Source organism: Porites lutea, chromosome 4 (genome assembly GCF_958299795.1).
Source record: "Porites lutea chromosome 4, jaPorLute2.1, whole genome shotgun sequence".
Lineage (NCBI taxonomy): Eukaryota > Metazoa > Cnidaria > Anthozoa > Scleractinia > Poritidae > Porites > Porites lutea.
The window spans coordinates 37,989,823-38,257,322 of NC_133204.1; the positions used below are offsets into that span (position 1 = coordinate 37,989,823).

The window sequence follows — 267,500 nt, forward strand, 5'->3', positions numbered from 1 at the left end:
AACCGAAGCGTGTTGAGCATGCGCGTACACCGTGTTTCTAAAGAATTTTATTCGAGCAATGTCGCTTCACGGCTCACATCTGTTGCGGTAGGCAAAGCATCCCAACCAGTCGCAGGTGCAACCAGACCGCAGATGTTCCTTAATAAGACCATCAGCAGAGTAATGTCGAATGACGACGAAACTGAAGACGGGTTAGTAGGAAATAGCTTTCCCCATTGTTTTGGATTAATAACCTTTTTGCCCCTAAGTGACTGTAGCACAGTTTTGTTTCGCACCAAAAACAGCATGCAGGGTTGCTGGTGCGTGTATGGAATCGAAAGTGTCCTTAAGGGCCCTGGTACCAAGCTCCACCAAGAGTCGACAAAGCCGCGCATAATTAGTGGTTTCCTTGGTGGATGGAGCTGCTGGTGCTACACAAGCCATCAGTGATAGTTCTGTGTAATACAATATTCATGTATACTTAACAATTATTCCACGAGGGCGCGTTGGATATGAGATGTAGATAGCCAACGAGGCGCGTAGCGCCGAGTTGGCCGTAATCAACTCATATCCAACAAGCGCGAGTGGAATAATTGTTTTATTAAAAACGCCCACAAAATCTCGTTGAATCTCCCCGACTATAACAAAACGAAAAAGACAAGGGACTTCCGCTATTCACATGTCACACGTCTATCAAAACTGTCAACGCGCGAACGGACCTCGCCTGGACTGCATGAATGAAAAATCAAAACATTGTAGCGATGAACATTAGTTTTTTAAAAACTCATCGGGATTCTAAGATTTTACACAGCAGAACAGCTGAAAAAAACTGGCAGATAATGTGAAGGAAAAGAATTTTTAAGAGACAGCCGTCGAAATTACTGTGAATTTGGATTTTCGGTGCAGTTATAAAAGTAAGAACAACGGAGAAAAACTATTACCTCGGTCGCTTGTTATGAAGTTGTTTGAAGCCACAAGTTGGTTTTGCTGAACGAGAAAAGAAGCTATACTGCGGCCTCGATTGCTCTGGTGAACGACTGCATAGCCTGTATTTGTAGCTGGTTACTTGTGATTTATATTCTTGATGTCGAATAAACAAGCCGCAGTTATCTCTCGGCGAGTGACTCGATCGGCGAATGGCTTCGCGATCATGAAGAAACAACACTTGTCTTCTTTCGTAGCTGGTCAAGGTACTTTAGTTCTATGAGTTTTCATGTGTTTTTCGACAAACTTTCAAACAAGCTCTTGTGGCTTTTTTGTTTGTTTATGTCTTTTTTCTTTCGATGAAATTGCATTTCTAGTATTCAAAGAAATGAATTAAAACAATTTGCTTCGGGCGCCGTTCTATCCTTCGGGAAAAAAAATCTCAGCTAGCTTCCAATTTTAAACTGCCGCGTACACCGACCGTATATGGAGAGCATGGTATAATAGCTCATATACCATAACGGCTAAGCCAATCAAAGTGCTAGAATTGTATTATCCAATGATATTATTATCGTTATCATTATTACGGGCAGTTTAAAACGTCTGGATGCCAGATTCAACTAAAATCACAAAGGCTATGTGGCGAACAGTGATCAGCCTTCTTGTTTTCTAAAACATAGTAATAAATAATTAACAATTAATGAATGAGACTGAGTATCTTGTGAAGAATTATGGCGATCGAGGGGGGTGTTATCCGTCGAGGCCTTAGGCCGAGGCGGATAACACCCTCCGAGATCTCCATAATTCGTCATAAGATAAGAAAGCCGAATCCAATATTCATTCAAAATAATTCCTAGTTTAAAAACAAAGCTAAAACATGCTTACCTCCATCGATGTTAAGTTCACCTTCGATAGTGCACGTTTAGGGTTTTTCAGCTCCGCAAATGTTCTCCAAATAGCAGAGGTGGCCCTTCGAGTTGTCTTCTTGCTGTTCTTGCCATGTTTTTAGCTATTATTTCGCCTAGTTCTTACTCTTGAAACGAGTGAAATGTCCGCCATTTTTTGTTGTCACAACCAAAACAACTCAACCTCGTCCCCAGGTCTTCTCGGTTAACGGTGCCTTAACCTGCAAGAACGCTGCATTTTTGACGTCATTTCCTCGTTAAACACAAAATTCTTCCAAATTTGGTCATCAGTAACTAGTTATGGTGAATTATGCGTGTGCTTTTAGCCAATCAGAATCGGGGAAATATTTTGAATGAATAATAATAATCAGTAATCAATCAATTGATTAAAAATATAACATGTCAATATATGCACTACATTAAATTAAAAATTTTGTTATGTAAAATAAATACATCTATAAACAGAATTAAATTTTAATCATCTAACACATATGATTTAAATGAAGAAATCAATTTCCTAAGCCGCATGCGCAGAAACTGTTCCTTTGTCCATTATCTAAAAAAGTATTGACCTTAAAATACATTGTTCTTCACTTATGGTCGCTCCTATTTCGCTCTAGCACAATACTTTGAAGGACTTTGCAACGTTTATGGCGGAGCTCTGCGCGTGGGCGGAGCCCCATAGCTAAGGAAATCTACCCATCCCGGAAAATTTGGTAATCACGTGACCGTACACCGCCCGTCCGTCCGTACCACAGGGCACCAATGTTCAATCTCATACTTTCTAGCTAGTTTGGGAGCACAGGAAAACTGATAATGCACCCATTTTCGACGTCAACGTTGTGATCAATTGACAGCTGTCGAAACAGGGTATCCGCTGACTAGTATCACTTCACCGTATCTCGGGCTCAGGTGTTGACCTATCAAGGTCAGTATTTTTTAAGTTATTCGCTGACAAGTTACTAGTTTTCAAGCGATCGCAGGCTCAAGTATATTTTTTTTAAAAAATTCGTAAGAAATATGTTGTGTTTATGTGAAGCACAATTAAAATTTTGATTTCAAACTGACCTCGGATGCGAAAATTCAGCCAGCTATGCAAGAAAGACAGTTGCTTTTAACCATCCGTCCGCACCACAGGAAAACCAATGCCTACTTTCACACTTTCTAACCACTTTGGGAGCTCAGGAGAAAACTGATTGCTCATCAATGTTGTGATCAATCATTATAATATCCATGGATCAACTGACATCTGTCAAAACAAGGTATCCGCTGGCTGGCCACCTGACCGTATCGCGGGCTCAGATGTCGACCCATCGAGGTGGAGTACTTTTCTGAAGTTATCCGCTGACAAGTTACTAGTTTTCAAATGATTGCAGGCTCAAGTTTATTTTTTTAAAAAGTCAAATGAAATATGTTGTTTTTATGTCACTATGGCTACGCACTATTAAGATTTTGATTTCAAACAAACCTTGGACGCGAAAATTCAGCCAGTTATTAAGAAATACAGGCGGGGAAGACCTTTCCTTGCCAAGGTCACGCGTTGGTCACGCTTTACGTCCAATTTTTATGCTCTGATCGGTCAAAATTTGACAGGTGAGTTCATGCGGAAAATTTTTGCCGCACCTTGAATCTTGTTTACTTTGACGGCTGAAGCTGACAGAGTTTTGTGTCAACTTGTGATTTTTTTAACTGTCTTTTTCTACTGGATGTACAAAAATGAAATACAGCTGCTATCAAGAGTATTCTGTTATTCGTGGCTAGTTTGTTTATTGGTATTTTTGGTTGAGAGATGCGTCACTTGTCAAAGTCGGAAATCCGATTTCGGATGGCATCGTTTTCGTTTTTCACTTTGCTTGAACACTCTGAAGCGATACTGGCCTTACTTGATACCTTTCAGGAGCTGCATCTCGAATGGTAAGCCTGAGTAATTATTGTATTTGATGTTTGTTTTTTAAATCTAATTTAATGAAGTCGAGCGTAGCTTATGCGGCTATCTAGTTTATGCACGTTTGTAAGATTTGAGACAATGATCTGACCGAGTATCAGGTCTGATATAAGCTTACAGAACTTTAAAAAGTCTTTAGACATTTTCTCACCGCAAATAGAAAGAAAACGTTTCACAGAATATTTAGTTATAATCTTAGCTTTAAAAGAAAGCTTTGAGCGATTTTCTTGCCTCGAGTTCATCTTTGAAAATAGCAAACATCGGGAAGCCGGCTTTTAAAGGTCAAATGAACCAAAATTTCGACCTTTTTTATTTTAGTTCAATTCTAGTGAAATGTGTTTAATATGAAGTTTCAGCTCAATTGAAGCAAGTATCTCCGAGATATTCGCAATTAAAAATTGCTGTTTTTTGGCCCTTATCTTTGTCGAGCGGTCGGAAAAATTGTCGGAAAAAACAGCTTGTGACGTCAACGTTGGTCAGATGAAAAACAGCGGGAAATTCAAAACAGAGTTTTCCAAGTCGACTTGGCGCAGAAGTGGCTTGTGCGGCCATAAACCTGGGAAGAACAGGCAATTTGTCTTCAAAAGTTGCAAGCTGTGGTTATAACCTTCTAATTGTTTAATTTTTTCGACGATTACATCATAGCAGGAGCCGATTACGCTCCTGATCATAGTAAAACGGACTTTAACGACATTCACTAATTTTACACAGGTTGCCCAAGCGTAATATGGGCCACTTGTTTTGTTGCTTCGTTCATTGGCCGAGTAAAAACAAAGAAGCGACCTTGCTGGAAGGTGGCTGCGTAGAGATTTGTCTTAACGAAGTAATATCACCCTCTCCCGGTGAGTTATTATATGACGCTAGCGCCCGGTCACCGCCGAGCGACAAACGGTTGAAATGTTACACTTTTACTAGTCACGGATAAATAGCGTTAATTCTCGAACTGTAGTTGATTTTTTTTATCGAGTTATGCGATCCAAACGCAAGGTTTACCGGAACGGATTGCAGGAAGGTGATCTTAAAGTACCACTTTGTGGATTCGGCGACGTAAAATGTAAGTGTCTTTGTTTTTTCGCGTGAAATTTGGAGCTGATTCTGAGCTGCTTTGAAGATCGATCGAGCAATGTCCTACCTTGTCTCTTATTATTACACTGTCAGGTCAGATGATGTAAAAGTGCTCAAATCGCGCTGAAACGTCGTAAAAACAAAGACAACGACTCCAGGCAACAATATTTACACTTTATTGATAACTTTTATCGCTTTTACTTCATTTATTTCATCTAAGTTTGAAATAGCCCGCGTGGCAGGCGTCTGAAAGGAAAGGGAAAGGGGTTTTTGGGCTCGAGGGAAACGCGTTTCTCTCGCACATAAAACTCCCTTTCCCTTTCCTTTCAAACGCCTGCCACGCAGGCTAAGTTTGAAACTCTATTTTTCCCATACAAACTCTCATATTACGCCACAAGTGGCCCATATTACGCTTGGGCCACCTGTGATTTCCCAGAGTTGTACTGAAAATGTGCGTGCGTAAGTCCGATTTTTTTCAAGATGCATTCACAAAATGTGTTCATATAAGGAAGTTCCTGGATATATAAGGTCTGGAGCTCCACCGCGGACACAAAAACAAAATATCTTTGTATAATAGTCCGCTCAAAGAAATTCAAGTTTGCCCACAATGTGTTTGAAGTCACTGAACTTTGTCGCACTCGAGCTGACATTTTAAAACCCACGCTCGATCGGACACTTCTAGCTTCGCAGATGACTAAAATATAAACAAAATCCTCAATGTAGAAGTTTTGGCGTTGATATGTGGGCAGAAAAAGAGTTAATCATTATCTAGTAAATCTTCTTCAAGATCGGTTTAAAAGCAACCATAGTTTTTTAAACTTGATCGTTTCACGCAGATTAATTTGGCTTGATGTTGTCAAGTTGAACATGCATAACACCTGTCAAAAACCTACGCGTAAGTAAGATTTCCTTCAAACAAAGTTAAAGTTACATTATTGCAAAAACTTCTTTCCAATTATGTATAAGATTTAATTGCCGATTGAGGTCACTTTAAGGACCATAGACGCCACTTTAAGCTGGCAAAGAGATGCGACAAGCAAAGAACAATACCATCATGCATAAAATTCAGCTTAAGTGAACTTAAAAAAGCTTCAATAAGGTTGCAAAACAACAAATTTTCATTAAAAAAAATAAGGCTTAAGGCTCTTATACCTGCTGACAAAAAAGAAGTGAATTTTTTGTACGGAAATAACCTACCTAAAGATCTTAAAAGCAAAAGATCAGTTGCAAGCTTCGCAGCCAAGCCATGATTCCGACTACTTAGCTAGATTAGCTAGATTAGCTACTTACATGCGAGGGTCTTCATTCAGGCAAATTAAACTCAGCAAACTGAATCATTAGAAAATACAGAAAACTGCACATAAGGATTTGTTTTGCTCGCTTCAGTCAATTCCAGCTCCAGCAATTGTTTACGGGCAAAGAGTCGATTGTCTTGGAGTCACTGCCGGCAGTTGTCGTTCTCCGCTACTTCACAGCGAGTGAAAGGAAACTTTGCGTACAGAAAGATAACAAAACTATGTAATTAAAACTGAAAAAACTAAAGGAAAAAAACTCTGACTATTATTACTTGAGCAACAGAAAAATGATCGAAGTAGTCTTTTCTTCTCGAGTAAGCTTGCTGGCCTCCTAAGGTTCCGAGAAAGTTTTTAAAACTTAAAAGCTTAAAGCGCACAAGGTTGTTCACTTGCATGCGTTAGCCGTTACGGTTCTTTGACTGAAGACAAGGATAAATCTAGTTCTGCAAAGGTAAGTAAATCTGGGCATGTAATTTAAAAAAAACTAACCGTAACTACTAATAACAGAGTACATGCGGGTTTTAATTCAGCCCGGCGAAAGAAGGCGAAACACTGGACACACTAAAATCAATTCACAAATCGAATGCACAATTATCAGAAAAATACAAACCTCTTTGGAAATGTTCAAAACGTTTTATTCCTTCTCAGACTGACGGAATGATCTGTTTTTACTCTAACATTGATTGTTCTGAATCCAATGTAATTTTCAAGTGACGAAAAAACAACAACAACAACAAAAACAAAAAAAAGCCTTTACAAGGAGCGAACGTTCGCACCTCGTGTATTTCATTCAGTCTCAGTCAGAACTCTCACAGAACGAGACAAACAAACGCCATTCTCGTCCCCAGAGCCCGTCGTTTCTTGGTCACGTGGTCGGGAAACGAGGGGCTCTGGAAGCAGCCGTTACCGGATGTCAGAAAATTTCTGACATCCGGTCGCGCATGTGCAGAAGTTACAAGTATCACTGCTCATGCTCATAACGGATTTTTGTCCCTCCCCGCTCCACTGGGGGAAAAGTTTTACTTCCTGAGCTCTCTCCAGAGAGTGGCTTCTGTGGGATGTTTTGAAAATGCACCACTTCACTCAACTTGGGTTCACTGATAATTTGGAGAATTTGAAGAAGACAGTAACAGAAACCGGCTGAACACACTGTTGGTTTGCAGAACTGAGACAATTAATCGGCAAACTATCGTCTGAGTTTTGTGAGTTTTTTTTCAATCCGTTTGGGGAACAAACACTGGGAAAGCAATATCGCAAAGATCGATATAATGCGGGAAAAAGTCAATCTAAAAAGGTATCTTGTTCCATGTCCTGCAACTGCTATCTTACTTCAAAACGCTTTTTGAAACGAAACCATTCATGTGTTGTGTTCGGAGAGTAAAAAATATATTTCATTTCACTCGAGATGGTTGTGTGTTTTCCTATGTTTATTTCCTTTTGTAGTGTCGCATGTCGTGGTTTTAATTTTGCCCATGAGCTTTTGTGTACAACACGTGTTAGACAACCGAAGGATTTACGTCGAAACAAATCAATATTAATCATTTTACCGACCCAGGGTAAAAAACCTATATTACAAGGTTTGTCCAGGAGAAGTGACAGTCTAATACACCTCCATGGGCTGGTTCTATGGGCTTCCATGCATGGCAACTTTATACAGTACTGAGTGAATCAAATTCCAGTTCAGAACTTGAACGCCAGTTTCCTAACCTTAATCATAAAACTTCTGGGTCATTTGGTGTTTATGGGGGGGGTTTATCCTCCTAAAGATTTCAGGTATCATCTCCTAACTAAAAATCATCATGAGACAGTACCTCAAAGAGAAAGTTTTCAATAATTTTGCTGTCAGACTCAGAGAATCATTAATACCTGAAAACTGTTGATTGTGTAGTGACCAATCAACATAATGTTCAGTACACATGCACAACCAAACCTCAAAACCACAAAGTAATTACCATCGCTCTTTGAGGTTTTGTTTTCTCACCCCTTATTAGCTTTTTCTTTGCAACGCAATAGCATTTCCTAAATAACTTTTGGTATTCATGGTTTTGTAACTTTCACAGTATAGGTGAGCTCTTGTCACTTCTGTTATAGGGGTATAAACAGCTATATGTACTTTTGATTACCGGTTACCAATAAAAAGTGTTTCCCAGGACACTAGTTTAGTAGGAAGTGATGGTAATTATGCAAATGCATCCAGAGAGAAACCTGTTTAAGTATCACTTATGAGCTCATGGGTTACACATCTTTGTAAGGGGTTTGAAGGGTTTTTTTTCTTAGGGGATGGCTTACAACCAGGGGGACATTTTTTGTTGTTCACTGGTAAATCAGGACCTAACTGGTGGGCTTATAAGTTGGGGGCAGGCTTAAAAGCAGTAGTTTATGCCTGTGCCAGACATTCAGGTATTGGGGAAGGTGCAAAGAGAACAAAACTAAAAAAACCCTACTTTTTTTAATACTCTACTTCTCACTATCTGAATGCCTAGAACGGGTTACCATAAGCTATAGAGCTGTACTTTCTTACCTGGAACAGTGAAATGTAGAGTGATATATGCACTGTATATAGATTGTATGCTTTAAGAGATCCCCCCGTTAAGAAGTACACCTTGAGTAGCACACAACCCAAAAGCATTTTCTTGGGTAGCTGCTCTCATCACCACGTTTTGAGACTGGAGTTTAAGACCTGCAAGGTTTGAAATTGGGGATAGAACTTTGGATCAGGCCTGAAATAGAATAGTAAAAATCACATAGTTTGGTCAAAATTTGGCAAGGCAAGAAGCATACTGTGGGGTGAATCTGAACTGATTTTTGGGGATAGTGCCCAACCCCCAATCCCCACCCTCTGCATTTGTATTGAAACTGAATGTGGTGCTTTATAGAGTTAAAGTACAATATCTGCTCACAGGTTTTGATAATGTATAATATTTTAGTTCCCTTAAAATTCATTATTTTGTGTTATAACATGAGGCCTCCAACTAGGAAAAAGGTTTAACCAGAACTGAATCATCGACCAGTGGAAGCAAGTTTCAATTTGGCTCATCATTATTTGTCAATAACCAAGTAAACTAAGATGCCCTATGCTTCAGTAAGCCAATGCTCAAGGAGGGTTGGAGAGCAGGTGTGGTTTAATAGCATTGGCAAGTAAACTATGATATTGCTGTTGATCAAGCTATAATGTTATCCACCCCATCAAAGGTGACATACTGCAAAATCCAGTTGTTATCATCAACAACCACTTACCCCAGTATGATGCAAAATAGACTACTCTAGGCTGTTGTTCATTTATCATTTTATTTATTCACACCTCAGTTGTCCATGACATTGTCAAAAAATGTAGACCAAAAAAACTAGGTTGAGAACATTGTGCTACCCTATGCTGTGATCAGATAACATAATTATTTATCAAGAAAAATTGTGCAAAAGCTTCACATAATGTATGCCTAGTATAAACAGTCAAGTTTTCTTGTATTTTAGAATTCTTAAACCAAAAAGGTTGAGAACATAATTTTGTGCTACCCTATGTTGTGATGAGATAACATAATTATTTATCAAGAAAAATTGTGCAAAAGCTGTTTCTTTGTTAACTATTCATCAGTTATAAATAACCCCAGAGCCCCTTGTTTATCTTTGTCTAAATGCCACACGACTGGAAGCCAAGCAAGGACCGTTAGGATGAGAATATCTTCTTGGAAAACATTTGTAACAAGTCGGCCACATAGCCTTTCCTTTCACAGCCCAATTCTTACTGTTGAAATAAAAATTAAAAGAAAGCCTCCGAATTATCTAAGCATGATTTAAGAGTGAGTCCATGGGTGCACCAGGCAGTCGTGCTACATGCCATCTCTCCGATTTCGCTGAAACTTGGCCAGTTTAAAGGGCCTACCCCAAAACTCAAAATGACCAACTGGTTTGCAGTTTGGATCTTTATGGTGGGAGATAGCCCACCCAACTAGTTTAATTAGATTTTTTACCAATAAAAGGGCATTAATAACAGGCAAAAGTAGGAAGCTCTCAGGACAACTGTTTTTAACCTTTGACTATGAGGGTTTGTGTATACGTTGATACGTCTTTAATAAATGCAAGAATATAAGTTTCATGTCAATTTGATTGACAGCTTGTCAATCACCGGCCTTGAATATGGGACCACCTTTTTAGCCGTTCAATTATTTGCTGATTTTGAAATCGAATATCTCTCCTTGCCAGAAAGCTATGACAATAATTTTGTTATTCCCTGCTTAACAACCCTTTGGTCTATAATAAACACAAAAAAAAATTCTGGGCGCTGCCTTTTTTTGGCGTCAGATGCCAATTGAAAACTACACCTAAAACAGACTTATTTCCACTTCACCTTTCCTACAGTTCAACAGTTAGTGGCTGTTTAATTTAATAAACCGACACTTTCTAGCCCGTTGTACAAGAATGGTAATGGAGGAGTTTAATACATGCTTAAAACGATCGAGATTTGGCGAGAAAATTAAAGATTTGACACTGATTAGTAATGCATGTCACCAAAATATCGAAGGCAAAATCGTAATCTTTGTGAGCTCGTTTAGATGTTCTCGCAAAATCAGAGATTATTCTTCTTAGGAGTTAAACTAATAATAAGTCGTCTTATTCAAGTGTTTATTGTCTATTGTCTTTACTGTGAGAAAACCAGGTTGTTCTTAGGTTTCCTAGGGGAGATTTCAAGGCCACATGGCGCGCGGTTGTTGACAAACTTTGAGTCACGCCAGTACACGCCAGTCATAAAGCAATGTCAACTCGCACATCTAAAAACAACATTAGATGATGAGAAATTCTTCCTTCTAGCGATAAAGAAATTAAGGTCTTAAAAAATTCGTTTAACTTCTGGCTACGACCTCGGAAAAAAACAGTATTAGAAAGAAATATCGTGTTATTTTCACTTACCGCCGTCGATGTATGCTGCGTGACCAGACAATATTTGTTCAAAATCAACTTCTTTGCCTTCAAGCAAGGCTTTCCGATTGGCCTACTTATCTCTATCACTATATTTGTCTCTTCCTATCGGCATTTTTGGAAAATAGAAGTCGTTCGAAACTCTGTCACTCGATCACTGTCAATCAATATTACGCCCAAGTATTATGTGACCGAAAAAAGAGCCTGCAATGTTTTGTTCAGCGCATTTCCCGCGCCTACCGGTAGGTACTTCATGTATGGGGACATATATTGTCGCCTACCCCGGAATCTAAACAATTTTCGGTTGTCTAGAGTGGAAGAAAGAATGAATTTTAAAAAACAAAACATACCAAAAAAAATTAAATTGCCTTAAGTCATTTATGAATTTACTATCTTTTGATGGCGAAGTCCACACATTTTCACCTGCAAAACAAGTTGTTGTTGCTTTTGAAAGATAACCGAATTATCTTGTTTTATTAGTGAATAACCAAAGTAGTATTTTGTAATCGGTATGATTCTGTGACTCTATACAAAACTATAATGTAAATTACTTAAATTCATTTAAAGAAATTCTTTTTTTTTGCAAAATTAAGCTTTATTGTACAGGACTGTATCGGCCATGGTACATTTGTACCTCAAATTCCAGACGAGACCAGACAGAATCATGACCTTGCCAGATTGCGCAATCAGCAAAATTGTAACAGCACGTGCCTGTCAAATTTCAGATCATGCAATTTATTTGACTAATCGTCCAAGCGGCGTTCTTTTCAACCGCGCGTTTGTGTTGTAAAGTCGTAATATGTCTCAGCTTTCCTGTTCATTTGCGATCTTCTGTGGAACGGAATGCGATTTCTCTTCGCGATGGCCCGCACGGCAACAACTTATACCACTAAATTCGTGTGCCGATGGCGTAAAGGAGCATCTTAGAGATGTAAATGTATCTCAATCGTGCGTTGTATCCGAGAAAAAGCTCATTTTAGCTCGCGTTGGTTTGTTCAAAGATGATGACGGCCGCGATTTCACGATCTGCCCCAAACATCGCGCAGTCCTTGGAGTAAGATTCCGACCATCAAGAAAATGCCAGCATCCTCTTCACGGCAATCGAAAGGGCAAAGGTGACAGAGGAGTCAATCTAAAGACGGCAAAAGAAATCAAGGAAAAAGTGGAACACTGTAGTTCCAGTCGGTGCAGGTAATTAAAAAGATTTTCTTTTGGATAGGGTGTTGTTACTGACTTGCTTACTTCCTATGCGCACGGCAACTGATATGAAAGGCGGAGAGACAAACATACTCAATTGGACCGTGTGACCCGAAACGCATAGATCACGAGTGGAAGGGGAGGATAGGCAAGGAAGGCCTTCCCACGAGGCTTCGGGCAACGTGGGTTAGTCAGACCCGTCACCAGTCGTCTCTCATTGAACCTCTCCCTACTAGCATAGGCGCGCATGGTTTGATGGGTATGATGTGTCTTGCGAAGTCGACTGGGGACGAGTTAGACCGAGACAACTTCGAAGGTGCTAAGCAACCTACCAAGCTAAGATTGTTACTTCAGCGGTGTTTTTTTTACCTATATGCTGTCAATTTACTATCCATTTTGAAAATTCTGCTATAAGACTTTTAAAAGTGTGTGAAAATGAAATTCGTGTCATCGCAGGCGCCAATAGCTTACTCATCAGTACCAGGGCGCATAGGTGTGATAATCATTCTAGTAACTCGCGGACGAATTTAATTAATTTTTCCTAAATTAAGTAGCCGGGATAACGGGGCTAGCGAGGGGAAAGGGGTTGGTAGTTAATTAATAGGGCACATGTCCAACCTTTTTTTTATTCTAAAAACCCACCGAGTATACTATAAAATGAAGACTTTATATGTAAAATAATTCCTACTTACTAGGCATATGCAGATACTGTAGAGGTGCCTACTCTGACTTTATGAAAGAGTGTGAGCCACCCTCTGTGCTGGCTACCTTAACTGAGGGATCCCAAATTTCTGCTACGCAAGAGGAGGAGTTTGTGGGTCACACTCCAGCGCCATCAACAGAGCACGTTGCAACAGAGTCAACTGAGCCAGAAGAAGAGGAATTTGTGTTACCACGTTTGCGAGTCGGATTTCAAGATGAGATTTTGAGCGAGGTAGGATTGATGTGCCTCTTAAATATGTTTGAATTAATAAATTTTAAAACTCCAAAAAAGAACTCATAATATATTTAATAATGAGGTTATCATATTTTGTTCTACTTAATTTTTTACGTAATTCGACTACGTGGTTTATATGTTCATGTAAAAGAGTAATTATAACCGCGTCGTTCCACTCACTCGCGGTTGCATATTTTGTGGATATTGTAGTAAATTATTACGGCAATGGTGGGCGACGAAAGGGGTAACATTATTTCCCGTTCCCTACGCTGTGCTCGTTCTCGTCACCCCCAAACTCGTACTTCATGCTCGTCTCCTAGCAGCCTGCAGTTAACGTCCGCGCTCCGCATAACTGCACTTAGCCTTGTAAAGCCTATGGAAGAGGCAGAAGCAATTCTGACACCGAATGACATGTATTTCTAATTATTTAGGCGCACATTCGATGCATAGGTTCCTACCTCGCTAAAAAAAACTGTTCCTTTTATTATAGCAAAGCGATCCGAATTCAGATATCTTCTCATCGTCCTCCCAAGGCTCGTTGGTAGAGGATGAGACGTCTAGAGAGTGGCAACCAACACCCCAAGTTGGGCATCAGTTGCAGCACCTCAACAGTTATCTCTTTAAGTCAACTGATGGCCGAATCAGTCCAGTCAGGTCGCAATGCAGGTCTGATGTTGTGACTATGTCGTCATCGACGTGGCGCTATTATGGGAAAAAGGCAGAGCAAGTCGTTGATTCCGTGTTGGAGGCTATTGCACCGGGTAATTCATCATGGCTGCTTCAACAGGTGATTGTAAGGAACCAAAGCTGGCGTACTGTATCTGGTGCTGCCGAGGAAGACAGCCTGGTCTCTAGACTAGTAACGCTGTATAATGAAGCTAGATCCTGGAACACCCAGCAACAGATTCTCTCCCTCTTTGTTGGTGATTACAGCAAGACAGAACTGCTGCAGCTTGTGCCAGGACTGACAAAGTTAAGGATTGATGAGGCCAGAAAACATGCTTTTCAGACCAAGCCTGGAGAGCCTATAGAGCCGCCAACCATTACCAGAACAAGGCTGGATCCCACTAAAGTCGACCATTTCGTAGATTTTGTATCCAGTCCTTCATTTCTTCAAGACGTTGCATATGGAACGAAAACTCTAAAGCTGTCAAGCGGAGAGAAAATTGACATACCAAACGTGGTGAGAACAGTCATTTCGTCCCGTCTCATCCAGCTGTATCAAGCCTATTGTGCAGAATCCGGCTTCACACCTCTTGGAAGATCAACACTTTTCAATATCCTTAAGGTATAGATGGATATAAGGCCATGTGCTAGACGACAATTTTGGTTTTAATACACGCAAGTTATTCCGTACTGTCTTAAGCTTAGTGTGTGGGAAAGTGTGTGTATGTGTGAGTGGAGAAGGCCAGCACAAGCTGCAGATTTTGCTTGGTATGACAAGAGGATTTTTACCCTCTTATTTAAGCAGTACATTATTGACTACAATATAGATTTATACGTCAGGTGTGCGCTGCTTCTCAGAAGAAGTCCTTGGCGGGTTTGGACAGCACGCAAACGGACGGTGTAACTGCAATTTCATCTCTTGAAGTAGTAACTAGCATAGTACAGAAAAACGATAAGACGGAAAATCAGGTGAAGTCTAGCCTTTTGCCTTATTTCCTTGAATATGGGACGCAACGTGTTGGTGTTTTTGTGCTTGGTGGGTGGGCGCACTCATTTGAAGTGAGCTTTTTTGAGGGGCGTATGAGAAAGTTCATAGGAAAGGGAAACCAAAAAAAAATGAGTAAGTTGTCAATTGCAGGAACCCTTTTTATGTTTTAAGGTTAATTTTCTAGTATACACTTTTCTTCCAAACCACTGAGCATTTCTTTCCTGAGTGCACCTGTGAAATAGTTACAGCCTGCAAAACTGGGCTAAGAAAAAGAAAGGTACAATAAACGAGCTGCATTTCCTAATCGAGTTTCCCTTTTGTACATACCGGTATCTTTGGTACGTCAAGGGTTTTAGCTAATGGAATTGTATCCATGTAGGTTTTTAAGATGAAGAGGCAAAGGGAGTTTTGTCCCGTCTCAAAGCTGGAAAACGATATGTGTCAACAGACTACAAGCTGCACATCGCTACTGAGACTCCCTGTGCAGACCACTGCAGCATGTATGCACTTAGCAGCAATGAAGCTGAGTACCGCGGGACATGTTCACACCAACACAACATCAACTGTGACCGTTGCAGCGACTTAAGGAATGCTGTTTTAGATATTCAAGTCGCAGTGTCTGAGCTTCAATTAAGGTACTACCTTTTAGACCTCCAGAACAAAATGTTAGAATTTTCACCAATCTAAACATTTGTATTTATTTGTGACTGTTGTCTCCCTTTTCTTAATTTCCTCAAGCAACGATGAAAAGCGGGAGGAACTTCACCATGATCTTGAGGCGGCAATCCCAAAACTCGAGATGGGGAAGTCACATGTCATAAGATCTGTGCATCAAGATGCAGCCAAGACTGTCGTGGTTGATGCCCTTACCGAAACTGAAGCATTGCTGATCATGGACTGGGCCATGAAGTTTTTACCAACAAGCTACCGAGAGACTCAGCGTGATTGATTTGGGAAAAAGGGACTACTTTGGCACATAACCGTTGCCATTACCAAAGATGAAAACGAAGAAATTGAGGTACCATTTATATAAATGTTACAATCGAGTTAAAACTATACTTTATTTTCCTAAAAGATATATCGGAAATAAGACCAGATGCTAAAAAAATATTTATCTGTCTTTCTGAGGTATAACAGCTGATTAAAACAAACAAAACGTTTGTAAAAGAAGAGATTGTTTTGTATTGTGAAAGACCCATCTTCGGTTCCGGCCACAGCTGTAGGACGTAGTAATTACGATGTGGAATAGTAATTTCATTGCGAACCCCCAGTTTTTATCCAGGCAATTTAATGCAATTTCTTTACAAAGATAACTGCTGCTATACAAGCCCCAGTGTTACTGAATGTCTGAAGTTAATATTTTGTTTGTTTGAGATCAGTCGATTTTCTTTTACTCTTTAGACGCGCACCTACGTCCATCTGTTTGATGAGTGCATTCAGAACTGGTTTGCAGTGGCCTCCATTATAGAAAATACGTTAGAAACACTGAAAGCACTGAAGCCAAACCTCAACCAGGTATATCTTAGGTCCGACAACGCCGGCTGTTATCACTGTACCTACCTTCTTCTGTCGCTCCCCAGTATTGGTTATCGTACCGGAGTCACGATTGCACGATACGACTTTAGTGAGCCGCAGGCTGGTAAAGATATCTGCGATCGTCGCACTGCTGCAATTAAAAGCCACATTGGACGCTTTCTTAATGAAGGAAATGATGTCAAATCGGCCAATGACATGAAAACCGCCATTGAGTCTTATGGAGGCATTAAGGGCTGCTATGCGGCTGTGTGTCTAGTTCAACCATTCTCTTACGAGAATGGAGGCATAAGGGTGTGGCCAGCCTATAACGTGGGTCCTGGAAAGTTTTATAGTGCAGCTCAGCTTGCACGGTTTGGTACTCCCCAAGGTCCTAAAAACCTCGTTATAATTCATCCTTTTGGCAGACCACATGTAGAGGTGGGTACCTATCGCCAGCAAGGCGCTATGCCTGCAAGATCTTCGTCTTTGCCTGGGTCACATCAAGAACCTCCTGAATCCGCACAGGCAGACCAGGTAGAAGAGAAGTTTATGTTTCATTGTCAAGAGGAAGGGTGTATCTAGACCTTCCAGTCATTTGCCTCGCTCCAAAGGCACCTAGACGTTGGTACGCACATGGTGAGACTGGTAAAGGAGTCCACCTATGACGAGATCAGGCGAAAATGGGCAGAGGCATGCCATTCACTGGGTAGTGGCTATGTTCGGGGTGATTCAGCTTCTTCGACTGCAGTGACCAAGCAACGCCTGGCGAAGTCGTGGAGCTAGGATGGGCTCTTCAGAAAAATCGAAAACCGGTAGCCTTTTCCGAGAAAGCGAAGAGCTATCTGGTAGACGTGTTTTGGGCCGGGGAGGAGACAGGAAAGAAGGCAAACGCCTCCTTTGTCGCCTCCAGAATGAAGTCTATGAGAGACGAGAACGGGCAGAAGATGTTCACAAAGACCGACTGGTTGACAGCACAACAGATTGCTCGATACTTTAGCCGACTCTCCGCCCTCAATAAGGCTGGTCGATTACAGAGAACCCACTCTTCCTTAATGAATGAGGACAAAGAGGCTGATGCCGATGATCTTGTTGTAGAAGCCGAGGCTGTCCGTACAAGGCAGCAGATAAGGAGGGACCTTGAACTTCACTTTTTTTAAAAATTGGTAGGAGACAAGTGCAATTACCTTCTTACCTCGTGGCACGAAAGTTTAGTTTTGCGAATTGGCGATTTTTTTGTGTCTGTTTTGAGGGAACTAATTTTTGCAATTTTTGCAATTAGTCCCGGGCAAATCAAAGATAATATTTTCTTTTTTATTGAATACATGCAATGGAAAAACATTCGTCAACAATTCCACTGTGTGTATACCACATTTAAAACCAGCAAGACAGATTACTTTTCTGTGGCATTCGATTGCAAACACGTACCGCAAACATTTTATGCCACACGGTAACTCGAACAAACAATGCTCTGGAACGCAGCATACATTAGTTCGGCGTAGATCGACGGCGACCCGACGGCGGTAAGCGAAAATAACACCATTGTTCCTTCTAATACTCTTCTTTTTCCGAGTTCGTCACCAGAAGTTGAATAAATTTTTTAAGAGCTTTATTTCTTTATCGCTAGAAGGAAGAATTTCTCATCATTATGTTGTTTTTAGATGTGCGAGTTGACATTGCTTTATGACTGGCGTGACTCAAAGTTTGTCAACAACCGCGCGCCATGTGGCCTTGAAATCTACCCTAGGAAATTAAAAGAACAGCCTGGTTTTCTCACAGTTAAGACAGTAGACAGTGAAACACTTGAATAAGACGACTTATATATAGTTTAACTCCTAAGAAGAATAATCTCTGATTTTGCGAGAACATCTAAACGAGCTCACAAAGATTACGATTTTGCCTTCGATATTTTGGTGACATACATTACTAGTCAGTGTGAAATCTTTAATTTTCTCGTCAAATCTCGATCGTTTTAAGCATGTATTAAACTCCTCCATTAAAATTCTTGTACAACGGGCTAGAAAGTGTCGGTTTATTAAATTAAACAGCCATTAACTGTGGAACTGTAGGAAAGGTGAAGTGGAAGTAAGTCTGTTTTAGGTGTAGTTTTCAATTGGCGTCTGACGCCAAAAAAAGGCAGCGCCCAGAAATTTTTTTTGTGTTTATTACAGACCAAAGGGTTGTTAAGCAGGGAATAACAAAATTATTGTCATAGCTTTCTGGCAAGGAGAGATATTCGATCTCAAAATCAGCAAATAATTGAACGGCTAAAAAGGTGGTCCCATATTCAAGGCCGTTGATTGACAAGCTGTCAATCAAATTGACTGAAACTTATATTCTTGCATTTATTAAAGACGTATCAACATATACACAAACCCTCATAGTCAAAGGTTAAAAACAGTTGTCCTGAGAGCTTCCTACTTTTGCCTGTTATTAATGCCCTTTTATTGGTAAAAAATCTAATTAAACTAGTTGGGTGGGCTATCTCCCACCATAAAGATCCAAACTACAAACCAGTTGGTCATTTTGAGTTTTGGGGTAGGCCCTTTAAACTGGCCAAGTTTCAGCGAAATCGGAGAGATGGCATGTAGCACGACTGCCTGGTGCACCCATGGACTCACTCTTAAGCATTAATTAAGTGGAAGAAAACGTGGATTGGAAAGAGTACTTGCTCTACCATCTTCTCACAATTGAAAAATTGCCTTTTGCATGCAGCCCAAAATGATTCATAAGCGATTCAGTTCTGGCTTTGTGCACTGCCATCAGTGGTCTAATGAAATAAAGGCATATAACAAAATATTATCTTGACCTTAGTATAGCAAAGGAGAAGTTCTTTCAGCAGAAAATACGATAAATGAAAAGCACACTGCAATAAACTTAACGTAGATATCATTTCTGTAATGTAGTCGGAGCTTGATTTCCATTCCTACTGTATCACCGACGAATATCCAAAGGAATTAGAAAAACTGATTAGGCTAATTAATAACGCCATACAAGTACAGTATCTATCGCTTGATTTTTAGCGAGCAAGGAGCAACAGTAAGAGCTAACGAACCATTACTCCTCCTTTCAGTTTCCCAGGAGATGCTACGGTCGAGACAGGGGCAAAGTTTAAAGCACAACGAAGGCAATACTTTCTTTGTCAAGGCTCGTTGTCTTCGTAGAAACTTCTCAAACTCCCTTCTCTTTAACTGCAATTCTCTTCTTCACTGCTATTGCATATAAAGAAAACAGGGTTGTGGCAATCAACGAAACTCAGACACTGATTTTATGTTTGCAGGTCGAGAGGCCACGAAGTAAAATGTTATGCGCAGTAGATTATATTTTTAATTTGCTTTGCGCATTCAATTGCCTTCAGCCAATGAAAAAATTCGTATTTTCCGTTGCGTCCAGAGCCACTGGTCGGTTACAAATTAAGCCGAGTGGCTCTGGGGACGAGAATGAACAAACGCAGGCGATAAGGGATGCGCAGAAGCTTGCGCAGAACGTTTTTCCGCCCTGAAAGACCAACATTGACGTCACGCAGTCTCCAGTCTATCACGCGGCCATTTCAGAAACGTTTTCGTGAAGTCTTCGGAAATGCTCGGATTTTGATCTTTTATCTTTGTATAAAGGCTTGGGAAAAAAAATCTTTACCCAAATCTCACTTAGGATGGTTCTTTTTAGTGTTTGGTGAAGGTAAAGCTACAAAAGAAAATATGTCAATTTTTTGGTTCATTTGACCTTTAAGCTTAAGCTTGAAGACTCAGGGTTCTTAGAGACACTTTAATACTTGTCTTCGTGAATGAAAATTGTTGTCTCTGTATATGTTTCACCGAATTATATTTCTTTTATTGATTGTTAGTAGTCTCTATTGTAACTTTAATCGCTGTGCCGTTTGTTTTCAGTCGTTCAGTGTCAAAATCGCTTTCACGAGTACTCAAACTGCCGCGCGTATCAAACGCTTTTGAAGATTAAACATCGATAAAATTAACAAAAAAATAAACATAATAAATTCTTTTTTGTGTTGGAGCGAAACTCTATCAATGGTCACTAAAACAGTCGACCACAGCTTATGAGCTGTAAAAGTGAGAACCGGCGGGCCGTATAGGTGATTTTGGAAATTATTTTAAAGGTTTAGCTAAAAGCCCAGCCGTGCTTCGATCGTCCTGAATACTGAATGAGTGTAATTTGTATTGCAAAATTGTGAAATACTGCATTTTGTCAGAGGTCTGTATGATAAAAACAGTGCCTCATAGTACTGTTTCACCTCAGATGTGATGTACAAATGGTAAAAAGGTTGGTTTTCACTCACTCAGATTTGTTGGCAAGATTTTGTAAAGTAAACTTGTCGAACGCAAAGAATTCGGCCTGATTTTTTTTTTCAGGCCTAATTAATCTACGGTGATCAAGAGCCTGCCCATTATGGCTCTTAAATGGATCGAAGATGGTTGCTATTTTTTGGGTGTACATATGAGGCTGTAAACTTGATGTAAGATTTGGTTCACTCTTGGCGGTTCCTTGCAAAATATTTTCCAATAAAATCACTTAGCCTTTCCTTCAAAAGTCACATGAATGTGCTGTAAAGTTATCTGAATTTTGGAATACAAGTTTATTTTTTGATTTAAATTATAAATTTATTAATGGGAGCTTCGCTTTTAGCCCTGGCTAAATCTATATATTATTATTAGGCTACTGCTTGGAACAGCGCTATTTAACAATCCATAATGTTAATAATGGGAGCCAGAGAGGCAAAGTTGGTGGTGGCAATTTACATTAAGCTGGTTGCTTCACAAATTAAAGGACATTGGGCTTTTTGTACACTGAACTAATACAGGTAAATCAGAAACTGGAAATTGGGGTACGATTTCCGTATAATCCCATACATGTAGTATGCATACATGTTTCGACTGTATTCATATTAAACTATTTGTGAGAAAAAGTATAAAATTGCTAGTGCATAATAAATGTGGTAATACGAAAATCATACCGAACTTGGAAACAAGGGACTTCTTGTGGACTAGTTAGTCAATAATGTTTCTTATTTTTCACTTTGCTCGGTTGCCTTTATTCTTTTTAGGGGAATATATTATCCGTAACTTCTGTCTCAGTGTATATGGTTTGTTAAGGTGTTTCGATACAGTTTTTCGAAGACCATACCGCTATTTTTCAATGGCCTTAAAAGGCATTTTATCCATGTCCGATCGCTATAAAATTTTCGCCAGTGATTGACTATGGATTGAAGTTTGTCAAAACGTAGTTTTAACTAAAATCGATACTACTATGACAACAATAAACAAAAGAATTGGAAATTGATAAAAGCCGAATTTTGCGCAATCTAGACCTGCCACTAAAAATCCAACACCAGGAACTTAAAGTTTGGTGTTTAGCAAATAACCTCCGTGAGAAGTAAAAAATTCAAATAAAAAATTCATGTTTGAATTCAAATACAACGTAAATATATTTCACACCTCGTATTTTCAATAGCCGTGATAAATTATTTAATTAAAAAAAAGTCCTAAACAAATAACTTAAGTTAATCTAAAGTAGCGTCGGAATGCTGGTTAATGTGTATTCTCGTCCTTGAGATCTTGTAAGACTTGTAAACCAACCTGCTTTCTCACCACCTGTCTTTGACTTTCAGCGCTTTTTTGTTTATCTCTGAAACTACTCGAACGAATTTTTTTAAAATCAAATCCCATAATCTTCATAATGTATGTAATAATGTCTGAAACGTTCATTAAGATTGATTCACTTTAACACCGTGAAATTTCAAGACGAACCTAGCCTACGAACCGGCCAAAAATCTGCGGGACAAAATTCACTGTTTTGACGTTATGCTAATGTTTGCTTATTCATTAATGCGAACGTTGCATACCTCCATGACTAGTAGATTTCAGTGCGACAGAATATTTTGTAAAAAAATAAGCCTCATGTTTTTCCTTTTTGAAATGTACTAGTCATGGAGGTATGTACCGTGCGCATTAATTAACAAACATTAGCATAACGTCAAAACAGTGAATACGGGGTTTGAAATATATTTACGTTCTATTTGAATTCAAACATACAGAATTTTTACTTCTCACGGTGGTTATATGCTAAACACCAAACTTTAAGTTCCTAGTGTTGGATTTTTAGTAGCAGATCTAGACTGCGCAAAATTCGGCTTTTATCAATTTCCAATTTTTCTGTTTATTGTTGTCATAGTAATATCGATTTTAATTGAAACTACATTTTGACAGACTTCAATCCTTAGCCAATCGCTGGTGAAAATTTTATAGTGATCGGAGAAGGGTAAAATCCCTTTTAAGGCGATAGAAAAATATCGGTATGGTCTCCGAAAAACTGTACCGAAACACCTTAATTATACGTTCTTTAAACGATTTGAGCGTTTGTTTCTCAGTTTGGTGGCAGTTCTCTTCGTTTAAATTTTGATAGTTTCGTGACACACCATTGACGAGTTTTTTATTTTGCAAGTTCAATACGGCTGGGTCAGTGGAAAGGTCACTGGGACTGATATGTGTAATTAGCCGAATTAGATGGAATCTGTTATCTACTTTGTAGCTACATAATTGCTCATAAATAAGTCCCTCGAAAAAGCTTGCAACTGGGTAGGAATATAAAATGGGATCAATCGAAATTGTGCTCTCTATCCTTTAAAATAGGGGAGACTTTGGTAATTCTTTTTAGCTGAATTCTCAATCAATCAAGGAATCCATCAAGAAGTTATAATTGACAGAGATGGGACAATTTAAAACGGGAAGTACAGCCGCTGGAGCTGTGATTACAGATTACAAACAACTTATTGGATATTGATCATTTCAGATTTTTTTATCACTCCGGCATTTCGGAGTTAAACCAGCCTTTGGCAACAGTGAAATAATTTTTTAGATGGCGAGCAATATCTTTTAGATGTAGTTACAACTTCAGTATCCCAGTCGCTGTGTGTTTATAGATTTGCAGATTTGCACATTATTTAACCTTCCATGCATGTAGCTAAACAGTCAACTTTCTTTTACTGTATTTCCTATCAGTTATAGAAAACCTTTCTGTCCCTTAAATTTCAGCCTTTATTTCGTGGTGCTGTCACTATAGATTGTGTTATCTACGAGCCGTGGTGAAGTGTATATGGTCCATGTTTTTTCAAAAAATGGATGTTATATGATCTCACAGCTCTTCATCGCCCAATGACTCAGCCAGCGACCGAAACAATTTTAAAAACCATTAATTCACTTTAGCTTTAATCTTGTACGTATCAACTCAGTAATTTCATATTTATAGAATTCAGTTTTTAACTGGCTTGTATCCATACAAGACTCCAATCGTATAAAAAAGTATATAGGTCTTTTAAAATATATCAGTTGTGTGCAATAAACACGTGAGTTTGCACGTTTCGTTTGCTCGCTCGTAAAAGTTTAGGCGTGCGACTAGGGCAAGTAGTTTTACCTTTTGCTTTAAATATTGTATATCGTAAAGGGAACGAATGAAAACAAACCTGGGATAACATGCGGATGAAATACATTCGGCGTTCGCGGAAGTTGTTTAAGTCATGGCGCTCGGTGCCGCTGTAGAGCTGTTCCACTAATTTACCACAGGATAAATCTCACAAGTGCTCCTTTCTTCTCTGGACGGGAAAATAGGCTTTAAATCTACTTTTTTCAGTCGCTTAATCCAGTTGCTGATCTGCTGTTCAATGCACTGCCCGTGTACACGATAGCGAAAGTGCTTAGCTTTCACAAATGTTCACAGCACGCGACTGAGCGGGGGGGGATACTTGCTATAATGGCCTGTACGGGGGACGGGGAGGCTCCGCCCGAAATGGATACCTTTTTCAAGCCTCTTGTTTTTGTGCAAGGGTGGGAATTTTTATAGTCGGAAGTATATGAAGGGGTATGGAAATATGTTATTTCACTCATTAAAAAGGCCTTAAGGGCTAACGGCTGGTAGAGAATACATGACAAATTCTTCGTTCCTGGTTATTAAAAGTGATTTATTAACACACAAACGACGGTGCATTTATAGAAGTTAAAAGGGATGAAGCCAGGGATGAAGCATTCTAAACAAGGTACCGTATAGGCACTCATTTGTCAATAGAAGGTATACGAAAGAGGTCCCTATATATCTGTCAAAGATAATTGTAAAAGGGTTAAAGAGGCTGGACCTTAGGGAGGAGTCTTCCAACATAAGACTTTGTTGAGTACCCCCCGGGATTTTAAGGGAATTATTGCGCTTTCGTTTTTGCCTGTGACGTAATTCATCTTGACAATAATGAATTAATAATCCTTTCATCAAATATTAAACGTCACTGAACACTCATCTTTTTTGCTGCAACGTCTCAGCTCAATGAAGTTCTTCCTTTTTTGTAGGTTACAAGTTTGAAATTCAAAACTTTGGGTCACGCGATCGTCACCTACGTTGAAAAGTAGGAGTTTTTGATATCTGAACGCCCTATGTGCATGGATATGGATCAGAATAATAAGCTGTAGTTAATGTTTATGAGGTCGAATGAGTGACAACTACAGCTTGCTTTCAAGGCTAAATACATGGTTTTGTTACCGTATTTCGTCGAATAATAGCCGGGTGCGATTATTTCTTTTTTCGCACGAAAAGGGGGCGATCATTCGAGGACCTCGGAGAGAGGCGATTATTTCATATATATATTATTCACCGGAAGTCGTGCCCTAAATACTTTGTTCCATTTTCCCATCAAATCACAAAATAATCGCATCAAAGAAACTGAACACGGGCTTTTTAACTGTTCCAAATTTGGTTCCTTGATTAATGCACCTATCAATGTTAAGCCGGCGGGTGGGGGGGAGGCAGGGCATGGGGTGGGGATTTGACATTTTTCAAAAATTTGCCGTCAAATTCCCTTCCCACGGGCAAATCATTGCAGTCAATTGCAACCAAATTTCCCCACCCCGGGCTGCACGTTGCTGTCCATCTCAAGGCTAGACCCAAGAAAGGCACAATAAAAATAGCGTCGCTATTTTTCCTTCGACCCTTCCCATGAGACCCCGCGCGTGCCTGACCTGATCTCCAATCTTTTCTCACCCCAAATAACACTTAAATAGCGACTGGGTACGAGTCTGCACTTGAATGGTGAGTTCTATTACCGAAATGATCGAAATCATTCATTTCGATTGAGTTCGGAATTACGCATAAAAATGACGTTATTGAAGTATGCTAGTTTTATAACATACTTGAGAGAGAATTTATTTCCATCCTCTCTGTTCAAATTAACTTGTCCACTTCGTTTTGGAACTAGCCCTCAGCAAACTGCCAAAAACGCACTTCAGGTATACACTAAATTGAATTTTTATAAACTCTGAACATAGACATAGCCAGCCTCTGTCAATAAGCATCACTTACACTTTCTTTAACAACACTAAGCACTTTTACTCTTATCTTGCTTCTTTACTAGGCTGTCGTGTTATGGTATTTCAAGCCCACACACAAGAACCGTCATTGGGCCAAGTAGCTCCAATTTGAAAACCGTTTAAACCAGTTTCCAATAAGATACCGAACGTTTAATTAGCTCGATTGCCCAAATTTTCTAGTCGGTTCGGTTTAGTTTCAGAACGAACCCAGTCGAAATGGATCGACCGATTGAAGTTCCACACTGGATACCATAAGGGAACGTTCCGGAGATAAATTACGCTGGCCCTTATAAATCACAAAAGAGCAGGTGGCCATTCTTAACAACAGTAACAGAGTCAGGTCCAGAAACTTCTTCAGTAACAGAGTTCGGGAATTTTCCTTCCAGAGAAAAAACTTGAAGCCTCTTATTGTCGCTATCACATACAACTGGATTGTTTAATTTGTCTATTGCAAGGCCTTGAGCCCGGGGGGGGGGCACTTTAGGAATTTCTGGGTGGGGATGTGCCGCTGGGACCCTGGAACCCTTAACCTATACCAGAGCTAGTTCAGCTGAATTTTGCTACCCTATACTAGAGTAAACTCCCCAAATCCCCCTATCCTAGAGTAGCTGTTTCCCCAGTCTAGATAAAATCTTCAACCAACTGATCAGTTTCTTGAAAAATGATACCCTATTGTAGACCCAAACGCTCTGATTTATATACCCTATCCTAGAGTAAACTGCTTGAAAACCATACCCTTCACAGCGGCACATACCTATATAATCTCGTACCCAGATCTCACTCTGTTTTACACTTGGCCGTGGGAGATCTGGGTACGAGATTAATACCTATATAGCCCATATATGGCAGTACCCCCCCCCCCGGGGCCTTGAGGCCTTCTCAGCTGCCTGTCGCCAGATCCTTTGCATCCAATCTCATAAAGGAACTGCCCCTCATCACTGAAAGTTTTCACATAATGTAATGAGTCATAAGAAACAAAAAAAATGCCTTGGCGATAAACAGCATTCCAAAGGCTCTCATAACAGTACAAAGCTTTAATGGTCTGTATGAGTTTTGTGCCATCAGGAGAAAGAACCTTCACATCACACCCGTCACACACTAACAAATTACCGTCTTTTCTAACAGATACACTGTGTGGACGTAGCACGTGCTTGCTGATATCAGTTATATAATGACCACGTTCTGTATATACGGACAACTGTTTTTTTCCACGGTGATGAAAGTTGAACTACTAAGATGTTACCAGATGATGTGAATGCCACTGAGATTGGTTCATCCATTATCTCTTTACCAGACTCCTTGTCTACTATCGTCCTCAGAAATTTCCATTTAGAATCAAACAGCTGAACACGATGACTGAGGCCCCAGCTACCACAATATACCCAGTCTTTTGATTCATTGCAATGCTACACGGATTGTGGAACACTCCTTGCCCTTTCCCACGTGATTTGAATGATCGGAGACCTTTGTTCTTGATGTGGACTCATTTGCAGACCAAGAGGCCAAGCAGTCAGCGGCTTCTCGCAGCGGTTAACCACAACGTCATGTGCTGCGCAAGCAGTGTTTGGGGTGTGTTGTCTGTCTTGTCTCCATCTTTAAAATAATTTGCTTCATTTTTGTTCCCCACTCCGCTCGCTGACTGAACAGTTACTGTAATGTGAACTTCTTCCTCCTGCTATTCGAAAAGCTCCTGTTCTTTGGACAAGAGCCGCGGTACAGTAAGGTTCCAATTCAACGGTACCCTGAGTAACTGAGTCTTTGTCTGCACGATAAGTAACACGCCTAGGTTTATAGATTTCCATTTCTTCGTCATTCAAACCTTCCTCAAAGCGAATTAAGTCATCAGCACACTCTGTTTCCAGAATTCCAGGACCATTCATTCTTTTTAAGAAATCCTCGCCTTTTTCAATATATTTCCTTGTCTGGGTTGCGACCATTTTAAAGTTTCTTATCCTAGTCTCGTGCTCTCGTTGTTGTGCTTCACGAATCTCAGAAAATTTCATTTTCATGTCTCTTTTATGTGCGTTTAGAAGGCGAATCTTCTCTTCCACAATCTCAACCATGTCCTTTTCAGCAGAACAGATTTTTTCCTGGCTTTTCTGCATCAGATCAGTTTGTTCCTTTACCTTTGCCTCAACATAGACCGCTTTCGCTTTAAGTTTATCAACAACTTTAGCCATTTCATTTTGTCTCTCAGAACTGAACTGTCCACATTTCTCACAAACTTTGCAATCTTCAGAAAAGTACTCTACTGGCTCATTCTCGTGACCTTGATACGTGTTAGATCCATGCTGGATCTTATCTGGAGACTTCAAGCTTTTCACTAAAAGATCAATGCGCCTATATGTCAGTCAATTATCGCTTACTTTCTCATTGTAACCTTTCTAAATCTGGCTTATACTCAGAAGGGAAAGTGCAAAGAACGTTCCGCATACAGACAGTAGTCACCTTCTTTCAGTATTTAGAAAACACTGTTAAGTCTGTTAAGAGGTACAGCTCGTTAATAGATCTTGTTAACCCTTTAAGTGCCAATAGTGACCAACAACAATTTTCTCCTAAAAATATTCATACATTGTTAAGAAATAGAGTTATGAGAATTAATGAAATGATCACCAAAGAGAAAATGCCATGATCTTTTATCAAATTCTCTCAACTAATTCTTAAAAGAAATGTATGGAGATCAGTTTGGAGAATTTGTAAGTGGATATTGGGACTTAAGGGAGCATCACGCTTGGTTTTATGGGGAAATGATGTTGATTTGGGAAGGAAGTAAATTAGGTTAGAAAAGGTATACGCATAAACCAGTTCGTCCGCTAATGAGATCAGAGGCACCTTGTTGTGTTGGTGGGCTATCTGGTAATTGTCCACTTATTATTCATTTCATATTTTAATTTTTCAACCTCCAAATCCAATATTTTCCCATTCTCTCAAAATTTTAAACCTCTCCCCCGCCCCCCAACTAAAAACATCCGAACAATCATCCACAAATTCACAAATAGTTATTGTTGAATTAAGGACTGTGACTTAATTGAGTCATTTTTGGATTGTATGATATATAAACGGTACAAATGGTCTTTTGGGGAGATTCAAGCATGTACCGTTTTTAAGGTTAATCTAAACTAAAAGAAAAATATCCAGATATTTCCTTTTTCAATCATGTATTCCAACGTACCTCATGATCAAAAATTATATGAACGGTCAGGGAGACCAAGGGTGAAAGGAATCATAACCTCATGAAGGCCGTACGTTTCATACCATTAACACACTCCAACAAAAAAAATAATGCGACAGACAGAGAATCTTGGGGCGTTGGCCGGGATATGTCAATTTCACTAAAGTTGTTTTTAGAGGATGTAATTAAGAGGAAGTATAATTACTGGGACGTCTGCGTATTTTGATCGATTGTTTGAAACTTCATCTAGTCCACGCGCCACTGCCTCAAACCAATTGATTGCAGCATATTATAATGGCGACACACCAAGAGAGCATAATGTCCCATTATTTTCTCTTTATAACACTGAATAAAGGCTTGCGGACCTCTCCGGGAGCCAATTTCCGATTAATTTCAATCGTTTAATTGGTCTAAAAATAACTTTGGTGAAATTCACAAATCCCAAGGGCTAGACTGGGCGTTTCCCTCTCTGTTCCATTATTCTCTCTTGTCTCCAATCAACCAACTAGCCTTCAGAATTTCGCACAGAGTGAGATGTTTTAATAACAAGTTAACTTACTTTCAGTAGTGATTTTATCCAGCTTTTTCATGACTTCCTCTAACTGATCTTTCACGTTGTCCTCGTCTTTCTTCCACTGTTCCAACAGCTCAATGTAATGTTGTTTAGACTCAGGATCCATACATTCGGTCTCAAGATGGTCGATAGCAGTTCTGTACTGAAGTCCTCCCAGACACACCAGAGATTTCCGAATATCCCGCCATTGGCTATTGAATGTTGTGTCATCAACCGAAGCGTGTCGAGCATGCGCGTACAACGTGTTTCTAAAGAATTTTATTCGAACAATATTGGCTTCACGGCTCGAGTCTGTTGCGGTAGGCAAAGCATCCCAACCAGTGGCAGGTGCAACCAGACCACAGATGTTTCTTAACAAGACCATCAGAAGAGTAATGTCGAATGATGACGACGAAACTGAAAAAGAGTTAGTAGGAAATAGCTTTCCCCATTGTGTTGGATTAATAATCTTTCTGTCCCTCAGTGACCGCAGCACAGTTTTGTTTCCCGCCAAAACAGCATGCAGGGTTGCTGGTCGGTGTATGGAATCAAAAGTGTCCTTAAGGGCCCTGGTACCGAGCTCCACCAAGAGTCGACAAAGCCGCGCATAATTAGTGGTCTCCTTGGTAGATGGAGTTGTTGGTGTTACACAAGCCATCAGTGATAGTTCCTTTGTGATAAAATTTTAAGATTAAGATTATTACTACTTTTTGTACTGGTCAGCATACGTTTCGATAATCGCACTATTTTCACATTACACATAATGCTCATAATGCCCTCCAAAATTTTGCATAACCAATGTCTTTCATTTCTCATGGGACGACTGTAAATACCAAGAAGAAATTGGAAACAATGGTTGTGCAAAATTGTGGGCGGGAAACAAGGTGTATTATGGGAAAGGTGAAATAGCCAATATCATCATCTACTAAAAACTGCACGAGGTCTATTCAAAACCTGCTCAGCCTGAGATGTATTCGTGTTGGCTTCAATTATGTGCAAGAAAATAATTTGCTTTATTTCATTCTTTTACGAGATTGATTTATGCACTCAATTATGTACTTGTTAAAACCCAATCGAACACGTAGTTATTGCCAACGAGCAGCCTCGCGAAGACGCGAGGCTGCGAGGCGGCAGCCTAATAGAGCCGTACGTGATTATTCCAGGGACAGAAAAAAACCTTGAATCGATGTAACATAGAGTAATATAAGGCAACCATGACGTAATGCAGGACAGAGAAATGCATTGTTTTCTAGCGAACACGAGATACAGATCAGAGAATCCACGAGCCGTGCGCGTGTTTGTGAGTCCCGATCTCATCCCTTCGTCAACCAATCGTCGGGTGGATCATCTCCATCCTACTCGATTTCTGTCCCATTTGCCAGCTGGAATGTTTTATCGCATGCCGCTAAGGAAAATAATAACGCAGCGGAATTTTTTGTGTCTTTGAAGCAAAATAATTCGGAAGGCTTCATTGGCGCACCATAAATTTTTTTAGCTTTAAAAAGAGTCCAAATCAAAGTCTGTACGTTGAATATTCGCGGACTTCAATATGATTTTTCGAGGATTTTAAGTTTGCTTATAAGACCACTAAATTTTACGCAAAATGACTTGTGCGCAACTTCGGACAAAAACACGAACTTCAATGTCTCGAAAAATTTGCTACGTCAAGTCGGGATTTCAAATTCTTTATGCAGTAGAACAGTTTAGATCACTATTTTCAAAAGACAAATTAAAGCAAGGGGCAAACATACACCAAACCCATGATCCGGATTAAATCTGGTGGCAAAACACAGAGAATACAACTAGTTCGTTCAGTGCTTCATTTCGTGGCAGGCGGTGTGCGTCGCCAGATTCGACCAATATGAATGCGTTATTTGTGGAGTGATTTTCGCGCTTGGAAAGAGCCGTTTTCAGAGGTGTACATGATGAAATTTTCGCTTTATTCCAAGCTTGTGTAGGTAATTTCGACACTATACCTCCGTGGAAAGTTGTTGGGACACTTTGTCTTGATAGTAGTTACGTTAGTTTTAAATATTTTGCTTTGTTGAGCGTTTGTGATAAGTTTGAATTGCTCGGTCATATGCAGGCTGCCATGATGATTTGAGTGTTATTTTCGTCGTTCTTCTTGGATTCATTGCTGGTTACTGTTATCTGTTTTATCGGATTATTTCGGTCATCTTGTTACTTCAAGCTTTCTTCTTGTAAATGTCGGGGTCTACCCCGGTCTACCCCTGTTAGCTTTCCCGTTATGAGACGTTGAAAGTGTCTTATAAAGCGATCGTCTCAGCCAGGTAGCATAACTCCGGGGAAACGAGCTGAGAAAACATGCCGAAGGGGAAGCCGACGTGAAGCGAGAGATACCAAATCCGGGAAGAGTTTGTTCCATGCTAAACCAGAAAAGGTAAGTAAGTTTGAATATTGTAATAACCTTTGGAAACAAAACATTTTTCATAACCCAATACGGAAACTGAAAGCTAGTTTTTATGCATTCAGTGTGTGCCAGGTGTATGCAAATCTTCAGGTAAACTAACGTGAGGGAATAAATTGTTATAAATCTCTACCAAAACACAAAACCATTATCGAAGATCTAGACAACATCACACATGATTTTAAAACTGTGAGGGTTAGGTCAGTAACAAAATCGCTACATTGTGCTTACAGTACTTCAATGAACGTACAGAGAAGATCGTGGTATATTTCTGCGGCCGCAGCTTTGGTGAAATTCCCATTGTGCAGTAGCTGTTCGGCTCTTTCGGTCTGTTTTCCCTTTGCCTGATAGAAGATTTATTTGCGCATAAGCATTACAAACAGTGCACTGTTTGCAAAATAATATAAACTTATCGATGAAAATAATGTTGTTATGAGAGACGATGCAAGATTTCTCACATTACTCTTTTTTTTCGCGCTCCCCGGCCCGACAATAAAGTCCATCAAACACTGCTAATGGACGAATTTTTTTCATTTAAGCAAACCCAGCTATGAACTACAGGTCTCTTTCACTCTGTGAAAAAATATACACATAAACTCAGCGCCAAAGAGTACATGAAATCTTCTGAGAAGCAGGAAAGCGCAAAAAACGCGGCCTAAAATCGGCTAAAATCTATGGCGTCAGATCGGGGACAAAATCGATACTCAGATTTCGTGCCCTTGGAAACAATTCTTCGCTTCGAAAATTGTTCTTCGAGTCATTGTCTTTTGTCTTCTTGGCGTCGGTTCCATGTCTTCGAGTCGTCTCATCCCTCGTTTCATCGTACTGTTTTCTTCGGGGCACCGCTGGCTTTCCATCGTGTCGTCGCTATGTGCTTATGTCGTCGTTGCGTCATTCTTATGTCTTCGTGTCGTCGGGTCTTCCTTTCGTCGACTGCGCTACATACTTGGGCAGGTACTTGATGCGTGGGGACATATATTGTACCGAATTTACTTGCATAAGTTATACCTGCCCTTTTTTCCTTGGTACCTTGTTGTTCTGCCATCCTGTTACCCTGTTACCTTGTTACTCTGTTATCTTGTAACCTTGTTACTCTGTTACCTTGTTACCCTGTTACCCTGTTACTTTGTTACTCGGTTCTCTTGTTACTCTGTTACCTAGTTACCTTGTTGCTCTGTGCCTTTGTTACTCCGTCCCCTGTTACTCTGTTACCTTGTTACCTTGTTGCTCTTTTACCTTATTGCTCTGTCCCCTTGTTACCCTGTTACCCTGTTCCCTTTTTCCCTTGTTACTCTGTTGTCATTCTTTTAAATTTTAGTTTATTCATTGCATGACAAATCACAATTTTTTTTCCCGTTGAGATGCGTTTTTTAGGAGTAAGGTCGTGGTTGAATGGTTTGCATTACAAATATCGGTCTTCGTTCAGAGTAATTATTAGCAATCAAGCTCAATGAGCTTTCGTCGGTAAATTTCTCCTCTTATGGGTTTTTGTTGACGGAAATCAAACAAAAGTTTCCTTTTTTGAGAACAGCGCTTGGACCATGACGAAGGCTCTCTGTCTCAATGCTATGGCAGCTTAAGCTTGTTATAGTTCCTTTTGGCTTTCATACTTTTATCATGATTTTCCAAAAAATCGTAAATGACATTCAGAGGTTTACGAAAATGGAATATTTTCCGATATCTCTCTTTCCGTCACAATTTTTAAATCTAAGCGAAATTTCTAGGCAATATTTTTACGATCAGATATTTTGCATAAAAGACTGAATCTCAAGGCGTCCTTGTAAAATGACTTAACAAAGTGGCAGGTTCCTACAACAGGTGTAACGTTTGGGTGCTTTCAGTCAATACCACACAAGGCTGAAGTTTAATGGCATTCGTTTTTTAATCACACCTTATCTGTTATCGAGACGATCGTTGAAAATCGCACAACACGAGGAAATTGAGTATAACTAGTGTACTCAGTTCGGTTATGAATTGAATACTAGATCACTACAAGCCGGTTTCTTCCATCTACCACTTTAGTGTTCAAAATTTTTTTGTGTCTTCGAGAGGTCAGTTGTACAAGGCCTGACGAAGGCCTGACGTCAGACTTAACTGCCTACTCTCGACTTTACCGCATCTCGACGACACAGCAAGGAGACAAGATGACATGACCAATCGGCAAAGCGACAGAACAAGTAGACAAAAAGACATAGAAAATAGGCATCGAGTTATTTTTGACCCCAACTACCGCTCCACGGCACCAGGGTCACCCTCCCTCCTTGTAAACAGAGCCAAGAGTGAAAACGGTGCTTTCATATTAGTATAACTGCAGTTTCTAAAATATCAAATTTTAAACACCTTTACGGCTAGGAATGAAATATAGTTCAATGAATTATCTTTATGTCAAAGCCAAACTCGACCTGATTGTAAAAATAAACGTATACATTGTAAATGAAAATAATTCTTTAAAATTGCAACATCATTTAGCTAGAGTATATTTGCACTATCCCAGGGAAACACGAAAACAGAGTAACAAGGTAACAAAGTAACACAATAATAAGGTAACAGAGAAACAATATAACAGGGTAACAAGGTAACAGGGTAAAAGGGTAACTGGGTAACAAAGTAACAGGATAACAGGGTAACAGGGTAACAAGGTAAGAGGGTAACAGGGTAATAGGGTAACAAGGTAACGGGGTAACAGGGTAAAAAGGTAGCAGGGTAACAAGGTAACAGGGTAACATTGTGACAGGGTAACAGGGTAACAAGGTAACGGGGTAACAGGGTAATAGGGTAACAAGGTAACGGGGTAACAGGGTAAAAAGGTAGCAGGGTAACAAGGTAACAGGGTAACAGGGTAACAGGGTAACAATGTGACAGGGTAACAGGGTAACAAGGTAACGGGGTAACAGGGTAATAGGGTAACAAGGTAACGGGGTAACAGGGTAAAAAGGTAGCAGGGTAACAAGGTAACAGGGTAACAGGGTAACAGGGTAACATTGTGACAGGGTAACAGGGTAACAAGGTAACGGGGTAACAGGGTAATAGGGTAACAAGGTAACAGGGTAACATTGTGACAGGGTAACAGGGTAACAAGGTAACGGGGTAACAGGATAATAGGGTAACAAGGTAACGGGGTAACTGGGTAACAAGGTACCAAGGCAACGGGGTAACAGAGTAACAGGGTAACAGGACAACAGGGTAACAAGGTAACAGGGTAACAAGGTAACAGGGTAACATGGTACGGCGACTCGAAGACATAAAAATGACGCAACGATGACAGAAGCCCATAGCGACGCCACGAAGAAAAGCCAGCGATGCCCCGAAGAAAACGGTACGATGAAACGAGTGATGCGATGACTTGAAGACATGGAACCGACGCCACGAAGACAGTAGACAATGTTTCGAAGAACAATTTTCGAAGCGAAGAAGTGTTTCCAAGGCCACGAAATCTGATTATTGATTTTGTCCCCGATCTGACGCCATAAAAATCGCGCCTTCGATCATCTCCGAATCGCGATAAACTTATTGAAATTGCCTTATGAAGACAATAGCAAACATCTAAGGTCACTATGAGACCTTGAAAATTGTACAGATCGCTCTCTACTGAAATGTTTTTCAGAATTTTGATCCCAGGGTTTTATTTATCTCTGTTACGAGATGCGTACTCGACCGTGTCACGAATAGCCTTCGAACAGCAGACGTTCTTCCGGGCATCGCTTCTCTCCCTGTGGCCCGGACTGCTGACGCGCACGTGTGGTTACATCGAAGTTACACATTTATACATCGAACCAAAGACATATACATCAAAATTACACTTATATAAATGATACCGTACAAATTAATCGAAATGCATTCGTACACATCGAAATAATCCGTTTGTACTTCGAACTGCTTACTTGTGTACTATGAGAGTACTCTGGATATGAAACGTCAAAGAACTTCTAGGACATAATGTGGTCGCCGGTAGGTCGCCGGGCGTGTAAGGACGTGCTCACCTAGTCCTAGTCCTCAGGCCCCTACCTCAAGCCCATTTAGTAACCGCTGACAATTACCGCTGACTGGTTCCCCAAAGTTTCGATCCACGGTTCTTCATATAAGCAAGCTCAACGTACACAAGTAAACAGTTCGAAGTAAAAACAGATTATTCGATGTGTAAGAATGCATTTCGATTCATTTGTACGGTACCATTTATAATGTGTAATTTCGAGCTATATGTATTTGGTTCGATTCATAGACGTGTAATTTCGATGTATACAGCTATTTCGAGAAAGGCTGTCGGAAAAAATGTGCACGTGACAATCCCGAAAGGTAATATGGGATATGATCAATACGCTGTTCCTGGCACTGTAGCTGTTGAATCTTCTATTGTTACTTTCCTTTAGCATTCGCAAACATATGTCCATGGCCTCTCGTGCCATTCTTTCAAATTTCTTTGAAGGACAAAGAACTCAAAACCACCCACAATACCTTTCGAGATTGTCGTGTCCACTTTTTCCGACAACCTTTCTCGAAATGGCTGTATGTATTTGGTTCGATATATAAATGTGTAATTTCGATGTATACGTACGCGGATGCGGTACGATGTACATTTGTGTAATTTCGAATTATATGAATGCGGTTGGATATTAGCCAGTGTACAGCAACCTCGTCCCCAGGGCTTTTCCCTCAAAAAATGGGGTTTTGAGGGAAAAGCCCTGGGGACGAGGTTGTGTGTACAGACGTCCCCCCTCCCTCAGAAAAAATCGGGAGAAGAGACGTCTTTGAATGGCCGACGATAATCGTGTTCCCGTTTCCCTGGAATGTTGGGGACAGCCTCTGATTGGTTGTAATGTTAATGCCATGACGCAAATAATTTCCGGTGTTGCGATTGGTGAATAAATCTCAGAATAGATTCCCCGGGGAAAAAACTCAGCCTTTGTGGACAGCTTACCGCATTTATATTTGTTTACTTGGATTTCGGCTCCCTGGAATACGCATGTGAAATTAATACCACCGATGTTTGCTGCACCGGTTGCGGGTGGACGTACAGAAATCAACGTTTAATCAGAGATCTAATATCTGGATCGGCTAGCCTGTGTACAGACGCCAGGGCTATTTTTTGGCCTACATGTGCCGGTCATGACTCATAGAATTAGGCAAAAGTAAGGCTATTGTAGTTTCTTGCTGAAGAGAAGAGAACGATCCCTTATGTGAAAACTACTCAAAATCAACGAATGGATGAACTGCTGCATAAAACGCTTGACAGGAAATCTGTGGAAATGTACTGAACAGTGCTTCCGAGATCAAAATTCTGTCAAACCAAAAACCACAGGAAAAAAAGTACAGTAACAGACAAACTTTAGAAGCTAAAAAAAAAATTTAAAAAAACTTCAAAAGCATGAAATACTCGTTTTAAATTACATTTTAGCTAGATATTCTAGTTAGAGCCTAGCTTAGCAATAAATGTTGAGAACATCAGAGAGAATAACTGCGTACGTGCTATAAAAGAGTCCCCAGTCGTGTTGGTCTGTCAACACCTTTTCAACTGTCAGATGAAACAACAACCAAAAAATAATTTATGCAAATGTATACCGGAACACGATTGACGACGGCGATTCACAGACGTCTCTTCTCCCGATTTTTTCTGAAGGAGGGGGGACGTCTGTACACAGGCTATTGGATACATATATTTGTAATTTCAATGTATATTTATACGCTTCGATGTCTATATGTTGAATTTCGTCCTATATGTGTATGGGTTTATAATTTTGTCCGTAACGGAACGCCATATTCTATTTTATTATATAGACACGAGTGTTTCAGTGGAAAATATACTACTCGTAAAATTCATAAAAACTACATCCGGGACCCGAGTGGTTTATTTTCCATAATCTCACACGTGTCGACACGTGAGTTTATCGATAACGTAATTTCGGTAATTTTCCTTCGAAATTTGTAGGCGTCTTGCGTCTTTTGAATTTTACTTACACATTTTTCAAAGTTTTGCTTATATTTTGTCATTGTAGAGCCCTATTCAGCTCAATGTTATTTCTAAAGATTATGGTAACCAATGTCTTATATTGCTGTACTGTAAATCTGAGCCGTCACAATTACATTTTGGTGAATAAAAATCTATTATTTTATCGATGTCTTTTTGGCTATATAATAAAAAGAACATCACACGGCGGCTTGAAGATATGAATTTTATTTTCTCGTTGCAAAAACAATATTTTACTCACTCGCTGCGCTCGTTCATAAAATATTGTTTTGCCACTCGAAAATAAAATTCATATCTTCGCGCCACCGTGTAATATCCTCTATGTGTAAAATGCGAACAGTAAATTGAGTGAAATATATCATATTAGGCCACTAAAACACAAAGCCAGTCTCAACTTTTGTGAAGTAAGACCAACGAATAGTTGCTTTCGTAACAGTTCAGTTCAAATGACAGCGGGCAAACAGTAAACCAGCAACTTCATCACATATAGTTATATTTTGCTAGACAATAATCGATCTTTTAAATAGATTTTACTATTCCATACTATACACATTTGCCAGAGCAAATAACCAACTCAGTGGTGAGCTTAAGAGAGATCACAATCCATGTTCGAATATGCAAAAGGGGAATGGAAGCCAAATTCATACCGGTGAATAGCCGTGACGCGATGAAACAAATGTAGGAACTCTACTTCCGGGACTAAATATTCGTAAATTCTCGAAGAACATTTAAATCGACTGAATATTCGTAAAATTTACACATAAAAGTGAACCTTTACGTTACAGCGCGCAAAGAAAGTAATGTCCGATAGCCCAGGACTAGTGGATTTTGTTATCGGGCTAGTGAGTTTCTGTTTTTAACTTTCTCGACGGGCAAGTGATGTTTTTTGAGCAATTCGAATAAAAGAAGAACTGTGAAATCAATTCTGCTCGTGAAAAAGCTTTTGGGGCTAGTTGAAATGATGTCTGGGCTAGTAAATGCTAGGTTCAGCTTGCCCGAATGGCAAGCTGTAAAAAGGATTTTCTTTGCACCCTGCGTTATATTTATATATAAAAGACAAAAACAAACCTTGGGTAATTCAAAGGTTCGTATTACAGAAGTTAAATTCCGCGGGCGTCGACGAGATGCAGAGCCGTCCTTACTCGGCTGACACCGTCTTGCAGTGCAGTTGTTAGAGCCACACAGAGCCACAGCACCTTACGCCCCTTTGTCTTCTGTAAACGATAAACGGGATAAATTTATTTCTTGCAATAAGCTCCTGTTTCTTGTAAGCTTTCTCTGCAGACGTTCAAACTGATCACAGGCTGATCCAGACAATGTAAATTGAAAATGCTTCTTCTTCAGAAATGCAAGGAACCACCGCAAGACGTATAATCAAGCCAATCTCAGGAACCCCCCTCCGGGGTGGAATTCTCGTTATGTATTCTTGTAATTGTCTTTTTGGAATGCAAGTAGTTTCAACAAAAGAACTACAGCGGACCCTCGCCATACGTAGCCTGAATGGCAGGAGTTCGAAAGGAAAGGGAAAGGGAATTTCATACGCGCAAAAAGGGGACTGGGGACCAGTTCACACAATCTTTTTGGATACGGGAAGCGCACGCGGACGCGGTCGCGGTCGCACGCGGGTAGACTACGAGCAGTCTCTCGTTTTTCTTAGTCCCTCGAGGGAAACGCGCGAGACACGAAAATGGCCTTTCTAAATCTGAAGAAAAAGAGAGATTGTTCGCAGTCTACACGCGTAGAACGCGAGAAGCGTGACCGAAGGGAGCGCGAGGGGTGTTGGGAAGGAGGAAAACCCCCTCTTCCCTCTCTTCCATTCCTAGCTCTTCTTCCCTAGATCGCGCTTCTTTTGAATAGGAGACCAAGAGACAACTGCGGACAAGTCAGCGCGACAAACAGCCACTCAACCGCAGACGAAACTCAAGGGATGACCCGACCCCGCTTGCCCGACCAACCGGAGCATCCGCTTTTCCCTTAGGCTCGGGCAATAGGATCAACTTTTTTCTCGTAAAGTAAACGCTCGCTAAAGTGAACTCGGCTGTGAGGGTGACCCTCCTAATCGTGACAGGTTTTCTCCACATAAACGGCGTGTTAGAAACTTGTTATATCACCAAATCCTACCAATTTTCCCCTTGAATGAATACAATATAGACGATCACTATTTTTTTTATTACTGTATAATACCAACCCACACCAAGGGGTACAACTTTGCAACTACATCTGTACACTTGATTCCGTTTTAAAAAAGTGAAATTTACATTGTACGATGCATAACCTTTTTTCTTCCAGAAACGATTACATTTAAAAAGCTGTTATATTTCAAAAGTCAAAAAATAATGCAATACAATATCAAAAATATTATTAATCGAATCACTTTTTTGAGGCATAAAACTCGTAAATATTTGAACTATACAATGGTGTTTCTTAATATATTTAAATAACCTTGTTTTCTACTCACGGTTATGTGAAAGATATTTTAAAATATATCATTCGCGAGTGCACTGCTAAAACACTGCTATTTCAGTTACAACGCCCGCGCACGTAGCCCCATCGAAACTAAGGGCCTGTTAACATGTAGGTGGGGGACCCCAGGTAGGTGAGGTAACATGTGGCGGGTTACCCCACCTAACATGTAAACGTGATCACGTTAAAATGAGATTGTATGGACAGGCGGGTTACCTCACCTAACTGGGGTCCCCCACCTCCAAGTAAACAGGCCCTAAGGCTGTGGTCACACTATACTGGGTAGCTTTTCGCGCCAACACGAAACGCTATCAAGGCTATGTTCACACGAGAAAGGATGGCTTTTACGCCAGCACGAAAACCATATCGGATAGGACAAACTTGACGTGTGGGCACGAAGAGCTGCTCTGTATAGTGTGAACAAAGCCTAAACGTCAAAAAATGTGTAAACTGTATTTGGATATTTCTATGTTAATATATATTTTTATGTTAATGCACAACATACCCAACCATGTAAGCGCTTTAGCGCGTTTCTTGAATGGCGCGCACTTTACAAATGAGGCAATTCAAACTTTTTGAACTAGGCGCGAGCTCTTCTCAGTGCATAAATGGCACTACTGTTAAGTTGTTTTCGCCCCATAGTCAAATGCGCCGACCAGACCCAACCATGTAAGTGGCTTCGCGCGCTTTTTAAAAAGCGTGCACTTTACAAATGAGGCAATTTAAACTTATCGCACGCTCTAATCAGTGCATAAATGGCTTCTCTGCTAAGTTGTTTTCGCACCAGAGTCAAATGCACAGGAGACTGAGCCATATAATTGCTTTCGCGCGCTTTTGACATGGCATGCACATTACAAACGAGGCAATATAAACTTTTCCGCGCTTTTGCCTCAGCTCTTAAATAACCTCGAAAGTCACAGAGTTTTCACTGTCTTTCGCCTTCGAACTGTTAAATGCTGGTTTCCAGGTAGCTGTCTGTTTCTGAGTAACAGGAATCTTTGTCTTCTTCGTTTCCAAGCAGTCTTTTCTGCTCAGCGGCATTTCGCCTTGTAGTTAGCTCTCCCTACAAGAAACGACGATAAATTTACAACAAATATCATAATAATGTCCTTATTTTACTGCAGTTACGGCAAAGCGCAATTGTGGTGAAAGACCAGCCATTCAAGCTCATATTTCTGCATTTAATTTTACAGCAGCTTTAAGTGCTAATAGGTGCCGTGGCGTATAGAAGTTTTTAGCAGTGATTGTAATGCAATGCAAGACTAAGATGGCCGTGAAAGCTGCGAGCGTTGTTCTTCTTTTACCTTTGGAACTTTCTGCTGGACAACAGTGCGAACTCTTTTTGACACTGTGGAATGGGAACGAAGAATTTTCTCATTCTCTTCGATGCACTCAGCTAAACAAACTGAGAAGAATTAACAGAAAACCAATTACTGAAAATCTGTAAAGAGGGTTTAAATTTAAAAGGTGCTCAAACCAGTTCACGACCTCGGTTTGTCGTGATAATAGGAATTTTCGCCTATAACAAGAGGGAAGCTCGCATAAAATTGCATTCGTAGCCTTTTTCCCAGAAATATGTGAATTCAGCCAGACTTCCAAACTAATCGTTGATTAGTAATCACCAAAACTTCCCGCTTGAACGCTTCTTTGATTAAAAAATAAAAACAGTTTTTAGTTCGATATATCCACTAAAGCTTTTCTCCAAAACTTTCAGCTGTCGCGTACAAAGAATGCACACCAGTTCTGGGTTTTCAGTTCAGTTCCAAATTCCTGTTCTCATTATCCACCAATGTTTAGAAACAGGGTAATTGAATCACGCGTAAAATTACTTTGTCTTACCGTCTAATTAATTTTGTCAATACCCACAGAGTAAGAATCACCCATGAATTCCTTAAGTTGAAAATGCTCGAAGCCCTTAAACAAAAACAACAGGATCATCTCACCATTATCTGAGCCCAGGTGGTTCCTATTAAGGACCACATCGACTTGGCGCAGTTTGCGAAGCGTGTGAAGGAACCTGCTGTGGTCCTTATTCCATGGATATCTTAGGATCACCCATTTTGTAGGGTCCTCCCAAGTGATACTTCGATCAAAGATCTGTTGAAAAATAATTTCATGGTAAACTTTGCAACAGTAAATCATTGCCCAGAACTTACTGGGGAAATGATAATAATCATAGCGAACACGCGTCAGTTTTCAATTTAAATACTGTTGAAGGTAAAAGTGTAAAATTTCTGTTTAGGCGGTGCTTCATGTTAAACCGATTTCTGCACTATCTTTCGTCTTTGTACGATTTGCAGAGGCAACTCATCAGAACTGCACAAGCAGGTCATGCAAAGAACAAAACACAATCCAAAAGTCAGGTTACATGAAGCACCACCCAAAAAAATATTATGGCATTTTCCGCTTTGGTCAATACGTACATCACGCTATTTTGTACATTTTTCCTTTGCCTTCACTACGAAGTGAAAGTGCCTAATGTCACGTTTTATGGAGGACGTAAAACAAGCGACGGCGAAACTTTCTTTTTGGTTGTTCTGAACTTGGATATGATTCTTAGGATAATTCAACTTCAGGAGAGTGCGCCAACATTTGAAAAAGTGAGTGATTTGGAATAATCGCGATGAAGATTGAAAGAGGGCGAATTCACTTTTTCGTCACTGTCACCGTTCTCTGATCTTTATTAAGGACACTAATAATAACACGCGACCGCGCGACTTCAAGCTCTTACGCGGACAGGTGTTTAGAAAAACCTATCTTAACAGTTCATCCCTAATACAGTGAAGACAACTGAGGTAAACTTCTCCTGTTTTTTGCGTCAGTTCAGTACGAACTCGAAAAGCGAAGGGTGACAAAGGGTAAAACCCACCAGGCCCTCGTCTTAGCTTTAACATATCTAATCTATGCCTGATGGCGGACAAAGGAGCATTTTCTTCAGTACCTTTCTGCCACTTCTTAGAGCCTGATGTAGATATGGAATCGCATTATAGTTCCAAACATTCACGAACCAGCCCTCAGCGGCTTTATAATCCATTGGACATGAGAAGAACAACGAAGGACCTACGAAGTAAAAACAACCAATTGATAAAAAAAATCACCTTGACCTAACGACCAGTGATAAATTTGGGTTTTTTCTCATTTCATTTTCTCCTTTTCTCTTTTTTCTTCTTTTCAACAGACCAAGACCTTCTAACGATCTGTGGAAACAAAAGCTATCTTTTACTACGCAGAGAGGAACGAGTGCTCTCAATGTTCTTTAATTTACGTAAAACTTTCGATAATCGAAGACTTGGCTGAAAACTTTTGCAAACAATATTAAGGAGAAAATTATGAGAAAAAGCTCTTGCTCGAGGCGCTCATCACTAAAATATCGACATACAGTATGACCTGGGCCGAAGATACCAGCCTTCAAAGAATTTCTACCACCATCGTACGAACAATTCAGAATTTTTTTTCCCTTTCGCGCCCAAAGGAGTATTGACTTTTTTCCCAGTGATATTCCTATAGCCTGAATGTTAGCTTCATTGTAACTAAATCCTTCTAAATAGACGTTTACCACTAAAGACGCGTTTTGGTGTAAATTACTCACCAATAGTGGAATCCGGTTCGCAATATTCTTCCAGGATTTCATTAAGATGATACCACACTTTTGAAAGCCAATCAAACAGGTCCAGCAGATCTTTACCACTACCTTCAACGCTGATAAACACATAGTGTCAGAATAATCTACAGAGGAAGAGACACTCTGACTCGAAGCTAAGACGAAGCTACTCCTAAGAAGTTTCGCTACTCAGACACGTTTCTTGGGGGGAGGAAGAAAGAGAGGGGAGGGAGGAGAGAGGGGAAGTAGGAGGGAGGGGAGGGGAGGAGGAGAGGGAAGGGGGAGGATGGGATGAGGTTCACTTTAAACATTTTTACCGTTTCATACCTAGACCAAGTAATTCTGTGGATGAAGTTCTATGGTGTTACCATTCAAATGAAACCTCTTTGGCAGAACCTTTTTGTTAGTGCTATTTATTTCTTTGGTTTTAATTCACTATTGTTCGCTAGGGAGCTTAGAGGAAGGAAACCAGTACTGCTACGTGACTACTTACTCAGTTTGGATTTGAGCCCAGCTTAACTTGCGCCTCAAGAATCGGCCCAGAAGTCCAGAGTACTGTCTGTCATTAACAGACACACGTAACCACCTACAATGGCAAAAACACAATTACTGGTACGCATACATGTCGTTGTCTAGTCATTTTAAAGAAAGACTAATTGACTAACTGACTGATAATGTAATTGGCTCGCTAATTGACTGAGAGATCACGACTGGCTGACTGGCTGGTCAATTAAATGGCTGAGTAAGTTACAGACTGACTTACCAATAAAATGAACAGCTGGGTGGGTAACTGGCTGAAACAGACTTACCTGAAGTAATGGCATAAGTTTAGTTCCTTTGAAGAGAAAGGCCCTCTTCTGCTCTTGTCCCGAACTCCAATAATGTATGGACTGAAATCAAACAGAACAAACTTGAAAGCATTAATGCCACAGTCCGATGACCGACTGTTATTTGCAGGCCGGCTAAAAACACTTATACCACTCTCGCGACCGCTTGCTCAAATTGTAGCCCTTCCGTCTGTGGTTAATCGAAGGGTTATGAATTATTACAAGAAATCTAGATCACCTACCAGTTTTTGTTGTCGAGAATGGAGAGGTCAAAGATGCTCGCCAGTGTAGCTAAACAATTAAGCTGTTCGAGAACAATCACAGCAGGGCTGCCTTCTTGAGGACTAAGGAAGAAAAGTATAAACAGGGCACCAAAATTAAAAACTACAAGTAATATCACATACCTGGCATAAACTGGGGACAATAACCACACTACTTGCTAGAATTATAGAAAGGAATAAGACGTCAAAGATTGAGTAATTGGACAAAAATAAGTTATGGGCGTCACATCATGACGAAAACACCAGCCATACGAACACGACGTCAAGCTTCTAGGGAAACGATACATTCCGGGAATAGCCCCAATGTTGCTGTTCGTGTACACTCTTTGTGAACGTTAATGTATTTCTTACGCCATGTCATTAGTTTTCAGGGCGAAATTATAATAAGTAGTTCTAGTGATGCAGTAACCTATTTATAATTTGAGCTGTACCATTGGACTTCAGCAAGTAAATCAAATAGAAAATACCTTGAGATGTCGCTCTGCATGAAAGATGCGAGACTTTGTTTCAGCTCCTTTAAAAATAGAAACACGAGAATGAACGAAGATGCTTACATCTCAGACTGGATAAAGAAATATTCTTGTAAAACTTCAAGAAGTCCGCAAAGAATTTCGACTTGCACCAGTACCAGGCTTACATCAGGTTAACAGGTATTTGTTACTCCATATGGCTTGCTTACCTTTCGAGTTGATTGAGAGACATTGAAAGTGACCACTGCTGGAGAGCACTTCCATCCAACACTAAGGTAAAAAAATATGGGTGAAAATTAATATTTGATAGATTTTCAAATGAACTTATAAAAATCTAACAGAGGACAAAAAAGAAGAGAAAAAACAGCAAAAAAGTTTTGTTAACTCTTATTACTTCCTTAAATAAATCAGCAACCAACTATCAAACTCAAAACAGCGTCGTCCGTTTTGTTATGACATAACTTCAGTTGCTAACAAACTCAACAACCTTTTTAAAAATGTTAAACTGATCAGAATTTATTTAGCCTGCGTAGCAGGCGCTAGGAAGTAAATGGGCGCAAGAAAAAACGGGCGCGCGCGAGGGAGACAGGCACTAGGAAGTTAACGGGCGTAAGAAAAAACGGGCGCGCGCGAGGGAGACAGGCGCTAGGAAGTAAATGGGCGCAAGAAAGAACATGCGCGCGGGGGCGCGCGTGTTTTCTTGCGCCCATATATTTTCTAGCTCCTCCTACGCAGGCTAGAACTTATGCAGGGCACTACAGAACGATGATGTCGTCTCGTCGCGACAATTAGGTTTTACTACTGGACAACTAAACCTTTTAAGCCCACTTCTAACTAAATCATTTACTAAAACAAGCAAGCAATGACCCGGGGCAACAGCAAAATGTGAGAACGGTTCGCACCAAAGGAAACTCTGGGATTCAAGTATTTTACAAGCGCTGTTACAGGATGTTTATTAAAAACATTTCTTACCGTTGGACAATGTGTTCCGCTAACTTAGCTGCCAAGTAAGACTTGCCTAAGCTTTGCTGTCCACACAGTACAATATGCCTTTGTTCCAACAAATCCTCAACATATTTCTGTTAGGAGTGGAGAAATGGCACGGTATTTCAATCAATTAGAAGTGTTCTCTCGTAACAACCACGTATAGGGCAAAAATCCTTAAAATGCAAGATTTAAGTTCCTAGACACAAAATTACATAGTTTGACTGACGCAAAACCTCTTCAGCATTGCTTTCACATGGTACTATTTATTTTCTATAGTTTGTGATTCCAACCTTTGCATCTGTAAAAGAAATCCTCTCGTGTGACGATTAAAACAAAAACAACTAGAAAAGTACTTAAACATGATACATATTTTAGTTTTTTTTAACACCAAATTTGGACATACTTTTTGAATATGACTTTGAAAGAGTTTATATAACAAACATATTCAATACACAGCGGTGTGGAAACATACAATTCCTTAAAATGCAGAAAACTGTTACCTCCATAGTTTCCTTCGGTAGCAAAGTATCATAAACGAGAGAATCACAAGAGAAATGGCTTCCATCTACAAAAACAGTTAAAAAATAGAATTGTGTCATTGCAAAGATTGAAAACAAGTAGTAATAGAGAAAAACTAAAATACTTTCTTTTCCATGCCACAAAAAATATTAGTGTACGTTGGGATTGCACAATACTTAAACCAGCAAATTAAAAACTTAATTTTAATATCAAAACCATTTCGTAAATGCAGCTAAGGAAACGTTTTCTTCACTTTTATTTTTTAAGGTGGATTTATATTTTGAAAGGATAAAAAATAATTGGAGTTTGGAGAAACCTTATTCCAAATTGGTAATACTTAATATTACCGTCCCACTTCTATCTATGTCAACTAGCCCAATTGTCTTGAGTCCTTCCTCTTCAGTTGGAAGAGGAAATAAAAGTCAAAGAACCCACACAACTGTTGAAGGACATATATCCCCAGGGTGTGGTCTATCTTCTCATAGGGTGTTTATAAAGGAAAGGACTGTTTGGGGACCAGAGTGATTGGCACAAGCTATTGTGATGTCCCCAAGCTGATGTGATGTTCCTGCCATATCTGAAAAAGTTGGGGATACCCATGGTGCAGTCTATCTTCTGATGGGGTGTTTAAGAAAGGGACTGTTTGGGGTCCAGAGTGATTGGCACAAGCTCTTGTGATATCCCCGCCATATCTGGCGAAGCTGATAAAACAATGCTATTATACTTACCCTTGAGTTGAATAATACACGGATTACTCTTTTTCGAAAGTTCTACTCGAGGAGAACTTTTTCTTAAGGAATCTGGCAAAAAAAAATAATAACAGTAAATTTCTTTTTATTGAAAAAGTTCACATTTCAAAGCAGATTTTGTTGTAGCCATACCACTTCTTCTACATAGTATTGTAAACCTAGGGACCAGAATAATTGAAGGAATGGAATTCTAACACTTATTCCGTCTAGGTTTTCAATTTCTTTTCCCTTTTAGCCAGAAAGTGTCATGTGTACTGCCCCAACAAGAAAGGTGTAAATTTAAGTTGACGTGAGATAAAAAAAAAATGTGCATAATTGAAAAACTTTCAGGACATGAAACGTTGTGCAGGTTTGTTGTAGCCTGACATATGCATTTAAGTGGTTGAATAATATTTTGGTTTGTGTTTTAATTCCTTTTATTTCAAAAATACCCAATAGAAAAGGACAGCATGGGGTATGCCAAATATTCAAATATTCAGACCTGGACTCCACAACATCACTCCTGTTTGAACCCCTTGAATGCTGTGAGCTCCAAGACAGAGGTAGCCATCTGGGTCAATTTTATTGACATGATCCTGAAGGAAAGAGTTTATAAAAGCAAAATCAGTTTGCTTTCTTGCAAAAAGGCACGGATGAACAAACATGAAGAAGATTAAAACAGACTACAATTGTGGGTTTTTGAAAACCTAGCCTAAAAGTCATTTTTGTTGTTTGTAACGTTTGATTTTAATCCTGTAGACTGCAAAACAATCCATATTTTTGCGTATTCAAGTACGTGCGAGCAGTCAAACAAAAGGTCTTGAGCGAGACTGAAATGAAGAGAGCAAGCGAGACTGGAGACTTAAGCTCATTAAACCAGTTTTTAGAAAAGAACCGACCGTCATGCGGTCTAATAATGCTGGGAATCATAAACAAGGATGCGTTATTTGAAATATTAACAAATTGAACTGGACAGCCACGACACACCCCCTTCAATGAAGTGGTCACAGACATTTAATGGTAATAACTATGTTGTCATGGAAACATTGTAGTCATAAGCCATGTTCCACTGTATTCTGGTTGAGGTTCTTTTCCTTACCACAAAAATTCTTCTTGCAGCTTCCATGACTCCATTCCAGTCTGCTCCCTTTACAGTAACTGTTCCCAAGTGGATGTCTTCTTTCTGCAAAAACAATGTTAGATTGAATACGGTTAGTTATTATATAAACACAAATGCAATACCAGGTGAGCTTTCGCAAGAAAACATGATATCTTCACATGTGACAATAACACGTTATCTGAAAAGATCACTGTAGTGAAATGGTTTGGTATTTCATTGGTGTTTATATAATAAATAAAACATTACATGGCCACTTGAAGATACAAAATTTCTCTTCAAGTGTTGAAAAATATTTCACTCATTTGCTGCGCTCACTCTTCAAATATTTTTCAACACTCGAAGAGAAATTTCGTATCTCTAAGCGGCCATGTAATATCCTCTATATCTCTCATACGTTTTTACCCTTGTAGTGACAAGTGGTCACTTCAAGAAGGTTGGCTGCTCGATAGAGGTGTTCACTCAGTTTCTGGCTGCATTCAGAAGGAGAAAAGTGACACGAATTTGGCATGCAGGAAAAACCCCTCACTGTTTTTTTTCCTGTCCACATCTTTTTATGCTGTCCCCACAATCTGAACACCTGGTACAGGCTTAGTGAGTTTCTGAGAATTTTATCGACTGGGACTCAGGTAACCACCCACTGTAAAAAACGGTGACCAGTAAACACCTTAAGCCTCAATATCCACATACAATTCTCCACATTATTTGCCATACATTTCCCTACAAACTTAGTTGAGAGGATTAAATAAAAGATAAGAGCACTTTTTTTTCTGTTTGGTTACTCTCATAACCTTTTCTCTTGATGTTGTACCAATGCTGTTGGGAGAAAACTGATTTTGGTCACTCTTAGGACAAAGGATCAATAGGATGCTATGCTTTATGAGTTTTAAAATACACCACTTGCACACCTCCCGTAATGCACCTTATTTGCCCCCCAAAATTTTGCACAAGCGGCTGTAATACCCAGGAGAAATGAAAAACAAAGGTTATGCAAAATTTTGGGGGGCAAATAAGATGCATTATGGGAGCCGTGCAAGTGGCATATTGCCACTTACGACAATGCAAGACAGATATTGAAGTTAATGTACTTTTGGAGATGCCTTGTAATGGCCTTCATAAGAAAAATGGTGAAAAACCTATTTTTGTCATTTATGGCACAAGTTATCATATTTAGTCAAGAGTCTATTTCAGTATAAGCACCATATGGAATGCTTAAAGGCTAAAACAGCTGCAAAAATTTACTTTTGATGGAAGACGACCAAGCATTACACTGGAAAATCCTCGTAGACAAACATCAACCTGAACTGCATCCCCCTCATCATCATCTGAATTAACTGAAACTAAAAAACCCTCATCAAATTAACTAGCAGATTGACAGGCGGTTGAAAATGGAACATCTTCTGCATTTTTCAAAAATAGTGTTTAAGTGCAATGTATGTTTGTGAAAAATAGACAAAAATACAGTAGATCAGGGCTGTCACTAAGGGCAGAGGGCCAGGGACTGGAGAATTCACCATGGCTACAACAAGTATAATCCCTGCCTACTTTCATACAAAACAAAAGGAAAATAAAACCAAAAGAACTTTCTAGCTCTGTTCAATTCTCTGCCTACTAATTATATATACCCAGCGACTTGAAATCTTACTGACAGCCTTGTAGATAGATGTACAATCACCAATTTACAATCACACCCTGCTCCCCAGTTCAACTTTTATTTCTTATTTCACACTTACATACATATGGCTCAAACGACATCCTAAAGGTAAGTGGGAATCGATGGGGATAAATGTTGAAAAGTGTCTCAAGATTCTTATCAGAGCTTACAGTGTTATCATGGTAAATACTTCCAACTAATGCAGAACAAAAAATAAACTTTTTTTCTAAAACCAATAAACACCTGTATTTGCAATTTATTTGCATTATCTACCAAGTAACATGCAATGTCCTGTAAAAAAATTTTTTTTTCCAAGACTCACCATGTTTGGGCCTATAGAGTTTGTAAAGACTTTCAAGTCTCTCTGAAGATTCAGTGCTACTGTTCTCTGACACTTCTCCGTTTGTTTGATGATTGGCCAAAGTACAAACTTGTTCACGTAGCATGTCATTCTCCTCATGGAGTAGTTTAAGCTCTCCCTAGAAAGACACATCAACTCTTTTCATTAATTCACCACTCCTACATGGAAGTCAAAGGAGACCTATCAAATCTCCTTCTAACTTGACATCATCATCAAATGCAGGGGTATGCCCTTGGAAGCAAGACTGCAAATATAGCCACGTCTCCCCTCGCTCCTCACCGCTAGGAAAGTTTTGCATGAGAGATGTCTGCACCTCCTTCAGCAAGAAACGAGGAGAGAAAGCTGTATTTGCAGGCTACTTCAGGATTGGCGCAGTGGGTGTATGTAAGACTTTCCACTTGACAAGCCATTACTTGGCAAAATAGCAGAAGGATAAAGGTAATGAATTTGCCTATGTTGCGGCTTAATTTGAAATTTTGGTTACCAAAATTCATCTTTGTATCAGTGTTCCCTCTACCTTTTATGCAAGTCTACTTACAGTGCGACTACTCGAACCAGGGCACTTGGGAGAAGATTATCGAATCACAACATTTTTTGGAAACAAAAGATTCTCATGTTGTTTTTGGAAACGGACCAAAAAAATTTAAGGTTCAACAATGCAACCATTGAAAACTTTAAAACGGTTTGAACCTACATGACCTCTCAGGAAACAGTCCTCAAATTCATGAATGTTACTGGTCCATTTGCAAAAAAAACTTGAGAAAATGTGAAATTCTAGTATTTGTAATACTGTTTTAATAAGAGTGATAGTCTTACAGGCAGTGGATCTTAGGCTCAGATGTCAGTTTATAGAGGCCTATACAATTTTGTAACAACTAATCAACAGTGTTTAGACTCTGTTGTTTAATTAAACGGTTCAAACCTTGCGAACAAAAGGAAAACTAAACATCTTAGCCTACAGTCTGTAATTATAGAGTGCCATAGTTTGATAATTTTAATATCTGCTCCACAAAATTGATGTAACAATGCTATTAGGTAAATAACCTAATCTCGGTTACTTTCTGTGATGGGAGACCTGTGGCTTTTTCAATCATCTGGATTAATGTTAATCTCCTTAAAGATTAAGAGAAAAATTTTGATACAATATTATCATGCAGCCACTGCATGCAATATGGGAACAATACCTTCCCTCTGCTTCAAAAGTTATCACAACATGGAAACTTCATCAAATTCAGACAAACTTGGTGATGATTTATTGTAAAGTCTTGGGTAGCCATGGAGGACACATCCTAGCTTTAAGTATTTAAAAAGGTACAAGAAGATGGGACAAGAAAACAAGACTGTCAAGGATATGACAAGATGTTGAGTTTATGACTTAACTTTATTACCTCCCTCCTTAAAAACAACATATTGATAAGACTTTTACTGTCAGAATTACATGTGAAATGAGATTTGATTGTATTTATTTCCAAGTAGAATTTGAGCAGTTGTAAAAAATGTTCAGCTTAAGAAAAGCTTTACACAGTTTTTGTTAGCGGCATCTATATACAGAATAGTTTATATTTAAGACCTCTTGCACCCAAAACAGGGTTTATTTACAGCCGTAAGATACATGTAAATAAAACCCACTAACCTTAATTTCACTGATTATTCCCTGCAGTTCATCAGCTTGATGCAAAGCTACACAGGCTTCCATACTTAGTCCCCCAGAAAGAGCCTACAAGAAGGAACAAAAACATGCCATGGCCTGTAATTATCTACCAAATTAAATTACTAAGAAAACATCAGGACAACAACTGATAAAATTTCAGCAGGGATGATTAAAATTTAATGCTTTCTAGAAGCTCTTTTGTTATCACGGAGAACAAACAAAAACAAACCAGGCAAAATAATATTATGATCATGTTGCAATGTGTGTAATTACACCAAAATTCTACAGGTGAAAATCAAACCCTTGTCAGTGAGTAAAGTATACCAGTCTTGAAAAAATTTCACAAAATGTAACAAATGAAAAAAGGGATTAAAAAGTGTTATTTATACATATGCTTCATGGAACTAATCTTTTTACCCATGCCTAAAACCCACTAATAATACCACTATATTTAAAATAAAATAGCATTCATACACAATAATAGCCTTCATAATAATAAACAGCACTAAAGAAGATGCCATCTTTCAGCCAAAAGTTTTGCTAGCTTCCAGATGATGACAAGGCACATCAATAGTATACAGGCTTAAATTTTAAATGCACATGTACATGTATACACATTAGGAGTAAGCCTCCTGAAAGGGTCTCCTAGATCATAAACGCACATGAATTTATTCTTTCACACCCAGAAGAGGCCAAACTCAAAATTAGACAGAAAATCCAAATTATATCATGTCACAGAAAAAAGTAATTCCATTTGAAAAAAACAACATTTGAATGGTCACATCAAACAATTTCAGACATTGTCGTTCACCCTGGAATTCAAGAAAATTGCTTGCACAAAAGACTTATGATAACTTCACCAGAATTCCCTTTACTATTTTCAAGAACTTTTCCTTCTACATTTCCTTGGTACGAAACACACAAACACAAGGAGGGGAAATTTGCCCTTTGATTAAATAAGAGGCCAGCTTAAATCATTTCCATTTATTTAGGAGTGACAAAAGCTTAACCTTAATCTCTAAATATTGTTCAAGATGAGTCTTAAAGCCTCTTTTTGCTGTGTTCCTTTACCTCTTGGAGTCTGCTCGCTGCAGTCTCAGAGTTTTAACCAAAGATTCTTGGATTTTACAATATTTTACCACCTATTCAATTATTGTGCTAAAAAAATATCACTATTTTAATACATTATGGATAAATATTCAATGTGTTATTATATACTGAATCAATAAGGAGATTCCTTAGACTTACTGTCAATTGCTTAAAAGTTCAACTACTTCATTAGAAGCAAAAATTAGCTTGACTTGGTACCACACATTTACGTAAAGCAAAAGTATTAATTTCACAACATAACCAATAGTTAATTCTAATACCAAAGGTACACAGAATTTTCCTTCTTGACAAGGTTAGTTCTGCTTAACATGATGGTACATACATGCATTTGAAGGATCACAATTCAAGATAAATTCACCCGTAGACTCAAATAATTAAGGCTCCATTTCAAAATGTTACCACTTTATGTTTTTGATCAAACATTAATTTAAAAAAGGTTCAACTCAGTACATTCTGTTTACCGAGAATGATGTTTGAGAGGCAAAAGGAGCATAACTCCAAAAGATTGTACAAGGATGTTTTTAGTCCATTTCACATCCACGTACATGTGTTAATTCTGATCTCCAAAAAGACAACCGGAATTTTCTGAATGTTACCTCAATTATCCTATGAAAGTTATCACAAAATTATTTCATTACCATACCTGAATATATAGGTAGAGAGAAATCAACACTGTGCTAAAAAGAAGCTAGTGATTTTCGGACCAGATATTGTCAAAAATGATAGTAGAAAAGGCCTTGAACTAATCCTTCCTCCAGCATTCCCCAAATGGTTCTTCCCATATTGACACAGACTCATGGCTGATTGACAAGTAATTAATATGAATTGAGGAAAATCATGCTTTCAACAGATCATGTTACAATATTGCCCTGTTCATGTTTTGGCCAAAGAGTTCAAGGGTGGTTTAAGTGTAAAATTTTGCACAGTTGAGAATCTAGTGAATATATTGTATGTAAGATCTGCTCTCATGTTAAGCCAGTATTTCAACGTAGTTTGATTTAGATTTGCCTTTGTTTCCTAGCCCTAATAATCATGGAAATTCTGCTTTAAACCTGAGAATAGACTGTAACCTTGTTAACCTGCAAACAGATTTTACATACAACAAATACACGCACAAGTGTACAGTGGAACTTAGACTGTATGGAATGGATAAAAGAGAAGAGCTGCACTGGGCCATTTTCAAATGAAGGAACACACAGAAAAGACCCTACAAATGACTCTTGATTTAACGTTTAATTCCTTCTTTGCTTCAAAAACAAAAACAGCCTGACAGCTGGTCAGAAGTCACTTGCAGCTTTTTCCAGGCATACCTTCAAGAAATAAAAATGATTTTATTTACCTTATCTTGAGAGCTTGGAGACACCCTCTGCTTGAACCTTTCAATTGCTTTATCCAAGATGTCAGAGTCCACAACTTCCAAATTAAGTGATCTGCGTACTTCTCCCAATAACGCATCAAGACTAGCCTCATCCTGTTCATCATCATTATCATTATTATCAACTGATAACAAATTGTCATTTCCTACAAGTTTCAGGTCCATTGTATCGAGATCAGAAACCAGTGAAATACCAGTGCTGGCTTCTGTGTCAACAAAAACAACTGTGTCTGTGCTACCGCCAAATTCTCCAAAGTGATCGTCATCAGAAGAGTATGATGATGATGATGCATCTCCTTGGGACTCTACATCAGTAGGAATATCTTCTGTACCTTTAACACTGGCTGGCTTCTCATTGCGAGGCATGTCTGTATTATTTATATTGTTTTTACCCACCCCATCCTCCCTACAAACTAAACTATCGCCAGGGTAGGGTGGGGGTTTTGGAGTACTGGTAATGTGCAACCCATTCTTTTTTCTATAGTCAATAAATACATCAACACCTTCAGGGCTAGCTATCTCTTGCAGCTGTCCCTCAGTTACAATTTCCTCTGCATCTAGAGAGTCAAATAACACGTCTTTAAACTTGCTATCTTCTGTTGTAGAACTAGTGATGGGCTCCTCAGTTTTGACATCACCTTTGCTTTCTTCATCACAAGGCTTTGCTTTGGGTGTTGGGAGTGAGAAACGCCGTTTTTCATCAAGGCTGTTGACTTCAAGCCCATTCTTTTCTCTCTGAGAAAAGGCTCTGTCTCTGCGAGGTCTTTTCAGGCTGTGAGTTTTTGTTAGCCTGCTAAGTGTTTCAATGTTATCTGTTGCTTCACTTCCATCATATGAAACTTTCAGAGTTTTCTCCTCGTTAGCTTTTGTTGGTTTATGCTTTTCTTCCAAGCACTCAACTTCTTCTTCAAAGAGCTGCGACTTGCGAGTAGAGGTCCACTCCTTGAGCTTTTTACGTATGTCTTCATTACTTGTACTTCCTCTAACAGCTTCTGCTTGTGTCACACCATTTGTCTTGTCTTTGCTATGGACTCCTTGCCTCAAGCAATCAAAACTCTTAGAAGATCTTGGTGGGACAGCTCTAGGTCGCTTCAAATCTTGACTTCCATTCTGTCTTTGCACTGGGCTGTTAAGATGATGCCAACTACTTGGTAGACTATTGGTGTTGGGTCTGCCTTTTGCATTAAGTGGGGGTGTGGGAGAATGGTTATATCTCTGTACAGATACTGGTCTTCGTTTTGGCACTTCTTCAGTTGAACCAACTTTCATGGTGGCAAGGATCTGTAAAAGCTCTTCAACTGAGACAGCTTTGTCATTCTCATGACAAGATGTCCTGTCTGTATCAGCAAAAGCCACAGCAGTATAAGGAGCTGCTTGAACATTCCCCAGCAATGACAACTGATCAACAACTTCTTGAGACGATGTGGGAGAAACTGTTTTACTACCTTTTGAGGGTACTGAGGATTGCAAATCTTTCTGTAACTCTTTCAAGAGTGATGGTGGAAGCAGTTCTTGGGAAACAGAGAGAGGTGGAGTTTGAGTTCCCACTGAAGGTGATGGTGATAAAGCTCTGAAAACATCAGCCGGTGGCGTTTGAGTCCCTCTGTGCCATCTGTAAAACTGTCTAGAAGAGTTTTTATCTTCAGAGATCGCCTGCTCATCATCATCCATGTCACTGTCGTTCAATTCCTCTTGACACCCACGGTTGTGTTTATCATCTGAGGATGGTGAAAACGTCTTTTTTTCTGTTACAGATAACACCACAGACTCAATATCAGGGTCTGGAAGAACTGTCTGCGGGGATTCCAGAAGTTTTTTAATACTCAGTGCTTCAGCTGAAATTATGCTATCTTTGTCTTCACACCTGGTGTAGAACTCACTGTAATCAGTATCATCAAACTCCAGCCTTGGTTCTTCAATCTCTTTTGGATCAGTGATTGCTGCTATTTCTTCTTCAAGTTCTTCAGGGAGAAAATTCTCTGCCAAGGGGAGTGATGAATTTACAGAATACTTATCAACAATAGTTTTTGGTCCCATTTCCTCCAAATCAGAGCTCGGTGTGACATTCTTAACTAGTGGACTAGTGGACCGAGGGCCAAAGAGGGCCTCCACTGCACTTACTTTGCGGATAGGTTTGGAACTTGCAAAACCATTGCGGACGCTAGTTTTGGTAGAGCAACAATGCCTAAGAGCTGAAGGTTCATTAAAGATCCTTTCCACTTCAGAGTCACTTGAGGAGCTAGCATTTGATGAGGTACGCCTAAGGTTTTGAAGGCGTGGTGCCCGGATTTGTTGAAATGGGGGTGGATCCTCTGAAAATTCAAATGATTGTCTCCTTAGAGCAAATACAGGGTCCCTGCTGCCTAGTGAATGACGAAATCTCTTTTGTTGGCTCTCAGGAAAAGAGGACCTTCTTTTGTCCATATCAGAAATGCTTGAATCACAAGACATACTTTTAAAAATAAGACCATGAGCCAGACTTTGAGGTCTTCGTCGCAGTGGCTGGAAAAGTGGTTCTGAATGTACACTGCTGTCATCAGATGTGTAACCAGATTGATCAAAGTGTGACTGCCCAGTTCTTTTGGGGGAACTCCAACCCATCTTTTCTTGAGAGACATTTATGGTGTTTATAGAGCTTTGCATAGGTCTTTTTTGGTGAAACAAGCTGCCAGAAGGGGATGAGAGACCATTCTCCGATTGCCAGGTTGTTCTTAATCTGGGTGTGTGAGCCTGGTGAACATTGTACTCCAAAGAAGAGTTTACTGCTAAAGGGTGTGTCTCACTAAACGACCAAGATCTTCTTTTCATCTCAGAACTCAAATCTCTTTCCAAGTTCGGAATACCAGCAATTGACCCTGGGCGTCTTTGCCTAATATTTCTATCCTGCTGTCTAAAACCAGGCAAAGATAATTGTTTGATTTCACTCAGCCTCGGATTCACAAGAATTTCGTTAAAATCTATTCCACTGGTGGTTTCAAGAGAAGGCACTGTCCTACTCCTACAACTAAGTTGATGCATGTCCCTACAATGTGTTTTTGAGTGATCTGGTAAGTGACTGCCTCTTGCTTCAGATGCATCAACAAATTCAAATCCATTGTGAATATTACTAACAGTACCATTTGTATAAACACCAGTTTCAGACGGCCCCAGTGGATCAGAGTATTGTCTCCTAGTTTCATCAAAGGAACTGCTCACTCCCTCTTGATTGTCATCCACAACAACATGATTAGCATAATCAACTTCATCAATTTCACTCACAGAGTCCAGACAGTCTCTTTCTATCTTACTGTGGTGACAATTGCTATTTAAAGGTTCAGAGTTTATTGAGGATTGTGAAAGGATACTTCCATCAACAGTAAATTCCTCCTCTTCAACCAGTGGAGGAATCTGTTCTTGCGCATCACGATTAAAAATAACAGACTCGCAGACATTATTTTTTTCAAATGAAAACCTCTCAGTGTCTACAATAGGAGCAACATCTTCTGTGCTACTCTGATCATCATCAAAACAGTGAAAACCATTAAGAATTTCTACATTGACCTCTGTGTTTCCAACACAAGACTCTTCAGATGAATTCTTGAGGCTCTTTGCTTGTACATTTTTCAACAAATCATTTCTTTCAGTCAAGCCATCTTTGCCACAGGCTTCAAAGAACAGAACATGTTCTTCAACAGACTTCCATTTGTCACAGTCAGGAAAATTATCAACTTCAGTACATTCAGGTCTTACACTGGCATTTTGACATTCATTATAAGAGAACCGTTTAGTGATGTCTTTATTTTGTTGTTGAATTCTCTCAATTTTCTCGAAACTTGATGGAGGAGCACTGCCTCTCCTAAGCTTGGGTTTGGGTGGCACTGGAGGTTTACTCCTGACCTTATTAACACCGCATCTTGTCAAGGTACTCTCTGGTGATGCACTATAATATAAACAATAAAAGTCGCTAGCGCGCCTTGTTTTCTCCACAACATTGTGACCTCTGTCTTCATCATGTGTGTGTGCACATTCAGTTTGATCATTAACTGCTGCTTCCTTACTCATGACATTTTGCATAAAAACAGAAGTTCTATTTGCCTCATTTTCCACTGCTGGCTCAGAAGATGAAGCTACAGATGCCGTGATATTATCTTTTCCTTTCTTATTTATCACTTTGGTCCTCTGAGAATCTAATTCTGTTACAGGCGATGAATTTATTGATCCCTGGGAGCTGTCACTGCTAGCACTACCATTTCGTTCAAGTTCCTCATCCACAAAGCACCCTGAATCAGTTTTACATTTGGTGTCCGGCGCACTTCTTCCTCGATTGAGTCGTCGAGTCACTCCCGGTTTTTCTTTACCACTCATATCAATAATTCAACCTGCCATGAAGTTCCTGATCTGCATGGCCTCAAATGCTGGAAGTTGATCACTACAAATTCACATACAAAGAACACATGTTAATTTTGGAACAACTGGTTGTCACACAGGATCAACGCTAACTACCTAAGGTAATATGTACTTGTTTGTGAGGAACACAAGACTGACACTTGGAGAAACCAAAGGGGGCAAAGGAGAGAACCAACAACAAAACTAAACCCACATATACCGTAACCAAAAACGAAGGAAACTGAAATTGAAAAAAAGGGTAAAATCACAAAACATACATAATACAGTAACAAAAGACTAAGGATAGATAAGGGTAGGGGGCAAAGGATTTCTCCAGCATACTGTGAATGTGATCCCCAGATGTTTACATAGGAAAACAGCTTAATAAAAATAGAATCCAAATAAATTGCTAGCTGTTTGATTCCTGGCCTAATTGTTGCAGTAATTTACCCAGCAGCCAGGGAAAAAACTCTAATAGCCCTGGTGGCACCAAAATTATTAGACTAATTCTCTTTCAAGTCAAACCTAATTCTGTAATTTTTCCCCCTACTCCTCAGCTGTTTCAACACCCTCCATGTTAGTCTTGACTAGTAAGTCTGGTAGCCAGCCAATACACCTAGCCTTTCAGCAGTTGGATACATGTACAGTAGAATCATGATTTCTCTCAACCTTAGTTTCTTTGACCTCCTAATAACTTAAGCCAAAATTTAAGGCTTCCCTTTTAGTCAAACATGGTAATTTAACTCTACTTTTCAAAAATTCCCAATAGTTTTAACAAATTTCCTTTCCTCAGGAGGTTAAAAAGAAACAAGATGCCACTGTAGATGTAATCAAAAGGAAAATAAAAAATCAACAAGTTCAGTTTTAGGAGATGTTGATAACAACAGTAAAAAGGATTTTTTAGAGGATGAGTAGCTAAAACAGATCAAAAGATCCCAAGATAATGCATTTTACCCAAGTTGCAGGATCTATTTTAAGAACAAGATAGATAATGAATTTATTAGTCCAAGAGAGACCTTTTACAGTCCTTTATCAAGATCAAAACAACAAGGCCAGACAGGACATCACAAGGATATTTCTATTTCTATGATGTCTTAGTCATAAAATATCAGTTATCTAGATCTGTATGCAGTAACTCTACACAAGATTATGAGAATTAACAGGAAAAAAAGGGTTGATTGTGGTTTGTGTATGTGACATGAAGGAAACATATGCTTGTGTAAGCTGGATTTGACAATGAGTGTTACTTTACATGTTACTTAAAATTTTTTTTTTGCAAAGTCTCTCAAAAATTCTGAGAGATGAACAGTCACCCATTTGAAATAACCATCTGGTCAAATTTTAAGTACTTTCAGTCATTAAGCTTATTTAGAGAGGCACAAACTTACAAAAATATTATGACTGAAAGCAAGGTTTTCTTGTAGTTAAACTACATGCACTGTAAGTAGGCAAAGTTCACACGAGCTGGATTTCATCGTTCTACAAGAATTTTAGGTATTACAAATGTAATTTAACTAAATATTATTATTTGAAAAAAAGTCTCTGAGACTCTTATCCTAAACCTCAATTAGACTTCAATAAACAGTTTTTAATCCACAAGAATATTGAAAGAAGCAGCCTTAAGCAGATTTATAAATGAAATGGTCATCATTCAAAGAAGCTCTTGTTCACTGAAGGTTTTAATCTCCCAGACCACTGTTCATGTTGTTATATATGAGTGTCTCTTCAAAACCAATGTATTGGAAAGTTTCAATCTACTTGTGACTCAGTACAGTGTAATTATGAACAGTATGGCAAAATGTTTCGAACCCCTGATAACGTTACTACTCTATTAAACATACATATGCAAGTTAGGTCACTTGTGATCAATCATTTTGACCAAGCATAAAACAAAGGATCAAAAAAGGCTCTTACCACTAGTAGAATAACAGTAACTTCTAGATCAGAACTTCCATTCTTTGTCTTACTGTGAACAATGAATTCAGCAACTTTTTCAATGTACAGTCTTTTTTAAAAGCTTTTGAGGTATGAAGGAGTGGCTGCAATGTAGACATTCCCTCTTTTCAATGTTAACCTTTGAAGCAGAGTTTCTCAGACATCATCAGAAACTTAATACCACAATTAAAGCTAAGACATCTAACAACAGATAGAATCAGCTAGAAGTATGCTAAACATGTCAATTAAATGTAAATGCTTTTAAAATGCGTGTCCACAATACATTGTGTCTATAATAAAACACAGTCAATAAATAATTCAATGTTGTATCCAATTCTTCTTCATGCATGAAGTCTAAACTAGCCAAAACAAGGCCAATATATGTGGCTGTATGTGAGTGCTGACTGATGATAACTTATCTCTGCTATGCAAAATACATGCTCTGCTGCCAATCAGGAAATGATCTCAAGATTTTAAAACAGATAAGGAAGTCAATTATTAGACTAAAACAAACTGCTACCCCACCCCACTCAGTTCTAAAAAAAAATGGATCACACTGTTACACTGCTCACTAAGAACACTCAACTAACTAATAGTAACACACAAACTGCATTCAACTATCGTACATATTCAATGAAATCAGCTCCATGGAACCCCTGTAATAAGCATCCACTTGATAGAGAACTCTTCCTAATAGAGGTTTGTATGAAAGAAAATAAGGCTACTGAAGCTTAAGTCCATTCACCACAGGGTGTCAGCTTAAAATTTTAATACAATCATGTACTGACTTGAAAGTTTGTTTATGAAGACATAATTTTTGAATAAATGAAAGCATTAAAAATCACAAAAATCTTTCCAAGAAGAGATTTAGTGAGTTTTCATATTATTATAAAAACTCTTACTCTGTCATATAAGGTCTCTTGCTATCTATCCTATTACAGGAAATAAAATACCTAATATATGTTCATTTATAAGCCAATTAATTAAATTTCCATTCAGAATCCTTGTCTAGCTATACATCTGTGGACATTCACATCATAATTAAGAAGTCTAAATTATCACTTATGCACACCTTAAAAAATAATGCAAGAAGACTCTTCTATTGGTTGGGGTATACAACATGATCTCTATTTTAAAAGCTAAAAAAAATTCATGTTATGGGGTGACTGGTGTCTACTTTCAAGGCTTGATGAATAGACGGTAACAACTTTCAAATCTGTCATCAGATACCAATAAAAATTTAAATGAGTTGCCCTGTCATGGATGTAAAGTTGTCCCTCAGACACAGCACTTAACCACCAACACCAAATATGACCATCAATGCTAAGCAATTTACGCCCTTTTTTCAGGAAACCCTTCAATAATTGAAGGATTGAACAGAACAGGGGATTGAACAGCAACAAAGATCTTTTGGTCTAATTTTCCTTTTGTTTCCAATGAAAGTACCCATGGGTCATGCTCAAAGTAGCCAAAAGAATTTCCGTTAACCTGGGCCCTCAGTGACAACCCTGGGCATCTAACCATCTGCTCTGAAGGCGAGCAATTCTTGCTACCTCAAAGGTAAAATTATAAAAAATTGACATGTACAAAATTTATATTATTACCCTGAATTCAAACACCTATATTTTTTTATGCTAGATAGTCTACAGCATTTTGACACCTTCTTTCCTCACCCATAAGTGAGCAAACTTGTGGAAAAACGGGAATCCTTTCGCACACAATAAATCACAGCTCATTTAAATATTGTGGGATCTTGTGTACTTTAAGCACCCCTCAACCAAGTATCAGCCAACACTACCAGAAAACACATGGTCAACTTGTCAGCCCACATAATGGCCAATACTCAATTAAAATACAGTCGAAAGACAGTCAACATGTCAACTACCTTATGGACTGGCACTTGGTGAATACATAGCCCACACGTAAATCAATGTGTTTGACAACATTTTGGCTCCTTATTAGTTGCTATGTTGGCAAATACTCATGCAGTCGATACTTGGTTAAAAAACAGATACTTGGTCAAAAAAGAGACGGTTCTACTAAGTGTAATGTTACAATAAGCTGTCAGTGGCATCAGTCAATTGCCAGCAGTACCTCAGTCAACTGTTGTTTATTAAGACAGGTGTTTATATGTCTAGATTTTCTACACTGGTTACAGAATCCTGAATATTCATAGCCAAATTGGCATGTAGGGTGTAGGAATGCTCGAATGCCTTTTGTTGCAACTAGAATGGATACGGTACCTTAAAATCACGCTGGACACAAGGGCTGGGTTGTTCGAAACTGGGTTGAGATAACTCAGGGTTAGTGCGAACTTTGAACTCAAACATTAGAGGTTAAAATTCAAATTCAGTTTAATTCTTTTTGCCTACAATTTGATGACTGGATACTCTAAAAAGAATAGAGAAAATTATCCTAGAGAGTGCTTTTGATAATAAGAAAAAGAAAGCCGGGTTAAAATTTAACCCTGGGTTAGTGCTAACCGGCATTCGAACAACTGGGCCCTGATGTTTATTACACAACATTATACTCTATACCATGGCTACACTATATTTATGCAAATTTATTGGGCACATTTTGGAGAAAAGTGGGGAAATAAGAGAAAGAGAGCTCAGACAGTTGTGTAAGGAAAAGAGTTGAATACACTGTACAGGGTTTAGCACCAAAGTACAGTGATTAGGGTTTAGCACTGTTTTAAAAACAGTTAGCTTTCAATAATGTAATGATTAGTGCCATGTAAAGCATGATAAAATTAACTGGTCTCGGCAGTTAGCCCTTGATGGTGTTGTGGATAAAGATGTGGATTATAATGACGCTGGTTCAAGTCCTCCACACTACCTACTGTTTTCTTCCACTTTCTTTCTTCTCTTATTCACTACTTTAAGTTATAAGACCCCTGTCATGTATTTTGAGTGAAGATGACAATCTGACATTGGGGTATCCATTCTAGTCACAACTAGTTCTATTGAATATTTGAAGATGACTGTGTAAAAATAATTCAGTGTCAATGAAGAGAATCAAAATTCACTTTGAGACAAAAAGTTAATACAACCGTAGGTAAGTTGTCAAGTGATGCTTGGTCTTCACAAAAACCATTTGTAACGAAAAAAAAAATTTTCTTAAGACCAAGCATTGCTTGACAACTCACCCTTTTTAATAACTACATGTAAAAAGTCTGTACAACAAAAAGGCAAAACTATGAATTACTTTGAAGAACTTACTTAGTTCGGTGCAAAGAAATGCTAAGTTTGCATAACTGCCATAGTTTGTGAAAGAAAATTTCAAGGAAATAAAACCCAATTAATGAAAGAAAAGCATCTTAGACTGACTAATGCTTGCAGTTTTGCTGCTGGAAAAAGCACATTATTTATGCTACTTTAGCCACAGACCACACACAGAGAGGTGTAACAGGATTAGAATTATGTTAAGTATCAATTTTTGTTTTCAAACTGAATGTTTGAGTAAATTTAAACAGAATCTGGATAACTAAAGTTATCTTGGAATGCTTCATTTTGTGTTAAGGTTAAGTTCTTCAAGTTTTCTTTAGAATATAATGTGTGACTATTTGCAACCATAGCTCAAGAACATTCTAGAGAGAATAAAAAAGCTCAACATGGTGCTCAAATACTGACTGCTAAAACCCACAGTTGTTTTTGTGGAGAGATAGAGAAAAGCATTCTTTTTACCTATAAATGGAGTATTACCATAATATTGGGACTTGCTGTCAGTAGTCTTGCAATTTAAATCAAATTTGCTAATTGTTTGCTTTACCACATGCATTCACCAGAATCATAATTTGCAATTTAATAAATCAGTTATTGCAAGAACATTTTGATGCATTTTAGGAAGACCTGCAGTTTTACAAAATCGCATTCAAGGGCAAGTTAGTCACTGTCTCAAACATTTTGACAAAAAATGAAAAGTTATGAAAACAATGTTCTTTTTAAACTGGAACCAAAGGATGCAAATTAAGAATAATTTTCTGACAAAATGAAAACCATTAAAATTTACTGTTTGCTCTTTTAACAATCTGGTGGATTAAAGACCAACACATTCTTTCATTAAGCAGTATCTCAGTGGTAGTTTGCTGTTTTTTTCAAACTCAACATGAGCTTGAATTAGAAAGAAAAAAAAAGTAAATAGCAAAAAGCGACGACTTCATCAGATTTTAAATTATCACGAGCTCAGACATAAGAAGAAAACATTAACATGACGTTTTCAAGTGCAAGCAACTACACAAGTTTGGACAGAAAACAAACAAGGCAAACATTTTCTTCACAAAGGCACTGTGGAAAAATTAATGTGTTCCTCGCCAAAGGTGGCTTTGCTGCCATCTATTCCACATTTGCTTCAAACCATGCTGCACGGCATGGCACTGTTTTACAACACAAAGATCCAAAATGCACCCCCATGAAAGTTGACGAACGTGGAATGATTTCAAGCTATAAAATTTGCATACAGAGAGTGTAAAGGAAAAAACACAACAAACCTGCCGACCCATGAAACCACATACCTTTTAAAATAAGAAAAAGCCACACTCTGGCACAGTTTTAAGGCGAAAAAACCAAGGTTTGCTTTGTGTCAAGCGAAAGACAATACAAAAAACCTGCGATCTTTCCTTGATGCAACACGCGGGCCACCGTGAAATCTACAAATTGTTTATTATTTTTCGTAAACGGGACCGTTTTTTAACGACGTGACGAGAGTGAAATTTGGTAATCCAATACTGCCGGACATGAAAATCGATATTTCTTGAACAAAGACTTGAATAGGCAGTTGTGAATTAGGTTTCTAACGAATCATTACCCGTCAAAAAGCGTGATTACGTGTGTTAATGATCTAGAAGCAGTAAAAAGTAATTACGTTTTTAAACTTTATCCATTGTCTCTCGTTGGCAAATAAGAAACGTTTAACAACAACCGACTGGAAGTTAGTTTAAAAGAAAAATTCAAAATGTAACAGGAACCTCGAGCGAATGTGTATTGCGTGATTTTACAGAGTAAAATATTCTGCAGCCGAAGTAAATTTCTAAATTTAACCGATACGACCTGTCGGAAAATTAAACAATGACACCTCCTTTAGTGAAAAATGATCTTTATCACCGCAAATATTATTCGGTCTGTTTCTTTATGCTTTCAAATCAATAATTTGATAATGCTTGATAAGAATAGCAGGAGGAAACCTTCATACCATAAAACACAAATTACAGCTCTAACTGAACGCTAGGAGACCGGTTCGAAATTCACCAAAGGTGCCGAAATTCGACAGCGTCTGTGCTTTTATCACTTGCAGATGGCGCTGCGTTCGTTTTACCTCCTCAGCTGAGAAAACCCAAAGAAAATAACTAAATTGACGCTTTCTACACAGCATTGGATAAGCTAAACTGGACCATTCAAGAACAAATTATGAAACTAAGAAAGAAATTTCATGGAAATAGAAGACAAGCTTAACGATCTAAGTTTGTATTAGGTTATGCTCCAGTGATATAGTTGATTGAGTAACACGACGAGGATAAAAGCAATATACACTAGTGACTACTCTAATATTAGCAACCGAGCCACGTGTTCGGAAAAAGGGGAAGTGAAATGTTTGTAGAATAACGACACTTTCACTAATTTGGCGGTCAAACCCACGCTGAAGTTGGCCGAAAACGTAGCTCGGTAAATCAGAACTCTTGCTGATAATTTGTCAACTTACCGCATGCGAAATTCATGACATCGAAGCCGCTTCTCTCAAAGTTGGCGTGCTTTATCGCTGACCTCACAGAGTACTTAATCTCCTCCGCACAATCGTATTTAGTGGAGGAATATTATCGTCAGATAAAATTCTTCCCGAAAGCTACTCAACACACGATTCAAATACCAATCACTCAAACAAACGGAAGCTGCGGTTGCGTGACGTCACAAGCCTCTTTGCGAAGCTGTTGTTTCGCGCCTTCCTTTGTGTGCAAATTTCGTTTAAATTTCCCCATTGATGTATTGTTTGGCGATAAGGGGCGTCTTTATTTTAAATTGATCAATAAACCCGGATATTTTGTTCGAAGAGAAAGACTGAGTGGCACCTGGATTTTAAAAAGGGAAGGCGTTTTTTAAAACATATACATTAACAGAAAAATAAACTGTGTTTCTTTCACTAATAAAGCAATTTCCTCTGAAAATTCCAATTTCCTGTTTCTCTGAAAATCATGTACCAAAACTATCAGGTGTTGCCGTGACTATCGAAGCACTAATACCCAGAGAGAAACCTTGATAACAACCATATGTGCATTCAAAGATTCCAAACTAATCAGTAATATCAGTCTTGTTGATTGTACTTCCTACAGTATTTGATTGGGTGTCAAAAAAAGAGCCATGGCTCTTGGTGTGAAAGCATCAAAAGGAAAGACTGAACATCCTACGATTATTTCCTCCTTGTCGTGCAGAAAACCGCATCCTTTTAGAAAGAACTAGAGTTTTATGACACAGGGTACTTTAATATCTGGCTCATTGTGTGGCCGGCAAGCGTCGAAAGGGAAGGATTAGAAAGAAAAACTAAAACAGAGGGATTTTGGATGTTCACCACCTGACTACTCTTTGCGTCTGCCTACTCGTCGAAAACTCCAGTCAATTTCGGTTCGCTTTTAACAGCGGCGTAGGCACGACCACAACACAAAAAAGGATACCAAATATAAGCATATAGGACTGAGAACCCATATAGGCAGGAGTACCCTCAGGCTCCCACTTACCCTGGATAAAGGCAAGTCACTGAGTAACAAATTTTAATGTGCCTATAAGATTATCCTCTCTTGACACGTTTCACACTGAACACAAGCTTTTAAATCCTAGTTCTATCTTATCAGATAGAATTGTCTTATAATAAAATTTATGCTCAAAATGGAGAAAATCCGACCAATGGGAGTGTTATAGATGGTAATAGAAGAACTCCCTCAGTGCAATAAAAGTCTGAAGACGACTAAATTAATTATCATCCGCGGCGCGGCAACTTGCAGTTTTTGTCGTGAAGAGGTCGGGTCAATATGTACAGATGCCAGATGAGTGTCTGTGGTCGTATATTTTCTTAAGTGAGTGATCATTATCAATGTCGTCAACTTAGACAGTTTGATATTCCCCCTTCCGATTATGCAAAAGAAGACTGAGTAGCTAGTTACTTGGGTTGAAGGTTGGGCCTTTGATCACCATAAACATAAAAATAACAAAACAGCAAAGATAAAAGCGACATGGAGTTTCCCGATATTTCCTTCTTCAGGGGATTTGATGAAGAATCTGAAAATCGTTACCATTCAAATAGTTTTCTGGTTCCAAGGTTCCCCAGGCAATACGCCAAAGAGCTGATTTGTTTGAGGCCAATATTTCGGCTTTAAAAAATTAGCCTTCCTCGGGGCCAGAGCTACACTGAAAGGGAATACTATAACGGCTCCGATATATTGGCCTCCAATAAATCAGCCCTTTGCTGTATTGCCAGCCTTGTATTCAGTTCTGTTTTTATTTCCACTTCAAGTAACGTCTGGCATTAGCATCTTTACATTAGAGATCCGGCAAGAAAGAACCAGTCGGTTTCACTTATAAGCGTTGAGTGGACCTCTGCATTCAAAGGCTTTTACTTGGAATGAGGTTGGCTCCAGGCACTTTTGACACTTAGTTTTCGGACCCATTTCCATGCGGAGGCGTTCGTCTTTTAAACGGATTGTCTACGAAGTCTAAAATTGACCGTTTCCCTTCCCTATCACTTCCAGGTTGCCCAAAGGTCCCAAAGATATCCGCTCGATTTAAACTTGACCTTTAAGTCTACAAAATCTTGTTATGTCACCACTTGCTTGGTTCTTCCACAAACGTGGCGTGGCACAGTTCCATTGCTGCAAACATTTTGTGACCAAGGCGCATGTTTCCTGTCAGGTTCCCTCAGCAAATGGGATTTATTCCAGTAACTCTGTTACGAAAATATCAATGAAGAGCTGGAAACAGGTTGTCTTGAAGAAATATTTCGTTGAACAAATCATCAGCTTTCAGAAGTCTTGTGCTGCCGATTAATAGCTGCAAAAAGAAAGGAGGCACACAAAGAGTCAAAAGAGTTTGTAGATTTATTATCAATTCCTAATGGTTACTACTGACTTATTTTATTTGCTCTAGGTGTGTAAATGGTTGGATTCGGAAGTAGCGCTTCAGTGATACAGTCTTACCTAACGTAGGCGAACTACCTACAGAGACAAAAAAAAAGCGTCCACAGAAAAATTCTACAGGCAATGTGTTGACGGGGGTTCGACTAAATTAGCTCGTCTCTACCATGAAAGACTGCTAGACTGCTTAGACGTTCGCGAGCGAGGTGAACTCGAAAGCAGGGCGGATAAAGGTTGGGCGGTGAAACGAGCGCGTCCGAGCAAAAAGGTGTGATGCAGTGGACTGGGACTCTGCTTAGAAATGTCGCTTGTTTTCGACTTCGGTCAGGGCTTGCGATATGATGTGGTTTGTAGATTAGACACTGCCGCTGTCACTGAATTATGGCGGCTTGAATTGTTTTCTTGCACTTCTTCCTCGTTCCTTTGTGCGGGTACGCTGTCTCCGAGAGGCAAATGTTGCTATTTTTGCGGGAGGTTTAGTTGGAGTAGACAAACATCTCTTTCAAAGGGTTTCTTTTATTACTTCCATGACTCTACCACTGAATTATATTCTCGTTCTGCTACTCGCCAATGTCGATGTTATTCCAAAACAAAAACAACTAAGTACTGTCTAAAACACGAAGGAAAATCTCATCCATGGCAAAACTAAAGACAGCAGATCGTGTTTCATAACTAGATGACGTGTATTTTATAAATGCGTGCAGCTCGTGCAAGGTGAAATTATGCTAATTTCAATCACCATCATGCTTCTTTTTAATTTTGAAAAAAACATCTCAGACGTTTTTCTGTTTCTTCAAAACTTCAAAATTAGTTTCCCCTCAGTTTTTTTCGGTTTACCTTGTTTTGTTTTAGAGAAAAAAACGTAGAAAAAACCTTACAACTAACCTCAATAAATTTTGTTTACATGCGGTTGCTGGATTTGCAACGCATTGCGCGAATCGCCATGGCGCGTTGAACCCGAGAAGCAAAGTTTAAAGAAGTACAACGCCACTATATCAATATATATCAATCTAATTTTTTGCTATGTTATATAAAATTTATCCTCCTTTAACATATGTAAAAATTGAGGTTAAGAAGTGTTAAGCTTTTGCAAACGAAACGGCAAAAGACGATTAGGTGATATTTAGTGGAAGGAGGAGGTATTCAACACTTTCAAATTAAACTCAAATTTTGGCATTATACGACCAACAAGTTTGACTTATAGACGTACAGACACAAACATATGAAACTGTTTATTGATATTGTTATGAAACGAATTTATCTATTTAACATTGTAACCTGAAATTACAGAAAGAAAATAGGATTTCCGGTTTGCAAAAAGGAAAATTTCGCCGGCCTTGAAGCGCACCGGAAGGGCGGAAAGAGCGCTCGTGCCAGTCCTACTCCGCATCACACATTAAATGAAGAGCGGAGCGCTCGTTTCACCGCCCAACCTTTATCCGCCCTGCTCGAAAGCGAGCGTTCATCACACCCATCGCAGTCTTGTGCACCCGATTTCCCCCTTCCCTTCGACCGCCTGCCACCGAAAACCGAAAAAAAAAGACAATAACACAGAAGAACCTGCAGATAAACCAGTCAAGAGCCATAATCCCATAATGTCCATCATGGCTCTTGACCAGGCAACGACAAGCGTGAGAAAACACGATTTAGAAAAGCTAACCTGTGTGTTGGGGTGGTAAGCTGCAAGAGCTTCCCTTATTTGGTGCACTTCAGAACACGTGACTCCTCCGACAACAAACAGTACCAGCAGTGGATGGTCATTAGGTCGAGGCTTGCTCACATTCATGAATAAACTGAAACAACCACCAAACATATTAAGATCAGCTAAACCAGGAAATAGTCTCGTAAACAGTCCAAGTTAAGCAATATTAAAAGAAAAGATGCGTTTAAAATTTAATTTACTTTGCAATTATCAGTAACCTAGACAGTTCAAGTTAAATGAATGAGCTTATTTCGTAGCCTGAATTTCATCCGATTACTTCGAGTCGTTATTACTCCCTCAGTAACGACGTTGTTGAGAGGAGAAAACGACTCGAAGCAATCGGATGAATTTCAGGCTACTTATTTCGTCGAGTCAACTTTTTTTTCAATAAAGAACAAGAGATCAAGTAGTAGAGACTTTCAACGCAAAACTTCGATAAAATCAAAGTTATTTAAGGTTGATAGATTACAAAGAACGACACAGAAAATTCACCAAAATTTTAACTGTACACGCAGCGGTACCAAGTGAGTGAACTTTACTTAAAGGGCACTGCTGTCGAATTCATTTTTTTTTTTTCATTTATTTTTGGCAAAGAAAGTTAACGTTAGCGCCGAGGAATTCGAATTTACTGACCTGTAAATGACAAAAATGACAGCTTCGTATCAAACAAATCTCTCTGCCACAGCATATATCAAACATTACAAACAACAAATATGAGCTTTGAAAACCTGCTAGACTGACAAGTTTTCAAAAACTGCGATTGCAATCTGTTTTAATCTTCAAGTTAGTCCATCCGTGCCCTCTTTTGTACCAACTTGCTGTGTTATTTATCTCAGTTGCAGTTATACCTTCGTTTAATATTTTAAGCCATTCTTTTGATGTTTTACACCCTCGCTGTTTGAATTTTGATGAATTTCCTGACAGAGCGCTTTAAATTTTGAGGGACGGTTTTACGGGTCAGCGCACGCTCATTAATCAAAATGCTGTTTTTCTGCCGGGACATGCGGTATCATCTATGCAAGCAATATGATCATGTCATAATGTTGTCAAAGAATCAATCTGCACACATCCCTCAACCTCGTCCCTTGGGCGCTTTTCCCTCCCATTTGATCAAATTATGTGCAAATAGCTGTAAATTCATCAACCATGGAATAAAACCTTCGGGTCAACAATAAATTCAACGTTGGTAGTGTTGGCATATTCCACTAATTTGTTCTGCGATGTTAGTATTCCTCCATCCTACTTCAGGTTACTCTGAAATACATTTCTACTTTGAAATACAGTCTGAGATCGCTGAGATACATGTGAGTGGGATTATTAGCCAATAGAATTAATACCAAGTTGGAAAAAAGTAATTTAATTGATGAGCATGCGCTGAACCGTAAACCTGTCCCTTTAAAGTCTTCATACCTAAATCCAGTTTTGATGAAATCCTTTAACCCTTGCGACTTAAACTCGATATCAGGGAGCTCAGGACATTCAGGACTAAACACACCATCAATGATCTGAAGACGAAAACAACAATAACCCAGGCTTCCCTTTCAACGAAGCAAACAGAGGGAATTTTTTTTTTTTTTTTTTTTGGGGGGGGGGGTGGGGCGGAGGGGAAGCGGGTATTGAGATGGCACAAACAGGGCGTTTCCTCCCCCGCTGGGTCTTGGTTTTGTATTAGCTTTTTAGTGAGTGATTTTAACATATACTAAAATAAACAATTATTATAGATTAGGGTTTTTGTGGCATCCGGAATAGTCATGGTCGAGGTAAGTGTTATCAGCCGTGGCTGATAACACTTTTCGAGACCTTTGTTATTCCGGATATCACAAAAACCGAATCTAATTATAACTGTTTTATTGTACATCATTTTGAAGAAAATAACGACAAACACACTGTCGCAAGGATAACAGTTTGACATAGTTCTTGGAAGACATACATTAAAATATCCCCATGTTCTTCCTGCAGATCAGGCAATTTTTGATTTACAAACAATTTCTCCTACTTACTATACTAAAAACAGTGAAGAGAATACAGATACCAATATTTCCGATTAAGGGGGTAAATTGCTGTTCATAACAATGGACCGAAAAGTAACGACTTCGGCTTTCATTTGCATGAAACGTGCCTTTTTAGGTGCAAAATAGGCCGTCAGTTAAGATCTGGGTTATCCGTTCGGGGTCCCATCCCAATTAATAAGTTTAGAAAAAAAAATTCCCAAGATGGACTGGTAGTATTCCAAAGAAACCTGTTTGGCACTGAGTGCCTTTACGTGGTTTCTTCTCAGTAAATATTGTAAAAAATTAATTTCGTGATTGTTCTTCAGTTTTGCTGACTGGCACTTTTGGAAGAGACGGAGTTAAGACACTTAGACTAAGACTTCCCACCACTGAAATAATCAGCTAAAATATTCCTGAAGATTTAACTTAATCATTCCGCTTTAAGAATCATGGGGAAAATCACGCGGAAAATTACAGCTAAGACTATAATCCGGTCTCTGTCGTAGGGTGCTCTTACGGGTTCTGTACTCACGTTCACTTTGAGTTGTGTGGTTAGCGTTACGAACATTTTCTGAGCCTGCCGTGAAACTGTCTAAATGATCACGTTGGGCAGAAAAAAGTGTCGAAAGAAGACAAATATTAAAATTTAAGTGGAACATACAACAAGATAACCCTGTCCGACTTTTCTGGGGGCACAAACCGACTGAGGGACAATACGTACAATCAGGACAAACCTGTCTGACAAGTGGCTGATACTGGGCTGGTTTAAGGGCCGTTCCCCGTTGAAACACATCTCTGTTGACAAAAACGAAAACCACTGGTGAATTTTCTGTTGAACTTTATTCCAAACAATACTGTTGCAACACTCAAACAACGTTTCACAATGTTGGCAAAGTACTGTGACAACAGCACAGTCCTAAATCCGTGGAAACAAACTTACTCAAAATGCTGCCTGTAAGCAAAACACTATTTCAATACTGTCACATACATTGTTGCAACAAAGTGAAAATGCTGTTGCAAACACTTCTGCTGTATCAAACCGATTGTACCTGAACATTTGGAGCTCCTCCCTCGCGAAGTTCACGGCACGTATTTTCTCGAACGCATCGGAAATCCTACTTCTCACAGTCTTCTCAGAAATCTCAGACCCTATAAAATGCAAGTCATAGATGTTATTTAATGGCCATTCTGTCGTAGCCTTGTCACACTCGTCTGTAGAATAATCGGAGCGACATAGGCTGGTAAATGACGGTTGGTTTTGCATTACTGTGACTTCTGATAGGCTAATATATTTCGCGTCATTCCCAATGAAAAGTAAGCAAAGAAAAACCGTGTCGGAGGCATTTTCCCGCGCCTACCTCATCTTGCTGTTTGAGATTGAAAATAGTTGAACTAGCGGAGCATTTAGGGGCAACCTCATTCCCAGCGGACCCTAGGGACGAGGTTGATTCGGAGGCGGAGTCGGAGTCGAGAGTCGGAGTCGCACTCGTAGATCATTACGATTTAGTGCAAGCAGCTTTTCGTTCCCGCTTCTAGCTTGGTATCTGATGAAAACTAGGTTGTCGGATTCAAAAGCAGAATCGACGAACTAAACCGAATTGTCACGGTTTATCTTCCCGCCTCTGCTTTCGTCGGCTCCAATCTGATTTTCACTAGATCGTAAGTGACGGACGGTAAAAGTTATGATTATTCCGACTCCTATTCCGTCGAGCTTCTGACTTACCCTGGTACCAGAGATTTTTTCTAGCGTGCGAAACGTGCCACGCGTGCGGTGAGTGTGGCGAGATGCTTCAGTCGACACGTTTTACCGCGCATGAAAAGTCTTGGGCAGCCAGGGTACTTATGACTCCGCTTACAACACCGGATGTTGATTTTCATTAGGTCATAAGCGCTCTCACCTCTCCGATTTCGACTCCGTCACTAGTGAAAACCATTCTTAAACAGCAGATTTAGAAATGAGAACGCGAGAGCGAACGCAAAGGTCCTAATGCAACTTCCGATGCTTAATTTCCCGCTCTGCCATTAGCCAAGCTCGTTTTGAGATCGGCGCGCGCCGTCGCTGTTGCCGTCACATTTTTATTTCTACATCTGCCCTAAGTCAAAAGCATAGGGCACGTTCAAACGACACTGGTGAAATTTACGGCCGGTTGAAAATTCGTGCATTAAGGTGTGCCGTTCTGACGGAACCACCTAAACCGTGCTAAAAATAAGATGCCCAGCCGTTCAAAGTTCCCTGTGAACAGAGTGAAAATATTGAACGGTGCCGTGTGAACGAAGTGTCCGGTCAAATTTTTCTGCCGGTCGAAAAGTCGTCCAGTGTCGTGTGAACTTAGCCTTACCGCCCGCCTGTTTACATGGAGGTGGGGGACCACAGATAGGTGAGGTAACATGCTGCGGGTCACTCCACCTATCATTACATGGAGGTGGGGGACCCCAGGTAGGTGAGGTAACCTGCTTAAGTGGGGTAACCTGCCTGTCCATATTATCTCTTGTTTTCATTTGATGACATTTACATGATAAGTGGGGTGACCACATGAGATTATATGAACAGGCGGGTTACCTCACCTAAGCGTCTTACCTCACTTACCTGGGGTCCCCCACCTACATGCAAACAGGCCCTAAAATAAGAGATTATATGGACAGGCGGGTTACCCCACCTAAGTGGGTTACCTCATCAACCTGGGGTACCCCACCTCCATGTAAACAGGCCCTTAGATTCACTGACCTAAGAACGACTCACAACTGCATTTGAGTTCTCCGCTGAGGATACCGTTAATCAACATGTTCTAAGAGAGATAAACATAGCAATGTTAGTTTATCACCTTGATTCCTCGACGTGCCGACGAAAGGTAAGCTTAAATATGAACAGGATTAAAATTCTTATTTTCTGCAAAAGGTTCAGGTGTACAGATAAACAAACAGGTCGTTTCCCTACTAGTCAGTTCGCTACAACCTAAACTTAGTTAAATGTCAGTATTTGTCTCGTTTTAGAAGTGGTTTTGACTAAACGTTATCCGACCTTCCCTCTTTTCTATTTAGTCTTTTTTTCTAAATTATTCTTGTTCTTCGCCATCTGCAGATCTCCCATCTCCCATAATACATTTTTTTTGGCCCCCAAAAACTTTGCATTACCCATGTTTGTGAACTCTCCTGGGTATTACAGTGGTTCCAAGAGAAATAAAAGACAAAGCTTATGGAAAAACAAGAGGGTCTACTATGAGAGATGTGCAAAGGCAAATAGCGAATTTGCGAAAATTCAATAATTGACCCTTTTATTGTTTGGCTGAATGGATGGATGGATGGAGATTTGAGGGAGCAGACATGTTTTCGATTTTATCAGGTCATGGCGAAGAAGTTACCAAGTCTTTCGCGTAACGAGCTCGAGGAGGGTTTGAGTAGTCTGAAGTGCAACTCGCCTCAAGTAAGGTTATCCGGATTCTGGAATCTGGAGAGTTTTTGCTTCTGGAATCGGAAATCCTGGGCTTTGGAAACCGGAATTCAGCACAAGGAATCCGGAATCCCTTTAACGATTGGACTCCGGAATCGAGATCCACTCAGAGCTTCACATGAGTCTCCGGGAAACTTTTCTCAAGGTGACCTGACAGGGTTCATACAAAAAATTGCAACCATTTTTTAAGGACTTTTCAAGGACCACATTCGATTTTCAAGGACCACCTACCAGGAACTTAATTTCACAGATTGTACAAAAATGCACATTTCCAGTCCATTCTAATAGGACTTAAAGGCTTGAACTGTTTGCTCCACCAACGTCTCTCATTTTTCGGTTCTCTTGTCTTAAATTGATAGTTAACTATTGCATAAAACAAAAACGCTTTCTGCGAATCATCATTAACTTCTCTGTCAGAGCTATGATTTTCGACAACCCGAAAAGCATGAGAAACACTTTCCAGGCCACCACGTTCAAAGTTGAAGAAAATTCAAGGACTTTTCAAGGACTTGCACAGAAATTTAAGGACCTTTCAAGGAAAAATGGAATTCAAGGACTTTCAAGGACTTCCACTAAAATTCAAGGACTTTTCAAGACTGTGCGAGCCCTACAACCCTGGACCAATAACGAAATATAAACTGCTAAGCGGCAACGAAACCACCTTTAGGCGCGCACTGATTTCAAATAACTGTCACTTGCGTTAGACAGAGAACTCTGGGTAGGGACAGAGACAGACCAAAGGGGGAAGGAGTGAGAGGCTTGTTGCTGTTAAAAGAAAATAACAAGAATTCGGGAAATTCTATCTACAGCCAATTCTACACAAATCCCTAACCACGAAACAACCATAAGCAAACAACACAGTAACCAGGGGCTAAGATAGGGAAAGTTGGGAGAAATTACAAAATAAAATTCAGGCTTGTACGGGATTCGAACTCTTGACCTCTGCGATACCGGTGCAGTGTTCTACCAATTAAGCTAACAAGCCAAACGGCTTCCCAGTTGGCTTCATTTAAGAGATATTAAGTGTTTTTCTCTTTAAACAAGTGTTAGTTTCATTTAGAAAAAAATTTGAACGTCACACAACGCCGCTCCACGTTTGTGGGGAGAAGTGTTGCGCGATGACACAAAGAAACGAGTAGCCTGCGTGGCAGGCGTTCGAAAGGGAAGGGGAAGGGCTCTCGCGCGCCCAAATTCCCCCTTCCCCTTCCCCTTTTAACGCCTGCCACGCAGGCTAAGAAACGGTTTGCGTTGGAGACTACGTAGTAGTGGTCACGCAACGCTCCACAGAACCTCTTTCTTTGATAGTTTTTGGAGGCTAGTGATCAGGCCCTTTTGTTTTTCAACGTTCATAGGCTGTCCGCAGCGATTGTACCGTAGCATATGCATTCATCAGCTCCTGTTGAATTGCAAGGCCTACAGCTTCTACCTCCTCGTTTGTGACGCTTGTTTCCGGCACTACCCGACCTTTTAACAAAATCCCAAAGTGAACAAGCCTGAGTATTGTTCCAAGAATACTCATAGTACAAACATATACTGTCACTGGAAAGGCGAACCAGGTTGTGGAGTATTTGCTGAGGAAAAAGAACAGTAAGATCATGGCGTAATTTTCGATCACAAACATGGCATGAGATAACCATTGTATTTTCGCCAGTTGTCTCTTCCGGTGTCTTATATCTTCTGCGTCGAGCGGTGCAGTCAAGTCATCTCTAATCCAATGAAACAGAAGAAAAAAGATAAACAGAAGCCTACACCGCAAGTCCGGGTTGTCTGTCTGGCAACGACGGCTACAATCGACTAATGCCACGATGAGAGAATGAGAAATCAAAACAACGAAGATCCAGCCCCGAAAACCCATTATAAAGTAACATATGGCAAACAGTCGACTAGTCAAGAGAAAAAAATTTTCTACACAGAATAGCACTTTGTGCACTAACTTCATCTTGATCTCTCCGTCGTGTAGAAATTCATCACCACATGAAAATGCCCAGGCTATACTAACACAAGACACAATCAGTGATATTATTTGAATGATCTTGACTGGTTCCTCTTGCACACTAGCGGCGTAAAGCTGAATGATAAATTGAGGAATTGACTCCGCGATTGCTTCCGTAAATGGGGCAAAGTTTACATACGCAAGAAAGCGATTAACGTCGTCGACGTCGCGGTCTCCGCAGTCGATTTCCTCGCCGTGCCACAGCTTTTTGAAGTTCTTCAGGCACAAAACAAATGCTTTAAAAGATGCCCAAGCCGGAGAGAACGGATTGAAACTAAAAAAAACTCTCCGAAGGAAATCTGTTACTCTACGCACACTGTCAAAAGTTACTGTCAACATGTAAACCAGCAGGAAGACCAAACAAGGAACAACCATAAAAATCACTCCCCACTGAAACCATCGCCGGTGTTTTTCTTTGTAGAATTCAGCCAGTGTTAAGGCGTCAGTGACCGGATCGGCAAAGCCTAAAATAGCTCCTAGTAGAAAGAAGAATGTACTGTACCACTTGAGATCGTCCGTCATGTTCCACCAAGATCAGCCCAGTCTATTACATCCTCGTTTCCAGTCGCCACCAAATCGTTTGACAATGCGGATATGCTTACGCTAGAGGAGATTTTTCCGGATTTATTACATTTAGGGTGTTTGGACGGAATTCGCAAGCGTTTGTACTAAAATCGTATTCGGATTCCCAACCGTTTAAACACATCGATAAATCAGAAGCTTTAGGTTATGTTCACACTATTCTGGATAGCTTTAGTGCCAACACCTATCCACTTAAGACATCGGCGCAGAAGCCCTATCCCGTATGGTTTTCGTGCTGGCGCAATAGCTATGCGGTATCATGGCTAATAATTTGCACGTGCAGCACCCTCTTCGGTACATTTCTTTGCCCTCCCTGCACGAACACCACGGGAAATTTCCTTAATATGGGGTGTTGTTTGGAGGAAGTAAACTAACCACGAGGAATTTTGCTCTCTCTTTCCAAACTTGGATGCAGTCCCCAAGCATTCAACTCCAGGGAATTTCGAAGAGTTGGAATAAACTTGAAAACGTCTGAAAAAACGCGAATACATTTTAATAGTGACGTTTTCGCTGCCCTCGCCGTCGTCGTTTCTTAAACGCTCTATATTCATCAACGTGACTGTTCTATTTTGGTTTTGCCGAACGCTCGTCCAAACGAAGGTGGAAAAGTACCTGAATTAGTTGGAAGAATTGTTTACACTAAAAAACTTTGCGAATTTAAAAATAATCGGCTACAAAACATTCACTTGAGATCACAGGTGGCCCAATACCACAAAAGGAATTTTGTAAAATGACAGTATTTGTATGGGGTGAAGTTATGATCCTCAAATTTGCTAGCCTGCGAACAGCAGACGCATTTCCGGTCGTCGCTTCTCTCCCTCCGAGGGAGAGAAGCGACGACCGGAAATGCGTCTAGAAGCGACGACCGGAAATGCGTCTGCTGTTCGCAGGCTACAAATTTGCGGGAAATACGAAATAAAAGTACAATGAAACTTGCTCTAGTTTGCGTTCTCCTTAATGAGCTTTCGCAGGGAGTTGCGTGAAATCTCAAATTCTCCGTCCACACAGATTTCACGTTCCAGGAGCTCTCTCTCTCCCCGCCGCGTGTCGCCTTTACTCGCGTGGGGTGATTTTCACGCGCGCTCGCGTTTCGCCCGCTCTACTATCCCTGAGGAAAAATGGGAGACTACTCGTAGTCTACAACGAGGACGACGGCTGCGAAAACCTCACTTAAAAAGTGAATTCGCGCTCCCTCAAACTTTATCGCGCTTAATTTATCTCGTTTGATTCGTCAAGTGTTGGCGATTTTTTTTGGAGTTGAATTCTAAAGGACTGTATCAAAGTTCAAGAAAAGAAAAAGAAAGTTGTTGTCTTGTGTTCCCGTCCTTGACAAAACGTGAAATTAGGCAGTCAGTTCACGTTGAACAAAAAAGCGTGATGCACGTGCAAAGTTGATGTTTTGCTACTATAAACCTATTGCTTTTTTGCCGTTCTAGTTGCCGTTGCCGTCGCCGTCGCCGTTGCTTATTAACCCTTTATAAGCCCTAAAAGTGATGGGCGTCAAATTTCTCCTTCTATAACACAACTTAATAAAACAGAGTGGTCATGAGAATTAAGGACATGATCACACAAGATGAACCTAACTGATACTTCAACAGATTCTCCCCACTACTTCTGTTGAAGACGTATAAGGATAACAAGTGAGAATTTGAATTTTGATGTTAGGGTTTAAAGGGTTAAGCTCCCTATTTGTGAACCCTGACCCTAACAGAGGGCAAAAAACGTTGATTTTTTTTATAGAGAGTCTTACTTTCATTTGTTCCTCTTCCAAGGGAGAGTTGAAGCATTCCTGACCAGTTAACGAGTACAGAAACACCAGGAGAAGAAAAATGTCCTCTACATTCACAAATCTGAAGGCAAATTGAGGGCAAATAGTAATCTAAATAGCCATAAAATGCGGTCACATTGAGCCTTTTGCACGCAAGATAAGGCCTTTTACCACGAGAAAACTAAATGTGCCTGTATGACCACTTCTTCGTGGAATAAACTACTGTGGAAAAAAACCATGAAAACGTCGAGAAGTTCAAAGAAGGCCACCATGGAAATCGTGGAGATGTTGGTTGTTTATCATTAACAAAAAGTGTCCGGAAAATACGGTTGGAAGAAGTAAACGGAACACGACTTTTTGAGTCGTTTCAGTGGAAAATTTTCCGGGAGCCACGGAACGTCTGCCTGATAAGGTAGTCCTGGAGCGCTTACAATTTGTACGCTAAATCCGGTAATTCCAGGGACAGTTTAAATGTTTACAGGGGAAAAGGTAATACCTTCGAGGTATCCCCTATTTTCCCGCTTTTATCGAAACGACCGAAATTTCCTGAACCATCTGTTTGGACTATCAGTGCCACGCTTCCTCCGAAAATTGTAAATGGCACAACACAATCCCATTCCTGTTTTCGGTAAGCAAAAAAATACCAGACCTGTACTCTTTGACGGAAAATTTTCACCCAAATTTCCGTACAAATAGTAAGCACTCCTGTTTACCTGGTTGGTACATGAATATTCCAAATGTAAATTCGTGTTCCATTTCTTGAAAACTGTTTTTCATACAAGTTTTAGGCTTAGGGGCCGTGTCTGGGTAAATGAAACTGATTTGTGCAAATGGTGAACGCGATTTCGGAACGAAATTTAGCAGTCCCGAATTTTGCTTACCATTTGCCCAAAGCGTGAACCCGGTTTGACCATGTAAATGGTAAACAACCGTTTGTCAACCGTTTATCTCCGCTTTCTAAGCTCTACGAAAAAAACAATCAGTGAAGTGGCTATGAAATTTTCCGCGTAAAAAGACGCACTGCACGCGGTGAGTTGAAATTGAGGGTGACCGCTTCTTTACCGCTTCTTTACCGCTTCTACAAGTATACCTGTATACATTAATATACGGTGACAGAAATACAGAGGGAAAGAGTAGGTAAGCACAACTTAACTACTCTCGGAAGGTTTAGGGGCCGTTTACATGAAGAAGGGCCCAAATTGCACTTTTGTTTTTGTCGCCCGCCATTTTTACTTCCTTCTCGAACCTTGTCTACTTGGGCACCGCACGGACCGAAATTTGTGCATAAACCCAACGTAAAGTTTTTCCGTCTTCTACGATCATCCTGGTACTAGCATCTTCCTCCCTTCAAGTAAACAGCCCCTTACTTGGTGTATGGAAAACACTTCTGCTTCTGACACTGATTTTCATGAATAATTTTATACCTTTGCTGATGATCGTTCTGTAATGCAGTTATCAACTCTGATAAAGAACTTTGTGGACCATGTTCTCCAATGTGAAGAATCAAACCCTAAAATCAACAGACGCGAAAAGAATAATAAGGGGTCGTTTTAATGTTGGAACTGTACTTTAAACAGTATAAATATTAAATGAAGAAAACGTCTTCGTAGTTAAAGAGGCAACAAATGCAGACGCAAAAAGAGAGGCTTAAAAATTTTATGCTTGCCAGGATTCGAAATAACCCGGACCTCTGCAATACTGGAGCAGCCCTCTAACCCATGGAGCTAACAAGCTAACTGGGAGCTAGCCCGGGTTGCTCAAACATTGGATAGCGCTATCCACCGGATAAATCACTATCCAGTGGATAGTGTTATCCACTCTTTTTACAACTGGGGTCTTGGGCTCATTTCTCGAAAGGTGCGATAACTTTTCGGGTGAAGGCAAATTTAGGGAATCAAAACCTGTTCAATTGTAGCACAGTTCCTCACTCACAAACCAGTCAATTTTGCTTCGTTAACTGATAGTTTCATTATAATCGATTTCACAATAATTGACTCTTATATCTTGAATGCAAACTCGGCAAGCATAAAATAGCTTTCCGGATCCGAAATGTTACCAGAACTTTCAAGAAACGGCCCGCTAGCCCCGGTTGTTCAAACATTGGATAGTGCTATCCAACAGATAAATCACTATCCAGCAAGTAAGCATTAGAGAAACCAATTGTGCTACTCAGTTAATACAGATTTATTCGGTGGATAGTCCTATCCACTTTTTTAACAACTGGGGCCTGGTCATTAAATTACTTCATCAGAATAATTTTTTTGTCTCAAATAGTGAGGGAGATTTTAAGACATATAAGCGAAGTGCAAACAAAACTGGAAACACTTCTGTATCTACCTTCACGAGATGCTAGTTTAGGCGATACCTTTTCTAATGCTTGTAAGTGGTCCATCTGTGAAGCGCTTTCACTCTTTAAAGCCATTATTGTTGCTCTCACCAACTGCAACAGAGCACCATGCTTTTGTAAACACTTTGGTTGACCTCTATAAATTATTAGAATTAACAAAGAAATGTAACAAGTACAATCACTTAAGCAATCTCAAACTAGTACTTACATGTACTTTATATAACTGTTGTTTATAAGCAAGCTATTAGCTCAATGGGTGGGGGTAAGGCCTCCAGGCTAATAACTAAAAGAATAAACTGCCGCTTATAAAAAGCCCTGGACTTATACATTTTCAGAAGGGGTTTTAAGAGGCCTTATAGATGAAGGGGTTTACATCCAAGGGGCCTATAACTGGAACAAAAAAGCGCTTCAAAGCAAGCTATAGCAGTGCTAAAAAAACATGAAATTCGTTTTGCAATTACTGGGTTTTAATCAAGCTTCAAAACTTCACACTTACTGGTAGTCGAACTCAGAGGGAGGCCCATAATTGGAGCAAGAGGGGGCTTATATTTGGAGAGATTATATTCAGATGTATTTTTCTTGTTTACAGCTAGATGGGCCTTGCCCTTTAACTAAGGGAGCTTATAAGCGGCAGGTTATGGCAATAGTTCTGACAAAAAGCTAAATGAACTCTGTTACATACCTAAAGTGTTCTGTCATTGTTTTAAGTTGTTCTACCGTGACTTTGTTTTGTACTCCAACTTTACTTTTCTGCATCAATGATTCTCTGGACAAAGCTTCTTGGAGCTGCCTTGAAATATCCACCAGACTTTCCTTCATTTAAAGGAAAAACTTACATGTACATTACACTCCCAAGAATAAGGCTATTCACAGTCCCCTGTTATTCCGTGAGATCGTCAAGATTGAGCACTCACTGTTACTGGCAGCCATTTTGTAATTGGAAATGTACTGAGGGGGCAGGTGATGGGGTCTACAATGGTGCTGTCCCCTGCCCCCTTAGTAGATTAGATAGTCATCTTCCAGCTAGACTCTGTGAAGATGGCGGCCTGTAGTGCATGCTTTCGACAATCTTACTGAAGAATAGGGGACTGTGAACAGTCCACCCAAAAATATAATACGTTCAAAAAAAAATTCTTACACTGGAAAAGCTTAGCAAATAATACCACAGGATTATTGCCCACTTTTTTTTTTTACATTGTAGACTGTGCTTTGTGAGTTATGAACAAATCTTTCCTGAGCTGAATATCCAGGTTTCTTCCAAAAAAAGTGGATGGCCATTGTAGAGAGGTGGCCATTGTGGAGAGGTGCCATTAGTGGAGGTTCCACTGTAACAAAATCAATATGCCACTATACAGAGTTTTACACAACTAGACAGAATTATCAGAAATTATGCATCACCATAACACAGTTGTACAGTGTTATACAGAAATATAAACAGCTTTACGATGTTACACACAGCTACACAAAGTTATAATATGGTTACATCCTCTTTCAAAACAGATACCTTTTGTCTCTTGGTGATCATAGAGCAGAGTAGAGCCTGGGTAGGACGGTCTCTTGGGTGTGCTAAGCAGCCAGGTGCTACAGTCTGAGGAGTGGAACTAGAAACCAGAAATTTCTTTGAAATTAACTTGAAATTATGTTTCATTTTCCACTGCATGTAAACCAGCAAAACTACACTAAACAAATTTAACCCTTTAACTCCCAATATCCACATACAAATTCTCCATACTGATTCCCTTGCCTTTCCTTAAAGAATCAGTTGAGAGAATCTGATAGGAAATCAGGGCATTTTCTCTATGTTAGTAATTTTCTTCATTCTCATCAACTTTTCCCTTGATTGTGCAGTGTTATCACTCTTGTGACTTAAAGGATTAAGCTGAAACCAGTAGTGTATTACACTGTACCTTACCTGCCATAAGAACAAAGAGGAGACATGTCGACAGCCACATCACTTGTGTGCTGCGGTAACCTTGGTAACAACTGTATGATTCTGTCCGCTAGTGTGTCAAATGAGTGACCTGATGGACCCACCAGATCAAGTGTTCTGTCAATCAAAATTAAGGATCCTCTACTGCTGGAACTCTATGAAAATTTGAAAAAGAAAATCACACCCTCATATGCTGTAAATCAGGTGTTACTTATCCATCTTTCCCATGAAAGTCAAGTTCTACTGGCCGCACCCACCATCCTAAGATCCTAAAAGCTTTCCACAAAACTTTTCCCACTGAATTGAAGCCTAGTTAATGTCTACCAAAGGAAAGCCAAATAAAAGCACAGGAAAATGAAGAGGGAAGGAAAAAAGGAAAGAAGCAAAAGTCAAGACTGCTGTCACTTTTAAATCCAAACTCCTCCAAATTTTGCTGATTGTACATGCCTGAGCGCCGGGAGCTGATATTTTGCATCTGGAACAAATGACCCCAAAAACTATGACCTGTAAATCTTTTGGTAGGTTTAATTTCTTTATAGCCAGTCAGATACCAGAAAACGGCTCGACAGTAGCTTTTAAACACATTCTTTGGCAAAATTCCCAGAAGCAATGGGTTAAAGATTTACGACAATACATCGTATTCACTTTTTCATTCTGGAATATGATTCACTATGACCCCTCAATCTTACAGAAAAATGAGCCAAGTAATGGTTTTCAGGGGTTTGAATAACTTTATCCACAGGGTGAGTAGACAGCTGTGACCAGGATAGGGGGCCACAAAGCCATTTTTCACTAAAATCTAACAAACACAAACTGCACCTTTCTTCTCATCCTTGCCGCTGGTAAGTTAGCGAGTTCTGTAGCAATGACTTTACTGAGGTAACCTACACCATAACAGTCCTCATTCACATCTAACAGTTCAAACAAACTGTTCAAACCAAATGCAAACATCTGCAACAGGAATTTAAGAGAAACACTGCATACTAGACTACATACTGACCTTATTTTCTTACTTCTACTGAATGCTGCACAAGCTACAACCTCGGACAAAAAGCTAGAGACAGTTAAATCTATTTTCTTATTTTGTGCCATACTGCCATCTCCTCCAAACAGAAGTCACCACCCTCCCCACCCCCACTTAGTGTTGTTTTGCTTTTAAAATCCATTTTTCTGGTGTTACCAAAAGCAACTTTTTGGCAGAGGGAATGAGGTTGGAGTGAGATGTTCATTCATTAAGCAACAGTTACTCATTTCTGTGATGTGTCTCAAAAAGTTTTGTTCAAGGTTGTAGCAAAATTACCCATAAGGCTATCCTTGAGAGGGGAAATTACACAAACTGTCATTCACCTGTTATGTGAACAACATTACAAACACGTTTAGAGATCCATGGCTGAGGATTCTCCACTAGAGGGTAAGAAAGTGATCTTTATGAAAAAAATTTTTTTGAGTTCCTTTATTCACATCATGCTTTCAACCCAATAAGCACCCACCTTGATTTTAAGTTGCAAATTATGAGGAAGAGAAGAAATCTCAAAATCATTTAGGCCATTGAATGTCCTCTTGTCTCCCTAAAAACCATTAACATTTAAAACAGTTACTTCCACTGCTACAGAAAAAAGTTAAAGGGCTCAATTTGACCACATGTCTCTATTAATAGCTACAACCTTGCTGTCAATGACAAACTTAATAGCTACCCTTAATGATCAAAGAACTTCATGCTTTGAGGACATTTTTAGCTTCTTCTTTGGATGAAGTTCAAGTCCATATAGATAGCTACATATCCCAGAAAGTTAGAAGTGGCTCAAACTGTGTGGCAGTTGTAGGCTACAATAAGCATGAGTATCATTTCTTGTTTCTTGATTTCCATCTTGGAGTCTCAGGGTGCAAAGAAAATCATTTTTACAGCTTGCCATTCGGGCAAGCTGAAGCTAGCATTTACTAGCCCAGATGTCATTTCAACTAGCCCCAAAACCTTTTTGTTCTTCTGTTATTCAAATTCGTCATAAAACATCACTTGCCCGTCGGGCAAGTTAAAGACAGAATTCACTAGCCTGATAGCAAATCCACTAGCCCCGGGCTATCGGACAGCACTTTCTTTGCACGCTGAGTCTTGAAATTTACTTCAAGTTCTTAGATTTTTAAACCAGGGTCTCAGTATCTCAGTAATCTCACATTTTAGAAGTATTCACCACCTTTAGTTTGGTTCCAAAAATACCCCAAAAACAAACCAAGAACCTTAAAACAGTGAAGGATACTTGAACTCATCTTTTGAAAAATAGCACATCTATGATAAGAAGGTTAAACTTAAATAAGAGTTTGATTACCGTACTCCTGAGAAATTTTTGTAGCCTTGGAACATCTGACGGTAAAAGTGGAAAGAAGGATGAAAACACAGGACTGATGAATAGTCCAGGACAAACCACAGCAGCAAACAACGGCACATAATGAACATCCACAGTGGCATACTGCAGTCAATAAGAAAAAACAAAGAAGGTAAGCTCAGCTTTCTAAAAACTGAGTTTTGCTCCTGCTTGGACCTCCAGATAAAAAGTCTAAAGTTCTCACCATACTACCTCATTCCCCTATGCCCCCTCCCCCCCCCCCACCCCCACACACAGCCACCCCAAGAATAAGAATTGTGTGCTTGATTGTTCTTCAGTTATATGGTAGTGATAGAAATAAAGTGAAAGAAGGTTAGGCTCAAACAGTGATATTGTTACCTCTGCGTTCAGCAGCCCTGATGCATAAAAATCCCCAAAGGCACAAAATAATTCATGGCATGCATCCTATAGGACGCAAAGAACGATCGCTAGGATCGATTTGAAGATTTTTGTCATTGGTAGAATATCCTGTTCATGTGATTTCTGTGGCTGTTACAACAAAATAATAATAGTTTTACTTGCCATATTGCCCATCCATTCCCTCAGCTTTTGTGACAATTCCCCAAATGGTGACACATCAGCAACATCTGAATGTCTGGCAAAGCTATGTACATTTTCTGGCACAGTACAAAGAATTGTGCAGTGCTGAAAATCACTGGATTCGACAATAGACTGGACCAAATCCAGTGTTTCACTTTGAAGTAGTGTACCAACAATAAAGACAGCCTTTGTTTCTGATTCGTTTCCACCCTGAAATGAAACGATTAGGTTTAATTTCAATTTCTAGGAGTGAAAGGAAACATTATTCAGCATGTCGATGTTGCAAAATATCTTTCACCCTTTACTTTGCTCCTTTTCAGTCAATGGCTGGAACCTATTTTGCGAAAGTTGAAAGAGAGTTTTGTACGCTCAAATTTCAAGCATAATAGTTCAAAATTATGACATCTAGGCAATGACGAATACGTCGTGTAAATTTTTGCTGAATCTTTCTATAAATTTATCCTTCCACAATTTCGGTGAGAATATGTACATTGAGGCCAATTAAATTAAATGGGGAATTCATAATCATTAAACAGTCAGGCTGTCATAAGGATTCGTTAATGTATCCAGTGTTTAAGCTTTGCTTAGGCTAATATATTCAGATTGAAAAAACTATCGCGCCGCAGTACTCACTCTTGCTGATGAAATGTCACAGACATTAAGTGCCCCTGCGTCTATAAAATCTTGAAGATTACCACACCAGTGTATCCATTCAGCTGTTCTGCTGTCAAGATAGACTAAAGCATTGTTCACAACAGTTAGAATTTTTTGCCAGATCGTGCTAATTCCACGTTCGATAGCACTTTTGGCCGCCATATTTAAAACATGCTGGTACCCAGTCTCTTCGGCGCATAGGTAAGGGTCGGCAAGCAGGCTAACTGGCAAGCTAACAGGTGGATGGGACGGTGAGTTATCTTAGAGTGCACAACATACATTGGCCTAGGACAAGGCTCCCAGTGAATGAAAACGGCCAAAAATGGTATAAAAACAAAAAAAACATCGGCGGGCGAAGCGAGATGAGCTTCCTGAGACCTTGTTCCCCAACTAGCCTGATCAACCTTCGCGGTAAACACGAAAACAATTCAATTTGTTAGCACAAGCTGAAAGAACATATTAAAATTAGGTATCCTGAAAATTTTCAGCCGTATATCTCAAAAGTAGCGATTGCAACGGCCGCCGAAAATTAGAAGGATTTGTATGAGAAAACCAACTCTTGCCACCACCACCACTCTTGGCATATTATTTATTGTAACTTAGAATAGTTTCCTTCCTTTCCTTTCCTTTAACTTTTATTTTTCTTTTAACTGGTCCGCTTAGATTAGCAATTGCTATTTTGCGAGCCAGTCTATTGTAATCAATATTTTTATTAAATAAAGTTGAAGTTGCTACCCAGTCACGCTTGAGTTGTTTTTCATACAAGTCATTGTAGACCTTGTAAATTCTGGAATTCTTAAACTGTCGTTAAATCTTTCTCTAGTTTTCGGCGGCCGTTGCAATCGCTACTTTTGAGATATACGGCTGAAAATTAACTAATTTTAATATGCTCTTTCAGCTCGTGCTAACAAAATTTTTCAAAAGCGAACTGTTTTCGAATTCTTTTCTACTGAAAGTGGATCACGTGATCAACCAATGCTTCAAATGCAGTATTGCTGATCCAACTCCATTCTGCATGCACTGCAACCTTCAAAACGTCATAGTAAGTGAGGGCTTCGGGGTGGGGGGGGGGGGGAGGTGGCTTATAGTCGGATGTACATTTTTTTGTTTTGTTATAGACAACTTTTGTATCTCGGGCAGGATGTGACCAATCGGCTGATGGACTAGCCTCCCAAGCAGACGTTTTTTGTCTCTTCCCCCCACACACACACACTATCCATTCACATACGCTCTGGCAAGAAAGGTGACACAAATTAGTTATCAAACTTTTTATTTGCTGCTGATATATGCGGGAGAAATGGCTTTTACACAACATCGTCTTTACAATGAGATGTGAGTTCATAGGAAGAAACACTATCGGGCCTGGGTGCTTCCCATCGGCTCATTCGACGACCTGTGTTGTTTTTCTCGATGTAAATAACATTCACACAGTTGTCAAACTGAATAACTTTCTTTTTCTTTGAGAGAACGCGAGGCACTTTAGAAACAATATTGTCAAGTTCATTTTCCATGTGGAAAATATCGCAGCTCTTAAATCCGTAAAACAAAAGCCATTCTTGATTGATTTTCCTTAACTTTTCTGGGTCAATCCTGGGTCCTTTCGCAAGCCTTTCTTTTCGCCTCTCACGAATGTTTTGACGCTTCTTTTTCCATATTTCAAAATCAACGTGAGTGGCGATTTCTGAGTTGCTGTCTTTCGGGAGCCCAATGGTAAAACTAACTTGCGCGACCCTGTGTTGCGCTAATCGTAGCCTTGCTTGCGTGATGCGGTTGACGTAAAGTGGTGTGACGAAAGATGGTGTGACGAAATAGTTTTGCTCTGTTTTGGTTGCAGTCTTCTTCTGAGAATGAACCTTAGGCCACACAGAACTCTTAGTGCTCATAGCAATCAGTGACAGCGTTAACAGACTGCCAAATACAGTGAAAAATGATGGCAAAAGGAAGTCTGAAAGAAACAATAAGAATCAGACTGAGACTATGATTCAATAGAATTTGTTTTATGTATTTTCTATTTAAGTTATTTTAGGGACGGACCATTAGAAAACTTATGGGGGGGGCGAAGTACAAAAAAAATATTCGCGCAAGGGAAAATAAAATGAAAAAAATTCATGCACGCCAATTAACCCTAAAAGATATTCATGCTATGGCCTAAAAAAAATTCATACAAGGACTTTTAAAAGGAAAAAAATTCCTGCGGCTCGAAAATTCCCCACCCCCCAATAACTTTTCTTATGGTCCGTCCCTTAACCCACCGAGCCTTCCCTATAATTGCTCGTGTGAATCTACGTTCCTTGTATTGCTTGTTGCACCATCAGGTTTGATAGTCAATGTAAGGAAAACTTTGTCATCTAACTCGAGCAGGGGTAAGAAGTATCTTTCAAACCATACCAGAATGAGCATGATTCAGTTAAGGTCGAGGCCGAAGAAAAAAGGCGAAAAAAGACATGTAAAGCTGACCAGAAAATTACAATGAACATCTTGTTCCACTACCCTGCGTGCACTTCCTTTCATCTAACCTTAAGATTCTAAAAGCCTTCTGGACAGGAACTAATCTTACCGAAATAAAGTCTTGTACTCCCAGCAAACGAAAAAAAAAAACGTGTTCAGAAAAGCGAAAAAGAGGGGAGAAGAGAAAACGAAAGGTAAAAGTCGAGACTGCTGTGTAACGGCGTTTTGGTTCTTTAGAGCCAGACAGTGACCAACGGGGCAGGGCAGTTTTCTTAAAAATAATCCCTCTGACACCCAAAAACAAAAAGCAGATCACGAGTAGCCAACTCACCACTGCGCAAGGGTAGACGATTCAAAGGCCACGTATTACCATCTAGAGCATGACTGGACTGGGAAACTGACTGACCAGTAGGACTTGCTGTTGCTAGCAAAATGAACATCAAAATGATTCCACTCTTCATTGTGATTTCCCTGGTGTAAAACAAAATAGTACATCAATGGTAAGTTTTTGGAAGCATTAAAGGGAAAATATAGAACTAAAAAAATGAAATCTGCAAAGGTTCCCTACCTGCCAGAGAAATGCCCTTAATGTAAAATTATTTCTCTCTTTTGCATGCAGACCGAACTTCTGCGCGGACAAATTCAAAAACTCGAGTTTCAGTCGGAAGAAGTTTCCTGCAACTTGAAAAGACAGCATTTGTTTTCCTTTATGACATCATTTTCATCTCTATGACGTATATTCCATGATCTCGCGCACGTCTTTATTGTGCGCGCACGAGATAGAACTTCAGTAAGTTATAAAGAAACAGTTCCTACACAAATTAACCGGAGTCCAAAGGCGACTTGCTGGTCATGATAATTTTACTTCTTTCTCTTTTCTCTTCTTTTCTGTCATGAGTTAGATTACAATGCATTTTCTAAAGAGATCCGCAGTTGCACTTTTTTAGGCTGTAAGGAATTGAAAGTTCTGAGAAATCGAAGGCTTCAACACATGAATGCCCATATGTGCCCCACGGTAAAAAAGACTAAGTCATACAAAAAGAGCAGTTGTATTACTGGGGTGGTTAACTAGTACGCCGCAAGCACAGCGACACATTAGGCTAATTTAGCAACAGAACAGGAACGTCAGTTGACGACGGGAAAGCGCGCAGAAAGGACTAAACACGACTTCCGGTGCTCAATTTGCCGCTCTGCCATTGGTCAAGCCAATTGTTTGATTTGCGCGCGCCGTCGCCGACTGACGTTCACGTTCTGTTGCTAAATCAGCCTATTAAGACGCGCGCACCTCAGTGCCTAAGGTGTTAAATGGTCTGCTCTCTAACTGCGCCTATGAATGATTATATGCATGTTTCTGTCTCAACCAAGCCTCAACTGCTTTGTGAAATTTCTAAAATTCCTCTAGAAACGGCCGTAATCGGCACACTTAACCTGCATAACAAGAGTTTTGAAGCCAAGCGCAAACCGGGAGGTATTTTCAGACGCGAGCGAGGGAGAGGAGACGGGTGTTGAGCGCAACGAGGGAACAGAGAACCTGTTTTTTACACGAGCACCTTTCCCATTTCATGTTTGGCTAAACAGAGACCTTACGATACACCCATCTTGGTGTACGGGAGTGTACCGTGTTCAAAACCGTAGCCGTAAATACCTACAGACCTGCTTCTTACCCATGCAAGAGAAACGGCCGGCTAGACTGCTCGATAGAGCAAGGCAATATCACCCTTGGAAAAGGAATGGTCACAATTGAAGTAGTATAATAGGGATGAAATCATCTGTTTTTTTGCCTAGGAATCTCATTAACTTGCACAGGAATACATAAACGGCGCCAATTACATCCTATCCTTTTGTCTTTATCAGCTCATGAATAAAATGCGGGGGATTCTCATTATCTTGCAGAGGAACACATTAACCCGATGACGCTATAGCCTGGGGCAATTTAGTGTTTGTTGTCTACAGTAATACGTTTACGTCTCAGTAATTCTAAATAACAGACGAGTTTGAACTCCATGAACTAACCAGTGACTTTTCTTAGTTTCTAGCCAGCTAATCGAACACCAAGAAATTCATCGACCTTGAAATAACTAGAAAACCTGTCAAACCGGTAAAACAACCTACAAAGAGCATATGACCATAACTTATGAGATTTCTCCGCATTTTATTCATGAGATTAAGGCAAAAGGCTATGAGGTCAATGTCGATAATGGATTTCGACGCGAGTTAATGAGATTCATGCGCAAAAAAGAGATAATTTTATCCCTACTACTGTTTATGTCACAAATAAACATGGATTTACGAGTCGTCTTATTACTCGCTTTTCTTGGAAATATTACGGTTCAACAGTTCCGTGTGAACAAATGATGCACGTGCAAAGTTGTTGTTTTGCCAATCTAAACCTACTGCTTATATGCCGGTCTCGCTGACGTCGCCGTCGTCGTTGCTTAAGCTCCGTATTATATTGCTTTCGAAGAGAGAGAGAGACAAGGTGGGTATCGTCAACTGCAGAAAACCGTCACCTGTGAATTTAACGTCGATTTAATTGCCATCATACACGACCCTAAGGGATCTATCTAAATTCACTTAGTCCTGGATTGAAATGAGCCTTGAGCAAGCTCTGACTAGTGTGAGTATTGTAACGTTTTTTGACCCTCCTTCAATGAACTCTCGGATAGTCGGAAAGAGGCCAAGAAAACGAATGAGATGAAAGACAGTAACGAATACGTTTACCACGTCATTTTTGAACTTCCCCGTCCACCTAAGAGCCCGGAACAAGTTAAAATCTTGGACAGAATAAGTTGGAAACGGAATTCCCCCTTCCCCGACAATCAAGGATGAAGCCGCGTGAAGGCCAAAACGCACCATTTTCCCATCCTTTTTTGGGGGGTGGGGTCGTAGTTATCCGTTTGTTTTGTCAAAGATTTAGGGCTATCAAACAAGACACTGGTGAATTCAAAAAACTATTTATTTTGCCACTTTGAAACACCAAAACAATTCCTCCGTCATGAGACGTTATGAAAAGTTTGGCAGTTGTGTCATTGTGACACCAGACTGTTGGATCATGTAGTTGGCGGCATAATGGCCACAGCGAACGCACTCATCGATGGGTTTTCCTTGAGCAAGCTGACTGATGAATCCTGCAAGCAGATAAAAGAGTTTTAAAAACGCAACAAAATACACAGTAAGGAGAGAAATGGCACAGACATACGCAAGACTGATGGAAATTTCAAGGTCAGGTATATGTAGTGTTCTGACTTCTGGCCCAAAATGCGATAGCAGATGAAAGTAAGCAATAGAATCACTCCAAGCCGAGCGCCTTGAGGACAGAGGAGAGTGGCCGTGGCAGGTAGGTTGTCGCTGTAAAGAGGTTAAAACAAGAGCAAATGTATCCGCAAAGACACGTTGAAGGCAAGGTTTCAGTTTTCAAAGCTTCTTTTGTTTACACATTTTGGAAAACGTATGTCAACTTCAGTTAACCATATTGGTAGTACATTTATAAACACTGAAAAGTGAAAATGACAACTTTGATTTCAATTCACTTGCTTAGCTTCTGCAACTTTCCATAGATTAACAGCGGATAACAGAGGTTAGAATCTTCAACTTTTGTGCTCGCAAATGATAAAAAAAGAGAAGACCTTCGGAATTCCTCTGAAACCAACGAGCAAAGTGACGCTGTATGAAGAAGCTCCAACGGGGAGAACGAGAAAGAAAAAGCTATACAACTTCGATATCTTACCTCCTACAAATGCATCCCCAGCTCCATTTGTGTCCACTATATCTTCTTCTTTGATTGGAATGATTGGGTACTCTGTGACTTTACCATCTGCAAAAAGATTGGGAAAGAATTTACTGCCAACATTCAAAAACAGAGCACCAGACTGGGAGTTCGGGGTAAAATCCCGATAGGACCAAAACTCACTGTCTTAAAATAACTGATGGGATTGTGCACGTGCTCCAAATGGTTTTTGACTCTCCAGCAAGGTTTCAGCCAGAAGGGTGTCCAGCCGTCCTATGGACGCCCATCTTTGGAGTACATAAAAGGAAAATTCACTTAATCTCTTATAATTTTATGACAAAACATGCCTTCTGGACGGCCAGTTTTCAATGTCTGGTTAAAAGCCTGCTCTCCAGTTCCCATCAAGGAGGAAAAACCAAAGGCCCCACCTCACAGCGCTTTAACTGATTGATTTGACTAACCCTGAGACCGAAACAAAAATCTGGCGGTGACCACCCCTGGTGTCTTCTAGTCATGGACTCTGGGTTTGCTGAGAAGGGCCTCCATCCCGTGGGATCCCGTGAGTCACATTTGTACCACCCCCATGGGCATGGGTGTAACGCTCATCTGATAAGCTCTAAGCTAAAAAGTTCATTTGACCTGCTACACAGTCGTTTTTAGTGTCGCCACTAAAAACGGCTGTGTAGCAGACTAATTTGACCCTGACAAAAGTTCCTCCTATGTTATAATCACAAATATGTGTCCTGAGTACCTTTAATAACAATGGTTGGTTCTTTGCCTTGCGTTATCACCACTATACGTTGACGACTCCCGTTGACTTTTGTTAACTCGGCCATTTTCTTTGCAATTTCTTTTACGTCTTCTGTCTGGTGAATTTATAACAAGTAAAAAGTACTAGTTAGCTCAAGCTGGTAACCATCGAATGCAGTCTGGGTTTTCAGTCTTGGAAGTTTAAGCTTTTAAATCAGTATCATCCTTATATTGTCTGTGTAAAGCCCCTTTGGGAAACAAAATAAAATATGTATCTATTTATGTATCTCTCCAAAACCTCATCTTTTTGAAACCGCTCTCTAAATTGGTTTAAACCGTTAGGCCACATCCACACGAGCCCGGGTAAGAAAGGATGCGGTTTCAAAAATGTCCGGGGTCGGGTGGACGGGGCCAAATGCAATGGCAGATCCAGACCTTCAGATAAGAAGGTGGGGGGGGGGGGGGGGGCCTCAAAAAAAAAAGTTTTTTTGCGGCCCTTTGGGCCTCAGTTTGGTCTAAAAATAAAGGGGGGGGGGGGAGTGGGCCACCAGGGCCCCTCCCCTGGATCCGCCACTGAAATGCAGCTATATGCAACACTGCTTTTATGTTTAGTATGTGCAAGGTGGTCAAAAATTTTATAATGGAGAGAATGAACCTGGTGTAGCAATATCCAAACAATACTTGTTCTGGAAGTAACATCAATGTACTTACTCCAAAGTCCTGTTCTTTAGCAAAAACGGCTGCTTCCTGTACAGGAATTAAATGGAAAGGTTTTACTTCACACTTAAATTAATTTTCTACACCATGTTTTAAGGCAAATTTGTATTAAAAAAAGGCCAGGAGCTTTCTTGGTAAAAGAAATCAAAATTCAATGACCCTGAGCTTGAACAAATTACTACAACTCTCTTTGCTCCTCTACACTGCTCACAGCCATCTTCTTCTTGAATTATCAGTACTTGATGAACACATCAACAGTATGTAAGTCTCAAAATGAAGCAGGAGTGTTAAGAGCACCACATCTTATAATTACGCTGTAAGCAGTCCCTTTTCAGTTAGTCAGTCGATCAGTCCAGTTGAAGGTTAACAGGACTGAAGGGGTGACAAGGCAGGCTGGATGAACTTGAGTATGGCCGAAACAGTGGCACAGACAGGGCAGGTTGGACATACAAAATGACGGTTTTATGCACCTTGTGGTGATGATAATGGTGATGGTAATGATGATGCTACTGATGATGATGAACATGATGGTGGTGGTGGTTGTGGTGGATGTTGATGACGAAAATGGCAATGATGACGAAGATGTTGATGATGATGATGATCATCGTGACGATGACCATGATGATAATGATGAGGATGAGGAGGTGGAGAAGGAAGATGAGGTTAGTGGTGGTGGTGGTGGTGATGATGATGATGATGAGGAGGAGGTTGCCATGATGATGATAAGGACTGAAGGGAGATGACTGGAGAGTGCTAGAGGCCACTTATGATGATCATGGTGACGATGACCATGATGATAATGATGAGGAGGAGGGGGTGGAGAAGGAGGAAGATGAGGCTGGTGGTGGTGGTGGTGGTGGTGGTGATGATGATGATGATGAGGACCGTGGAGGTAGCCATGATGATGATAATGATTAGAATGGTCATGGTGGCCGCATTGGTGATGATGACAATGATGATGATTAGCACTGAAGGGAGATGACTTGAGAGTGCTTGAGGCCACTTATGTAGGTAACTCCCATAAATGGCCAGGGGCCTGTTTCCTCGAAAGTCCCGGTAACTTTTCGCGCCCAAAATCAAATATTCAAATCGAAATATAAAGAATAAGAGCGGAGGTCCTGGCAAGCAAACTACTCCATTTTGTTTCATTAACTGATAGTTTTATCACTTTAGATGCAAAACTATTGGAACCTGGATCTTTAATGTAAATGGAGACAGCTTACCGGGCCCGTTAATTATCGGGACTTTTGAGAAACGGGTCCCAGCTCTAGTTTAAGACAATTTTCTGTACCCCATTGATGTCTACTTATGGGAGCTTCAACTGTATGAGAGTTAACAGGTATAGATCCCTCCAGGAACTCAAATGAGATATGCTTAAAATTGATTAACACCCTTTCATTTTCAAATATTATTGTTTTACTTACACTTTCATTTCCAAACAGAATGTCCACATAAGGCAAAGCCTCCATCATTGGCTTCTTAAAAGCTTGACACAAAAATGGTGCAGAGAGATTCATCATAAAAAGCTGAAACCAAAATAATAATAATAACAATAATAATAATAAATATTTAAGTTCAAGTAAACCTATAAAATATTAGCACAGTAGATCAATTCAAATTACTTGCCTTGTCTTTCTCTGCAGCATGCTTGCCTATTTTCACAATCGAGTCTGGAGATACTGTTAAGAAAAAACCCTAGAAGCAAAGAAAATGAAAAACACTTAAAAACACTTAACCCTCCAAAGTTGGTCTACAGTAGCATTAAATGTAACAGCCAAAATCTGCTGTTCTGTCCAAGCAACCTCCTGACAAAAGATTTAATGCAGAAGGTGCCTGTTGTACCATAAATCCTGCTTACAAACCCCAGGAGTTATTAATTCTTTATCAGGTCTGCAGAAGAAAGCAGCTTGAGTAAGGGGTCCAAGGGCAACAGATTTTAGTCAACAAGGTGCTTAACCACACTATTGCCTCTGACCAACTTTTCATTGCAAAATTAACAATAAGTTCTGAAGTGTTTTTTGTGGTTAACATACTCACACTTATATAAACATATTGAGCTTTCTCAACAAATGCCCAGTTTTCTGGTTTGTCCAAGTGGCTTTCCTTCTTGTAACAATTTGCTGCAGCAAGATTTGCAACAAGAGACCTGCAAAGATTTAATGATGCAAACAAATTTACCAAATATCTATTTCAGAAAAACTCATTGTTCAGTGGAACCTCGATTTAACAAACCTCAAATAACAAAGTACTCAGCATAACCAACAATATTCCTAGCCCAGCAATATAGACAAATACCAGTAGATGGTAAAGAACCTCAATATAATGAAACCTTCTTATAGTACTGTCAAAGAGATTTCATTTTAATTGTTAAACCATAGGGCTATTAACCCATCAAAAGTTGCACAGTATGGCTGTCTATCAAATACAGTTATACAAATGTTTAGAAGAGACCCAATGAGGGTTTTGGATGATAGACTAGTGTCCAGAGTGGGTCAAAATAAAATGAAAACTGGAGAAACACATTCTAGACAATGTTTCTTGCAAGGAATGCAAATGAAATGAAAAAATTGAGACTATATTGCACTTCAGAGAAAATATGGGTTAATCAGGGACTAGATAATAAATGTATTTCCAAATCAGATGTACCGTACATTGCAAATCTTCCCATCTATTTTGATATACTTTTGGGAGGGGAAAGGGAAGAGTCAAATGAAACCTTGGAGAGTGTATATATGAGCAGCAGGCAATGCAAACTGTACCTGTGTTTTCCTGTTATGCAGACAGCACACGTTCCAGTGGGTTCTTTTTCATGTATTAAATAGTTTACATTTACACCGGCTTCTGTGGCCTTTTTAGACAGAATTTTACCAAATTCATCCTTTCCTACAAAGAAACAATACATATACAGAAGGTGCATGGAAGATCATGGCATTGATTAGCAGCAGATTATAATTTTTAAGTCAAATAGCTATACTGCCTCCATGCATGAAATTTCCATAAGATCTAATTTTCTAAAATTTATGCAGATTTTCCACAGAACTGTAAAAAATTAGGTCACATAAAATAACCTAACTTACTAATTTTTTTTCATCTTTTATATCTTTCCCTGTCCTAATACTTATCAAGGGTGGGGGAGGGGGTGTTTTGCAGTGAGAATGGCTAACGGCAGTGAGAGAATTTGAATTTCAGGCAAAAACCTGTCTTTGATGCACCAGGCATTTTCAGTTGGCCTTTAAATAAACTTCACACAACTTACCAATGCAACCCATAAATGATGTTGTTTTTGCATCTTTCCCTAAGAGCCACTATAATAAGGTACAAAATGAATACCATGCAAAATTAATAATAAATAACATATTAGGAATTGTTTTAGGTGCAAGTATCAGTTTTTGTATGCCCAAAGTAAAAAAGTACAAAATAATCCAAAATGTACTTTCCATCTCACAGGAAAAAAGAAATTGGAAGAGGTTTCAAAAAGTAATTAATTGTGTCCAAAGTTCACATACAGATTTAATGGCATCTCTAATTGCAATTTCCTCTGTTGTTCAAGACCACTTTAGCTGTCTCTACACATTTTCTTTCTACGGCTTTCTCCCTGAGCCAGGAACTGGTATCTGTTTTGTGCCTCACCAAATTAAATTATATAAAGGGCCATGCAATGAAATCACTTCCTCCCTCACTCCCCCTTCTTGTTGGAATACTTTTTGTAACTACAGTTGTAGCATTAGTAATACAAGTGATAAGGACAAAAATGAAAGAAACATATTATACTGCCAAAGCTACAGCAGCAACTAATCAAAAGTGATTAAAATACAATGCACTATATCAAAGTTAAAATGCCTAAATGCTGCAAACTATAACCTTACCTTTGCTGATAGCTAATTGTACCTGCAGGGCTGTGCTCTAGCAGAGCCCGGTGGCCCCTGGCACCTAACCTTTGCCCTTCGGCAACTAGAAAATCTTAGTTTTTTTCATACAAATCATACGCTGAGCACCCTAGATTTTACAGGTTCAAAGCACTAGGCGCTCTTCATATTTTCCCTAGAGCACAGCCGGCTTGACCTGTTATAGTTGCACTGCCCCATTCCCTTAATTCATTCTTTCTTTTTTTTTCATTTTTTGTTTGTCTCTCTTGGCAAAGTAAAGAAATTATATTACATTTACTCACCTGAGCAACTCGCATACTGTTTTGTGTAGCACCCCCAGGGATGTATTCCACATTAAATTTATCAACCATTTCTTTATAACTGAAAACCACAATTCATTTAGCACTTATTCCGAAATTAGATTATTAAATTTTTTAAGTAAGTGACTAAACTGGCTGACTAAACAATGGCCAAGAAGTTTGCCCCTCGCCCTTCAATTCTGTTGTTTCATTCATTCTTCATGTCATTTCCTTAGACAAGAAACTTCGCTCCCCTTTAGATGAGTGCCAAAGGGTTATGTAAAACTGTTACTGACTAGCATCCCACTGGGGGGGGGGGGGGGGGGGTCGTGGCAATACTCCTAGGTTCACCATGTGCATGTGATGGGGGCATCATCAATACCTTCAGGATGGAGGCTAAAAATTGTATTTAAAGGGACTTCCAAAAATGACAATTTGAGAATAAACCTTGTTGACTTCACTTTCTATTCTCCAACATTTCATTGAACAGAAGTGACACAGAGCAGACCAAAGTGTTAATGTTTCAAAAGTAAATCTATAGATGCACTAAATTCATTTCACACTTCAGGGATGGATGAAAATGGTATTCAATTGAAATGATGCAACTGAAACATATTTTAACACTGACTCTCTGTACAGGTACATGTAGCTATGGCAGTACTGTCTAGCTTATAAACAATATAACTATGTTCTGAACTCACAGGGGCTGGTGCTTTTCATCTGCTAATATTGCATTGTTAGCATCTAGTCCATACCTGTAAAGGCAAATTTAAATACATTTGACTCTTAATAACTCGAACCCTTGATAACTTGAACCTCGCACTAACACAAACCAAAAGTCGATTTCCCCTGGATCTCCTCAATACATTTACTGTAATTTTACCCTTGGTAACTCAAACACTCAATAACTCGAATCTCCCAATAACTTAAATTAATTTTTGTTTCTCTTGAGATCATTTCTATATAATTTCACCCTTTATAACTCAAACTGTGTTTTTAGCGCATGGGAAGTTGGAAAAAAAAAAGATGTACTGAACTCCAAAATATTGAATTTATCTGAAAACAATCATGTCATTTCTTTGTCTTTACTTTTTTTGTCACTCGAGTTCAAATTCATTTTCCATCACTGAATATTAATCAAGCTGTGTTACATAATATTCCTTTTTCAACATATCAATCTTCATTTTTTGTTGTCCTTGAAGTGAAGTGTACATGATACTTGCATTCCCTCTCGGCCATCCATTTGCTTGTTTCCTCATTTGCTTCGAACTTCCGATAACTCGAACCTTTTTTGATTTCCCTAGAAGGGTTTGAGTTATCAGGAGTCAACTGTATCTGTTTAAGAACTTACTATCACAAAGCAACCTTCTCTAAGATCTAAACCTCCAAAAATATCTTTAAAATAAGCATATAGATTTAGCTACTTACTTTTAGTCATTTGTTTATTGTACGTTTATGAAAGTACAAATGAGAGAGTGAGCCAAAGAAAAGGTCAAAGCCAAGAAAGAATTCAAATAGGATATGGAGAATGAGTAGGGAAGAGCCTCTAAGCAAGCACTGTTGACACTGTTAAATTGCCAAAGATGAAAATTAAGTAACTTGAGCTTGCAGTCTATGAAAGGAACAGTTTATCACATGTACTGTGCGTTCTAAAATACATGTTTACCAGTAGACAATATGTTCTAAAAAGGACTGATTTCTTATCAAGTTAGACAAATTTACTTTCTAATGCTTTGATTACTTTTAGGGGGAGGGGCTTGTTAAAAGTTTGGGTTAAATAGATACAGAAGAAATACAAAATTGAGAATTTGAAAGATTAATAATTATTGTCTATTCAGACTTTATGCTAACATACTTGTCAAGGAAATCTTTATCCACTGTGGCAGAGATATCCAATAGAGGATTTCCCATTCCAAGGACAATTCCTTCCCTGTTGATGAAAAATACCAATTCACAATGACTGGAAGGCTGGAAAGTTACAGATACAAGAACACTGATCACCACTTAAAAGGTGTATGTACATGTACCCAACAGAAGACTGTACAGTTCAGTTAACTTGTCCATTCAAACTCCCGCAACCAGCGCAAAAGGGACGTGACCTACGGGAGGTACTCAGATAGACTATGGATGGAAAGGTGTTGCAAGGGCTCTTAAGTTCCAAAAAAGAGATCTTTACTTACAGCCAAGGGGATGATGTGCAAAATAATATTGAGGATGAGAAGCAGGCCCATAGCCAGGTTTTTTTATGGGGAGGTGCGATCCAACGAGGATGCGATTAACTAGTTGAAATGGCCGGAAATATATTTAAAGCTAACATGGTGTGGTGAAAATGATATACTTTCAACAACAAAAAATGTTGCCATAAAAAACTTTTCTCCCAAAAGAGTTGTGTTGCTTTTAATAGGAGTGTTAATATCCTCCAAGCAACACAAAGAGATGGGTCCAGTATGTCAAAGCTGACGGGAATTCTCATACTCGCCGACTGTTAAAATAACAATTCAGATCCCATGCTTTGTAGAAAACTATGGCAAACAAACCCTCTGGCCTAAAGGGAATTTTATTGAGCAACGAAACAATGTCTTGTAGGCACACCAAATCCCCTTTTTATACTTTATGAAGACCAAAACACATTTTGTGGAAAGGGTGTGAGTCAGGCTTGTGACCTGTTTACGGCATTTTTAATTTATTTTACTACACAATCAGTAAATTAGAATAGAACAATACTCCTATTTCACTTTGTTTTAAGTCGCTGATCAATAAAAAAGTCGACCACTGTTGCCTGTGGGGGGGGGGATTGACATAATTTTGAAACAATTAAGTCCGACATATCTAATTTTAGTTAACTTATGAAGTAAGTTTGAGTGGTCCACACATACCTGCCAACTCTCCCGATTTTCCTGGGAGTCTCCAAGTTTTTCATCAAATCTCCCAGTCTCCCGGTTATCTTAAAGCACCAAATCTCCTGGGGGGGAGGGGGGTTGTAATGCAAAAGGAAGAGTTTCCAGATCTTAGATTTCCAGAGCTTGGCATCTCTGAGTTTGGGTTTCAACCTATTACTTCACAGAGGGGAGGTCTCCACTAACAGGGCAAATTATGTTCAGTCCAAAGGATAGGGTTTTGCCCGGGGGCAAAGTCAGTAATTAAGTCAGTAATTTTACTGTCTTGACAGGGTATTGTTTCAGGTTCAAAAGTAAACCAATTATTTGCAGACACGAAATTACGACCTTAAGTACAGAAAGAGAAATATAAAACCCAAATTTAGGGTAATTTGCTTCTATAGAAGTCAAACATCCAACAGGGCATATTTCGAAGTGGATCCTCCATGCCAACTCACTGAAATTCTACTGTACAAACAGAAATGTGCTACCAACTTACAACAATGTATAAAAACTTACTTAGTCATTTTCAAGGTCACGCTTGTGCAGAGGAGCCGGAGGAGGAGATGTTAATCAAAGAGCCGGGTCGAGATGAAGAGGGCGATCAGTATTTCACAAGCGCTTATCAGCATGTGTGGAAAGGACTGGTACGATTGTTATTACCCAATCACCGGCTGGGCATAACTGGGCACATGGGGTTATGTCATCAGTAAAACTACTTCAAACTGGAGAGGAATATTGTAACTAATCGGGGTAAATGCATAGTTTCGTATTTTATTGTTGTAAGCTTGCAAGAGACATTCAGGCAACTTGTAAAGTTTCCGAAACCCCGGCGGCTCGCAGGCAGCAACCAGGCAGCACGTGTTGATCAGGGTGGAAGACCGCCAGAGTAAATTGCCTAACATATAAGCTTAAATATTAACCAGCTCTCTTCACAACAAAACTAATAGCAAGATTTTTACAAACAAAACGTAAAAACGCCATACCTCAGCTCCACACGGCTCTTCTTCGCCTCAGGTTCAACCGCCATTTGCTCAGCTCAAATTGATTTCCCCACCCCTCCCCCTTTGTCGACTGCCCGTCTAGCTCCCAGACTCTCCACCCGCGCGTTCCTCACGAGGACATCACTGTTTCCAAGGTCAAAGATAAAATTCATAATTGGCTGCGAGGCTTGGGGGAATAAAACAAAAGTAATCGTCTTGAGGCTCAGTCTTTTGTTTTATTTCCAAAACCTCGCAGCTAAGTATGAATTTTAATATATCGCCATCGGAACTGGTCAATTCTGTGCTGAAGTCATCACTTTACCTACACGCAAAATGCTCCCGTCTGAGAGTAATGAAGACGATGTGAAACAAATTTCATCAGGAAACACTAAACCATGAATGCTTTAGTGATTTTTGCCGGATTACCGTAAAGTTCCAAAAGCTAAACGACCCCTCGAAAGTAGCCAACCTGCGAAAGTAGCGATAAAATGTCACAAGTGTTAGCAAATAAAATAACGACCCTGCGAAAAAAGAGACACTCAAAACGAATTTCCCTTTTTGCCAAAAAATAACCGGATACGATAGATACACTGAACAAATTAAATCCGAAGTTTATTTTAATAATGATTATTTAACATTCCTATTCATAACTCTTAAAGTACAGGATATACATTACCTTTTTTAAAAAAAGTATTCCTTTCTCATTTTTTGCTATTTTATTTTTCAAGTGCCCATGTGGAGTACACGTTTTAGCCATCAGAAAGTAACATGGACTCCCCGAAAGTAGCGAGCCTCCGAAACTATAACGATGGCAGAAGGGTGCTAAAGACCCTCGTTACTTTCGGAACTTTTTAGTATCATTAAAACTCGTAAAGATTGGCCCTACTTTTTCAAGTTTCAATTCAGACCAATCCATGTTAATCCTTGCCATCCGTTGCAACATTTGTCTGAAAAAAAATTAAATTGTTTTAACGAATGATTCACAAGGAGAGAATAAACTGGGCCAACGCAGAAACTGACTGAAAAAAAGAAAAAACCTCCAAGGTTAGCGATCCCGTCATTTTTCCGTTTGTTTGTTTTTTCGGCATAGTGCGATTCGTAATTCAGAAAAATATTCACAAAGAGAGGCTAAAAATAAAACGTTATTGAAAAAAACTCGTTATTGGCAGAATTGAGTGTGTGCTGACGGAAATCTGTCTCAGTCATCCGCGACGGAATTCAGTCTTGACAGTATATGTTGTGCTTGCCCAAAACCGCAAGTTCAAGTTTTCTTCAAACGTACTCTGCAGTGAGGCTTCCTTTGCGGGCGATTACGGCACTCAGGGGTCCCCTGAGCCTACCTAGTTCAAGTTAAAGTTCGAGTAGGAAAATAGCTAAAGCTGCGCACGAATTTGAACAAACTGCCCTCAGGACCGAAATTGTTAGTTAAGTCTAACGCCCAAGAAGTAACTCCCAAGCGGCTAGTTTGAAGATGCAGAGGGAAAAATCATCCTATTTTCTTTACGAAAATAAAATTTAAATTTTAAAATTTTAAATTGAAAAAAATCAACAGGAGAGAAAAAATGAATGTGCTTAATTTGTTTCAAGGCGTCCGTCTGTCCTTCACTTCCTCTTTTGGCATTTTGTGGGAAGCAGAGATTTGAAACTTTATCACGTTTGGGGGCTTAAAAAGCGTTGAGAACTTTCTTTATATTCAGATTCGCGAGTCACTGGAGTCAGTTAGATCGCTAAAACACCGTGTATTTTGAACTAGTCCAGAACTTTGACGAGAGCGCAGCTGTCTTGAAAATGACAGAAGTATTCTCACCGCGACGTTAATTACTTAAGACAGAACTATTGACATTTGATTCAAAATTTACATATATCTTTGCGATATGATTTTGAAAAGAGCAAGAAATGCGCCGAAAAAATCCTGCAAAGTAGCAAAGATCGATTTTGGTTTCGAAGGCGGGTACAACAACGTCAAAAATAAAATATATATACGCTTGTTTAACATAAAATTACCAGCTTTGTCAAGTCACCTTTGTCAGCCTTATTTATATTCTCTTAAATTAATCTACTCGCCATTATTTGCTATTGTCATGCCAAATTTTCTTTGAGCTTCTTTGACATGATGGTGTTTGCAACGCAGATCAGCCTCACTTTTTTGTCATGTAAATCACGGCTTTTGTCGAGATGATTGATTTTCCGCGCTCTAATTTATTAACTTATATCATGTACTTTCTGACGAAGATACAGGCAACTTCCTTTTCCGATTTTCGAAAGTAGAAATCGTAGCCATCTCCGCTTGCTTCATCTTGAAGACTTTTTTCCGGATTGATCCTTCTTGAAAAGTAGAGAGGATCTGGGCTCTAATGTTCTTCGGCAACACTTTTAGGGCAACCTTGGCATTCAAAGAACTTGACGATAACGTGAATAAATTCGTTGTGAATGGCGTTTGATTCTCATTAACTCTGATGGGAAAAGTATATGGACGAGACTTGACTAGAAATTATCACCTGTTTTCCAGCCAAGGTAAGTTTTTCCTTTGTTTATATATTTCAGCTGGCCGTGTTTCAAGGAATATTGCATCAAATAATCGCGTTCATTTGACCGCCGTACGTTGAAAGGGTCATGCAATCAACAAGTTATATAGCAATAATTTTGCAAAACGGACAGCGTTTTAAAAGCTGTGCACATTAGTTAAGCACAGCTGTTCTCTATTAGACAAAAGTCTTTAAACTTAATCTTATTGGAGCAGCAGAGATCTTAAAGGCGGAAAAATCATTGCGAAGTTCCGTTTCGTAACAGGCCTTGTTTTGTAGAGAATGTTTGTTTATCGCTGTTCACGTGTGTTCAGCTTGGATGAATCATTCTAAAATTATTTAAGCTTATATTGCATTTGATCTATTTCCCCGTAACATAAAGGTCAATGTGTTAAAACATGCCATTTAAAAATATAGATACAGAGAAACCCCACATGCAGTTGACCTGACCCGAAATCGGATTACGATCGAGTTGCAGGCAATTCGAGCTACAAGGTAGGCGGTAGATATAATGCACAAATGTAATCGCCATTTTTCTACTAGGCACCATCAGATACTCCCAGAAATAAAAGACAGATGAATTTTTTAATTCTTCACGTTGATATTGTTTGTATTGTTCTTTTGATCGTGTGATCAGTTTATACTCTGCCTTCAGACTGCATGCCAATAATAGCAGAAACGAGAACTTAAAGAGTGACGAGAGGCGTTGACAATGTACATTCCCAACTAATTTTTCTGCCCTGCATAACAGCAAGCAGCAGCAACAGTAACAACAACAACAACAACAACAGCATAATGGCAAACTTCACGATAAATACACATTTAGCTTATTAATTTATAACAACAACAACAACTCAGGTTTAGCATATATATTCCATGAGAAAAAGAAGAATGCAGACAGGTTTTTTGGAGGCGGGGGTCATCAGAAAGGGGATAGAGCAACCTTAACCTTAACTCAATTTAATTGTTCATTATTGTTAACTGATTGCTGTAATCACGAAGAATAATGTTTCCGTACATTTACAGCCGCAATAATATTGTAGTGATTGTTTGAAAACCAAGCTAAAATGAAAATGTTATTAAATATTGTTTTAGATTCAACTAGGGTCTCTGAATAATTCAAAAGATGAAAAGGACAAATACAGTACCATCACCTGGTGCGAAGAAGGTTAACCAAGCAACATCAAATGATACAACCCCAAAGGGGAGATACAAGTCGGTCATTTTTCCTTCAAGACATGGAGCATCTCCTTCCAACTCTAAACTACCAGCAGGATACCTACGTACATTTGGATTTGCAAGCACGCGTTCATCATCACTACCTGGTAGGTTACTGACCTTTTACTGTAGTAGTACTTTAAGAGTATACATGACAGAATTTTTTTAATGATTTGCTAAAACAGAATCTACACAGTGTCCTGAGAAGGATAACAAAGAAGTTTTGTGATACTGATTTTTCTTTCCCACGTTTCGAATATCGAAAAACTTGTATCCATATCCCTGTCAGGACAATGTTCAGTATCTATTAAGCAAAATCAGTGAAACCCCATTCTATGGACACCTGCTTAATATAGTTACCCATATATGATGGACATGCAGTTTTGTTTGTCTGACAAAAAGCTTTTCTTCTGTAAAATTTACCGGCTTAATGTCAAATATAGACACCTGTTAGTAGGGACAACACCGATACTTTTCTTTGTCCTGAATCACAAACTCTCATATATAGTTAAACCCACTTTAAGGACACTGGGGTTTGTTTATAGTGGAATTAAGTGTTCTTCACATATCCAGCTAGTTTACAGACACCCCACTTAAGCAAATAATTCAAATATAACCTAACAGGATTTAAAAAAAAATCCAACTGGCAGGAGGTAACCAGTGGGATATTTAAAAGCATGTTTGGGGATTGACCTCGGGACAACCAAGAATTAGTCCAGCAAGAGGCCAGAGCGGGACTCGGACCCTGGACCTCCAGAGTCCGACACGCTGACCACTTGGTCCACACTGCCTCCTTCAACTCAATTCATTAACTGTCTTGTCCTGGTTATTCAAAAGTTGGATAGCACTATCCACCAGATAAATCACTTTCCAGCAGATAAGTATTATATATGGAAACTAATTAAGGTATCCAATGGATAGCGATTTATCTGGTGAATAGCATTATCCACCTTTTGAACAACTGTGACCTGATGTTTTATTTATACTTCAGAAGCCTCTAAACACACAGACGACTCCAATCCATGCACTGAAATCTCCAATGATGATGCCTCCAGTATATGGTAAGCTTGATCTGCTTAAACCAGTGGCCTAAGGTGTAGGGGGTTGTTTCAAAGGCTACATTTAGAGTGTAAACTATTGAATATTGGCTGAAAAGCTTCAGGTGTGGCTGTTTCTGTTCTTGCCCTGAGGGGAGTATGCATGTGGCAAGCAATAAATACATTGAAAATGAAGAAAAGATCGTCGTAGTGAACGCAATTTATGCAATTGCGTAAAGAAGCCTAAAAAAAATTCAGGACTTCAACGGGGTTTGAACCCGTGACCTTGCGATTACCAGTGTGATGCTGTACCAACTGAGCTATGAAGCCAATGACGTTGGGAGCAGGCTTCTTTACGCATAAATTGCGTTCATTGTGACGATCTTTTCTTCATTTCCATTTCATTTCCGCAGTTCATGTATGATTTATTTCATATATCATTAACAATAAATACATTGTCAAGCTTTTCGTGGGATAAGGGGGCATGCACCTTGGGGATAAATTTTGAAATTCAGTGCTCTAAAGTGCTGTTTTCAACCTTCTGGTACCAAAGAAGCAATTTTCTGGGTACTGTCAGATTCCATGATTAAGATTAAAATAAATGGAGCAACACAAAACTCACAACAAAGTGCCAGACTACAACAAATTTTATTAAAAATTGGAAAATAACTAATTACATTACTTTCCCACCCGCAAATAGCTTATAAACTAATCAAGGCGGGGGGAGACAATCATGTACAATGTAACATCTTGCATCTCTGGCTTTAAACAAAGACCCTTTTTTATTATATAAACACCAATGAAATACCAGGTGAGCTTTCACGCGAAAACTTGATATCTTCACATGTGAAAATAACATGTTATCTTCACACGTGCTATGGCTACATAATAAATCGCGCCTTTCACACCAAAAAACTATTAAAGTGAAATGGTTTGGTATTTCATTGGTGTTTATATAATAAATAGAACATTACATGGCCACTTGGCGATACGAAATTTCTCTTCGAGTGTTGAAAAATATTTCACGAGTGAGCGCAGCGAACGAGTGAAATAGTTTTCAACACTCGAAGAGAAATTTCGTATCTCTGCGCGGCCATGTAATGTAATATTCTCTATGTATTATGAATATACAATAATAACTGTTTTGACTCACTGGTAACAATCTAATCTGTGCATAGGTCACTGGAGTGTAATAATCTGCCGCCACCACCGACTACACCTCCACCACCTCCTCCACCTCTTGCTGAAGCAACTAATAGTTCAAAGGAAGAAAACTACTTGGTTCTTTCAGAATCCCAACTTAATGTACTGTCACTTAATTTATCAGAGATTGCTGATAAAGTATCACCAACTAAATATGATCCTGTGATTGAAATAGATGAGGAGACTTTGGAAGTTTTTATCGGTGAAAATGTTGAAGACCCATCTGAAACATTTGTTTCTAGCAGTGAACAATCAATGAGATTTAAAACTCCATATTCAAGGCAACGCAGAGATTCTAAGAGTTATGTTTCAAAACAAAAAAGCTTTACTAGGAGAAGGTCCGGGTCTGGCAGACATGGCTCATATCAAGAATTGAACAACAGTGGTGACATTTCTCATGATGTGAATAATGTTTTGAATTTCTCAGCTGGTAATTTTGAAGCATTTAAGTTGGATAGTGAAAGTGATTCTGGATATAGTTCATCGATATCAACATCAGTTAGCCTAGGTGAGGAAATTGACACTGCCAAGAAACTTAGCACTAGTACTGATATTGACGCTGATGACTTGACTTTTGTTGGAGATGATCGTGGTGGAAAAAGTTCTGCAAGTAATCTGGTGATGAGTGAATTTACTTCAGGCTCATTGGAACATCAAAATACGGGCAATGTTGAAGGACAACTGGATTCATTAATTAATGGAGTGTCATCAGAAATTGGCAATCTTGACTTAACCAAGCAAGTGAGGGAAGAAACAGTTGTTTATCGTGAGGAACCTAACTTATCTAATGGTTTAGAGGAACCTTCAACAAGTTTTATACTGTCACATAATGAAAATGCAACTCCTACATTTCATGAACAGGAAAATGGAGTAGAAAAATCGTCATTTAATTTACAAAAGGATCCTTTAGATGGCTCTGCCCTACCAGGTAGGACGAAAACAGGAAAAAGACCTATGCTTCAACGGAGGAGAACAACTGCAATGTCTTTCCGTCCCCCAAAGCAAGTTACTGTACAAGAGGGAGAAAGCGGCATTGTAGAAATGGATGAAACTGGCTTCCTACAACTTTTGACAGATTTTAAATCTTTGAAGACTCAGTTACTTAAGTTGAAACGAGAACTCCAGGAGGTAAGGTCATCAAAAATATTTTGAGTTCTCCTGTTCAATCACAGGCAGATTTAGCAATCACACTGTGACAACAAGGGTGAACAGTGACAACAGTGCGTGCTGTTCTTAAAACAGAATTAACCAATGGCAGAGTCGCAAATTGAGCACCAGAAGTCACATTCAGTTCTTTCTGGGCACTTTGGCTTTCTCATTTTGATGTTGCATTGTTTTCGCTGAATCATTCTTGGACAATTATCAGGTGTATAAGATTCTGAGAAGCTGACCACCCACCCTTTCCCTAACCCAACTTTAATACCAACTTCACACTTAAAGCAAAATGCTAGATTACAGGAGGGGTGGATGAGCAGTTTTCCAGATTATAATACAGATCAACATTCTCAAACTTCTCAGAAAAAGGTTAAATGTGTTCTTCCAGAAAACACTGATGCTCCCTCACACTTGGAATACCAGTTTGGGAGGTGTCTTGAGTCCTTAATTTACTAAAAAATATAGGAGAATCAAAGATTGGAAAAATTTGTTACCTACTAAACTATAAGTTCTTTAAACATATGCCAAAGTGTGAATCTGCTCTTTGTTAACTAGGTATCAGCCAAAGGTTAAAGAGGGTGCATGTCAACTTAGAGGCCACTTGAACTGGCAGAACTGCCTCCATTTTTATTTAATTTTACATAAAACAAAGACTTTTGTCGTTAAGACACTAAGTGACTGTCTTTTCTTGACTGTCCACGATTCATTTATTTTCTACAAATATAGCCCACGTCGATTGTATTGGAAAATGGCACTTTAATGTACTATCTGAATCTGTTTAATCTTTAGTTCCTCCTGTGTACCCCACTGCAGAAAAGGAAAATTGGTTCAAGTTTGTAAGAGGGTCTATTTATTTCATGCAGCCAGTCTGAACACACCTCATCACATTTAAACTACAAACAACATGCAGCCACATAATAATCTAACACTTGCAATCACTGCCTGTTTGGAAATATTATGAAAATCCTTAAATAGCTTACCATATTGATAAAGTTAATAAGTAGTGAATCATTGTGCGCATTTTTTTTTCCAAAAAATGTCACAAAGCGGTATACATCGATTCATGTAAGGTAACCAAAGACAGTCTTGGATCATGGACTCCTCGGTTTGGATTCTGGATTTCTTATAAGTGGAACTTGGATTCTGGATTCCAATTGTTAGTGGGATCTGGATTCCTTGAGCTGAATTCCAGATTCCAAAGCCCAGGATATCGATTCCGCAAATATTTCTGGGATTCCAGATTCCTGATTACCTTACATGGGGTGATATGCAAGTCACATTGTACAACTGATCATATTGTTTTAGGCTGATGTTGTATCACCGTTGATGCACTCTCACTCTGGTGTCACAAGAAGAGGATCATTTTCTTCAGATACTGACACAAACAATAAAATCCCACTACATAGAAAGGTATGTAATCACATAAATTTCAGTAGAGTCCTAACTAAGTTTTCAGAGAGACAAAAGTTGGCACTTCCTTTCCTTCGTGTTATTGAGAACGTTAAGGTCAATTTGTCCACCCAGTTTTTCTTTTGGCTCGGAAGTTGCCAGCATTTCTGCTTATCACTTACAAAGAACTTTGTCCAGAACTTTGTTTCTTTAGTAAGCGTATCTTGTTTGTAATATCAAAGAGAATCAATGCTATAATGTCAAATCCAACTGTTCTGTAAAATAGAGTAAAATAGGAAAACATGGTCTATTTCCTCCTGCTTTCCATAAAACCCCACCCAGTTCTTGGCCCTTCGGAACAACAAAAATACTGATTAGTCTGTGTCCTTTACATTGAAATTTGTCCTCACAACTCGGTTAGGACCCAATTTTTTTAGAATTTTGCATTCCCTGAGGGATTTGGTTGGAGAGTATTTAAATGGAGGGAAACGTATTGAGATTTAAAACTAAAACAGTCTGTTGGGAGGGGTACTCTTCAAATGCATCCTTATGGTGACAATGTCATAGGCTCAATTTACATGCGCTTTTCAGGAAATGTGCCCACCCTTACCCCCACAGCTGGAGAGGAAAATTCTCTGCGGAGTATGGTCGTTTCGCTACAAGTCGTTTCGCTGTATAATGAATTCATTTCACTATCATAAAGTCGATTTGCTGCAACAACTTTTCATATTAAACAGTTTAAAACAATTTAGAATCAGTGAACTGAAAACGGGTAATAACGAGTTAAGTTAGCAAAACGACTTTACAACTTTGCAGCGAATTGACTTCATTATGCAGCAAAACGACTTGTAGCGAAACGACCATACTCCGCGGAAATTGGGCCTCTTAAGGTTATTGTGCTTTGAGTGTATTGTGTTGGCTGATTTTTCCCCTTTACCAACAGAGAATGTTGCAAAGAACGATGACAATGGATTCTGTAACAATGAGGGAGAGACTCCATAGAACGTCCTCCTCCTCTTCTTCAGGGGGGAGATCAGGGAGCCTGAGTGACATCACAGAGACCCCATCTGAATCAGCCAGGGTTCCAAAGCCAAGTGCAGGAAATGAGGAGGAAATAAAGAACCTGCATCAAGAACTAGAAGAAGTCAAGGAAAAACTCACTGAAATAACCGAGGTACTGAGCTGAGTTGAGTTTTAGGCGAGTTGTTGTATGTATCGAAAGAAGAGTGTTTTGTTTGTCCCCCACCAACCCTCCAACACCACCCGTCTGGAAAAGATAAGGAATGCAATGTAAAATGGGCGCCTGTTTTAGTTACTTCTAAAAAATGCAATTATCTCTGCATCGATTTTGTTACCTCTTCGTCCTGCATCCCTGATGAATAAAAATCCCCAGTGATGCAAAATAATTCATGGCATGCGTCCCATAGGGCAAAAAGAATGATCGATCGATTTGAAGATTTTTTGGTAGAATATCCTGTTTATGTGATTTCTGTGGCTGTTGTTTAAAGATGCATATTTGTTTTAGTCTTTTTTGTCCTTTAAATATAGAGAAGGACTATTTTTTCATTTCAGTAGACTGTAATAAGGAGTCGAGGTGTCTGTCTCCAGATTAACTGTTTGGTTACGTGAAGGCCCAAGCATTCTCAATTTGGGACTCCTCGTTTTGTTTTTGAACTGGGACTCATTCGTTCTGGACTTGGACTCATGATTTTTCACAGGATGAGTCACAGGACTCACCATCACTACTTGTTACAAAATCACTGTCCCTGGTTCCCTATCAGCTTTTGACAATTGTTGCTCAGCTAAGCTTTAATAGTGAAGCGCAAGAGGCAAAGCAGGATGTTAAACATGAACGTTAAACTTCGTTCGATGCATTTTCCTTGCAGATTCATTTGTAAAATTTTTATTTCGTGGTAAATTCGTGTGAGATTTTAGATTATGACTATGGTCTTCTCGCGCATTGAATAATTTTTTTCCGTTATTAATTGGTGGTCGTGAAGTATCAACATGTTATGAGGTTAGAAATCATAGTCATAATCGTACGAACACATGGCATGGAAAGGATAAAGGCGGTTATGACGCCTACCAGTTGATTCCTACTAAAACAGACGAAAAGTTGTTGACAGCAACAGACAAATTCTGTTTTTCAGAATATTTCTAACAGTTTCGAAAACTCTAGTTTCCCTCCAAGCCGCTATTGGTGTCGTCACGCAACGCTCCTTCCCAAAAGCTGTATGAGCGTTGCCAAAGTAAAGTTCTTGTGTTTTCTTATCGCAGGAGAGAAACTCACTGATGATAGCTCGCGAGGAACTTGAACATGAACTTGACAGCAAAAATCACACCATCAGAATGCTGCAGAAACAACTGGTGAGTGAGTTGTTGTCTAAACTAAACTTAACATGCAATTTGAATTTTAAAAAAGCGAAAATTATACTAAAAAACACGAAACCCTTGGCTATTTTGTTATGCCTTTGGGAGTTAAGTAGACAAAAGGTTTTCGAGATTTTTTTATGTTTGATATGATTTCTCATAGCACACTCAGTTTGATTGTTAAATAAATATTCACCGCCACCTCAGTTAGTCAGCTACTGAATTTGTGCTGCATTTTCAGGAGTCCCAGACAGACAGTCAAGATGAAATGGCGTACCTGAAAAGACAAGTGAAATCTCTGACCAATCAAATACAACAGCAGCAACAAAAGATTACGGAACTGAGATATCGAGCTACCAGCCCTGGAGCAGTTCCTATGGGAGCGGTAAGGGAGATATTCTAAGATGACTTTTCAACTGTCGACTTAAACCGTCCCAGAAAAGAGCAGGCTAGTTGAGCGCGTGGCCGTTTCTTATTCTTGTGCGTTTCGCGTGGTAATTTAAGGAAAAAGAGGGACTGCTCGAAGTCTACAGTTTACCCCCTGTAGAATGAAAACTCAACAATTCACTGGCCCCTCCCTAAGGAACGAGCTTCGATCATATGATGTGCTTCCAGTTGGGCAGTCTGTTTGCCCTAATATTTTCCCGAACCGGAAGTAGTAGCTATATCGCGTTAATGCGTTCAGAGTATGGTGTCTGCTCTTCTGTAATGTATGCTTTATAAGTAAAAGTTCGCAATACTTTTGTTGACTTGAGTATCACGCGTTTTTTTTTTTAGCGGGTCGGGGGGGGATCTCAAATCTCCTTTCCCCTAACCCCTGAGGAAGACCTGATATTGGGGAGAAGTGATGACGTCAGAAGAACTAAATTTTTGAAATTATGTGTTATAACTCAACCTATCCCATAATTTCACAAATTTGAATTATTTAGTGACGTCACACTTTTCTTCTCTGTTTACCGATGTCTTTGCACTCAGGAAATTTTTATTTGCACTTGTATTCACCTGAAGAAAACAAAGCTCATACAGTAAATAGACAAATTGCACTAACATAGTATTTTATTGATGACAGATTTCTACCTCTTTTCAGCACAAAAAGGAAGCAGTTAAAGCCGATATCAGGTTTGTGTGTAAATTCACTTTTGAGAATAAATATGAATTGGTGTTCATTTGTCAAATTCTTTCCATTTCTTTTTCTTTTTAGAAATCGTTTAAGGGATGCCTTTGTAAAGCATTTAGGGGAGTCGTCAAAGGTTTGTACACAACGGGCATTTGTGAACTGTTTTTTCAAAATTTTCAGTCTTGAGTCTATAGCGCGCGTGTGGAGATAAAACCCGCGGGGGTTCTCGCGCTCCTGTCGAATTGTCGAAGGGAAAAGACACGTCAGTGTGGACAGGCTAGAGTAAAATGAAATAATCAGTGAAATGTTAAAGCACTCAGAGCGTGTTTGGAATGATCGATGATTCAAACAAGAGTTTGCAGCCTGCTCTAGGCTCTTTGAGAGTATAGATTACGCTATGATTTTTTTCTATGATTTTTCTTGGAGATAATTGAGCAAGCGCAATGTTAATTCCCTGAAAATAAAATAACGGTTTTGCCAGGCGCAAAATTAGTTTCCGCCAAACAACGTCAAAAAGAAAAATCGTCTAGTATCGGGAGAATTTATCTCCCACCAAACGGGGGGAAAGAAAATAAGGTGCGAAGAAGACTTCAGCAGGGTGTAAAAAAAAAGCTTTTTCTCGTTATCTATTCCCAATTCGACTCTAAATTCTTGTAATCTCTCCTTGTTGTGTGTTCCTCTTCATAGTCAAATTGTTAATTCAACAAGATGTAGTATGAACTTGAAAATCACTGTTGGCTCTTGGTCATCGTCACTTATGTCACAAACGCCGGCCACGTCAAACACTTACATCCTCCATTTATCATATAACAAGTTGTATTCATGTTACATCCTATTTTCAGAGCAACGTTCAGCTGAGCAAATACATCCAGAGAGCGGAGCAGAACATCAGCATGGCACAGAAAGGTCTTAGCTCGTTATATTCATCACCTCACGCCAGCACAGAGCATCTACCGAAAGGTGGTCTTCACTTCACTGCACTTCACTCCTCACTCATTCATCTGTTTGTCCCACAAGTACTGTTCTTTGCACAACACTCACCAGTCAGTTTTCTCCAAAGTAGCTCTAGTTTTGAAATTATTTCTTGAAATTTGTCATGCATTGTTTTCTTAGTGCGTGAGAAGCGCAGACTGGACAATAGTACGTGCCTAGACAAAAACGTTCTATGTACTTAACAGCAACATCTAGGGGGCCTTTAAAGGGGAATAATACAATACTGAAGTGTACCCAGTCAAGGCACTTGCACCACATAGTAGCCCATAATCTGGGGCGTTTAACTGGCATGTATTCGAGACTTGGCGTTTTTATAGAGCTGTTTATTTTAAGATCGATTTTGTAGTGAGTCAAGTCTATCGTCGGAGTCTCGTGAACGAGTCGGCGAAGGACACAGATCGGGAAAGAAGTATCTTTTGATGTGTTGATAGCATTTTGTTCAGTTTTCATGTCTTGTTTGACATATTCTGCTGCTGAACATTTCCACTTACACTTGTAAAGGGGAAATGTGTCTCAAAATAAACTGGTCTACGAAAACGCCGTGTTGGCATTTGCACGCTCCAGGCTATGGGCTCCTTTACGGTGTTATTGACGAGACAATCGTACTTTTCTCCACAGTGCGGTTCATGTTTGATTCTCAGTAGTAAGTCTAGTTGGTGTCAGATGCCTCGTACATCAGTGTTTACATGACATTCTCACTATCACCTCACTTATACAAAATTATCTCCTTGGACTTGATTCACCTATCCCCGTATCGAAGCATATTTCTCTTTTTCTGCACTGACCATTTGCTGTATTTGAATTGCCGGTCATTTTAGTTAATGTTAATCTGTTTTGCAGACAAGCCGTTCCAGAGATCCGACTCTCAATCCAGCGTTGAAAGAAATCAAGAGGACTCAGATGGGAGAGAATCTGAGTCCGATTCGTCCCGGTGTAGCAGAAGGAGAATCGCTTCCTCGCGCGCGAACAGAAACAACGACGACTCCGGTTCGGAGTCAGGAAAATCGATAAGAAGTCGCCCCGAGTCTCCTAGAACTTTTAAAAGTCAAGACGAATCCGATGGAAGAGCTTCGGATTCCGATACGGGAAACTCGAGGAGTAGACGCATCACGTCTTTTGAAAACAGCGCTGAAAAGAATAAACGGAAAGACTCAAAGCCAGACCTGGTTAAAACAGAAGGACAATCGGAGGACACACTGAGTGTGAATAAACCTCCGCGCGTTAGGAAATTATCCCGGAACAAATTAATGAACAAAATAGAGGCGTCACCATTATCGCACTCATGGACTCCCGGTGCTATTGAAAAGATTGTTAAGTCGTGGAGAGAGACAAAGTCGCCTATTTCACAGGAGAAGAGCAAAGAAGAGGAGAAAGCACTTAAACCAGTATCCCATGTACAGTTTTTCTAATAATCTGCTTTTAAAGTTCTGTACATACTAGGCGACAAGTCGCTGCAACACTTCGAGGTGACAAATCACTCTGTGTGTACAGGTCCGGCGATAAGTTGCTGCAACCAACCAGGATACGTTGAAGCGACAAACGCCTAGTCTGTACTGGAGAATTTTTGTGAAAATCTTTGTCTTCAAAACAGAATTTCGTTACCGCAAAAAGTTGGATGAATTCAATGTGATTTGATTCTGTGCGACTCGCTGCAGAGACAAAGACTTTCGCAAAAGTTCTCCAGCGCACACGAAGCGATTTGTCGCTGTAGCTTGTCGCCACAACGTGTTGCAGCAACTTGTCGCCTAGTGCAGTGTGTCTCGGCCTTCAAAATGTGGTCATCTTAGTAAAAAAAGTATACAGTAAGAAAGATGTTCCTATAGGTGAGTGTGTACCTTATTGGAGTGTCTGTTTTGAGTAGAGAGGTGTCCGATTTTTAGACAGCTTTTAGAAGGCTCCTATCACTTTTTTTTTTATCGAGGCAGACTATTTACAGTTCCCTATTTTCCCGTTAGATCGTCGCCATAGAGGGCTTTCTGTCTTGTTATAGTGGCGATCTTACGGAAAAAAATAGTAATTGTAAACAGCCTATAATGGGGGGGTTCTTCTCAGTTATGCAGTTAATGTGTTTTTAATACGAAACTGGTCAGCTTTGAGAGGTGTTGAGACTTTAACCGCAAACACATGAACTGTTTACTTGGGAGTTTCGGAGATGGGGAGATTTTCGATCGGATTGGGGTCCCTGCGACGCTTGAACCAAAATTCTTCATTCCAGAAACTATACGGAGAATGCGTACAAGCGTTCGGGGTAACGATTTGTGGGATTGTTTGGGTTTGCAAGTAGATTGGTTAATGGGTGCCTTGAATACCATCCACCAATCATAACTAACGCTTGTCCACCGAAATGATCCCAGAAATCACTGCGCCCAGAGCTCTCTCTTCCCTCGAGTTTTGAAGTGGACAACTCCATATCCAACATCTCTGAGAACAACCCGCCCTTGCTTTGGTGTGTGAGCCAAGGGAGACGAATCCATCAAAAAGAAAGGTGAATTAAAAAAAAAAATGTGTCTGCTGTACGTTTTTACGTCGCCCAAAAAGCTTAACTCTGTCGTCATACTTCCATCAGCGTAGAAGGCGCCACTAGCTGTAACCCATGCGTTGTTTTGAGGTAGAGGTACGACTGTACCAGTTCACTCTGGGGGATAAGTAAATCTGGGCTCCTGGTACCGGTAAACCCTGTTCCACTGTCGCGTAATTTCTACGTGCGTAAATAAAATAGAGGCAATGTATGAAAGGTGCATTCGACAAAAAATATCGCGACAGTTGAAGGCCGATTTCTCTCACTCCTTGTCTTTCAAAAGTTGCTGAAGAGTGTGTCGTAGTTGACTACGTGAAATCCGCCGTACTAAATGTTCTCGACCCAAGCCAGTATGGCGCTGTGCCGAAGTCCTCCACAACTCGAGCACTTATACACATGCTTCACCATTGGACCAAGGGATGCGATGGCAACGGAGCAACTGTTAGGGTTACGCTCTATGATTATAAGAAAGCTTTTGATCTCATAGACCATAGGATTCTTGTTAATAAGTTATGCAAATTAGATCTGCCGACTGAAACAATCATTTGGATCATAGATTTCCTTAGTGATCGTTCCCAGAGAATCAAACTCTCAGAGGGATGTTACTCCGAGTAGGGATCAGTCCCGTCCGCGGTACCCCAGGGGAAGAAATTAGGCCCGTGGTTGTTTTTGGTGCTCATCAACGATCTAGAAATCAATTAATGCAGGCAATATCTGGAAGTATGTTGATGATACAACTACATCCGAGATCGTTGTGAAAGGAGCCAGTAGCAATTCCGAATTGATTGCAGATACTGTCGTGCAGTGGTCTTTTGAGAATAGAGTAAAACTAAACAGTCAAAAATGTAAAGAGCTTAGGATTTCATTTGCAAAGAACAAACCACAACTCGCGCCTATAGTAGTAAATAATCAAGAGCTAGTACGGAATTAGGGGCACCCAACGTCAATTTTCGGAAAATATCTGTTCGGAAGACGATTTGAGATCTAGAATTTTCGGAACATTTTTTGTAAAATTTCTTGCTTGCCTACCTCTCCTAGGATTTTCGAACATCTAAAAATTGGTGTAATTGCCCATTTTTAACGGATTTTTACTCTAAAAAGCTCACCTAGAATTTTCGGGAGCCTTTCTTCTGGCTGAAATTTTCGAAAAGGTAAGTTTTGATCCCTATGATTTTCGGATCTCGAGACTTTCAGCTAGGAAATCCGAACAGATGAAAAATTTTTAGGCGATAAAAATATGGCTATATCTACCGTTTAAATACTAAAATACGTTTAACAATGCTATGTCAGGGGCGGATCTAGGGGGAGGGTGCAGGGGGTGCGCACCCCCCCCTCCCCCGAGATGACCTGCGGTTTTCTAATCCAACTGGTATTCTGCAAAGAAAAAAAAACTATGTGGCTTATTGGTGTTGAAGTAGAGCAAGAGACGAGTTCACCCCCTCCTAAAAAAAATCCTGGATCCGCCACTGCATGTTTAAGTGGCCGTGAACTATATTCTCGTTGGGTGCCCCTCCAGAATGTGTTGAAAGCGCCAAATTACTAGGTGTTACGATCTCCAACAACCTTACATGGAATATGCACATTGATCAAATCATAAAGAAAGCTTCTAAACGTATGTATTTCCTAATACAATTGAAGAGAGCCAATGTCGCAAGGCATGAATTAATTCTTTTTTATACATCTTGTATAAGGTCAGTCATGACCTACGCATCGCCTGCGTTTTTCTGACGCCCTGCCATTGTATTTAAAGAAAGATCTAGAGAATGTAGAGAAACGGGCACTGTCAATCATTTGCCCGGGACTGGCCTATAGAGAGGCCTTAGAGCTTTCAAATATTATGTCTATCAATGACTACATCGCTAGCTTATGTAAAAATTAAAGACCTTCCTCTCGATTGCTAATGACCCGGCCCATCGCTTACATAACGTGCTTCAATCGTCAGGGCTGTCGTGTTATAATCTTCGGTGCAAAAGGCGTTTTGCGATTCCCAAATGTAAGACCGAGCGTTTCAAAAATAGTTTTTTAGTAAGATCATGTATTGATAACGAATTTTAGCGCTCGGTGAGTTTTCAAAATGAGATCGATGACGTTGTATATATCTTTACAGTTTTAAGCTTTTTTGTATTTATAGGATGTTATTATTTATTTAGGACTTTATCATTATCACTTTATTATACTCACTAAAAATTGTAAGATTCTGTTATATTATATTATATATTGTAAATACACAATTCAGCTTAGTAGCTGCAAGCTTTTTACAATTAAATTATCTATCCATCCATCCATCCATCCATCCATCCATCCATCCATCCATCCATCCATCCATCCATCCATCTATCTATCTATCTAGTTGAAATCTCACCATCCACTCCTGTTACTTCTGTGACCAGTGCCTTCTTTTTCCTTCTTCTTGATCGAGGAGGTAAAAAAATTCGAGCAAGCGAAAGAAAGGCTCTGCTCGGGCTCTGCTTACACGGTGCAGGGATAGCTGCCTGTAGTTCTGCCTCAGCAATCAACGATCAATGTTGCTGAATTTTAAGTTCGGTTAAGTCAAATCGATATGGACTTGTCATCTTTTTTTCCAGTGGAGAGAACTTTGTGCAGACATATCCTATCTCTTTTGTTGCACGCTGAAAAGGGAGACGATTTTACGGTCACTGCGTTCCATGGTCAGTTTGTTCCAAGTCAGGTCGTTCCATTTTATGGTCAGATCGTTCCACAGTTTTAGTGTAAAATTCGATGTGAAGCGCGCTTTTTTTGGTTTCTGGCTCAAAGAACGAGGTATACGCATGAGTAGCGCCCTTATTTTTGCTCGTGGCTAAATAGCGAAAAACGAGCTCCCCTAAAAACGCCTGCGTGGGAGGCTAGTGGCTAAAAGGTTCGTGAAAAGTTCTGACTACATCGTGCAAGGACACCGGACTATCTGAACATGCAACGAAGAGACCAGATACCGGGAGACGTCGGCACCCAGGCTAAGAAAAACTGTAAAGGAGTCTCTTTAGACCATCCATCCTCCCCCCATCCCCTCCCCCGACCACACAAGTAGACACCTGACCATCATGCACCACCTTCAACCCGTCCGGGCTCTTCTTCCAGCTGTTTGATCAACATTAATTACATTAAAGGCGTAGTCATTCATTCAAGTTACTCTGGATTATTGTTCCTTTTGAAAGGCAACTGTTTTCCCAGCTATTCATGTCTTAAGTTGTGCGTAAATGAGCTTAAAACCAATTAAAACCGAATTGAAAATATGCCCAGTTCGATAATGTGATTGGTGAGCTCACCGCTGCATTTGTTCTGCTGTGTACACGCTGAAAAGAAGTTTTGCAGGGGTTTCCATGACAACCATCATTCATCCGGGTACCCTGGGAACAAACAAGAATCAAAAGAGGCGACACGTTCCGAAATGTTTTGTTCGAAAGATGTTGGAGGCTAAAATATTTCGACGATTTTCTTCAGAATACTTTGAATTTTGGTCTTATCATCGATTTGTTGCTTCTAGTTTGTCTGCGTTCCTACGGTATGGCGAAAGAACCGAGGATGTTTACGAAAAGATGCTTACCGTCGGCGGACATGAAAACATGGTTTGACGAAAAGCGATTGATGGTGTTGGTTTTCCTTTGCTGAACTGCGTGCAAAGCAGAATTTAAAAGGTCCATAGATGGACCTATTTATTGAAACATTAACTGGAACTGCCTTTGAACTACGAGTTAGTCCTTTTGAAACTATTATGAGCGTCAAAGCAAAGATTCAACGTCTCGAAGGTGAGTTGAAAAGGCTTTACACTTCGCGTGGGAAGGAAATACTGATTATATGAAGCAACAAAATAAATCAAATAGGGATTTCAGTCATTGCTTTCGCGATCGAAAGTAAGTTGTAGCTTTTCAGATTAAAATCTGCCTTAATGTGGACGTTTCGTCGAAGGTTCGTTCTTACATCAAGCTTAAATAATTTAAAATGTGTGGTTGCGCGCCCCACTTGAAAACATTTCACCCAGAACTTTTCGATTCGATAGATGGCGAGGAGAAATTGCATTTGAAAATATTATAGCTTGTGTATGTCGTGATTTCAATTTAAAATCTGAAATCTTCTGAATGTAGCGCGTAAAATTAAGAGGTTATAAATTGTAAAGGTATTTTCAAGTACGTTTTGCTTGACAAGACGACGTTTGATTTTGGCCATGAAATTTTACATGCTTTAAAGCAAAGCTTATACTCTTTTAAAACGAAAATTCTAGAAATGTTCATTGCATTTTATTTCACTAATGGAATTTTATCTAGTGAGTGAATTGTATCCTCTGTTCTGCTGTAATATTTACATGTACTTCTGAAAATGCATCCTACGAGTGTTTTCGCGAAGTTTGGGTTAACAAAATTTTAAACCTGAAACTATTTTATCATTGTAGAGGTGTTGAGTGATAATTCTTCCTATTTCCGGCCCTCTGTTTTGTTAGTTTTCTGTCCAAAACTTTCTATGTCTACGTTCTTTGTTGTACAGATATTTAGTATTGTAGTAAAGTCGAATGTTTTTAAGTATGTTCGTGACTTGTGTTTATTCATGCATCTTTCATGCAAGGGATTTTTTAAAGGCATTTTTTGTCACATATGACAGCTTAGACGTTCTCTTTCAGAAAGTGAATGATTTTTAGCTATCTACCAATAAATAAATAAAGAAATTGCTTTAATTTCATTTAGCTAAGGACTGTTAATAATGCTCTGACCATATAAGCTTTTTCACAAGAACTTTTTTTGGGTTGAAGAAGTAATTTCATACATTTAGACGTTTTCATTTCACTAATTGTCAGAATTTATTTCTGTTTATATAATTTTCTCGAAATAGGTGTTGCTTACAAATTCTTTAGCCTTTGGTATAGTGAGTTTTGCTATTTTCATTGTTTCAAAAATGAGCCAAATTTATTCTGTACATTGAATACAAAGTACATTTTTTGACAGACTAGAAATAAATCCATGAAATCACCTTTTTCAAAGTCAATTTTATTTCTACTTTTGATCACCATCTATTAACTTTAACAGGATTTATTAAAACCATTTTTAATAACATTTGTGATATTACGTCATTAGTGAGAGATAAAAATTTAAAATGATCAATGTTTCATCATCATGGTCATTATTGTCATCCTCACTGCCATCACCATCATCATCATGTTTCAATATCAGGGTTGTCACGGTCAGGGAAAAGTCAGGGAAAAACGAACATTTTTCAAGGTCAGGAAAAAGTCAGGGGAAATCTTTGATATTTTCAAAGGCAGTGAAAAGTCAGGGAATTCTGTTTTCCGGTTTATAGTTCATAAGGTTTCTTCAAGATTTTGAAATGCCATTTTCTTTTGGAAAAGATGAAAGGTATGCTGCAAAGCAAGCAAAGCGATCAGTTTGACACTCTATATATACCTGACACATGTAGTAGTTGTGGTCAGTGGTTTTCGATGTGAATGCTTTCTTCCAAATTCCTTCTTCCTCTTTTCGCAAAAAGTAGAAAGAGGTTGAAAATGAAGAGAAAACTATCAAAGACTTGCAAGAAAAGCTAATAATAATAAAAGGTCAGTGAAAATTGTATAAAGTTCAGTGAAAGTCAGGGAATTTTTAACTTTCTGATGAGTGGCAACCCAGAGTATCATATCATTGTTGTGTCTGCTGTTGAAAACTGGAGAACATTGTTTGGAATATTTTCCAATATAAGCCCAGAATTAGCTTGCAAAGCAGTCATATTTTGCAGTGCAATCGATTTGGGCATTCAAACTGCTTTATTGCCATTACTGTTGGAGTAAATTTGTGGCGTCTGGAAAAATAAATGAACTAGATTTTCATTGGGTGCAAATGCATTTCCAGAAAAGCAGTCAGTTGCAACTAACTGGGGGGTGTTCGGCAAATTCATAGGCTTTGCTGGCAGGCATTTTTCCCTTTTTCTCTCTGCCCCTCCCCCTGGCCTGCCCCTCTTCTCCCCACCTCTGGGTTGTGCTTAAAAAAAAAAAAAAACTTTAATTTGAAATAAGTTAGCTCTTTTTGTGCTCAGTTCTTCAGTATTAATGGTTATACCTTCTTGTTTTTTTGCAGGCATCCCTATGTCTCAGCAACACTTGATATGGCGATCCGTGGAATTGGAAGATGATTATTGTCTCCATGATTACAAGTGAGTGATGATTCCATTTACCAGTAGCTATTTTGAAGGATCTGAACTTAGCAAAGAAACTACATAATGATAAATGAACTTGTTCCTCTTTTATTACCACACTAGTCTCCTATCCAGCCTTTCTTTTCTTGTTACACGTTGTTCCTCCATGGGTATACAGGGATGTAGCTGAGGAAAAGCCAAATGGGCTTTTTTATTGGTCAAACCAGCATTTTTACTCAATTGCACTTACAAAAATAAAATTACCCCTTGTCTTTGTCTTCCAGAGTAATTTTAGCCGGGGTAAGGTCTTTTTCAGCCGTTGCAGCGTTGTCAAAAGTATCCGGCTGCCGGTGAAAATCACGGCCTACTTGGTTAGTATTGGCCAGCTACTCTGCTTGGCATTTCATTACGGATGGCATTTTTAAATAAAATATCGCTGGACTGGCCTTACTTTGACAACTCAGCCGTCTACTTCAAAAGCTTCTGACAACCCAGCCATCAGCCGGAGCTTCGCGACAACCCTGTGTATGGATGGGGAGTGTTGTGTAATGATACAAAGAACAGTGGTGTGAGAGACTGTTCCCAATCCTCCTAAACAAAAAATATTTGAGCTTTGCCCCTGTGCCATCGAGTGACCCCTAGCAACTCACTTTTGCTGTGAGTAACAGGAAAGTGATTGTTTCTTTTTTTTTCACTAAACTTATACTAGTGTGAGATGCACATTACTTATATGTTGAAGTTTAAAATGAGTTTCAGGTCAAAATAGTTTTAAACTAGCTTGATCTGTATCTTCAAGTCTGTGCCTAAGAAGTTTTCTACAAAGTCCTAAAGCTCTATCCTATGAAATCCGAGATAACTAGCAAACATGTGTCAACATTATGTGAAATGTAGCTATTTTTTCTCACTGATAATTTATGTTAGTGATAATTATTATTCTCATGTTAGTATCACTGATGGAGCAACATTGCAGCTGGTTCTGGCAATGAGAGGTGGTCCTATCAATACAAGAAGAAGTAAGAAATCTTTTGGCAGATTTACCTGAGATTTTGTCTACCCATGATCGAAAGCAGTACTGAAGGGAATGTTCTCTCAGTAGTGTTATAGTTGTGTGACTGTATCATGCCTATCATGCCTGATTAATAAGATCTGCTTAAGGGAAATACAGATATTAATACAAATCAGGGGCGTAGCTAGGGGGGGGGGGGGGTCCTGGGGTGCCCGTGACCCCCCCTTGGTAGGCCTTCTTTTGAGCAAACAACCTACAATATTCAGTTGGCGAAAACGCCATGACAATATCTTGGCCGTAAACGCCATTGTTGAAAAGCCCTCTTTTTTTAAATTTGTTTTTTTGTAAAGTATTTTCGTCAACGGCTCTTGTCTTTAGTTAATATGGGCCTTTATGCCGCGATAATACGACTGAGCCCGCTGATACACGAGGGAGAGCAGCGGTATAAACCATATATAGTCGGCGATCCCCGAATGGTGACCCCCCCTTTAAAAAATCCTGGCTACGCCCCTGCAAATGCCATGTTTCCACTCCCTCAGGAATTTATAATTTGCCGCATTGTGTAGGGGGCTTTTGCCAGACTTCTTCATGTGTTACAGTATATGAAAAAGTGTTTTGTTCACCTGGGTAAATCAGTTAAAAATTTGTATTTTTTTTTTCCTTTTTTTAGTTGCGGTTGAAGATCCTACTTTACAAGAAATGGCTGAATATATGGAAGTCAACAGGTTTAAAAAATATATGTTGTGGTTCAGTAATATTTATCTTTGGGTTAAATTTTGTTTTCTGGTATGGTAATGTATAAAAATGATTTTGAAAAACAAAAATTAACTGAAATAAAAAATTAACTGCCACATATAACAACTTGTGTGATCAATTTTTACACTACAACTGATATATTGTGCCTCTATGGATTTACACTGATGAGTATTTGCTTCTGATTGACCTTTTCTTTTGTTTTCAAGTTTGTTTGTTTTTGTATTATATTGTTCAGTTGATTAATGGTAATTTTCTTGTTGGTTTGCAGAGAAGAAATCTGGGATAAGCTCCCAAAGGATAATCGTCAAGTGACCTTGCTCGTTTTTAGGTAACATTCCATTTGAAATTACATATCAATCCTGATAGTTTGCTGTAACTGAAAAATACATTTTCACAAAACAAGCTCACCGCCTCTTTGCTAAAAATTTTAAATATCGCTAGAAAGTTATTTTTCCATCATTATGTTACTTATTTTAGGGATGGAGATCAGTTGAATTTCTTCCGAGTAGTGGATAGAGGCGATGGCACATTGACTCCTCTTTCAGACTCCTTAAGGTAAATTATGTTTGCCTATGGCTATTTACTCATTTTGTTAAGTTGATAAAATTGTTTTCAGACGTCAAGATAATTAGGTTTAGATTTCTTCAACAACTTACATTGCTTTCTTATTATTTTTTCTCTCTAGTGGGGCATCAATGTATAATTTATATGATGAAGAAGAAGAGGAAAACCCACCCCCAATATCTCAGGTATGTGCCATGTCTTACATAGACTAACCTGCAACACAGACAAAACTAAACCTCAAGTTAAATCCATCAGTGTGTCTGCACCTAAATCTATTTTCTGGCTCCCTGCATGTCTATCAGGATTTGAGTTTGCACCAGGGTTGGTTGGCTCAAAAAAGGCATTGTCGATTGGCCAGTCAGGTTGAAGGGTAATTTAAAACTCTCTTCTGGATTTTTCCATGTCTGTTAGGGGCCGAGAACAAGGATCTTGGCACTACTTTGGATATGTTACTTGCCAGTGTAAGATTACATCTGCATCATAGACTATTCAATGGCACACTTTCAGGATTTAACCACCCAGGAAGGATTGAAAGAGGATTTGTGGTGCTTGTAATGAAATCCCTTGAACACCTTCTTTTTTAAAGACACTGTGCCTCTTATTTAATTTCCAGGAAGCCATTCAGGAAAACAGTGTCACAATGAATAAAATGAGGCTTTTAAAGACTAAAATGGAATCACAGAAAAACTTGAAGGTTTGTTGAATTCCTGACGAAACGTTTTTTCTATGGAGCTATGAGGTGCATGTACTTTTCCCCTTACTTCATGCAACTTTCTTGAGGCCTCTTGTTTTAAATCTGTATGTGCTTTTTATTACAGACATCAGGTGTTGGCACCATGTTATTGCATGATTCAGGGAATCATTCTGGGTTTATGTGGGAGCAACAGCCATGTTTCATCAACCAACACCTCTTCACAATGGCCACTTCACTTGTCCGAACAGATATAGTGGAAACTCGGAAAACTCTGAATCCCCCACTAACTTGAACTAATACCCATTTCTTTTGGATCTCACCCCACTTTTCAATCAGTTTTACTCAAATAAACTGGAACTCAGATAACTCAAATTCCCACTAACTCATACTAAATTTAGTTCCCCTTATCAAAATTTCCCTTATAACTCAAATTCTGTTTCTTGCAACTCAACATGGGTACCATCCCATTAGCTTTTCTTGTTGTGTAATAGTATTAGTTAATGATGAGATAAGTTTAATTTGCACTGTACTGAGCAAGGAAGTGCTGAAAAATCAGTTAACTGTCAATATTATTAACAAGGCAAATTGGAATTTTCAGTTGACCTGATAAGTCAAACTCTGTGGTTTTTTCCTTTTCGTAGTTCTAGTTACCATACATTTTCTCTTGTTTTAACCTGTCTACAACAGTCTCTTATCTAATCTGTCCCCAAGGTGGTCATTGCTTAGAGATTCAAGATCTGTATATATATTACTCAGTTTGTCATCACTTAACTTTTTGTTTGTGTCACTTTTTATAGCCTAAATATCAACCTGCACCTCCAGCTACTGAAAAACCTACAAGTACGTCAATGCTCAGTGCAAGGAGAAGGTAATCCCATGAAGCTTCATTTTATTATACATGTATTTGAACAAGAAATCGAAAACAAACTAGACAAAACAGTTTTGAGGCAAACCTGATAAGATAAGAGATAAGAAAGCCATATACCTATGATTGTGGATTTTCTGTTGAAATGAAGGAATATTTTGTGGATAATTTTCTTCCTTTTGTTTTATTCAGATTGAGTTTTAGGGAGAAAAGAACTCAGCCTGTACATTATATTAATTTTTTTACGACGCAGGGGTGGTAAAAGGTCTATTGACAATATTGACTTATCAAGTTTGAAAATTACTTCTTTTGTCTGTCAGTCTCGCGTAACCTTTGGTGGTTGGTGTTGGTTTAATTAAGTTAACGTATTGATTTATTATTGCTGGCTTAGGTTGCAGTTAACATCTGCATCAGGAGCATCAAAGACTCATGACACTGCATTCAGGGTTGTTGAAAAGCCAAAACTCGACAGTACTCAAGGCTCACCAGCAAAGCAGTCAAATGCATCTAATAGGGTGTCACCTAAAGGGCCTCTGCTGCCTGTCAATACAAGAAGAAAGGCAAATAAAATTGACGTATCAGACTTTTTAGTACAATCAAGCCAGGAGGCAAAAGTTGTTCCTTCAAGTCGAACTCTTGCACGAAGTGCTTTTAAAGAAGGACGAAAGACAATATCGGAGTTTGTAAATGACACTAAAGAAATTAAACCTTTAGGAAGTATCTCAAAACCTGTGACTCATCACAAGGAAACAAGGACTTCTAGCCCTTCTCGTGGAGCAACTAGTATAGACTATGCTTCAGGGAGTGCCAGCATACGACGATCAAGGATTCCAGAAGATTCTTCTGAAGTTAGGTATCCACTGGATTTATCTGCTGGAAGTAGTGGATTTAGAAGGATTCGTGCAATAGAAAACAGAATCCCAACTCCTGAAGGAAGAAGATCAGGGCTCTTAGTAAGTATTGTGGCTTGTGTGACACTTTTTTTTTTCTTGTAAAGATGCAGAGGGGGTAGGAGAAACTGTTCTGAATTACTGTTGGTGATTTTTAAAACTCCAAAATGTTCCAATGGCAGTGGCGGATCCAGGGGAGGGGTCCGGAGGGGGGCGGGGTGCCCCCTCCCCATTTTAGACCAAACTGAGGCCCAAAGGGCAGAAAAATTTTCTTTTGGAGACTGAGCTCCCCCCCCCCCCCCATCTAAGGGTCTGGATAACTAGGCTCCCCCCCCCCATCTCAAGGTCTGGATCTGGCACTGCAATGGGAAGGTACCTTGAGTACATATGAAGCAAATTTTGTCATGAGCACTTTGCCTTTCTTACTGTCTGTTATTGGTCAACACCAGGGAAAATGATAAGAAAACCGTTTTAAAAAAGCATAGCATACACTGTGAGCATAGCAATTTTATAGAAATTGCATCATGCAAAATAAAATCATCTGCAATAACTGAAAGTGCTAAAAAAAACACTTAGTAACTTGATGTGCAATATTAAGCTTTTTGTGTGTACATGTAACACCTAGGGGAAATCAGTCACCAGAAAATGGAGAATTCTGGGTGGCAATAATTTTACATGAGCCCATACATACGAGTTTCTAACTTAACAATGTCCAATTTTTTTTTGGAGAGACTGAAGGTAATGCCCTTTAATATTCAGAAATGATATTCTAGTCTGATTAGAAAATGAGTACGGTAGTCTATGCTAATGAAGGGGGAAAATGTTAACATTATAATTGTTTCAATACTATTATTACCATTTTCAAGTTGCTGCCAGGTAGCCTGCATCACAGGCTTAATTTAATGCCAGTTAGTCAAAATCCTTGTCCTGGGCCCCCAACAGACTCAACAAATTACAGGAAGTGCATTTCAAATTTACTTTCAACCTGATTGGCAAATCCACAATGGCTTTTTTAACAGACCAATCATGGTGCATACTCAAATGGTGAGGACCTAGAACAAGGTTTGCAGGTGGACTAAACCAGAGTTTAGTTTCGTCTGTGGCACAGGCTGGTGCCAGGCAGTAGCTTCAGCGTGCAAAGAAAGTAGTGTCCGATAGCCCGGGGCTAGTGGATTTTTCTATTGGGCTAGTGAATTCTGTTTTTAACTTGCCTGATGGGCAAGTGATGTTTTTTGAGGAATTTGAATAACAGAAGAACTGTGAAATTAATTCTGCTTGTCAAAAAGCTTTTGGGGCTAGTTGAAATGACATCTGGGCTAGTAAGTGCTAGCTTCAGCTTGCCCGAATGGCAAGCTGTGAAAATGATTTTCTTTGCACCCTGAGCTTCATATTTATTTCTTATGATTGAGCTGAGTGTTACATTAACAATGCGATGTTTATTATTTTTTATTACAGAATGATTCATTGTCATATTCCTATCGTTTTTCTCATGGAAGTACAAGTGCTTCAAACAGTAAGGACAAAATAAATATCTCTGTGTTTTTGTAACTTAACAGAGAGGCATGTAAAGGTCAACTTAAGGCCTGCTTTATTTGTTTCAAGAACACATGGTAATTTATATCTTGCATGTTTGTCTGTTTAATCTGTATTTGTTCTCAACACAAATAATACTGAGCACATAGCACCAGAATGAGTCCAGGATTTTGAAAAATTGCTTGCCCTTTACTAGCCCGGAGCGGTCAAACAGATCCCAACATTATTTTAATTTCTGTTACAAAATAATGTTGCTTGCCTGTCGGACAACTCATAATAAAAACATGCTAGCTGGAGGGGTGGCTCCACTAACCCTAGGCTATCGTACAGCACTTTTGCTGTGCCGTGTCCTAGCTTATGAAGTCTTGAACAGTTTATAGTTTAATAGATTCAACTAAAGGACTTTTGTTCACCAGTGAACTCACTTAGTCTTATAAATTGGTGCACAGCCTTCTGTGCAAGAGGTCCCGAGTTTGATTCCTAGTAGTGAATAGGAGTGTCCTTATTTTGACTTTCCGTGTGGCCTTACGTAGCCTTATAAGTGGCCTTAAATACCCAGAAAACAGGGCACCAGTGGAGAGAGGTTAAAATTATAACACTCTCTCCTATAGATTTGTTAGTCAGATGATGATTATTTCAAGCAACGGACATGAAAGTTATAAGGACCCTGTAGTTCACTTTTTACAATAGATAATATTAGCAATACATTTCATATTATTTTAGTAGTTAAATCAAACATAAATGTTGTCTTGCAGATTCTCCACCTCACCATCACCACCTTCCTCCAGTGAGAACTAAACCACACCCACCTCCACAACTTCTACCCCCTAAAAAGAAAACTAGATGCTTTATGTGTGGAAAGAAGACCGGACTAGCTACTACATATCAATGCCGGTAAGTATCCATTTTTTCATCCTTTCTCTGACCTTGTGTCACTGGATGGGTGCATAAGTACATTAACCATTCGCATAGCAACCACTTCTCATAAGCGAACACCTCCCGTAAGTGACCACTTGGTAAATAACTGTTTTGTTTCTCAGTCAAAAAAATACTGTTTCAAAAACTCTCTCAATCACTACCAATTTTTGGGCCCGAAATTTGACAAATTCTTTTGTTTGTTAAACAAAAAGTGACTGTAAAAAGATATGTAGGTATGTAAACAAGCCTATTGATACAATGGTCTGTTGCAAAAGGTTACTTACAAAGTTTCAACATTAAGTAGCATGATAAGATTTTCCAAGTGCTATTCGATTTCAAATGTGGCAGTCGTCTCATTTGATGTAGCTTATTAGATAATATCTTTATTAGTAATTATGTTAATCAATGCAGTCTGAGCTTGTTTTGTTGATTTTTCTCATGTTATATGACCTCCTCCCCTAAGCAACCATCTTGTCCTTTCGCTTTCAGGAGAGTTGACTGTACAGTCAAACCTAGTTAATATGGACACTGAGGCGGCATCCATATTAAGCAGGGATGGCACTAGGATTTTTCAATCTGGGTTCTCAGACTCACATGTCCGGTCAAATTGAGGTCCCAAGCATTTTGGGTGGGTCCCAAAATCTTGGTGACTCTCCCCTGAGAAATTCTTTTTGTTGTTGTTATGAGAAAGAGTGACTGGCAAATTTCTGTCATACTGTTAACTCGACCAGCACAATCAATCAAACAACAAACAAACGTGGCGGAAGCTCATTGAAGTTTCCTGGATGTGTTAATCGTCTCCAGTCCCCTTTGCGTAATTAAATCCAATATGGCAGCCACGATGTGAATTTGCTTTGTTCAAAATTTTTTTTACATGTCACTCAAACAAAAAAATCTGTTCAAGATTCAAAGTAAATGGAGTGAGTTCTTCAAGTCAATATCTTGCATCCTGGGACGCATTAAAATTTTAATGATTCATTTTTTGCATTTTGTTTGCGTGAAAATGCGCGATTTCTGCGTTAACGTGATCTCTGTTAAGTGGGTTGAATTTAGAGAAAATGTTTAAAGGAGATGCTCATTCCAAAATGGCAGGATGTTTTTTTTTTGCCAACAGATAGATTATATAAAGGTAGGTTACTCACCAAACTTCCAACTTTTGAAGAACTTTCCAACCCTATGAAATTCTCTTCTAAATTTGCCAGAAATTCGAAATCTGGCGGTCACCATCTTGGAGAACTCCTAGCAGCCTGGTGACGAGTATGTGACGTCAATGCGCTCAACCAGAGTTTGGCAGAAAGTTTAAATCACTCATAACTTCTTGTTTCTTCATTTTGGAGCTGCACAAGAGGTCATGACCAGAGAAAACACAATCCGAAATGAAGAGAAAAGAAGTGTTGAATGATTTAATCTTTCTGCCATACTCGGGTTGAGCTCATTGACGTCACATACTTGTCACCAGGCTGCTAGGAGTTCTCCAAGATGGCGACTGCCAGGTCTTGAATTTCTGGCTTCTTCAGACCAGAATTTCATAGGGTTGGAAAGCTTTTTGGAAGTTAAAATTTCACTGAGTAACCTACCTTTGTATTATCTTTTTGTTGGCGAAAAGAAAAAAACTGCCGTTTTGGAAAAAACTTCTCCCTTAAAGGGCCTTCTTTGCCTAGGGATAAAAGAAGCTTTCCATAATGATGAGGTGCCTATATTTAGTGGGTGTTTGCAAATCAGGGTTAGTGACTGTATTAACTTAAAATTCTGCTTTTCTTCCTACAGATGTGGCAATTCATTTTGCGCGACACACCGCTATGCAGAAGCTCACAGCTGTACATATGATTACAAAAGTGAAGGAAGGAAAATAATAGAACAGAATAATCCAGTTATAGCTGCTCCTAAGCTACCAAAAATATAAAGGTTTCTTCTTTTTCAAGGTGTAATTTTATATAATAAATGTGCTTGTAAATACTTTAAGTTTGGTAAAATACTGCAATGAAATAGAACTTGTAGATAACAAAGTGTACAATTTCAGCAATAAGAATACATCAGCGCCACCCACATCATATGTCATGACTTCTTTTGTCTCAAAATATCCATTCATTCACAACACTGCATCATACATAGTTTGGCTATTCGGTTTTATTTTCCATACATGGTACTTTCCGTGTTATTGTTAAAGTGTCTTAATGGTGAGAAAAAGCAGCTTTGCTTATTTTTTGTTGATTGTCTTTATTTTGTATATTCTGCTTTCCTATTACTTTATCTTTGTTGAAAGGTCTTTAATTCAAATTTAGCAAACCATTTCAATATATATTATTGTTCACTTTCATTTGAGCAATGTGGTTTTTGTTTGTTTCAATAATCAAGGTATCATATTGAGGACATTTTTATTGTAGTCTGGTGTTATGATTGGAGAAAGTGTGATATCATAATGTCTTTTAAAAAACTCTTGTGAGGTTTCTAGATCCTTGTTTTCATTTGAGAAGTTGAAATGTATTTTCCATGAACATCACATTAATGATATTGTACATAGCTATGGGCAAGTTATCCTATGCATACTGGTTGCTTAAAATGGCTGGTGAAAGATTATTAAATAAAAAAAATTAAACAGAGTTATCATGTTGTTAATTATTTCCATTTACGTTGGAATAAAGAGGTCTATAGTTTTGGAATGGTTTTCCAAATCAGCCAGATAAAACCTGAGGAAAATAGGGTGTAGTTCCTGTTTCATTATGAATGGAGTTCTTGCTATGGTTCAAAAAATATGTTTGTTAACCCCAAACCTTCACAAAAACTACAAATTCGTTCGGGCTGTATAGAAAAATATTAATCCTAGGAGACCAACATGTAGCTTCCCCCAATCTTTTATAGACTTTTGTGAACTTTGTGGCCTGAAAATCACATCTCACTGTCTCTGAAAACAAATTTTCTTTAGGAAAGCAAATATACTTAACATTTATAGTGTTTTTATGTTGCTGATGTTCAGGTGATGAAAGCTGTACCTGTGTTATAGTTTTTTTTTAATTGGATGTGCCATATACCGGTAGTTTGAGTTTGAGAATACTGGACAATAATTATATTTATTTATAGAAATTGGTGTACCAGGTGTTGGCTCTGAAACAAGTTGATTTAAGTTTAAAGGGTTGCCATTCTTTTTGTCATGGTTAGATGTGTGGGTTGCATTTTGTGTTGTATTTCTGTGGTGTTGAAATGGGTAAATCAGTTCCTCATAAACTCAAGGGTGCAGTTTTCTGTCTGGTGACATCTCATAGAATCATCAAACAAGATTGTTTCCCAAACAGCAAGAAGCACCTAATTTCTCCTAGTCCATGAGTAGGCTCGTGCTCTCCAGAGAAACAGCTTTCACCATTTCTAAAACTAATAGGGAGTTTGCTTGCAGGCTGAAATTCCCTTTCTGGTATTATATTAACAACATCTAACTACTAACATTTAAAACTGTACAAGAGTACTGATATAAATGTGTAGGGTGTATACGACCTGTTCTGTAAGGCACTAGGTTTAAAAACCACCAGAATCATTAACTGGACAATTCACGCAACCTTTATTTTTCAAACATCTTGTCATTACAAATTATGAAATAAAGTATCTTTAAATAACATCTTTTTCAATAACACCAAATCCTTTCAAATTCCAAAATACACTATGTACATGGTGTGTTTGGTATTTTTTTGCGTGAAAACACAACTGTGAATAGGTGCAAAAACAGCATTTTAAGGTTGACGGCCACTTTACTCTAGTTCATGCTATTTTCATTGTTGTCTTGTATACTCCAAGTTCTTTTTCTTCCTCTTCGACTTTGTCCTCCTATGCTACATGGTCTGCTTGCTGACTGTGTAACCTGGGAAAAAGGCAGAGGAAATAAGCATTATTGTCGTTATCATCCCCTGTGTGAACAACTCTCTTAATCTGATTACAAGTGCTTATAAAATAGCGTTTCTTTGCCCTTTTCTCCTCTGCCTTAGCTTGTTCCAGGCGGACAGCGGAAAGAGACCTGAGCAGGAAAAACAGCAAGGGGGTGAGACTAGTGAGGGAATGTTCCCTCCTTGATGCCTCTCTCCCTCTCTTCCTCCTTATATTCCTCCCGCTCCCTGACTCTGATATCCGAACACCTGGAACAGCCTTCCTCTTCTCCTCTGCCTGAAAAGTTACCATACTTCTTAGGCAAGAACAAGCAGGAAGAGACAAGGGACTACCAGAAATATGTCTGTGTTTGCAGGCTATGCACTTGCAACAGTCTAGCTATTTGGTATAAGATTGTGAAAGTCATGTTAGCTCGCAATCTGAATTCATGTTGTGTTTGCAAGAATTTTCGTGGGATGAGGATGACATATGCTATGAGCCCCATTTTCAGAAGTTAATTTGATTCAACTGTTTACGCTGACCATAATTCTATACTAATGTCATTTTCTGACTACTATGTCACTACCATATCTGAACTATTTCTACACCTTATTTTGGGTTGTGTGATTATTGTGAGGTGGTCGCTTGGCGATGGCCCCATAGATGGTTTTTAACATTTTTGATACATTAAAAAAACGTAAGTCACTTTGTTGTGTTTATTTTTGCATGGGCTGTTGTTTAGTAGTCCTGAAACTTTTTTAACATTCCCTATATAATAAATTGTCTAGGTGCTACTTTGAAAAAATCAGTTACTTCAGTCTGTCACAACATCAATCTGAAAGGAATCATATGCAAACCTTTCTTTTGCAATTATAACCAGAACTAGTTTCTAATGCTGCGCACACTGACAGGGCTGTGCCCTTACAGAGCCGGTACTCCGGATTTCAAGTGACAGGGATGATCAAAGGATTTTTTGGGGTTGAAAAATTTTGGCACATATTTTTTAGGGTAGCATGATTTAAATACAGATTTTTTTGGGTCAAAACAATCTGAAGATTCATGATAGTTCCTATGTATCCCGGCTGCATAGTTCCGGAGAATAAATTTTTATAGCTTGGAAATTTTGCATGAGATTTTTTGGGGGTTAAATATTGGTCCAGGAATTTTTTTGGGTTTGGTTTGAAGCCCTAGGGACTTTTTGGGGTTGTCATTCCATTCACTTGAAATCCAGAGTACGCTCCCCTGGGGAGCCCACTAGCACCTGGCACGCAACTTTTGCTCTCAGGTGACTTGAAAATCTTATTTTTTCATGCAAATTAATGGTGCGCTGGTCACTCTATATTTTACAGATTCAGAGTACTGGGCTCCCTTCAGTTTTCCTTAGAGCATAGCACTATATACACAATGTAAGTGGATAAGAAATACTAAGGAGGAGGTTAGTGGGTTCAGATAAATGAAGAAGTTACAGAGTCTTAATTTACGACAACATCTCTAACTGAGCATAGGTATTGTTGATGTCCTCTAACTTGCTGTTCTTTTCCTGATTGTTACATGCTTCTTTCTAACTTCTCAAACTGCTCTACACATACAGTTTGTCATCAGAACTTACGACGTAGAACTTGAATGAGTGCCTGATCGAGGTTTGCTTCCAGGAACTGCTGAGCGTGGTCTGGGTGTTGTCTGCCAGTGGGCATCATCATGTAGTGGGGATTTCCGTGGTGCTGGTGTACGGGACCTGAAGTTTCGTGAGTTGGACTTTCCTGCAGATGCCATATGCCTTTCACTTCGACTGCATCGAGGAGCCTGCTCTTCTGCTTTTTAATCGAGGCCAGTGCATTTAAATGGCAAGACAGCCATAATGAATTACTGTTGCTCAATAAAACAATGTTGAAACATTTATGGCTGAGGAGGGGAGGGGGGTTGGGGGGCTTGACGATAAGCAAAACCAAAGAATGGGAAATAAAACAAAGGTTCCCTGACTCCCCTGCATGGGTCTTTAGAGGATGGCTAAAACATTGAACTGTAAGCCGAACTTACCTGTGTCCGTTGTAATTTTGTCATTTGGACCCGCATACCTGTGAAAAACAAAACAGTTATAAAACACCAATAATAAAATTGAAGTGTTTCCTGAAAAAAAAACTTATTAGCTCATCAATAATAAGCAAAGTATGGTCAGATATATTATTAATTAAGAAGCTGGGACAGTGCACATACCAAGGATTTTGGTAAAGATGTGTGTGCCTATCTTCTGTGGCTTGTCTGAACTCACCACGCTGAAAGAAGCAAAAATTAATATTATTATTTTTGTGTTTTTACTTAAAACAAAACACTGTAAGGAAGTGTGCGATCATACCTTGATTTGATGTCCACTTTTTAACTGTCGATAGTCAGTGTAAAACTGTAATCCCCACCCAATTTCACCAACCTGCATTAACACATGTAATAACAAATAATCATATATATTCCAACTAACTGATGTAAAAGTTAAAAAGAGATAAAATATAGGCTGCATTTTTTTCCAAAAAAATGTTCTCTTAAATTATAGACAAACACCAGCAAAAACACTTGTGGCTGTTACTTAAAATATTGGTGAAATAATATTCTTTGTCGTCAGCTTACCTTCGCAGACTTTGGTAGTGGATGTGGGCAGCTCTATAAAATGAATGGATATTAAAGTGAGGAATTTTATAAACATCATTGCTTTGTCATTGATCAGCAAAAGGTCTTCTTCCTCGCATGTCTGCCTCCCTCGCTTGTTCTCTTGTAACATATGTCAAGTGCCATGCCCGACAACCACACTTAAGAAAGGGTCTTAGTCAGTGGCGTATCCAGGGAAGGGGCCCGGGAGGGCTTGGCCCCCCTTATTTTTAGAACAAAATGAAAAAAATTGTTTTTGAGAACGCTCTTTCCTTCCCCCTTATCTCAGGGACTGGATCCGCCACTGTTAGTAATATAATAAAATGTGATTTCAGATTTTAAGTATGGTGTCTGTTTAGTACCTTCGATGGTCTCCACAAATAGTTTAGATCACTGGTCCCTTCTGGGGACATTGTTCCAATTCCAACGTATGTATTGGGATCGAGAACCGTAGCTTGATGATCTCGAATGCCATCGGGACCTTTAGTAAAGCAGAGAAAAAGTTATCTTAAGCAATATTGATTTGATGATATTAATAACCTCAGGTGGTTCTATATTCAAAATTAACTATAATTGTTGATGCCAATATTTTAACCGCAGATAGAGTTAGCTAGAGTTAGAACTTTCTACAAACAATGGAGACGTAGTCAATGAAACCAGTTCCATTGTCTCCTTCCACATTTGATTCGGTCCTCAAGATTTTAAAGGACACATAATCAGCTACTTGTACACCACCTAAACTATAAAAAACAGGAAATCTCTTCAGTAAACCTAAAATTAAAATTTTCACAGTCAGGGATGTCTTTCTGCCTCGCTATGCACAGCGTTCCGTCAGCTCGCGTACAATTGATTGTCATTGTTTCTTGGAGTGGAGACAATTTATTTGAAGGATGAATAGAGAAACGTTTGAGACAGCGGCTTGTGTACTTTGTAAACTTAAAGGATATGAGAGATAAAAAGATTATAGAGCCGGGCATTCCTACAGTGCAAAGATAGCGGCAAAAAAGCTATTCTCTGTTTCAAATGATTTTGGTCTGATTAAACATGGACTAACAAATATCTCACCCGTGAAAAGAACTTCTCCTCGACCGATGTAAGGATTATAGTATTTATCCGATCCTCTCCACGACAAAACGCTGGCCTTTTCATGATCAGTCATTTTGTTTTCCCTCCGGCTGCCGCCTTCAGCTGACTTGAACGCTGTTGCTGGGCAACGAAGTTAATAGAATTCCATCCCGCTGTCACGCAATGTGATTGTTTGGTACTCAGGGTGATACCTACTACCAGCATACAGGTACTACTCCCTTTTTTGGGTTCACTTTTGCTGTTCTAGACTAGGCGCCAAAATTCAGTTTCAAACGTGCCCATCCCTCCCGGTCATTTTTCATTTTTTTTCTTCGGAAAATTGCAAATGCTAATAAATCAGTTGGATCGAGAATCTACTGGAAGCAATTATTCATGCTTTTGTGACTACCAACTTGGATTACTGTAATGCGATTCTATATATATATGGACTACCTAAAGTTCTCTTAAACCACCTAACATTCACCAAGAAGTATGAACATATAATACCCAGCTTAACAGACTTACATTGGTTGCCTTTTGAATATCACTTATTTAGAAAATCTTATTGTTGGTATATAAGGCTATCAATGGACTTTCACCAGGTTATATATCCAATTTCTGCAATTAACTCAGTTTTTGTAGCAGCTCCAACCATTTGCGTTCTAGCTCGAATAAGTTACTTTAAGTCCCGAGATCTAAGCTAAAGTCTTATGGTGATCGAAGATTTTCTTTTGCGGGACCTAAATTATGGAACAACCCGCATCTTTAAGAAATGCCGATTCCTTGAATTCTTTCAAAAAACACTAAAAACATATTTATTTCACCAAGAAGCTTTTTCTTTATTTATAAATAGATTTTTATTCAATTTTCATACTTATTTATATAGATTTTTTAGAGTTTTAGTACATTGTAAAGCGCCTAGAACAGTTAATGATATGGACGCTATATAAATAATACAGTGATACCGTGAAATCCCACAGTGGACGTTGAGGCTCACCGTTTTGTGCGAACGGGGCTGAAAATCGAGAGCAGACGGCCAGGGAATTGTAGTGTCTGTAATGGGGAATGGGACCTCTTTCCCCTAGACTACGAGTAGTCCCCCATGTTTCCTCAGGGATAGTAGAGTGAGCAAAACGCGAGCGGGCGTGAAAATCACCCCACGCCTTTTCTCGCGTGGGTGATTTTCACGCGCGCTCGCGTTTCGCTCGCTCTACTATCCCTGAGGAAAAATGGGGACTACTCGTAGTCTATCTTTCCCCCACTCCTTTGCTATACTTCCTCGACTCGCTTCCGTGCGCTTCGCTCGGCGATGTTTTTTGTCCGTTTTTCCCTACCAGGGGACCTGGCTCCAGGCTTATGAAAATGTGTGCAAATGCCGCAAATGCCCCACCCAGGAAACGAAGCAATGGGTATGTCTGCAAATTCACATTGGGCGCTAATGTACATGGTAGACATGGTAGAAACGTTTTTACAGCTAGGGTCATAGGCTCCTGTGAATGACAAATTATCCCAACCCTGTACCTTAAGCATAACTTTGATGGCAAATTCCCCATCGTGAGAGCAAAATAAATGCTCGCCTTGAGTCCTGCCTTGAGCTATTGCTCTCCAAGACTGACCAGTGAGCCAGGGACTTCCGAATCTTCGTACCGGTACCATACCACCGGTCAATTCCCCTTAATGTACCTTATTCTAGATCGTTTTATACATATGCAAAACAAGCAAACAAACCCACAGAAACTCAGAATTTTTAAAAATGTAATTACTGTATTTTTCTTCCTGCGGGTAGTTATATTTTCCATGGCCTCCTCTATTCTCAGAAAAAAATTATTATGGCCATGGATTTTTCACAGCGGCTCCTCCAGGAGTCTCTGAGGACCAACTTATGATACATCTTTCCTTTTTACCCTTTTACCAGTTCAGCCCAGCCGTAGCCTGTTCCTCCAGAGTGTGGAAGATGCGAAAGAGAAAGGCGGGCGAAAAGGGGGGCGGGGCGGGAAAAAAGGACAAAGGAAGTTTCCTCCTGGGTTTTTTTCCTGTTTGCGCTTTCTCAAATTCTACGGACCCGACTGTCGCGGAGCCTGGTTCAGCAGAGTCTGTACCTGCCCGAGGAAGGGAGGGATGAGTGCAAAGGAGTTCAATGAATAGTCTTACATGACGCTGCCCCTGCATTTTCGATCAGTTGCCCCGTACATTGCACTGCCAAGTTAGCAGAACTTGAAGGAAGTGAGGCACTCTTGTGAGGGTGAAAAAAGGTAGGATTTTTGGCACTATTTACTCTTGTCAGTCTAACAGGAGGGGGAAACTTCTCATTAGTCGTTTTTCTATCCATAGCAGGGAGAAATTAGATCTAGAATTTTGGTATATGTCGTGAAATCATCGTAGTCTTGGAATATCACTTGGTCACGGCACATGTTGCGCGTGGCTAGTGGTATGGTATGACTTCTGTTCATGTTGAATTCTTACGCCTTGAATGCCATCATACGGGAGCCATAACTTGCGTTCATATCAGTAGTAGTATAAGATAATTTCGTTAGATTCACAACTGGTTTCCAGACTTAACAAGCGATTAATCTCGGTTATTGTATATTTGAAAAATATTGACTTGAGAGTGCATGCCGGCCATCAATTTCATATGGTTGAGGGGAGTTGACGAAAATCGTCTACTTGTTTCATCATAAAACCCACCTAAAACAATCAGTGATTCCAGGGTATTCATGTGCATTCTTATTTTTTCGCTATTTGTCTTACATTTCGCCTAATTGCAATTTCACTTGCTAGATTTCCACGTTACGTTGGCGCGTCGTTAGTAATACTTGCTTGAGAAACGCAAAATGCTATAAATTCTTCCAGTCCATTTGTACTTTCGTTATCTTTGAATTGTTGGTTCTCTATAGGTTTTTTTTAAAAATAAACCTTAGATTCGTTTAATGGAAAATTTACCATAATTCTTAACATCAATCGTTGATAGTACAGAAATTTGTCAACAATTTATTGCTTGAAAACTTTTATGTCGAGCAGTGTATCATTTGTAAATTTAATAACAATAATATAAGAGTAGCAGGAAAAATGTGTTGTTAGTCATCTCATGACCATGGGATGAACTAAAAACACATTTTGTATCTGACAGCATGTTGGAGTCATGCATGTTACTAATCACTTGTTAAATTCCTGGACTTTCTGTTCCTTATGAATGGATCGACAGGGCTGTCACTCAAATTTTAAATTGCTTGGTATGTACAATACTAGTGAGCTTACATAACAGGACGGGAGAGGGAAGAAGACGGCAAACCTTGTGTGACAAGCCTGACAATAATTTTGTTAGAAAAAACTTTTCACAAAACAAACTTTACTTTACTTTAAACAGATCTTTTTGTAAAAGATCAGAAAACATTAATGTTAAGTGACGATCGCTGCAAAACATGCAAGTAATAGCCCTGTCACATTTGTTACACACGAGAGTTTTGCTGTCCCCTTCTTCCTGCCATCCTATTGTGTAAACTCACTATTATTAGTAGGCGGGGACTTCAACATCTGGGAAATTTGAGTCTGACAGGATTTGATGTCGTGCATGTTACCAATCACTTGTTAAATTCCTGGACTTTCGTTTCCTTATTAATGAGCCTACACGGTTGTCACTAAGACTTTGAATTGTCAGGTGACTGTATGCAACAATTTTATTTATTATTATTAGAAGGCGGGGAAAGAAGGAAGTCTTTCTAGCTCCATTTGGCTGTTCTCATGATACTGCAAACAATGTCCTTTCTGGATTGAGTTCATCTAATCTCCATACATTTCTACATATTTGTTTACATTATTGGCCACTTTGAAATCAAGAAGCGAAACTGGGCCAAGTGGAATCATCCCTGAGGACGTGCTATTCAGCTATTTGTTTTCCCTGTCCCCAATAACAGTCTCAGAATTCTTTGCTTAAGTTAACATGAACCAGGTTCCTTTTTGTTTCTAAAGCGGTGAATGACACTAATGTCAAAATTTGTTTCTTACGAGTCATTTCAGAAAGAGATCTTTTCAGTTTTCAATCCGTATAGAATTCTTTCTCGTTTTTTCTTTTATTTTTGTATCGTGTAATCTGAAAATCAGTTATTCAAACTTTCCAAACCATGTACAGCACATAGTTTACGGATGAGTGGTGCATCTGATCCGGTACAAAAACCAGGCAATTAAGAACATCTTGGGCTGAGCCAGTATTTTTTATTGTGCCATGGGAGTGAAGTATGAACTTCATTCTGTATTGGAACTTGTCCCAGTGTCATTTGAATAGTCCCTCTTTCTTATTTGCTTCCAATGAAAGTAGCTGGGGATCATACTTAGCCCTAGCATTAGCATTAGATCTGTGCATCAAAAACCACAATCTATCCAAAATGTCGTACAAAAAGGCTAAGCTTTTAGCTAAGATATAACGTATCTATTGTGGCCCTTGACACTTTCTTGGAATAGCATTGATACTTGTTTATAGCGAAAGGAGGTTTTCAACTCCTTTTAGTCCTTGTATTTTCCAGGTATCACTCTAAAGTTATGTCCCTGCATTTATGTACAATACTTTTTGAAACTGTGAAGCTTGTAGCTCAAGTTAAACAATATGTTTCTTTAAGAGATACAGTTTTGAATACCTTCTATCCTTTGTCTTGTTTTGTTTACTTCTCTACTATTTTGTTTCTTTTGAAAATATTATCTTTTCAATAGGAATTCATGAACCTTGAAAATTTCTATAAAGCTTTATAGTCAATTGTATTTTATTTTACTTTAGACAATGGCTAAAGTTCCACCAAAGTATGATGACCTTGGCAAAGAGTGTAGGGATGTTTTTGGCAAGGGATATGGTAAGCTGTGCAAAAAATCAGCTAAAGTATGTGATTTTACATAAGCTACCTAATGTTATTTTTGGTTTACCTTATTGATGCAATGTAAATTAAGTCACTTACATTATACAAGCATTAATATAAACTAACACATCCACATGTACTGATCACATGAGTGGAAATGTTTTTTTTCCCAGCAAATGCATCATACATTTGCGATCTCTTTATTCATTTGCAAACCTCTGATAATCTCAAAATTAGAAGGTTCGTACAGGGTTATGAATTCTTGAAATAACAGTGAAATTTGTAAAGCAGTTTTCCAGTTTCAATTTCACATGTATGTTAATGAATCAATGGTGTAATTAACCTATTAAAATGGAACCCCTAAAACTTTTTGGTAGATGAAATTGGTGTCCAACCTAGGCAAAAAAATGGTAAAAGGGAGTGATTTCTTTTTTGTACAGGATTTGGAGCTGTCAAGCTTGACTTAAAGACAAAAGCAAAGAATGGAGTGGTGAGTGATTTCAGAATCCCAAGAAGAATAAACTGACTTTTTGGGTGATAACAGATTTTCGATGAAGTACAAGGGGAAAAAGTACACTGTGTTTCCTGGCAAGAGTGTCTGCTATAAAGCATGACTTCACATCATTGATTGTCTTGATTCTTTATTGTTTCCAAATTATCAAGATAATAGGGCCATTTATACGCGTCTTAGCTAAGCCGCGTCTTATTTTAGATGAAATATGTCGTTTATGCGGAAAGTTCGCGTCTTATGTAAGATGCTTCTTATTTTTACTCGTATAAATGGCCCTAATGATACACAATTCTCAGAGAACTGGTTCGCCAGGACAATCACAATTGCTTGGATATGCTGTGTTTGATCGTCTTGGTCATCCTAATCACCTAAAACAGCTGAAGTGATTTTAAAAACTAATCCAAACAATAATTTTACAATGTATACAGAAAACTGGCCGAGAACTCAACAGCTTTGGTAACAAAGACTTCATGAGTTATACTTAGTATTAGTATAACTCACAAATTTACCTTTGCTTTCAGTCTGTGTGGCACATACGAGACCTAGCAAATTTACTGTATACACTTATTTAAAGTAATTTTAAATAAGTGTAAACATTTAATACTGTAAAACTACAATTATTGCAGTTTTACGGTTGTTTTTTATCATTCTTGTTATAATTGTTACCTTTTTTACAATGTTTTAGGAATTTGTAACATCTGGTTCATCAAATAATGACTCTGGAAAGGTTTTTGGAAGTCTGGAGACAAAATACAAGTATTCTGACTATGGTAAGTGCTTCAGCTCTTTGGAATTTACATGTACTCTTGTAATAGTTTAAGAAGACTTTTTGAGTTCATTGAAGTCATGTTATTCTAAGTACAGATGAGTCCCAATTCTTCCTGTGAATTTGACAAGAGACAGACATTCTGCAAATCACCCTGAACATTTGAGGGTCACCTTTTTTGCTTTCTCTCATGGGCAAAGGTTTTGTGCGTACAACTGAATAAAGATGTTCACACACACGTGGCTGTGTTGTCTAGCTGCATAAAACTCATAATTTATTACTTTTTAAAAAAAGGCTAGGGACATAAGACTGCTTGGTTCTTGCAAGTTATGTTAAGCATTTGTTTAAACATTTAGGGCAACGGATCTAGAAAGCATTAAAAGCAAAAAAGCCTTTGTTTGGAGATAAAGTGAAGGATGACATTGGTGTGATCCAGCCTTCTGACAATAACAACATCCATGCTTTTTAGACATTTTTTTTTTCCAACATTCCTCAGGGAACAGTAGCTGTCGAGAAACAAAAGATTTTCTCACGTGACAACAATTATGGGCTTCAAAGCTACTGATGGCATGTTTGAAGTTTGTTGATGCTTGTAAATATTTTTACGGGTGTTTAGAATGACATCATAGTAACCATTTTTGTCCCATTTGTTGACACTGTTCTTTTGTCTGATGAAACAGGTATCACCCTGTCTGACAAGTGGACAACAGACAATGTCATTACTACAAATATTGCAGTGGAAGATCAAGTATGTTTCAAATAAATTTGCAAGAGATTTAAAGAAAACAGTTACAATAGTTCCTTAGGTGTTCTTTAGTTCTTAAAACACAAGATATCCTGATTTTGTTAGGTACACTAAGTCGGTAAATTTTCAAGTACAAACATTTGCTGAAGAACATCTAAATTATCAACACTGTAAAAAATGTAGTAAGTTTTGAAGTAGAGAGTGCAAATTCAGACTAATCACTTACTCAGAAAAAGTCTAGAACACTTATTTATTATATTGTCAACACAGCTCCCTTATTACTCTTGCATGTACATATTCACTGAGCCACAAGGGCACTTCCCATGTCCATTGCCTGCACTTGCTTTCACGATTTAAATTCTTGTTTTTTTTAGTATATTGAATTTTCTGCCTAAAATGTTGTATATATTTCAAAGAATGGTCTTGGAAAGTCGTTCAAGTTTTAGCCTGAGCAATACCTGATGTTTTGAGGGCTAGTCCCATCAAAGTGATGTTGTGATTTGCTTTTGTGAAAAGTTAGTGCTGGAAACCACCTCAGCTTTTGAATCTCTTAACAGTTGTCATTTTAAAAGTTTGGGTTTGTTCCTCTACCAATGCAGCGCCACGGTTTCTTAACCCTTTCAGTTCAAAGAGTGATCATCATCAATTTTCTCTTAACAGTACATCTATATTGAAATGTGTGGGGATTGTGCAACAAAGTTTTCTTTGTGTGTTGACATTTTATCAGTATCATTCTGTGGTCTCTGCTTGGGCTATTCAGTGCATTTCAGGCATGAATGTGTTAGATTTATTGTTATTTTCTTCTTCACTGTTATAGTTAGCTAAAGGTCTCAAGTTGGAATTTGATGCAAGCTTTGCACCCAACACAGGGTAAGTCTCTTGTCAATCCATATTTTAAGGTGGGGAAAATGCCTTAATATGATTTTTCCGTACATAGAACTTGATATAGTCATCTCTTCTGCCATGTTTAAAGCCACTGAATTTGTATTTGCAAATTGTTCTCAATAAGTGATGTTGGTATTGCATGATTTTGTGATATTAGGAAGAAGTCAGCCAAGATAAAGAGCGCATACAAACAAGATTATGTGCACTGCACAGGAGATGTTGACTTTGATTTTGCTGGGCCAGCTATCCAGGCCTCAGCGGTTGCTGGGTATGTACGATTTTTGTTGGAAGAAAAGTATGAGAATTTAATAAAGCAGCGGTGAGAATACAGCTGTTTTGAGAAAGGTTGTCGGAAAAAGTACAGGCGACAATCCCGAAAGGTATTGTGGAGTGGTTTTTAGTTCACAGTTTTTCCAATAAATTTCAAAGAATGGCACGAGAGGCCATGGACGTATGTTTGCGAGGGCTAAAGTAAAGCAACAAAAGTAGGTTCAACAGCTACAGTGTCAAGAACAAGTGTCTTGATCATATCCCATATTACCTTTCGGGATTGTCGCGTGCACCGTTTTTGCAACAACCTTTCTCGAAATAGCTGTATGAGAAATGCTAGTGACCACCAAGATGAAATGAGGAGCATTGAAAGAAAAGGGAACAGGAACACATATGACATTTCCTCCATAAGAGGTGTAACTGGGAACTTTCACGTTGTAGTTATGTAAACAATGTTAAAGAAATGTATAAAAGTGTGCTGCACTTTCAAAGTTGTTTTTTACTTTTGCTAATAAGACCCATTGATTTTTTGCCATACTAGTTGCATCACAAGATCCTTTTTGTTGTTTGAGTAAACTATAAGTATATCAACAAGAGCCTCACTTTTAACCCTGGCTAAATCTTAAGACCAGTGAGGCAGGCAGACAGGCAGGCAGAACCTTCAGATGATGATACTCTTTGTTTTGGTACAGTTTTAAGGTGATGTTACACAGAACAATTCGTAATAATAATTTTTAACACAACACAGCATTGCAATGTTGGAACGCAGTCCCAACCATTTGAAACAATGTTGCAACAAAATGTTGCAACAGTGTTGCAAAGCTGTGGTGTGCTAAAAATCGTCATTGCAAATCATCCCATGTAACATCACCTTAACATGTACAAATGAAACTGTGTTTGGTCAGTTTTGCCAGTGAAAAGGTTAATGCTTCATCGGGTTACTGACTGTAGTTGTACAGAGTATGAAGAGTAAGCATCAGAGTTTAAGTAGAACCTTTTCTCTGGTGATAATTCATGAAGGCCGTGTAGCATTCACCTTATCTTGGTAGGAAATTTGTGTTTTAATGCTCCTCTGTTTTTATGGTAGGTATGAAGGCTGGGTAGCAGGATATCAAGCTGCTTATGACACTGCCAAGTCAAAACTAACTGCTAACAACTTCTCGTTTGGCTACCGATCAGACGACTTCAACATTTACACTTCAGTGTGAGTATACCTTTCTTAATATCTTCAGGTGGGCTACAAACTAGAAATAGGTATGAGCTGTTGAAAAGATTTCTGATTTTTAGCCCATGGTTTGATAACATTGTAAACCACAATTTTCTCGGCCAGAAACTTGAATATGTAGCTGGGTCCCTTCACAGAGATCTATTTATGGTAATCCAATAAAGCATTCCAAAATAGTCCAGTCATAATGTAATGCAGCTTTATTTAGTGATACAGCTGTAGCTCTATCTTGCCTATCTTGGTTCTTCAGAACATATGAATGAATAGTTAAAGTTTCTAATGGACGTTTTAAAACCTTTGGAATTTTCTAGGAATGATGGATCCAAATTTTCTGGATTAATTTACCACAAGGTATAGTGCCCTGTTTTTTCTCAATATTTTGTCTTCATCATCATATATCTGTCAGGACAGAGGTTTCAGTAGAAGCTAGGAGCTGGGTTCCTGGCACCAGTGTTTTCTGAGCAGTACCACCTCCTTCAAACAAGATGGACATGACAACTCTCACGCCACCTTTCCAACTTTCCCTACCAAGAGAGAGGAGAAGTCGTTACTTCTCATTGCCGTTGTAGCAAAAGAACAAACCGTGGTCCTGCAAATATGGCAGATGATATGAAAAAAAAATTTACATTTATGATTTTCTTGACGTCATCCCTCCACTGTTTGACAAAGAAATTTTGCCCCATTGTAACCTGACATTACACTTCTCCTCTCAATTCAACCAAGGACAGCCTTCTAGTTACGAAATAGTGAAAACCCTGGTCAGTAGGTACAAGACTGTGACTGTCTTATTGTGTAAAAAATCACTGGCCTATGACTATTTTTTGTATTCAGAGATGGAGCCTTTTTCAAAATATTATTCTTCTGAAATGTTACACCTTCCTCTTGCTACTAGTTATTCTTAATGAAATCCCTGCACATGTTATACAAATGAAGGGGTTCCAACTGCAAGTCATGCAATTTTCTATCTCTTTAAAATGGGAAAAAACATCCTCATATCAAATTGAATTCCAAAAATACTGTTTCAGTTTTGTTACTTTAGACTGTTATTAGGCATAGAAGCAGAGCCCCTTTAAGAACAATGTGATCAATCATGTTTGTCATGAGACGTAGAACCCCAAAAACTTTGTCACTGACTATCAGATTTCCTTGTAGATCAATGGCAGTCTTGAGGCTGCAGCACAACTGAACTGGGCCTCAGGTAGCAGCAGCACTGCATTCCAAGTTGGTTGCAAGTATGATGTTGACAAGGATACATCAGTTAGGGTAAGGCATCATGGTGTTTTCTGCTGTTTGAATCCGGTTATTAATTCTTCATAACCAGCCGGCGTTGACCAAATTTTTAAGATGCATGCAATATACCATCAATTTGATGGTATATTTGCTTGGAAATCAGGTTGATCAATGGTATATTTGCCTGGGATCGAGGATGCTTGGGCAATAGTGAACTAAAAAAAATAGCGTTCACAGCTATTGTAAAGTGACAATGGCCACAGTGCACTGTTAGAGCACAGCCTTGTCTCTCATCTCTATGACACTGCCCCTCCAGTATGCTCTGTGATGTGTTTATTGGGTCTTTAAAGTTTCAACTGATTTTTCTCTCAAACCTCCAATGTTATCGTGTCCTTAACTCTGTCTTTATGTAATAATATCAATTTATCTAAAACAGTTAATGCTCAGTTGTTTGTCTGACCTGCCTAGATTAGCATTTGCTACCTGCAGGTTTCAGTGTGATTACTTAAGTCAATTGTTACGATAAAGATTTTGTTGTTGTTGTTGTAGTGATCATTGTGTTATTGATTTATTTATGTATATATCTATTGGCTGTTTTGTAGGCCAAAGTGAGTAACTCAAGCCTTGTAGGACTGGCCTTTACCCAGCAATTGCGTGATGGCATCAAGGTTACTCTGTCTTCACAGATTGACACTAAAAATCTCAATCAAGGAGGGCACAAGATTGGTCTGGGTCTGGATTTCCAAGCCTAAGCAATTAGCACTGTACTGTTGTCTGACAATATTTTAATTACCAAGTCCATGCATGCAAAAGTGTGTATTGGATTTTAGTGTTTTTCAACCAGTGTGAGGAAGCTTCTGAATTTCGCGGTGAACTGCTTGTGGCTATAATAACGTGTAAAGTCATGTAGTTGATTTTGTTTGGAATAAACTTCAAAGAGGTATTTTGTGGTCGGTGGGTTTCGTGTTAATGTGGTTTAATGGGCTCTCCTAGGCTAAATTATTAAGTGTGTCAAGCGCAAATTCAGGATTTTTTTAACATGCCGACTCGTGATCCATTAAACATCAACAACAATTTTCCATGGTCTATGCTCTTATCGATGACGTCAAAACTCAAGTGGAGCCACTTGCCTGCGGCTCATGGTTTCACTTCAAAGTTTTGAACATTTTGACGTCAATAAGAGTATGGATCATGGGAAATAAAAATATTGTGTTCGATTTGTTTTTTACAATAATATTGCCAGTTTTTGACGTCCATTTCCGCTGAAAATTCTCCAGAACTAAAATCACGCTCGCCAGAAGAGAAATTGCGCAACGACCACTTGGCGTAATTTATAGCTCTGGACCAATCAGCGCGCGATAAATCGATCTTCCCCTCCCTCACACTGAGACTGCAAGCATTTAGTGAGGGGAGTGCATCCTAATGCGAGTGTCGACGCGAGAAACGAGATTCGCGTAGTCATTTGCGTGTCTCGCGCGTTTTCTTGAAGGACCAAGAAAATAGAGAGATTGCTCGTAGTCCACTCACGCTAGCCCCGTTGTGCATTTGTTGCTAGCCTTTGCTTGGTGGAAGGAGGCGCGTGAAGGACCAGGTCATGAAACCTCTTCTTTCCTAGCCTCATGAATGCGTGACAAACGAACCCTAAAGTACGTCTGCGGGGAGGCTGCGCTTCTCCCTTTCAAATGCCTTCCTCTCATTCTAACGCAGACTTCTCGCTCCGTTTTCGCTCGTCGTCCACACTAAAGCCACCCCCGAAAAATGCAGATGAAAGTGAAGACTTTTGAAATCGGTTTGAACGTTCTTCTGAGAAGACAGATAGTGAGTACGATAATTATATTGATCTTACGTTTACACATTATCTTTTTTTCATATACCGTATTTATTCGATTAACCGCCCCGGGCGCTCATCAAATTTTTAGACCTTGGGAGTGGGCGCGTTTGAATTTTTCACCATTTTCAGCAAGTGCAGTATGTTTATTTTGCAAAAAACGATAAATGGTAATAACAAAACTAGCCGCCTACGCAGGCGTGTTTAGGGAAGCTCGTTTTTCCTCCCTCCCTCCTGGGGAGGGATGAAAAACGAGCTCCCCTAAAAACGCCTGCGTGGGAGGCTATAACAAAACGGGAAGGTGTAACAAAGTTAAGCAAAATTTCTGTAAAATACTCTGAAGAAACTCCGTTTTCGGACGGTCTATTATTATCTCTTATTTGAGTTTGTGTGCGAGGGGGTGGGGGTTGGCGCTTATTCTAGGCTGGGCGCCTATTCGAGGGGGGCGCTAATTCGAGGTTGGGCGCTTATTCGAATAAATGCGGTACAGTGTATATCAGACAGTATACATGAAAGGGAAGGAAAATCTATCATTAAGTATTTAAAAGGGCGTTAAACTAAAATGCTTAGGAAAGACAGACCCACCTTGTGGCTAGCATTTTAATTTGTTACACGTTTTTAATACATGAAAATGACATGAAGGTTGGATCCCTGTTCTAGCGATTTATTCCTAGAAAGTAGGTATGTTAAGGGGGAGCCATTTTTCAATGGAAGGTATACGAAGGGGATACTCACTCTCTCTCTCTCGCTCCGTAGGGCGGGTAGGAGAGAACCCTGGGAACGAGGTTGGTCCATATCAAGTCAATTCTCGTACTCGTATTCGTCCTCGTCCTTGAATCCAAAGATGTCTAATAGAAAACTCCAGTCTGGGCTTTTCTCATTAAATTTAGTTTTGTATTCTTTTTTCCCCTTCATTTTGCGCTTCAGCAAAAGTCCCGCACATCTCTTTTTTAATGCCAGGAGCCATGTTGAGAGGACCAGTGCCCCTATCACACCCCCCTATCTCCTTATTTAGAAGGTCACATGTTCTCAAAGTCTGGCGTGATAGTCGGAAGTCGACCCTAGAAGCGGCCTAGAAGCGCTGTTTATTTACGTTGCAGGAGGTCAAACCACTTCGCTTTTGCCTTTTTTTTGGAAATCTCCGAAGAAATCAAGTCAGTTTATGGCATACTTGCCAAAAATTTGTCGACTGAACTAAAAGGCCCTTGGTCGCTGTAAAGTCTTACATAAGCGTTGCACGTTGTTGAACCCATTCGTCAATACAAGGCAAGATGCTAGCCCTTGAAAAAGTGATTATTTGTGCTTTAGCTTCATCTGTGTGGATTGATATTTCTTGTGCGATCGCCCCTCTTCCTGAAGAGAACATGAATGTGGTAAGTTGAGGTGATTTCACTTGCAAATTACGGTCAATACAATACCCATGAATACAGCTTAAGCTTATGTCTTAACCGAAAAACAGGTGTGAGAAGGGGTTGATCACTAAAAATGTATGTAGGTAGCTTTACACAATGTTTTATACTGTGACGTTATCACCAGGCACTAAAACACAGCCAGAGGGCCGGGGTGGTATTTTATCACGTGATATCTTAACCATATGCCGATGCGGGGGGCGGGGGGGGGGGGGGTGGGGGGGTACTCTCTTATTTAGCCTAAGCGGGTATGTGCTGCTGAACAATTCCATGATGTCATTTTCAAAAAATTATTAATTCCGTGTGTGAAACAAAAATGAATCAGGGTCATAGCAAAAGGTCTCTTGATTTAACAAGGGAAGCACATGAACAATTTTTTGTCTTTAACAGGGTCAGCAGGGTTTGGCCTTGGCAGCACACCTCTACCCAAACTTTCCTTGAGTGGCCCCCCACCTCTGATTTACCATTCCTGTCACAGCTCTTGGATTCATGCTGTTTTAAATGGTGTTAATTCTTCTTCATACATGAATTCCGTCAATTTTCTCCATTATATGCCAGGCCCACTGTGACAGACATAACCACTGCGCCCTTTGGTCAAAATTCTTTAATGTCTTTGTTTTGTTTTTATTATCTTTATATATATATATTTTTTCATTTGTCAAAAAATCAGTCCCAGGCAGTCTGGCAAGGGAAAGGAGAAACTTGACAGACATGGCCTTAACAAAAGGAAATTTTTTACTTCGTAAATTAAGTCTTGGACAAAATGGAAACCAAAAGTTTGAGGAAAAATTGAATAAGAACAGGAGCCTACAGGCTCTTGAAATGAGACACAATTCTCAATGTATTAGAATGGACTCTGGACTCTGGACTGTGTGGTGGACTGATAGGGTTTAAATAAACCATCGAAGGCCACATGCAGTGTGACAATGTGTTGTGTTTAAAATCTGTATTCAATATTTAGAGGGTAAAAGTAAGATTTGCAGATAGTGGACTAGAAATAAAGCACAGATTTAAGCTAATTATTTATTTTCTTTAAGAGCCCCACAAGATATCCTTGCTTAACTTCCTTACTCTTGGCCCATACACCTTGTTCTGAAGGTCAAGTTGTGACAAGTCTAGGACACTATCAGTAAAACTTGATTGTAGCATTTTAAGCTTTTACAATTATGTCTCTTACACTTTGCAAAGATAAAACTTGTGACAATTTTTTCAATTGACTGCTACCCCCAGTGCCATTTGCCTCTCCTTTTGATAGACCATCTCTTCCTGTGTGGGTGAGGAATGCGTGACACAGCCCCAAGAACATCTGTGTAGGAGGCTACACTGTCCTAATTCTGAGCGCCAAAGGTTCCATCATAATATCAGATGGTCTATTTTAAATCAGTTCATGGCAGGCTCTGGAATTCATTGATTGATATCAATTATCACAAGAAAAATAAAGGACTGTCATTTTGTCTGGGAATGGAAAAACAAGGTGAAATGATTCCTATGTGACATAATATTACCATTGTTCTGGCTTAAATCTATTTTGTTTCTGTAGACTGAGATAATTCATTACAATGGCTACCCAGCTGAAGAGTACACTGTAACAACAGATGATGGATACATCTTAACCATTCAAAGAATTCCTCAGGGTCGTCAGGAAACGTACTTAACAGGCCCTAAACCAGTGGTTCTTGTTCAGCATGGGCTGCTCGCATCGTCTTCTAACTGGGTTGCAAATTTACCAAATGAAAGCTTTGGCTTTATTCTCGCAGACAAAGGATTTGATGTTTGGCTTGGAAACATTCGTGGAAATACCTACGGTAGACAACATGTGAATCTCTCAGTTGATTCAGATGCTTTCTGGAATTTCACGTAAGTGAGATGTTTATTTAAAGACATGTTATTAAGTAAAAATGTGAGAAATAGATGTCAGTATTTTTCAGAAAACTAGTTTTCTGCAGTTGGAACGTAAGTTCAGGAGTGTGCCCAAAGCCATTTTATTTTCCTGAGACACATTGTACTTTCACAGTGTTGAAAAAATTAGGAAGGCCACACTATGAGCTATGGGGCTCATACAACTAGAGCTTATCCCGTTTTCTGTGGCATATTCAAAGCATCAAGGAATATGTAAAGCTTCTCTTCCTATACAGACAGAATCGCTAGTCGATGCAGGGTTTATACCCTCGTGACTATAAACTGTACTGCCAACCCGGAGAAAAACGTTTCTTGTCTAAGAGAGTGGTGCAATGGCAAAACTTGAAACTAGATCTACAGATCTGAAGGATGACATGCTTTTTGCTATCAATTACCTCTTATCTGCCTCCTTCCATTCACTCATAGTTCTGTTTTAATGTTCACTTTATAGCTGGGATGAAATGGCAAAGTATGACCTACCAGCGATGGTTAACTTCGTCCTAAAAAAAACTGGGCAGCCCTCATTGCACTATGCTGCTCATTCACAAGGAAGCCTTATAGCTTTTGCAGAACTGTCCAGAAATCAGAATTTAGCACAGAAAATAAAGGCTGTCTTCGCCCTAGGACCTGTTGCTTATTTGGGTCACATGGAGAGCCCACTGAAATTTTTGGCTGATTTTCTTCCAGAGCTTGAGGTAATTCAATCTTGGAAAAATGGGGACTTAAACATTAACGGTCATTATAAATATCTTGTTAGATGTTTGGCATGTGGTATGCATGGCTGAGTATTTTTACAAACTAATTTTGGCATGGGTGCAGAACTCAAGAATAAGTCAAAAGAGTTCATGGCTATGAATATGAAATAGCCAAATTACCTATTGAAACTGAATTATGGATGTTATCTCAACTAATATTTGATCTGCCTCTCTGAATAATGCAATGTTAAATGTCATCATACTTGTGTTGGATTTTGTAGGACTTTTTCAAGTTTTTTGGTGTTCGTGACTTTCTTCCTTCAAATGACATCATAAAATGGATGGCTACGTATCTTTGTGAACCTGGTGATACACGAGAAATTTGTTCTAGTATCATTTTCATCATTTGTGGTTTTGACCTCCCGCAGCTTAACATGGTAAGATTATAGAAAACTTTAGTCGCTCTCAACCTTATGACCACTCTCCTAGGTGACCAGCTCTATTTATGACTGGAACCTGTGCTCTTGCCTGTAAATGTAAATATCGGCGTTGCAGATGACAAGAATTGCATAGAATTGCAGCTTAGTGTTATGGACAAATCCAGTATACAAAACCTCCTGAGCATCCGCTGCCAGCCAGCAGTTGGTTCTAGTTCAGGTTTCAATGTGACATTCCCACGTGATTGGAGCAATAAAATTTTCCAAAGCTGATGCCAATAGATCAGAACACTTTTCCTTTGATGCTGCATCATGGTTGCTTCTTACTAATTCACGTCAATAAGTTACTCATTACGGCTCAGCCAATCAGGAATTTGTGGATGCCAGCATCCGCAGAAATGAACAGAAGGGGGTTCTTACAGCAGGTGTCACTTACCCTCTCTTCCCAGTCCTCCTGCCTTTTTCCCTTCCTCCCAATCCCCTACCCCTATTGACCCCTGCTACGCAGGCCAACTACTGGCTGATTCTTTCCTTTGTTTCTATGTTCTTGTGAGCATAACCACCATATAATAATTATGCAGTGACATTTAAATAGAAAAAAATTATTTCTAGATAAAATTTAGGGCAATTAATGCATTAATACTCTGACTGCCTGTATGATGGCTACAAATAAGTGCTTCTCAATTTTTTATACTATTTTTGTTAAATGTTTTTATCATTTTAGACTCGCTTGCCTATCTACATTGCCCACACTCCTGCAGGAACATCAGTTAAAAATATGGCTCACTTTGGACAGGTATAGAGATTCACAGTTTTGTCATTGTCATGTTAAATATTATTAATCTGTTGAAAGTTTTCATGATTTTGGATTTTTCTTGGATTTGTAACTGATATATTATACAAAAGAGCATTAGCTAAGTATATGATCTCTGTTTTGTCTCATCAATGGGCACATTATTTTTCCTAGATGTACAGGTCTAACAAGTTCCAGATGTTTGATTATGGAAGCGCAGAAAAAAATAGGCAACATTATGGAACTGTACGTATTATAATACATGCATAATCTATGATGTATAACCTTTTTTCGTGATTACAGTATCTTGATTTGCTTGTCAAAGTAGTGGTGTAGTAGTGGTAATAGTGGTGGTAAGTTTGCAGCTGCAAAAAGTTCCTGAAAAAGACCTCTTGGGTTGACATTCGGTTGCAGCATTTCTGGGAGCAAGGGAATGTCCAAAAAGTTAGTCCTGTTTCCCTGGTCAGAATGCATGGCCAAAAAGAAGGGAGGTGGGTCACATTTCCATTAGCCTGTGTAGCTAGCTAGTGGAATTGGTTTTGCTTGTGTGAGAGCTTCACAGCATCCATGCCAAACTTTTCTCAGGTTAACGATCTCACTAGCTACACAGGCTACATTTTTACAAGTCGCTGTTTTGTCAGTAGCTTAATTACTAATACAAAGCAATTAAGGATGAAAAACCATCTTGGTTCTATGGTTTATTTATCTGTAGCATCTTAATGACCTGGCCCTGGTTGTTCAAAAGATGGATGGTGCTAGCATAAATATAAATCACTATCCAGTGGATAAGTATATATTATGAAAACCAATTGTGCATCCAGTTGATAGAGATTTATCTGATGGATAGCACTATATCCACCTTTTGAACAACTGGGGCCTGAACTTTGACTTGTGGAGTGTGGCTTAAGAAGAAAACCTCCCATATTAGCCTCTAGGAAACCAGCTTCCTTGCAATGTTTGTTATTATTGATAAGGTGTTTACCAATATCGACTAGTATTCATAAGATGTCTTTTTTTTTCTTTTTTTGATATTCTCTGTCCACAGGATACCCCTCCACAATACAATGCATCAGCTATCACTGTACCATTAGCACTTTACTGGGGAGGAAATGACTGGCTGGCAGATCCTGATGATGTGAAGGTGTTGATGCAAAAGCTTGCTGATGAGACTTTGTGGTACAATAAGACTATAAAGGCTTGGCAACATTTGGATTTCATTTGGGGATTGGATGCAGCACCTCTTGTCTATGATGACGTTGCTAAAAAGATCCTTGACAAGGAACTTGAATTCAAATAACATCAGCAACTAGAGTGGATTGGCGTCTTGATAAAACACCCTTCTTTGTAAAAACTGTACATAAGATAATTAAGCAGAAGTGTCTTGGTGAAGTAACCGGATATTAGTAATAATGGTTTCCATATGAAGGCTACCAGCGTCGGAAAAAAAGTTCAGAGCCCTTAGTGATTATAAGGAAGCATTTATTTGACCATCACAGTAATGGAAGTGAATGCTGAGGGCAATTTTCAACAAGATAGACTTTTTAAAATCGATGTTATAAAGCTGTTTTCCATTTAATCATTACAGATCATTCAAATTGATTGACTCTCTTCATCGATCATAGCCTACAAGGGGATCATATGGAAATGAGAGTACTGATCCTGGGGGGGACTCCCATATGAGAGGAGCGAGGATGCTTAAAGGAGACCAATCTGGGCGTGGCTTAACCTTTTTTGACCCCTAAAAGCGATCATTTTAAACTTTGATGACATGAATCGAGTAAATAAAACGAATTGAAAATATATAATTTTTTAATATTTCTTTCTGTGCTACCCTAAAAGAGACTTTTATGGCTAAATATAATGGTGTTTTGCCCAGAACACCCTAAGCGAGACTGAAATCTGAAATTTACACCTTAAAGCAAGATGACGAGCATCCCCGCCCCTTTCATATGGGCGTTCCCCCCCCCGGGACTGATTTGAGACGGTGCATTTCCTTACTCTTTTTAGTCTCTCCAGCTGATTTACATCTATCTTGTAGCAGGTACTTCGAATGTTTCTGCATGAGATCTCCAACTGCATGGTATGTGTAATAACTGGTACATTCCCCCCAGATGAAGCAAATGTGAAAAATGGCGGGAAACGGGAAATGACGATGAAATGACGGGAAATGACGATCTCACGAGATGACGTGGTATAGACTTCTCATCGTGACAATGTGAAAAATGTACAATACAGTTGTTGCCAATGCGTCTGGTCATCCCAAATGCCAAGGGTTGAATCCCGGTCAAGCCAGAATTTATTTTAAGAATTCAATTTAAACTGCGATGATCAGAGTGCTCATTCATAAAGTTTGGGCATTTGTAGTTGTACAATTTTATATTTTTCACGGTATACACCAACGCTGTATTTACTCTATATCTAATATAAATCTAGTTAGAGAATTAGTTAGCTAGCCTGAATTTCAGACATCCGTTCGAGTCCCATACTTCCTGGATGTCTGAAATGCAGGCTATTAGTCGGCAAAAGTTATAAAAAACTAAGCTAACAAATTAAACCTAAATAAAATTGTCTTTTAATTTTCTGAGCGTTTTAAGTTTCATTGTTTGGAATTTGACCGCTTTAGACTGAGAAGTGGTTTCATCCTATCAGCCAGGTCCCACTCCACTGCAGGAATACTACTGATGTCGCCCGAAAAAAATCGATAGTTCCCTCAGATATTTTCCATTCTCCAAAACTTCAGATGATCCTAAACAAAGAAGTGTGGTCAGTAGGGCTCTTTGAGTTTTAAACTTTTAACTTGAGATCAGGCCCTATTTTTGTCTTACTTCGTAAATGAAATTTAGGAAGTGTATCGAAACTGCTAAAATTAGGCCTGATCTCAGGTTATAAACAGTGTATAAACTGTTGAAGAAGCAGCCAAAATTGAAAGCGGATGTCTGTTGTAGAATGATATGCCCGAAGGCAAACACTCTACCGTAAACTACCGCTTAGAAGCCCTACCAGTTATAGACTCATCTACCCGCCAAAAAAAAACATTCGATTATAACCCCACCCACCAACCCCTCCCCCCGCTAGATTTCAGGAGCCGCGCGGGGGTAGGGGCTAAGGGGCAGGGGCCCCCCCACTTTTTGAGAAAAAAAGATTAAAATTACGAAATATACATTTTCAAATAAAAGGAATCCTTGATGGAATACGAATATTCGACTGGCGGACCTCTCCGAAGCGTCCAAATTTAAGATTGGTCCGTTTCGATCCTATATCATAAGGTGAGCCCAAGAGAGAAGAACCTCATTCTCTCTTGGTTGGTAAGCCTCAAAACGACTATCTTTACAAAACTGCACTTAGTCATAGACTTCTGCGTTTTCACCAGCCAGGGTCGTGTATGCATAAATAATGGCGCCTTTTTTTATCAAGGTTCTTTAAAAATCTCCACGGAGCTATGATTTTTTAAAACAAATCGAACTCGATAACATGGTAGACAGACTACGAGTAGTCCCTCATTTTTCCTCATGGATAGTAGAGCGAGCGAAACGCGAGCGCGCGTGAAAATCACGCGACGTGAGAAAGGCGAGACGCGGTAGCGCCGCGTGTAGCCTTTTCTCGCGTGGGGTGAGTTTCACACGCGGTCTCGTTTCGCTCGCTCTACTATCCCTGGAGACAAATGGGGGACTACTCGTAGTCTACATGGTAGATAACATGAAAAAGTTTTAGGAATTACCTCAGCAGAGCATGATATTGATAAATGAAATTTTTTCCCGATCTGCAAGTGTCTGATGGTAAATCCTGCAACCATCGCAATAGGAAAAGGTTCTTTTCGGGCAGCTCGTAGGTTCAAAACAAGGCTCCGTTCAATAATGACTAAAGAAAAGTTCCAAACAAAGTCGCACGGAGAGGACGGACAAACTTTTGAAGTAAATGAAGTACGCGAAAATCATGATGTTGCTGTGCGTGGTTACATTTTTTGTTACTAACTCCTTTCTCGTTTGTTAAACTATTTTAAAAAATGATTGATGAGTTGTAACTGTATTAAAAAAATATTGAGTCGACACCAGGTCAACGATTTTTTAAGTCCACAACCACAAAACCTCCCTCCCGCTAATAATGGCTAGGCCTTTCCCGATTGCGCTGAGCACCTTTTGAGCACTTTTTTGAGTTTGGAGCACTATTTTGCATTTTGAGCACCCTTAAGCACTTTTTCACACTTTGGGCAACATTTGAGCAATATTTCACATTTCGAGCAAATTTCGAGTAACATATGTCTTCTAAAACATTTTAAAGCAAAAACTGTGTGTCGCTCGCAACGAGAATCGTGTTCCAGGTCATAAATTTGAATAACTAATGATGTTGTCAAGAATAAAAGACCGTTGTCATGGAAAGGCACGTGGACTTATCCTCACTAAACGTGAGAACAGAAGTTTCTGATTGGCTGATGTATCTTGCGTGTGTCATCTCAAGTTTCTAAGACCCTGTTGACATGGAGTGGGGGACCCCGGTCTAGTGGGGTAGGTTTCTTTTGTTTTGTGTCCCCCAGAGCGTGAAAACAAAAGAAACCAACCCCACTAGACCGGGGTCCCCCACTCCATGTAGACAGGCCCTTAATCATCTGATGCTAGTACTGCTGAATTTATTTAATATTATCGTTGTATATTCTATCGACCTTTCGTAACAACCTGTCGAATAACACTAAGCAAAATAGATTGTTAATTACTTCAGTAAAAATTGACACATTTACGAAAAGCTTAGAGGTAACTGTTCACAACTTTTAGCACTTTTTGAGCACTATTTTGAGATTTTGAGCACTTTTTGAGCACTTTTTAGCCATTTTTGCCAGCACTTTTTTAGGATTTTACGAGCGCAATCGGGAAAGGCCTAATAATGGCGAAAACATTTTGCAAACGGAAGGCCTGTGTCAAAGATGTGTTCTGAGCATATGAATAATTAGCAATATCTCTCGCTAGGAGAACGAATTTTTCCCGAAAAGTAAATGTTGAGGTTTTTCTGTGCCTTAACGTTTAATTAAGGTCACGTGACATGTCACGTGACCAAAAATTGAAAATGAAGGACATATGCGAATTGGTGGCCAATTTACTTTGTTTCGATAAACAAATTGGTATTTCTTGCACAGGATAAACATACCTAACTTTCTACGTTTGGAATGGATGTACACAAGCCACAAAGCGGCTCTAAATGAAAAACCTTCCGACTCTCCGCAATGATTCTTCATTCAAGTTCAATTTAGCATTTCAGTTTCGAAGACAAGGGCAATTTTATTGTTTAAGATAAAGATTAAGCTTATCGAAATGTTTGAACTACAATGCCAGGGATGCGATCCGCTGAATATCAAGCGACAATCCCGCTAAAATTTTTCATAATTATACATAATTATGCGAATGTTTAGACCATCAACCAATCAAAATCACACTGACGTCACTGGACGGCATTAACGGCCGGTCGATTCAGACGTTGTTGAGAGGAGAAAACGACTCGAAGCAATCGGATGAATTTCAGGCTACATTTTTTCCAGGGATAGTAGAGCAAGCGAAACGCGAGCGCGCATGAAAATCACCCCACGCGAGAAAGGCGTTTTCTCTCTCCCCACCGCTTCTCGCCTTTCTTGCATGGAGTTAGTTTCACCCGCGCTCAAGTTTCGTTTGCTCCACTATCCCTGAAGAAAAATGGGGACTACTCGTAGTCTAGTTTTTTCCCGATTTCTTTTCTTAAACCAGCCACTAACTGGTCAATAATTTACGATTTTTAGCAAAATGGTCACGTGACATATCACGTGACTTGTTAACACAATCTTTGTACTTTAAAATGTTAAGGATGATGAGTTCTTTATGTGTGCCAAATTTTGATTCAGCACCATCATCTATACCAAAGTTATAGCCAATAATTCATTTTCCACAAGTAAATCCCTTAGTCCCAGGCCTTAAATTACTTGAGTAATAGGAAAAAGGAATTAAATTAACTGCAAAAACCGAGCACGAAGATCCTGCTGGTTGTAAACGTTAGATCTCTAGAAAAGAAATCTAATCAACCAAAATATTAAGAACCAAAAACGAGAAGTCCAAAGACTTCTGCAAAGCTGATTCAGAACAACGTGTATTGTTTTTTCATAACAATATTTGCCTGGCCATATATACTAGCCTTCTTCAGGTTTACAGATGTAAATGAGCAGGGTCCGAGACACTTGCATCAGTATTTACTGAAAAAAGACTGTAATGGGAAAAAGAGATCGTTGTGCTGTGTTTGGATTAGCCTGTTCCAGGCGTTCAGATAGTGGGGAGCGGTGCGAAGAAAAAAGGAGCTCTCCCCAGTCCCCCTCTACTTTTCATCGCCATCTTCACTTCGCACCGCTCTCCACTATCTGAACGCTTGGAACAGGCTATGTTTGGATGTAATAATGATCGCCTTGTTCCCCAGAAATATACATTGAAGTTCTCTTTTTGCCCGAAAAGCGCGCGTAAATACTGAGCGAGTGCCCCCTGAGCATCCCATAATACTCCTTAAATCTAACAAATTCAATATGGCCGCCGTATCGGCCGCCGTATCTATTCAGCCCAAAATTCCGGAAATTTCGATTAGAAATCAAATGGAACAGACCATTTCGGTTCGGCCCGAACGGAATATCTGGGACCACCTTTGAAGGTCAGTCGAACCAAAATGTCCCTTACCATTTGACAAAATTATTGTCTCCAGTACCACTCTTTAGCATCCTGTTTACAAGAAAAATAACCAAACGCGCGATGGCTTGGGTCGTGTGTTTGCAACCGGAATGTACCGTTCCATCAGGCATGTGGAATTTCCGGAATTTCAAACTCAAATTTTGTTGAATGGAAAGCGCCCCAGAATCAGTTCCTGGGTGGATAAGTTGTCATGGAAATCCTCTGGAAACCATAGAGCAAATTAGCTCCTGTGCAAATTTAATCAAGCAAAAAATTAACAAAAGGACGGTTATAAAAATACAGGTATTCGATGAACAAAAGTATTCAGGACAATTCTTCTGCGGTGTACAGATTCCCACCAGTAGCCTCGCTTTCAAATTCAAATCTTTTTGGCGGCCATCTTGAACCTAGAAATCACGTGCCCAAACTTAACGAAACATATTATGGTCCATAAGCTTATTACCATTTTCCTTCTCAGTCCTTCTATAATCTTGCTTCATTGTACAGTTTAGTGATCTCGTTTCCCGCCGTTAGAGCCTTGGAACATTTCTGTTAATTTACGTCGTCTTGAACACGAAGAACGTGCCTGACATCTCAGCTCATTAATGGTAGCAAACAATGTCCGTTCGTGTTTTGTGAACAAAGTTTTTCGAGCGCATGTGGTCACGACAGCCCTCTGGAAATAGCAGCAGATTTCGTTGAACTGTTATTCTGGTTTTATTGTGGAAACTTAACCCCTCGAGGTGGAGAATTAAGCAGTTTTTTGACAGAAAATATGCCGGTCACAGCCATCTGAAAACGTCGAAGCCGCCATTTTGTTGTGACTTCAAAATTTTGTGGATGTGCTCCAGAACGTACAGCTTTTCCATTTCGTCACTTGAGGAATCTAATGCATTCTGTTTTAATATAGCCGTTTTGGTCTTTTTAAGACCTTCTTTATCGAGATAATTCAAGGAAGAATAACCGAGAGGAGGCAAAATGTTTTGGAAATTCGAGTTGCACCCGAACTCTGCGATAGATACGATGTTGACTAGGGAGGTGAGTTGGTCTTGCATACTAAAGCTGAAAATACAGCGTTTCTAAACGCTTGAACATGTTTCGTATTTTCCCACACTTTTTTTTGTTTAGTTATGCGAATTTTATTTTTACTAGGACTGTACCTTGAGCGAAATTTTGGACGAAGATGACGTGCTGCAAGAAACGAAATCACAAAATAGGAAATTGATAGATTTGTAAGTAGAAATATCCTTGCTTCTCAATATTTGCCTTTGTTGATAAATTTTTCAGCCTGTACTGTTTTGTTAGATTGATTTGGGATATCATACACAAGTTACAGAGTTCTGAGTCATTAAATCAGAGTCACCTTTAATCCTCAACAATTTCTTGGAAATGCTTAAACTTTATGAAATGTAAGCTTGAGCTTATACGAAACGAAAATAAGCCTTGGATCGCGAGAAAACGTAATCTTTACCCCCTTATATCTTAAACACTAGCAGGGGAGGAGAAAGGGAAATTAGAATAAATTTTAGAAGCAAAAAAAACTGCAGTTTGTAAATAGCAAACTTAAAGGAAATGATTAGAAAATTAGATTACAGTCAAATCGACCTCGATTACTTTAATATGTAAGTTAATCCTTATCATCTTATATCGTTTATCACCCTTCCCAGTTTTATCAGATGAAATGCACCTTATATCTTTTTATTTTGTTCTGTGTATTTATAAAGGAAACTTTTGTGATATGTGATTGTATGTGATAGTTATGCAGTTGCAATATTACAGCTCACATTAAAACTATTTCAGTTTCTTCTTCCACAGGCAGCCCAAACTCACGTTGCGAGAGAAGGGTGTAATGTAATTTACATAACATATGTGACGCGCCGGTATCGCGTTACAGGCGACCGTTGAAAATATAAGAGACTTTGTATGGGAAATATATTACTGAGATCTGCGACCGCCAAATAACGCTAAACCTTACTTTTTCTTAAATGAAATGAATAAAAAAGTCTTACCTGCAATCTATTCTGCTGCGATTTGGTGTCTGTTTGTTGTTTTACTGTTTTTTTGGCTTTATTGCGTAACCACTGTTACTCCTTTCATAGAACGAAGTGAAGGCTGGTCACTTCCATCTGTAGGGGTCCTGGACCAGTAACAAAAAAAATGCCGTTTTTTTCGCCGAAATTCAAATCCGCTGCAAAATTTTCAGCTCCAGCCCAAGAAGGAAACCTCTTCTTCCTCTCTGGGAGATCGGCTCGAAAAAAAATCCATAATTTCCCCATCAAATCGAGCCATTTGTGCCGGACTTCGAGGCAAGTCTGGCTTTCGTGCAGTGCCTGTGACTATTGTCGCGCTTACCAAGGTTTCCAATTTCAAATGCAAATTAGTTGCTAGGGTGACAATTAGCACTTACGCGACGGGTGCAAGGGCAGAAATGACTCGTTAACTAGGCTCCTCGCCTCACCACGCTACCCTAGCAACCATCGATTTGATGGGGAAATTATGGATTTTTTTTCGAGCCGATCTCCCAGAGAGGAAGAAGAGGTTTCCTTCTTGGGCTGGAGCTGAAAATTTTGCAGCGGATTTGAATTTCTGCGAAAAAAACGGCATTTTTTTTGTTACTGGTCCAGGACCCCTACAGATGGAAGTGACCAGCCTTCACTTCGTTCTATGAAAGGAGTAACAGTGGTTACGCAATAAAGCCAAAAAAACAGTAAAATGACAAACAGACACCAAATCGCAGCAGAATAGATTGCAGGTAAGACTTTTTTATTCATTTCATTTAAGAAAAAGTAAGGTTTAGCGTTATTTGGCGGTCGCAGATCTCAGTAATATATTTCCCATACAAAGTCTCTTATATTTTCAACGGTCGCCTGTAACGCGATACCGGCGCGTCACATATGTTATGTAAATTACATTACACCCTTCTCTCACAACGTGAGTTTGGGCTGCCTGTGCTTCTTCTGGAGTATTTAAAACCAAATTCTTCAACCTAAAATATACATTATTTTTTCTCAAAATTAAAAAGGATCCACTTTTGAAATTTGTTGTATTTATTGAGTGTTCTTGAAATGGTTGATTTTAATGTAAACATAAATGCCAGTTTTATTATCAACGAGTTGATTTTTCATTATTACAAAACTTTTAAATACATCATATTCATTTTGCATTCATTTTCTTTATGATATTTTTCTCAATTTGTAGCAAATGATGTACATAAAAAGTTGTAATACAGCATGCATATGGTCACCCAATTTCTAAGCACTTTATTTCAAAGTCAAGGGGTATTTTTCATGACCTGCACAAACTCCATATCACAAAATTTCTTATTAAATTGTCCTGCCTGGGGAATCAAACCCACAACCTCCTGCTCTGTAGTCAAGCTCTCTACTGACTAAGCTAATCCTGCTGCAAAGAGCAGCTCTCAAATATTTTTTACCTAAGGCAGTTTTATGTATTTTTTTAGTTTACTTCCTTACACAAGGCAACCTGTCTGAGATCTTGCTGATTGGGCAATTACTTGTCTGGCAGCGAAATTAGCTTTTCGCAGTCAACTGCACAAGACTTTTTTGTGCCCTTAAAAAAAGCATCAACTCCATAAAGCACATAAAATTGTGGATAGATCTTACGTTTTTATACATTTCTAGGTTCTTAACATATGTATGGTGTGAGTATTCAACATCATGGCCATTCAAAATTAAGTTTTTGCTTCACTGTTGTTCTCAGTTTCCTTCGTCCAGAGATCTTGGAAGAGCTTGTGACCCTTGTCTTGGATCCTCCAGATGAGAACAAAGAAGACTGCCTGAAATATAAGTAAGTGGTTAATCAGAGTTTATACTAGGGTACCTTGAATCTAGAGTGCTAAGTGAATTCTTATAAACTGCTGCACTGCACATATCCAGGGCTGTCAACTCTACTGGATAATCCAGGAGACTCCAGATTTTGAGCCATTTCCCCTGGTCTCCAGAATAGAGTCTTAAATCTCCCTGATAATTGGTGAAGTTTGCCATTTCTTGTAGATTTGACTTTCTGACAATTAAATTTCAAATACTTTGGGTTGTTTGAGCTATTTTACTGTTGACATTGAACGTTTCTTCGCAAAGTCCAGTATGCCATCGTAATATAAGCAATAATGTGATTGGTGGGAAGTAAACTAATTAAATGTTACAATTCCAACAATATCTTTTTCTCGCCTTTTTTTTTTACAAATGACATCATGTACTGTTTACATTGTGACATCATTTATCTTCCTTTCCCCATCAATTCTCAATATTTGAAGACGTGGGGGGTTGACAGCCCTGCATATTTTGTTTTCAAGTTTCGATAAAGACCAGTTATTCATTGACACTGCTGAAAAGAGCTCCTTACTGCGCTTTTCAATAACATGCGAATTCAGAAACTCAAAAGCCAACTGATGATTGTGTTTCTTGCTGCCATCAATCATCTTAATGGACCTCTTAGGAAACAAAACTTTACTTTAACGGGTTCAAAAGGTCATGGTTTGTGATTTCTGATTGGTGGATTTCGATCCGTTTTGTGTGTTTCTGCATTTCAAGGTTCGTTGCTTGTGATCGTAACTATGATTGACGGCAGCAGAAAACGCAATTGTGAAGGTGGCTTTTGAACTTTAGAGTTTGCATGGTTGTGAAAAGCGCAGTAAAATAAGGTTCATAGATATTGTTCCACGAAGTCTCGAAATATTACTGAAATTTGTACGGTGGTGGGCACGAACTTGCAACCCACTTTACAAACATCCATAAAAATCGGTGACTTTTCAGAGCTATATCTTGGTTAATTTACTACAAATCACTGTCAAACTTGGCAGCTTTAATGACTTTAAGGCATTCTTTCCAGCTGCATGGACAGGTTTACGCTAACTGGTTCCAGTAAAAATTTTGAAAAAAAAAACATTTAACCAGCTTTGAGTAATTTTCTCCCTAACAGAACTCGGGATTACTTTTCCTACCACTGTGAATGGACTCATTTTAAAAATAATTACCAAACCAACTGTTTTACCAAATAGGGTGAGCTTCCCACTCAATGAACGTGGTAACTTCCCAACGAAGTCTGGCGTGAAATTTACAACTTTGGTTCAAATTTCACAATTTGATTGACAACTACGTAATGAAATTGCCTAGTTCCTGGCGAACTTCGGGAATTTCAAATGAACTTTGGAAACCGATTGTCAAAAGTATTGTGAAGCACACTGTAAACCTTAGTCAGATAATTTCGCCTTTTCTTTTTTAAGTCCTTACATAATATTATGTAAGACAATTTGAAAAGAAAATTATAAGCAAAAAAAGCCCTTAAAAGGTCTTTTGCAATCACTGAACATTCTTAATCTTCCTGATTTTTTTTATAGAATATGCTCAAGTAGAAGCCCTCTGTTGAGAATGATCATTAATTTTGTTCCTTCTGAAAACCACCTTAATACACAAAAAACTTTCTAGACTGTTCTTCGTACTCTGAACATGTGTTTTTTAAGCTTTGTTTCAAATGGTTAGATAAAGGCCCCAAAGTAAAGGAATTTCTTGTCTATTACAGGCATCCCAATACAGCTTGTGAAGTACTTACTGCTGATGTTTATGCTATCATTGACAAGCTAACTAACAATGAGGTATTGGTCTTGTCTTAGTTATACTGTGGTATACAATGCTATTTGTTATTTTTAATTAACAATTAATGAATGAGGCTGAGTGTCTTATGAAGAATTATGGAGATCGAGGAGGGTGTTCGGCTGGATAACACCCTCCAAGATCTCCATAATTCTTCATATGATACAAAAGCTGAATTCAATAATTGTTTTATTATTCATTCAAAATAATTCCTAGTTTAAAAACATAACTTCTCTTCTTACTGTTCTTGCCATGATTTTTTTAGCTATTATTTCACCTAGTTCTTACTCTTGAAACGAGTGAAATGTCCACCATTTTTGTTTTCACAACCAAAACAACTCAACCTCATCCCCAGGTCTTCTCTGTTAACTGTGCATTAACCTGCAAGAAGGTTGCACTTTTGACGTCATCGGTTTATTAAACACAAAATTCTTCCAAATTTGGTCATCAGTAGCTGGTTATGGTGAATTATGTGTGTGCTTTTAGCCAATCAGAATCAGGGAAATATTTTGAACGAATAATAATAACATTTATCAGTGTGTAAAGAAAGGTAAGGAAAAGTGTACCCGATAGCCTGGGGCTAGTGGATTTTGCTATCGGGTTAGTAGACGCTTGATAGGCAAGTGAAGTTTTTTGGGGAAATTCAAATTAGAAAAGATTTGCAGTCCTGCTCATAAATTTTTTTTTTGTTGAGTTAAATTGACTCTTGGGCTAGTACATGCTAGGTGCTGTAAAACTGACTTTCTTTGCACCCTGAGTATTTAACTTCACACCAATACTGTAATAAGAATATTGGAGGGTAAGTGAACTTGGGCAGGAAAGCAATGATGAGACTCTCACAACCCACATTTATCCATATGACAACAAAGCAAACAGCAGAGATGTAGAGTTGCTCTACAAAACGTGTGAATTTTTGATGTGGCAAAGAGTATTGTCCCTGAAGCTCCACTGCCCATTACTGATATTGCTTGTGCTAGCTACCATTTGCTTTTACTTAATTCTATGGAGACCTTATCAGACCACCATAGTGCACTTGTTTGAGGTAGAAAGGGTCTCTTCTCATTGATGTGGCATATCATGTGGTTTCTCTGAGAAAACATCTCACATACTGCTCTTACTGTATGTGTATTGATTATTATACTGAAATTTCTTAAAATTATCATCATGAAATATTACTTTGATATGATTTGATCTGTGATCAAATCTGCAAAATCACACCATCAGATAAATTCAGGAGCTTGTCTATACAGTCAACTCTGACACCTCTATAAGACGGACACCTGGTGTTGGTCCCTGCCATTTTTCAGTCATTTTACTGTAACTATACTCTCTATAAGACAGACACCACTCTAAAACAAACAACTGATACTTTTGAAGCCATCAACAGACACTTGAGAAGTGCTTTATGCAGTTAAAAAAAAAATTTAAAATGGAATTGTGTGTGGTCTACATAACAATAAATTGCAAACTTTTTAATAATTTGTAGTCTTTCTCCCGTTTGCAGAGGCTATACTGTTACGCTTGTAGACCACAAAGCCGTGAATGTTTGCTTGTAATGCACATTATGATTGCAGAATAAGAAAATGATTCCACTATTCTGTTACAATGTTCTAGTTTTAGCTGTTTCGCATGAGTTAAACAGACCTGTATTGGTTCAGCTTAAGTTTTAACTGGTGTTATGTTACCTCTACCCCCATATAATCCAGGCACCTCCCTAAGACAGACAGCCGGGGCCTTTCCTGAAGGTGTCCATCTTAGAGAGAGTTGGCTGTATATGCTGCTTTTTAAAAATTATTTATATTTAACTTTTTTTCTCATTGTAGGATCTACTCAACAAAATCTGGTCATTTATGGCCTCGGAACCACCTCTTAATCCTCTACTTGCAAGGTAAAATAAATTTTGGAGATTTTTTTTTTTTTTAAATGTTGGTTTTTGAAGTTTTGTTTTTACCTGAAGGGTAACTATCTGAGTCTTCATGGCAATACTATTTTTTATTTCAGTTTCTTTAGCAAGGTCATGGGAGTTCTTATAAGTAGAAAGACATCTTTGGTATGTATTTGATCATAGGTGATTTCATTTTTTGGAGGTGATTTATCTCTCTTGAAAGCAGTTTTAGAAATTCAGTGTTCGATTTGCTCACTAAGCAGAGAAAAAACAAAAGGCATAAATCCAAGACCCTCAGTTTTTCAACCCTGCTTGGATTTTTGCCCAAATACTGCCTTATAAAAGAATTGAACTTTAAATCCAGATTGAGCTTCAGAATTTGATAAAAAAATTGTCCATTCCTACAATCTGGATGAGTTGCCTGTTCAATGGAATCCGTACATGTACACTGTTCTATAAAACCAACAAACCACTTGTGTCAGGACCGGATATATCGGTTGTTCACAAGTAGTTACCTTTTGGAAATATCCACAATAGACCTATTCGGCTAACTCAATGTTGTATCCAATTCAAATCTCCCGGGGATAAGATTCTTTGTGTATTGTATTTGCATTATAATGTGGCGTTCACATTTAAATGATATGGAAATTCCTGAAACAAAACGTTTTATTCCCAAAGGGTTTGAATTGGGTACAACATTGAGTTAGCCGAATAGGTCTATTTGCTGAGAAAATCTATTGCTTGATACTGCTGTAATTTATTTCTTATTAGAAATCCACTACCATCTCATCACTGAGATCAATATTTCAGTCTCCCTTTTTACCTGTTTAGATGTTGGAGTACTTAAAAAGTAAAGAAGATTTTGTGGATTTAATAATAAAGCACCTTGGAACATCAGCTGTTATGGATTTACTTCTCCGGTTAATAACCAGCGTAGAATCACCACAGCTTCGGCAAGATCTTCTAGAGGTATGCTGGTGATTACAGCATTTGTTTGTCCGGTTCTTGTTTTTCTCTAGACGTACTGTTGTATAAATTAAACGTGTGTCCTTTTAAGCATCACAGAGTACCCAGTGGCCTGTAACTTCAAAATCCTTGGTACTCAATAGTACCAATGAACTTAGAACGTGTACAACAATAGTTTTTGCTCTGTTTGAGACACTTGCAACAGACGATATTCCTACTCCCTAACGATCGTGGCGATTAATTTTGTATCAGGAGGGGGCTTAGCATTCTACACACAGTCCTTGCATTGTAAGGAAGTTAAAGATGACTTGAAAAATAAAGTTTATTAATAAATTCATGTTTAATATATTATTTATCATTATATTCAGTCACAAATGCATGCACATTTTACTAGATGAGAAGTTGAACTCAGACTTATTCAAAAATGACAATACTGAGTAGTTTAAACGCCATTTTACAGATACACACTCAGATAATAAAGAATGATAAGAGGTATTGTCTATCAGTAAGCAGCACAATGAATCCACTGCCTTTCATGTTTTCTTTTTCTGGAATACAGTCATTTTCGAGGCATCCTTATTTGAACTTATTTTAACTGCCCATTGTGGTTCAATGTTTTTTATGCATGTAAATTTTATCCTCGGTTTAAATTTTATTTTTTTTCTTTAAAAATCATTATCATACATTACCATATCCTTAAACAAAAGAAAATAAAATTTCAACCAAGAATGAAATTGAACCACTACATAAATAATTATGTTCTGTGGTTTATAATATTGAATTTACACATTATCATTAAGTGTTATTTATTGGACCTTCAAACATTACAGAAATAAGTATTGTTAACGTACATTGTGAATTTAAATGTTGACTATCTACCTAATTCAAAATGTGTTTACTGTAGCTTTCATGTGGTGATCCTATTACTACACATCAAGAGTATATAATTTATCACTAGTTTTGAAATAAATCTTGCTGCCATTTATCTGTAAATTGGTATTTGGCAGGTTACATTTTACAGCCAACTTTATTCTAATTTGCACTGTGTAGTTGTCATGAAAATACCATCTTGGGAAAGGCCAACCTATATTGTGTACTTCTTTTCAAGTGCAAACGTCCTTGATATGGCCTTCTTTAAAGGAGCTGTGTCACGAAATTCAGTCAAATTACGAAATTACAAAATGCCCGTTAAATTGAGAGAAACATACAAATAACCGCTTAAAACTTTAAAGGAAGATTAAAATAACATAACAGAAACAACAGATACCACGGATGGGCAAAACTGAAGAAGATTGAAACGGATTGAAATTGGGGTTTTTGAAAACTGTTCAGCCCAACAGTTTTTCAAAGTTGATCCCTGCTGCTTGCAACTTCAAAAATAATGCTCAGGAGACATATTTGTTTGTCTCGGATCTCTAATTTTGTCATTTACCTGTAATTTCTTAGCTTACTTTAAGTTCCATAGCGATTGAGGGCAAGTAATTGGCATAACTAAACAAAATGAACTGGACTGCTGTGACACAGCCCCTTTAAAGTGAGCCATCAAACATTCATTTCAGGTCTTTGTAGGCCTGCACAACTGCTCAGAGCTCAGGGTTCTCATTAAGTGCTAGCAGGCAACTAAAAAACCGGCTACTTGGAGGTTTGAGCTGTCTACTTTTCGGAGAAATAGGGTAAACTGAGAGAGTGAAAACCTGAAATTGCCTACAAAACTCAATTGGCAAGCCGCCTACATTTACATCCTTGCTGTCTACTTTCAAACTTAATGAGAACCCTGAGGGCTATTAAGCTTTAGCAACAGCTTGCAAGTAATTTTCTCATTATATTTTCATGTCACCCTGTAAGGGTGAATATAAATTATCTGAGCTTCTATTTTTGTCTCCTTTCACCTTACAGTGGTTAAATAATCAGAAGCTTGTGGAAAGCTTGGTCTCTCTTATTGATCCTGAAATTGATGAAGATGTGAGTACATTAGCTGGACTGAATTACTGTTGCTCCAGTTTCGTTACTTGACCCAAGAAATGATTTCTTGCAGATGTTACTAACTAATAGAGGGAAGGGAGTTTTTGTACATTTCGAGTGAGATACATTCTGAGCTAATGAAAGAGAGACATAGAACTGCTTCTTTGAGTTTCTTTTATGAGACTCAAACATTGCTGGCAGTTTATCACTATACGCGTTAATACTCATGTTTGTAACTTATTTCTCTCTCTGAAATTTTGTTTTCTGCAAAAAAGAATCAAACAAACAATTCACTTAAAATGGAAATGGTGAGACCAATTTTAACCATGACAGTGGAAAGATTATGTATTTAGTAGATATTTATCAAAGTGAGCATTTATTTATGTTGTGTGTTTCTTTTGCAGAGGAGTAGTAACGCTGCACAAAGCCTTTGTGATTTAATAAGACTCAGTAGAGATCATATGTCACAACTTCAAGAAAATGCTGACCAGGATCCTTTACTTGATGCAGTGCAAAGGTTGGTGCTTCTGTATTGTATAGTTCAACAATCAGTGAACAGATTGTTGAGACCCTTTTGTCAAACAGAGTATATTTAAAAGAACAAACGAGGCAGTCGAGACCACGTTTCCACACCCACCACCAAAGTTGGCTTGTTCGATGTTTTCTACAGGAAGGTTGAAGACGGGCAGAACATTATTTTTTAGTCCGCTACAGTCCCTCAAAAGAGAAATAAAAATTTTACTTTCCAGCTTCAGTCATGACAGTTGTCTCCTTTACCGGTTACCCATGAGTGAGGCAATGACCCATTGAAATAGAATTTTTGTCTTCATGGCAAGGAAATTCCATGGTGTGTTACAGTTAAGGGTTTGTCACCCAATGTATCGCAATGTATCATGATTAGAACATCAAGCCTAACACTTTTACATCTATTTGCTATGGTGATAATTTTGTTATTATAATTTATTGCTGATAATGGTTTGGAAATTTACCATTGTCAGGTTATGTGTGTCTCAATTCTGAAAGTCTGTGTATTCAACTGAAGTGGATGCATGCTGATGATGTCTTTGATTCTCCTCCCAAAGTGTCCCGTATTTTATGTTAGACAGGAATGACATTACATCAAGAGTTACTATGGTTTTCACGACCCCCTTCAATTGCTACATTATGTTTGTTTGTTTGTTTTTTTTTTCAGGAGAGAGACAGTGTCAGAGTTGTTGGATCACATGCTTCATGATGTTCAGCTTCATCCAGATGTAGCTCTAGTAAATGGAATCTCTGTCCTTCTAACACTTCTTGAAGTCCGTAAAGGAAGGTAGAGCAAACTTCATGTTACAAAACATTTTATTAGTAATGCAACAACCTGGGATACCGGCACAGTAAATACAACTCATTATTACTCAAGCTATGTATACTATCAAAATTTTATTATCAGTAAAAATGTACATGAGGAAATAAATTTGGGAATGACCAGTATTGTTTTATCAATGGTATATTCAGCTGTATTGTTATGACTTTTACAGAGTAACTTTAAAAATTTTGAATGAGTATTTGAAGTATTTCGTTGCAGGGGCTGCATTGTTTCTTAATTAACATATTTTTTTCTTCCTCAGTGGTGAGGGGGAAGAACCCATGACAGCCTTGGATGCTGAAAGACTTGCACAAGGTGAGATAAAACAAAATAATTATTTACCTTTTAAAACTAGAAATATGTGTATGTCTAACAGTGTAGATTTTACAAGTAAAAATGCTAAGGCCCTCTTATGGGGGATAAGTATGCCCTTAGTCTGCATTTCAAAACCTTTGGTTTCTCGTATTGAGGTGAAATCCATGTCCCTGTCAGTCTTTTACTATTGTAATTGCACTTGTCTTTATTGCCATCACAGTTTAAGCCACACTCATGGATAAACCATGCCTCCAATTTTCAGCCTTGATTTAAAAAGGGTTTGGTTGGCATCTTAGAATTTTTGAATGGGCAACTTAACGTGCTGAGTCATGGATCGAACATTGTTCTTATTGAGTTGTAATTGTCATCCATTGATGACCATGTGGAAACAAATCAAGAAAATGCATCATTTCTATGAAGCACATAGATCTTCAGGCTTGACAAAGAACAAGAAATCATGCTGTTTGTAAATCAGACTCGTCTTCAAATCAAAAACATAAGCGATGTTGCTTCCTTTACAGATGGATAAGATACATATCCACCTTGAACCCTAAAACTGCTGAGTACATTACAAATTTTGTCCTACTTACAGGTGTCAGTGCTACTCTAGCTGCCTTGACCCCAAGACTCAAAGATGTTCATCAGCTATTAGTGGATCCTCCGCCAGTAAGGAACAATCATGTTTGCTGTATTTCTTCAAATAATAGCCTTCTCTCAGTTAATCGCCTACCTCAGTAATCGCCCCCCTGGAAGAAAGATTTAAAATAATGACCGCCCTTGATTAATCCCCCCCCCCCACCACTTTTGCCATGATCGCTTTCTTTTATCCAGCAGAACTGATCAGTGATGATTCAAGCTCTGACACTGAGGATATCTTGACATATTAAAAATTAATCAAGGAACCAAATTTAGAACACTTACAGAGCCCATGTTCATTGTTTGATTTAATTGTTTGATTGAAAAATTAGGACACGACTTCCAGTGAGCACTATTTGAAATAATCGCCTCCCTCACATTAACTCCCCCTTATTTGTCTAAAAGTAATAAGAATTGCCCTTGGCTATTATTCAAGGAAATACGGTGTTTTAATAGTAAAACCGACTGGATGTAGAGCTTTTAGGCTCCTCGTGAATTTTCTTAGATGACAGTGGTTAGTTTTGCAAGTGAGCTACTTGATGTATGTGTCTCCTTTGGTTGTTAACTCACCCCCCTTCAATATAACATGGGTACAAAGTAGAATGTGTCATTGCACAAGGTTTTTTTTTTGGGTGGCGGGGGGGAGGAGATGGAGTAGTTGGGATAATCATTCCAGACGGCAAACTAAAATGATCTCCCTCAATGCTGCTATTGTGGTTATTTGTCTATTTTAGCCAGTGCTATACTCCTAAAGCAACTTGTAATAAACAAATGCAATTTTCCTTACATGGCATTTTCATTTTCTTCTTAGATGAAACCAATGTTGACGACTATAGGCACTTTGGACCCTCCCCTAGGGAATGCTCGACTTCAAGCCTCTAAACTGATTGCTGCTGTATTAGCTACTAACAGTGATACAATTAATGCAGAGCTAGCTAACTTAGGGACTGTAAAAGTTTTATGGGTATGTATTATAGTCTTTTTTGAACTTCAGATAATCCATTTTCTCAAGTGAATTTTTAACTTAGTTTTGTCTTCCTACAAGAAGTGAATGTAGATAATGCAACCATAGGTAGTGCCTGGACAAAAACCCAAAGTGTAGTGGCTTCTGATAAACTGCTTATTTCTTCCATGTATCTTATCATGATGCAGATAATTTCTCCTATTTTCCTCTGTTGAAAAATTATCAGCACAGGACTATCATTAAGGGCAAGGAGGAAGAGATTTCCCTGGCTCTAATTGGAAATTTACAGCAATGTAACCCCCAACTATGAAGTTGGCAGAAATGTGATTCATTGACGATAAAGTCAAACAACAACAACAACAACAACTTTATTAAAAAGCATTGAAATACTTTAAACATACACAGATTTGTGGCTGCAACGAAAGGAGGTTAATTTCAACCAGATTACCAGATTTTAGTTAAACAAACCTGCAAGGGTTAACTTTTAATTTTTTAGGTTCGGTAGTCATGTCACTGCAAGCAGGATTTTGCAGGACATGGTTATTAATGTTTAGTGCAACATTGTCATTTGACACTGTCTTATTTGCAGTTCTATGTGAGTGGTTAAGTTACTTTCAGCCTTTGAGCTCAGATCTAATAATCTCTTCTTAACTTGCAGGAGTTATTTTTTAAGTATTCATGGAATAATTTTCTCCACACCCAAGTGGAAAAGTGTATAACCACAATTTTAAATAATCCTCCAACGGAAGAAGATGGAGAACAATGCACCCCTTTGGTGGATGTTGTAAGTTTGCCTTTATTTACAAGGTTGTTCCTGAGGGTCCCCTTGTCATTCGAAGGTTATGTTGACATTATACTGGTTAGCTTTTTCTGCTGACACAAGAACCATCCAGTATAGTATGAGCACCTATCCGACATCAAGCCCTAGGATTTCAAATCCCATGGATTACAGTTTTTCAGTTCCGTGCCCAGAGATCATGGGAACCCATTGGTAACATTTTCTTGGTTCCATGAAAATTCATGGGAACCCACTTTTATTTTTTTTGATGTACAGAAACATGTTGTTAAACATACTTGATAACTAAAGAACATCATTTTGATCCCTCAGGGTATGTCACTGGGAAACTATTTTTCGGTTCCTCTATTTTAAAATCACGGTAATGACACAGTATCGGAAAAGATCGTTACCGTGAAATCCTAGGGCTTGCGACACGTGACTCTCTACTTTAGAGAATGGTGCAGTGTGGCGTAGCTCTGCTCCTTTACAGAAATTGTGCCAAATTCCTCTTTCTTACCGTACCTGTGAACAGAAGCCCTATCCAGTATGGTTTTCTTGCTGGTGCAAAAGCTATCTGGTATAGCCTAAATCAAAATGATTATGATAGTCTCACTGTGTCTATATTAAGGAATATTTAGTTCCATCTTTTTCCTGGCACAAAAATTTTTAACAAACTGTAACTCCCTCTAAACATTGTGAAGAGTGAAAACATTCAAACGTTCTGCCGTCAAGCAAGACATTTCTTTTTATCATAACTTTGATATTTTATAATATTTTAGGCTTTAACAGTGATTTTGCATTGTATTTTTAGTCTTTTTAACATAGATCTTAAATTCTATTATTGTATTTTTATTAGGCTTTTTAAATGTAATAGTTTATGAAAATTCTTGATGTAAATTAATTTTTAAGATACAGGGCCCCTATGGAGACCAGCCTTAGAGCTGAATGGGCTACCCTGTGTAAATAAAGTTTTACTTACTTACTTACTTACTTACTTGCTTGCTTGCTTGCTTGCTTGCTTGCTTGCTTGCTTGCTTGCTTGCTTGCTTGCTTGCTTGCTTGCTTGCTTGCTTGCTTGCTTGCTTGCTTGCTTGCTTGCTTGCTTGCTTGCTTGCTTGCTTGCTTGCTTGCTTGCTTGCTTGCTTGCTTGCTTGCTTGCTTGCTTGCTTGCTTGCTTGCTTGCTTGCTTGCTTGCTTGCTTGCTTGCTTGCTTGCTTGCTTGCTTGCTTGCTTGCTTGCTTGCTTGCTTGCTTGCTTGCTTGCTTGCTTGCTTGCTTGCTTGCTTGCTTGCTTGCTTGCTTGCTTGCTTGCTTGCTTGCTTGCTTGCTTGCTTGCTTGCTTGCTTGCTTGCTTGCTTGCTTGCTTGCTTGCTTGTTTGCTTGCTTGCTTACTTACTTACTTACTTCAATAGTAATACAAAGCTGAAGAGATTTTGTCATCTTTTGTTGTCTTTTTCTGTAGTTATTTAGAGACTGCCAGATTATTCAAAGGATTCTTCAAGAGTGGGAAGATCAAGAGTCAGACACGTAAGTTATATACAGTGATGATAATAATAATAAGAATTTCCTTTTGTCAGTGTGGAAATTATATAAGACTTGAAATGCTTCAAAGCCATTTGCATAATTTATTTCTTCATATTATAGTCTTGATGATGGCATTTTGATGATGCTGAAAGGTTGTCTTTTAACGCTCTTACTTACTTGTTTCTGTTTCACTAAATCAATGTTAATTTAATAATAATAATAATAGTAATGATGATAATAATAATAATAATAATAATAATAATAAAATTTAATACAATATACATCAACAACTAAATAAATGTGTGCCATTACATGTAGGTTAACCTCTAGAAGTGAACAGCAAAAATGTATCATAATGCTGAATTATGTTGCGGGCTAAGCCTATTGAAAAAAAAGCTTGTGCAATGTTTGCCTGGAGCATTATAGCAGATTTACTTTAATGATAGTATGTGTCTGGTTAAATTTATGCAGAGGCCAGAAGAATCTCCGTAAAGGATACATGGGTCATTTGACAAATGTGGCGAACAGCATTGTGCACAGTAAAGAGAAAGGCAAAAACAAGGCTGCTCTTGAAACAATATTTTCTGGTAGGTGTAAACTACAGTTCAGTGCTATAGGCATTGGCAGTTCAGTTAATGTTCAAGTGAAGCTGGGCCTAACAGAAAAAAAAAATTGAATTGCCCGAGGCCATTGCTTGCTAGTCTTTATTAATAGTATTTTCATCACACCATGACTTGCTTAGATCCTTACCCACTGGGCAAGTGGGCTTAAAAGTTACTTGCCAAGCAAGAAAATGTGCTGAAAAAATAAGTTAGATAGTTAAGAATTGTAGAACTTTAAAGGAATCAAGAAGGCCCAACACAGATGGACAATGCTTTTTCCCTCATGAAAATTTTTCAGAAATCTTGAGTTCACCTTCTGATATTGTTAATTTTGTTATTCTGGAAATTTTTAGATTTGCCAGAGAAGGTTCGTGAAAAGTGGAATACGTTTGTTAGCGGCAAGTTGGCAGAAGTCAACAAGCAAAATTTATCTGAATTGGTGAGTCATACCTGTGGAAGGAATATTGATATTTTCTTAGCCATTACTCAATCCATTAATGCTGTGTTTCCCAACATGAGTGCTAGTCCTTATCTTGGCCCTTGCAACCTGAGTAAGCATAACCTGACATCCAGATTACAATCTTGATGTAGCTTGTCTTATGCTTGTTGTCTCACATTTTATTGAAACTGATGCAAGAAAACAGATTTTTGTGCATTTTAGGGACTTCCTCTAGTAAAGTCCAGTGTCCCCTGGCAATCTACTGTTGCCCTTCAGCATCCAGGAAATCTTAGCTTTTGCAACAATCTTTTATGCTGGACACCTTGGATTTCAAGTTCTGAGCTTGTGGGCTTCGTTCAATTTTTAGAGAAGACCCAGATTTTGCTTTCTTTTTACTCATCAATGGAATTGTCCTATTTACCGCTTTTCTTGTCATTCCAAAATTGTTTTAAGCACAAATAGCCTAGTAGCTAGTGGCTGTCATAATTTACTAGTTGTTCTTTCTTTCTTTCTTTTTTTTGTATCAAGGTTGGTCATCATTTTCAGTCATCTTCAGATGATGATGATGATTTCAAGCCAATATCATTCTTACACACAGAAAGCTCACTTCAACAGGTAGAAATATTCAGTTTAAAATGTGGGGTAATTTACAGTTCACTTCTGACATTTCAACACCCTTGGGGGTGTGAGTTATTGTCCTTAAAATTATGCGAGTCCACAAACGTAAAGTGCATGAGCAATTTCTTAAGAAAACATGTGCATTATAAGGGCAATGTGTATTTTTATTTAATACAATTTTTAATTTGCTGCACAAAAATTCATAAATCCAACAAAATGACAAATAATTGAATAATATTAAATAATTATTGTTGAAGTATATTTTGCATTGCCATTGTCAGGAGAGTTAGAAATGGTGATGTCATGATCTAAAAAAGTGTCTTACTTCCATAATAGCAGGAGTTGATTGTAGTGAAATGTCTGAAATTTGGTTGGAGCTTAAGCTGCCAACCTGTCATAGTACAGTAGCTAGGTGTCTGAAGTAATGAGGTCCTCACAAGACGAGAGTTGACTTTAATATGAAATGCCTTGAAGGCCTCCAGATTTGCTTTTCTCAACATGGGATTGCTGGTCCTGAGTGTTTTCCTGTTCGTTCTAAAAGCGGAATGTGGTGATTGTGTGGTGATCATGTAAAAAGATTACTCAATAAGGTTCTGCTAACACTCTTTGTTGGTGATTACTTTTAGAGCGTTTTGTGGTGTGGGACTTACATGTATCTTGTCTGTTTTTCTAAGGCATTTTCTCGGTACCAGATGCAACAAATAACATCAGAATTTATGGACACATTTGGCCGTGATGAAGAAGAGCTTAAGGACCCAGATGACTTAATTAGGTAAGACACAACTGACAAAGTTGAAAAACATTGCAATAAAAAGATCACACTAAGTTATTTTCATCTAGAAAATAACAATATTTTGGAGTAAATTTGATTGATTTTGATAAATTAAAAACCCCTCACCTTGATTTAAGCTTTGATTTTAACAGGTAATAGTAATCTGTGACAGTGATAATCAACCGTGTCAAGGTTTAAAGGATTAATGACCTTATTTCTTTCTGTTGCAGCGGCCCGTTTGACAGAATTGGGGATATCAGTTTTTCAATAAATACACATGAAGATAATGTGAGTCTGGATTGTGAAAACCTTTTACTTACAGTCAATAATTTATGGTACAAATTGGAGTGGGACTGCTTTATTGAGCTTAAAATGCAAGGTGCAGCCCAGTGTTATAGACTTGTTGGAGCAGGAATGGTGAGGCAATTGAATGACTTCAAAATCTTCTACTGTAGTTGTATTGATTTTGGCAGTAGTATTTAGATTTTGGGTTATTATAGTCAATATAATAAAACAAGACACTCATTAAAGAGTATTTTTCTTTGTATTTTTTTTATGAAGTATTACTTAGTTTTTACAAAGAAATACTAGAGAAGTATTGTTAAGCCTCTGAAAACTGATTTAGAAGCAATAAACAGCTCTTTACTTGTATGTGAAGGCACTTAAACTGCAGCCGTTGTTTTTTTGAAACTGCAGCCTAACACTGCCCTTTTTGAAGCTTGCTGTAATGAAAAAATTCAACAGTTTGATGATAGTGGGAGTGATGAAGAGGTAAGTGTGTGCTTGGACTCTTCTATCATTTTAATACTAAAGAAAAATTACACCCGATGGGCAAGCTGGGGTGTTGGGTACTTATAGGGTCTAACATTTACATTTATTTACATTTTGAAGGCAAGCCCCTCATCTGAGCAAATCATGCTCTGACAAAGAACTAGCACTCAAAGCGTCCATTTCTCGGATCATTCTAAAATTATGTTTTTGGGAAACTGCCCACCTACCCCTCCCCTAAACTAACATTTTGCCCTAAGTGAGAAGTAAGTGTCAATGTTGGCTAAAGGAAGGGGTAGGTGGGCAGTTTCCCAGAAACGTATAACAATCCCATTTCTCTATCTCCCTAGTTGGCCATTCTACTTTATCTACTCAGTTGACAAAATTAAGTCTTTGTATTTCACTTCCCCACTAATGCAACAGCTGAGTTTCTGAAGAAGCTAACCCTTAATGGCTCACGTTCAGTATATTAAAATTCAAACATGACTCCAAGGCTTTAGGGTCCATTGTCTTGCAATTCCCAAAGGACTTGAGGACAAAGAAAACCAAACCAAGTATAGAAAAATGACCAGAAAGCCTCAGAGTCAGAATTTTGATAATATTGAACATGGGCTATTCAAAAGTAAGGTAATTTACCAGTTACATACAAAATTAGGAGCTGTCGATAAGAAGCTATCTGTGTTGTCGTCACAAAATTTAAATTTAATGTAATTAAAGATACTATTCATTTAGGTACATTTATGTCTATGATATGCTCATTTTTTATTTGTCTCAAGATGTACAATCATGAGACAAACGATAATCAATAGCAATCAATAAGATTTTTTTGTTTGGTCTGTAGGAGATGTGGGAAGAAAAGGAGCTCACATTTTCATCCATTGTTGAATCAAGACAAAGGTTGGTGACAAAATGCATAGGTGGCCTTTTACTGAGGTGATCCAGCGTGCAAAGAAAGTCGTGTCCGATAGCCCGGGGCTAGTGGATTTTGCTATCGGGCTAGTGATTTTTGTCCTTAACTTGCCCAACGGGCAAGTGCTGTGTTTTTGGGAATTTCAAATTACAGAAGGATGGTAAATAATCCTGCTAATCAAAAAGGGTTTTGGGGCTAGTTGAAATGACTTGTTGGCTAGTACATGCTGGCTACAGCTTGCCCGATTGGCAGGCTGTGAAACTGACTTTCTTTGCACCCTGTGATCGTAAGGCAGAGTGCCACCTTATTATTGTCATTGTCATTATGAATTTGCTGATTTCATCATTGCTCTGCACCCCTTCCACTCATTCTTTATGACACTTTTATGAGTTTCTTGCTGGTTGTTTGACACCTCAGTGATGTTTGGTCTCAATTTGCAGTACCCTGTCCCCTGAAGCAGGAAGTGACAGTGAAAGCAGTGACAGTGAAGATGATTTAGAGTCACCTGGGCATAAAGTTCCCAATGTAGGATTTGAAGGCAGCAGCCCACAGGGATCACCAGTTAAACAAGCACCTGCCTCTAGCACTGCTTCAGATAGCAAAATGGAAGTTGATCCCTCTGATGGTGTGTTATTAAAAAGTCTGTTACATCACATTCTCCCAAATGGCCCAAATCATTCAACATAAACCACATTTTCTGTGATTCCTTTTTACAGTACTAGTGAACCTCCCCTCCAGCTGACACACAATGGCTAACTCATCCTTAGCAGCCACCATATTTCTCAGCCCGTGAATACAGCCACTTATTATCACTTCTTGTCTCTAGGGATGTTGTGTGAGAGAGATGTCAGCGTTTTGGTCTCAAAAACCCATACTGATGATGTAAATCTTTCCAGAGTCTGGTCAGGAGCTCTGATTGGTTGACTAAGTAGTCTTATACTCTTTCAGCTATTGTTTAGAAGTGACAGACCAAGGCCAAAAGGCCACAAACATCAATTGTACGAGTCTTCAAATTAATCAAAAATACTCATTTCCTGCAGTGTGTCGCTTGGCACTTGGTTTACCTTATTCTCTTTGGAATTTTCTCCACATGTTTTACCATTATTATCCTTTCCAGCATGGTCAATGGCATTTGGACAAGGTGAAGTAGCCGTTGATGAAGCCGTTTCTATGGATGCTTCCGATGTAGGCTGGGGAGATACACCAACAACGACAGCAGACACTGGCTGGGCCACATTTGACAGTTTTACAGACATTCGAATGGCTCCAAGCAGGTGTGAACTCAATATGACTATTAGTCACGTGCAACCTGACACTTTCTTAAAATATCTTGCCAAATAAACTGCATCCACTTGTTTTCACGGCTTTCACCCTCTAGAACCCCAATAAACTTCAAGCACTGATGGCATTGTGGGTGTGGCATTACAAATAATAAAGAGAAGCTGTTGACCTTTCAACACAATTCAGTTCATCTCGGGTGATTGTGTCCTTAATTCTCATAACTTTCCTGTTCGATTTAGCTGCTGGTTACAGGGTGAAATCAGATGCTAATAACTCTGTGGGAGTATAGCTTTAAACATCGTTGTGCTGAATTGTAGTGACTTGAGCTTCCAGAGCCAGCTCTCAGGCTCAGCTATGTTATTTTGTTTTAAATAACTTTAAGCTAACCTGTGACTCCCCAGTGTTGTAACCTCCACATCTGTACTCAGTATACTCCACTGTGGTCCTGTTTACTTGCTGTTTGAACCTTACACGTGGTTGACTTTTGTTGTTTTCAGTGAATCATCGGATGATGTAGGCGATTCTCCTGTAGCCATGGAAACAGAGACACCACAATTTATTGCACAGGCAGGAGCAGCATACAGTGAGTTAACTGCCGTCGTGGATAGTAATACCTCAGCCTATTGATGTGCTTGTGATACAATACTCAATTTATCAGTGAACAAAAACGTATACTCACCGTTTTGTCAATGAGTGATTTGTGTGCTGTAGAGAAAATGTCATGAGTGTTGATTAGAGTAATGGGCTTGTTTTTCCTTCAACAAGTCAGATAGAAAGTTTTTTAATCCCTGTTTCAAAAAATATATTTTGACCCTTTAAGTAACCCTAGAAATAAGATATGGGCAAAAAGTTTGTTCTCCGTTGTCAATCCAAGTTATCTCTATCTCCACATGCTGACGGGACAGTTTTTTTTCCCATATGAAGATTTAGCTCCCAAAATGCTTCACTTCGTCATATCGTTACTTATGACGGAAGGGTGGGGCAGCTAAATGTTTTGCCGATGGGGTGGGTGCTTATTTGGGGGAGGTAAATAATTGGACCGATCGATCATTTGAGGAAATACAGAACTGCACTGGATATATAGATAAATGATACACTCTCCTGCTTTAATTTTGTTATAGTTGTTAAAGAAGATACTAGCCCAAACAAGGAAGATGAGCTGAGGTACTTAATTAAATCAACACTCTTTTTCTCTACAACCTGTTATTTTACTCAGTTATCTATAAGTCGCCACTTGCCTCGTCCTTAGGCCTCATTGTTCCGCGCGGCCAATGCGTTTTGGGTCACGTGGTCCAAGCGAGTTATGCATTGACTGAGAAGGCTCGGAAATATGTCTTACAGGGACCAGGCAAAGTCGCGTCTGAGAGCATATGAATTTTTTTATTAGAACACAAGGCCTCGTGTCCAGTGCTGAGGATCTTGGAGTTACCCGGAATACAGATGAAGAGAAGTCTACAGAGCAGACTGAAGCTTCCCCTGCCTTGGACAGAGCTGCTTTGTACAGGTAAAAATAACCGGGAAGCCAGAATGGTTATTTCAAATATCGAAATAGTAATATCGTGTTCTGATTAAGTAGTTTAATAAGACAATGTCAAAGTTAACCTTCCCGTTCCTCGTTTCCTTAAAAAAGACAAGCATCCGTTCGTGAAAAATGTTTTCGTGTGATAGACGTCATTTACCGCAGAGTAGTATGTTTGTTTACCCGTTTCACTTCTAGCTAGTTATTTTGGAAATAAAAGGTCGAGAGCCAGAGTTTCACTGCAATAGAACGCGTAGACGATCGAATGAGCCAATCAGGTCTCACAGAAAACACGTGGCGGGAAAACGCCTGTGAACAAGTGACGATTGCTTTCAGTTTTGATTCTCATTGGTTGGGAAGGTAGTGTAAGATTTCTTAGCCAATCAGAATGCAAAGCAGGTCAAAATCAAAGTAAAAACAAAACTTGTTTTCTGTTTTGTCATCAGGTGCGAGGCTCAACCAAGTGATAGCTCAGCACCTTTAGCGACAAATGATAGTGATGATGACATTTCAGATGACGAAACCACTCCAGACAAATGTGAGGAAGCTTTCTCTAGGTGAGATGGGCTGAACAACACCTCTGTTCTTCCTCTGTATTTTATTGGCACTGATTTCTACACTTCTGTGTTGTAATACTCCTTTTTGCAGCATTTTAGGAAAAAAATTTGGAATGTTATAGGGTGTAAAGTTAAATTTCAACTTTCTCCAACATATTAACTAATTCCAAACGCCATGTTCTCCAAACGTCTTAGCTTTTTCCGTAAACACCATAAATAAACCTGCACCGTGAGCTCAGAAACTTGTAGCTTGTAGAGAAGAAAAATCGAACTTGTTTAAGCGATGCTAAATACATTGTAATAACGCTTTTTAGACTGACAGATGAAGGAACAACAGGAGAAGGGTCTCTGGGCAGTGAGGTACTGGTAAGTTGTGTGTTGAGTGTGGTCCATTTTGTGTATTATCGCCAATTACGCGTCCTTACTCGCTATGGAACTTAAAGTTAACGAACAAATTAACTTGTGACTGACAAAAGCATAGCTTGGTTATAAGCGAGTATACCTCCCAACCATTATATTGAAGCTACAAACAACAGAGGGTCGTTTTTACCTTTCATTTCCTTGCAAGAACATAACTACACTGTGGAGTACATTGTATTCGATCTGGCTTACACCACCAAGTTGTTGTGTTGTGTTGACTTAGGCCTAACCGAGGGTCTTTCGTTGTTTTCGTATGCAGCCCCTGAATAATGTTCACGAGGCCAAAATGACAAGTTCAAAGCTGGATAATGGACCTGTGGAATTTACTACGGACAAGGCACATCAAGGATCGTCAAAGAAGAGTAAAACGGATCAAGACGCACCGCGGTAAATCAGTAAATCCATTGGAAGCGTTTATTACCTATTTTTTCATCGCTTGTAGGTGGTCTTATTTAAGGGTACTTTGCCTAGTAGTATATAAGGGATGTTTTGCTCCTTTTTCGCGAATAAATCGTTTACTGAGCAGAGGAATACATCACCGCCGATGATGTCATAGCGTTTTGTCTTTGTCTCTTGACTAAAATGCTTGGAATCTCATTTTCGGTGGTTTTTGCCGGTTGAACGAGTTATTTTGTTATTTTTACGTCGTTGAATGTCTTGGTTCATGACTGGTTCAATAAAAACTGAGAAAAGTGTTTATTTATGGATTCATGTTGTCGATGAAATCAAGCCGCTTGTGGCGGTGATGAGACAAAGACAAAAGGCCACAACTTCATCGGCGTTAATGTATTTCTCCGCAAAGTAACAAGATTCCTCGGCAAAAAAGGTGTATAACATCCCTTCTATACTACTTTGAGATGACGCGAAATCTCTTAACCTCTATTAAGCGTTCACTTACCAAACATCCAAAAATCGTGTTTTGTAATTACTGTTAACCTGACCTCTAGTTAAGCGTTTGTAGTCACTAGCCTTTCCCTTTTTATTATTGAATTATTTTTTAATGTCCTCACCAGCAGCTGATCACTGAATGAACCTATATAAGCCATAAGTTGACTAGAAGCGACGACCTGTTTTTGACCATTAATATCTAAGAAACATCCAAGCCTGTTACATAATCGTTTGTTCTTTTGTGCGACTTTTAAATGTTACAAACTATTGCAGCGAGCAACATGTTGTTTCTTATCAGTGTGATTCTGTGTTTCAGGTCGCCTCTAAAAGAGTTGGTGGAGTCACAAACAAATCTAGTGAATGGCCCGGGATAGCTTGAAAAAAGAGAATTAGTGGCTTGGTCACTGTTTGTAACCTTGATAATTTTGTATGTTTATAGATGACGGACTGTGTAAAATATTTTAATAATGGCTTGGACTGCAGTGTCAGTCCAGCCATGCGGTTTAATAGGAGCCATGATATTCTGTATTCTAGAACGTCTTTGTACATGCGAAGATTTCTTAAAAGTCACTTCATTTGACCAAAGGATAGGGAACTTAGAGTCAAATTTTTAATGTTATGATATAGCAAATCTAGGGAGGATAGCCTTCTTTGTAAAGATGAATTGTTTGCTTACTTACTCGTTCAAAAGATGAACTATCTGATGTTTACTGCGCTCCTGAAGTGATCATATTATTTTGACTTTTCATTATCCTGGACAGAAAGCAGGTCGAGATAAGAGTTGGGAAAAATAAAATAATCAACGAGGACAGCGAATGTGGTATAATTATTATCAGCGCTACTTTGACCGTTGTGGCGGCTTACTAGAACACTCCCGCTAAAGGGTACACTTAACGTAAAAAAATTCTTACTGGACAATTGTTTTTACATCTTTCACAGCTAGTTCTGCTTTTAAAATGGCATTTGTTTTCCTGTGAGAAGTTTAAAAGCACTGCTACATCTAAGAAAAAATGTAGAAAATAGACCTCTTTCTTCATGGCGGCCTATTAATATGTTCTCCCGGGGGGTAGTTGGGTTAATTTTTGGTCGGTATGTGCCGCTGGCCTCTCAAAGCTCCTACCCCATTATAGTCTATTCTGTGGCCAATTATAGACCCCATCTTAAGGCGCTTTCCAGTTGTCAGAGCTGACCGGCCAAACCATTCCCAACCCAATGAGAATTTCCATTTTAATCAAATGTCTCCAGCCAGATCAGTCAAATCCTAAGTAGAAATGGTTGTTCAGCACAAACTCTTGGAAAAAGCGTATTTCATAATCAAAGCGACTGGTCGGGCAATGGTCCGGCCGGCCAGTTCTGACAAATGGAAAGCACCCTTAGTCACGTTTCGGCAAATATGTAATTTTCGCGATCCAAACTTAGTCACTTTCTATTTTTATGAACTGAACCATTTTTAAGATTGAATGAAGACCACGTTACTTTTCATCTACAGTACAAACATTCTCGTACGTTTGCTAACCGTAAATAAGAACTGTCTTATCCCCAAAAATCGGAAAATGTGCGACCTCATTCTAGTAACTCTATTGAAAATGCGACCCCATCATAGTCAATCCAATCGTGAAAATGCGACCTCATCCAGGGGCACATCCCCATTAGCCTCTTATAAGGAAGTATCCTTCGAGTATGTTCTAGAACTCTTTTGTGTTTTGCACATGCTAACGAGGTCAGGAAGGCTGAGTATAACAATATAAAAGAATGTATTACTGCGCTTTTCACAAACATGCGAACTCTTAAGTTCAAAAGCCGCCTTCACAATTGCGTTTTTCATTATAATGATGCAAAGTCTATTTGTCAGCGACGTTTTCATGGACGTTGCCGTTGCCGGATCGTAAGGTCCCTTTTGAAGACAGAAGGGGTGAAATTTTTACTATTCACTGTGTAGGTGCGTATGATAGAAAGCGGGTAAGAGTCAATAGAAACTAAACAGCAAATTCAATTATAGTTCGGTCGGATTGAGCTTTAGTCAAATTGCTGCAATGATCAGTTATTTAGAAACAATGTTTTGGGGCGGTGAAGGAAAATTAAAAGAAATGTGGTGGCGGTGCTGGTGACAGAAAAGAAATGTGATGGTGTCGATCGAGGAAGGAAAACTAATGAAAACGTGATGGTGGAAGGAAAACATCGAGGCTTTTTTTAAAAAATGAACACCAACCGCTTCCAGAAACTCAAACTATCATGACTCACCCTATGGGCAAGGTTGGAAATGTCGTCACCCTATGTGTGCTATGGTATACTCCTTGCTGTACTCATTAACCTCGACCTCAACAAGACTACAATGATCAAGCACATGAGGTCTGCTACGCGAGCCCCAACTCCCATAGACGTACGGTAAATAACTATTTACTGTACAATATAGGAGTGAACATACCGTACACGGCCGCTTGTAAGCCTGCCCACTTGTAAGCCCCCAAAGTTATAAGCCCATCTGCTTGTAGACAAAAACATACATCCGTTTATGAGTCCTTCCCCCGGGTATCAGCTCCCCCCTCCAAATGTATGGAAAAGAATAGCTTGTTTCGAAGCGCTCTTTCTATTCCGGTTAAAAGACCCCTCGGATATAAGCCACTCCATTTGAACAGGAGCACCCAACGACTATTTTCTGTAAAATATCTCATTTGGAGAGGAAAAAATTGCCTAGAATTTTCTATAGCTGTAGGGAGGCTAAAAATTTCTAGACGGCCGTTCATTCATGTACAATTTTCGAACCTTATCTAATAAATTCCTACCATTTTCTTAAGTATTGTTTTTCGCATAACAGGTTAAGTTATTTTTCGTAAAGAAAGGAAACTTAAAATTTCCGGATTCAAAAATGCAACGGAGAGAGAAATCAGAAAAATTCTTAAATTTCGTAACTCTTAACATTGCATCTGAATTTTCGGGAAAATAATAATCAAGCCCGTTTTAATTTCGAAAAGACTCAATTTGCCCTAGGATGACCGAACAGATACAAATTTTATAGCGCCGCTTAGAACGCATTTCTATAGATCTAAAAGTACTCTGGATAGCCTAAAAAGTGTTTTCAATGTATGTAGGACGAAAACGTCGTTGGGTGCCCTTGTTATACAAGGGCACCCAACGTCAATTTTCGGAAAATATCTGTTCGGAAGACGATTTGAGATCTAGAATTTTCGGAACATTTGTTGTAAAATTTCTTGCTTGCTTGCCTCTCCTAGGGTTTTCAAACATCTAAAAAATGGTCTAATTGCTCATTTTTAACGAAGTTTTACCCTAAAAAGGTCACCTAGAATTTTTATTTATTAAATTTATATAACACCATTTGGCCAGCTGCTGATAATGATCCCTGAAATTTTCGAAAAGGTAAGTTTTGATCCCTACAATTTTCGGATCCACAGACTTTCAGCTAGGAAATCCGAACAGCTGAAAAATTTTTAGGGGATAAAAATATGCCTATATCTACCGTTTAAAAACTAAACTACGTTTGACAATGTTATGTTTAAGTGGTTTTGAACTATATTCTAGTTAGGTGCCCCCGTTATAAGCCCTCCTAGAACCCCTTACGAAGATGTATAATCCCAGGGCTTATACTCGGAAGTCTACGGTATTCACATGTCACGAGGCGTTTTTGTCAGGAAATCGCAAACCAACCCTGAGTATCAGCCTCACAGCAAATTCCTTTTTATTACGATAGGATTACGATAGGATTATACTGATTATTATATTGATTATACTGATTATACTTATTTTTATTACGATAGGATTATACTGTTACTCTGATTTTTGTAATGACCGGTTAATTACTCCTTAATTTTGGCGCGAAATTTCAGCGTTTATGCTACTACATGATAAATTTCTGCAATTTGATTGGCTTAGAGCAGTGGTATTTCGGCTTAATTTGAAATAACTACATGTGAAAATTACAAACCCTTTGTGGGTAGTAGTATAAACAAATAATAGCATGATTTGTACGTGATATTTGGCGTAACAATTTCGAAATATCACTCGTGGTATTTATGCCAAATATCACTACAAATCATGCTATTACCTATGCTAATTTGTAATTACAAAATTGCCATGGCCACCTTCCGTACGTCTCAGTGTCAAGATGGCGACGAAGTTTTAAAATGCCGTGAATGGAGATGTCAGGGCACAAAAAGACGCTTTAGAAAACCTGGACACACAAGAGAACACCAAGAAGGGTTCTAACAGGTATTTTGCCGTAAAAGTCTGAAAAATTCTGAACCTTATAAGCCAAATTTAGGGTCTAAACATTTGAGAGAGTGGAGTTCTCGATCGATACGATCCAGGATAAACATGTCAAAAATCCAAGATTGCTAACGTAATTCGTCACCCATGATATTAATAGGTAATCAAATGGTATCCTCGTGAAATTAGGGAATAATTTCACTCGTCACCATTTGATTACATATACTAATACTGTTTGTCGATCACTGGAAAACATGCACACAGCTGTTTTCTAAATCAGTAACAAATAGCTGACCATTGTTTGAAACGGCTACAGAACAAGGACCAGTAAGCCCAGTGTCAATTGAATTGACAAACTGTCCTTCAAGAGTAAAAATCATAAGCCTTGCTGTATCACGATCACACACCACTAGGTTATTGAACCTGTCAATTGCAAGGCCAACAGGACACTTCAGCTGTCTTTCACCAGGGTCTGGAGTGCCGACACTGCTTGGAAACTCACGATCCTTGCTGAAAACTTTAACATTACCTGCCTCATGATACGAAACAAAAAACTTATTTTGGCAACACACAGCATAGCATGGAGTTTCACGGTCAGGATCAGTGATTGTGAGTAAAAGCTGTGTGCCGTCAGAGGACAGTACCTTGACTGTATCGTCATACCAGTCACACACCATCATACGCCCATCGCCTGCAATTGTCAGGCAGTGTGGTGTCTTAATGAGTTTGTTGGCGACAAGTTTTACAAATTTATAGCTTTTATCGAAACAAAAAATTTTATCAGACGCAGTAACTATTAATTCACTTGACTTGCTGAATGCTACCGATGTGGGTTTATTAAGTTGGTTGGTGCTAATATCTCCCATATACTTTCCTTCTGAACTAAATAGCTGTACCCCATTCATCAAATCGGCCACCGCAACGTTCTTTGAATTGTCATCTATTGCAATACAAATGGGCCAATAAAGTACAGGCTGTCCTCGTCTTTCCCCAATTGAACCAAAAGAAAAATGATACTTGTAATGATGTGCAGTGACATGAACACGCCATGGATTACCGGGTAGGAGCTCACCGTTTACCCCAATCAGTACGTCGTGTTGTCCAACACAAACGGGTGTGTAAGTGACATGAAATGCACCATCCACTCCCCGGGCGATGAAATGATTCAATTCCTTTCCTGATGGAGATTGTACTTGTACATGAATCTGATCCATATCGTCATAGCACCAGTTTCCATCAAAATCTTTTGTCGTAATCTTAATTGTTGCTTCGTTTCCCAAGTTGCCATTTTTCAGCCCTGTTCCTTCAATCATCGACTGCTCAGGATTTGTGTTACTTACTACAACTCGACCGACAGCAGTAACTGCGCTTCTCACATTTTTTATATGCTCTTCATTTATCTGGTATCTGACATGCGATGGCTTATAAATGTATAGTTTCTCTGCATTTAAAAGACCTCTGCACCGTGCAATAAGAACATGATGCACTTGCAAAATTTCGACGCTTTTCCTTCTCAGTAAGATGCCTTCGCACCACTCGACCTGTTTTTGCAACTGATTCATAGAAATTTGGAAATGTTCCAGTTGTGCTGCGTGCTCTCTTTGTTCTTTTTCTTCAAATACATCTAATCTGGTTATCATAGCTGTCTCATGTTCTTCTAAAAGTCGAATGAGTTCTCCAACAGAAGTCATTACTTTATTTCGTGCCGTAGCTATCCTCTCTCTACTCTCTTTCAAGGATTCCTTTGTTTTTTCTGCACGCTCCTTGTAATTATCAAGTTCTCTCTTCATATCTTGCAAAATATCCTCGATATCGACTTTGTGCTGTTCTGCAGCTTGGTAGATATCCACAGTGGTGTGATGATTGTGGCGAGTTTGTCTACACTTGTCGCAAATACATACTTTGCATTTTTTACAGTATAACGTCAAAAGTTCATTCTCGTGATATTTTTCTCTGCACACCGACGAAGTGTCCACTATCCTTTTCGTTTTTTGCTTGTTACCTTAAGAAAAAAAAGAAATTCAATATATTGACTGGAGGCAGAAACTCATAAGGGGTTGATTCAACCCCTTATGAGTTTCTGCTGGAAGTTAATCATACAAAATGAACACACCCCGGAACAGACTCAACGTACCCTATGTACTTTCAAATTGATTAACGTGCATTTTAACACAACTGAAACGGAAAGTAAACTACAAGTCTGAGACGTTTGTTATATTTTGGAGGAGTATGTATCCTCGAAGATTTTTATACCGTCTTTTACCAAAACGCTGTCAAGACCTTAAAAAAAACTGAAAAATAAGATATCAGAGTTAGCCCGTAAGGGTATTGCTGACCGACAAGTGGAACCAGGTAAGGGAAATCAGATTCCGGAATCCGGGGGAATTTTGCTCGTGGAATCCGGAGTACAACTCAAGGAATCCAGAATCCGAGACTTTCTTGGATTCCATTATATGGGACGAGACAAGTTTGTTTCACCGTTGATCGTGAGTTGTCTCATATCACGTTCATGTTCCCAATGTCAACATCAAAGAGAAGCAAGTTTCTTTAAACTTAAAAATCCAACTCAAAACACAGGTTATGACGAAATTCCACCTAGAGTGCTAAAGCTGGCAAGTAACGTCTTGGCACTGTCGCCAACGAACATTTTCAACTTGTCCATACAGACCATGCCAGCAACTGGGCCGAAAAATGAAAAAGGGACTACGGGTGGTCATTCAGAAGAAGGATAACCACAGGAAAGAAGTTAAAAACGACACACATATTAAAATTATTACCGCAGCAAACAACGTTTCTGAACAGTTGCTAAGCAACCAAGTAAAGCAGTTCACGGAGCCTTACTTGGGTGTACAAAAGTCTAACAACTTTTACCGTGATTGTCGCAGTTGTGAAACTATACCTCGATCAAACTTGGAGCCATATATAGCTATAACTATGCTGAAATCGAAAGTTAAGTGCAACCTGTGCCGTCCACTATATCATATATATAGACTCAGACTCAGAAATTCTGGCGACTACATTCCACGTTTCAACACTACCACCTCTGGGAAACGTAGTTTAAACTATTTAGTGTAAACAATTGGCAAGTTAAAAGGAAAATCAGAAACTTAGACCTAGATGTTTTTTCATTATTTTGAAACAAATCAATTTTATATCTTAGACATTTTTCATTTGTAAGCTTCTGATGGTTGATTTCACGGTTTTCTTGGAGTTTTAGCTTCTAGACCTTTTAAGAACAAAAAGCCTTATTTACGTACCTTCACTACTGGCTGGAATCATGGTTGACGCTACAAAGTCATCAAGCTTCTTTGTGAGGTTTTTTACTTCGGAACCAATTTCTTTTACATCGTTGCTAACTTCTTTTATGCTTGTGTCACATTCTTTGATGTTAGTACCAATCTCTTTTACTTCGCTGCCAACTTTTTTTACGTCTACGCCAAATTCTTTTATGTTAGTTCCAATTTCTTCTACGTTGGTGCCAAGTTCTTTCAATTCATGTTTTATGTTATCTTCATCATTTTTCCACTGATGAAGGAGGTCTTTGTAATGGTGCTCCATATCAGGATCCATGCAGCAAAATTCCAAGTTGTCAATAGCGACCTTAATATAGAACGGAGAACATATATATCACTGCATTTATGTAAAATAATAATTAATAATACTTGTGCATAAAAAACAACAACAACAACACAGCTGTAAAAACAAACACAAAAATTAGAAGAAAGCATTAGGAGGAAGTGTGGTACATAAGGAAAAGACCGACAGAATATTGATATTTTGAATCTATTTTACCTTGTATGTAGCTCCTCCTAGCCGTACTAGAGTGTCTCGGATTTCCTTCCAGTGTGTGTTAAACGTCGCGTCATCAATAGAAGCGTGCTCAGCATGAGCGTACACTGTATTCCTGAAGTATTTGACTCGTGCAATGTCCGCCTCACGGCTCAGGTCTGTGGCAGCGGGGAGCACGTCCCATCCGGTTACCGGAGGAGCCAGACCGCAGATGTTGCGTAGTAAAGTCATCAGTAGAGTGATGTCAAAATGTTTTGACGAGACGAAAGTAGAAATGGCTGGGAAAAGTTTTCCCCATTGAGTCGCATTGATGATTCTTCTCGATCTCAAAGACTTTAATGAAGGATGACTGGCTGCCAAGATCGTGTGAAGAGTTGGTGGTGTGCAGATGGCATCAAAGCAATCCCTGAGGGCACAAGTTCCCAAATCGACAAGAACACAGCATAACCTGGCATAATTAGTTGTTTCTTTTGTAGTTGGAGTTGCAGGTGTAGCAGAAGCCATGGAAACAAATGACTTTAACTCCTAGTCAACACAAGATAGAATGTTACGTCACTTCTTCCCCAATATTTTTTTAATGACAGTAGTGATTACACAGTGTCAATAATCCTGCGAGTAAGGGTGAATTTCCACTGTAGCGTAATTATTACTTGCGTACGCGCAAAAAAATTACGTATGTAAATAAAGTAGAGGCAACGTATGAAAGGCCGCGCATGGCCGTTTCATCCTCGGAGACCCAGGGGAAGCTAGTCGGGACGATAGAATGCTCGTGGTGTTACAGTAAACTTTCACCACGACCATTCTATCGTCCCGACTAGCCTCCCGTGGGTCTCCGAGGATGGGCCGTTTTAGAGGTCAAGAAATACTCGGCTGGCTGAGAAAGAGGGTTTGTAGTCCTACATCCCAGTCAGCTGAAGACTCCTGAATACAGTAGCACCTCAATAACTCGAATTCCCAGCTAACTCGAACTAAATTTCCTTTCCCTTGATCAAAACTTAACTGAAATTTACCCCGATAACTCTAATTCCCCGCTAACTCGAACTGTTTTTCGTTTCCCTTCAGAGTTCGATTTACCGTAGTTCTACTGTATTTTTTCCTTCTCAGTGGGTTCCAGTCCTCTCTCCTAGTTATTCACTTCCGCTGTTGTCCAATGCACATAACCCAGGGTAATGGCACGCTCCACTTTCAAGATGGGTGCGGCGTAAATTCCTTCCGTTCGATCTCATGTGTGAACAGAAGCCCTAACCGCAATGTTTTTCGTGCCGGCTAAAGAGCTATCCAGAATAGTAAGAACATCGTTTTTTCCTCATGCAAATTCTTATATTTAGAAGGTTATGCAACAGTGCCGATGCTCATGCATATTTTTCGGGCTTGGACCTCCTGTGTCTAGACTGCGAGCAGTCTCTTATTTTTCTTTGCAAAGTTACTGCTATATAAGCGCACGAGCGGCGAAGCCGCTTGCCGCGATTCTCGTCTCGTCTCAATCCCTAAATTTGCAATCCCGCTGGATTAGATAAGAACTAGACGGATTTTAAGAGAAAGGCGGACTGCAAGCAGTCTATACTGTGTCGTGACAAAAGAGGAACTGTGTATAAACTGAAATACAAGCAGCCCTGCTTTAGTCTTTGACCTTAGCAAAGCCAGCACGATTTTCCGTACATGCTAGTTGTCATAGATTCGACTACCATAAGCAAGATTAAATGTGCTTCTTAATCATGAGCAACACACAAACTCCAAGTTTTGATTTCTCGTAGCTCTATATCAAACACGGAATGACACTGAAAGTTTATACGCTACCTTCTCTGGTTTCCCACGATAATATGGTATAAACAATCCATCATAAATTATCAACAAAACTTATTGTTATCAGAGAATTAAGGCAATATTTCCTCTGATTTCGCTTCTGTAATGACAGGGTGAGAACAAATCCAGTATCAACAGTATTCTCTAAAGCTAAAATATTACCCTGATTACCAAGCGACTGAATCACCGATCACCATCTAGATTTCTGCTTTTACAAGTTAAGTTCTCCCTTATTCGCTTTTTGCTTTCTTCTCGAAGAGTTTCGATGAAGTTTATAAATAAAAAGTACTGTTAGAGTTTTTTGATCAAAGGGAGATTTAAAGACGTACCTGAGCGTTCAATATTCTGGACTGTTCAGTTGTTACACTTAAATTGCACACGCAAACAGGAAGTGAGCATGATTTGTAGTATCAGTGATTCTTTTTCATCTTGCTCTTTGGCTCAGAACCAGTTAAATCTTCGTCGATCACAACAGTAAAGACAGTGCTGGACACCAGTAAATATCCTATTAGCAGAAGGATCAAAATGAGCTGTTTTAACCGTTGAGTCTTCAGTGAAGACCAGCCATCGGCAATTAATAGGAATTTGCAATTCGAGCAAAAACCTTGCTATCTGGGGGGCCCTGGGAGCGACGGGGAAAAGGGGGTTTTAAGTCACACACTGCAGCAAAACTACTATACGGGGTGGGTGAGGGGATGAGGAAATAAAGACGACGTAGGGGACGTCTGGGCCAATCTCTTTCCCACTCCTCTCTTCTTCTTAAAGCGAGTGAGAGAAACGAGAAGGACTAAGGACGGCAACTCTCGACGACACAAGGTCTGATATTTTCGGTTTGAAACCCGGCACAAACTTTCAAAAGGAGCTAAAAAAGAAAATGTCAAATATCAAATAGTGAAAAAAAGGCTTTTTCGCCCCGTTGATGGTTGCTTTGCAAACCAAAATATTGGGCAAATACACTTAAATAGTACCATTGAGACCATTTGATTGTTCTTTAGATTTATTCTCTCTCAATCTCCTGTTCGCAAGGATCAGTTTACTGTTTTTGTACATCAGTATATAAATTCAGCCAGTATACCTACACAGCCTATATGGCCCATATATGGGATCCCCCTAAAAGGGGTGGGTATTAATGAAGCAGCAGTGTGTTTTCCAAAAATTCGTTTTGTGTCATTCTTCAACATTATCTAGAAGCATCTCCTAGAAAGCTTTACCTGTCTATGTTTGCTTGATAAAACTGAAATGCCTGTATACAGTATACAACAGCACATTTTACTCTATTTCCAAATATGAACTTAACCTACATGTACATCAATTTGAAGAAGACAAAGCCACAAAAGGTTTGTTCAGCAATAATGGATATGACTACGATAGAATAGGACTAAACTGGAAAAAAGGTAACAGGGACTCAGAGATTTCAGTTTGTTTGTTGTTTATCTACTAATTATGTCAGGGGTTCACAGAAGACGTCAAAATGTGTACATCAGTGACACACTCTCCTGCGGCTCGTGTGCCACTTTTTTTTGTTCTTACCACATTGTGACGCCATCTATTATGTACTACTGAACAGACGCACGGCAACATGGCATCTATTTGTTAAGTATACAGCGTTTTCACTCACGTGGCCAGCATCTGATTATGTTTTAGTAATAGTAAAATACATGTATACTTCACGGAAAGTAAAACATGACGTCAAATTTGTCCTAAAACTGTCAAAAGCTGACAAAAACTGAAAGAGGTATATTTGTTATCTGTAAGTCGAACCTATTTATATTATCTAATAATGGAAAGAAAATCTAGAATCACGCCTCCTACCACTAGATTCGCACATTTGGCCAAGTTTGAGTACTTTTCCTTTCCTTTGTCTCCTTTTTTCTCTCTTAATTTTTAGACGCTGCTTATTTTTTTAGGCTTCTTGGCTTGCACCAAGTTGTTTCAATTTTTCCTCCACTTTCTTTCCAAGGGTCCGTTCATTATTTACAGTATAAACTGAGTATAAACTGAGTGATTTCTCGGACGCTCATTGGTTCTGTTAGAGATTTACCGAATATAAAACGAATAAAGGGGTTAGTTTCTAAAAAGACTTATACTGCGTGACACAAAATCTTGGTTTGTCAATAAGGGAAACAGATCATGAAACAAACCCACTCGAACATAATAAGAGGCTATGTAGTCTAAGTAGATCAGAAAATTACGTAATGATGGCACAATTTTTTTTTCTCTGTCGCCTGCGATTTTCCACATTGTTCATGACAAAGTCGCAGACCATTCACATGACGTAATATTTTTCCATCTTTGAAGTGAAACCACTAACCGCAGTTCTACTGGAGTTTTGAAGAGCTCGTCGTAATTACTATGGTCTACGCAAGGACAGACCACGGGAAATTGTTGTCTATTTGGTAAACTGACCAAAAGTCTAGCAAAATTCTTTGGGACACACTCCAGGGTTCTGCTGGATACGGCTGATTAGATCCTAATTTTTATACCAAGATATCCCTTGACCTGGAAAAGCCATTCACCCTGGCTTAAAGAGTGATCTCTTTTTCTCGCGCCTTCAAACAATTCCTATCGCTCCTTTAATGACTTCAAATAGTGAAAGATGTTTTTGTTAAAACTTGGTTCCTCACTGGAAAAGGTGAAGACACATTTTGTTCACATCAGTCACCAACAGCTTACCAGCTTCTGACACAACAATAAAATGAGGCTCACTAAGTCCAGTGTTTTCTCCTTCTATTGCGTTTAGATATTTTCCTTCAAGGGTAAACACCAGTAGCCTTGCTTTTTGACTGTCACACACCACCAGATTATTGAACCGGTCGATTGCAAGACCAACAGGAGACTTGAGTTGTCCTTCACCGGACTCGGAGTTACCGATATTGTACAAGAAAACGCCATCCTTGCTGAAAACCTTAACACCTGTCTTAGAAGAAACAAAAAACATGTCCTGATGGCACAGTGCATAACGTGAGTTGGCATCATCAGGATCATTGATGGTTAGTAGCAATTGTGAGCCATCAGAGGACAAGACCTTGACTTTATCGTATTCACACACCATCATGCGTCCATCACGTGCAATGTTCACGGACTTTGGTTTCTGCAGATGTTTGTTGGCAACATGTTTCACAAATTTGTTTCTTTCATTCAAACGAAACAACTTTTCAGAAGCAATAACCACAATCTCACTAAACTTGGTGAATGCTACTGATGTAGGTTTAGTTAGTTGTTTCAGAGTATGTAGCTTTTGGAAACGCGGCTCCTCCCAGTCAAAATAAATACTATACAGCATTACCCTATTTTCATAATAGGCTACTGCAATCATGCCAGACCGGACATTTATTGCAATAGAACAGGGACACCCAATTTCATCTCTTCTTTTCAGCATATTCTTAATTAATGAAGGTTCGGAGGAACCACAATATCTATAACGATGTGGAGTCACAAAAACACGCCATGGACTACCAGTCAGCGGTTCTCCGTTAACCGTAATTCTCACGTCATGTTCACCAACACAATCTGGTGTGTAATTGACGCTAAATTCGCCACCTTTTCCGGGTGAAATCTTGTGGCTCAGCTCTTCCCCTAAAGAAGACTGAACTTTGACGAGAATTTGATCATCTTTATTGGAGCAATGGTTACCATCCAAATCTATTGTTGTTATTTTAAATTTCGCTTCCCTTCCGACCTCACCTTTCTGTAAGCCTGTTCCTTCAGCCACCGACTGCAAAGGATTTGTGCTACTTGTAACAATGCCACCCACTGCCTCGACTGCACCTCTGAAATTTTCCTTATGCCCTTCATTAATTCTGTATCTGACATGCGCTGGTTTGTAAATGTTCAGTTTTTCTGCATTTAAAAGACCTCTGCACCGTCCGATAAGTGCATGATGTGCTTGAAGAATTTCAACGCATTTTTTCCTCTGTAAGATACTTTCGCACCCCTCGACCTGTGCTTGTAACTGAGTCATAGAAATTTCAAAATGCTCTTGTTGCGCTGGATGCTCTCTTTGATATTTTCCTTCAATGTTTTCTAACTTAGTTATCGTTGTTTTTTCGTATTCTCGTAAAAATCGGATGAGTTCTTCAACAGATGTCATTACTTGATTGCGTGCTGTAGCAATACACTCTCTACTTCTGTTGAAGAATTCCTGTGTTCTTTCCGCTTCTTCTTTGTGATCAGCAATTTTTCTCTTCATTTCCTGTACAATCTCTTCAATTTCGACTTTGTGTTGTTCTGCGGCTTGATGGATATCCACCATCGTGTGATGACTGTGACGTGTCTATTCACACTTGTTACAAATACACACTTTACATTGTATACAAAAAGAGGACAAAAGCTCATTCTCGTGAAATTTCTCTCTGCACACCAAAGAGGTATCCACGATCTCATTAATTTCTGGCCCATTACCTTACGGAAAAAGAAACAAAATTAGGTTAGTTAATGGCACAAAGGAACATACCAAACGAAGTACCTGCTTGAGACAGTGTAAAGGGAACTACGAGTTTAATAACCAAAAGTCCGCACCGAGACTTGGGCCCTGTTCGCTCTACGCAACATTTTGTTTGTTTTGCAAAAAATTATACTTTAATAACTAAAATTTTCTCTAGTGTTACCAACTTTCAAAGATGCCGTCTAGAACTTGAAGTTTGGAGGGCTACAATTTTTTGTAGGCGAAAATTTCCTTTATTCCTTGACAACTGTATATCCTTAGTCGGGTCATCTTAGCGGAGCTCGACGTGGGCACAGGAAAACCAATGTTTACTTTCACACTTTCCAACTACTTTGGGAGCCTTGGAGGAAACTGATTGTACCTCAATATTGTGATCAATTGACAGTTGTCAAAACAAGGTATCCGCTTACCAGTATCACGGGCTCAGGTGTCGACCAATCGAGGTCGAGTAATTTTTTGAAGTTATCCGCTGACAAGTTATTGGTTTTCAAATGATCGCAGGCTCAGGTTTATTTTTTAAAAATTTATATAAAGTATGTTGTGTTCATGTCATGAACGCGAAAATTCAGCCAGTTATTTAAAAATACAGGCGGGAAACACCTTTTCTTACCCAGGTCACGCGTTGGTCACGCTCTACGCCCAATTTTTATGCTCTGATTGGTCAAAATTTGACAGGTGAGTTCATGTGGAAAATTTATGCAGCGCTTGAAACTTGTTCAGTTTGACAGCTGAAGCTGACGGAGTTATTTGTCGACTTGTGATGTTTTTAACTGTCTTTTTCCACTGGATGTACAAAATGAAATACAACTGCTATCAAGAGTCTTCTGTTATTCATGGCTAGTTTGTTTATTGCTTTTTTGGTTGAGAGATGCGTCGCTTGTCAAAGTCAGAAATCCCATTTTGGATGGCATCGTTGTCGTTTTTCACCTTGCTTGATGCGTATTAAAGAGGATTCAAAATTCTCAAGCGATTCTGGCGTTACTCGATAGCTTTCAGGAGCTGCATCTCGAATGGTAAGCCTGAGTAATTATTGTATTTGATTTTTGTTTTTTTATATCTAATTTCATGTAGCCGAGCACAGTTTATGCGGCAAGTTTATGCACGTTTGTAAGATGTGAGACAATAATCCGACCTATTATCAGGTTTGATATAAGGTTACAGAACTTTAGCCTTTAGATATATTTTCTCACCGCAAATAGAAAGAAAACGTTCCGAAGAATATTTAGTAACAATCAATAAAAGAAATATAATTCGGTGAAACATTTACAGAGACAACAATTTTCATACTGATGAAAGATTTTGACCGACAGGTCAAATGTGACGTTTTCGTAGTTTCCATGGTAACATGAACGATTGAATACATCCTTAAAATTTTCCTTTTGCCCTTTTGACATAAAATTCGCTCATTAGATTTTGCTATAAACTTGCACACAGCTTACTATGATTAATCATTACCATTTGAAATTTATTTGACCAAATTTTAACAGACGGGTTTTTAGATAATCAATAATACTAGGGTATCTAAAAGATAGTAATGCTGCGGCACATTCTGTTGATACTGGCATTAGTTAGGCAGTGGGACTTAAAAGAATCGAAAATGACATTGAATGTCCTATTTACATGTTGGAAAGTACTAGAATAATTATTACTATCAGTCTATACAAAGAACTCGTGGGAACGTTGATTAGAAAATGATCAAGTGGTTATCAACTCTGGTTTCCCGCGGTAAATTGTAGGAAATGATAGAAATTCAGATTGTTTATCCATATATTTAATATACGGTGTACTATCTTTTCTCTGGAAACACGATACTTTTCTTGCTGTTTATTGCACTTTATTAAGTAACAGTTATTTAGCTGTATATTTATAGACAACAACACAAAAAACGGGAAAAAAAAGAAAGAAGGAAAAAAAGAGTACGGTATGACTCGAACCCGGCACCATCGGCTCGACGCGACTACACCTCACCACAACACCACAGAGACTGATTATGAAAACGCATACTCCATGGTAATGAATGAATGAAAGAACATAATTATGCTTTTCAAAACGCCGATACACGTCCTCGTCTGCAACGTAGGACACAAAACATATGTTTTGTTATCTCGACTTCCGCTATTATTTTGAAGCGAATGGTCAAAATCACACCCATTTTCGGCTCATACAGGTTCTTAAGAATAGCATGGCATGACATTTTCTCACTTGCACATCACCTTCTAGCAAGCTGGAATTTATATATCCCCGTGTTGCGGAGTCCAAGAGCAAATACTCATCTTCTCGTCAGGTTTAACACCTGGACGAGTCAAAGGCTCTTGAATTGAAATCCAATACCCAAGTTAACCCTCGTACTCATCTGAAAGACTCCTGCGTGTCTTAAATTTGGTAAGACCTCTAACCGTGCTGTAGAAAATTTGCTACAAAGAAAACTCTGAGTCTGGGCAGCGAACGATGCGAACTTCCCCGTGTTTTTATTTGAGTTGTTCGTAGCGCAATGCACTCTGGTTAAATGCAATGCATTGTGGTAAAAAGTGTGGTTAAATGCAATGCATTGTGGTAAAAAGTGATGAATTCGAGAACTCGTCGCCCCTTATATATTTCCCTTAAATCCTGATTATGTTGCTGCTCGCTCCCTACGGTCGCTCCGCAGCAATGATTTTACTGTAATTATTAAATGTGTCACAAAATCCGTCTGTTCAACTTCCATTTTAAAGTTCTTATTATTGAAAGTACGATAAAAGTAATAATTCTGCCAAATATCACAAAATTTTAATGAGTAGATTTTGAGAAATTGTCTTCTGTGTACCATTGCTTTTTTCGCCGCCATGTTTGTTTGTCGAATTTAAAACACGCACCGTCAAGCGAGTTACCGCTGACCACCCGCTAAACTGTCTTCAGCCACCTTAGACATAGCATTGTTGAACGTATTTTAGTAAATCCAACTAGTGTTCTATTACCAATGCTGCGTTCTGATTGGCTGAGCTACTACTAGGCTATATGTCATAGCTCACTAGTAGCGAAAAGCGCCGGCTTTGAAAACCAAAACAATGGCGGCTTATCGCGTTTTGCTAGCTAAAGTTGTTTTGTCTCGATATTTTTGACCAGCTAGTTGGATTTTACTAAAACAATTATTCCTCTCGCCCTCATGGCGTCTGAGTCAATAGCCCATTCGGCCTTCGGCCTCATGGGCTATTGACTCAGAGCCCATTCGGGCTCGAGGAATAATTGTTAATTAGTATTTAAACAGTAGATATAGGCGTATTTTTATCACCGCCAAATTTTTCATCTGTTCGGATTTCCTAGCTGAAAGTCTAGTGATACGAAAATTATAGGGATCAAGACTTACCTTTTCGAAAATTTCGGCCAGAAAAAAGGCTCCCGAAAATTCTACGTGACTATTTTAGGGTAAAAATCCGTTAAAAATGGGCAATTATAGCATTTTTTAGATGTTCGAAAATCCTAGGAGAAGCAGGCAAGCAAGAAATTTTACATTAAATTTTCCGAAAATTCTTGATCTCAAATCGTCTTCCGAAGAGATATTTTCCAAAAATTGTCGTTAGGTGCCCTTGTTTTAATCGCTGTGCCGTTTTTTTTCAGTCGTTCATGAACATCGCTTGCGGGAGTTAACTCAAAATGTCGCGCGTATCAAACGCTTTTTAAGATTACACATCGTTTTAAAACCCTTAAATAAAAAAATAAACATGATAAATTCTTTATTATGATGAAGCGCAACTCTATTAATGTTCATTGCAAATTTGGTGCCCGTCAAAGGTGAGAACTGGCTGACCGTATAGGTGATTTTGGAAATTTTTTGAACGGTTTCGCTAAAAGCCCACGATTGATCGTCTTGAATATTGACTGAGTGAAATTTGTCTTGAAAAATTGTGAAATACTGCATTCTGTCCAAGGTCTGTATGATAAATAGTACTGTTTCACCTCACATGTGATGTATACAAAGTATAAAAGGTCGGTTCACGCCCCCGGATTTGTTGGGAAGATTTTGTAAAGTAAACTTGTCGAAAGCAAAAAATTCGGCCTGATTTGTTTTCCAGGCCTAATTTACTGTGATCAAGAGCCATTATGGCTTTGGAATGTGATCGAAGATGATTGCTATTTTTTAGGTGTACACATATGGCTATCAACTCGATGTAAGACGTTTCACTCTAAAATCAGTTAGCCTTTCCCTCAAAAGTCACATGAATTTGCCCTTAAGTTAACTGATTTGTGGATTACAAGTTTATTGTTTGATTTAAATTATAATTTTATAAATGAGAGCTTCGCTTTAAGCCCTGGCTAAATCTATGTATAATTTCACGATCAGATGCGAAAAAGGTTGCAAAAGCAAAAAAATGGTGATTGCGAAATTTTCAAACTTTCTCCAAACGCCACACTATATTTTTTGTCGTAGTACAAACAGGGCCTTATCTCCGTAAGAATTAACACCACGTCTTGCATATTTTCACAATTAAACTCGTACCCATAAACGCGCTCACACAAGTACCGCGTTGAAGGGTTAACGAAGCTCAGAGAGCTAACACAAACTTCCTGGCCCCCGAGCCAAATCACATTAACTAGAAATACGTTTAACGCAATCTCTCGCCAGGCGGTAAAGGGGCAGCGGTATGAATAAATTAACACCAGCAAAGTTTTTGCGTCGTTTTAAAGTACATACAAACTGGGACGACGCAAGCATTTCGCTGGCACAAGTTCAAGATGCCTGTAAATGTCCTTTCGTCTCACTGGTTTAAACGTGGCGCCTTTGTAGCACGCCCTTACAAGCCGTCTCAGCAATCTTAAAGGCAATGTTACTCTGAACGATTGCAACGACGATTTGTAAGTCAACAAAGCGTTTCAATGATGTAACAAGTCCAACAATGTTGCAACCACTCGAAACAATTTCGCAAAAATGTTGCAACGCTATGTTACATTAAAAATCGTCGTTGCAAATTGTTCCTTGTAACATCACCTTAAACGCTTGGTATATGGTAACCTTACCTGTTTACTCCTCTGTCCTTCTGATTTTCCTCCGGATCTCAGGACGATTTGATTGAAACAACTATCTTTATTGCCGTTGGCTGTGAGCATCTCACGGAAGTGTTTTCAAAGTCAACCCGGTTATCGCAGATCTGTGCTAGCTGAGAGCTGCTTATTAGTAGAGAGCTTTAGATGCTAAGACGAGTACGACTACGAGTACGAGATTTCCTCAATATTAAGTAGTGCTCGCGTGTGAACCAGCGTCATTTTGGCGGGAAAACTTGGTAGCCGTCGTCATTCTAGTACGAGTTTTCGCGTGAATGTCGTCGTGGCGAAAACAAGATATCAAATGGTTAGAAGTTTTATCATTTTGCGATCGGGAGAGCGCGTAACCTCCTTCACTAAAGATAACAATGCTAACTTTTCCAGTGAAAAATAATAAAATGAAGCTCTCCGGGAAGTCTATATTTTAAAAGGTGCGAAAAAACTTCAAGTCAAATCTCGTACTCGTAATCGTCCTCGTCCTCGAATCCAAAGGTCTCTAGTAACTTAAACTCAAGACAATTTTAAAACGCAAGAGCTTTACTTTTTTTGCCCCAGTTGACGTTTTCCTCAGTGTTTGCCGAAATAGTCCGCGTTGTGAGAGTGTCTATTAGTATATACTTACTTTTATCGTTGATTTCGCTGACAGGAGTCACAGTTGATGTCACAAAGTCTTCAAGCTTCTTTGTGAGGTTTTTAACATCTGTGCCAATTTCTTTTACGTCCGTTCCCACTTCTTTTATGACTGTTCCAAATTCTTTGACGTCGGTGGCAACTTCTTTCAATTCATCTTTTATGTTATCTTCATCATTTTTCCACTGATCAAGGAGATCTTTGTAGTGATGCTCCGTACTGGGATCCATACTACAAAATTCCAGGTTGTCAATAGCGACCTTGAAATAGAACGGATAAACATGTTAGATTTCACTGTGTACTAGTGTATCAGTGTATTTAACAGTTAATCTCTGAGTCAATAGCCCATGGAAGGCCTCATGGGCTATTGACTCAGAGGCCATGAGGGCGAGAGGAATAATTGTTTTAGTAAAATCCAACTAGTTGGTCAAAACGCTATTCAACCGCCGTTGTTTTGGTTTTCAAAGCCGGCGCTTTTCGCTACTAGTGGGCTATAACATATAGCCTAGTCGTGGCTCAACCAATCAGAACACAGCACTGATAATAGACCACTAGTTGGATTTTACTGATAAGTATAATCCCTCCTACGTATTAAAATCAGCATACACATTCTCCACGCTGTTGTCCATACATTTTCTATGGTTCTGATAAGAACAATTTGTATGAAGCTCTGTTTTGACTACCTGCCGATCTTTCTGTTCTATTAAACCGTAGTGAAAATGTAAGGCAATAACAATGGTAGGTGACTTTAGCGAATGATTACCTCGTAAGTAACTCCTCCCAGCCTTACTAGAGTGTCTCGGACTTCCTTCCAGTGTGTGTCGAATGTTGCATCATCAACAGAAGCGTGCTCAGCGTGGGCGTACACTGTATTCCTGAAGTACTTGACTCGTGCAATGTCTGCTTCACGGCTGAAGTCTGTGGCGGCAGGAAGGGCGTCCCAGCCAGTAACTGAGGCAGCCAGGCCACAGATGTTTCTTAAAAGAATCATCAGCAAAGTGATATCGAAATCTGTTGAAGCCACTGAAGAAGGGACTACAGGAAAGAGTTTTCCCCATTGCATAGCATTGATGATCCTACTTGATCTCAGAGACTGCAAAGTGGGTTGACTAGCTGCTAAGAGCGTGTGAAGAGATCGCGGGGTGTACATGGCAACAAAGCAATCCCTGAGGGCAAAAGTGCCCACATCGACGAGAAGACGGCATAACCTGGCATAATTAGTTGTTTCTTTTGTAGAGGTAGTTGCAGGTGAAGCAGAAGCCATGGACACAAAGGACTTTTATTAGTTTCTAGTCAATGGAAACAAATGAGTTTTATTAGTTTCTAGTCAACTCAGGAACAGAATAGAGTTGCTACGCTCACATTCGCTGCCAAAGCATCAACACTCGCGGTCGAATTCCGACTGTTTTCTAGGACGTGTATATACCTTACAAGTATCTCGATGGTTGCGTCATCATTATTCACGAGGTTGTCAAGTGCGATTCTACTTGATGAAACAGTCCTTAACTCTGACGACTTGATTCTTAAAGTGATTTAAGTTATTGATTCTTAAAAGAAAAGAGCCTTTACTTAAGGCACTAGTTACAAAAATTAAAGAGGTCTTCATACATTCATGTTACTATTTTAATATTACTGCGAAAAGCCAGTCTGCATGAGATGTACAGTCACACAGTTTGTACCTGAAAGTGTTGGACTTTGCCCCTTTCGTGGTTCTTACGTGGGGGAATTCGAATAGACCTCTTTAGCTTGTACGTTTTTTCCTAATACAGGTCATGTGATAATACTCTAGGGAACCGTTTCTTTCAAATTTCGTCTCATTCACGTGCACATCTACGCATAATTTATGAAAAGACAATGGTTCAAGTTCCCTTGGGACTTGGGACTTCTTTTGAGAAAACAAAAAATACAAACTAAAGAGGTTTACTATCACAGTAATCCAGTAAGCAGGATTATAAAAATAACTCATGCACACAATTTGCACGTGAAGATGTTGGACTTTGTTCCTTTTGAAATTCGTACGTAAAAGAACGCAAATTGTTTACTCGAAAATTTGCTAAAACGATTTTAAGAAATCGCTTCTGCTTCACAACATCTGGGATTAAATTATGCTTCATGCAACGTTAAGGTTGATGGCCAAACATTTATTTCCTTCCAAACCAATTTAATCCTGTAAACAAGCTTTATTCTCTCGCTTACAAAGCTCAACAGACCTTTTTCGTACCGGCAAAAAAAAACATGAATTAGGTGGGGAACATGATACATGCTTGCTGCTTTAGTGTTATTATAGTTATGGAAATGTATTTTATTTTATTAGTACAGATGCGTAACTTAAGGTGGCTCGATACAGTTTTTTAGGGTCAATACCTCCCAAGATTGAGCCTAAACTACGTCGCCATAAACAAAGATTTGGAAAAATTGCCACCACAGTAGATCAAAATTTGTTATGATCAGGGTTCCAATGACATCGGAGTTGTCATAAAAACGAAATGACGCTATCACCTATTTTACTTGCAGCAGTATTTGTCTTCACTGCGAATTATTTTATTTTTTTACATTTTTCTCTCTCTCAATCAAACGTGAAGCATGCATTCATAAGTAAATATTTCTGGCGTCATTTCACACTTAAGGATCTTTGTCGCCGTTGTGAAGATGTTCCATGAACACACATTATTTACTTTATCCAAGCTTTAGAAAATACGGGGAAAAGGAGGATTCAATTTTTAATACACAAAAGTTGGCGGACCGAAAAAGTAATCGGCAAAAAGTCTCAGTCTGTATTGTTAGCTCTTCTTTCCTTTTTATTTGGGCGTGGCCCTAATAGAGCAATCGAAACGGTTTGTTTTGACGCAAATGTGCAATATGCGAACGTCTTGTACAAGGTAAGAGGCATGTGGGAAAGAAAGCTCTGCTAGCACGGCACTTTATCAAACTTTTACGATCTCAAAAGTTAATCTGAATCTTCAGTATTTTTACCTCATCGAAATTGGGAAGTCTGAAGTCCAGGGATGAAATCTATCAAAAATATTTGGAATATTAACGTCGGGTTTCGGGTCACAATAAGATCACAAGCAACGAACCTTGAAACACAGAAACTCATAAAACGGATCGAAATCCACCAATCATAAATCACAGTCAATGACTTTTTGAACCTGTTGAAGTAAACTTTTGTTTCCTAAGAGGTCCGCTAAGATGACTGGCGTCGGACATTTTTTTGACGAGAGGATCGAAATGCACCAATCATAGAAAGACAGTTTTAATTGCATGTTACAAATGCACATACTGTTCGCGGTAGGCCCACACTAACAAATGACACCGAGCGTTTTCGGAATGGGCTGGTCCACGAACTCAAAGAAAAACAAACGAGAGGCCGTGGTTACGCTTTCGCTGGCTAATATTCTGTAGGGGCGGCAATATTCGAACAGACTTCGAAGGCATTTCAAATCTCTTATACATTCTTTAACCAAGACTAGAATTTTAAAAAAGGGAGACAATTTTAGCTTCCCACTCGGACGTTCTTTGCCTCGTCACGCAGGGGAAAGGAACGCGTGACGAAGCCCTAAGCCTGGCAGGGATGTAATTTTGGCGCAGTATGCCAGTTTGTCACGAAAGACGCCAAACCAATGTACCCCCATTATGGGGTTCTTGTACAATCCTGGATTACTGTGTGATAACTGAATTCCGTCACGTACGAACCAAGAAAGGGGCCAAGACTAACACTTTCACGTGCAAACTACATGACTGTATATCTTATGCAGAATGGCTTTTTACAGTAATTATTGCAAGTTGAATGTGTGAAGGCATCTTTAGTTTTGTAACTAGTGCCTTAAGCCAAGGCTCTTTTCTTTTAAAAATCAATAACTTATATCACTTTCAAAATCAAGTCGTCAGAGTTAAAGACTGTTTCATTGAGTAGAATCGCACGTGACAACCTCGTGAATAATGATGATGCAACCATCTACAAAAATGACGAAAATCGGGGCATTTCTTAGCTATTTGGTATTCGACGAGCTTCATTATCTTAAGTTTCCATGAAGAAACCTTCGAGTCTTTCCTTTAAGCAACGTTTGGTGAGTTGATATTCATAGGACTTCAACAATTTGCTTATTTTGCAGGGAAAGACAAAGAAAAGTGAATCTATAATATGAAGATCGACCTAGCTGTGCGCAGCGGTTCGCAAAAAGTCTTAAAAAAAGTCTCTTTAGGATTAAAATAGTAGATTGTTGATACGATTACACTGAAGCATTCAAAATAGCTCATGTACGTTAAATGTGCCTATGTTTCTTACTGTTAGTACACCCACACACACGTTGTGAATGGTTTGGCTTATTACCAAGAGTTTAACAATATTTTTGCTCTCAGTTGTCGAGCGCCAAAGAAGATGTCACACAAAATTCAACTTCAAAGTTCGCAATATGTACACCTTTAAGCTCATATATATCCTCATTCCCATATAGACTGAATATTGTACTAATTTATGCATGGATTTGATTTCCAGCAATACACATGTCCCTTCACTATGACTGTTACCATACATATCTCTAGCATGAGAATCAAATACTTTATACCCCCCACCCTCAATGCCGTAGATAGCAGCACAAATAATTCCCACCGTTAAAATGAATGAGTGGTAGTTCACAGTTAAGAGTGTTTCAAATGCCGACCCAGTGGCATATGGTGTATTTTTCCGAATACCCTTCCATGCAAAAACTCTCACGTGTTTTCTGTAACATAGATTTCATTTTCTTCATCGGCAGTCTGCTATTCGCACGACCGCATCGAGAGAATTGACTAACCCTATTGAAACCAACGGAATTGTAAGTTCCTTAATAAATAAATTTCCCATGCACGACGAGATCTAAATTCAACTTCTTTTACTTCCTCTACAACACAATTCTGCTTCTATACAATAGAGTCATTGCGTCTTCCTGTCACCTCACTGCCATCAAAACACTCTTAATTGTGGAACAAAACTTGCTGATAACGCAAAATCCTGACGCCGAGCATCGCGCATGTACTGCGTTACATAAAACACAACGCGTAATACAAAAACAAGTACATAAACAGTCACTCGGCCAAACAAAATTGAAAGGTCAAGAAGAATTGTTAAAGCTATCACAGTAGTTACAAAAGAAGCGTGACTCCCTTTTGGTTTCAATTGTTGACAATCGTCTCTTCCTTCATCGGAACACATATATATTAACACATGCAGCCTCTTGTCTTCCGCACTGTGAATATCCAAATCACTTTTGTCACACTGACTACCAGCTATACAAATCTTTCGACTCTCAAACTTGATACACATTCCTCTCTTCAAACTCTTATCCATTTCACACGTATACTTTTGATATTCCGATTGTCATTTCGTCTATGAGTATTTGATGCCACTTGACAATTTCGTTTGTTTTTCTTTGAGTTCGCGGACCAGCCCATTCCAAAAACGCTCGGTGTCATCTTTTAGTGTGGGCCTACCACGAACAGTGTGTGCATTTGTAAGTTTAAGGCACTACGATAACACACTTTAACAATATATTGACAAGTTCCTCGCAACGTCGCCAAATTTTATCGAAACTGCTTCTTCCTGCCGCTTTGAAGAATTTCGGATCAAACGACATCAAAAACAGCATTTGACCTCTTAGGAAACATGCCATTAAAATTGTCTTTCTTTGATTGGTGCATTTCGATCCCCTCGTCAAAAAAATGTCAGACGCCAATCATCTTAGCGGACCTCTTAGGAAACAGAAGTTTACTTCAACGGGTTCAAAAGGTCATGGTTTCTGATTTGTGATCGGTGGATTTCGATCCGTTTTGTGAGTTTCTGTGTTTCAAGGTTCGTTTCTTGTGATCGTAATGACGATTAACAGCAGCGAAAAAACGTAACTGTGAAGGCGGCTGTTGAGCTTCAGCGTTTGCGTGTTTTTGAAAAGCCCAATGACCTGCACCAAAAGAGTACGTACTGCAATAGTTTACCCAGCAAAACCATCAACGTGACCACACATTGTTTGATTCATAAATCTTATCTTATAAATCCCCACGTAATTGATATTTTTTTCAGAACAGCCGTACTACGGAAATTATTCGACATTAGATTTTCATACAAACATTGTAATTTTTCACGCGTTTGCCTACTCGTCAAGATGACGTCGAAAACCGTGACAAGGTCTATAGATTAAAGCCGGGGCAACCAAGCGCGGTGAATTCTCGCGTGCTGCGTGGGAATTTGTAGCCTTCCACGCAGACGTTCTTAGGGGTTCGTCTTGCGTTCGTGCCCCCCTAATCGCGTCGATTGAGTTCGATCGAGGTTCGGTAATCTAAGTCACCGAAAAGTTCCAGTTCGATTATGTTCGATTACCGAACCAATCGAACAACAATCCGACCGATTAGGTTCGATTGTGCTCGATTGAGTTTTGGTTCGGTTTCGTTCGATTGACTATGCCGGGGATGAATAAAATAAATCCAAACCATCTATTAAACAAACGTTTTCTGTATCCTCAGAACTTAGACATGTACAATATTTCCTTCTATTTTGCTGTAATTTACGAAAGAACAATAACAAATCCGCCATTCTATAATAATTTGTTTCTCGTGAACTAGTAGACGCGACGGATCACACCGCATGATCTACGAACATGCTTCTACTTGACTCGCCTTATGTCTTTCACCACCGGTTTTATTTCTGGAAAAAGCCCTCATCGAATCAGAAATAAATCTTCGCCGAAGAGAATTTAAAGGAACGAAAGGAACGTACCTCTGCGTTTGATATTCCGGTCTTCTTGTTAGACTTGTCCTGTTAAATTCTACAGTCAAACAGGAAGTGTTTTGCCGTGTTACTGATTGTCTTGATTCTTCTTGTTCTTGAATACCGACCAGTTAAATCTCCATTGATTGCAAGACAGACTCCATGTTGTATACCATTAGTTAGTCTCTTGGTAGAAGGATTAATATAAGCTGTTTGCCTCTCAAAACAATGAATTTTTAGCCCATGAAACGAGCACTACCTTCCAAATGCAAAGTATTATTTGAAAGCAATGTGCAATGTGAACTCCAAGCTGTAAGTCACGTGATTTCCTAATTCCCTATTTTCCAATTCCCCATAATACACTCTGTCTGCCCCCCAAATTTTGCATAAACCATTGTTTTTAAATGCTCCTGGGAGTATTGCATTTTCCCAAGGGCATTTTAAGACAATAACTTATGCAAAATTTGGGGGGCAGACAGAGTGTATTATGGGGAATTGGAAAATAGTCAATGGCAAATCAACAAAACTAAGCGGGTGGGTGAGGGGAAGAGACTGCTTGAACCAACCTGTTTCCCGTGGGTTGCTCACCATTTACAAAAGCAAACATGTCGGTTTACGGTTTGGGCAAATGGTAAGCAAAATTCAGTACTTTTAGATTTCTTCCCGGAATTTGTACAAATCAGTTCCATTTACCGAAAAGCGGCCGCAAAGGCCGGAAACTGGTATCGAAGATGGCTTTGAAGAAAGTTAGCACTCTTCTCCATAATGCAAACTAAAAAAATTCAACAAAGGAAATGCATCCCAAGGACATGACTTTAAGACCAATCATAAGAAAGGCCGTCGCCTCTAAATTCAACAAGTTCTTTGCAACCATTGGATGTCGCATCACCAAGAAGTTGCGTTCTGTATCGAGGGATGCCTGGAAGAAGTACGAAACTGTTAGCCAAGCCGATGGTGAAAATCTATGCGAACTTTGATGGGTCAGTTCCAAGGTTGTTTCGAAGATCTTGCATTCGTTGGAAGTCAACAAGGCAGCTGGACTGGACACCGGCAAAATTATTGAGAGATGCTGAACAGGGGCACCCAATAATGTTTTCTGTAAAATGTCTGTTCGGAAAAGCAAAAATTTGCTAGAATTTTCTATATCTTGAAGAAGGCTTGGAATTTCTAGATGACCGTTCTGATTCATGTAGAATTTTCAAAGCTTATCTAAATTTTTCGCATTTCACTCCACAGATTAAGGTTTCGTAGAAAAAGGAAACCTAACATTTTCGGATTCGAGAATTTGATGGAGAGAGGAATCAGAAAAATTCTGGTTTTCTTAAAACTTTAAATTGCATCTAAAATTCTCGGAAAAATAATGCTGAAACCCTTGTAATTTCGAAAAGACTCAAGTTGCCCTAAGATGACCGAACAGAAACCAATTTTTTATAGCGCCGCTTAGAATGCATTTCTAGAGATCCAAAAGTACGCTGGATAGCCTAAAAAGTGTTTTTTTATGCATTTAGGAGGAAACCGTCGTTGGGTACCCCTGGCTGAAGTGGAGCTTGCTCCCTTAATAACATATCTCATTGATAAATCGATCAAAGGTGGTACTGTTCGTGCCTTGTGGAAGGTCGCCGGTCTAACTTCTTTGAAAAAGCTGAAGATAATCTTTTGTTGGAAAACTATTGGCCTAATTCTGTGTTGCCAGCACTAAGCAAAGTATTGGAAAGAGTGGTACGGTACACACACAAATGATCGCTTACTTAGATCACTTAGGCTTGTGATACAAAACATTAGTACGGTTTTAGACGTGGTCGCAGTACGGCGCAATCGGCGGGCCATTTAAATAGTTTTTGTGCTTGATGCCATGGTAAAAAAAAGTAGCCAGTGTGCTATTTCTCGATATATAAATGTCCAAGGCGTTCGACTTGATAAACCAAGATACTTCTGGGGAAGCTTGAACACATAGGACTTTCTGCAAGAAGTTTGAGATGGTATAAATCGTATCTCTCAGACAGATGTTGTCTTGTGCAAGATGCATTGAAGGGAAACTTCTCGAACATTTCAGTGTGTTCAATTCTAAAATGAGCCAACAGCACAGGTATAATACTCGAAATGGTTACATGCCCAAAGTCAGCAGGCCAAGAACGGAATGGGACAGAAATAAAACATATAAAACAACTAACGATTGGGTTACTGCCGAGTGAGCTCAAGAGATTAATGCCAAAAACGATTTTTAATTACCAATTGAAACAGTTTTTCTGATTGAATCATTTTGAACTGTATCTTAGTTTAAACGATTTTTAAACACGAAATGAAAAAGTTTTACAAAAAAATATTGACTTTTGTTAGTATTTTTAACTTAAACCTTCGTTGTAGCATTAGTTTTTAGCTGTATTTTAGTTTTAGTTTATGTAGTTTGACCTTTATTTTAGAGGATCCTCCTGAAAACCACCGTTAGGTGATTGGAGGGCTCTTCGTTAAATATTATTTATTATTAAGTTAGAGATGCAAATCTCTGGAGTTGAAAACTCTAGAGACTTCCTCTTTGTCAATACTCCCTCCAATATCAACCCACCCCATCCTCAAACGAACTGGTAGGTGAAAATACCCTTCTCTAGAAGTATTTGTGTCAATGTGTCATCAGTTTTTGAACAACAGTCTTCATCTTTGGGTGGGTTTTTGCCGCATGTGGCGCAGGAGGCTAGCTATGTTAAAAGTTGACCAGTTTCGGAAATCCTATCTATTAACCTTTTTACTTCCAGAGTACATGATGGACTCTGGAAAGGTGAGCCTAACTTTCGAGTCTGCGAACAAACATATCGTGCTATGGTGAAACCATTCAAATGAAACCTCTTTAGCCCTTCTTTCACATGGCACTATTTGATCCTCGGAATTTTACAGGAAATTTTGTTGAATGGCAGTGAAAGGTTGATAAATAAGTGTACTGAAATACATAGTACTTTGAAAGAGCATGGTTTTGGATGTTTCGTTTTTATAAGAATGGACTTGGCTTTCACACCGACTCGCTAAGGTAAGAAAAACACTGAAGTCATCAAAACAGATCAAGAAAGAAGGATTAAAGAGATTTAATTCAATTTTAGTGCGGTCGAAAACTCCCATTATTCAATAGTTAATGTCAGTAATGATCCGTTATTTAGTCGGTACTAGAAAATCTGTTTATCACTGGAAAACATACACACAGAATTTGTCCAGTGAACTAGTAACAAAAAGCTGGCCATTGCTTGACACAGCAACAGAATATGGTGCGCTAAGCCCAATATGTTGTCCTTCTATTGAGTTCACAAATTTTCCGTCAAGAGTAAATAACTGAAGTCTTGCTTTATCACGATCACACACCACCAGGTTATTAAACCTGTCAATTGCAATACCCGCAGGAAAACTCAGATGTCGGATGCTGAATACGTTTACATTACCTGCTTTTGGATAGGAAATATAAAACATATTTTGATGACACACTGCATTGCATGGGATTGCACGGTTAGGATCACGGATGGCAAGCAACAGCTGTGAGCCATCAGAGGACAGGACTTTGACTGTCACACACCATCATGCGTCCATCAGATGCAATATTCAGATACTTTGGTTTCTGCAGTTTTTTGTTGATGACGTATTTTATAAATTTGTAACTTCTATTGTAGCAAAAAATCGTGTGAGAAGCAATAACTAAGAGTTCACTTGACTTGGTGAATGCTACTGACGTCGGATCATTTAGTTGATAAGCAACAAGAATTTGTGGATACGTGCCTTGTGCACTAAATAGTTGTACACTATTTTGATCGGCCACTGCAACATTGCCAGTATTACCATCTGTCGCAATGCTACTGGGCCAACAAAAAGTTCCCTTTCTGTTCCTAGATGAGCCAAACGGAAATGAATATGTATACTGATGTGTAAAATGAACTTGTGGCACACAAGTCAAATGAACGCTCCATGGACTTCCTGTCAGCAGCTGACCGTTAACCGTCACCATCACGTCATGTGGTCCGAAACAATCTGGTGTGTATGTGACGTAATATATCAAACATGAGATGCAGTGTTTCATCACCAGATGAAACACCGAGAAGAGAGTTGAAAATACGACGCGCAGCGGAGTATTTTTGACGAACTTCGAGGTGTTTCATCTGGTGATGAAACACTGTGTCGAATGTTTGATATTTCTTCTCAAACAAAATCATTTTTGAAGGAGAAATTAAGGATGCAAATACTAAGCAGTGTTTCATCCGATTGCCAAACACTCATTAAACATTAATTTCCTTTGTATTTTCTTAATGAATTATTAATGAGTTTGAGAAGCTATATTCACCGTCTTTGTCATTTGAAATCACGTGGGTCAGTTCTTCTCCTGAGGGAGACTGGACTTTCACTTGAATCTGATCGTTTTCATCATAAAACTTGTTTCCATCAGAGTCCTTGGTTGTTATTTTAAACGTTGCTTCGCTTCCTAATTTTACTTCCTGTAAACCCCTTCCTTCAGCCACCGACTGCAAAGGATCTGTGGTAACGATGACGACTCGACCCACCGCCGGAACTACGCTTTTCACTTTCTTGACATACTCTTTATTAATCTCGTATTTGACATGCGATGGTTTATAAATGTTTAGTTTCCCTGCATTTAGAAGACCTCAACATCGTCCGATAAGTGCATGATGTGCTTGCAAAATTTCAACGCTTTTCTCCCTCAGTAAGATGTCCTCGCAGCACTCGACATGCTCTTGTATCTGATTCTTAGAAACCTGTAAATGTTCCAGCTGCAAAGAGTACTGTCGGCCTTCTTTTCCGTCAATAACATCCAAACTAGTTATCATAGCTTTCTCATGTTCATGTAAAAGTCGGATAAGTTCTTCAACAGATGTCATTACTTTATTGCGCGCGGTAGAAATCCTTTCTCTGCTTTTTCTCAAGGAATTCTTTTTTTTTTCCGCGTGCTCTTCATGATCAGCGATTTCTATTTTCGTTTCTTGTACAATCTTCTCGATATCAACTTTGTGTTCTTCGGCGGCTTGGTGGATATCCACGGCGGTGTGGTGATTGTGACGGGTCTGTCTACATTTTTCACAAATGCACACTTTGCACTGTCCACAGTAAAACGTCAGAAGTTCATTCTCGTGAAATTCCTCTCTGCACATCGACGAGGTGTCTGCTATCCCTTTCAGTTTTTGGCTTTTATCTTTGGCAAAACAAAATACAATTATGATTATAATGTACTGAACATATAAACAAAGCTAACACAATTGTCAGGTAAACTACTGTCGTGCATTAGAGTGAGGTTTCACAAAACCAATGCTCCCCTTCCCCAAGAATTCTAATCAGTTTTACAATGTGAGGCGTATTTTAACTACATAAATGATTTTCCTGCCTGTCTGTTAATAACACTTTAGATCCAGAGTAGACAAATTTGACAAAGCAGCTTAGAACGTGATTTAAACCGTTGTGCTCAAGTCAGTACGTACATTTCTGATGCATATCAAAACCGCGCAGGATTAGTTCAGTCAGTAGAGCGGATGGTAGTGGGTTCGATTCCCTGGACCGGACCAACACTCACGGTCTTAAAATGACTGAGAAATGAAGGTACTTCCTTTGCTCTGCAGGCGGCTGGACCTTCCGGTGGCTCGGATGAACACGTAAAATGACGGTCTCGTCTCCAGTGGGAGACGTTAAAAATAGTGTTCCCAGTTAGTACTTCCGTACTAAACACATTGACACTCACATAACGTTTCTTTTCTTGTGCTTGAGGGTTTTGGTTTCTGGATTCATTGAATTGAAAATAACTTTACAGGGAAAGAAATCGAAACTTCAGTCTGCCTTTCGACAACCTCGCCTTGTATTTTGCAAGATGGTAGTCAAGTGACTAATAGGATCACGTGAAATGAGACAGTTAACCTCCGACTATTTGGGGAGTTTTCAAAGTTTTCAGCCGTTGTCTGTAAGCGCCTTGATAACATATTTACGTTCCCATTAAAGTTATTTATAGCACAAGCTCTGATAATTTTGATGAAAGAAAAAGCCACTCTGTTACTAAATTTCGAACTAATTTTTTAACATGAGAGTTATTTTGATTTTGTCACGCTTTCTTGGTGTTTGTATAGTGCAGTAGACCTTCACCACTCTGGCCACCTAACAGACAAGACTGGGAAATAGGGACCTTAAGATCCGACGACGGCAACGGCAATGGAACTCCACAAAAGCAATAGGTTTAATTAGCAAAACAACAATTTTACACGTGCATCACGCTTCTTTGTACATTTCATTGCCGTCACTGCACGACTACCACGTGAAAATGCCTAATTTCACGATGTACAGAGAAAGTACACAAGCGACGACGAGATTTTCTCTCTCTTTCTGAACTTGGATATGGTTCTTGGGAATTCAACTTTAACAGGGTTCGCCTACATTTGACAAAGTTAGTGACTTGAAGTAAAGATTGAAAGCGCGAATTCACTTTTTCAGCGACATTTTCACTGCCATCGCCGTCCTCGGATCTTAAGGTCCCTAATAGCTGTGGAAGGGAGGTGGTCGTTGTAAACAGCTTAAACCAAGAGTCACAGCTATCAGCTGGGACTAAGTAGCCTGACTGAAGAGAGGTGGCCGTTGGTTAAAGTTCGATTGTAGCTGCTCAATTCCCTACTCACTTACCTGCACCATTGGCAGGTGTCACATTTGACGCCATCAAGTCATCAAGTTTCTTTGAAAGTCTTTTAACTTCGGTACCAATTTCTTTTACGTCCGTGCCAACTTCTCTAGTGTCACATTCTTTAATGTTATTACCAATTTCTTCTATGTCGGTGCCAAAATCCTTAATGCCTGTGCCAAATTCTTTTATATTAGTAAAAATTTCTTTTACATCAGTGCCAAGTTTTTTCAATTCATCTTCTATGTTATCTTCATCATTTTTCCACTGATGAAGGAGATCTTTGTAATGGTGCTCCATATCGGGATCCATGCAGCAAAATTCCAAGTTGTCAATAGCGACCTTGAAATAGACCATGTAACATATAAATCATTGCATTGGTAGGTCAAAGTATTAGCCATTAAATGAGAGAGGACGAGTCCTCAGTGGTCATGGTTGTTATAAGGTAAGGATAAACGGATATCATATTGAACATTTCGAGTCTAGCTTACCTTGTATGTAGTCCCTCCTGGCCGTACTAGAGTGTCCCGGATTTCCTTCCAGTGTGTGTCGAATGTTGCATCATTAATAGATGCGTGCTCAGCGTGAACGTACACTGTATTCCTGAAGTACTTTACTCGTGCAATGTCCGCCTCACGGCTCAGGTCTGTGGCAGCAGGGAGCACGTCCCATCCTGTTACCGGAGGAGTGAGACCGCAGATGTTGCGCAACAAAGCCATCAGTCAGAGTGATGTCAAAATGTTTTGAAGAAACTGAAGCAGGGATTGCGGGAAATAGCTTTCCCCATTGAGTCGCAGTGATAATCCTACGTGACCTTAAAGACTTCAATGTGGTTTGACTAGCTGCTAAGAACGTGTGTAGGGTTGGTGGTGCGCAGATGGCATCAAAGCAATCCCTGAGGGCACAAGTGCCCACATCAACAAGAACACGGCATAACCTGGCATAATTAGTTGTTTCTTTTGTAGATGGCGTTGCAATTGTAATAGAGGCCATGGAAACGAAGTGATGATACGTTTAACCTACGAAAACAGTGTATGGTCGTATGAGTAAGTGAGACAGGTCACCGGAGTCCTCGTTTTTTATGTCTAATGTCCAACACCAAAGATTTCAATCAAAGATACTAAAGCGGCCTATGCGATTTCTCGCCAAGGCGAACGTAGCGCATTTCTTAGACTCTCCTCCCCTCCTTTCCAGTGTTAGAGTCAGCAACATCGTCGTGCTACAAGATATAGTAACACTAATTTCATTTGCCCGAGATTTAATCGAATGATCGAAGGCGGTAGATCATTCGCAGTTACTACTTGTCAACTCTGGAACAGCTTAAGTCGGGAACTCAGGAATTCTAAATCAACACAATCTTTTACGAATAATTATAGCAACAACCTTTTTAATATACAGCAGAAACTACATCATTTTATAGTTTAATTTTTTGATTTATCATTTGCTCTTAAGATACATCTTATTTTTGTTATAACTCTTATCAGATAGACATTTTATAGTTCTATAGATAGACATGTTAGAATTTAACGTACATTCTATCATTTAGCTCTTACATTTCTATGTACACTTTGTATAAACAGGATATAATTTTTATTATAATTTAAGATAGAGGGCCACAAATTTATAATTTACCTCAACTATTCCGTGCCAACCTCTTTAAATAAAGTTTAGTATTACTATTATTATTATCAAAAGGTTGAGTTTGATCGTCCGGGTGAACGTAGTCCTGAATAGGACTGTTGTTGACAGTGACTGACTTTTCGACAACCTGTGCGGTAGTCATCTTCAGAGTCAAAGTGAGTTGTATCACGTCAGTTGATGGTATTATACTCTGGTTATTGATCTGATTGGCAATGTAATGAACTCTTATGTTGCAATTACAGTAATTACTCGAATGAGCGACTCCTTCAAATAAGCGCCGCATTTGGGAGAGGAAAGTTTAAAAGCGCCGCGGGACTTATTCGCGTAAGTACGGTACTAAATGGTATCAGGAGCCGATTACTAAGCACCGCGCTCAAATGGGCGCCACATTTTTGAAGGAAAAGGTAGTTTTAAATAAGCACCGCGGCACTAGTTCGGGTAAATTCGGATTCGGTACATTTCCTTATTCACTGTAGAACTTAACGTTTAAAATTACAGTTTCTTGGCCATTAAATATACTTAACAAAGTAACAAAAATGAACATTATTATTCATTCAAAATATTTCCACGTTTCTGACTGGTTAAATCCACACGCATAATTAGCAATTAACGTTTAAAATTACAGTTTCTTGTCCATTAAATATACTTAACAAAGTAACAAAAATGAACATTATTATTCATTCAAAATATTTCCGCGTTTCTGATTGGTTAAACCCACACGCATAATTAGCAATTAATGAATGAGGCTGAGTAGGATATTTAACAGTTAATGAATGAGGCTGAGTATTTTATGAAGAATTGTGGAGAGCAAGGAGGGTGTTATCCGTCGAGGCAGTAGGCTGAGGCGGATAACACCCTCCGAGATCTCCATAATTCTTCATATTGATACGAAAGACGAATTCAATAACTGTTTTATTATTCATTCAAAATAATTCCTAGTTTAAAAACATAGTTAAAACATGCTTACCTCCATCGATCCATCGATGTTAAGTTCATCTTCGATAGTGCACGTTTAGGGTTGTTCAGCTCCGCAAATATTCTCCAAATAGCAGATGTCGCCCTTCGAGTTGTCTTCTTGCTGTTCTTGCCATGATGTTTTTAGCTATTATTTCACCTAGTTCTTACTCTTGAAACGAGTGAAATGTCCACCATTTTTGTTTTTACAACCAAAGCAACTCAACCTCGTCTCCAGGTCTTCTCTGTTAAAGGTGCATTAACCTGCAAGGAAGCTGCACGTTTGACGTCATCGGTTGATTAACCGCAAAATTCTTCCAAATTTGGTCATCAGTAGCTGGTTATGGTGAATTATGCGTGTGCTTTTAGCCAATCAGAATCGGGAAAATATTTTGAATGAAAAATAATTCACCATAACCAGCTGCTGCTGACCAAATTTGGAAAGAATGTTGTCATATTGAACCGATGACGTTAAAATGACGTCAAAAGTGCAGCCTGGTTGCAGGTTATTGAACCGTCGACCGAGAAAACCTGGGGACGAGGTTGAGTTGTTTTGGTGGTTAGAACAAAATGGCGGAACTGTCGCCGAACATTATACTCGTTTCACGGCGAAATATTGTCTAAAAACATCGCAAGAACAGCAAGAAGAGAACTCGACGGAAAACATCTGCTATTTGGAGTATATTTGCAGACCTGAGCACTTCATATCATACTCAGCCTCATTCAATATTTGTTAAATATATCGGCTGAAGAAGGCTTATGTGGCCAGCCGAAATATTGTTCTAAAAATGCAATATTAAAGCAATAGGAAACGTTTTCCGTGTTTGCATGGCCTGATGTAAACGAGAGAGGGGTTGGGAGAATTCGAGGCAGGATTTGAAACCTGTCGAGAATTTTCCCAACGTCTCTCGTGTTTAAATCTGGCTATGCAAACACAGGAAAAAAAGTTCTACTGCTTGTATAAAATAACTTTCCAGATAAAAAAGCAAAACTCTTCTTTTAGGCTTCTGATCTTCTGATTAAAAGAGAAGTAGTTACCAGTCGCAAAGTCTTGAACACGAAGCTTGTACGCGTAATCAGTTCTTGTTTTGCAATAAGATGCTTTTCAACATATGGGTTTTTGTCGCTCAAAACAGTGTCAGCTTTAGCGACATTGACACGGCATGTTTGTAAATAAGTTTCAGCCGACGAGGAAATGGGTAAAAACTGTACATTTGTCGATTTTTCAACTGAAAAAACGTTTTTCAAATTCGTGCTTGCGTTATTAGGAGACAAGACGCTTATTTGAGAGCCGTGATTATTCGAGTAATTACTGTAATTGGTAACTTAAGAGTTTATTACATTTAGGACTTAATTACACGACCCTGATTAGGGTCGTTTATTACATTTAGGCAACAGCCATTAAGGCTCTTGATTTAGGCTTTCCATAAGCGGCACTCAATTTATTCCAGTCCCCCACCCTCCTGGGATCTCAGCAATAAAGTGAAGAGAGAGGGTCAATGTTCCCTTGCTGAAACACATAACGATGTAAGTGAGAAAGTTGTATGCATTATTGATACATTTTCCTTTTCGACTTAAAAGTCTTATACGGCCAGATATTCCTTATTACACTGGTATCTCTATCTGACGTAAACCTCCTTAAAATGGGCAGTCCACGTTTTCTTGTGGACAACTTACTAAGACAGACATGACTGAAAAACAATGTCAGTCGCAACGATGTACATCTTAGAGAGAGAGGAGAGGGGGAAGGCGGGGGGGGGGAGTGGGATTGTCTTTTTTTCCTCGGGGAATGTTCAGGTCAGGGGGTACGTCAGTTAAGTTTCGCTTTACTAAAAAGCCATGTCTACTGGCGCTAAAAAATTAGCACTACACCCGACTTTTTGGCCCTGTACTACCGCGCGATCTCAGGGTACAGCGATACCGATATCACTCCAATCATAGTTATCCCTATAGGTAAGTACTTAACATTTTGAAAGCCAACAAAGCTGAGTTTTCCTTAAATAAAAACTAATATTTTGAACTTTGCGATAGTAACGACATGAAAGTCATATTGTGTTTAGTCAAGTGATTTCACAGTCTAAAATAAAAGTAGCTTTAGGTGGTGAGGGTGCGTGGGATTAGGCAAGGCAAACAGAGCTGTTATCCAGATACAATAGGCTGTACCAACTTACATGTGACACTAAGTTAAAGTTTTTTCGACGTCTACCCGTATCCAAATAAGTTGAGTCAAGCAATGAAATGACACGTTTTGGTAACAGTAAGTAGTAAGTCATTTCAGTATCCGTATTCATCTAACCAGTCAGCCAGCCTGCCCTGCCAGTCAATAAGTGAAACTTAAAAAATACCGTCAACTCTCTCTATAAGACGGACACCTCTGTAAGATGGACACCTGCAACCTCGTCCCCTTAAGGGAAAAGCCCTGGGGACGAGGTTGGGACACCTGTTGTTAACTCCTGTCGTTTTTCAATTATTTTCCTCTAACTGTACTCTCCATAAGATGGACACCACTCTAAAACGGACAGCGGACACTTTAGAGGTGCTTTATGCGAAGAAAAATACCTCAAAACGGAAATGTAGGTTCTACATGTCAGTGAACTGCAAACGTTTTAATATTTTGTAGTCTCTGCATACTGTTACGCTTTTAGACCGTGCGAGAAGCCGTAAATGTTTGATTGCATAATAATAAAATCATCCCAATTTTCTGCTACAATGTCCCAGTTTTAGCTGTTTTGCATGAGTTAAGAAGACGTGTATTCATTGCGAATGGTGTCACGTTACCTCGACCCTCTAATAAGCCGAAATCCTGTCTAAGACGGACAGTCGGGCCGGTCCCGAAGGTGTCCGTTTTAGGGTGGAGTTCACTGCCGCGTTATTTTTACGTGCGTGTACACGTACGTAAATTTTAATCACGTAAATAAAATAGAGGCAAGATTGCGGCCTTTCGTGAATTGTCTCTATTATATTTGCGAACGTAAATTTTACGCACGTACGCACGTAAAAATTACGCGATACTGGAAATCAACCCTTAGAGAGAGTTAGCTGTACTACATTACCTTTGAGAGTTGCTAAACGGAATATTTATCCCATTCTTTTGTTTGCTAAAGGGGCACCCCCTGATTTGCTTAGATGTAACTAAAAATAGTGTTGCTGCTCGCCAATGCACGAAGCCACTATGGGAAACTCGTGAATAACTTGTTTAGAAGATAAAGGTGAAAGAAATACTGATTTTAACCTGAAATGATATACTCAATAAAAATTCTGGCTGTTGTGCATGTACTTGTCAACACACACGGTGCGTATACAGTATTCAAGAGTTCATTTTCTAAAACTTAGCCACGCCAGGGTTCAACTTCTGTAGTTGCTGGCTACCATATTTGTGTTACACTCCTTCGAATTATCATACTAAAATTATAGGCTGGATTTGCTTGTAATTTGTGAAGTAAGATATACAGCCGCACCTTGTTCTTGTTTCAACGAAAACTACGTGAGAATCAACATAAATATTATGAACAGCAAACCTTTATTCAGCCAAACTGAATGGATTTGCTCCGCAATAAAGGTAAGAAATACTCCTTGTCGTTGAGTTGTGATAAATGTAACTGGTCCCTCGTTGACAGATGACAAATTTGAAAAAGCTTAAAATAGATTTTCAAACCGACCCCCAATTTATCCTAGGTTTTAAGAAATGACCCCTAATAAATTTTACTTTCATGAAAGTCACCCTCATCCTTTTGCTGTGGAAACTACGAGTATGATCTAGCTTCAAATCGAGTTGCGTGCAGAGCATGCGTTATTTCCGCGTTTTTCAGGTAAGAGATACCCTGGGTACCAGAGGTTTCTTCTCGCGTGTGACGAGGAGCTTCGCCGGCCGCAGGTGAAGTAGAAAAGAAAACGCTTGCCTTCTCTCTCCTCAGTGAAAAACGCGAAAACTGAAATAACGCCGGTTCTGCAGGCTACAAATCTAGCCAAAGTTCAACATATACTTTATCTAATGTTGTTGCTCACTATTTACGGATGTTACATTCAATTTCAATTCACCCTCGTACATACATTGTGCTACTTTCAAGAAATTTATTAAAATGCACCCCCCCTCAGGAAAAGCCCCCTTATCTGAAAATGACCCCCCAAATCCAATCAAGATTTTGAAAATAGCGCCCAACAAAATGGCCGCCCCTCGACTCCTTACAGGTGATAAAGGACAAGCCCCTGAAGACGACTTTTCACTTCTTTTACCGTTGCTATTGCACAAGTTAATTATCTCCAACCGCTGTCATGATTGTTATTATTCAACAGAATCTGTCTTTTACTGAAAAACCTGCACACAGTGTAGGGACATATCAATAACGAACAGCTGGCCAGTCCCTGACACAGCAACAGAACGAGGATGAATACCATATACTTTTGTGTCGTTGACAAGTGTCCCATCAAGGTTGAACATCTTAAGCTCTCCTTGATCCTCACCACACACCACGAGGTTATTGAACCTGTCAATTGCAATGTGACCAGAACATTTCCCCACAAAAATGTTGTACAAAAACATACCATCCTCGTTGAATACCTTAACAAGTTTAAATAAGGAGTAAGAGGAATCAGCAAAGGAAACAAAAAACTTATTCTGATGATACAAAGGACAAAATGGAGTTCCACTGTTTGGATTAATGATGATGAGTAGCAGCTGTGAGCCATCAGGTGACAGGACCTTCACTTTATTATCACCCCAGTCACACACCATCAAGCGTCCATCACCAGCAATTGTCAGGCGGACTGGTTTCTTTAGGTGTTTGTTGCTAACAGTTCTTAAAAATTTATAACTTTCCGCATCGAAACATGAAATCTTACTAGAAGCAACAACTATTAGTTCACCTGACTTGGTGAATGCTACTGATGAGGATTCAATTGGTCTCTTCGCGTTAATTTCTGTTAGATACGTCCCGTTCAAACTAAATAGCTGTACCCTTTTTCTGTCGGCCACCGCAACTTTTCCTGACTTTTCATCTATTGCAATAGAACAGGGCCCTTTTAATTCTCCTTGCCCTTTCCCGTATGAACCAAAAGAAAATAAACGTCTGTAATGATGTGGAACCACCTCAACACACCATGGACTACCAGACAGTTGTTCACCGTTAACCTCAATCAATACTTCATGTTTTCCAACACAATCGGGTGTGTAAACGGCGCTGTATTCACCATTTTTTCCAGGATCAGTCACACGGTAACTCAGCTCTTTTCCTGATAGTAACTGAACTTTCATATCAATCCGATCATTTTCGTCGTGGCATTGGTTTCCCTCAGAATCTTTTGTCTTTACTTTGATTACTGCTTCGATTCCAACTTCTCCTTCAACCTCGTTCCCAGGGTTCTCTCCTACCCGTCTCGTCGCTTCGTCAGGACGGGTAAGAAATAAATCTAGGAACGATGTTTCTTTTTTTCGCAACCCTGTTACACTTTTAGACACTGACTGCAAAGGATCTGTGTTACTAACAACCACTTGACCAAGCGCCAGAACAGCGCTTCTCATAGTCTCCAAGTTCTCTTTATTTATCTCGTATCTGACATGCGATAGTTTGTAAATTTTCAGTGTCTCTGTATTTGTAGGACACCGGGACCGCCTAATGAAGTCATTTTGGGCTTGCAGAATTTCAACACTTTTATTCCTCAGTAAGATGCCCTCGCACCACTCCACATGCTCTTGTAACTGATTCCTAGAACTTTCCAAATGTTCCAGTTGTGCTGCATGCTCCCGTTGTACTTTTCCATCAAAAATATCTAGACTGGCTATCATAGCTTTCTCATGTTCCTGCAGAAGTCGGATGAGTTCCTCAACAGAAGTCATTACTTTAGTACGGGCTGAAGCAACCCTCTCCCTGCCCTTTCTCAAGGATTCCTTTGTTTTTTCAACACGCTCCGTGTAATCAGCAGTTTTTCTTTTCATTTTCTGTACAGTCTCCTCGATAGGAACTTTGTGTAGTTCTGCGGCTTGGTGGATATCCATGGTGGTGTGATCAGTGTGCCGTGTCTGTCTGCATTTGTCACAAATGCACATTTTGCACTGTGTACAGTAAAATGTCAGAAGTACATTCTCGTGAAACTTCTCTCTGCACATGAAAGTTGTGTCCAATGTCTCCTCTAGTTTTGGGCCATTACCTTATATTAAACGAAAAAGGAATGGGGTTAGACCTAGGCCATACGTCAAAATTTTCATGATGAGACGACCCAATTTTAATTGGTTAATTTGAATTAAGCCTTAACTGCATCACGCAGTCACATTAATAGCAAGAAATGTCCCGCCTATGAAGATGCCTACATTTTTTGCTATTAATTTGACTGCGTGATGCAGTTATGACCCTTGCTCGTCAACGAGTCCTCATGACCAGTAGCACAGAGGTTAGAGCATCCGATCTAGAATACGGAGGGTCGTGGGTTCGAATCCCAGCTGGGGCCCAGATTTTTTCTGTGTCCTCTTACGGTTGATTCTTTATATCTCCCTCTATTTCATGCTGTTAGTTTGAAAAATCGCTTAATTCTGTATGAAAAATGAAACGAACCAGTCTTAAAAGAAGGTTTTCTTATTTAAACAGGGTAGCGAAATGAGTAATATCCTGTCCTAAACAGGTCTAAAGGCCTCGGCGACACACCTCTACCTAAACTTCCCTTGAGTGCCCCCCCCGGCTTTGACGCCTATTGGCATCTGACTTGTCCCCAGTCATCTCTCACAACCTGTCCCTAATGGCCCGCATCACCCCCTGGAGTAGAGGACGAGTCAGTATCGGCGTTCGAAGTGGAATGCATTTTAAAGCTGTACAACCTCCGGTTAATTAAGCTATTTTACAAGTATTAAGCAATAAGGCCCTTAAAGCATCATCCTACTTATAGACCAACTCTCACGCGCCTTACGACTTCATAAGGGGCCACAAATTGTACTCAATCAGTCTTAGAGGTGCAATTTTATGAAACGCTGTTTCTTCATACATATTTTACGGGCTCCCAGTTCACGGTTCTTATCGTAATCTAAAGAAGGCAGAATATATGCAAAGGATCTCGATTTCAGTTTCCAGTCAGTTCAGTCGCTTCCGAGACATAACCGTAATCTAAAGAAGGCTGAAAGTATGCAAAGGTTCCCAGTTAGTTCAGTCACTTCCGAGACATAACAGTGATTTTAAGTGCTATTCAATCTGGTTTGTCTTTATGCCCTATCTATTTTTAGCCATTCTTTGGAAAACTTAAGTGTCATACTGTTTATGCTTACTGAACATAGCAAGAGCCCACAAGCTTATGCTTCAAATTTTTATCGTGTTAAAATAGCTTTAAAATAAATAATTTAATGATGATAGTGATGATGATGATGATGAGGGGAGCTACGAAATGAATCATCTGGTGCATTTCGTCACACCCACATTTGAATCTGGGGTTTTATTCTTGTGTTTATGTTTATGAATAACTCACACGTTTAAACTAACCTTTTTCAGTAGGCTTATAGAGCTGGGAATGTTGTTCAACCCCTTGCCTTTCCTCTTTTAATTCTGGGTTTGGGAGGAGATTGAAATGAACACCGAGATGTGAGCGCCATGATGGCATGTTTTGATTCGTCCACAAAATATAATATTAAAAACGGAGACAAAAGTCATCTTTGGTACTTTATTTCAAACTAGTTTTAAATAGTTATGCTTTTTGTTCTGATCATGAACGGCAACGTTTTCCTTGCCTTGCTGTCTATAGAGTAGCTACTTTGAAGGTTTCTATATACTCACCATCTTCATCACTTGATTGTCCCGCAGGAGTCCCAGTTGATGCCACCAACTCGTCAAGCTTTTTTGTCAGGTCTTTTACGTCGGTGCCAATTTCTTTTACGTCGGTGCCAATTTCTTTTACGTCAGTGCCAATTTCTGTTACGTCGGTGCCAATTTCTTTTACGTTGGTGCCAAGTTCTTTCAATTCATCTTTTATGTTATCTTCATCAATTTTCCACTGATGAAGGAGCTCTCTGTAATGGTGGTCCATATCAGGATCCATGCAGCAAAATTCCAGGTTGTCAATAGCGACCTTGAAATGGACAAGGTAACAGATAAATCACTGCTGCATTAGCGTGCAATGTGCTATTGTATTTAATGGCTCTACTTTACCTGGTAGGTAGCTCCTCCTAGTCGCACTAGAGTGTCCCGAATTTCTTTCCAGTGTTTGTTGAATGTTGCATCATCAACAGAAGCGTGTTCGGCGTGAGCGAACACGCTATTCCTGAAGTATTTGATTCGTGCAATGTCTGCTTCGCGGCTGACGTCTGTGACCGCAGGCTGGGCGTCCCATCCTGTCAGTGGTGGAGCCAGACCACATATGGTTCTTAAGAGGATCATGAGTAAAGTGATGTCGAAATCTCTTGAAGACACCGAAGCAGGGACTGCAGGAAAAAGCTTTCCCCATTGGGTGGCATTGATGATCCTCCGTGATCTCAAAGATTGCAATGTGGGTTGACTGGCTGTCAAGACCGTGTGAAGAGTCGGTGGTGAGCAGATGGTATCAAAACAATCCCTGAGGGCACAAGTACTCACATCGACAATAACACGGCATAGCCTAGCATAGTTAGTTGTTTCTTTTGTAGACGAAGATGCAGGTGTCACAGAAGCCATAGACACAAACGACTCTTTATAGTTTCTAGTAAACACAAGGATAATGTGTTATTATATTTCTTCTTTGAGATTTTTCACTTGTTTTTCCCGTATATGTCCCTCCAAAGCTAGCCTCCCCGCGGACGTCCTTTGGGGTTCGTTTGTCACACATTATGCGTGACAAACGAACCCCAAAGGACGTCTGCGGGGAGGCTACTCCATAGCAAGACCATGGGAATTATCATAGCAAATTGTCACAGGATCCTGCGTACAGCGAGTGTGCGTTCAGTAGACGTAAGGGAGTGTTTTATTTTGTCACGAATTTTTGAAACCAGAGGAAGATAAAAACCGGTTTTTTACTTAAAGTATCAATTGTGTGTGTATTAATTAAAGGCCTTTCAGAAAAAGACTCAAATCTCCGTATATGTTGGATTACATTATTTTGTCACGAAAATCACAGGTAACATTTAGGGTGTGTTTCTTTACTAAAATCCAAATACGGATTTTAATACGACAACGAATATTTCATTTCTTTACCAAAATCTGAAAACAGATAATACTGATCCACATGATCCACAGCAGAGGTGGATTCTTTGGATCACATCCAGAACCGGATACTTTGGACACATGATCCGAGGCGTTTCTTTACTACGGATCCGAAGTCAATGAATCGCTGATAAAACAAAACAAATTTAATACCTACAACAGCTATTTGACTACACTGCTTATCTTTACAGCCTTTTTAACGATCGATTTTATCCGCCTTTTTTTATTGGAGTTGGAAAATCGCAATACAAACAGGACCTGCACTGTTCTAGTTCACAAGGACAAAACTGTCACACAACTTCGCTGAGTCTTGACAAAGTGCGAGCCAGCGAGCCATACGAGTCATCATGTGAGCCATTGTGAGCCATGCGAGATAGATGTTAGTTCCCAGTCCATTTTCTTTTCTTCGGCTTTTGGCTATTTGGCACGAGTTTTCGCTCCCTCTTTTTTTTTTTTTTTTTAATTTTTACATTTTTAAAAACTGATTTTTAAAACTAAACTAGTGAGCAGCACTCTGCGAACTGTTGCTGTAAAACTTGTTTATTCTCCTACGCGTTTCGTCTAACTAACGTAGACTTCTTCAGGGAGTTTTTAAAATCAAATACTAAACGCCTGCATTTAAGCCATAATATGACTAGAAATAATGATGGTCGCAAACATTGAAGGTTTAGCTGGATTTACGAAAAGGAACAGGCATAGCTGTGAAATTTTTTACGCAATACGTGAGAAAACTTTGGGGCCACGGTTTTAGCTAAAACCGTTGCCCCAAAAAACTTACTTACAAAGATTGGCTAATGTTATAGCCTGCGAGCAAGCTCTCCTATTTGGGCAAGCGAAGCGAGCCTCGCGAGAACGCGCAAGCGAGGGGCCGAGAAAAGGAGAGCTTGCAACCATCTCTCATAAATTTTCATTTCTACCCCGGAAATCCCGGGACTCCGCAAAGCGTGAAAACTCTCACAGCAAACGTGCCGCAGATTAGAAAAGTGACAACCGCCTGTCAAGTAAGTTTAGACAGCCGAGGGCGCGTAGAATTATTTATTTATAAATCGCTTTCGCAACAGCATCAAAGCAATGTTTTTAAAAACTTATATATATATTTTTTTCACGGGGACATCGAACTTCAACGTGTAAGCTCGGATAAGAACTCACTACTTTGATTCTCGTTTCGTTTACTTTTGAAAAGTCGTCCATACAGCAGTGTAGAAGACTACTCCCCATCGCAATCACAAACAAAAACATCAATATTTGTCCGTCTGGAACTGGAGAATAGCGTTTTCCTGCACTTGGTTCTCTTAAGGTTTACTCCACTTGCTTCCAACTCTTTCTCTTTTCCTTCTTTACGATCAAGCTACACAGCTACACTGTCAAGTACACGTTTCTGAATTTTTCTACCCAGTCGAATTCAATCGGGCGAAGAAACCGATGCTAGAAGACTGCGCTTTAATCACTCTTCACTTCACTCTCCCGGTTTTCAGAACTAAACAAGGCGCTTGACACAAATGAATACAACTGATGAAGGGTTTTCATTTTCCTTCCACAAGAACTACAAACTCGGTCCGACTTATCCTCGGCACACAATATTCTCTTTGCGAGAATTACATCAAACGAGCCCGTCTGCATTGAGGGTTGAAACAAGTTCTCGGTACCAATCTGATCCCCCTGAGAACCAAATTTGACACACCGACGAAGCGGGTGCCAGCTTGGCCTGTTATCAGTCAACTTTGATTTCCGGAACGTCATTTTTCAGCCAATGGTATTTCCCTTCGTCTGGGCGAAGTAGTACAAATGAAAATTTGTAAGGGATGGTTGCAAGCTCTCCTTTCCTCTGCCCCTCGCGGCTTCGCCGCTCACTCGCGCGTTCTCGCGAGACTCGTTTAACTCGCCCAAACAGGAGAGCTTGCTCGCAGGCTACTAATGTTACAGTAGCTTTACTTTACAGTACATTTCTTATTGCAAGATTCGTCTTCATTTGGCCCGTCTAAAGCAGTCGGTATCTTTGAGCTAATCGTCAGAATACAATAAAAGCGTAGCAAACTTGCAACATTAGCCGTTTTTATACTAAGGACGCATTATCAGGCTGGAAGAACTTGGACAGTTCGCCTGGGTTTTGCCTGCGTGCAGACGTCTCCTATTTCCTCTGTTGCACGCGGAAGAGGGACAGCAGCAGGCAAGTCTGGGTTATGCGTCTCTGGTATAAAGACGGGCATCATCATCATCATCATCATCATCGGTCGGCTGCAGAGCAGGCGACTACGAGCTTCCTCCAGCCACAACGATCCTGTGCCAATTCAGACAGCTTGCCCGGGCCAATCATGTTGTCTGTGTCTCCCAAAAGGTGTTGAATGTATCTGAAAAACAGGGTTCGTTGCCTTCCTGGTTTTCTCTTCCCATGTGGTGGAATATACAGTGCGTACTCCTTGCATGGCTCATCATCAGGCATCCTGAGTACATGACCCAGAAACCTCAGTTGGCGGGTTCTGACATTTTCTACTAGCGGGGCAGTCTGAGTTAGATCATAGATTTTAGCATTGAAAACCCTATCAATTCTCTTGATGTTGAGCATAATTCTATAACATGAGGTACCAAAGGCATTGATCTCGCTTTCCATTGCTTTCGACAGGACCCACGACTCACAGCCATATAGAAGGATAGTGACACAGGTAGTATTAAATAGCTTGATCTTGGTGGAGATAAAGATGTTAGGGCATCTCCACAGACGTTCCAGCTTCCAAAAAGCTGTCCATGCAAGCCCTTTCCTTCTTTTGAGATCCCCACTACTAGATGGGGACAAGACGCATTATGCCTCCAGGCGAACTACCTTTCGTAGTGCGTCGTTCAAGACGTATTTCGACGGAAAGTTCGTCCAGACACACCAAGCGTCTTGTGCCCGTCTTTATACTTGAGACGCATAACCAGACGAACTACAAAATGTTTGCCCAAGTTCGTCCAGTCGGCTAATGCGTCCTTGGTATAAAGACGGCCATAGACGCATTATCCATCTGGACGGATAATGCGTCCTCTAGTGTAAAAACAGCCAATGGCCGTTTTTATACTAGGGACGCATTATCCGACTGGACCAACTTGCGTCTTTTCATTTTTTGGCTCTTGTTTCATTTCTCGCGCGGCCAAAACCGAGAATCCCGTTCCTCGGTCTTTCTTTGCTCCGAAACCAAACGGAAACGCTTGCTCGTAGTTACTTAAACATGGAACGACCTAAAACCACCTAAAACCATCTACAACCGCCTAAAACCACCTACAACCACCTCAAAAAATTCAACAACCACCTACAACCATCTACAACCACCTCAAAAACATTTACAACTACTCACAAACAATCTAAAACCATCTAAAACGAGGTATAAATGTCTGAAATAAGGCGAGACGACAACATGTCACGAACATGAAATACGAGAATCGAACAAAACATCCACCTCCCCCTAAAATCTTACTCTCCCTGGTCCCTTGTATTATCAACCATTGGCTTAAGTCACGAAATGAAATGCGAGATCATGGTAAGTATATTAAAAGACTTAAAGAACTTTACAAAATGAACTATCAAGTCACAAAAAATAATAAAATAAAATAACAAACTCGTAGTCGAAAGACTGACTTGATTTGGCTTTTTCTACCCTGGGTACCAGTGAGTAGCCTGCGAAGCGCCAGACGCATTTCCGGTCGTCGCTTCTCGGAAATGCGTCTGCCGCTTCGCAGGCTAACCAGTGAGACGTTTTGGTTCACGTTTCATTTGTTTACGCAATGGTACAAGGTAGGGTTTCCCTCTCTCTCGAAGTCTGCTTCACTGCTGTTTTGTTCTAAGGTGGAGGATTACATTCCTAAGAACAAGTTAATTTTTTTAGCATCTCATCCGCCAAACATGTTTGTACATTCCATGTGACTCCTTTAGATGAACCCTAGTGTCTTTCACACTCGTTTCCTGTGTCATCACGCAAGGTTAAACTCCCGGAACAGAGAGGGGGTGGATCAGGAGGTTTTGAGCCTTGTGCAAGGGGGGGTCGTGCAATTTTCAGCTACCCTTAGGGGGTGGGTCACCCTATTTTATTACATAGATAGGCACTAACTGCTAGCGAGACAGTTAACTACACTTGTTATATAAAACACAGCCAGTTAGAATTATTGCTAAAATACTCACAAACCTGTTGTGCGAGAAAATACAAAGGGTGACAGGCCGCACATCTATACGGGCGTGGAACCCTCTGTTAACCTTTTTTTTTTTTGGCTCTAACGAGCATGTCCCTTAATGATTTTCCTTTTTTGAAAGTTATAGTTGGCTTTGCATAAGATTCCATTTTTTCATTCAAGCTTCCTTTATAGTACACACTGAAGGCTGGTATTGTGTCACGAATGGAAATATTTCTTTTTCCTCCTTGTTGTTTTGTTTTAGGAGTTTAGACTCCCTTTTGTGAATTTTATTTCTGATAGTAGGTTTTCTATCAAAGATTGTGGGTAGCCTCCGTCCATCAAGCGTTTTTTTTTAATTGAATTATTTTCCTCAAAGGTTGTTTCTGAGAAGTTTTTTCGTAGGATTCTCAAGGCTTCTCCTTTGACAAATCCTTTATTAACATTTGGAGGGTGACACGAGGTGAAATGTGTGCAAGAAGGTTTCCGTTTGTTTAAAATGTGTCTTTGCATCAAGGATAGATTTTTGTGCCTTTGTATACAACCGTGTCTAAAAACGCAGTCTCAGTGTCAAATGTTTCGGTCGTGAATTCAGTAGTTGGGTGATGTAAGTTTGCTTGTTCAATGAAGGCTTCGATGTCTGGTTTACTCATGTCCCATAGGGAAAAGATATTGTGTATGTAGCATTTCCAAACTGTTGTTCTAAAGACAGTTTTGCTTAGAGTTGTTGTTTCAATATATGTCATGAAAATATTGACAAAGGAGTCAAAACTGCTGACTTTGTGCCCATTGCAGTTCCATGGTTTTGTAGGTAGTGCTTTTCTTTGAAGTCGAAGAAATTTTCTTTGAGGATTAATCTAAGCATTTCCGGCAAGTAATGTGTAGGAGTGGGTTACCTTGTTGAAACTTAATTTCATATGCTTTGTGACAGACGATTTCAATATACCCTCGTTTTGCTGTATACCTGTGTCAAGACTCATAACCGGAAATGTTCGGTTTTTCACATTCGTCTTTTCAGTTTAAGGTATGATTTCTGTGATTTTGATATTGGTTGTAGCAGTGTATCAACAAATTTTGTCAAGCACAGAACAAGGATTTATTGGATTATTAAGAAGAAACTAAACATCCATGTTTTAACTAGGGGGTGGGTCATGCAACCTTGCTTTAGGGGTGGGTCAGTCATTTTTTTGCTGAAGGCCCACCTCCCCTATACTTTTTGACCAGTCCCTTATTGTTGTCATAGTGATATCGATTTTACTAAAAACTGCAATTTGACAATCTTTAATTCATGGTCAATCACTGGTAAAAATGTTTCTAGCCTGCAGGCGTATTTTGGGTGGGCGAAAGCTGAGGGTCTTGATGAGGGGGTACAAATGTCAGTTGTCAGTTAAAACTTTGGCCATTTGTCATTTGTCAGTTAAATGATTATCAATGATTAACTATGAAACTTATTTGTACATTTTTGACGCGAAATTTAGTTTTAAAGGTACGTATAGTGTAAGTAATAATTAAATTCCAAAACTGATGCAATAGTGCCTTAATTTTTATCAGTTTTGCTATTGTATTAGCATTTCAAGTGGCCCACCATTTCTCAAGTCTTGTGTTACTCTCCTCCACTCGAACGTTTTTGCTGGCCCAGAGTCCAACATTTCCAACCATTATGCCAATCAAAATTTATACCTTCAGAATATATTATTGGGACTTAGATCGAAAGAAAGACCGTATCTGAATCATCTCGGAAAAAACTTGCCATTGCTTTTGTAACGTCCTCACCAGCAGCCCTCGTATGCTGGCCCGTTCTCAGAGGAGCGTAAATTTGAGATCATAGGTCATTTTTACACAGATGGTACATGACATGAGTTTTACAGTAAATCATTGACGAAATACTGACACTTAAGCGTCTTGCTGCTAAGATTATCCCCCAAAACGCACATTTGATCACATCGTCTGACGAAAAGAGTGGAATAATGCTATTTAAGGCCTTAAAACGGGTTTTGTAGAAAATAAGGGACAATCCTTTGTCAGTTGTCAGTTATATTTTAAGCTTTTTGTCAGTTTCCAGTTAAAATTTTGGCCATTTATCAGTTGTCACTTAACGGCCACCCATCCATACCCTCAAAGCTTGTTCATTTTCGTATTGTTGTAGCCTCCATCTTTGATTTTATGACAGAGGAAGATTGGGGAGAGTAGAAATAGTAACCCTTACGGTAGGTTGAAGGGGGAAAAGGGGGAAGAGGGAGGGGGAGGGGAGAAAAATACGGCGTTTTCTCTTCTCAACCCCCGCCCTCCCCGCTCCCTTTGACTCGTCCCATATAGGTAATATATCCTTTTGAAAGTTGAAGTAAGTTTTATCAAGTTTACACCATATTATGTTTTTGTTTTCAGACGGGATGTAGGTGACTTCGTTAGCGAGTTTTTGATTTCCCCTGGAAGATCGGTTTCCCGATCGTTTCCTACACTTAATAAAATGTTTGAATTTACTTATATTCATCTAAGTTTCATAAGTTGCATGTGTTTCAACAAGTGCAAAAATGTCATGTTTGTTGATCACGCTTAACAAATCGTCTGTTTTTAGTTTATTTCCTAGAATGCTACTGTTAAAACCATTCAAATTCCAGAACCCTATTCGCAAATGACGTGACACAGGGAATGGGAAAAGAAAATGGAAAGGGATTACTTATGTCATTAACATCTCACCCTCCTCTAGCGAAAGGGGGGGGGGGGGGGGGGGGAGGGGGTCTTACAGCCGAACTAGAAAAAAAAGCGTTTCAAAACAAGCGGCATAACAGGGCTGACTAACTTATTTTTTGAGTTTACTCGTTTATTCAAGATTTAAAACGTTGTAAAAATCGAATTCATTTCAATTCAAGCCATATGGGGCTAAAATCCGGGGGAGCCGGTAACCAGATGTGTTTTTTGTTTAGAGGTTGACGGACCTATAACTGGGGGAGGGGGTGGCTTTATAAGTGGGGGTCTTGTAAGCGGAAGTTTACAGTACGGTCGAACCTCTCTAATACGGTCACCGAAGTAGCAAAGTTTCCGTATTAGAGTGGTGTCCGTATAAAACAGGTCACTATGATGACGTCACTTCTATGACTCAAGTTACAGTTTTAACTGTTCAGTAGCTAAAACCAGGCTCACACTCTCTTTAAACTGGATTCAAAGTTATTAATTCACAGTACAAAGACACTGTCTTTCAGTAGCATCCAACACTGTACATCTCAGCTACAAAGTAAGTATTGTCGTAGACAAATCACTGTTTTAAGACCTTTTAACACGAAACGAGTACAGCGCAATACTGCATGTAAAAAGTGTTGTAAGGTAAAGCACAATTCTGAAAGCGTTTTTCGCTATTTTGCAAGTGCAGAAAACAGTAACTTTCTGCTATCCGTGGTTATTCAAGCCTTAAAAAAGCCAGTTATGTTCCTCTGCAGGCTCTGTACACCTTTCGAAAATCGTTGTTTGATGTACAGCGGTTGGGCTTTTGAAATCACGCACCTTGCATACACAAACTACCATCACCTGATCACCGCAGTGTCTATAATAAAGAGTTTAAGTTTTATGAAGTGCCGACCCTAATACCTATTTAGGTCGACCTAAACTATTAAAGGGACAGTGTCCTGATTATGCGCACGCGCGAGCGTCATCTGTTTTTTCTTCAAAAGACAATAGAACTGTCATATTGACTCGACAAGATTTCCTTCCGGACCGCACCGCCGACAGAGATTTGTTGTTTATATTCTCAAGTAATATTTTAGACTTCCAAAGAAGTCTTTCGTCTTATATAAAAATTTGGCTCGCGGTTCGAAGACTTATCGCGATTTTATCGCTAGCTTGGATCTCCTCAGTCACATCAATGTCTCAATGGTTTCTTTCTTACAGTCTTTATTGTTGCCGTTTCATTTTTGCGTATTCCTTTCTCAATTATCTGAGCTTGTATGGAAGCTAGCAGAAGAAATAAGCCTTCAATCGGCATCAAAGGTCTTCCAATCTTTTGGTCCTCCGGCCAACGGTAATAAAAGTAACGCCAAAAAATCCAGATTTTGCCCAAATCGAAACTTAACAGGAACAATATATCATTGATCTGTAATCCTGAGAAGTTTTAGTGTCGTATTGAACCCGGTCAAGCGCGATGCAAACGGATTTTTCAAGGTTCTCTTACTCTCCTCGCATCTTTTGATTTCGCGACATCCTGTCCAAAAATCAAAGTTTGGTGCATGCGCAGTAACGGGATACTGTTCCTTTAAGTTCGACTGTTGATTCAGACGGTCGTACTTTACATGTGCCGAACCTAATTCGTGGCAAAAAGAAATATCATCCTTATTGCTTAAAATAGGGAAATAAACTGAAAAAAGTAAAATATCACCAAGCCTGGAAATTCTTGTTTTTATTTTAGTATGATTTGTGCTCTGTTATGGCAAGGAGACAGCTGGGGAGATCGTGATCGTGATCGTGATATTTGGACAAAATAAAGTAACGCTATAAATTTTAAATTACGTTACGATTTCTTTGACCTTCTTTATGGATATAAAGAAAAGCAACTTTTCAGAAGACCGTTTTGAGCTGTCCAGTTTCAGTCTAAAAATCTACAACGTGAATGCTGGTAACCAGAACTTCACCGTCGTTACGCTTCTGTGAGTTCTGTCAGCACAGGCGCGAAAACCCACTAAATAGCCAATCAGAAGCGAGGTTTTATTGAAAAATACGTTAACATAATTCATGCATTAGGTTCGGCACATGTGAAGTACGACGTATGAATCAAAGTCGATCTTTTGCCGTTCTATTCGACAAGCTCAGTCGAATAGAACGGCAGAGTCGACCCAAATACAAAAGTGCCCGTATACAGGTTTTTTTTTAAAAGAAAATATATGATAATTTTGTCGGGACATTGGAAACTGTCCGTAATAGAGAGGTGTCCGTACCGAGAGGTTCGACTGTATGCCCGATTTTAGTGTTCGTCCAAAACCAGGCAAGTGCAAATAACCAAGCGTAGTAATTGTTCATTACAAATATTGCGATCCATAGGCGAGATCAATATATTCTTGATGACTGAGCATTGTAATGCATTATCTCGTATTCGAAGGCTGAATGAATTATGCGAAATCCAAACCATCTAAGATTATTAAACGTTTTCTGTATCATCAGAACTGTAATTTACGGAAAGAACGATAATAAATCCGCCCTTTTATTACAATACAGGGATAAACTTTCGTTTTTCGTGAGAAAAAACGCGACGGAATGACGCGGCATGAACAAACATGTGACGCGGCACGAACAAAAATGCCGCTTTTACTTAACTCGGCTTTTGTCTTTCATCGAGGGATTTTTTTTTGGAAATAAATCTTTACCGAAGAGGAATTTAAAGCAACGAAAGAGACATACCTCTGCGTCTGATATTCCGGGCTTCTTGTAAGACTTGTCCTATGTTATGCTACAATCTGACAAACAGGAAGTGATTTGTGGAGTTGCTGATTCTTCTTGTTCTTTACCGACCAGTTTAACCTTCATCGATCACAAGATAGACTCAGTGTTGGATACCGCTAGTTATAGTCTCTTGGCAGAAGGATTAATATAAGCTATTTGCCTCCCAAAACAATGAATTTTAGGCGATGAAACGAGCATGCAACTGTTTAAGTCACGTGATTTCCTTTGGTTACTGATCCATGGCAAAGCAACAAAACTAGGCGGGTGGGTGAGGGGAAGAGAAAATGAAGAGGTGTTTGGACTGTTTGAATCAGCTTCTTCCCTATGGTTTGTTTTACCATTTACATGGACAAACCGGTAGGTTTACAGATCGGGCAAATGGTAATCAAAATTCAAGACTGGTAAATTTCGTGCCGGAATCGCGTTTGCCATTTGCACGAATCGGTTTTATTGACCGAAATACAGCCTGTTAAAGATGGCAACACGAATTTCCGTTTGGAACATTCCGACCGCAAAAACAGGACTATGTTTTCAATGTTTCGTTGCTCCCGGAAATTTTCGACTGAATCGACCCTAGCCTGCATAACAGGCGTTATTTTCAGTTGTGTAGGAGCGGCTTGTAAGGTCTCTCCTGATTGGTCCCAGAAAACAATGAATTGTCATTCTTTCAATTGTTTCAGTATTGTTTGGGGTCAGGGTTAGGCACCAATGGTGACTTCTTTTCCGAGCAGCTCGCGTTTTCCAGGCCAGCGAAGTCAAGCGCGAAGCGAACGAGGAGCGGCAGACACTTTTCCCGTCGCGCGTGTCTAGCGTTCCTCTCTCGCTTCGCGCTTGCCTTTGTTCGCCTTAATTGCGAATTTCGCAGCTGGTTAAGACCACGCGCGGTTAGCAGACTGCGCGCGCTTTGCGCGCAACAAGATTATAAAGTCGCTACGCTTGGCGCTCCGCCGAGCTTCGCTCGGAATAACTATTATCTGTACAATATAGGAGTGAAAATACCGTACACTGCCACTTGTAAGCCTTCCCACTTAATAGCCCCCAAAGTTATAAGCCCATCTGCTTGTAAACAAAAACATACATCCGTTTATAAGTCCTTCCCCCGGAGAGAATCCCCCCTTCCAAATGTATTGAAAAGAATAGCTTGTTTCGAAGCGTTCTTTCTATTCCGGTTAAAAACCCTCTCGGATATAAGCCACTCCATTTAAAACAGGGGGAACCCAACGACTATTTCCTGTAAAATATTTGTTTGGAGAGGAAAAAATTGCCTAGAATTTTCTATAGCTGTAGGAAGGCTAAAAATTTCTAGACGAACGTTCATTCAGGTACAATTTTCGAACCTTATCTAATAAACTCCCTACGATTTTCTTGAGTATTATTTTCGCATAACAGGTTAAGTTATTTTTCGTAGAAAAAGGAAACCTAAAACTTTCGGATTCAAAAGTGCAATGGAGAGAGGAATCAGAAAAATTCTTAAATTTCGTAACTGCATCTGAATTTTCGGGAAAATAATACTCAAGCCCGTTTTAATTTCGAAAAGACTCAAGTTGCCCTGATGATAAAACAGATACAAATTTTATAGCGCCGCTTAGAATGCATTTCTATAGATCTAAAAGTACTCTGGATAGCCTAAAAAGTGTTTTCAATGTATGTTGGAGGAAACCATCGTTGGGTGCCCCTGTTATAAGCCCTAATCTAGAACCCCTTGCGAAGATGTATAATTCCAGGGCTTATACGCGGAAGTCTACGGTATTCACATGCCACGAGGCGTTTTTGTCAGGAAATCGCAAACCAACCCTGAGTATCAGCCTCACAGCAAATTCATTTTTATTACGATAGGATTATACTGTTACTCTGATATTTGTAATGAGCGGTTATTTATATTAGAAATTCTGTTTCTGGATCACCGGAAAACATGCACACAGCTTTTGTCTAAATCAGTAACAAATAGCTGACCATTGCTTGAAACGGCTACAGAACAAGGACCAGTAAGCCCAGTGTCAATTGAATTGACAAACTGTCCTTCAAGAGTAAAAATCATAAGCCTTGCTGTATCACGATCACACACCACTAGGTTATTGAACCTGTCAATTGCAAGGCCAACAGGACACTTAGCTGTCTTTCACTAGGGTCTGGAGTGCCGATACTGCTTGGAAACTCACGATCCTTGCTGAAAACCTTAACATTACCTGCCTCATAATACGAAACAAAAAACTTATTTTGGCAACACACAGCATAGCATGGAGTTTCACTGTCAGGATCAGTGATCGTGAGTAAAAGCTGTGTGCCGTCAGAGGACAGTACCTTGACTGTATCGTCATACGAGTCACACACCATCATACGCCCATCGCCTGCAATTGTCAGGCAGTGTGGTGACTTAATGTGTTCGTTGGTGACAAGTTTTACAAATTGATAGCTTTTATCGAAACAAAAAATTTTATCAGACGCAGTAACTATTAATTCACTTGACTTGCTGAATGCTACCGATGTGGGTTTATTAAGTTGGTTGGTGCTAATATCTCCCATATACTTTCCTTCTGAACTAAATAGCTGTACCCCATTCATCAAATCGGCCACCGCAACGTTCTTTGAATTGTCATCTATTGCAATACAAACGGGCCAATCAACTGCAGGCTGTCCTCGTCTTTCCCCAATTGAACCAAAAGAAAAATGATACTTGTAACGATGGGCAGTGACATGAACACGCCATGGATTACCGGGTAGGAGCTCACCGTTTACAGCAATCAGTACCTCGTGTTGTCCAACACAAACTGGTGTGTAAGTGACGTGAAATGCACCATTCACTCCCCGGGCGATGAAATGATTCAATTCCTTTCCTGATGGAGATTGTGGGCGCGATCCATTCAACCTAAATTCCAACCGGTCCGACCGGGCAAAGAGGACCACCTCAAAAGGTGGACCCGTTTTTTCGAAACTTTTCCGGTTGGACCGAACCGATCCATTGAGTTTTGGACCGAAAATTCCGGAAAGTTTGGTTGAATGGATCGCGCCCTGTACTTGTACATGAATCTGATCCATATCGTCATAGCACCAGTTTCCATCAAAATCTTTTGTCGTAATCTTAATTGTTGCTTCTTTTCCCAAGTTCCCATTTTTCAGCCCTGTTCCTTCCGTCATCGACAGCTCAGGATTTGTGTTACTTACTACAAATCGACCGACAGCAGTAACTGCGCTTCTCACATTTTTTATATGCTCTTCATTTATCTGGTATCTGACATGCGATGGCTTATAAATGTATAGTTTCTCTGCATTTAAAAGACCTCTGCACCGTGCAATAAGAACATGATGCACTTGCAAAATTTCGACGCTTTTCCTTCTCAGTAAGATGCCTTCGCACGACTCGACCTGTTTTTGCAACTGATTCATAGAAATTTGGAAATGTTCCAGTTGTGCTGCGTGCTCTCTTTGTTCTTTTTCTTCAAATACATCTAATCTGGTTATCATAGCTGTCTCATGTTCCTCTAAAAGTCGGATGAGTTCTCCAACAGAAGTCATTACTTTATTTCGTGCCGTAGCTATCCTCTCTCTACTCTCTTTCAAGGACTCCTTTGCTTTTTCTGCACGCTCCTTGTAATTATCAAGTTCTCTCTTCATATCTTGCAAAATATCCTCGATATCGACTTTGTGCTGTTCTGCAGCTTGGTAGATATCCACAGTGGTGTGATGATTGTGGCGAGTTTGTCTACACTTGTCGCAAATACATACTTTGCATTTTTTACAATATAAAGTCAGAAGTTCATTCTCGTGATATTTTTCTCTGCAAACCGAGGAAGTGTCCACTACCCTTTTCGTTGTTTGGTTGTTACCTTAAGAAAAACGAAATTCAATATTGACTGGAGGTTAATCATACGAACTGAACATACCCCGGAACATACTCAACGTACCTTAAGTACTTTGATTAACGTGCATTTTAACACAAATAAAGCGGAAACTAAACTACAAGTTTAAGGCGTTTGTTACATTTTGGAGGAGTATGTATCCTCGAAGATTTTTATACCGTCTTTTACCAAAATGCTGTCAAGACCTTAAAAGAAAACTGAAAAATAATGTTTATATCAGAGTTAGCCCGTAAGGGTTTTGCGGACCGACAAGTGGAACCAGCCTCTAAGGGATATCGGATTCCGGAATCCTGGGGAATTTTGCTCGTGGAATCCGGAGAACAACTCAAGGAATCCAGAATCCGTGACCGTCTTGGATTGCATTATATGGGGCGAGACAAGTTTGTTTCCCCGTTGATCGTGAGTTGTCTCATATCAACATCAAAGACAAGCAAGTTTCTTTAAACTTAAAAATCCAACTCAAAGCTCAGGTTATGACGAAATTCCACCTAGAGTGCTAAAGCTGGCAAGTAACGTCTTGGCACTGTCGCCAACGAAAATTTTCAACGTGTCCATACAGACCATGCCAGCAATTGGGCCGAAAAATGAAAAAGGGACTATGTGTGCCCATTTAGAAGAAGGATAACCACAGGAAAGAAGTTGAAAACGACACATATTAAAATTCTTACCGCAGCCAACAACCTCTTTTAACAGTTGCTAAGCAACCAAGTAAAGCAGTTCACGGAGCCTTACTTGGGTGTGCAAAAGCCTAACAAATTTACCGTCATTGTCGCAGTTGTGAAACTATACTTCGATTAAACTTGTAGCCATTTATAGCTATAACTATTTTGAAATCGAAAGTTAAGTGCAACCTGTGTCCTCCATATATATCATATGTATAGAATCAGACTCAGAAATTCTGGCGACTACTTTATTCCACGTTTCAACACTGCCACCTCTGGGAAACGTAGTTTAAGCTATTTAGTGTAAAAAATTGGCAAGTTAAAAGGAAAATCAGGAACTTAGACCTGGATGTTTTACATTATTTTGAAACATATCAGTTTTATATCTGAGACCTTGATTTCACGCTTTTCTTGGTGTTAGAGTTTTAGCTTCTAGACCTTTTAAGAAGAAAAAGCCTTATTTACGCACCTTCACTACTGGCTGGAATCATAGTTGACGCTACAAAGTCATCAAGCTTCTTTGTGAGGTTTTTTACTTCGGAACCAATTTCTTTTACATCGTTGCTAACTTCTTTTATGCTTGTGTCACATTCTTTGATGTTAGTACCAATCTCTTTTACTTCGCTGCCAACTTCTTTTATGTCTATGCCAAATTCTTTTATGTTAGTTCCAATTTCTTTTACGTTGGTGCCAAGTTCTTTTAACTCATCTTTAATATTATCTTCATCATTTTTCCACTGATGAAGGAGTTCTTTGTAATAGTGCTCCATATCCGGGGATCCATGAAGCAAAATTCCAGGTTGTCAATGGCGACGTTGAAATAGAACGGAGAACATATAGATCACTGCATTTATGTAAAATAATAATTAATAATAATTGTGCATAAAAAACAACAACAACAACACAACTGCAAAAACAAACACAAAAATTAGAAGAAAGCATTAGGAGGAAGCGTGGTACATAGGGAAAAGACCGACAGAATATTGATATTTTGAATCTATTTTACCTTGCATGTAGCTCCCCCTAGCCGTACTAGAGTGTCTCGGATTTCCTTCCAGTGTGTATTAAACGTCGCGTCATCAATAGAAGCGTGCTCAGCATGAGCGTACACTGTATTCCTGAAGTATTTGACTCGTGCAATGTCCGCCTCACGGCTCAGGTCTGTGGCAGCGGGGAGCACGTCCCATCCGGTTACCGGAGGAGCCAGACCGCAGATGTTGCGTAGTAAAGTCATCAGTAGAGTGATGTCAAAATCTCTTGAAGATACTGAAGCTGGGATTGAGGGATAAAGCTTTCCCCATTGAGTCGCATTGATGATTCTTCTCGATCTCAAAGACTTTAATGAAGGATGACTGGCTGCCAAGATCGTGTGAAGAGTTGGTGGTACGCAGATGGCATCAAAGCAATCCCTGAGGGCACAAGTGCCCACATCAACAAGAACACGGCATAACCTGGCATAATAAGTTGTTTCTTTTGTAGATGGAGTTGCAGGTGTAACAGAAGCCATGGACTCAAAAGACTTTAACTCCTGGTCAACATAAGATAGAATGTTACGTCATTTCTTCCGCGATATTTTTTTAATGAGAGCAGGGATGAAACAGTGTCAGTAATAAGCAAACGGTTACATGATCCTACTAGTAAGGGTGGATATTTCCACTGTGGCGTAATTATTAAGTGCGAACGCGCAAAAAGAATTACGTACGTAAATAAAATAGAGACAATGTATGAAAGGCTGCGCATGGCCGTTTCAGAGGTCAAGAAATACTCAGTTGGCCGAGAGAGCGGGTTTGGTGCAACAAGAGCCATTATGGCTCTTGGTGCACTAAATCCCGGTCAGCTGAAGACTCCTGTATACAGCTATTTCGAGAAAGGTTGTCGGAAAAAGTGCATGCGACAATCCCGAATGGTATTGTGGGTGGTTTTTATTTCACTGTTCTTCAAACAAATTTGAAAGAATGGCAAGATGGGCCATGGATATATGTCTGCGAGTGCTGAAGGAAAACAAAAAAAGTAGGTTCGACAGCTACAGTGTCACGAACAGTGTATTGATCATATCCCATAATACCTTTCGGGATTGTCGAGTGCACATTTTTCCGACAACCTTTCTCGAAATAGCTGTATATATATTTCCGTCTCAGTGGGTTCCAGTCCTCGCTTCTACCAAGAGATAATGAGCTTGCTAATACTTAGTCACTTCTGTAGCGGTGCGAATAACTCTTCACCAGGAATGTCACGCTCCACTTTCAAGTTAAGTGCCGTCGCAACTTCGTTTCGTTCGATCTTAACTTATGTGTGAACAGAAGCTAACAGAAGCCCTAACCGCCATGTTTTTCGTGCCGGCTAAAGAGCTATCCAGAATAGTGAGAACATCGTTTTTTCCTCATGCAAATTCGTATATTTAGAAGATTACGCAACAGTACCGACGCTCATGTATATTTTTTGGGCTTGGACTAACCGTCGTGACAAAACTGAGAAACTGTGTATAAACTGAAATACAAGCTGTTTTAGTCTTTGACCGTACCAAAGCCGGCGCGATTTTCCGTGCATGGCAGTTGTTATAAATACGACTTCCATAAGCAAGATAAATTTATTTATTGATCATGAGCAACAAGCAAACTCCTAGTTTTGGTTTGTCGTAGCTGTATATCAAACGCGGAATGACACTGAACGTTTATACGCTGCCTTGTCTGGTTTACCCATAATATAATTTTCACAGTCCATCTCAAAAGTTATTTTTATCAGGAGAATTTATATTAGGCAATATTTCTTCTGATTTCGCGTCTATAATGACAGGGTGAGGTCGAATCCAGTATCAACACTTTTCTCTAACGGTAAAATTTTACCAAGCGACTGAATAGACCTAAATCACCGATCATCATCTAGATTCCTGCTTTTAAAAGCTAACTTCTACCTAATTCGCTCTTTGTTTTGTTGCGAAGAGTTTCTATGAAATTTATGTGTAAAAAGTAGTTCCTCGGGAAGTACTTTTAGAATATCTTGATCGAGGGGAGATTAAAGACGTACCTGAGCGTTTAATATTCCGGGCCGTTGTTAGACTTAAATCGCACACTCAAACAGGAAGTGAGTATGATCTCTAGTATCAGTGATTCTTTTTCATGTTGCTGTTTGGCTGAGTACCAGTCAAATCTTCTTCGATCACAGCAGTAGATACCATCAAATAGTCTATTAGCAGAAGGATCAATATGAACTGTTTGCCAGTTGGAAAACAATAAATTTTGACCGTTGAGCCATGAACTCATGAAAACCAGCCACCAGAACATTAGGAATTTACAATTCGTGCAAAAACCTTGCTATCTCATGTGGGGGGCTCCAGAAGTGACGGAGAAAAAGGGGCTTTTTAAAAGTCACACTGCAGCAAAACTACTTTTAGGGGGTGGACTAGGTGACGAGGTTAGATCATCGGCCAGAAAGGAGAAGAATGCCATAACGGAACACTAAGTTTTCCAGAGTACTTGAAATTTCGCATGTGAAGAAACGCTCGGTGGACAAACATAATTATTCTCTCCGGCCCAGTTCATGACAAAAGCATCAACATCTTCAGATCCTGGATTCCAAAACTTGGAATTAAAACGGGGGAGCTTTGAAATCAGATGATTTGCAAAATGTAGCCCCCAAACCATATCAGTGTTATGAAAAGTATCCTAAGACAGACTCCAGTCATCAGGATCGCAAATACCACCGCAGGTTACCCAGGCTCTGTGATAGTACCACAGGACGGTTCCAGTGAAATGACAGTGCTTGTATGGGGTACAAATACGATCCTAAAATTTGTAGGAAATCCTCAATCAAGGTAATTGCAAATAATGCTTATGCTAATCCGGCAATAAAGGTCAATGAAACTTACTCTGCAGTTAGTTGTTGTTTTCCTTAATGCTCAAACAAATTTTTGTGTTAATTTGCTCAAATTCACCCTCCGTACAACATTATACACAAGGTAGGAGGCACGAGATGGCATCTGGGCCGCCATGGTCCCTTTCCAACACAATCAAGTGTCCTAGACTAAACTAGACTAAGTGTCCTAGACTCAAGCGTTGCATAACAATTACGGGTCAAAAGCCTAGTAATATCACCCAGTGCAGCACACGACATAGAAATAATCTACCCAACAAAGGCGGCAAGATCTCTAGCGATAACATGGCTAACTTGAGGACAAGAAAAAGAGAAGATTTCAATTTGTTAATACGCCCCTCAGATATATGAATGGAGCCTAACCCAATTCAAAAAGATTAAAAAATATCTGGATAATTGGGAACGGAGCCTCAAAGCCCGTTTGTTACTCTGCATTATGCATTTTATCCGCAGTCTGCGTGCCACACGTGCACGTGAACACTTTAAATTATACGCCTATCTTTTATTCAGTCATGAATATCTCGTAAACCTGTCGGTATCAGTCGTTGTACTCCGTGCATACTCTTTAAGTAAAATGTGTAATAATAGGCACAAGGTGTCCCCCGCGACCTTAAAAGAAAAGTTACCATATCGCACAAAAACACTGACGCAGACCAAAGTGTGTTTTCCTGGCTAATTGAAAATAATAATTAAAAAACAACAAAAACTAAATCTGTACACCTTATGCACATGTTTAATAAAGGTTCCAATAAGGTTAAATACAGGTTATGTAATACAAAAATGGTATAGGGTACTGTCCATTTTATTTATCACAACCCTTTTGGAACAAGTGTTACTATTTGCATATTTTAAATCTTCGAATTGAAATCAAAACGGAGAGGCGCCTCCCCGAGGCCCAACCCCTTACCCTTTTATATACCACTTTTAACAGAAAAGGTACCCCTTTCGAATACCTTCTATTGAGGAATGGCAACCCATTCCCGTACCTAGTTTAGAACTTTGTATCTCTTATTAACTGCTGTTAGGAGCTTTAAATACCCTGTCTTTGAAATATGAATAAATCACAGAACCAAAACATTTTCTCGGTTTTTCACAGCCATAAAATGCACCTGCTAGCCCTTTTTCGTTCTTTTTTAGGGACAGAAATGACTGATTTTCCTAACCGTTCATATGCCCAGGTACCCCTTTTGGACGGGACCTCCCCGTATAGGCCATTAGAGGGAGTACCCCAGTTATTCCCCTATCGGCACTCTCCCAACTCCCCCAAGGCGATGATAATTTAAATTAGTTCTCAGTCACTGGAAAACATGCACACAGCTTTTGTCTAAATCAGTAACAAACAGCTAGCCAGAGCTTGACAGAGCAACAGAGCAAGGACCAGTATTAAATATCTGAAGTCTTGCTTTATGCTGATCACATATCACCAGGTTGTTAAACCTGTCAATTGCAAGACCAACAGGACAGCTCAGGTGTCCATCACCACATTCTGGAGGGCTGATATTGTACAGAAACACCCCATTCTCGCTGAAAACCTTAACGTTACCTGATTCAGGGTAGCAAACAAAAAACATATTCTGATGACACCCAGCATACCATGGAGTTACACGATCAGGATCAGTAATGATGAGTAACAGCCGTCAACCATCTGAGGATAGAACCTTAACTGCATTGTAACCCGAGTCACACCACCATGCGTCCATCAGGTGCATAAACAGACGTTCTGGTTTCGTGACCTTAAAAACTTCAATTTGGGTCGATTGGCTGCCAAGACGGTGCAAAGAGATTTTGGTGTGAAGGTGGCATCAAAGCAATCCCTGAGGGCACAAGTACCCACATCGACAAGAACACGGCATAACCTGGCATAATTAGTTGCTTCTTTTGTTGATGGAGTTGCAGGTGTAACAGAGGCCATGGACGCAAAACGCTTAATTCATATTCAACCTGGGGGAATGATATTTGCATGCAGAATTTTGCTGTATTGTCTTCAGTATTCTTAAGCTTCTGAAGGAAGTCATATGTTTCCTGAGTAGTTGGTTTGTTTACGCCCCAGGGAGTAAACAAACCAACTACTCGACAGACAAGCCATGCGAACGACTTCGTAAACGCTAAAAGCCCTGCAAGAGAGAAGCCTCTGCACGCAAGGTAAAAAACTGTATAGAAACACCTTAACAGAGAGTCTAGAAAATAAGGGATGGGGTCGTTCACTGAGAACAAAAGAATTATAGGTGCCAAGCAGAAATAATCTGCTATCAAAAAAATTACAATAATTTTAAGGCAAAAATTCTCCAACAGTTTTGTCTTACATGAAAAGCTAATCATATTGAGTATAATTCGTCGTGTCATAATTGGATACATACCTAACGTTATTGCAATACACTTGTCATAGAAAAGAGAGGAAATGCACAGTTCCTTTAAATATCCATGAGACTGCTATTGTCCATACAATACAAAGTTATGAATAGCCAGTGGAATGAATCACTTTAACTTTCTGGCCTGATAAGCCATGACATTTAAGTTCTTTGGCTGTTTTTAAGCTCATTACTGTGAATGGTTTTTAAGTTCATGTTACATGCAAGTCGGAGATGCCAACCTTTTGAGGACTCTCTCTTTGACAGTAACCTCTACAATGTAAACCCACCCCATCCTCAAGAGAACTGGCATGTGAGAATACTCCTCTTTGGATGTAATTGCGTCAATGTATCCTCAGTTTTTGAACTACAGTCTACGTCATTTTAAAAGATGACCAGTTTTGGAAATCCTTTCTTTTAACCTTTTTACTGCCAGAGTACATGGACTCTGGTAAGGTAGATCTAACTTTCGAGTCTGGGAAAGAAAATGTCATGCTATGGTGTAACCATTGAAATGAACCTCTCTAGCCGTACTTTCACATAGTACTATTTGTTTCTCGGTATTCAGTTACAAAAAAAAAAAGGAAATTTTGTTGAATGGCAGTGAAAATTTTATAAATAGGTGTACTGAAATAAGTAGTACTTCGTACGTCACGAGTACAGTTTCCGATGTTTCATTTGAGAGGTTATGACAATGGATGTGGTTGTCCCACTGGGACATGGTTGTCCCACTGGCTCGCTAAGGTAATAATACAAGAACGAAGGAATGAAGGTATTTAATTCACATCTAGTACGGTCGGAAACTACCATTATTTAAGTAAATGGCAGTGATGATCGGTTATTTAACCGGTACCAGAAAATCTGTTTCTCACTGGAAAACATACACACAGAATTTGTCCAGTGAACTAGTAACAAAAAGCTGGCCACTGCTTGACACAGCAACAGAATATGGTGCGCTAAGCCCAATATGTTGTCCTTCTATTGAGTTCACAAATTTTCCGTCAAGAGTAAATAACTGAAGTCTTGCTTTATCACGATCACACACCACCAGGTTATTAAACCTGTCAATTGCAATACCTGCAGGAAAACTCAGATGTCGAACACCAGACTCTGAGGTGCCGATACTGTACAACAACACCCCATCTTTGCTGAATACCTTTACGTTACCTGCCTTTGGATAGGAAATATAAAACATATTTTGATGACAGACTGCATGGCATGGGATTGCACGGTTAGGATCACGGATGGCAATTAAGAGCTGCGAGCCATCAGAGGACAGGACTTTGACTGTGTGGTCACCCCAGTCACACACCAACATCCGTCCATCAGATGCAATGTTCAGATACTTTGGTTTCTGCAGTTTTTTGTTGATGACGTATTTTGTAAATCGGTAACTTCTATTGTAGCAAAAAATCGTGTGAGAAGCAATAACTAAGAGTTCACTTGACTTGGTGAATGCTACTGACGTGGGATCATTTAGTTGATAAGCAACAAGAATTTGTGGATACGTGCCTTGTGTACTAAATAGTTGCACACTATTTTGATCGGCCACTGCAACATTGCCAGTATTACCATCTGTCGCAATGCTACTGGGCCAACAAAAAGTTCCCTTTCTGTTCCCAGATGAGCCAAACGGAAATGAATATGTATACTGATGTGTAAAATGAACTTGTGGCACACAAGTCACATGAACGCTCCATGGACTGCCTGTCAGCGGCTGACCGTTAACCGCCACCATCACGTCATGTGGTCCGAAACAATCTGGTGTGTATGTGACGCTATATTCACCATCTTTGTCACTTGAAATCACGTGGGTCAGTTCTTCTCCTGAGGGAGACTGGACTTTCACTTGAATCTGATCGTTTTCATCATAAAACTTGTTTCCATCAGAGTCCTTGGTTGTTATTTTAAACGTTGCTTCGCTTCCTAATTTTAGTTCCTGTAAACCCCTTCCTTCAGTCACCGACTGCAAAGGATCTGTGGTAACGATGACGACTCGACCCACCGCCGGAACTACGCTTTTCACTTCCTTGACATACTCTTTATTAATCTCGTATTTGACATGCGATGGTTTATAAATGTTTAGTTTCCCTGCATTTAGAAGACCTCTACATCGTCCGATAAGTGCATGATGTGCTTGCAAAATTTCAACGCTTTTCTCCCTCAGTAAGATGTCCTCGCAGCACTCGACATGCTCTTGTAACTGATTCTTAGAAACCTGTAAATGTTCTAGCTGCGCAGAGTACTGTCGGTCTTCTTTTCCGTCAATAACATCCAAACTAGTTATCATAGCTTTCTCATGTTCATGTAAAAGTCGGATAAGTTCTTCAACAGATGTCATTACTTTATTGCGCGCGGTAGAAATCCTTTCTCTGCTTTTTCTCAAGGAATTCTTTGTTTTTTCCGCGTGCTCTTCATGATCAGCGATTTCTATTTTCATTTCTTGTACAATCTTCTCGATATCAACTTTGTGTTCTTCGGCGGCTTGGTGGATATCCACGGCGGTGTGGTGATTGTGACGGGTCTGTCTACATTTTTCACAAATGCACACTTTGCACTCTTCACAGTAAAACGTCAGAAGTTCATTCTCGTGAAATTTCTCTCTGCACATCGACGAGGTGTCTGCTATCCCTTTCAGTTTTTGGCTTTTATCTTTGGCAAAACAAAATACAATTATGATTATAATGTACTGAACATATAAACAAAGCTAACACAATTGTCAGGTAAACTACTGTCGTACATTACAGTGAGGTTTCACAAAACCAATGCTCCCCTTCTCCAAGAATTCTAATCAGTTTTACAATGTGAGGCGTATTTTAACTACATAAATGATTTTCCTGCCTGTCTGTTAATAACACTTTAGATCCAGAGTAGACAAATTTGACAAAGCAGCTTAGAACGTGATTTTAACCGTTGTGCTCAAGTCAGTACGTACATTTCTGATGCATATCAAAACCGCGCAGGATTAGTTCAGTCAGTCGAGCGGATGGTAGTGGGTTCGATTCCCTGGACCGGACCAACAATCACGATCTTAAAATGACTGAGAAATGAAGGTACTTCCTTTGCCCTGCAGGCAGCTGGATCTTCCGGTGGCTCGGATGAACACGTAAAATGGCGGTCTCGTCTCCAGTGGGAGACGTTAAAGATAGTGTCCCCAATTAGTACTTCCATGCTAAACACATTGACACTCACATAACGTTTCTTTTCTTGTGCTTGAGGGTTTTGGTTTCTGGATTCATTGAATTGAAAATAACTTTACAGGGAAAGAAATCGAAACTTCAGTCTGCCTTTCGACAACCTCGCCTTGTATTTTGCAAGATGGTAGTCAAGTGACTAATAGGATCACGTGACATGAGACAGTTAACCTCCGACTATTTGGGGAGTTTTCAAAGTTTTCAGCCGTTGTCTGTAAGCGCCTTGATAACATATTTACGTTCCCATTAAAGTTATTTATAGCACAAGCTCTGATAATTTTGATGAAAGAAAAAGCCACTCTGTTACTAAATTTCGAACTAATTTTTTAACGTGAGACTTATTTTGATTTTGTCACGCTTTCTTGGTGTTTGTATAGTGCAGTAGACCTTCACCACTCTGGCCACCTAACAGACAAGGCTGGGAAATAGGGACCTTAAGGTCCGACGACGTCAACGGCAACGGGAACTCCACAAAAGCAATAGGTTTAATTAGCAAAACAACAATTTTACACGTGCATCACGCTTCTTTGTACATTTCTTTGCCGTCACTGCACGACTACGACGTGAAAATGCCTAATTTCACGATGTACAGAGAAAGTACACAAGCGACGACGAAATTTTCTCTCTCTTTCTGAACTTGGATATGGTTCTTGGGAATTCAACTTTAAGAGGCTTCGCCTACATTTGACAAAGTTAGTGACTTGAAGTAAAGATTGAAAGCGCGAATTCACTTTTTCAGCGACATTTTCACTGCCATCGCCGTCCTGGGATCTTAAGGTCCCTAATAGCTGTGGAAGGGAGGTGGTCGTTGTAAACAGCTTAAACCAAGAGTCACAGCTATCAGCTGGGACTAAATAGCCTGACTGAAGAGAGGTGGCTGTTTGTTAAAGTTCGATTGTAGCTGCTCAATTCCCTACTCACTTACCTGCACCATTGGCAGGTGTCACATTTGACGCCATTAAGTCATCAAGTTTCTTTGAAAGTCTTTTAACTTCGGTACCAATTTCTTTTACCTCCGTGCCAACTTCTCTGATGCCTGTGTCACATTCTTTAATGTTATCACCAATTTCTTCTATGTCGGTGCCAAATTCCTTAATGCCTGTGCCAAACTCTTTTATATTAGTACCAATTTCTTTTACATCAGTGCAAAGTTTTTTCAATTCATCTTTTATGTTATCTTCATCATTTTTCCACTGATGAAGGAGGTCTTTGTAATGGTGCTCCATATCGGGATCCATGCAGCAAAATTCCAAGTTGTCAATAGCGACCTTGAAATAGACCATGTAACATATAAATCGTTGTATTGGTTAGTCAAAGTATTAATCATTAAATGAGAGAGGACGAGTCCTCAGTGGTCATGGTAAGGATAAGCGGATATCATATTGAACATTTCGAGTCTAGCTTACCTTGTATGTAGCCCCTCCTAGCCGTACTAGAGTGTCTCGGATCTCCTTCCAGTTTGTGTCAAATGTTGCATCATCAATGGAAGCGTGCTCAGCGTGAGCGTACACTGTATTCCTAAAGTACTTTACGCGCGCAATGTCCGCCTCACGGCTCAGGTCTGCGGCAGCAGGGAGCACGTCCCATCCTGTTACCGGAGGAGTGAGACCGCAGATGTTGCGCAACAAAGCCATCAGTAGAGTGATGTCAAAATGTTTTGAAGACACTGAAGCAGGGATTGCGGGAAAAAGCTTTCCCCATTGAGTCGCAGTGATAATCCTACGTGATCTTAGAGACTTCAATGTGGGTTGACTAGCTGCTAAGAACGTGTGTAGGGTTGATGGTGCACAGATGGCATCAAAGCAATCTCTGAGGGCACAAGTGCCCACATCAACAAGAACACGGCATAACCTGGCATAATTAGTTGTTTCTTTTGTAGACGGCGTTGTAGTTGTAATAGAGGCCATGGAAACGAAGTGATGATATGTTTAACCTACGAAAACAATGTATGGTGGTATGAGTAAGTGACACAGGTCACCGGATACCTTGGTTTTTAAGCCTAATGTCCAACACCAAAGATTTCAATAAAAGATACTGAAGCCGGCCAATGCGATTTCTCGCTAGGGCGAACGTAGCGGCTGCTTTCCTGAGACTCTCCTCCCCTCCTTTCCAGTGTACACTCAGCAACATAGTCGTGCTACAAGATATATTAACACTAATTTCATTTGCCCGAGATTTATCGAATGATCGAGGGCGGAAATTCATGTTACTTCCAAAGGGGGTGGGGGAACTCCTGTCCTATGTCCAATGTGCGAGTCCCTCTATCAGCCGGATGCCTGTAAGCAGTGTTATTCTGCAGGCCAGACCAGTTGAGTAGGAATATCATAAGCTTTTAAAAGAGATTTAAGGCAAAAAAAATATTTAATTTCAGCTGTAATTTGGTATGAAATAAATGGCTTTGTTACAAGTGACGCATGTGACGCACGAGGCAAGATTATGATTGGCTAAGAAAACGCCAACCGGTCAAACCAGTTTGTGAAACAACTGTCATTATTTTGAGACAATTGAGACCTTCGTTGTTTTGCGTAGTTCTCGAAATTTCGGATATATAAAATTACACATTTTTAGACCTGCAAGTACAAAAGTAATCTATGCTTCGATGAAAACTGCTACCGGAAATTCTTATCGTGCTATTAAAACACGTCATATGCGCCTTCAAATGTTGACAAAATATCCATTTAGGATTTTTGTTTGGACAGGAGATTTTACCTCCTGCGCGAAGACCTGTCAAACAGGTTTTGTACTGTAAAAATCCCAACCGTAAAAATAACCAACTTAACAGTTTCGTGGGATATTGAAAATCATTTTCTACGTTTCCTATATAATAACCGATACAGCTAAATAATAAACAGCAGTATTTTACTCCCTGATGATATTTCTACAATTCGATCGACATGTTTTACCCAATACAGATCTCAGCGAGGTCCTACTTGACAACGACAGAGGGACTGACCTAAAACTTATCTTTTGTTTGAAAGTGGCAGCTTTCAGTTTCTGTAACTCTCTTGATAGACTTGCCGCTAAGGTTTTAGAGATTTAGATCGCAATGTTTTTAACTTAACAACAAGTCATGTTTAAAATAATTTTGTAGGTACTAGGCAACTTTTACCGGCGAGCTTTTAATTTACTGACTTAACTAAACTGAACAATATATTAGTAACGGTCAGTGTAAAACGCAGACTGCAGACTGCGGACCAGGGGTAAAATGCAGACTGTGTGTAAAATGCAGACTGCAGGCTTAGAGTAAAACGCAGGTTGGGGTAAAATGAGCTAAAATGCAGACCGAGCATAAACTGTAGTCGCGGAAAGGTTTAAGGGCAAAACAATCCCTAAAATACATGTAAACAACACCACTTTCACTTACTTGACACCTCCTTTCACAAATCCATTCCTTCCTCGCTCTGGAACGTCGCCGACGACGCGAAAACATACTAGTAATCGCAATCTTTAACCTTTTTTCCGTTCGAGAGACGTCACGCTTCATTTTTCGATACAGGTGACCGTGAGTTGGTAAAAAACAACGATTTTTCAGCTGCTGACCCAAAATAATGTACAGAAAGAATTCAAAAGAATTATGGCGATAAAAAAGGGAGTAAATCATTCCAACAACAAAGGAAGATGTTCTGCAGGAAATTTCGATGACCTTCTTTGAAAGGATTGAAAATCAAGGTAAGCAGACTTTAGCTGTTTGGATGTTCATTGAACTTTTGGCGAGAATGTGTAATGTACTTCGACTAGGAAGCGAGGTGTGAAACTGATTGCCAGCTAGCTATTTGAAGAAGAAGGAGTACAGTCTTTATTCTGCATTTTGCACCTAGCCTGCGTTTTACTCTCAGTCTGCAGTCTGCATTTTACCCCCTGGTCCGCAGTCTGCAGTCTGCAGTCTGCAGTCCGCAGTCTGCTGCGTCTTACACTGACCGATATTAGTAACTATACCGCCCCGGAACATACCCTGTCAGTCTGGTTGTCAATAACACATAATTATTGACTAAATTGCTGGATATCGAGGCGGATTTAACAACGTCCGGTAAAATGTCACGTTTCAACTTCTACTTTTCAAGTATTTTCCCTGTCAAAGCTGTACGGATACCGCAAGCGACCCTCGATGTCGCTGACACCGAGAAACAGATTACGTACAACAAGAACACGGTTACAGCAGCATTCCGTCTCGCCCGCTTGGAGATTAGATCGAGAAATGAGGAGACGACTAATTCTACAAGAAACATGATTTACTCGCTAAAGGTTTGGTTTTTTTACTTCCTCCTTTATCAACGTCGATACTTTTTACTTGTTTCTGAATTAATTTAGTACGCGTGTCAGTGACGATCAGAAATACCTCTCCAGTAGCAGGCTATACGCGTGTATAAATACACGAAAATTCAAGGGCCTCGATTCTAGAGAAATTACATCATTGCCAGATATCAAAAAAGTGATTTACATGGCACGTCATTTCAATCATCGCCGAAAATAAATCGGATGCTCATCACAAGACCTCATTTGCATACCGTGAAAGTTTACCACACCCGACCATCGCAATTTTGCTAAGGCACAGGTCGCACTTGGGAAAAGTTTTCATCTTTGCCGGCTAAAAAACCACGAAAATACGAAACCGCAACCGGAAAAGAAAACTTTTAGTCATTTGCCAAGTGCGACCCATGCCTAATTGACATTAAATTAAGATTAAGATTCTTATTTTTTTTTCGACCACTCAGTAGTGTTCACTTGTTCCAAAGCAATCAACGCTTTCAAGCGTTAGAATTCGTGGACGGACACGTTTCGGAAAAGCTCTAAATTTAATCTTTCCTAAGCTTTCTTCGCAAAACATGCGTGGCTTCGATCATGCAACGATTCTTAGTCCCATTTTCCACGGTCTCCGCAAGGAACGCCTGGCACAATGACCCGCCTTTCGTGACCCAAAATTCGACCCAAAATTCAGGGGGGGGGGGGGGGGGGGGGTTACTTCCAGAAAAATTGGTTGGGGGTGTGCTGCACGCTTCAAGAGACCCTTACCCTATTTCAGACCAAACTCTGTGATTTTCCCTACCCAATTTCAGACCTGAAGCCCTGCGCGTGACCGGAGCGCGTGACAAGCTGTTAAGGCAGGTACACGGTAGTTGGAGTAATCATTAAAAGGGGAAAGGTCTTATCGCCAAATGATGAAGAAGTAGCTAATTATTTGGGCGTGGCCCAAATAGAGTAATGGAAACGGCTTGTTTTGACGCAAATGTGCAATAGGCACGCAATACGTGCTAACGTAATCAAGGCAAGTAAACAAGCGAAGCGAGGCGAATGTCATGGCATGGCATGAATGGCATGTGGGAAAGAAAGCTCTGCTAACACACGGCACTTTATCGCACTTTTAGGATCTCAAAAGTTAATCTGAATCTTTAGTATTTTTGCCTCATCGAAATTTGGAAGTCTGAAGTCCATGGATGAAATCTATCAAAAATATTTGAAATATTAACGTCCGGTTTTGGTCACAATAAGATCACAAGCAACGAACCTTGAAACACAGAAACTCACAAAACGGATCGATATCCACCAACCACAAATCACAAACAATGACCTTTTTGAACCCGTTGGAGAAAACTTTCGTTTCCTCAGACCTCAGAGGTCCGCTAAGATGATTGGCGTCTGACATTTTTTCGACGAGAGGATAGAAATGCACCAATCATAGAAAGACAGTTTTAATTGCAAGTTTCCTAAGAGGTCATCTGAATTTGCTGTTTTCTTTATTTTATGTCCATTTTCTTTTCCTTATTTTGTGATTGGTCGATTTCGTTAGGTCGAGTGGATAATCCAATGAGGGACGATTTGGATATCGTTTGATCCGAAATTTTTCGATGCAGCAGTAAGAAACAGTTTGGATAACATTTGGCCGCGGCGTTTTGAGGAACGTGTTAATATAATGTTCCATCATGTTATCCCGGGAAATACTTACAAATGCACACACTGTTTGCGGTAGGCCCACACTAAAAAATAACACTGAGTGTTTTCGGAATGGGCTGGTCCTCGAACTCAAAGAAAAACAAAGGAAATTATCAAGACATTCAATGACATCAAAGACTCATGGACCCCATAGACGTAACAACAAATCGGAATATCAGGAGTGTACGTGTAAAATGGATAAGAGTTTGAATAGAGGAATGTTTAACAAGTTTGAGAGTCTCAAGATTTGTGTAGCTGGTTATCAGTGTGACACTAGTGATTTTAATTTTTGCATTGCGGAACACAACAAGTTGGCTGTGATAAAAATTTGTTCCGATGAAGGAAGAGACGATTGTCAACAATTGAAAACTAAAAGGGACTGAGGCTTCTTTTGGAACTACTGTGATAACTGCAACAATTGTTTTGATTCTTTTGATTATTTCGGTTAATGTACTTGTTTTTGTATTGCGTGTTGTGTTTTTTCATCTAATATTGTGACGCGGTACATGTACGATGCTGTGCGTCGGGATTTTGCATTGTCAGCAAGTTTTGTGTTAGAGTGTTTTGATGGCAGCGAGGTGACGACAAGAGAAGGTAATGAGCTAGTTGTACAGAAGGAAAATTGTGTTGTGGAGGAAATAAAAGAGGTTGAATTGAGATCTCGTCGTGGGAAATTTAGTTATAACAGAACTTACAATTCCATTGGTTTAAATCGGGTCAGTCAATTATATTTTCGGCAAGACAAATAATTACCATAAAATCGAGATTGTAATTCGAAACTCGCGTTGTTTTCAAAATTTGCATAAATCGGGCGCTGCAAAGAAATATTAGGTTACAAGCGCTTCGAAATACTGTACCTTCAAAACGGCATAGCTTTTACTTGTTGTGCTGTATCTTTCAAAACCATCGATCGATTCTAGCTCAAAAACTCTCAAAGCGGCGGCTTAAATGTTAAAGCCCATGGCTGGTTGAAATCGTCTCTTGTTTGTTTTCAAAAGATTTAGGATGGATCAAATCGACTGTGGATCGATTATTATTTTATCAGGTTGTGATATGAACAAAACGTTTTTCTTCTCGATAAAGTTCACTCAACAAATTTAGAGAGATTTACTTGACTTTTCATGGGTGGAACGAACTGACTTTATTTTGGAACGAACTGAGTGTTTTATGGAACCATCTAACCATGGAACGAAATGATCGGTTTTACCGTCCTGCACCTAGCAGACTACCGATTAGTCTCCCTCGCAGCAGTTTTTTCCCCCATTGGGGGAGCGTTGCGTGACATCCAAAAAACGGCTGCGAGGGAGACTAACTACCGATGAACAAATTAAAATCTTTGTTACAGAAAACACGGAAAGTGACACTTTTTGCATGGAAGAGTATTCGGAAAAATACACCACTGTCGTCTGAAATTCATTGTTACGTTAAAAATAGAAAAGGGTTACACTTAAACAGGTACAGAAGTAACTGTAACAGTGTGAGGTTTTTACTTAAGGGGTAGCGCCAAAACTAGTTTTGGAGTTGCTGTCGTCTAAGCATCAAAGCACAGGCGATTTAGGTGGAATGAGATATCCAAATAGGCTTTTAAGCAAGAATTTGCCGCTCTGTACATGCAATTATCCATTTGTTAGTGCTTACAACAGTGTGAATCACCGGGTTAATAGAGTACTAAAGTGTGACGTCATAAAAATGAAATTTCTGAAATTATTGGATTTGTCCCGATATTCTGAAAGAGTAATGTCCAAGAGGCCTACTTGCCAAAAATGAGAATTTCGGGGCAAATTGTCTCTGAGATCGTAGCCCAGTTATGCTTAGAAAACTCCATACAAACGCTTCTAATTTTTGGGGGGTGGACCCCCCAAAAAATTAGAAGGGTTTGTATGGAGTGTTCTGGGTATAACCGGCTAACATCTCAGAGACAATTTGCCCCGAAATCCTCATTTTTGGTAAGTAGGCCGCTTGGACATTGTTCTTTCAGAATATCCTGACAAATCCCATAATTTCAGAAATTTCATTCTTATGACGTCACCACTTTAGTACTCTATTTTGGCCAATTTAAGCTTTGTACTGATATAGAGAAGAATCCAGGACCTTCAGTTTATGTAGATGCTACAAAAACAATTAATGCTTCATACTGTCAAGGAAATGTTACAGTATTTGGGGAAAATGCTGGACAACAATGTGTCGCAATGAGTCTGTGCGTTTTAATTTACAGTAAGATAACAAAGATTACTTCAGTTGATGATATGACCCAAATATACGATTGTTGGTATTCAATTATATTCTAGTCTGTCACTGCTTGCAAGACAATCTATGTTAATGTTAACAGAATTGCCAGGAATGAATACAATGACAGTTATACTTGTAACATCATCCATCACTACTGTATATGCCACTCACAGGATACTGCATTTGAAACACTCTTGGCACTGAACTACAACTCATTCATTTTAACGCTGGCAATTATTGGTGTTGGTATCTACAGCATTCATGAGGCTGGGGAATATAATTTATTTGATTCTCATGCTAGAGATATGTATCATAACAGTCATAGTGAAAGGACATGTGTATTGTTGGAAATACCATCCATGCATAAATTATTACAATATTTTCAGACTCTACATACATGTAGGAATGAGGATATATATGAAGTTAAAGGTGTACATATTGCCACCTTTGAACCTCATCTTTTCTCAAGCAATGTTGAAAATTGTAGCATATCAAATGTTAATAGTTACCAATGTTCCTGTAAACAGCGCTGCCCTATAGCAGTTTATGCAATGTGTTACTCTCTTATTAATCCTTGTGGATACTGGACTTAAGGAACTTTATTTGCCCTTGTTAGTAACCGGAATACACTGTACAATGTGATGGGTGTGAAAACACATCTGTCAGTATCAGTGGAGCTGAGATAAACCTAACTCTCCGGGCTGTAACAACTTTTGTCCTATGTTGCAATTTGGCTCCAAGCATGTCTGCATTGGAGATGTGCATATTTGCAAACATTGTCACGAAATGACACTAGTTTTGTTGTGGATTGGGACAGACTGTATAAGCTGTGTGGTTCAGCAAACAAGTGGAGTAAAGTATTTGTCTTCTCTGGTAAGATATGATGACAGTTCTTTAGCTGCAATAAGGCATGTTCAAAGTATCATACCGATAGTACGACCACGCCCAAATACACGCTCCCACAGCGTCTTGTTCTTCTAAAAAACATACCCAATTCAAGACTAGGGTGCACAAACCATACCCTATTTCAGACCAAAATGGTCGAAATTGATACCCTATTTCAGACCAAACAGCTAAAAAACCA

General features: G+C 39.3%; 16 protein-coding genes and 2 pseudogenes across 29 annotated transcripts in view; 5 read left to right on the top strand and 13 right to left on the bottom strand.

Moving 5' to 3' along the window:
* Window positions 1-27,060: 27,060 nt before the first annotated feature.
* On the bottom strand, window positions 27,061-39,244 carry LOC140935610 (uncharacterized). The gene is made up of 3 exons (XM_073385174.1): window positions 38,870-39,244; window positions 29,418-30,081; window positions 27,061-28,009 (listed from the first exon to the last, which is right to left on the bottom strand). Exons 2-3 carry the CDS (start codon window positions 30,067-30,069, stop codon window positions 27,297-27,299), a joined length of 1,365 nt encoding a protein of 454 aa, XP_073241275.1. The 5' UTR covers window positions 30,070-30,081; window positions 38,870-39,244; the 3' UTR covers window positions 27,061-27,296.
* Window positions 39,245-39,951: 707 nt separating this feature from the next.
* LOC140933497 (uncharacterized) lies at window positions 39,952-61,472 on the bottom strand. Of its 2 annotated transcripts, XM_073383071.1 has the most exons (20): window positions 61,225-61,465; window positions 54,910-59,353; window positions 52,443-52,526; window positions 50,771-50,927; window positions 50,037-50,128; window positions 48,777-48,860; window positions 48,180-48,273; window positions 47,678-47,749; window positions 46,931-46,995; window positions 46,416-46,522; window positions 45,653-45,713; window positions 45,441-45,487; window positions 44,935-45,036; window positions 44,675-44,755; window positions 44,359-44,451; window positions 43,854-43,963; window positions 43,206-43,324; window positions 42,208-42,361; window positions 41,569-41,669; window positions 39,952-41,327 (listed from the first exon to the last, which is right to left on the bottom strand). In XM_073383071.1, exons 2-20 carry the CDS (start codon window positions 59,287-59,289, stop codon window positions 41,214-41,216), a joined length of 6,117 nt encoding a protein of 2,038 aa, XP_073239172.1. In that variant the 5' UTR covers window positions 59,290-59,353; window positions 61,225-61,465; the 3' UTR covers window positions 39,952-41,213. The 2 variants fall into 2 exon arrangements, with proteins under 2 accessions (XP_073239172.1, XP_073239173.1); XM_073383072.1 differs by lacking the exon at window positions 41,569-41,669 and having other exon boundaries at window positions 61,225-61,472.
* A 6,516-nt stretch (window positions 61,473-67,988) lies between these two features.
* Window positions 67,989-88,876, bottom strand: LOC140933498 (sec1 family domain-containing protein 2-like). The gene is made up of 17 exons (XM_073383073.1): window positions 88,674-88,876; window positions 88,023-88,250; window positions 87,444-87,584; window positions 86,610-86,687; window positions 85,939-86,070; window positions 85,102-85,274; window positions 84,694-84,790; window positions 83,872-84,002; window positions 83,208-83,325; window positions 82,267-82,352; window positions 80,825-80,924; window positions 75,777-75,837; window positions 74,101-74,200; window positions 73,786-73,846; window positions 72,471-72,565; window positions 71,019-71,151; window positions 67,989-69,275 (listed from the first exon to the last, which is right to left on the bottom strand). Exons 1-17 carry the CDS (start codon window positions 88,854-88,856, stop codon window positions 69,186-69,188), a joined length of 2,007 nt encoding a protein of 668 aa, XP_073239174.1. The 5' UTR covers window positions 88,857-88,876; the 3' UTR covers window positions 67,989-69,185.
* Window positions 88,877-89,979: 1,103 nt separating this feature from the next.
* LOC140932735 (uncharacterized) lies at window positions 89,980-91,610 on the bottom strand. Its single transcript, XM_073382251.1, has 2 exons — window positions 91,474-91,610; window positions 89,980-90,639 (listed from the first exon to the last, which is right to left on the bottom strand). Exons 1-2 carry the CDS (start codon window positions 91,601-91,603, stop codon window positions 89,999-90,001), a joined length of 771 nt encoding a protein of 256 aa, XP_073238352.1. The 5' UTR covers window positions 91,604-91,610; the 3' UTR covers window positions 89,980-89,998.
* Window positions 91,611-94,080: 2,470 nt separating this feature from the next.
* On the bottom strand, window positions 94,081-104,435 carry LOC140935611 (adenosine kinase-like). Of its 2 annotated transcripts, none has more exons than XM_073385175.1 (13): window positions 104,364-104,435; window positions 102,357-102,431; window positions 101,203-101,256; window positions 100,505-100,583; window positions 99,593-99,641; window positions 99,096-99,219; window positions 98,374-98,482; window positions 97,963-98,031; window positions 97,761-97,862; window positions 96,331-96,366; window positions 95,621-95,735; window positions 94,870-94,956; window positions 94,081-94,270 (listed from the first exon to the last, which is right to left on the bottom strand). In XM_073385175.1, exons 1-13 carry the CDS (start codon window positions 104,405-104,407, stop codon window positions 94,146-94,148), a joined length of 1,068 nt encoding a protein of 355 aa, XP_073241276.1. In that variant the 5' UTR covers window positions 104,408-104,435; the 3' UTR covers window positions 94,081-94,145. The 2 variants fall into 2 exon arrangements, with proteins under 2 accessions (XP_073241276.1, XP_073241277.1); XM_073385176.1 differs by lacking the exon at window positions 104,364-104,435 and adding an exon at window positions 103,897-104,001.
* A 2,120-nt stretch (window positions 104,436-106,555) lies between these two features.
* On the top strand, window positions 106,556-119,807 carry LOC140933499 (uncharacterized). Of its 8 annotated transcripts, none has more exons than XM_073383074.1 (13): window positions 106,559-106,874; window positions 107,303-107,380; window positions 107,981-108,210; window positions 109,095-109,164; window positions 110,319-111,471; window positions 112,804-112,908; window positions 113,831-114,061; window positions 115,165-115,254; window positions 115,499-115,642; window positions 116,327-116,376; window positions 116,459-116,507; window positions 117,217-117,334; window positions 118,208-119,807. In XM_073383074.1, the coding sequence occupies exons 3-13, from the start codon at window positions 108,012-108,014 to the stop codon at window positions 118,774-118,776; spliced, it is 2,778 nt and encodes a 925-aa protein (XP_073239175.1). In that variant the 5' UTR covers window positions 106,559-106,874; window positions 107,303-107,380; window positions 107,981-108,011; the 3' UTR covers window positions 118,777-119,807. The 8 variants fall into 8 exon arrangements, with proteins under 8 accessions (XP_073239180.1, XP_073239181.1, XP_073239182.1 ...); XM_073383078.1 differs by having other exon boundaries at window positions 117,217-117,280; XM_073383075.1 differs by having other exon boundaries at window positions 107,991-108,210.
* A 3,446-nt stretch (window positions 119,808-123,253) lies between these two features.
* On the top strand, window positions 123,254-135,840 carry LOC140933501 (AN1-type zinc finger protein 4-like). 2 transcript variants are annotated; one of them, XM_073383083.1, is made up of 13 exons: window positions 123,254-123,649; window positions 125,957-126,032; window positions 126,960-127,027; window positions 127,691-127,745; window positions 128,045-128,104; window positions 128,254-128,331; window positions 128,462-128,525; window positions 128,954-129,034; window positions 129,832-129,902; window positions 130,291-130,852; window positions 132,245-132,302; window positions 133,078-133,216; window positions 135,008-135,840. In XM_073383083.1, exons 1-13 carry the CDS (start codon window positions 123,547-123,549, stop codon window positions 135,141-135,143), a joined length of 1,551 nt encoding a protein of 516 aa, XP_073239184.1. In that variant the 5' UTR covers window positions 123,254-123,546; the 3' UTR covers window positions 135,144-135,840. The 2 variants fall into 2 exon arrangements, with proteins under 2 accessions (XP_073239184.1, XP_073239185.1); XM_073383084.1 differs by lacking the exon at window positions 128,954-129,034.
* Window positions 135,841-136,771: 931 nt separating this feature from the next.
* Window positions 136,772-140,913, bottom strand: LOC140933502 (uncharacterized). Its single transcript, XM_073383085.1, has 8 exons — window positions 140,792-140,913; window positions 140,089-140,207; window positions 139,709-139,741; window positions 139,443-139,514; window positions 139,304-139,362; window positions 139,127-139,164; window positions 138,699-138,903; window positions 136,772-137,087 (listed from the first exon to the last, which is right to left on the bottom strand). Exons 1-8 carry the CDS (start codon window positions 140,883-140,885, stop codon window positions 137,054-137,056), a joined length of 654 nt encoding a protein of 217 aa, XP_073239186.1. The 5' UTR covers window positions 140,886-140,913; the 3' UTR covers window positions 136,772-137,053.
* A 4,568-nt stretch (window positions 140,914-145,481) lies between these two features.
* On the top strand, window positions 145,482-152,207 carry LOC140933503 (non-selective voltage-gated ion channel VDAC2-like). Its single transcript, XM_073383086.1, has 10 exons — window positions 145,482-145,629; window positions 146,073-146,122; window positions 146,829-146,913; window positions 147,590-147,657; window positions 148,472-148,524; window positions 148,697-148,807; window positions 149,897-150,013; window positions 150,346-150,385; window positions 151,187-151,297; window positions 151,867-152,207. The coding sequence occupies exons 1-10, from the start codon at window positions 145,560-145,562 to the stop codon at window positions 152,014-152,016; spliced, it is 855 nt and encodes a 284-aa protein (XP_073239187.1). The 5' UTR covers window positions 145,482-145,559; the 3' UTR covers window positions 152,017-152,207.
* Window positions 152,208-154,260: 2,053 nt separating this feature from the next.
* On the top strand, window positions 154,261-160,906 carry LOC140933504 (lysosomal acid lipase/cholesteryl ester hydrolase-like). The gene is made up of 7 exons (XM_073383087.1): window positions 154,261-154,465; window positions 156,042-156,358; window positions 156,852-157,095; window positions 157,377-157,532; window positions 158,257-158,328; window positions 158,500-158,571; window positions 159,371-160,906. The coding sequence occupies exons 1-7, from the start codon at window positions 154,364-154,366 to the stop codon at window positions 159,620-159,622; spliced, it is 1,215 nt and encodes a 404-aa protein (XP_073239188.1). The 5' UTR covers window positions 154,261-154,363; the 3' UTR covers window positions 159,623-160,906.
* Window positions 160,907-165,443: 4,537 nt separating this feature from the next.
* LOC140933505 (serine/threonine-protein phosphatase 6 regulatory subunit 3-like) lies at window positions 165,444-190,566 on the top strand. Of its 2 annotated transcripts, XM_073383088.1 has the most exons (31): window positions 165,445-166,028; window positions 166,143-166,222; window positions 168,711-168,797; window positions 170,529-170,601; window positions 172,423-172,487; window positions 172,601-172,649; window positions 173,316-173,453; window positions 175,347-175,412; window positions 175,817-175,929; window positions 176,605-176,724; window positions 177,023-177,075; window positions 177,668-177,741; window positions 178,523-178,675; window positions 179,334-179,459; window positions 180,915-180,979; window positions 181,448-181,563; window positions 181,932-182,017; window positions 182,546-182,632; window positions 183,310-183,407; window positions 183,638-183,695; window positions 184,104-184,178; window positions 185,017-185,072; window positions 185,526-185,710; window positions 186,203-186,359; window positions 186,864-186,949; window positions 187,488-187,530; window positions 187,754-187,870; window positions 188,332-188,442; window positions 188,757-188,808; window positions 189,122-189,249; window positions 190,067-190,566. In XM_073383088.1, the coding sequence occupies exons 1-31, from the start codon at window positions 165,969-165,971 to the stop codon at window positions 190,122-190,124; spliced, it is 2,835 nt and encodes a 944-aa protein (XP_073239189.1). In that variant the 5' UTR covers window positions 165,445-165,968; the 3' UTR covers window positions 190,125-190,566. The 2 variants fall into 2 exon arrangements, with proteins under 2 accessions (XP_073239190.1, XP_073239189.1); XM_073383089.1 differs by lacking the exons at window positions 188,757-188,808; window positions 190,067-190,566 and having other exon boundaries at window positions 165,444-166,028.
* Window positions 190,567-193,951: 3,385 nt separating this feature from the next.
* On the bottom strand, window positions 193,952-197,566 carry LOC140933506 (E3 ubiquitin-protein ligase TRIM71-like). Its single transcript, XM_073383090.1, has 2 exons — window positions 197,229-197,566; window positions 193,952-195,973 (listed from the first exon to the last, which is right to left on the bottom strand). Exons 1-2 carry the CDS (start codon window positions 197,539-197,541, stop codon window positions 194,214-194,216), a joined length of 2,073 nt encoding a protein of 690 aa, XP_073239191.1. The 5' UTR covers window positions 197,542-197,566; the 3' UTR covers window positions 193,952-194,213.
* A 188-nt stretch (window positions 197,567-197,754) lies between these two features.
* On the bottom strand, window positions 197,755-200,093 carry LOC140934633 (E3 ubiquitin-protein ligase DZIP3-like). The gene is made up of 2 exons (XM_073384227.1): window positions 199,893-200,093; window positions 197,755-198,285 (listed from the first exon to the last, which is right to left on the bottom strand). The coding sequence occupies exon 2, from the start codon at window positions 198,262-198,264 to the stop codon at window positions 197,755-197,757; it is 510 nt and encodes a 169-aa protein (XP_073240328.1). The 5' UTR covers window positions 198,265-198,285; window positions 199,893-200,093.
* A 3,743-nt stretch (window positions 200,094-203,836) lies between these two features.
* Window positions 203,837-216,526, bottom strand: LOC140934634 (uncharacterized). The gene is made up of 4 exons (XM_073384228.1): window positions 216,399-216,526; window positions 210,417-210,942; window positions 209,646-209,913; window positions 203,837-203,964 (listed from the first exon to the last, which is right to left on the bottom strand). The coding sequence occupies exons 2-4, from the start codon at window positions 210,915-210,917 to the stop codon at window positions 203,837-203,839; spliced, it is 897 nt and encodes a 298-aa protein (XP_073240329.1). The 5' UTR covers window positions 210,918-210,942; window positions 216,399-216,526.
* Window positions 216,527-219,095: 2,569 nt separating this feature from the next.
* LOC140934635 (uncharacterized) lies at window positions 219,096-224,019 on the bottom strand (annotated as a pseudogene).
* A 4,613-nt stretch (window positions 224,020-228,632) lies between these two features.
* On the bottom strand, window positions 228,633-244,504 carry LOC140933508 (uncharacterized). The gene is made up of 4 exons (XM_073383091.1): window positions 244,287-244,504; window positions 233,742-234,267; window positions 233,370-233,661; window positions 228,633-231,765 (listed from the first exon to the last, which is right to left on the bottom strand). Exons 2-4 carry the CDS (start codon window positions 234,240-234,242, stop codon window positions 229,925-229,927), a joined length of 2,634 nt encoding a protein of 877 aa, XP_073239192.1. The 5' UTR covers window positions 234,243-234,267; window positions 244,287-244,504; the 3' UTR covers window positions 228,633-229,924.
* Window positions 244,505-246,169: 1,665 nt separating this feature from the next.
* Window positions 246,170-250,354, bottom strand: LOC140934636 (uncharacterized; annotated as a pseudogene).
* A 5,512-nt stretch (window positions 250,355-255,866) lies between these two features.
* Window positions 255,867-267,500, bottom strand: part of LOC140933509 (uncharacterized) — a 12,729-nt gene continuing 1,095 nt past the window's right edge. For all 3 annotated transcript variants that reach the window (XM_073383093.1, XM_073383094.1, XM_073383092.1), the window contains exons 2-4: window positions 259,666-260,192; window positions 259,185-259,527; window positions 255,867-257,717 (exon numbers count right to left, since the gene is read on the bottom strand). In XM_073383093.1, the coding sequence (XP_073239194.1) occupies window positions 255,934-257,717; window positions 259,185-259,527; window positions 259,666-260,166 (2,628 nt within the window). In that variant the 5' untranslated portion in view covers window positions 260,167-260,192 and the 3' untranslated portion in view covers window positions 255,867-255,933. The remainder of the gene's footprint in view (window positions 257,718-259,184; window positions 259,528-259,665; window positions 260,193-267,500) is intronic.

What these genes read in the sequence shown, in the direction of transcription:
- LOC140935610 (XM_073385174.1), bottom strand. Translation starts at nt 30,069, where the DNA reads ATGGCTTGTGTAACACCAACAACTCCATCTACCAAGGAGACCACTAAT. An exon ending in GGATAAAATCACTACTGAAA is followed by an intron (nt 28,010 to 29,417) that starts GTAAGTTAACTT and finishes TTGATCTTTTAG; the next exon opens with TGAAAAGCTTGAAGTCTCCA.
- LOC140933497 (XM_073383071.1), bottom strand. Translation starts at nt 59,289, where the DNA reads ATGAGTGGTAAAGAAAAACCGGGAGTGACTCGACGACTCAATCGAGGA. An exon ending in GAATAATCAGTGAAATTAAG is followed by an intron (nt 50,928 to 52,442) that starts GTTAGTGGGTTT and finishes GTGTCTTTCTAG; the next exon opens with GGAGAGCTTAAACTACTCCA. An exon ending in TCTCTCAATCAACTCGAAAG is followed by an intron (nt 45,488 to 45,652) that starts GTAAGCAAGCCA and finishes CTATTTTTAAAG; the next exon opens with GAGCTGAAACAAAGTCTCGC.
- LOC140933498 (XM_073383073.1), bottom strand. Translation starts at nt 88,856, where the DNA reads ATGGCGGCCAAAAGTGCTATCGAACGTGGAATTAGCACGATCTGGCAA. An exon ending in CAGAACGATCATCAGCAAAG is followed by an intron (nt 80,925 to 82,266) that starts GTATAAAATTAT and finishes ATTTGCCTTCAG; the next exon opens with ATTTGTGAATGTAGAGGACA. An exon ending in ATCAGCCACTTGTCAGACAG is followed by an intron (nt 72,566 to 73,785) that starts GTTTGTCCTGAT and finishes TTTCGTCTTCAG; the next exon opens with ATCATTGATGGTGTGTTTAG.
- LOC140932735 (XM_073382251.1), bottom strand. Translation starts at nt 91,603, where the DNA reads ATGAAGAGTGGAATCATTTTGATGTTCATTTTGCTAGCAACAGCAAGT. An exon ending in TCGTCTACCCTTGCGCAGTG is followed by an intron (nt 90,640 to 91,473) that starts GTGAGTTGGCTA and finishes TGTTTCTTTCAG; the next exon opens with ACTTCCTTTTGCCATCATTT.
- LOC140935611 (XM_073385175.1), bottom strand. Translation starts at nt 104,407, where the DNA reads ATGGCGGTTGAACCTGAGGCGAAGAAGAGCCGTGTGGAGCTGAG. An exon ending in CTAAAGAACAGGACTTTGGA is followed by an intron (nt 95,736 to 96,330) that starts GTAAGTACATTG and finishes TAAATTCACCAG; the next exon opens with ACAGAAGACGTAAAAGAAAT. An exon ending in ACCAACCATTGTTATTAAAG is followed by an intron (nt 94,957 to 95,620) that starts GTACTCAGGACA and finishes ATCTTTTTGCAG; the next exon opens with ATGGTAAAGTCACAGAGTAC.
- LOC140933499 (XM_073383074.1), top strand. Translation starts at nt 108,012, where the DNA reads ATGAAAAGGACAAATACAGTACCATCACCTGGTGCGAAGAAGGTTAAC. An exon ending in AACTCACTGAAATAACCGAG is followed by an intron (nt 114,062 to 115,164) that starts GTACTGAGCTGA and finishes TTCTTATCGCAG; the next exon opens with GAGAGAAACTCACTGATGAT. An exon ending in GAATGCTGCAGAAACAACTG is followed by an intron (nt 115,255 to 115,498) that starts GTGAGTGAGTTG and finishes CTGCATTTTCAG; the next exon opens with GAGTCCCAGACAGACAGTCA.
- LOC140933501 (XM_073383083.1), top strand. Translation starts at nt 123,547, where the DNA reads ATGGACCTATTTATTGAAACATTAACTGGAACTGCCTTTGAACTACGA. An exon ending in TCCTATCAATACAAGAAGAA is followed by an intron (nt 127,028 to 127,690) that starts GTAAGAAATCTT and finishes TCCTTTTTTTAG; the next exon opens with TTGCGGTTGAAGATCCTACT. An exon ending in GAAGAAGATCAGGGCTCTTA is followed by an intron (nt 130,853 to 132,244) that starts GTAAGTATTGTG and finishes TTTTTATTACAG; the next exon opens with AATGATTCATTGTCATATTC.
- LOC140933502 (XM_073383085.1), bottom strand. Translation starts at nt 140,885, where the DNA reads ATGACTGATCATGAAAAGGCCAGCGTTTTGTCGTGGAGAGGATCGGAT. An exon ending in ATTTGTGGAGACCATCGAAG is followed by an intron (nt 139,742 to 140,088) that starts GTACTAAACAGA and finishes TTCATTTTATAG; the next exon opens with AGCTGCCCACATCCACTACC. An exon ending in AAAGTGGACATCAAATCAAG is followed by an intron (nt 139,363 to 139,442) that starts GTATGATCGCAC and finishes TGCTTCTTTCAG; the next exon opens with CGTGGTGAGTTCAGACAAGC.
- LOC140933503 (XM_073383086.1), top strand. Translation starts at nt 145,560, where the DNA reads ATGGCTAAAGTTCCACCAAAGTATGATGACCTTGGCAAAGAGTGTAGG. An exon ending in CAAAAGCAAAGAATGGAGTG is followed by an intron (nt 146,123 to 146,828) that starts GTGAGTGATTTC and finishes ACAATGTTTTAG; the next exon opens with GAATTTGTAACATCTGGTTC. An exon ending in CTGGATTAATTTACCACAAG is followed by an intron (nt 150,386 to 151,186) that starts GTATAGTGCCCT and finishes ATTTCCTTGTAG; the next exon opens with ATCAATGGCAGTCTTGAGGC.
- LOC140933504 (XM_073383087.1), top strand. Translation starts at nt 154,364, where the DNA reads ATGCTAGCCCTTGAAAAAGTGATTATTTGTGCTTTAGCTTCATCTGTG. An exon ending in ATATGGCTCACTTTGGACAG is followed by an intron (nt 158,329 to 158,499) that starts GTATAGAGATTC and finishes TATTTTTCCTAG; the next exon opens with ATGTACAGGTCTAACAAGTT. An exon ending in ATAGGCAACATTATGGAACT is followed by an intron (nt 158,572 to 159,370) that starts GTACGTATTATA and finishes CTCTGTCCACAG; the next exon opens with GATACCCCTCCACAATACAA.
- LOC140933505 (XM_073383088.1), top strand. Translation starts at nt 165,969, where the DNA reads ATGTTTTGGAAATTCGAGTTGCACCCGAACTCTGCGATAGATACGATG. An exon ending in AATAGGAAATTGATAGATTT is followed by an intron (nt 166,223 to 168,710) that starts GTAAGTAGAAAT and finishes TGTTGTTCTCAG; the next exon opens with TTTCCTTCGTCCAGAGATCT. An exon ending in TAAGTAGAAAGACATCTTTG is followed by an intron (nt 172,650 to 173,315) that starts GTATGTATTTGA and finishes TTACCTGTTTAG; the next exon opens with ATGTTGGAGTACTTAAAAAG.
- LOC140933506 (XM_073383090.1), bottom strand. Translation starts at nt 197,541, where the DNA reads ATGGATCCTGATATGGAGCACCATTACAAAGACCTCCTTCATCAGTGG. An exon ending in GATTCCAGCCAGTAGTGAAG is followed by an intron (nt 195,974 to 197,228) that starts GTACGTAAATAA and finishes TTTTTTCTTAAG; the next exon opens with GTAACAAGCAAAAAACGAAA.
- LOC140934633 (XM_073384227.1), bottom strand. Translation starts at nt 198,264, where the DNA reads ATGGCTTCTGCTACACCTGCAACTCCAACTACAAAAGAAACAACTAAT.
- LOC140934634 (XM_073384228.1), bottom strand. Translation starts at nt 210,917, where the DNA reads ATGGCTTCTGCTTCACCTGCAACTACCTCTACAAAAGAAACAACTAAT. An exon ending in TGGGAGGAGTTACTTACGAG is followed by an intron (nt 209,914 to 210,416) that starts GTAATCATTCGC and finishes TTCTATTTCAAG; the next exon opens with GTCGCTATTGACAACCTGGA. An exon ending in CAGCGAAATCAACGATAAAA is followed by an intron (nt 203,965 to 209,645) that starts GTAAGTATATAC and finishes TTTTTCCGTAAG; the next exon opens with GTAATGGGCCAGAAATTAAT.
- LOC140933508 (XM_073383091.1), bottom strand. Translation starts at nt 234,242, where the DNA reads ATGGCTTCTGTGACACCTGCATCTTCGTCTACAAAAGAAACAACTAAC. An exon ending in TAGGAGGAGCTACCTACCAG is followed by an intron (nt 233,662 to 233,741) that starts GTAAAGTAGAGC and finishes GTCCATTTCAAG; the next exon opens with GTCGCTATTGACAACCTGGA. An exon ending in ACAATCAAGTGATGAAGATG is followed by an intron (nt 231,766 to 233,369) that starts GTGAGTATATAG and finishes GTTTAATATAAG; the next exon opens with GTAATGGCCCAAAACTAGAG.